At 43.2% G+C, this 288,358-nt stretch overlaps 1 protein-coding gene and 1 long non-coding RNA gene across 6 annotated transcripts; both read left to right on the plus strand.

Moving 5' to 3' along the window:
- The first annotated feature begins 39,978 nt into the window (after positions 1-39,978).
- On the plus strand, positions 39,979-203,692 carry CBLB (Cbl proto-oncogene B). Of its 5 annotated transcripts, none has more exons than XM_083174230.1 (17): positions 39,979-40,481; positions 90,628-90,878; positions 114,759-114,905; positions 117,188-117,344; positions 124,483-124,604; positions 124,734-124,871; positions 136,997-137,084; positions 146,550-146,681; positions 155,262-155,456; positions 157,096-157,281; positions 158,057-158,404; positions 158,662-158,750; positions 174,874-175,017; positions 175,716-175,816; positions 183,747-183,893; positions 193,289-193,399; positions 201,964-203,692. In XM_083174230.1, the coding sequence occupies exons 1-17, from the start codon at positions 40,287-40,289 to the stop codon at positions 202,224-202,226; spliced, it is 2,814 nt and encodes a 937-aa protein (XP_083030356.1). In that variant the 5' UTR covers positions 39,979-40,286; the 3' UTR covers positions 202,227-203,692. The 5 variants fall into 5 exon arrangements, with proteins under 5 accessions (XP_083030356.1, XP_083030354.1, XP_083030357.1 ...); XM_083174228.1 differs by having other exon boundaries at positions 39,981-40,481; positions 158,057-158,410; XM_083174231.1 differs by having other exon boundaries at positions 39,981-40,481; positions 158,057-158,410; positions 193,289-193,390.
- A 25,637-nt stretch (positions 203,693-229,329) lies between these two features.
- On the plus strand, positions 229,330-230,802 carry LOC146059022 (uncharacterized). Its single transcript, XR_014470101.1, has 3 exons — positions 229,330-229,376; positions 230,414-230,526; positions 230,690-230,802. It is a non-coding gene; the product is annotated as an uncharacterized LOC146059022 (long non-coding RNA).
- Positions 230,803-288,358: the final 57,556 nt, after the last annotated feature.

Genomic DNA, 288,358 nt, shown 5'->3' on the forward strand with positions numbered 1-288,358 from the left:
CCGGGGACAGTTGCGGGCTTCAGGTCAGATAGGGGGTATACTGGAGGGGAGGGGACTCCTTCATGGGGGGTCCCCACTCTCCCGGGGACCCTGCCCAGCCTAACCGGCCACAGGAATGAATGCTTTGGCCAGGGGAACTTGCATAAAAGTGGCATTACCCTGTTGGCTGTTTGGGCCCAGTGCTGGTTGCCAGAATACGGGGGACCCCTACTCATTTTGTCCCCCATATTTAAGGAACCAGGACTGGCCCTTGAGCCTGGTGCTGGTTTTAAAAATCTGGTGGGAACCCCAACATTTTTGGTCCCTCAAATTCTAAAACCAGGACCGGTTCTTTGAGCCCGGGGCTGGTTCTAGCCATGGGGAGGGGGACCCCACATCGTTTTTTTTTATTATTTATTTATTTATTCATTTATTCTTTTTAAATATTTTACATTAGACTGCATTGCACGGATCCCACTGATCCATACATATTTGGCGACATATATATGGCCACTAAATTTTTGTGATGAAGTGCAGTTTTTTACGCCACTTTCTGTGACAGTTGTGGATTTGAAATCTCCCATGCTGAATCTCCCATTATAAAATCTCTGGCACAAATCTCTCTGTATTTGGCTCATTATCTGAGAGAGTGAAATCTCCCATTATGAATCTCTGGCACAGATCTCTCTGTATGTGGCTCATTATCTGAGAGAGCGAAATCTCTTGTGCTGAATCTCCCGTTATGAATCTCTGGCACAAATCTCTGCGTATGTAGGGCCCTTTAGAAGTCAGGGGAGGCAAAGTAGAACTGCATATAATCAGCATAGAAATTATATTGTAGGTCAAAAGAGATAATGGACTCACCTAGGGGGAGATGTACTAAACTTTGGAGAGTGATAAAGTAGGGAGAGTTAATGTACGGGTCAATCATTTTCTATTTACCATGTTACAGGATACGGTGCTAGAGATATATTCGATTACAAAATACTACTAGGATTTGGATATTGTTACAATTAGAAAATGATTCATGTAAGTGTATTCATTGTTATTTTAAGAAATGGGTAGGGCCTTATGTAATACAGCTATTAATATGTACCACAAGGAATCATCGTGGCTTATTAGATCTTTCTGACACTTGATAAAAGATGAGTCATTAACATGGTGAATCACTAATGTTAATCAGGTGGAGCCAGTGAACAAATATTGTGACTTTTCAGGACATTTATTGCACCTCTGTTAAGTCTGAGCTTGCAAAGGTGAAGTGTAGGAATACTTTTTAAATGCAATCATTTTTTCCCAATGATTAGTAAATTGAGAAAACAAATTGTATATTTATTTTGATTTTGTTCTATACTCAAAAGATTACTTCAGCAACATGAGAAAATATTTGAGCTCCTCAGTACATTTATAGCTATATATAGAGCGGGCAGCAGACAGTCCTATAACATAAAGCTACATGAATACTCTGCCTGTTGTCTGTTTTCCCAGGAATGTGGCCTAAATATTTGTAGTCTGGTATATAGGCAAGTTCAATCGGCTCATTAGTCAATATGAGCCTTTGTTGTCCTCAGCGTATTAAAATATAGAACTATTGAGCCCACTTTAAAGGTGTGTACATACGGGCATAGGTGCCGATTCTGTGGGTGTTCAAGGGCCCGAGCACCCACGGAAATTGTTGAGCACCCACGGGCCCGAGTCCCACTGCTGTGCCGCCATATTAAATTGCTAATTTGCAGCTGCAGCACCCACATTGCCGGACCAGCCATCTGGGAAGCAGTATGCCGGGAAGAGTGTATTCTGTCCACGGAGTACCTGCACTGTGGGGGCATTTATGTACCTGCACTGTTGTGGCATTTATGGAGGTGGAACTCTATTGCCGTAATTTGAATATTGGAGACAACTGTGCTCCGTGATATAAATTCAATTATTTTGTGATCACACTCCTTCCCCATGAAGCCACTCCTCTATATTTTTGGCTTGAGCACCCACCAGCAAAAACATAAATCGGCACCTATGCACACGGGCAAGTCTGCACCGGCGATAAATTGCCCCTAATGGTCTCTGGTTGGAGGAGCATGCTCTTCTGACCAGCGACTTCCCCTGCCTCTTCTACCAGCAGTGTGACATTCACATCAGCAACCATCTCTGGTCACTGATGAAAATGGGACACTGAGCAATATGATTGCTGAGTAATATATTGCCAGTGATCCTATTGCTCCGTGTGTACACAGCTTAAGCAAATACATCCCCCCTTCCTCTCCCGTGGTCCAGTGCCATCACTGCCCGGAATCTCCTTGGAAACATGCAAGAGGATGTACGAGAACATATCCCATTGCATGAGCTGCTAGCAGGAGAAATCATTATATTGTTGACGACCATCTTCGTAAATGTCAACTGACTTTTATTTGCGAGTACCAGGAGGAAGACGGGGAGGGTGGCTGATGTCATGTAAAACGTCAGCCTCCCACCCCCGGCAGGCATCGGACCAGCCATGTACCCATGGCAACACTCAGCGTTTTCATGTGGAAGCCCATAAAACGCTGGGTGTTCCTGTGGTCCAGGGCCGTCACCATCCCCATCCACACCCGGCCCTCCCTCCTTACTATGAACAGCCCAGAAAACGTGTAACTCGCTGCAGCCGTTTGCTGTCAGGGTTTGCACATGTGCATAAATACTTGAATGCTGAAAGCCGCTCATACGATTAAACTGTGCGGCTTTCAGGTGATAGTCGACCAGTGTGTATGGGGCTTAAGTCATAATAAAATAAGACTAATGGCATTACTTTTTATTCATATTCCATCATTTGATCACTTTTTCAGTGACAAACGCAGGATTTATAGAGGGGGGATTTCAAATGCTGTACACAAATTACCAGGACAGAGGCAGGTCGAATGTAAGCCCTTCACATAAGAGGGGGAAAGTTTCAGGATGACTTTGGAGAGCACAGGATGCAGGTACCCTTGTCCAGGTCTAACAAAGACATGGAGTTATTAAAGAAGATTTAAATGATGAGAACAGGACGAGGACTGGCAGCTGGGAGGATCCTCAAGGAGACTGGATGGGACTTTGAAGAAGATGGGAAGATAAGCTGAGGCCGGAATGATTCACCAGGAGACTGGACCAGACTTGAAGCCGCACACCGGCCATGACACTCACCCCCACCTCACAGTAAGCCTCCTGTCTCACAGTAAGCCTCCTGGTAGCAACTCTCAAGTCCAGTGCACTGACTGCGGACTCAGATCCACATACAGCAAACTTGGTAGAAGAAGCCGCTACCACTGGGCATGTGCAGCAGCTTCGCTCTGTCCCTTACACTGCATGATGTGGAGGCAGCTCCCCCCCCCTGTATTTTCCTAGGTTATTAGTAAGTAAGTGCTAGGAATATAGCAAAAACGTTGTAGGTCAGATAGCAACATCTTCAATGGGTCCCTTCCAGCAAAACTGTGGCAAGGCATGATGGGACTTGTAGTTTCACAACAGCTGGAGGGCCATAGTTTGGACATGCCTGTTTTCCAGGCACACTTCTCTACACAACAGTTCCTTTTTTTATGCACCATAGTAGCGTACTAGGTAAATTCATGAAGTGTACTGATTACCAAGTTAATGCTATGTACCATAATAGTGCCCTAGTTCACGTTATACCACATAGTGCGCAAGCATATTATGTCACATTGTAGAGCCACGAGTTAATAATATGCCACATTGTACTGCTGCAAGTACTTTAATAATGCCACAAGGTGCCCTCATTTCACATTCTGTAACAAACCTTTTTTCCACATTTCTGTATCCGCAAGACATCGACCTGGCCAATGCAGCAATTTAGCCACCAGCACCACTCATGCATCACTAGCTATTGCCACAATGAGACAACTCAGAGTCACCACACTTTACAGGGACTAACCTTTACCAAGCCTTTAGAAGCAACATCGGTACTACTGAAAGTTTCAGAGCGATATCCTTCACATACTACCAATCTATTAAAGGCCATAGTGGTGTGCCTGTTGTGCCCACGCACACCCTAATATCCAGAACCACCCTCTGTTGCTGCTGGCTCTGGGCCTGTAACCCTGTCTGACAGGCAGCAGCAACAGCACCTGCAGTTAGAAGTTTCTTGCATTCCCATGTAACAACGGATACTAGAAAGGGGATGGAGCTACTCATGCAGAGGGGGCAGTACTAGATGGGTCCAGGCCATGGCTGCTGTCAGAATTAGATCCACAGAAGCAGAGGTGGTGAGTATTACCTGGGGCATTACATATATGGCACTTTGGGCACTATGACACTATGGCTCTTATTCTAGTTGATTCGGTTGGATGCGTATTTTCGGACAGGAACCAAGTGTTCTTAGCCCGCCTTCCGTACGGATTGCTCACACCGTCCATATGCGGTAAGACACCGACCGAATGGACCGTGAGTGGATTTTTCATGTGAACACCTCCTCCATCTGTGGGAACCTCCCCCATCCTCTGATGGTTGCCGACGTTCGAATGCTGGACCAAGTGGTCAGGCAGTACCGAGTGCTCCAGACCACTTGGGCATTCCTCTGTGCAAATGCAGGGATATGGGCGGCCAGCTGGCCTCCAGCTATGTCATGTGTCCACCCCCACACCCCCCGTACTACTGCCATGTATACAGCTGCAGGGAGATTCTAGAGTCTACACAGTTGGAAGGGGTGATGTAGAGGGCAGTAACATAACAACTCCTCTTAGAAGGGGGAGAATAGGGTATAGACAGCACAACCCCCATTAGAAGGAGGGAACATAGGGCAGGAACACACATTCCCCCCTTCCCCTCCAGAGGTGCCAGCTTCATCACCAAAATCAAGAAAAAAGTGCTCCCTTACCCACGCCCCGGAAGCAGGAGCAGTGTCAGCATCATACATCAGACACCCTGCTTGCCTGCCTGCCCCATTGCCAGCACACACATAGGAAAGCAGCCCAGCCCCGGCTCCCCTCTCACCTGTAGGTGAGACACCATGCACCCTTGGTAGCTCCATGTGACACCTCCGGTTCGTATCCTGCTGATGGTTGACCATGTCTTTGCTGCAGGGTTGGGGGCGATATAAATGGTGCCAGGGATGCCTGCTGCCAGAGTAGAGCGTAGGGTGAGTCCCTTATGCTCCGGTGGCCATGCACTGTGACGGGGGGGGGGGTTGCTGGGCCACACATCTCCAACTGGACCGCAAGTGCCTATTGGCTGGAGGTCCAGCGGGAGACTTGAATTTGTGTCCTGACTTGTCCGCCGCCCAGCCGTGGCTCACACAGCTGATATTGCAGGAGTCATGACACAGGTGTCGCGGACGGGGGAGCCAGTGGCAGAGTGGCTCCGGTGCCATGTGATCTTTTGGTGCCCGGAGTGTGTGCTCTGCCGGCTCTGCCCTCACTACGCCCCTGCGTATATATCACTATGGGGGGGGGGAATTATGTAAATAGCACTATGGTGCAATTCATATATGGCACTACAGTGAACATTATGTAAATGGCAATATGGAGGGCATTAAGTATATGGCACTGTGGGGGCATTATGTATATGGCAATATGGGGGGCATTATGTAAATAGCACCACTTGGGACATTAAGTATATGGCGCTATGGGGGCATTACGTGTATGGCACCTCAGGGGGCATTATGTTAATGGCACCACGGGTGGGCATTTTCTCAATGGCACTACTGTGGGCATTATGCATATTGCTCTACAGCTGGGCATTCTATATATGGTATGATGGGTGGGTATTATGTATATGACACTACTGGGGACATTACATACATGGCATTATGAGGCATTATGTATATGGTGCCATGGGTGTGCATTCTTTATATGGCACAACAGCTGGGCATTTTATATATATATATATATATATATATATATATATATATATATATATATATATATATATATATATATATATATAGCACTATGGGGGCATTATGTAAATGGTACTACGGGGCATTATGTATATGGCACTAGTATTAGCGCGATGCGGTGACGGAGGCCCCACCCGCGATACCTGGAATGTGGTGTGCGGGGGGTCTCCGTCACCTCTCTGCCCCCTTCTGCATCCCTCACGCCGGGGACAGCTATGCAAGCTGTCCCCGGCGCCTCTTCCTCCCCCCTGCAGCCGGAAGGACGTCCGGCTGCGTCACTAGGGGGAGGAAGGTGTTACCTTCCGGGTCCAGGAGGACCTGGACCAGGTAAGAGAGGGAGGGGGAGAGGGGGGGCGGCGGGTTTTTCGGCGGAGGCGTCGGGCGGCGAAAAGAAGCCCATAGGCTTCTATAGGGTATCGCCACCCAAAGGTGTCTGCACAAATTCTGTGGGGGTAATGATGCATTTTTATATGTTTACACATTTGCTTCCAACACTTTATTAGTGGTTGTCAGGGGCTTAGTTATCATAAGAAGTAGAATAATGATTCTAGAATGCAAAAAATCACTTCCTGAATGGTTCTAGACACACCCACAAAGGTTTTTTTTTTTTTAATTATGGTAGGGTACACCCTAATGTAATGTGCTGTGCATGCCTATAAGACCCTATAAATATGTCACCTTTTGTACACTGGAATTGAGTAGCTGCCTTTCATCGCTACATCAGCTTATGGATCAATGACTGAAAAGTGTTTCTCAGGAAACATTGTGGCTTTTTTTTTAATGTAAATAGTTATTACAAATCATTGCTAAACCCACAGATACAATATTGGTGTGCCTTCTGCAGGAGTTCTAGTCATCGCATAAAGTGGGTGATTCTGGTTGGTTTGCAAAAGCAATCTCCTCTAATGGGCAAAACCATGTCCACTGCAGGTGGGGCAGATGTAACATGTGCAGAGAGAGTTACATTTGGGTGAGTTATTTTGTTTCTGTGCAGAGTAAATACTGGCTGCTTTATTCTTATGGTGTGTACACACTTGTACAATTTAGACTATAGTACAATTTAGACTATCTGCATACAATATATACAATTTAGACTATCTGCATACAATTTAGACAATATGGATTCAGTATTAAATCCCGGCGATCGGGATCCCAGCGTTCAAAATCCCAACACCGGAATCCCGACCGCCGAACTCCCGACAAGGGGGGGACGTGGATCGCCCCCCCTTGCGGGCTCGCTGCACTCACCACGCAGCGGGCCCGGTGCCTCGCTACGCTTGGCACACTAAGGCCCTTATTCTGAACTGAGCGGTACGGCCCGCGTGCGGCCGTACCGCCGATGTTTTCACTCTGCACATGCGCAGAGGTCAATCTGCGCATGTGCAGGCGAAATCGCCGCACATAAAGTTTCTACGCCGCAAAGGGGGCGTATAGGGGCGTGAGGGGCTTCATACCCTCATTTCCCTATGCATACGCCCCGCGTTTCATGGGCGTTCCCATGCAAACGCGGGGCGTATGCATGGTAATGAGGCTATGACGCCAGTGATGGGGGCGGAAAGCTGACATCGCCGGATGTCAGTTCTCCGCCCCCATACAAGCTTTCACACGGACGATTGTCCGTGTGGTCTCAGCTTGCGGGAGCTGGTGGGGCGTGCGGCCCTGCCTTCGATGGTCGCAGACCATCGAATGCAGGGGGCAGCTCCCACCATGGTGGAGGCGTACGCCCCACCATTTTCATGCGGATCGCCAGCCGTCCGTGTACGGACGGCCGTGGCGATCCGTATTGTGGGCGGGGATTGGTTTGTGCGGCCGGAGCACCGTATGCGGCTCCGGCCGCACAGATCTGAATAAGGGCCTAAGTTAAGTGTCGGGATTTCGGCGATCGGGATTCCGGCGTCGGGATTTTGAACCCTGGGATCCCGACCGCCGGGATTTACACTGCATCCCGACTATATAGTGCAGATCTGCACTATATAGTCTATGTAGCCAAGACTTTCTGGGAGCGCGCATCGGGATCGCATCGGGATCGCAAGGGTTAAAACCTGTGCGATCTGCATGCGATCCAGATGAGATTTTGACTATATAGTCAAAATCTCATGCACATTGTACAAGTGTGTACACACCATTACACTGCAATTTAGATTTCAGTTTGAACACACATCACCCAAATGTAACTCTCTCTGCACATGTTACATCAGCCTCACCTGCAGTGCACGTGGTTTTGCACATTAAAGAAGGAGCTTACCAACCAGAATCAACCCTAACTGTCCCTATTTAAACCCAGCCTGTAACTTAACAGTCAGGAGCTTATTGGCCGGAGCAGGGGCGCCGATTTCCTTTTTTCTCGGTGGGTGCTGCCAACCCCCGCCAACCCCCCAAAAAAACAGCCCCCCCCCCCCCCCCCTGGACTCACCCGCTGCTCGCTGTCAGGGTCCGGGAGCAGCAGCAGCGCCGCAGCGGGGCCATGGAGCAGCAGTGCCGCAGCGGGGTCAGAGAGCAGCAGCGCCGCAGCAGGGTCCCAGCAGCAGCGGATATGCTGTCAGCAGCAGGGTCCCTGCGGCAGATGGGAACTAGCAGCAGTATTAATCCGATGACAGCATATCCGCTGCTGGGACCCCGCTGCCATAGGCCGTGCCGTGGGTGCTCCTCACCTTCCATGGGTGCTCTGGCCCCGGAGCACCCACGGTTTCGGTGCCTATGGGCCGGTGATAAAGTACCAGGAACTTTATCACTTTTCTTCCCTTATCACTGCTTCATACATCTACCCCAAAATGTTTCTATATGCTTGTATTAAAATATATAATATACCCTGTATTTCTGTACATAAATATGGAAACATTTTCTCTTCTAAACATACATATGGTATACTTTTGAAGAAATAGCACATTTCTTTTAGCTCTCTATAGCTGTCCATACATTAGATATAGATCATATGCAGATATGTGATAAAAAGGACCAAAACCCGGCATCCAGACTGATCATACTGTAAGTGCAGCACATACGATCATAGGAGCAAACTCATGACCTGCGGGACCTCGCATTGCATCGTCATCGTGACAAAATACCTCATGATGTGCACACAATCAATCGCATGAACTGTCAAATTGTTCGTTCGCGCCTAGAATAGTTCTGATGTATGTCCAGCTTCAGACAGGTTCAGCATGTTACTAGACTTTCATTTTTACATATGTATATTTTATATTTATATATGCGGTGCGGAGAGAATATACAAACTCTGCACAGTTAGGGCCATGGTGGGAATCGACCCCATGACCTCAGTGCTGTGAGGCAGTAATGCTAACCATTACACCGTCTGTACTGCCCTAATCATATCTCACTTCTTGTAACCTCTGTGGCCCTCTCTCACCAGGGGCAGCTGCAGGGCTCCGTCGAGTGTTCACGAGATGTGGCATATTTTTACCACGTGTGGCAGAGGAGTAAGCTATCAATGCTAATAGGGTTGAGTCTAAATTTATGTGGCCTAATGGACCTTTCCCAAATGTAACCCTAACCTACCCCCATCAGCAGTAACCTCCCCCTTTTCTTAACCCTAAGCACCCCCAAAGCCCTAACATCCCACCTAACCATAACCTCCCCCAGTACATAACCCTTACAAAAAGCCAGTGTGATAGATTCCTCTCCCGCAGGCTAACCCGACCTAACTCCAGTGCCTAACCCTAACATGAAGACAGTAATGTGATCAGGCAGCTTCCAGGGGACAAACTGCAAGTTCTGAAGCCAAGAAATCCAATATCTTCTGGAAGCAAGGCAGACTAATTCTATTCACTCCCCACCAAAAAAGCTGTTAGGAGACCATAAAATTGAAAGCAGGGATGCCTTTTAAAATGTTGAGAAACTTGCAGAAATATTTAAGTACAAGTGGAGTACAACATATTAAATATCTAGATTCAGTAAACTGACAACAGCATCCCAACTGCCATCTAAACACCGATGCTGGATCTTCTAAAGGATTAGGATGCTGATGCCGGAATAATGACAGCCGGCAACCCGATCAGTTGGTTAGCATGCAGATAGGGAAGGGGTGGGTTATGTTTAGGCACTATTGGGGGGACTTAGGGTTAGTCACTTAGAAAAGGGAGTTAGGGTTAGGCTGCAGGGCATGAGGGTTAGGTTTAGGCAGTTGGGTGCAGGGGTTATCTTTAGGTACTACTGGGGACAGTTAGAGTCAGGCTCTGGTTAGGGTTAAGCTGCTAGTAAGAAGGGTTAGGGTTGGTGGGGAGAGTGTAAGTATATCGCCTTCGTCATACTGGCATCCGTATACTGACTGCCAACATCCTAACCGGTCATCCATACTGTCTGTATCCCACCTAAAGGCCTGTAACAATGGAACTGAAGGAAGTACTGTATAGGGAATTCACTATAGCCAGTGATAATTAGTGAATCAACATATTGCTTCAATATTGCTTCAGTTTTATAAGGCCCAGGCCCAACACAAACTAACTTAAGTCTACTAATTAAATAATAATGGCCTCATTCTGGTTCAGACCTAGTTATTTATTGAGTAGTGAGTGAGTAGTGAGTTTTATTAATTATTCATAGAAAATAAATGGGTAGTAAAGGTAGGAATACAATAGGAAGTGTATTTAACCCCTTCAGTGGTAATCCCGAGAATTTTCCGGGCTGTGCTTCAGTGCCCAGACTGGCAAACCTGGAAAATTCTTGGGATTAACACTGCTTAGAACAGGGCAGCGCGGGTCCAGCTGATCAGCGGTGCATTAACTTCTCCCCTCCCCCCCCCCCCCTCCCCCGGCTGTGTGACCTTATGTGTCATGCGACGTCACACCAGGTTGCCGGGGCAGGGCCAGGTTGCCGGGGGGAGCGCTCCCCAGGAAAAACTCGCCCACTGGGGACCACTCACTAAAAAAAAACCCACCACTGAAGGGGAAAAGGCAAAATTGGATTGATGGCAGGGATGGTTATTTATGGAAAGAATTGTTTGGTGCTGCTATGTTAAAGCAGAAATAGAACTCCCTATTAAATCTATTAATTAAACCCCATGTTGGGAATTCAACCAATTAACGAGATGTTCTAAGCATTGAAAAGTGATAAAATGGAGAGTGCTAAATAATCATCCATTCAGCTCCTATTGTAATTTTTCAAACACAGCCTGTAACATGGTAGTTAGGAGCTGATTGGAAGATAGTTTGGGTGAAATGAAATAGGGTGCGATTTTCTAAAAATTGCACTAAATCTCATCTCTAAAAATAAAAAATAAATTGTTAAAATGTAACTGGGTGCCACAAAGTGACGTCAGTTGCCCATGCCCCCGGCACCTGCTTCATCCGTGAATTGCCATGGGAACGGCTAGCGTTTTCATGGGAACATCCATGAAACGCTGGACGCTCCCGTGGGAGCTACCCATGCCCGCTGCCCCACACCTCACTGTTACGTGCGAACGGGAGAGCGAATAATCAATTTGCCATGCCCGCTCAAAGCAGCTGCACATGCGCATAAAAGATTATGCGCATGTGCAGTAGCTAAACATCACTCCGTGCGAACACACAGGGGAGTGATCAGACCAGAAGCAGGGCCATTAAGCAACATTGAGAACAATATCACTCAATAAGAGCTTTCTGAGTGACATTAATGACCCCATCCCTCATCCTGCATGAGGTAGGACCTGGTCAATGATGATCATCACTTTCCTTGCTGTTGATCCAACTCCCCCCCCCCCCCCCGGCATCAGCAAGTGTGTGGGCACTTGATGATGACACCCCCTCCCCCCCCCCCACCCCCCGCGCACACACACACACACCACCAGCTCCCTACAGCTGATATCGGTGTTGGTGGGGATCGGCTAGCGAGTATCGGGCTTTTGGGAGTATCATTACTGCCTTTATAAAATTAAAGTTTGTGAGGAGACCTAAAGGCTGGAAGTTCTGTACTAGGGCAATATTCAACATCTGTGTAGGGAAAACGGTACTTGTTTCCTAGCACAGCGCCACCGATTTTGATTGTATCCATTGGGTCGGAAAAATCGGGTCGATCGCATCGCATGCCAACCAAATCGCATGCGATGCGATCGACACGATCGATACGATTTTTACATTGGAATCAATGTAAAATGTTCCCTGAGACCCGATTTTACATTGATTTCAATGTAAAAAGCCCCCAATCCCCCAATTTTAATACCAAACCCCCCCTCATGTTTCAAATGCCCCCCCACCATTGTTAACGCCACCCCACTATTGACGCCAACCCGAAGCGTGGTGAGTGCAGCGAGCCCGCGAGGGGCAGCGGTACGCGTCCTCTGACCTTTTCATACCCCTACTATCCACATCGGCGTGGAGTTGATTTTATATAGTGTGGCGAGCGCAGCGAGCCACCGAGCCCAAACCGTGGCGAGCGCAGCGAGCCCCGCGAGGGGACGCGGATACCTTCACAGGTATCCGCATCCCTTCGCGGGCTTCACAGGTATCCGCGTCCCCTCGCGGGGCTCGCTGCGCTTTTCGGGCTCGGTGGCTCGCTGCGCTCGCCACACTATATAGAATCAACTCCACGCCAACGTGGATAGTAGGGGTATGAAAAGGTCGGAGGACGCGTACCGCCACCCCTTGCCACACTTCGGGTTCGCGTCAATAGTGGGGTGGCGTTAACAATGGGGGGGGGGGCATTAAACATACTTTTTAACCATATTCAGTACTCTTTACCTAGAAGGGCGCCCATCGCGGGCATCGCATGCACTAAAAAATCGCATGCGATGCGACCGACGCGATGCCTGCGATTTCCCATAGGGAACAATGTTAAATGTCCCAATTGACCCGATTTTCCTGTTCAATGTCTCAATTGACCCGATTTTTCCATAGGAAACAATGTTAAATGGCCCACAGAGGCCAAATAGGCACCCTGAAGTGTGAAATGGCCCCCACAATTGTTAACACCACCCCACGATCAACGTCAACCCGAAGCGTGGCGAGCGCAGCGAGCCCGCGAGGGGCGGCGGTACGCGTCCTACGACCTTTTCATACCCCCACTATCCACGTCGGCATGGAGTTGAGAATAGAAAGTGTGGCGAGTGCAGCGAGCCACCGAGCCCGAAGCGTGGCGAGCGGACGCGGACACCTTCACAGGTATACGCGTCCCCTCGCGGGCTTCACAGCTGTCCGCGTCCCCTCGCGGGGGTCGCTGCACTCGCCACGCTTCGGGCTCGGTGGCTCGCTGCACTCGCCACGCTTTTTATTCTCAACTCCACGCCGATGTGGATAGTGGGGGTATGAAAAGGTCGTAGGACGCGTACCGCCGCCCCTCGCGGGCTCGCTGCGCTCACCGCGCTTCGGGTTCACGTTGATCGTGGGGTGGCGTTAACAATTGTGGGGGCCATTTCACACTTCAGGGTGCCTATTTGGCCTCTGTGGCCCATTTAACATTGTTTCCTATGGAAAATCGGGTCAATTGATACATTGAACAGGAAAATCGGATCAATTGGGACATTTAACATTGTTCCCTATGGGAAATCGCGGGCATCGCGTCGGTCGCATCGCATGCGATTTTTTGGTCGCATGCGATGCGACCGACGCAATTTTTTTTTTACTAACGATGCCCATGATCAAAATCGTGGGCGCCCTTCTAGGTAAAGAGTACCCCATATTCAATGTGAAATGGGCCATATTGGCCCATTTCACATTGTCACCTATGTAAAATCGGGTTGATCGCGTTGATCGCATTGCGGGCCATTATAATGGCCCGCGACCGACGCGATCAACCCGATTTTCACTTTAAAAATAATTTTACATTGTTCCCTATGGGAAAATCGCGTTGATCGCGTCGGTCGCATTGCGGCCCCTTATTAGGGGCCGCGATGGACGCGATCAACCCGATTTTGTCTTTCACTGGCAAATTAGCTGGTGATTGACACAAAATCGGGTCCATCGCGTTGACTGTATGCCTTAAGTGCCTTAAACTTAAGGCATACAATCAAGGAGATGGGCGCCGTGCTAGGAAACAAGTACCAGGAAAACAATAAAAAATCTGTTCAACATAGAACACTCTATTATGTTTCTTTCTCTATAGTTAAATAATGCATTTCCATTGCTCTGCAAATGTAGGCACAACATTGCGCCTTCTCTATATGATTTCACTCTGCACAAATCCTCTCCTGCTCCTGCACCTCCACCTATTATTCTGCCATCTTGTGTGGCCATAAACCCATGAACTTTTGTTCAGCTCAAGATAAACAGCGGGACCAACGTTGGTTTTGTAGTGTCCCTCAGTCATTATGCGCTTTGTAAATGACCTCCTCTGACTTTACTCAATGAATAGACAGCCCTTTTAACAATAATGTGTTCTTTCACAGTCTTTGTTTTACCTAATTTGTCTTCTTACTCCCCACTAACAAAACAGAGTAAAGAATTCTCATTATACTACAATTTGCTTTGCTCTCTGGAGAACAGCACCCACTGGTTATAGAGAGCTCATTATTACAGTGCTTGCCATTATTACATCGCTTGGTCAGGTCTGGATGAAGTCAGTATAAAAAATATGTATTTATCACTGATGGTCAGTGGTGTAACTAGATATTTGTAGGCCCAATAGCAAAAGTTTGCAAGTGCCCGTATGTATTACCCAATGGGGAAAAATGTATATAGCACATGTTACTTTGACAGGCAATGTGGGCCCCTTTCAACTGTGGGCCCAATAGCAGCTGCACTTCCTGCACCAATCATAGTTATGCACTTGATGATGAAGATGATACTCTTCTTCTCTATAACAGTGTACAGAGGGGGTGATTGTAATTCCCTCGGAACAGTGAAAATTTGGTCCCATTCTCAGATGTTAGAGAGTCTGCGCATTGTACATTAAACACATGTGCAGCTCTCCTTTGTGAACGGCTTTGGCGACTTGCATAGATGCCGAGCCATTCACAGGGATCAAGGCGGGTGTCCCCATGAAAAAGCTGGGCATTCCCATGGGTACGCGGACAGGCCGATGCCTGCCGGTAGCAGGCGTCTGACATCACGGGACGATAGCTGCCAGCCCTGTCTTTGTACTAGCGTTCAAAAAAGCAGAAAGATATTGACTATAGAGGTGCGCAATTAAACCTAAGTGCAGCCACACTTAAATACACCCAGTAGAAACACCAATTACTACTAGAGATACAAATGGGTAGGAAATGGTGAATTCAAATGGTAGCGCTCATAGGTAACAATGTGATAAGGTGAATATAACCTTACATAGGGGGATATCAAACCCCAAATTGACCAATTGCTGAAAAGGTCACAATCCTGTGCATTCAACAGCTTCTCTTTCTCCCCTATTGAACAAGCATGGGAGACACAATAGAATACAACATAGTGCAGGTCAATAAGGTTTAAAAAATTGAATACAAATATTGCACTTACAATCAAGTGACTTTTAAAAGAGCATGAGAGCATTAGACAAATTTCCTCCTTCTGAAGAAGGAAAATTTCCAAAACACGTTAAGTGTGCCCTTTTATTGTGGACTCGTGGACCCTGAAGGGCTGACTTGGAGAGTGGGACCCCGGCTGTGGCTTCTTATTCTGGACTAAGGAACCCAGAAGGGAGAACTTGAATACCATCACCTGCCTGCAGTTTGCCATATGGGACACCTGTCTAATGCTCTTTTAAAAGTCACTTGATTGTAAGTGCAATATTTGTATTACATTTTTTAAACCTTATTGACCTGCACTATGTTGTATTCTATTGCGTCTCCCATGCTTGTTCAATAGGGGAGAAAGAGCAGCTGTTGAATGCACAGGATTGTGACCTTATCAGCAATTGGTCAATTTTGGGTTTGTACTAGCGTTCGCAAATAAAAGTCAGTTCCCACTGACTTTTATTTGCGAAGGAATGTGAAATTATTCGGTGGCCGCGGACCATGAAATGATTTCTACAACAGCGGCGGCATGCAAGGGGATGTGTCTTATGGGCCCTACACACATGCCGATGTGTGCAGGGCTACCTAGCTATGCTAGGTCGGGCTGTTCTGCGCCGCTATCGCCTAGCACACAGAGCTGACAGCCCACACACAGAGCGAGCTGTCAGCTCTGTGTGCTAAGCGAGCGGACAGAGACAGTGTTCTCCGGTGGGAGAACACTGCCGATGCCGATATTGATGGACACTGTCCATCAATCTCGGCCACCGATAAAGACGCGCGGGGACGCGCACGGATGCCGATACAGCCCCCACACATACACCGATGTGAGGGCATTTGCTAAGCGACTTTGCAAAACTAAGCAAAATCGCTTAGAAAATGCCTTAATATTGCGGCATGTGTGTAGGCCGTATTAGTTATACATCCCCTTGCATGGTAGTAATGGGACTCAGCAGCGGAGGGGGGGGGGGGGGGGGGAGATGGCAGAGTGGGATCTCTGGCACTTGGTAAGCTGCTTCCGAGCTTCACAGCTTACTAAGTCAACCAGAATCAGGCCCAGAGTGCATACAACAGTACAGCACAAACATAACAGGACAAAAACAATATCATGTACACATGACAGCTACAAGTTGAGTGCCTTTTACAAAAGCTCTTGTAACTTGCTCAGGCCTCACTGTAGCAATTATTGAATAAATGGTGTGACATTTGTATTAAAGAGTCATGATCAGTTAAAATGTTGCAGTTCTGCTAACAATCTCTGCAGGTCAAAAGCAAACAATCTGCACTGAACATCTTTGCTTAGAGATAAATCTGACTTTAAATTATCTTAATACCAAAGTAATGTGTCTGTGTTCCAATGTTTTATGAAATGTGTCTGTGTTGCTATTATTATTGATACTGTCAGAAATAGCTATTAACAGGATGCTATGTAAACTCAATGGCAGGGCTCATGCAAAGGATAACTATGCTTTGTAAAGCGCTGCGTAATATGTATGCGCTATATAAGAAACTGTTAATAAACAAAGGATATACTCCAGTGGTTCCCAAACGGTGTGCCGCGGCATGCTGTGGTGCCTTGTGACACTTGCATTGGTAACCTCAGGTTCATGGACAAGGACCAATACAATTAATTATGGTCAATGTAATTGGCAAAACCAGTGCTTGTGGCTGCCAATCATATGTGGTCAGACAGAACCAAATCCTGTCCCTCACTATGGCGTAAATGTATGAAGCTTGTAGACCTAGCATCTATCCTTATAAAGAACATTATGTGCAAGGTGATAAGGCGTTCTTACTGGAGTTAGGGCAAGCCCGCCCATTTCTGTCATGGCAGAAAATGTATCTTATAATATCACCATCTCTGGCAGAAACAGGAACAGTTTTATTTTTATCTATATAATTATTTTTTATTACGTTTTTCTAACTTAGTAAGGTCTTCCATATTGAGGGAGAGCTAAGCTATCACTCAGCTGCCTTTGTAAAACTGTATTGGTAAATTCTGATGAGAATATTTTCTTTCAGAAGCGATAAAAAATCTTTCTTATAATCAGGCAATAATGAATAGGATATTTAGGATAAAATAGGATTTTTTCAAACTGAGGTGTAGATGTATGATGCCGTGATAACGGAGGGGAAGTGATAAATTGCCTGGTACTTTATCAATGGCTAATCAGCTCGTAGCTGTCCCTTTTTAAATCCAACCTGTAACTTAACATTCAGGAGCTGATTGGCCGGTGATAAAGTACCAGGCACTTTATCACTTCTCTGTTATCACTGCTTCATACATCTACCGCTGAATCCTTTTGGGAAAACTTAATTTAATCTCTGTACAATGATTAATTCTCCACTAGGCATGTAAAGCATGCCCTCGCGCATGACTACCTGGGGCGACACATTGGTCTCTCTGTATCAAAACTTTCCAGTGCCCCAATTCAGCCACAGCTATTTGACATACCAAGGACTACACCTCCCAGGGGCAGTCATGTGCAGTCCAGATGCTTGGAATATTAAATCCATATCTTGGAGGGAATCTTAGAAGTGTTTGCATGTGAAATCCTGGAACTGGAAAAGGAGGTGCTGAGCCCATGATAGAAGCCCACACAAGATCCAAAACACTTGAGTCTCACAGAAGTCTGCAGGTTCCCGATAATATTGTGCCTAAATCCAAGCCTGGCTCCATAAGCAATCTAGTGTATTCTGCAAGTTAATTTATGGTAAGGACTGCATTAGCTGGTCAAGAGGTTTACTGATATTCTTTTAACACAGTAGATAATCAGTCTATGGGCAAGCTTAGAAATGACCATATTTTCCTACGGATATGCTGTATGCACAAGGTCCTAATATTTTATATAATGCTGCTATACTAGTGATATGCAGTCAGAAAAGGAAGGGGAGGCAGAACCTCACTTGTCATACTCCAGTAGACTCCAGACCTTTGATATGTGGGTGTAAATCTGGCCCTGATACTAACTAGTACTACTCCCCCCCCCCCCCTCACCACTACCACCAATGGTCTCACTATGCTCAACTGTCTATCGATGGCATACCCAATGAGAGCCCATGATCATGACAGCCACTGCCACCATTACAAGACAATAAAACAAAATATTCAATACAATATTGGCCCGTAGAATCATGAGTCCAAAATGCTAATGATTTAGTGAAATGCCATTTATGTTATGGCGACGGTGGACAAACTCCACCCTGGCCATAACTTTTTTCATATTATCCCATCAGGTAGATGCTTCAGGTCCATCCCTGCCAAGTCGTCAAGAACCACAAATAGCTTCTTCCCGATAGCTATTCAACTATTGAACAATGTACTCTAAGATACTGATAATCTAAACACATAACTGCTCTATCTAACCTTGCAAATCATAACATGTGATTGACATTTGTTTGTGCAACTGATGCAATGTATGTATGTCCTGTTATCCCTCTTGTACCATGCTTGAAACTGCACCGTGTCCACAAAATATTCATAGTATTTGAGAGTATACATGGCCAATAAAGTGATTCTGATTAATATGTAGGGGTATGGGTCGTAGGGTTGACCCAATTAGGGTCGACTGCTATTGGTCAACAGGCCATAGGTGGACCCCCTTGAAAAGGTCGACATGACTTAGGTTGACAGGAACAAAAGGTTGACACAAACAATAGGTCGACATAGAAAATGTCAACATGAAAAAGCTTGACATGAGTTTTACCCTTTTTTTGTCTATGCCGACTTACGTCGATGTGGACACCGTATCTGTGTACCAAATCCCTGTGCTTCGGGCATGGTGCCTCTCTATGCTCATCACACTATTATGTGCTTCCTCTTTGTCCACGTGGATAGTTAAGTATGAAGAAAACCTGTTCTGGAAAAAAAAATGAAAAACTGATGCCAACCTTTTTCATGCCAACCTTTTCCATGTCGACCTTTTTCATGACAACCTATTGATTGTGTTGACCTTTTGTGCCTGTTGACCTAAGCCATGTTAACCTTTTTAAGATGTTGACCTATGGCTTGTCAACCAATAGTGGTTGACCTATTGAATGGCGACCTACTTAGTGTCGACCCACCGAGCGCATACCATCGGTAGATGCCTACTTTTCGGGAGTATCTACCTAAATCCTACAATAGAATGAGATTTAGGGATATAAGGGGAGATGGATTCCCAGGACAGCAGGCAATGCATACCTTATCGCCACAAGGTATTGGAAATTATACAAAGTAGGCAAGTATCCTTTAATGTGTGCAACAATCATTATATTCCACATTCTTTGCCATTAACAGTAATATCATCTCCCAATGGGAAAACCATGGGTATTAACAATGGGATACATACAGATGATGTCAATATACTGATGCCGGCTTCCAGAAAGGAGTCCCGAAAATATACTCACTCTCTTTCTGCCTGCCTCCCCAACCCTCCCTTCTTGCAGCATAAACCTAATCCTCCCGCAGCCTGACCCTTACTCTTTCTTTTAGTGCCTTAACCTAACCTCCACACCCTGCCACCTAAACCTAACCCCCCTCCACGCAGCTTAACCATAACCTTTTCCTCCCTGCAGCCTAGCCCTATATCCCGCCCACTATTTCCTAACCCCCCCCATCCCCGACCTGACCCTAACCTGCCCCACATACTCACCAATCGGAATGCCATCTGTTGGAATTCTGGCATCGGCATCTTGATCCTTTTGATGATGCAGGGCTTTTCTTGAGTTTCTACTTTGAGTGTGTGAAAAGTGCAGTCTAGTTAACCATACACTAAAAGTAATATTTGTATAAAAAGGAACATACATGTTCATATACAGGTGGAGCGCCTGCCGTTATTGCGGGTCCTGGTGATTCTATCGTCAATTGCCAGGACCCGCCATCAGATGGAAGGGGGTGCGCACGCACGAGACGCTTGCGCACCCAGGTGGTCAAAGCCGGCGCCTTCTCGTCCAGCACACGAACAATCAGTACTGGAGCCCCCCAAGGATGCGTCCTCTCCTCTCTGCTCTTCTCTCTCTACACGAATGACTGCACCTCAGTTGAGCAGTCAGTGAAAATCATCAAATTCGCAGATGACACCACTATCATCGGCCTAATCAAGGATGGTGACGAGACCGCGTATAGGCATGCAGTGGAGAAGCTGACACAGTGGTGCAGCAGCAACAACCTCGATCTAAACCCCACCAAAACAGTTGAGATGGTGGTCGACTACAGGAAAAAAACAAATGCACTAGCCCCGCTAACAATAGCCAACGCAGTGGTGTCGCGGGTTCATTCCTTCAAATTCCTAGGGACAACCATGTCCAGTGACCTAAGATGGGGATTAAACATAACCACAAACATCAAAAAGGCCCAACAGCGCCTGTTCTTCCTGAGGCAACTCAGGAAATTCAACATCCCACAGGAGCTGCTGTGCGTATTCTGCACCGCCATCGTGGAGTCTGTCTTATGTTCCTCGATCACAATCTGGTACGGTGGCGCAAGCGAGAATGACAAACAAAAACTGCAGAGGGTAGTGAAGACTGCGGAAAGGATCATAGGGACCGACCTCCCCCCGATAAGGGATCTGTTCTCATCCAGGGTAAGGAAACGTGCTGAGAAGATTGCAAACGACAAGCTGCATCCTGGTCACAACCTGTTCGACATCCTACCATCCAGAAGACGGTTCAGGTCCATCCCCGTCAAAACGTCCAGATCCGCAAGGTGCTTCTTTCCGTTAGCCGTCCATCACCTAAACAATTCAATCAAAGCGAATGCAATCCCAATATCAACAGCCAAACAACATGTCCCTACTTGGCGACCTGACCACCATAGTCGTAGCTAGAAATTAAATGCTTGTAATGTCTTTATGTAATATATGTAATGTCTCCCTCCCCCCCTTTTCATCCCTGCTTGATGCTGCACTGTAATCCACAAAAAAATCCTAGTGTGCGCAAACACACATGGCCAATAAAGTTGATTCTATTCTATTCCATCTGAGCCCACCTCTGCCACCTCCACCCTGCTCCCCCGTCTCTGCCTGCAGCCCCTCGCACCCCCCTGCCTATGACCCTGAAGCGGTCATGATAGAACACAGCAATATAATGGTGCACCAGTTCATATTCTTTTTTTATTTTGTATTACAGTTATCAGCTCAGCAAATATGCAGTATGTTGTGGAAAAATGTTGATCATACACATTTCTCCATCAAGTATCTTTGATAAAAGGTATGCTTTGCAAAATGTAAGTGAATTGTACGTAGTCATCTGTTTTTTTATTTTGGCCTTATAACAAAGGATATTTTGCATCTTCAGCAAACAAGTATTGCGATGTGCCCTTTTAAAATACAGCAGAAATGCTAATAAACTGATAGATGCCCTTTAGTTGAAGGCAAGGACATGGAGTGTTAAGATTTCCCCTAACCAGGCATTTGTGCTCCATGTTTGCATACAAAGAGCTGGGTCACGACCCTGCCACACATGGTGCCTGAACTGAACCTATTACACAGAGTTTCACTCCTCAGTCTGCCTGCTGAGCCAGTGCCTGCAGTTAGTCATGGGTTTCCATTGTATTTCTCTTGGGAGACTTCAGTCACAAAGACATCTAAAGGATCAGCTGTCCGGTCCTCTTTGCAGGCAGCCTAATATGTTAAAAAGTGAATGACCTGTGTAAATCACAGTATAAATACAGTATAATTCCTATATTTTGCTTTACTTCACACAGAGCATGAATGCTTTGCTACCTTGATCATTATATATTACATGATTAAAAAGTACTTGTAATATTGTGATGATATTCTATTGAAGACACTGCACATCTAAATATAAATTGCCTGCAGAGTGCATTTGATATTTATCAGCATTGCACAGTTCATGATGGATAAGTAAAGGTTCATGTTAGCTACATGACCAGATACAATCTCCTGGTCCTACAGTAGTTCCCAGGCTGTTTGTTGTTTTTGTGTCTCCTTCCTGTGTCTGCCTCATTTCAAGACTGTATGGTGCTATTGTCTTGGCTGATAGTGATGGGAAGTTATTAGGTGCATTTACTTAGCAGGGAGGTATAAAAAGCATATACAGTAGTAATGGATGTTATTTATTGTAACGTAAATAAAGAAGTAAAGTATTTATGCCATAAGTTTACTGTATATATATATATATATATATATATATATATATATATATATATATATATCACACACACACACACACCGTTATCAGTGTCAGGAGAAACTGTAGCTGTTTCTTAAATTGTCATTTGTCCTGTTTAACAAATATCAAGGAAATGCACAGATTGATACACTATATAATAATAATATTAACCATTTTTTTGCACTTGTCACTATCCTCAATAAAGCTATTCATCTCAGTTCACTGAAGCCCTCACTGTATTTGTCAATAAGTTATATAGGTAGTTTGCTGAATTTGAGATCAATACAGTAGCAGGTTCTAACAGTGGTGACAAACATCTCATATTACAGTTTATTCATAGCCGTAGATTATATTTTAGCCTCTTCCCTCCATTATATTGCATTGCTGAGATTATTGTGGCATACCTCCCAACAGTCCCGATTTTATCGGGACAGTCCCGATTGTCAGGGCCTGTCCCGATGTCCCACCATCGGGCGGCAGTGTCCCGCGGTGTGGGGGGGCTGTTGGGAGTCCCCCCGTCAGCTGCTAAACAGCGGGGAATAAACGCTGTGCGCATGCGCACAGCGTCTATTCCCGCAGCCAGGGGGCTGGGGGCATGGCTAGAGGCTCACAGAGCCTCTGGGTCATGCCCCCATAGCGGCAAAATGGGGGAGTGGCATCGCAAAAGAGCCGCAAGCATAGGCCACACCCCCAAATTAGGCCACGCCCCCGAAATTTCGGCGCGAAGAAGCAACGTCCCGCATCCTGTACTGAGAAAGTTGGGAGGTATGTTGTGGTACATTATTATGCATGCACTAGCAGTATTTAATATATATATTTATCGAAGGGCCAAACCCATCTCTAATTATTAGGCAAATCAATGTAGTGGTTGGATACACCCCCTCTGGTGATTGGCCCTTCATTCACCAATCCGACACTGACTATTACTCCTTATTTTAGTAGTATGACTATTACTACTGATGTGGGCACTCCTTCCAGACCTTTCACATCCTGATAATTTATTGATAAATTGGCAATGAATAATGCAGTCCATCTACAGCCAGGTTTCTAACAAAGTGACTTGCTTTCAGTCCCGGCCATACAATTTCTTACGGCAGTCCTTCCTAAAGCTCTGCAGTGACATACAGTCAGAGTAAGCAGGGCGGTATACTGCACCGGAATCGGTACATTTGTCAGAATAGACTTAGGTCTACAGTCATTAGGTCGACCCCGGAAGGTCGACTGGCCCCAAGGTCGACATGGTTAAAGGTTGACATGGGTCAAGGTCAACATGACTTAATGTCGACATGGGCCAAGGTCAACATGGGTTTAGGTCGACAGTCATTAGGTCGACATGAGTTTTCACAGTTTTTTTTACCCGAATGTCGACAGAGTCGACATGGACACAGTTGGAGTTGAACCGCAGCCCCTCGCAGTGCTCGCTATGCTTCGGGCACGGTGCCTCGCTATGCTCGGCACACAATTTTATTCTCCCACCACGCCCTAGTGGATGGTAGGGCATGAAATACCGCCTGTCGGCACATGTCGGCTCAAAAAACAGTGAAAAACTCATGTCGACCTAATGACTGTCAACCTAAACCCATGTCGACCTTGGCCCATGTAGACCTTTAACCCTGTTGACCTTGGGGCCAGTCGACCTTCCGGGGTCGACCTAATGACTGTCGGCCTAAGTGTGATCTGACAGACGACTGTTTCCCACTCCAATATACTCCTTGTACTTGCTCATAAATATCTTTGTATTATTCTAATAATTTTTATAGTTGCAATTCACCAGCAATTCATATGCAGATGTAGCCATGTCATTTTGCACTTATGACTTGTTTTGCTGGGTACACACCAGGACGACTAGGGCCCGATCCCCTCAATCTAGATCCAATTCCGACCAATTGGATGTAGATTGTGTGCTGATTGGGCCCTTTTCTGTCCTGGTGTGGACCGATACCGATCCGATGCACGGTCCCGCGGGTCGGTCGGTCGTTATTCAGATCCTACCTGCTGCAGGTAGGATCTGAATAACGACTATACTGCCGGGTGCGGGTCGCCATTGGATCGGACCCGCTCACGGTGCACATCGTGAGCGGGTTGTGCCACCCCCGCGTCACCGTGAGCGGGTCGGATGAGACACTGACGACCCGCTCACGATGTGCATCGTGAACGGGTCGTCGTGGTGTGTACCCTACATTAGCCTCGGGTGAACCTATCTATTGGCACCTGTGGCTCATAGGGGTTTATTTACTTAGCCGTGATCTATTTCAGATGGGATGTTGCTATTAGCAACCAATCACATTCTATATATTATTTTCTAGAAGGTGGTAGATTCTGATTGGTTGCCCATAGCAACAGCCCATCTGAAATAGTACTCCCATCTTAGTAAATAAATCCCATAGACTTCTCATCGAGCAATCGCTGGTGTTGTGTGTTTATATCTGGCTTTGATACTAATCGAGGCCTCCCTAGACATTGGCCTATCTGTATCTCAGTGGAGCATTGCCATAATGGGCATTTAGCAACAAATGATAGTTTTCTATATGATGCATTTCATGATTACTGAATCTGCATTATTTTGGGAATTCATTACTTGAGCAGAACTGAAATGAGGAATAAAAGCTTTATACTAAGAAAAACATTAGCACCATCTCTAGGTGAGCAGCGGATCCAGAGCTCCTGGATAGTGTTGTTTCTTCAGTGCTTTCATTGGTGGATTCCCACTTAAAGGTGACAGAAGTCTGATTGAACTCAGTTCCAGTTCCCTCTTATGCAGGCTCTCCATCATATCGCATAAAACCAGCAGGAGAGGCTTCGGGGTTTCCAGTATGAAGGTCACTCCTCACATGACAGAGGATGTGCACCTGCTATTAGCCATAGAGACACATATTTTAACATCTTAAGTAGCACATAAAACTAGGGAACAAACAGTTGTAGAGAAGCCTACCCCTGCTTGGTTGGCGCATTCCTCTTTATAAACCAGCTGTATATGTCAATTAGTTTTCATCTCCTGTGTGATTATAATAGCAGGTGGCGCTGTGAACTGGAGCTGGTGTTCTATAAAGTATAGTGCAAATTGAAAGTAGAATTTTTTTACGAGAAGTCAGATTTCAGTGAATCATTTTCCATCTATATTAATAGGTATTATCATTTTGAACGTGGAACTTTTTGAAGGTGTCTCAGCGGAAGGCATGATAGAACTGTTACAACGTTTTATAGACATTCTGAGTAACCATAGGGTGTGGGTGATATCAGATCAATTTTGTGACCTTGTGCACATGAACAGATTAAGGGGATTATTCAGACCTGATTGCTTTTGTGTGAATTCACAAACTGATAATTGAATGAAGCCAAAGAGTGACAAAAATCAGTTAATTATTTTTTTGCAATCTGCTCGCAGTTTGATTGACAGGAATTTGATGTTTGTGGATCCTAATCTACCGTTTTCTGGGAGTGTTGGATAAAACATAGGCGTGCCCAGACGTTTTCAGGGAGTGTGTGTGATGTCAGCTCTGGCCTCGATCTGTCTCTGTCGCAGAGTTGCGGAAGGGGCAGAGTTATGCGCACTTGCAGGACAGGGTAATCATTCAATGGTGAGTTTGAATTGATTTGCTCAGAGATCTATTAGAAAACCATTTGCAGACTTGCATGGGCAGGATTTACCTCTGTCAGGGGTGGTGGATATCTGAACGCAAAACCTATGCAAATTCGTACAGCAACAAACAGGTCTGAATCAGACCCCATAGCATCAGCAGGTGGCCATCAGAGTTGAAAGCAATAGCATACATTTCAAATAGGTGGTGCAACTCCGCATTAACTGCCACTGCATTAACATTCACCATTGAAGCAGGCCCTGCATCACAGGCTTTAATAATAATATGAGTCACGATGAGCAATAATTCTTGTAATCTTCTGTTTTGGTCTTTGCTCCGCAATATTCCCTTATCCAAAATGGTTGTGGTCTGGAGCATTTTGGATAAGTGATACTCAACTGTATATAGTACATCTCTCTCAATAGGTCTCAAAAGGGTAAATTTACTATAGCTTCTAAAAAAGAGGTGATGTTGCCCAACAACCATTCAGACTCTGTCTATCATTTTCTAGGATGCAATAAAGAAATAATAGAATTTGATTGGTTGCTATGGGCAACATTAACTTATTTTTTAGAAGCCTTAGTAAATTTACCCTAAAGACACCCTAGTGCTGTGATGCAGTAACTATCACACCAATCAAAATAGAAAATAGATTTGTCTCTTTATGATCAGCCAAGGAAGGGAGCAAAGCATGGGGTTGATATGTTACCAGCTTGGCTGCTGCATTTTGTACCAGCTGAAAAAGCCCCATACACACTTGCCAATCCCTGGCAACACTGATAGCGGTGGCGGTGGGGATGAGAAGGGATCAAGTGCATACAAGTGAAGTGCGATGCCAGCAGATGGTGACCGATGCCAGGAAGGGGGGCATCAGTAGAAACGAGGGTCATGCTTCAGCTGCAGCATGGCCACCGTTAATGGGACCTTTTTCAATAGAACATGCAGGACGAGGGAGCGCTCAATGTTTATGCTAGAGGGGGAAATTCTCTAAACTAAAAATGCGGTAAAAACCCAGTTATCAGGTTTTTACCACATTTTGGGATGCTCTAAACATCCCACACCGGGTTACTGCGATGGGGGGCATCGCCAGAAAAATCTACCACGATCCACCGCCGCCCCGCACCGACCCCCCTCACCTGTGTTCGGGCAGCACAGAGCTGTGCTGCCCGGACCTGTGACCTCCTCCTCCTCCCTGCACTATGATCCTCTTCCGGGTGCAGGGAGGAGGAGAGCCCGACGCAGCAGCAGCAGCGCCGGGTAAGGGAGGGAGGGGATAGCCCCCAGGACCCACTGACTCTCACTGCAAAGGACAGCTCTTAACGCAAGAGCTGTTCTTTGCCATAATTATCGCATATGTTAGAGCATATGCGATAATTATGTAGGCGATGGGTGGCAAAGGGGGCGGAGCTGGGCTGCGGATGTTAGAACATCTCGCCCAGAGGCCCTTATTCAGATCTGATTGCAGTACAAGTTTGTTCTCACTGCAGGGGGTGCAGATGTAACATGTATAGAGAGAGTTAGATTTGTGTGAGTTATTTTGTTTCTGTGCAGGGTAAATACTGGCTGCATTATTTTTACACTGCAATTTAGTTTTCAGTTTCAACACACCCCACCCAAATCTAACTCTCTCTATACATGTTACATCTGCCCCACCTGCAGTGCACATGGTTTTGCCCATCTAGAGAACAAATTTGTACTGCGATCAGATCTGAATAAGTGCCATAGTCATGTCCTTTGACAACCTGTTGGTTGCATTTAGGAAATATTTGCAGTTCCGATAGTCTCCAGTAATGTTGACAAAGTTATGTAAAGTATCATGTTCTCATAATTATAGGTAAATTATCTTCTTTATGAATAGTCAACTCTGAATGGAATTTTAATGTGCAATTATCTATAACAGCATGTTTGATTGCTTTTAGATTTGAACTATTGATAGTCTTTACTGTAACTTAATGCGTGTACACACTGGATGCCATTCTTAATGATATTGATGATTCTGATGGGTCAGAAAAACAAAATTGCATCCTTTGCACAGGGCGGGTTTTCACTCTGACCAGGCAACGGCTATCTGATCGCAGGGCTATGCAATTTTGCAGAACAGTGATCAAGTCTTCTTAATAACCCCCTAAGTGTGGCTTAGGAGTCTGGCTACATCTGTCTAGGTGTAAGTTACTGTGAAGGAAATAAAACCGATTTCCTCTGTGCGCTGTGAAACTTAGCTTGTATAGGAGAGATATTGTATTCAGTAATTTTGCTCCAATAGGGCTGTATGATTTGAATTCACCAGTAATAGCATGAATATATGCCTTTCTGATAGTAATTAAATAATACCAAACTGCCTTCCCTAAATGGGAAAAGACGTAGGGTCGGGCGTTTTAAGAGAGGAGAGAACTGGCATGCAGCCTCCGATGCCAGCCCCATCCTCTCTGATGGTGAGTAGACTGGCAAAATGGTGCCCATGCGCATAAGATGGCCAATTGTTGAGTGATTTGTGTCTTTATTGCTGAGATGCAGCTGCGGGACTCCGGAGGGGTAAGTATAATATATGGGTGCAGTGTGTGCGGTGTTCGCCCACCAGGATCCAAGGCCTTGTGTACACTGCACCCATTAATGAAACGCCTATGCATAGGGAGCATTTGAAAGCACATTACATTACTGTATGCTATTTCTCATCACTTAAAATGTAAAAACTTTCAAAATGTAGAGCAAATAGAGTCAGAGTCAATGAACCTTTTATCATAATGCATAGGTCCGTGGTTCCCAAAATGGATGCTGTGCCACTGGGGTATTTGAAGGGGCCAATGTAATAGGCAAAACCAGTTCTTGTGACCAATCATAAAATATGGATAGAAGCTAATTCTGTCCCTCGCCACATAGTTGGCCTGAAGGATGACATATAAACCCAATTTACTAGTTTTTCTGCATTTCTCAATAAGAAACTTTTGGCCTAGGGGTGCCGGGATAAAAAAAAAATCTGATTCTCTTGGGCACCCTGATTTAAAAAAAATTGGGAATCACTGGCATAGGTAATTCTTGTCTACTATGTATGGAATGTCTGCTAGAACATCCATATGGAAATGTTGTATTTTATGTACTGATATAAAGTTTTTCCAATCAAGAAGTGTCTCAAAGAATCATCTGACTTCCTTATTGGAAACAGATGACTTGTTGATCCTGACTGCAATGCCTGTACCCTGTTCCAAGGCAGGGATAATACACTGTCCTGAAGAGAACTGAAGTTTTTTTGCAGAGGTTCAGTCTGCTGGGCAAACCTTTTTACTAGCAGGTTTAGCCAAGAGTGATTCAGCTATAACAACCATTTGTCTGTTATGTTTTCCCAAGACTGCAATGAATTCCTTAGAGGAAGAAATGCGGCTTGTAGAAGAGTATGAATAAGGTATTGTTATGTTGGTAACAGCCCCAACAACCATTGGCAGATATTCTGGTCGGTGCTGGTTAATAACCCAGAGTAGTTGTCTCTTCTAAATTAGGTTTTACCATGTACAGGTTCTAGCTGGCAATTTAGCCAGAGGGCATTGGGCAATGCACAATATCTCAAAACCTACATACACACAGTGACATTTTGACTGACTATGATTTTGACCATGCAATTTCCCATGAACTTCCCGGAACCAATCTTGACTATATTTACTTGATATTTAGGGGGTAATCAATTTGGGATTCCAACTGTCAAAACGTTCTGACAGTCGGAATCCCAGGCTGTTTTCAGGGGTATGGATCATTGGATAGACACCAACTATGTCAACAAGCATTAGGTTGACATTACTATGCCAACATGTATGAAGGTCGACATGGGTTAGGTCAACAGGGTCATTAGATTGACACATGCAATAGATCGAGATGGGGAAGGTCAACCGTCACAAGTTCGATATGGAGTTTTTCACTTTTTTTGGCCCGAATGTCGACACAGTCGACGTGGACACTGAAACTTGCTAAGCTCAGCACACTATTGTATTCTCCCACCACGGCCCTGATGGCACATGTCAGCTCTAAAAATAAACAAACACAGAAGGTAGCAGACTAGCTTTCTAAGCTTTTGCTTCGAGCGGGCTTACTAGCAGGGCTTGATGGGCAGTTGCCCAAGGGCCCCATTATCTCAGGGGCCCAAGCCTGCCTTCTACTGGCCCTTAGACCACCGGCCAAGCCGGTCCAACAGCCCCATTGGCCGATACGGCCAGCCCCATAGCACTAGTCACAGTGTCCCGGCTCTCACAGATGTCCTGCTGCCTGAAGCTGCTTGCTGCTGCTAAGACCAGCGGCTACTTCCTGCTGCATGCGCGCAGCGTAATTAAGGCATCAATCCGGGAGGCGAAGAGAGCATTGGCGGGCGGTGCAACTGCGGGCGCCAGATTGCATACCTCCCAACATGACCCTCTCCAGGAGGGACACAATGCTCTGTTTCTGCAATTTACTTTTATTGTATGATTGCTATCACCTGTTTTAAACCTTTAATTGATAAGAAAGGTATTTCTACACAGGTGATGGTAATCCTAAATTAAAAGTTAATTCCAGAAGCAGAGCATTGTGTCCCTCCTGGAGAGGGTCATATTGGGAGGTAAGAGATTATGCGAGCAGCAGCCCGCAGCAGTGCAACAGAAAGCCTCCCTGACAGCAGCTGTGCCTAGGCATAGGTGCACACCAGCGGCAGCGGGAGCCCGCTGCACGGAACCGGCAGAAGCAGCCCACACAAGGGGCTTCATGAGCTAGTAAGCAACAGGACCAGTGGCACAAGAGTGTCAGTGAATGTATTTATGTATGTGTGCGTCAGAGTATGTATGAGTGTGCCAGCGCATGGTATATATGTATGTATGTATGTGGGCTCCAGTGCATGAACGTACGTATGAGTGCGCCAGTGCATCAGTGCATGTATGTATGTATGTATGTATGTATGAGTGCATCAGTGCATGTATGTATGTATGAGAGTGTCAATGTATGTATGAGTGCGTCAGTGCATAAATGTATGTATGAGTGCGTGTATGTATGTATGTATTTATGAGTGTGTCAGTTCATGTATGTATGAATGGGAGCGGCAGTGCCAGTAGTGTAGTGGGGGGGGTATATATCTATCTATCTATTTATCATAGTGTGTGTGTATGTAGTAGGCAGGGGCCCACTTTGGGGTTTATTCTGGTTCCGGCGGCTGGGCTGTAAGCGTACGTTCCGGGGTTTTTTTTTTATCTGCGCATGCGTACCTTCCGTAATGCGCAGGCGCGACGACTCCACAACGCTCACGGACGATTGTTTCCGTGTGAAAAAACCTGTCCGCAAGAGTACGTCATTGTGGGCGGCATAGGGGCGTGTTGAGGGGAGCGGCCGAAATAATGAGGAAAACTGGGCGTAAACATGGGCGTACACGGGGGTGTGCACAAAAAATGTACGCTGCTACTACCGCTCGATCGGCCAAAGCAACGTGCATTTCGGACACAAAACAGGCGGACGCCACATCCAGACCACCCCTACAGATACCGCATGAGAGCGGACGCCTGGGTCTGCTAATTAACGCTGATTACTACTCAAACTCATACACCTGAATGTAATAGGCAATGCTGCAGTCTATTAAGTCCAAACCATGATTTCACTACATGCAAGCCACACACAGCCCACAAACACATTGGAAGCTTATCTTTGTACACTTCTCTACATGTAAAGGTTGGTTTCATTTTAGTTAAGATTCTTTTTTGCTTATATATGCCAAGGTAGTTATTTGGTAACCATTTACACACATTCAGTAAGTGTTTTCATATACTTTAAACAGCAGCACACTCAATCTACACAAGTCGACATGTGACAACCTTTTCACTCTAATACAAACATAGTTTTTGTATTTATGATAAAAATACATAAACCACATCTAACAGCTACAAGGATGTTTCAGCAATGTTTTCAGGCCATGGCCACTATTTAGTTAAAATGTATTTTTATTAGGGTGTTCATTAAGGTAGACAATTGAGGTAACATAAAACAATAATTGAATAACAATTAGAATAATTCATTTAATTGCCTTAATCATAGTTGAAAGGCTAGATTATGAGGGCCATATATGTGAAGGGTATGCCAGCGTGCACGGACGTACGCTCACTCTCACGATCGGTGACATACGCTGAGTTTTCCATTGAAAACAGTGGAGACCCGTCTGTACAAGGTGGCGAACGCTCAGATTGCCGAAAGATGTCGGTGGGAAAACGGACGAGACGCTCTGTTGTACGCCAGTTGTCGGAGTCTAAGCGCTGATCCGTCCGTGTACGGTGGCGTACGCTCAAGTGTACGCCACTCCCCTTTGTCGGTCTTTGTGGCCGTCCGTATGCGGATGTTTTGTGGGTGGACTTTCGCTTAACGTCCGCGTACGGTAAACGTACGCTGATACGGAACGTACGTACGTTTGGCCGCCGCAACCAGAATAAGGCCCTTTACTACTTTGCACAGGGGCCCATAATGCTTTTAAAATGGCCCTGCTTACTAGTAATTAATAAGTACCAAAATAAAGCAATAAACTTCATTAAGTAAATGAGTTTATCATTTTGCAGCTGAAATGCAACAAGTTATATATTAAAATAGTGAAAATGAAAGCAATTCAGTGCATATTGGCAGTGTACCCGATATAGGGGTGCCCATCTTTGTCAGGTTTAGGTACTGCACATCAAACATGACAATATCACTAGCATCCCATAAAATGATAATAAAGGAAGGAACATGATTGTTCCAGTATGTACAGGCAATCCAGACTGACAATGATGGAACAAATCCCCAGCACTGCAGTGTGTATCCAGACTTATTTTTAAATATTGTTTTGTAAATAAAGATTATATAAATAAAACCCAAAAGACTTTTTCGGAATTTACTAATCGGAAATCAGACTGGATCACGTACAGTGTAATGAGCTTTCTATGACATTCTATATACTGTAGACAATAGGAATCCCATGTATTTTTACAGCTTTACAGCACTGACATTTTATCTTACAGACAGTAACCCTGCAGATATCATGGGTATTCTGTGAACCCCCATACAATTAGGCGATAGTGTTCACACTGTCGCTCACAAAGGGGTTTCTGAGCGATATTGTTCACCAATATCACCTAGTGTGTACACTTAATATCGTTAACGATGCACCTCCCACATCATGCTGATTGTCGTTAAGGAGTACTCCCTCATCTGAACATGTTATGATGAGGGAACCCTTGTTATCGATGTTCATGCTGCTTAACCGTCGGTCCCCCCGCCGTCGCTCCATCCCCCCCCCCCCAGCAGAGGCAGAACTCTGGGAGGCAATGGAGTCATCTGCCGCCGGGCCCCTGCTTCAAACATAAACGTATGCGTGGCGAGTGCAGCGAGCCCGCAAGGGGCTTTGTTGCGCTCGCCATGCTATCTGGGTCCGGCCAGTCGGGATCCCGACTGTCGGACCCCTATACCACATCCATATTTCTCTGTAATGGAACAGGAGAAATGCCTGTTAATGCAGCCAACATGCAACTTAAAAAATAGGTACTTGTATATTATCACGGCGCCCAAGATTTACATCGTATGGGCTCCTAAAAATCTCATCGCATCGCATCCCCTTGGAATATTGCAGCATGTGATGCATGAGATGCAATGCGATTTTTACTTGTACAAGCACCCATGCCATGAGATGGGATGGGTGCTTACAATGAGATGTAACCCCCAGTATCCACGCCATTCCGAAGCATGGCGAGCATAGCGGTACGCATCCTGCGACCTTTTCATACCCCCACTATCCACGTCGGCGTAGAGTTGATTTAAGATAGTGTGGCGAGCGCAGCGAGCCACCGATCCCGAAGCGTGGCGAGCAGACGCGGAAAATGAGCCCGAAGCATGGCGAGCGGACACGTATTACTTTACATGTATTTCGCATGTGCTCGCCACGCTTCGGGCTCGTATTCCGCGTCCCCGTTTGTGGGGCTCGACTCCACGCCGACGTGGATAGTGGGGGTATGAAAAGGTTGCAGGACGCGTACCGCCGCCGCTCGCTACTCTTCGGAATGGCGTGGATACTGGGGGTTACATTTCATTGTAAGCACCCATCACATCTCATGGCATGGGTGCTTGTACAATTAAAAATCGCATTGCATCCCATTTGCTGGCATGCGATGCTATGCGATATTTAATTGTACAAGCATCGCACACCACTCAATTAGGTACACAATGCCATGCGATGGGCGCCGTGATAATACACAAGTACCAAAAAATATTGCATTAGACTGACATGCTGGATAATTCAGCATGTCCGCTGATTGATATTTTTGGTTTGGTCGGCAGCAAACAAATACTGTTTTGTTGGCAGTGGCAGTAATGAGATGCGAAGAAAGTAAAGTATGTACATATACCAGTTATTGCAGTATACTGGTAATACTTGAATCAGTTGCATCAGTTCCAGTCAAATTATTTGGTCCTGCCATATCGACCCTGGAGGTTATGAGACCAATATTGCCCCAGCACACTCCAGGACAGTCCTCTACTATAAAGCACATACATTACTTGTTCTTCTATTTTTCCATCTTTGGGAAACAGATCAGCAGTGACAACAGTGTCCTTGCTGATCGTCTGTTCTAGGGCACATGTTAAATTAAATCTACAGTCTGCCCTATTATAAGAGTTGCCTTGTTAATAGACTTGAAGATGGTTAATTCTGAGGCCATAAATCTCTTGATTGAGCATTGATAATAACCCTCCCTTAGCCTTATCCAACACCATTAACACTAGATCAGCATCTGCCGCCTTATTAATGCAAGATCCTTTATATTTCCTGAGGGTCATTGCATCCAACCGTATCAGGGGGAAACAGAAAAATTAGTTTTGTGAAGTGGGAGACCTTTGGCTCCAGTAGAATTTTGATGCCAGACTCATGTTTTCAATCTACAGTTCACTCATTTCCCCACAGTTTTAAATGATATAGAATTTAGCCTCCTCAAATTACCAGTGCATGATGGACTTGCAGTGGTCAGCCGGGTCAATCTTTAAAACTGATGTGAGTATAAAGTGCTTTACCAGCAGAGATAACAGATACTAGCATTATGTGCAGTGGTGGGATTCAAATAAATTAACAACAGGTTCTATGTCCTAATGCCCATTGCACATAAAGCCACACGCTATAATGCCAATAACACAAAAGGCCACACACCGTAATGCCCATTACACATTGTGCTACACACCGTGATGCCATTTACACATTATGCCGCACACCATGATGTCCATTACCAGGGGCGGACTACAAGACTCACTGTCACTCCTGTGTATACCTGATACTATAAGTCCCCTCCAGGGCCGGCACTAGCCGCTCAGCAGAGCCTGCTAAGCAGGGAGGCGCCGGGCTGGAGAGGCGCTCAGCTTCTCCCTTCTCTGCTGACCCTGCTGCTGTGCGCTGCGGGCTCCTGGTCATCCTGTATGACAGCGGTAGCTTATAGAACGGCTCCCCCGCTGTCACTTACTTCAGATCCCTACCCAGAGCCGGTGCCACCCACCACAGACCTGAACGCTGCTATTGATCCAATAGCAGCTCTGCAGTCTGCACTCCCGGCTCCCTGCTGCCCCTGACTGACAGCCGGCGCCGCCTAGCAGCACGGGACAGCTGAGCGACGGCTCAGCTGTCCAATAGTGTTTGATGAAGCACCCTGCGGTGACTGGCTGAGCGAGCAGGATGGTTGCACTGGAGGAAAGAAGGAGGCGGGATTCTGACCTAAGCTAATGGAGCCATCGGAGGTGTGCTGCTCACTGCTCAGAGACAGAGAGGAACCTGCAGGCTCTCTCTCCTATGCTGCCAGTGTACAGTAAACACAAGTAAGGCAGACTGTACTAAAAACCTTTTAGTTGAAGGCTCTGGGAAACATACTGTATATAAATTTGTGTGTGTATGTTTAATATATATATATATATATATATTTATTATACATTAGTTTATAGATCGGTGTGTATATATATACCGATACTGTAGATATATATATATATATATATATATATATATATATATATATATATATATATATATATATTAGTAGCCACGCTCATCCATCCCACACCTGTATTAAAAAAAATGTTTAAAAAAAAAAAATAGGTACTTCCTCATCTTTGCGGAACTTTTGTAGCATAACCCGCACCACCCTGGGTCCACGCCACCATCTTTTACCTTTTGTAAAGTTGTGGCAAGCAAAGTGAGCCCACAAGGGGGTGTGGTACAGGGGTCCGACAGTCGGGATCCCGACAGTCATTAGCCCGACGTCGGGATCCGGACTGGCCGGACCCAGACAGCATTATGAGCGCAACTAAGCCCCTTGCGGGCTAGCTGCGCTCGCCACGCTGCGGGCACGGTGGCTCGCTATGCTCACCACCTATTCTATTCTCCCTCTATGGGGGTCGTAGACCCCCACGAGGGAAAATAGCAGGTGGCCATCGGGAACCCGGCTGTCTGTGTTTTGACAGTCGTGATCCCTACGTCGGGTAAATGCCTGTCGGGATCCCGACTGTCGGGACCCTGTCCGGCACCCCCCACGAGGGGATGATTATGCTATTCTGAAAGTGGCTAATGTAACTAGCGTAAGATGTGGCTGCAAAGATGAGGAAGTACCAAAAAAATATTGTATGTGTTATTATTTTTGCGTAAAATTTGAAATAATTTAAAGATGAAATTGGTCTGAAAGATTTAAAATAGACCAACTAATTGTAGTTTTCTTTGTAGTGATTTACTAGGTTATGCTTTTCGTTTTAGAGCTTAGGGCCCTACTATTTTAAGAACCCCCAAAGCCTTAATCCAGCTCTGTCCCCACTGACTCCTTCTCTCCACCCGGTGCCTATGGTCCCATGAATAGCAGCCTCCCTCACTCCCACTTCATTCCTACATACTTTCCTAGGTCCGGCTCCTCTTTCCCTACCTGTGCTGGCACATTCCCAGGCACTGAAACCTGCAGCTGCTTGCCCTCAGCCTGGGTGCACGCGTATGTATTTACTAGCGTTTTAAGGAACCTAGAGGCGGCACTCCAAGGATTTTTCAAATGGTTGTTTGAGTTAAAAAAAAATAGATGAAATCACAGAAACATGTCAACTTTTCAAGGCCCATTGGCCTTTTGGTCAGAATGACAGCCTGTGGGAGATTGTGGTTCTAGGCTCTGACTTGGCATTCTCCTGTGTGCACATGGGCACAGACCCCCCACCTCATTGCTCACTCTCTTTCTTCCTCCAGAGGGGCCCACACAACTTAATGTAAGCGGTACTACTACTGTGGGCACTGTGTATAAGGGGTAGTACTGTGTATTCCTAACATGAAAAAGTGGTACTACTGTGTAATAATGTGAATAAGGTAGACTACTATGTGGTATATTGTGAATAAGATTGTGCTACTCTGTGGTATAATATGATACGTGGATACTATTGTGTGGCCATGCTTCTTGTAAGATCAATCTCTTTGTTGCATGCGCCGACAGTATTTGAGGGCGCAAATTTATATTTCGCAGGAGGGCGCCAAACACCCTAGCACCTGCCCTGGTCCCCTCCCTCCCATACTGGGGTCACCAGTTTCCCCTTGCTGCGTGGTCACAGCCCCCTGTAATATATAACGAGACATATGAGAGATCAGTGCAGAAAACTCACGTGTGTACAGCAGCTTCAGCTCATCCTGTGGCCGCGGGCACTAACAGCTGTGGTAGCGCAGTCCGATGCCAGCGGCCCAGCCAGGGAAAAGAGGCAGCCCAGACAGGGAAAAAGCGGCCAATTCAGTACCAGCCCACCAGGAAATGGCCCGATCTCCCGGTGGGCCAATCCACCCCTGTCCATTACATATTTGAAATATAAGTGCCACTCACCTACATGCTCATTGTTAGGGGGGTTTTGCTCGATGCCAGGGACTTCATGCTGGATGCCAGGGGTTTCATGCAGGATGCCAAGGGGGCTTCATGCTCGTTGCCAAGGGGGAATACATGCTGGTTGCCAAGGGGGAGTAAATTGCTCTTTGTCAAGGGGGAGTGAAACACATTGTGTAAATACCACTGCCACGGACACTCACAAGGTACTCTAAGCAGCTGTGACAGCCGGGCAGAGAGCTGTATACTGTACAGTATACATGCAGCCCAGCTGTATACTGTAAGCAGGTCCGCGGCTATTTTGAATTTTCCTGCTGGACCGCGAGCCAGTAGGAGCTCACGGTCTGGCAGCCAATAAGGAGCCACCACTGTCACTCCTTATTGGCTGCCGGACAGCGAGCTCCTATTGGCTCGCGGTCCAGCAGTAGCATTCAAAATAGCCCCTGACTTGCTTTGTGTATACAGCCGGGCAGCACACAGCTCTCTGCCTGGCTGTCACAGCTGCTTACAGTAACTTGTGAGCAACCGCAGCATTCTTTGGCCAACGGTTCTGCAGAACCGATCGTATATTAGGTATCATTTCTGCAGATTCGGTGCGAACCGGCTGAATCCCACCTCTGGTTATGTGGTAAAATCAAGCAAAATATAAACAAGAAATCACTAAAAGGTGTTTCCCCCGTTTTCCATGCCAATGTAGATAACAAGGTCTCACCCCTATATGGCTACTGCAACTGCTGTAACTTCACTGTAATTTGTGGCCTAATTCAGAATTGAACAAAGGGCAAATTTGTTCTCAAAATAACAATTCCCTCCCGAGAACTAGCCTGAAGTACATCAGGAGATAGGAGAAGATAAAGGGTGCAAAAACAAAAAAGGGGCAATTGTTAATCTACAATCTAACACGTGTAAGGTGTCTGTGTGAAGTGACACATCCCCAGAATACCTGCCAGACACCTCCGAGAGTGGAGCATGAGCTGCATACAGGATAGCCTGCGGACAGCGGTTACAGATTTTGAAAAAAATTCAAAAGATAGGCCGGATGCTGATTGGCTGAGACTGCCCGCCCCACGGCGACACTGCGCCCACACCCCACGGGCGTTCAGCGCAGCCCGGACCCCGCGCTGCCCGCTCCTTTACATAGGTGTGTGCCAGCAGTGCTTCAGCGTTGGGCACCTTAAGGCACTGTAGGCCTCTTGTGGTGCCATATAAAGGCTAATAATAACAATCAGTTTTCAATTCTCTGTCAGAGTATGGCCTCCAATGTCGATTAAGCATCTGAGTTCAGTGACAGGCACACAACACTCCCTTATCACGCCCAGGAGTGGTGCATCTTGGTTTGTCCGAATAGCCACCTCCAACAACATCCAGCATGTTTCCAATACAATTCCGACCATAGGTGCCGATTAATGTTTTTGTTGGAGGGTGCTCAAGCCAAAAATATAGAGGAGTGGCTTCATGGGGAAGGGGTGTGACCACAAAATAATACCAATTTATATTACGGAACACAATTGTCTCCAATATTCAAGTTACAAATACATAAATGCCCCCACAGTGCAGGTACATAAATGCTCCCACAGTGCAGGTACTCCGCGGACAAAAGACACTCTTCCCCGCATACTGTTTCCCAGGGGTCTGGCGATGTGGAGCAAGTTAATATGGTGGCCCAGCAGCGGGACTCGGGCCCGTGGGTGTTCATCAATTTCCGTGGGTGCTCGGGCCCTTGAGCACCCACAGAATCGGCACCTATGATTCCGATAACGCTGAGTGTGCCTGTGTGTGTGACGTTTGTCCTGTATATGTTGTCCTTCACATGCATGGACATTGGCATTGCAAGCGACTGTGACCCATATGGTTCAAAACAGATATTTCCCATGTGATTGCTCACTGTAATTGGTGCTGATTGTGACATGATGTTGAGCCTTCGATTGTGCATCCCTTGCTTTAGAAGTAGCTGTTTTGAACATTAGCTTCTGATACATAATTTTACCACAAGCAAGGTTCCTGTTTAAGAACAATAGTTTATCAGCACACAAATCATCCCCAGTACCCAAGCCATCTGCCTTCCTATCCACATGCTCCCTGTTTGTCTCTGTAAAACTCCCATGGGTGTCTGCCTCACTCTATGCTCCCTCCTTTTCTCCTATCCATATGCTCGTGCTGACCCTAAGCCCCCCCTTATTTTCATCAGCAGTCTTGTATCGCCGACACACTTCCCTAGCCTCTCACTCAGCTGTACTGTGCTATGATCCCAGTGCTGCTGCTGGCTCTTGCTGAGGGCTCTGTGCTAGGTGCTTGCCGCTTTAAAGGGGACGTCCAGGAGTAAACCAGCCCTGTCTTCCCGTCCTCCTCCCCCGGTGACCTCACTGGCTCCGGCTGCAGCTCGGATGAGAAGGGGAGAGGAAGCGAGAGAGAGTTTGGGAGCCCGGCAGCAGGCTCCGGAGTCCGGGGGGCACACATACCCAGCACCGGGCGTTCTGTAGCCGCAGGGCACAGCCACACGGGCCCCGCCACTCCCCTCCCCTCTGCCCTGCTGGAAATCCGCCCCGGGCCGTGCTTTGTCGCCTGCCCTCAGAGTCATGGCCAGCAGCGCGAGCAGTAGCGCTGGCAGCAGCGCCCTAACCGGGCGTCTCCCGGGGCCCCGGGGTGCCAACCCTCGCAAGGGCCGCATCCTGGGCTTAATCGATGCGATCCAGGACGCGGTGGGACCCCCAAAGCAGGCGGCGGCCGACCGGAGAACAGTGGAAAAGACCTGGAAACTGATGGACAAAGTGGTAAGAGGGTGTCAGTGGATGGGGTGGCATCATGTGGTGGGCACAGTGCCCAGCAGCTCTTCCTGTATGTGGCGCTGAGATTGGAGGTGAAGGTGGAAGGAGGACTCTGGCAGCTTGGCCTCTTTGCCCACTCACCCGGTCCCACTTACTAGTAACTTTATTGACCCGTGAGCTGGCAGAAGTTGGCATGTTGGCACTTCTTCACATGGGTGACCATGTCTGCTACCACCTTAGAACACTTATTACTGACACACGTGTTGTACAGTACTTGCAGTTCTGTAAACTTGGAAAGTTGTATGTGTATATAGATAGATAGATAGATATGTTGCACTGGATGAGAGGTAAAGGTTACCAAAGTACTGATTCATGTAGGGATAATTAGGGGCTGGAGTAGCAGGGGGTCATGCCATATGGCTCCTCTTTCAGAGTTTGGAGAACATTTATGGAGGGGGTGGGTAACTTAGTACTACAAAAAAGGCAAATGATAGTCCCTTCTCACACTACAGTAGGCACACTTCTCTAAATGTGTTTTGCTTTAAGGGAAATGCAGCTTGGTTTGGAAGTGGTGTTGGTATCCTTGGCTTGCAGCTTGTTGTCAGTATATTTATGAGAAGGGGAACCTTTCATTCACATCCTTAAATGCACTGTAGTAAAGATCCATTGGTTTCCTCTGCGCATAAATAGTTTTTGTTATTGCCAGATTTGTGATACATGATGTCCTGCCCTGTACATGATGGGGAATTGTGCCAAAGTACAGTGGTTGCATACTTTTAAGCTGCGTTTCCACTGGCATTAATTTTATGCATTACACATGGGATTTTATTAAAAGTTAAGTGCAAATGTATTTGTATTTCGCTTGTGCTTTATTGTTTGCAAAGTTTGATCGACCCCCCCCCCCCCCCCCCCCAACATGTTTAAATATGCAATAATTGTGCAAAGTTTGCTGTGTAGTTCATATTACACAGTGACAGACATGCCACAACAAACGATGTGTGGCTTTACTTTCTGACATTCTTCTCAAGTCAGAATAGTATTTACAGGCAATACAAATCAAAAGTGGAAGTAGCACTAAAAATGTTGATCTGCGTTTAGGATCTGCATTGCAGTTTTAATCTAAATGAGCATTACAATTCCTGCAGTTTTCTTATATGTTATATTATAAAACATAAATGGTTCTTTAGGAAGTACATCTATTCTATATTACAGTATAAACTAATGAGCTATAGTCTATAAGGGGTGACTGTTCCTAATCTGATACCTTTTATCTTGCTTCCTGTTAGTTCTGTTTGTAATAAACACATTGCTATCTGGGATTATGTTACAGGATGGGATTCTCTAATAACTGCGGCACCACATCACCGGCGGGGCGGCGGAAGACACGAAGGGTAGCCCATAGGCTTCTATGGGGTTACGCCATCAAGAAATGGTGTAACCCCTGCAGCGAAGCCCCGACGGTGGGGCTTTGCTGCATATAAAAAGGCAGTAAACCCCCCCCCCCCAATTTTTTTTATTACTGCATTGTTTTTTGGAGCATCTCGCCCACAGTCGGTAGCGGAAAACACAATATTTTTCTACAAGTTTGGACTATATGAAAAAGTGGTACTTGTTTCCTAGCATGGCCACACCGATTTGCATCGGGGTGATCGTGTCGGAAAAATTGCGTCGGTCGCATCGCATGCAACGCGACCGACCCGATTTTTACATTGAGTCAAATGTGAATAGGGTCCCTGGGACCCTATTTTACATTGGATTCAATGTAAACTATTCCCCAGACCCCCAACTTTACCCCCTCAACGGCACCCCACGATTGACGCCAACCCGAAGCATGGTGAGCGCAGCGAGCCCGCGAGGGGCGGCGGTGCGCGTCCTCCGACCTTTTCATACCCCTACTATCCACGTCGACATGGAGTTGAGAATATAAAGTGTGGCGAGCGCAGCGTGGCGAGCCCCGCGAGGGGACGCATATAACTTCACAGGTATACGCGTGCGCTCGCCACGCTTCGGGCTCGCTGCGCTCGCCACACTTTATATTCTCAACTCCACGCTGACGTGGATAGTAGGGGTATGAAAAGGTCGGAGGACGCGCACCGACGCCCCTCGCGGGCTCGCTGCGCTCGCCACGCTTCGGGTTGGCGTCAATCGTGGGGTGACCACGGGGCCATATACAATGTGAAATGGGTCATATTGGCCCATTTCACATTGTTTCCTATGTGAGATGGACTTAATCAAGTCCATCTCATCTTGTGCTATTATAATGGCACAAGACCGATGCGATGCTCCCGATTTCAATGTTAAAAATATTTTAAGCCTATGGCAACATCGCGGACATCGCGTCGGGGGCCATGTTAATGCACGCGACCGATGCGATGCCCCCGATTTTGCCTTTGCTGGCAAAATGGACCTGATTTCAAAGGAAATCGGGTCCATCGCGGGCATCGTATACCTTAACTTTAAGGTACACGATGCCCGCGATTGTGGCCGTTCTAGGAAACAAGTATCGAAAAAGTTTTGAGACCTCTCAGTGATTCCCAAACTTTCTTTAATCCTTTCACCCTAGAGTATCACCTCTTTTATTTTATTTATTTTTTATTTTTTTTTTAAAGGTACCCTTAAGTCATGTACACACGGGGCAAAAGCATAATCGCTCAGCACACATCGCACACCACTTTGCCCCGCAGTCTAGCAAGAAAGACGGTGCAAGCACTCCCCTGCCGTGTTGCGACGCACGGGACCGCTATACATTCGGATCAGTGCTCCATTTCAAAGTGATGTAGTCACATCACTTTGAAATGGGGTAAAAATAGTCCTGTGTGTATGCCCCTTTAGTTTCTTATTGATAAATTAAATATATTATAAATATATAATCTATGTATGTGAATTGTGCTAGCCTATCATAGTTGTGGTTCTGTAAGTGTAAATGTCCATATGTTTTATAATTAGCAGCCACCAGCATTGGTTCTGCCTATCACTTTGACCATAATTAACTTGTTTTCGTCCAAGGTTACCTACCTGGGGCACCCCTGCAAGTGTCTCATGGCATTCCATGGTGCCTAGGCACACAGTTTGGGAACCAGTACCCTAAGGATCCAGAAAACAAACTGTTGGTTGGCACTGCAAACAAGAGTCAAGTATCTGCTCTCCGGTTGCCTTAATGTATGATATGCCAGTGTGTGTCTTATTATAATATATTGACTAAAACCTGATTGGGTGACCCCAAAAAAACAAATTCTGCCCAAAATATGAAGATCTCTGACAATATATTGTACGACTGCTAAATAAACATAAAAACTTTTTGGACTCGCATGCAGCCACATGTAAAAATTTAAATTATGCCATTCTGGGATATATATATATATATTTTTTTTTTTTTTTTTTGCTCAAGGACTTTTTTTTGATTTGGGAACTACTTTAGTTTAAGTACTTTTATGTATTATTTGGTTATTCTATGCATATTTTTGGACTGAACCGAAACGTTGCTAATGAGACTATAACGCCATGAGTTTTGCAAATATGACCACTTTTTGTGTATGCGGAACTGATTAAATACCGGTAAACATCATGTACTGTATGTGCCAAGATAATACCCCTTTCAGACAGAAAAATCCCAAAAACCCAGGTATTTCCCGGATACAAAAACCCGGGTACAACTAGGCAGCAAGGGGCTGACCCCCTTTCACACAGGTGCAAAAACGCGGGTATTTCCCGTGTCGACCCCTTTCACACAGAAGCCGGATTTTTCCTGCAAAACTCTGTGTGTCATAAGAATAGGACAGTTTTAAAATCACAGAGATGAGGTCATCAAAAGTGGGTGGTGACTGCTCACTGCATTGCATTAACCATGGCATGACACAAGGATATGTTGTAAATAATTTTTTTTTTTTTTTTTTTATATACTGGAAGGTACATGTTACCTCACATGGCTGTCAGTATATTTGCAATGTTTGAGTACACTGTGTCATCTTTGACTGTCCCAGTCATCTGTTTGCCGATATCCTCCTCCCCTCTCACTGCCAGCAGCTCTCACCTCTTGCTTCTACCAGTGGGCCATGCTATCCTTTTTTTCAGCTCCCTAATGACCTCAGAGGCCAGCTCCATTGCCATGCCCTCCCAGCCAATCAGCCAGCACCCCACCAGGAGAGCCAATCAGTGCCTAACAATGTGTAATAATCCCAAAAACCTGGGTCGTTTCCTTTAAGACAGCCGGTGACCTGAGTTTTTGGAATACAGACCCGGGAAAACCCCAGGTAAATACCTGGGTCGAAGTCCCGGAACTTTAGACCCGTGTTGACCCTTTCAGACAGAAGAAAAACCCGGGTCGACACAGCAAGAGCAGGGAAATTCCCGGGTCTTTTTTTCTGTCTGAAAGGGGTATAAGACAGTATATTTAGGACTGTAATTGGGTCCCTTGAAGTAGGAACTGACTGCTTGAATTATGTTGCTCCAATTGTAGGTCGGCTGGTTAGATTACTTTTGCATTGGTCAAGTGTGGAATATGTTTTATGGTGTATTGTTCCCTTTCTGTATTTAGGTTGTAGCTGTCCAGATTGGGTGCTTTATATTTACATTTCAATCAGGTTGGCAAAGCAGTTCTTATCTTTTAAAGTGTCTGAACCAACTGTTCTGGTACTGTAACTTTTATGATACGTTTGCTTTAGACTTACTTTGTTTTCTTTGCCTGAGTCATTCTTGGCAATCAACACACCTCCTATTAAAGAGGGGCATTGTACACTCACCTGCATTTGGGTCCTAGTTGGAATCGGTCCTCTTGCTTGTACTACATTGCTCCCATTTTTTTGCAACAAAATCTTAGTTCTTTAGGTTGAAAAAAAGACCCTTGTCCATTGAGTTTAATCCTTTGTCACATGTGCACACCTATTCTGAATCACTTTACAGAGAATAGTTAAAAATTCACATCAGTCCCTGCCTCAGTGGAGCTTACAATCTATATTCCCTACCACAAGTACACACACACAAATTCATTGTAGGGTTGATTTTTGTTGGGAGCCAATTAACCTAACCAGTAGCAACCCAGTTGAGTTAGAGAAAAACTACCACAATACAGTCCAAATTTGCCCAGAAGAAATTCTCATCCTTATCCATACTGTTAATTTCATCTCCCCTATGAATAATTTCTTTCTCATTAGGAAACTACAGTACAGGTCGAGTATCCCGTATCCGAATATCCGTTATCCGAATTATTCCGAAATACGGACATTCCAGAAAGTGAAAAAAAAAATTTTTTTTTGCTATAAACTCACTGGGGACATTTGTAACAGCATCACTGGGGACATGATATGTAACTGGCACTATATATGTGCAAGACAATGATTGCTTGGCATTCAAATTCAGTGCTGAGATAGTACACACATTTTGTTTCACGTTTTGAAACCTTGTTTTTTGAACAATTAAAATATATTTGTGTGTATATTATGTGTTTATACAGCATACATGCAAGATACTTCAAAATACATAATTGAAATATTAAAATATTCCGAAATACGGAATAATCCGTTATCCAAAATTCTCCTGGTCCCGAGCATTTTGGATAAGGGATACTCAACCTGTACAAGAATAAAAACGCTTAATATCCAGCACTCAAAATATCAATCAGCCCTAGTCCTCTGCAGCTGGAAAACAATGGGGTGCTCAATCCCAAAAACCTGGTTGCCAAAGAAGAAGTACATGTACCAGCACTGAGGGTTAGGTTTAATTGGATTTAATATAACAATATAGACTTAATAAAATCAAAACACAAATAAAAATTTACATTCAAAAGCAATTGCTCATAGCTACACATTAAAAAAAAAAATCATTGCATTGAATAATAAGCTAGCAGAACACTACACTGCACCTTTTAATTAATTCATCAATGTCCCGTTGGTAGCCCATCCTTATATAGTTTACTGTTAGGTTATATGGTCCAGATGAAATAATATAGTCACTTTGTTAGTGCTTTTTAGTAGTAGTACTGTCCAGTATTATGCATAGATGGTATTAGTATAATATGGTTTGGTATGCATACTGTAAAGTTCAGTCTGGTTGGGATACTTACAGGTACGTGTTAGGTGACTCTCAGACTTAAGGCCCCCATACATTAGGCTGACTTGTCCTTAGGACAAGTCGGACCCGATTCTCCTGTGAGCCGACTGGCAGCTCCCCGGGAGGCTCACATACAATTTGGCACTTGATGGGCCATTAAATAGCTTGCCAATTATCAAATGTAATGGGGAGCTGCAGCGGGCGGGTGGTCATCATCTGCAGGACGCCAGGGGTGTGCAGCGAGTGATTTCACTAGCGGGCGGCAAGTCCTGACCTGGCTGCGTAGTGAACGCAGATATCATCAGCGGGATGGGCAGTGTAGTGGCGGGCATTCGTTTTTTTTAAATAACCTGTCAAATGACTGGCCGTTCTTTGAATGGCTGAGAACGCTCTCAGCCAATCAGAGAACGGACAGTTATTTTAAAAATGGAATGCCCGCAACTGCACTGGCCATCCCGCTGATGATATCTGCGTCCAGGACTCACCGCCTGCTGCACACCCCGGCGTCCCGCAGATGATGATGACCACGCTCCCACCCGTCCCACTACTCCCCCTCAGGCATATATACAGGGAGGTCGGACGTGATCTTATGTGCTGACCATCTGACCTCCCTGATCCGGTCCGATGCGCACGGGACTGAGCATTGGATCGGATCAGATGTCACACACCTGCGATTTCGGGCTGATTTCACCAGGTTATCAACATAGTGTATGGGGGCCTTTAAAGTTGAATCTAAGCTCTCCATGTCTCCCAGCGGTTGGCGCTTTCAAGCCAGAACGGCTATCTCCAGAGTCTACGGATCCAAACAATTGATGTTTGTTGAAGTGCTGAATAAAATAAAGATGATATTTTTTTTTCCTCTTATAGTGTGTACAAACGGTACAATTTGCCTTCCGATGTTGACGATATAGTCAACAGCGGATCGGAATCGGATTCAGATCGCAAGGGTTTTAAAGTCTTGTCTGCCTTGACTATATAGTGCAGATCTGCACTATATAGTCAGACTTGTATGCAAATCGGATGTGCCTTGCAATCGGATCGCATCTTAAGGCACATCTGACCGGGTGTACACACCATTAGGTGTACAAGGAAATAAACCCTAACGTGTTTCCCTGCCTCTATCCGGTTTTAGGTGTAGGGCAGGCATGTCCAAACTATGACCCTCCAGCTGTTGTGAAACTACAAGTCCCATCATGCTTTGCCACAGTTTTGCTGTTAGGGGATGCTAAAACTATGAAAAGGCATGCCGGGATGTGTAGTTTTAAAACAGCTGGAGGGCTGCAGACTGGACAATCCTAATGTAGGAGTAGAAATTCTGTCTAGATAATGACATGTTTATCAATGATCCCAGCAGAGCACTTATAAAGCCGTGTACACACGGCAGCGATGCTTGCTGATATCACTGGGAATATGGTCGCTGGCTACCATATTGCCAGTGATGGGAGTGTGCCCCGGCAATAAATCGCTGGGTGCGCGCTCCTGTTTTCAGCCCCGTTATAATCGCCGGTCGCACCTTTAGGCAAGTAACACTTTATTTGTATTAAACTGCATTTATCTATACCTATTTTACCAATTATTTATATAGTGGGTACACCTATTCCGCAGCACTTTACAGAGAATAGTTGAACATTCACATCAGTCCCTGCCCCAGTGGAGCCTGCAATCTATATTCCCTATTACATGTACATGCAAAAACATTCTAGGGTTAATTTTTGTTGGGAGCCAATTAACCTACTAGTGTATATATATATATATATATTTTTTTGTTTGTTGGGGGGGGGGGGGGGGGGTTGTGGGAGGAAACCGAAGGATACTCACGCAAGCACAGGGAGAATATACAAACTCCGCACAGTTAGGGCCATGGTGGGAATTGAACCCACAACCGCAGTGCTGTGAGGTAGTGATGCTAACAATTACACTGTCCATGCTGCCCAATAATGGATTTTATTTGGCTTCTGCTGTATGATTTTTTTTTTCTGTTCCCTAAAAACAAAATACTACACCCACACTTCTTTTTCTATACACCCACATACACCTATGATTAGTTTAATTATCATTGTTTGTTTAAATATTTTGTGTAACGTGCTACATAATATGGTACTCGGGTAAATAAATTATTGTTTTTATGGTAGCCAACGGCAGATGTACATGTACCTAAATAATTACTTTTGGTGCCTAACTTTTGTAGCTGTGCAGATATTTTTTTTGGCGCTTTGGTGAGGAGTTTTACAGAACAATTTAAAATCCTGCTACTTTTGCTGATTAAAAGGTATAGTCTAATACAAGTGTTTTATCTCCTCATGGTAAATCCCTATGTTATCTGAGATCTAGTTGCATAATGATGGATTGATGTTTTCCAAATGGACCACAGTCCTTGTATAGCAGCATTTTTGTGGTCTCGATTTACTGATAAAAATGTTTTCCTTTGACTCACTCGGGTCATGCTGGAAAAACATTGCGTTCTATAGCATCTGCTTATAGTCGACATATAATTTCTAGTTATACGATAGGTCGACGTTGTCGTGTGTGTGTGTTCCTTGCTATCTATATAAAATGATTTATGCTAGTTTATATGTTGATTAGAACATAAACATACAGACGTGTCTGCATACATCTCCTGTGTACTACAAGTCACATCACCCCTAAAGTGTGAGTGACATGGGGTCCGGATCATTTGGCTGACAGTCTATAGGTCAATACGTGAAAAAGGTAGACCTGGTATAGGTTGACACAAGCAAAAGGTCGACGCACGTTTTTCATATGCGTACCACGTCCCCTCCCATGGCTCATGGGCCTGGAGCCTCACTGCACTCAGCATACTATTATTTCCTTCCAATATGCTAATCCCTGATGGTAAAGGTCGGTTAAAAAAAAAAAAACTACTCATGAAAAACTCATGTTGACCTTTTTCATGTGTCAACCTAATGACAGCAAACCATGACATGATGGTGCTGGACCTATTTCTGTGCGACTATCTGCGTCGGTAATGCTACTATTAGTGTTTTCTAGGAAAACACTGCAACATAACATTTTGTATGCAGCCACAGTGACTCATAATACACCTGCTGCATGTCATTCTGATCAGTATATGCTGCCCATGTGTCCTGTGAATTTGAATCATTTTAGTCAAAAAGTCACTTGAAGATTCCCGGTCCTACATTCTCACGCGGTTGCATGGTGTTACTAGAAAGGCTGCTGAATGGATAAAAAGGTTAGATGGACTCCTCTTACTATCAATTGTTATATATGGTTAAGCACTGTGCTTACCTTAATGTTCAGTCTGGAGCCTGGCACTGCTAAGCCTTAAGGGTGTCCCTCGCCCTTTTGGTTAAATGGCAGGTGGGCGTAAGCATTGCCAGTGGTTTGCTCAAAGTATATGTTAGAGCAGTGATGGCTAACCTTGACACTCCAGATGTTGTTGAACTACACATCCCAGCATGCCCTGCTGCAGTTTTACTATTTGGCCATGCTAAAACGGATGCAGGGCATACTGGGATGTGTAGTTCAACAACAGAAGGGATAGCGGCACAGACCCGAGCTGCCCGGACCTTTCCCTCTCTGTCAGGGTGGTTGAGCCCGAGATAGCTGCACCCCCCCCTTGATGGCGGCCCTGATTAAGTACACACATCGCCTAGTGAGTACCTGGCTTTAGGTTCAGTTATGTGGTGGTGGACAAGGTGCAATTCTGTCTATATATTGTATGTATAGCGGCCACCGCCTGTGGATTTGCTTGTCATACGGGCAGTCATTTAATTTTTTATTCTCCTGTACCATCAATCTGTAGCACTTCTACAAATGACCCACCGTACCCAGTTTGGGAACACTGTGCTGTGGAATGCATGGCATAATCTGCCAGAGACATGGACTAACATAACAGGTGTGATTAATGCTGTTGAGGAGTATTGCCACAAACAGTGCATCGAATTTCATAAACAACTCCCACATACAGTAACTGTTCTGTATAATTAGTAAGAAGTTTTCCATGGGAAATCTGCATGCTGTTTTCATAGCAACAGTACAAAGTGTTTCATAGTCAGACTAAATTCTAAAATAAGTGGAATAAAATTATACAAATAAGCATAAATAATAAGAGTGAAGGAGATGACCAATACTTGCATTGCAGCCAGTGTCTATTTTCTAGCCAGCTGTTTTCGGGCTATATGCAATGTTAATCATCTTGTATCTAGTAAGTACATTGGAAAACAGTGATGCATATCACTGTATATTGATTCAGCACTCTACCTTCATTACAGGTACCAATAGACTTTAGTATGCTCTTAGTCATCCACTGCTGATAGACTGATGCTCTACTCACCTCACACAAGGCGCTTGTGAGAAAATGACTGTTTGCTCCTCTGCGGAATTACCCAGTTTTAGAATATTTTATCAAATCTGATGCTGCTCATTTGCACATTCTATTAGGATCCAAATAAGATCCCCTATTGTCGCTTTGATCGGAAGCTGGTGTACGTAATATGTGTGTCCAGTATATAATCTACATATTGAATGGTTACCCCTGAAGAAGTCATTTGTAGATGAAACGCGTTGGGTGTTTTTCTGTCATTTGAAACTAAAAAGGGTGATACTTCTGTCTGTCATAAGTCTGCACTTGCACCTTTATGTTTTGTTATACAACTGCCTATTTGTCCTGACGACGGGGGCTTGACCCCCGAAATGTAGACAGGCCTTCATATTATGGATTAAACTTGGTCCATAGTTTTCACCTTGCTCAGTCTCCGAGTGCCTTTGTATCCCCTACCTATCTATCTCTATCGCCTCACAAACTTTCTTAACTCACACCCTATTAGACCTGCTTCATTCAGGATTTCGCTCTCAACACTCCACTGAGACAGCACTGGCTAAAGTGGTGAATGATCTGGTAACTGCTTTGTCTAAATGCCATTACTCACTACTTATTCTTCTAGATCTTGCTGCATTTGACACTGTGGATCACACTCTTCTCTTACAAACACTACACTTTCTAGGTCTTCATGATACAGCCCTTTACTGGTTCACATCTTACCTATCTGATCGTTCTTTCCGTATTCGCTTCTCTGACTCTACTTCCTCTTCATTACCTCTGTCAGTCGGAGTTCTGCAAAGCCCTGTCTTAGGTCCTCTGCTTCTCTCAATCTATACTTCCTCTCTTGGCAAACTAATAATTAGCTCTTTCGGATTTCAGTATCACTTATATGCGGATGATACTCAAATCTATCTATCAACCTCAGAGTTGTCACCAGTGGTTTTGGGCCGAGTCTCTGAATGTCTCTCTGCCATCTCATCTTGGATGTCTTCTCGCCAACTCAAACTCAATATTTCCAAAATGGAATTACTTATATTCCCGCCAACTAAGAACAGTTACCATCCTGATATCTCCATCACTGTTGACAACTCAACAATCTACCCTACCCCAAAAGCTCTTTGTGTGTCCGGGCCACACCCAGAACATGCCCAACTAATGGGGCAGCCTTGCGGTGTACCCCAGCCCCCCCCTCATAGACTATAATCTCCAGTTGTACTTTTGCAGAAAAAAAAAATACCACTGGATCTAAATAAGGCCTATAGTCCATATTTGGTTATATTTTTTGTCTATTTGATTTATATTAACTCCAAATTAAATTTTGTTCAACAATGGCTGCAGGAATGAGTTGTGGGTGGCAGTAAAATATCTATGGCTGCAGTTTCTCATTGGTCTTCATACCTGCACTCCCCTCTGAAACCTCATACAGCCTTGATTTTCAGCAAAGGTTAATCTGCTGTGCAAGTACACATGGATGCACAGATACAGCTCCTCATTTTTCCTAAGTGCCAGTATAGCTTCACAGTATGTAAAATATTTTCATTTAAACCATGTAGGACCACCCTTTAGCCATTTAGGGATTTGGAGCATTTCATAGAACACTTCTAGAAGTTTGCAACATCAATAAGCAAATTGAAGTTGTTCAGTTATTTGCATATTCATATTTACATTTAAATACAGCCTTTGGTAACAAAGAGTCATCTTGTGTTTTCGAAATAGAAATTTGCATAAGACTGACATCTGCTGTATGTCAGGTATCGTTTAACTAGGAAAAAGTTATCAAGTGTGGATACTTTGTATATAGCTGGTTGGCCAAGCTGTAAAACTTGGTGTCACTCCCATACATGTAAACTAAAAGAGTGGAGATAACTGTTCTCAAAATCAGGTAGTGCAACAACTCATTAAGTTTTAAACCATATTTTAATATTAGATAAAAAAATGAGAAGTTCATATGAAAATAATTAAAAGGAAAGATATAGGTGACACACATAGGCCCTATTTAGATCTGATTGCAGTACAAATTTGTTCTCAAAATGGGCAAAACCATGTGCACTGCAGGGAGGGCACACCCTCCCTTAAAACACTTTGTCACGCCTGCGTTTTTCGGACACTCCCAGAAAACTGTTGGGTACCGCTCTCAAAACTCCAACTTCCTGTCAGTCAAAGTGCAAGGGGATTGCGATTAGATCCTTTTGCTCTTTTGTCTCATGCATGCATGCTACAATCTGTATGCATGCACAGATAATGGAACAGATTGTGAATTTTCACATCAGCAATAACGCTGAATAACCACTTGGTTCTGTGAAAATATGCCTTTCTTATTTTTTTCAATGTTGGTTTGATTCTATGTTATTTAAAGTTGTTTCGTTCTCATTGGTACTGTGAATTCTTGATGAAAAATATTTTATGGAAAGTATTAATTTGCATACATTTGGTCAATTTTTTTTCCGTTTTACCTAGATCAATTAGTCCTGCGTCTGAAGTGCCCCCCCCCCCCCGCCATTTTGAAGAATGGTGTTGGTACAGTGTCACTGTGATATTAAATATGCACCCACTTATGCTAGGTACACACTAGAGCAGTGGTAGCCAATTCCAGTCCTCAAGAGCTACCAACAGTTCACATTTTCCAGAAAACCTAACTGCAGCACAGGTGTATTCATTACTCTGACACATTTTAAAAGATCCACAGGTGGAGCTAATAACCTTACTTGTGATTCTATGAGGAGCTCTGGAAAACATTAACTATTGGTAGCTCTCGAGGACTGGAGTTGGCTACCCCAGCATTAGAGAGTTTATTGTCTGAACTGGCGGATTGGATGAACATATTGGGCACATTGTTTAGTTTGTTCCTGCTATGTTGCTGCAGATGCGCTGGTGACATCCTCCATCGGTCCTGCGTTCAGGGCTGATGGAAGATATCTCTAGAGAGGGCAACATGGCTGCTGCCAGCCAGTGGTGTAGCTTGGTTCCACGGTGCCTGGAGCAAGGGCATGTTTTGCGCCCCCCCCCCCCCCCCTCCTCTGCTAGTAAAATGCACAGATGGGGGTTAAGGATTAGTCCTGCCCGTTGAACCTTTGGAGATAGGGTCACACTGGCCAACTCACGTGCCCTGGGCTGGTGTCTGGGGTGGTCTGAGACCTTCCTATTCAGTGCCACCGGATGCTGGGGGCCATCACTGGTCGCTGCCTGATGTGGGGGGTCAGTTGCTGTGGCCATGTAGGTGCTGGCTCCCTGACGCTCTGGCTGTTGCCCAGGTGACACTGTGTACTGCGGCCAGTTGCTGGGTGCGAGACCTGGGCTCTCATTCTCTCCTGTGGCCACCAGGACTTGCGGATCAAGGATGACTCATTGGCCATGGAGAGTGCCTGGTCCCTGGAGAGGAAGCCCGAGGTCAGGGGTCAGTGCGACGAGGAGGAGGAGAGTGAAGCTGCATGGCGAGGTGCAGGAGGAGGAAGAGCAGCAGCTCATGGGAGCAGAGAGAGGACGGAGAGGCCCACATTAGGGGGGTTATTCTAGTCCATTCTTTCTGACAAAATCCTTCTTAGATGGACAAAACCATGTGCACTGCGGGTGGGGCAGATGTAACTTGTGCAGAGAGAATTAGATTTGGGTGGGGTTTTACTTCAATGTGAGATCTATATTGCAGTGTAAGAATAAAGCAGTCAGTATTTTCCCTGCACAGAAACAAAATAAATCACCCAAATCTAATTCTCTCTGCACATGTTACATCTGCCCCCCTGCAGTGCACATGGTTTTGTCCATCTAAGAAGGATTTTGTCAGAAAGAATGAACTAGAATAAACCCCTAGGAGAGGAAGAGATAGCCCGGGGGTCAGCGCGACGAGGAGGAGAAGGAGAGTGAAGCTGCGTGGCTGGGCAGGAGGAGGAAGAGCAGCCAGCAGCGTTGCCAGCAGCGCGTGGGAGCAGAGCAGAAAGGGGACGGAGCGGAGATTGACAGCTCCAGTCCCCGGCACCCGACAGCAGCGCCCGATACCCGGCAGCCGCATCACCGCACCAGTCCACAGTACCTGGCTGCCGGGTATCGGGCGCTGCTGTCAGGTGCCGGGGACTGGAGCTGTCAATCTCCGCTCCGTCCTCTTTCTGCTCTGCTCCCACGCGCTGCTGGCAACGCTGCTGGCTGCTCTTCCTCCTCCTGCCCCATCGCCACGCAGCTTCACTCTCCTTCTCCTCCTCGTCGCGCTGACCCCCGACCCCGGGCTATCTCTTCCTCTCTTAATGTGGGCTCCTTGTTTCGCCCACCACACAGGCACAACGGGATCTACGGCACAGAGGGGAGCGGGCGAGCAGGGCGGGGAGCCGGCGGCAGAGCTCCGGCGCCAGGTGACATGTCTGCGCCCGGAGCTGGTGCTCCGCCCTAGCTACGCCTCTGCTGCCAGCGCTCAATCACTGCCGGCATCTGCAAATGTGTATGCACTTGCCAATGCCTGCTCCCTCAGGTGTCGGTGTTGTGCTACGTACACTTTGGCTAATGTGTACAGAGCTTATCTCTACCTAGTTTTATCATACGTCACTTCCGTAATCCCATGTTTTTGCACATGAACACGCACCTACCCGGGACTTTTGGCTGTAAAAATGGTGACCAGGTAAAATCCCGGGTCTAGTGACCTGGGATTTTACCTCTGGGGTTCAGTTTGAGGTCCGCTTTGTTGCACCTCATCACACAGCACCAATGTCCCTTTAAACGCTCAAACTTATTTTCCACAACCATCCGGGAAGAACTGAGTAATGGCAGTTGGACCCATTGAGTGAAACCCTTGATAAACCAGCCAATCAAAGTGTATGCTGCATCCCCAATCAGGTGGACTGGGATCTCCATGCCATCCAAAGTTTTCAAAATGGTGTAAATCAGATTTCCAAGTCTGTTCATCAAATTGCGTCATGGGTACAAACAATAGGCCATAGTTGAGTACTTTGAGCTCCAGGTCACTGAAGTGTCATCTAGACAGATTGTAGACTATCGATTCTGTTGGTCCACGACTTATGTTGATCCGTGAGTCCCCCCCACCATGCGGGTGGTCGGCCTCCTTTTCTCTTTTGGAGGGTCCTATTTTTGAGGGGCAATCGGGGGTCCATAAAGGGATACTTGTGTCTGGTGCATCAGATTCCATTTGAAAATCGCTGTCACTTTTAGATGGGGTAGTTTTCTTGGGGGTCACACTTCGGGTCCTCCTGAATGGTCTTGATCTTTACTGTCACTGCACAAATTGCCCTTGTCCACCACCTCCCGATAACCATTGGTTAAATGGCATTATGCTCATAATCTTCCTGAACGACAAAATATTTGTTTTTTTTTAAACGTAAGTAGCTCCAGTAATTTTCATATTGTATCTCTAGTTTGGTTAGCCAATCTTGGCTGGTGTTTTGTGTCAGGCTAAAATTAGCCTATCATATTTGTTGATAAATTTTTGGTGGCCTGCAGTTCATGGCCAGACTTCTATACTACGAGCAGCATAAGGTCATGACTGTATTTATTGAGTAGGCCCACCCAGTGTTAGCAGAACTCTGGGTTATGCCGCCCTATGGTGGACACATTTCTGACCCTGAACCCTCGTAGTATCATCATGTCATGCAGATAATGTGAAAGGGACACCCCATGGAGCAAAAAAAAAATCTATTTCGCACTTTCTGAGCTTAAACCATAGGATGTCAGTTGAGTTGTTCCTCTTGTAGCAAAATGGTAAAGGGAGCTGAACAGATTTCCTGCTATATGATTTTTCATTATTAAAACAAGACCATGAATGCTTACCTCCTTAGATACTCACAGGAAACAGCCAGCCATCCTGCTTCTTCTCTATCTATCCTATCTATCCTATCTATCTTACTGAAACATAGCCTGTGCCATCCAATGCTCCTCCTGAAAGGCATCCACAGTCATCATGGAAGCTTCTCTGTGCTTGGGGTCGCTGACCCACATTTGCAAAACTTAGCCATATTCATAATCAGGGCTCTCCTGCGCAAATACTGATGGCGAGAATGAGTCCTTTCTGCCAGAAACTATGCTTTCCTCCTCCGAATAGGAAACTGTATTAGGAAGCACAATGTCAGAAGCTGTATTCTGCTCTTTACTGCTGTGTAAAATAGCAGAAAGTTGCAAGCATTCAGGAACTCTGCGCAACACACTTTTAACTCATCGGCCATCGTAGCTACACTTTGCGCACCCTCTAACCCTCCCTCCCTTTTGTCCACTTTTAATGACCTCCACCTTTTGGAGCCAGAATTGAGTCCATTTATTAGGACTACACATGTTTTGTGGAGCTTAGCCGGGTTTCCCTTTTATTTATACCCCTTTTACATCACCGCCTAAACCCGGGTCAATGGCGGGTCAGACCCGGGTCAGCGGCAGTGTAAATGGGTCAACCAGTGTCCCTTTACATGGAACTTCTACCCAGGTCCTGACCTGGGTTGAACACGGCTAGGACCTGGGTAGAGGGCATTGTAAAAGGGTATGCAGGGTCATCCGACCTGGCTTCCATTTACATCAATGGGGAAGCCCAACCTCCGTAGCACAGCATCCTGCAGTCAACATGGAGGTTGGGCGGGGGCGTGCACAGCCTCCATCGCTGTCTGCTGTACTGTGCAGACATCGGCGGAGGCAGGAAGGAGGTGAGGAGAAGGAGGTGTGTGCGGCCTGGAAAAAAAAAACAGCAGTGCAGTGCAGGGAAAATGGGGATAATGGTGAGTGGAACTCTGCAAAATACCGGGTAAAAAAGCCAGTTCAGTCCCGGGATTTCGGTGGAAAGTAGTGTAAGCAAATCTTTTCCAACTGGTCCTTAGCAGAACATTGCTTGTCTGTCTTGCATCACTCTGGAGCATAACAGAAGTTCAGTGTTGTGGTTGGCATATAATCTGCAGTAAAAACAGAATGTTTCGCAAAAAGTATGAGTTCAGTAACAAGGTCATGTTTAGTGATTTACAACAAATATAGGGGCAGATGTATTAAGCCTCGCGAAGAGATAAACTGGAGATAAAGTGGAGAAAAAGTGGAAGGAGATAACGCACCAGCCAATCAACTTCCAACTGTCCTATGTTAAACACTGCTGATTGGTTGGTGCATTATCTCCTTCCACTTTTTCTCCACTTTATCTCCAGTTTATCTCTTCGCCAGGCTTAATACATCTGCCCCATAGCTTGCATACTATGGAGTCTTGTCAATTCATAGTCAGTATGGATTTTGAGGAGCTTCATTAAAATACCATCTATCATTTTGGAAAGGATTATTTTAGTCGGTACTAATATACTGCCTGTTCTCAAGATATATTCTTTTAAAAAATAAACCATAAATTTCAAACTTCCACAAACTGTTTTTCAGTCTAGATTTCCTCTAATACACAGCTCTCTTTTTTTAGATTCAGTCTCTAAAGTTGGATGAATATTATTTTAGGGAGACATCAGGATTGCCTTTTACTTGTGATACATCTGTATGGGGTTATTTTTTCTTGCAAAGTCCACATTGAAGGTTTAAGATGCATCCTGTTAACCCCTTCAGTGGTGTTTTTTTCTGGGGCAGGAGTACCTAAATAGGACAGGTTTTTCCTGTTTCAGAAAAAACGGCCACTGATGGGGTAGATAAGTCCCAGCGCTCCCCTCCAGCGGTATTTAGCGGAGCTCCCCTGCCGCCGCTGCCGATCATAGCAGCACATTGACCGGCAGCAGGCTCGGGGATGTTCGGGGAGGACTCTGGCACCCCCGAGTCCCCCGAGCCGTGCAGAACATCTCCGAGTCTGCCGCCGTCTCTCCCGAAGTAATGGCGGCAGCAGGGGAGCTCCGTCATGTGATCGCCGGAGCGAAGGTGAAGGGGGGCACAGCAGTAGAGGTAAGGAGGGAGTGGCCTAGTGGGGGGTCGCTCGTGAGGTGATGCGCCAGTGGTGCACACCTGCAGGCACCACTGGTGCACACCTGTAGATTTGTGGCATGGCCGGAAATTTTCCTGGACTGCCTACTGCCGCACCGCAGCTTGGCCTAGAAAATTTCCGGGACTGCCACTGAAGGGATTAAAGTATTAGTAGGTGACCTGTTCTTTGCCAACTGATGCTTACAGTTTCTAATGGATAAAGCTAATGGATAAAGCTGTGGGAGATCATACTACTAGGACCCGGATGACAGGCTGGTATAACCAGCAAATGAACGGCTTTCCCAGCGATGTTGTGGGAGCGTGTAACACTCAAAGATGCTGTTTTGAACTTTCAGCTCAAAGTTGCCCAGTGTGTATGGGCTTTTCGTTTTTAGATGAGGAAGATGTGTGTATCCTCAAGGCATACGTTGTAATAATACCTGTTTAAGAGGAAAATAATGATCCTATTTTACTATGTCATTCTTGTAAGTATTGAACTTTTTCTTTTTGGTTTTTATGTCAGTGAACAACCAACCTACTAAGTGTTTTGTCTGTATTTTCCTTCTATTTTATTTTGAGTCATCTTTGTTTTAGCTCAGACATGCCAGGAGACTGACATTGTGTTTTTTTGTTTGGGGTATTACGTTCATTATGTTTTTTCCTTTCTTATTTATTTATTTATTTATTTATAGAAACTGACTTTAGGAAATGTCAGAAATGCAACACTGTTTCCCATGAAACCCGTTGGAGGTACACATTATGTTTCCAGTAATGTGTTGGCTGCTTCAGTGATCTCTAGCAAATCCTATTAATCAATTAAAATAATATAAATAAGAATTAATAACTTGATCATCCCTATTCCTGTATGTGTATGGTACCTTAAGACCTTCCTGTATATACTGTACTGTAAAAATGTAACTATCTTAAAATCAATAGGAAAGCCGATAACATGATTATTTTATACCCGTTTTCCACCAACCTATAAATCACTTTTTATTTTTTTTAACACGCACCAACCTGGGATATTTGGCAGTGGAAATGGTGACCAGGTAAAATATTTTTACACGGGACTCGAGCAGGGTATTTAGGGGGTAACGAGCCACGGAAACCAAGGTTTTCTGACCCGGGCATGGGAGGCTGGCCATTGCACAGGCACCTACGTCCCTTTCCCTTGCCAGTTTGTGAATTAAACTGACCTCCTGCCAGTGCCCCAATCCCCCTGCTGCCCTGCTTTCCAGGGATTCCCTTTTCAGTGGAAAATGGATCAGCCCGGGGAAAAAAGGGCATTGGAAATGTCCGCTGAATGGTAGTCGTCGTCCCCCATGCGAATCCCACTTCATAAGCCTGGACTGACTTTTTATTTCAATGCTGTCCTCAGAATTCGGGGCAGGAGCTGATGTCATGATAAGTTAGCCGCCTGCCAAGAGCCATCGACATGCCTGCATTCACAGCCACAGAAAAAATATTTAATTATTTGTTTAAAAAAAGGAAATCAAGGTTAAATAGCGATTTTACAAAATGTGATCAATGTAAAAAAAAATGTTGGGACATTTAAAAAATACATTTTAGTTTTATAATTTTAAAAAGTGGGTTTGACAGAGTAAGGATGGTTGGAGTACGTTTGTATGAATATTTTTAAAGATAAAAATCTACCTCTGATTTCAAAGCAGGATCTTATTGGCTATTCCAAATCACATGACAGTTGTTGATAGCCAATAAGATTCTGCTTTGAAATCAGAGTAAATCTGAGCCTGCACATCTGTAGATGTAATCCCGTTCACCTTTGTGGTGATCTGGCCGCTCCTGCTTGTTGGCATGCCAAATTCGCACCCAAGGTGGGGAATTGCCATGCTGCGATTTCGCCGCTCAATGTGTTTGTGACCTTTGACTGTCAACCTTCCCCACGTCGACCTAATGACCCTGTCGACCCTCATGCATGTTGACCTAATGCTTGCAGACCTATTGTCTGTCTATCCAATTATCTATACCCACAGAAACACAAAGGCAATCACAAGGTAGCAGACTAGCTTTCTAAGCTTTTTCTTTGAACGGACTTGGCTAGTGTGTGTGTATATATGACTCAAATGCTCTGGTTTGTTTTTAAGATGGAAGCATCCAGTGAACAAACACATGCCAAATAAGTTTTGTGTACCTTCACACAGACTCATTCTCTTCTATTTGAGCCATATGAATATCACTGTAAATTACTGATCTAAGGCCATTAAATTTGATCATTCTATTTATTGTCACATAGGCTATTTGTGTGCCCAAATGGTTTAAACTTTGAGAAACGCTATTTATTTCTTTCCTGTCCTTTCATATATCTAACCATGCAAGTAGGTACACGGTGCCTCTTGCATGCAGGGAAATGGAGCACATAAATGGAGACTTTTGAATGCAAAAGTGCATGGTAGCACAAAGCCCCATATCACAATGGCATTTAGGTCTCCGCTAGGATTACCAGCATAGTAAATTCCACCCTATAAAATGTATTTGAGACAGATTATTGTGAAATTTATATTCATTCATGCTTAATTTGCTTTGTTTATATACCGTATATACTCGAGTATAATTCGACCCGAATATAAACCGAGGCACCTAATTTTACAACAAAAAACTGGGAAAACTTATTGACTCAAGTGGGACCGTCACTCGAGTATAAACCGAGGGGGGGCTTTTTCAGCATAAAAAAAGTTCTGAAAAAGTAGGCTTATACTCGAGTATATGGTAATGTAACTTAATTTTATTCCATTTTGCAAAGATAGTCTATATTTTTTTGAGGATGGATTGTATGTTTTTGTTTTTATTTTATTTTTTTGCCCTGACAGGACATCTCTGTAATGGTTTAGAAAAAAAAAAATGTGTATGTATGTATGTATGTATATCTCAAAAAAATAAAGGGATCACTAACAACACATCCTAGATCTGAATGAATGAAATATTCTTATTAAATACTTTGTTTTTTAAATAGTTGAATGTGCTGACAACAAAATCACACACAAATTATCAATGGAAATCAAATTTATTAACCCATGGAGTTCTGGATTTGGAGTCACACTCAAAATTAAAGTGGAAAAACGCACTACAGGCTGATCTAACTGTGATGTAATTTCCATAAAACAAGTCAAAATGAGGCTCAGTTGTGTGTGTGTGTGTGTGGCCTCCACGTGCCTGTATGACCTCCCTACAACGCTTGGGCATGCTCCTGATGAGGTGGCGGATGGTCTCCTGAGGGATCTCCTCCCAGACATGTACTAAAGCATCCACTAACTCCTGGACAGTCTCTGGTACAACGTGGCGCTGGTGGATGGAGCGAGACATGATGTCCCAGATGTGGCAGTTGTCTTGAATTAGGAGAAACCCAGGGCCAACCACACCAGCATATGGTCTCAAAAGGGGTCTGAGGATCTCATCTCGGTACCTAATGGCATTCAGGCTACCTCTGGTGAGCACATGGAGGGCTGTGCCCCCCCCCCCCCCGAAGGAATGCCACCCCACACCATTACTGAACCACTGCCAAATCGGTCATGCTGGAGGATGTTGCAGGCAGCAGAATGTTCCCCTTGGGGTCTCCAGACTCTGTCACATCTGTCATGTGCTCAGTGTGAACCTGCTTTCATATGTGAAGAGCACAGGGTGCCAGTAGCGAATTTGCCAATCTTGGTGTTCTCTCGCAAATGCCAAACGTCCTGCACGGTGTTTGGCTGTAAGCACAACCCCCACCTGTGGCTGTTGGGCCCCCATATCACCCTCATGGAGTCTGTTTCTGACCGTTTGAGTAGACACATGCACATTTGTGGCCTGCTGGAGGTAATTTTGCAGGGCTCTGGCAGTGTTCCTCCTTGCACAAAGGCGGAGGTAGCGGTCCTGCTGCTGGGTTGTTGGCCTCCTCGTCTCCTGATGTACTGGCCTGTCTCCTGGTAGCATCTCGATTCTCTGGACACTACGCTGACAGACACCCCAAACTATCTTTCCACAGCTCACATTGATGTGCCATCCTGGATGAGCTGCACTACCTGAGCCACTTGTGTGGGTTGTAGACTCAGTCTCATGCCACCACTAGAGTGAAAGCACAGCCAGCTTTCAAAAGTGACCAAAACATCAGCCAGAAAGCATAGGAGCTGAGAAGTGTTCTGTGGTCACCACCTGCAGAACAACTCCTTTATTGGGGGTGTCTTGCTAATTGCCTATAATTTCCACCTGTTGTCTATTCCATTTGCACAACCGCATGCAAAATTGATGGTCAATCAGTGTTGGTTCCGAAGTGGTTAGTTTGATTTCACAGAAGTGTGATTGACTTGGAGTTACATTGTGTTTAAGTGTTCCCTTTATTTTTTTGAGCAGTGTGTGTATATAATCTATATTTCACAGTTCAAATTATTACACAAGTCTTAGGATGTGTAGTTCCAGTAATCTTCATTTTTGTTTCCTAGTCACACATCTGTGCCCTCTGCTATTCACAGTGCAGCTAGAGCAGCTGTGATGAACCTGACCACAGATTTTCTTTGTTGAATTTCGGAAATAACTGAAACGCAGAGGAATGTATTTTCTAGACACCGTTTTTTGTTTTTGTATAAAGGCATCGAGCACATTCGGCAGATCATTTCTGAAGACCCATATACACTTAGAGATATTTGAAACCATATTGCTCATTTGTTCCCTTCTTAGCAATATAGCTATGCGATGAAGACAGATGATGTACACACTCCTGTAACGATAGTGTTAACGATATTATTGATGATGTTAACGGGATTATTGTACATATCTTTCAGTGTGTACAAAGCATAACGATGCGTGATTCCGAGGGTTATGATTGACCCCCTTTCTTGTCTGTACATGTAGTGAGCAAAGCACTTGATGCATGGTGAGCAAAGCGGTACACTTATACAGTATCCTTGTTGACGACACGAAAAAAAAACGTGTTGACCTTTGTCACCTAAAAAAGTCCCTGTTGACCTATAGTCCATGTTGACCTAAGGGTGTCGAGCCAATGTTTGTTGACCTACACTGGGTCGACCAATGACCCATACCCCTATAGTGTGTGTACCCTGCTTTTCATGTTAGTTGTAGTTCACATTTTCGTGAACTCATTTACACGGCAGCTTTACAGAATATTCTGTTTTTAGCCTTCTATATTGCTGACGTTTTAGCGATTTAATTAGCAGTAGAAATATTTCTGCATAACGGCTTGATCTGTTGCTGTGTGTAATCTGGAAATATTTTATCAAAACGATTTGTGTTGCCAACTATGTGGGTTTACGATACAGCAGATCATTGCAAGCAAGGGGATTTCAGATACCTCCCATGTAATGTTCACCATTTTTTTTATGGTTAGAACAGCTCATTCTATATTAGTCATAACTGTTTTTACACAGTTACCGGTATCTACAGAACACTTCACCCGCACTAAATGGCAGCTACTATGAAAACCTTTGTAAAATCTTATTCTTTCTCATTCCCCCCTCTGTTTTTGGATCACTTAGCTGGCTAATACTTGTTTACAGAAATGTCCTCAAAATTGTACGTTTTTGATTATCAAACTATTTAAACTGAATTCCAGAACATATTTAATTATTTGTTTAAAAAAGGGAAATGAAGGTTAAATAGTTTTTTTTTTTTTTTTACAAAATATGATCAATCTAAAGAAACTTTGGTACTTGTTTCCTAGCACGGCGCCCATCGCATACCATACTTAGTGGTATGCGATGCGATATTCATGTTAAATTAACAGGAGTGCTTGTACAATGAAATATCGCATAGCATTGCATGCCAGCAAATGGCATGCAATGTGATTTTTTTTTTTTATTGTACAAGCACTGATGGGTGCTTACAATGTTAAATGCACCCACATTGTCAACGCCACCCCCACTATCAAGGCCAACTCGAAGCGTGGCGAGCGGTACGCATCCTCCGACCTTTTCATACCCCCACTATCCACGTCGGTGTGGAGTTGATTTTAGATAGTGTGGCGAGCCACTGAGCCTGAAGCGTGGTGAGCGGACGCGGAATACGAGCCCGAAGCGTGGTGAGAGCACGCGAAATACATGTAAAGTAATCAGTGTCACCTCGCTGCGCTTGCCACGCTTTGGGCCCGGTACATACACACTATCTAGAATCAACTCCACGCCGACGTGGATAGTGAGGGTATGAAAAGGTCGGAGGATGCGTTCCGTTGCCAATGGGGTGCATTTAACATTGAAAGCACCCATCAGGGTGCTTGTACAATTAAAAATCGCATCGCATGCCGCTATATTGCATGCAATGCGATGCGATTGTATAAGATGTACTAGGATCAAAATATTGGGCGCCGTGCTAGGAAACAAGTACCAAAACTTTTCTTGGGACATTTAACTTTTTTTTTAATTTATTTTTTATAGTTTTAAAAAGTGGGTTTGACGGAGAGGGTGGTTGGGAGTACGTATGTGTGAATATTTTTAAAGATAAAAATCTACCTCTGTCTACAGATCTTTGTGGCGATCTGGCCGCTCCTGTTTGTTGGCATGCCAAATTCGTACCCAAGGCAGGGAATTGCCACGCTGCCATTTTGCCGCTCAGTGTGTTTGTGAGCCACGGGAGCGAATTAGACACGTGCATGGGAATGCGATCATGCTGCTTGCCACAGGAGTAGCACATGGCGATTGGTGCGGCAGAGATGAGTGTGGCTACATATCTAACTTGTGTTGCCTGGGAGAGGTGCCACAGAGTGAAAGAGACAGTCTGCTGCCTGATCACTGTGGCCAGCATTGGGTTGGGGACGAAGCTTCTTGAACACACCATGACATGCTGGGATGAAGGAGCTTTGTCCAGCACCAGGTCCCTGAGGGCTGTAGGAAGGGAATGATGGCGTGGGTTGCCTGCTCACTGAGGTCTACAGTAATGGAGACTGTTCGATGGGGGTGAGCCGCGTGTGGAGAAAGACTTGGAGGTCTCCAATAGATTGGAGCTGCTGGAATGGCCAGGTGGCCATTTATAACCGGTTACAACCGATGTGACCACTGTTAGGGAAAGCACAGCCTGGTGTGGTCTTATCTTATATGCCCACTCCATGCGAGTGGTTAAGTCTTCAGTTCCTCTTTCAACAAGACACTATACATGTCACTATTTTTTTTTTTTTAGCATGTTATCCTGTGCACATTACACCTAATGTTCTTGTCACCGCATTGAATTGTGTTTTAAACATTAGAGGGAAAGTATAATTTTCTGTTATGGGAGAGGGGGTATCACACTGTGTAGAACCGTGGTGTCAAACTCATGGCCATCCAGCTGTTGTGGAACTACATGTCCCAGCATGCCCTGTCACAGTTTTAACAATCCATTATATAAAATGTGGCTGGGCATGCTGGGATATGTAGTTCCACAACAGCTGGAGGGCCATGAGTTTGACACCACTGGTGTAGAACATGTGCAATAAGACATGTCTGGAATTGTGCACTGCATGTTCATTCTCATTTTCCGCATTGCATTCTATTGAAATAAACTAGAATCGACTGTATTAGATGTTATGCTACGATATATCCGAGATATCCGCTATGGACCCTCATAGAATTGAATGGGGCTGTGATGTGGCCATATGCATTAAGGTCTGGAAAGCAAAATGTTCCAAAGCTTGTATGATTGGCAACACTTTCTTTAGATGATCCCAGGCCCTCCTCTTTCAGTACCCTGCCCTACATGGCACTGTGCAGTCCTAATCCTGTAGGCACCATGAGAGATAGGAGTGGTTGGAAATGCGTAAATCCTCAGTACCCACTCTTTTGCCTGTAAGTTGGAAAAGGGGGCACTATATTGTGTGGCACAGTCTTTGTGTGTGACCTGCTGTGTGAGTCACATGAGATGTACACATGGGGCGATTCTTCTAAGCCATTTTGACTACATTGCCAAAATCGCTTAGTAGGATTGCCTGAATCTCGCCCCATGTGTACACAGCAGGGGATAGCAATGTGTGGCCCTGCAGCATTGCGATTGCCCGGGCCAAATAGTCAGTGCAGGCAAGAATATTCTTGCTACACTGTTTATTTGGCTCTCGGGGCTGGCAGGCTGTAACTTGCTATCTCTATGATGGCTTAACTACATCTTGATACAGAGGGTCTCAGCCGAAATTGCTGGGAATGAGCCCTGTGTGTGCACAGCTTAAATGTGTAACTCACAAACCCTTAATTGACCTCTGGGAAACTGAACAAAATTGACACCGGTAGGGGTCAGAGTTCATCCCAACTGTCACTAGATACAAATATGATGACAGGGTTTTTATTCAGTTATTTACTATAAATATTCTACTTGTGAGATGTGAGAAACTTCTAATAAACTCCTTTGTTAGCCAAACATGTAGCCTGTGTCCATGTGACCACATTTATTTGGAAAATGTTGTACAAATTATTATTAGACTGACACATTTTTCCAGCCCAATATCAATGTCGGATTCCTTGTAAGTATTATGCATACCTTTATGGGTACATAGGCTGAAAGTAATGAAAAAAAATGTATGCACAAATTATATCAATAGCCTTCTATAAATAGATGAATTTTCTTGATGTTAAAATCTGACCCAAACTCCTAGTATACCAATGTCAACCTCTGAAAGAGTTAATGACATGTTTATCCCTGTTATAAATGTTACTGAGCATCTGCGAGTGATTACAACAGACTGGTGAACACACGTGCTGAGCTAAAAATTGTAATAACAACCACCCTTATTTTTATATATATTTTTTTTTTTTGACCTTTTCATTTAGCACATCCTGTTTACATTTACATAGAACAGGGAGCACAAAAACAAAAAAAAAGCTAGTACAGTGTTTGTCTTTCATTAGAACAAAACCGACCTCGTAAAAAAATAAGACCTATAACAATTCACATACTTTTTTAATGCTAAAATATTGGCACACACCCTCTGGTGTGCTTGCTTTTGTTATGCTGGCTGTACCTTTTTATGTCCACCATCAGCTATGAGCATGAATTATTGATCTTTCGGTCATGCTGAAAGGTTCACACACCCAGCAGAGAGTGGAATTGATGCCCTGTGCAGTTACTGGCTGGATAGATGATTGCATACTATGCGGCCACCTCACTTGCAAATCTGTAAAACGTATTTATCTAAAGGCCCGTGCATTGCTTCTGGATATCCTTAATGCACACATTGAACTTGCTTCAATTCCACTGATCTAGTAGTCTAGCTGGCTCCGGATCCACCAAATTGTGGATCAAGCCAGTAAATGCATCAAATGAGACCGCGTGTCTGTATTATGCACTCGCCAAACAGAGAAAAATAAATGTTCCCTTCAATCAAAAAAGAGTATAGTTTAATCCGTTAGTGATTCGGTTCATTCATTAAGTTCATTAGTTAGGTTCCAGAGTACACCCAAAATAAAAAAACAAATTTACCAATTCACTCCATATTCATTAGTCACATATGTAATATAAAATTAAACATATGTATTTAAATTCTCCAGACAATATCTAACATTAATCTCGAAACCTTCCAATGGATTTTAAAGAATTTGAGCTTCTTCATGTAATCCCAGGCAGACGTGATGTTGAGATCCATGGTTCTGTGGGGGCCATAGCCTCACTTTCAGGACTCCATGTTCTTCTTGAAGATGAAGATCGTTTTTATTGAAATTGGTTTTACTCTGTTTGGGTCCTTGTCCTGTTGCCTAAAACTTTTGCACGGTACTGTATATTGAAATAAGCAACTATTCCTGTTCTCACAAATAGCAACAGCTGGATGGCACTTTCATGGACTGAATAAGGCAGTCCAAATATATGTATATTAAATCCATACAAGGACAGCAATGGCACTTACCAGGCTTTAGATGTTTATTAAATATTAGCAATCAACTGGTGTGATTGACATTTTGGTGCTGCCGGACCTTTTTCAAAGACACCGGTACAACTTCACAAAATCTGAACCAAAGCATGTTCTTTTATAGAGCAAAATGGTTCAGGGAGACTGGAACTCTCGGTATTCATTTAACCCCTTCACGACATTGCCTTTTAAGGTAATTTTTTTTTTTTCCCCTCCTTGCGTTCAAATAAGCGTAACTAATTTTCCGGCTATATAGACACATGAGGGCTTTTTTTTTGCGGGACAAGTTGTACTTTGTAATGGTACCATTTACTATACCGTATAATATTCTGGGGAATCAGGAAATAATTCAATGTGGGGTAAAAAAAAAAAAAAACGCCATTGCACAATTTTGCGCTGGTTACGGTTTTTTTGGAGTTCATAGTTCGTTTAAAATGATGGGTTATCTTTATTCTATGGGTCGTTACGATTCTGGTGATACCAAACTTATATAGTTTTCGTTATGTTTTACCACTAAAAAAAAAAATCGCAACTTTTACGGTTTTTCTAATTTGCGTTGCGTCGCCATGTTCTGCGGCTTATAACTTTTTTATTTTTCCACCTACGGACCTGGGTGAGGGCTCATTTTTTGCGGGCTGAAGTGTACTTTTTAATTAATACCATTATGGGATATGGGCGACTTTCTGATCTTTTAGTTATTTTTTTTTGGGTACGCGATGCGACCAAAAAACGTAGTTTTGGCGTTGGGGATTATTTTCCGTTTACGCCTTTAACCGTGCGGGATAACTAATGTTATATTTTAATAGATCGGACTTTTAGGAACGCGGCGATACCAAATATGTTTATTTTTTTTATTTTTTATTTATTTTTATTTGGGAAATGGGGAAAGGGGGGTGATTTGAACTTTTAATATTTTTTTATTTTTTTTTTATTTTTAAACTTTATTTTTTATTTTTTTTTACTTTTACTACAAGGCCCCCTAGTGTACTTGACCACTAGGGGGCGCGATCGCCTGTACTAGGTTCAGCCATAGAGCTCTATGGCTGAACGTAGTGATTTTATGCACTTCCTATTACATCCTGCCTGAGGCAGGATGTAATAGGTATGCATACACGGCCAGCACAGGGGTCTACATTAGACCCCTGGCTACCATGGCAACCGATCGGCACCCTCCGATCTCGCTGCGGGGGGCCCCGATCGGCGCCGGAGGGGGATGCCCCCCCTCCGATCAGCTATTTAAGCACTGTACTATCTCTAATATATACATATATCTAATACGCAGGCACTGAATTTGAATGCCAAGCAATCATTTTCTTGCACATATATCGAGCCAGTTACATATGTCCTCAGTAGTGCTGTTACAAATGTAGAAAAAAATAAATGAACTTTCTGGAATTTATGGTTTTCGGAATAATTTGGATAACAGATATTCGGATAAGGGATACACAACCTGTATGTGTATGTACCACATATATAAAAAAAAAATCAGAACTAACGCTATGTACATGTTTCCATTATGGGTGTGGATTAAAAAGTCTACAGCAGAGGTGGCCAACCTGTGGCTCTTGAGCCTCATGTGGGTCTTTTCTGAATAATACCCCTTTTAGACATACTACCCAGGAATTACCCTGCATTTTGACTGCTGGGTCATTTTCCCGGGTGCAGCCTGCACCCTTTCACACTTACAGCAGCAAATTACCGGGTGAAGCAGTTCTACCCAGTAATTTGCTGAAAAACCCTGGTTTTTCTTATGTCTGAAAGGGTCAACCCAGGTCTTAAATCCCGGGTCCTCAACCCAGGTAAAAAGATGGGTCGGAGACCTGGGTTTTAACACCTGTGTTGACCCTTTTAGACATACCAAAATCCGGGGTTGATGCGCATTCATGTGCAAAAACCTGAAAGGGGTATAAGATGTGGCTCCCGTACTAGCAGCACTGCTGCATGTCTCCTCTGACTGTGCGCTACTCTGCTGTGTGCCAGCTACCGCACCCATGGCACTGCTGCTTACCTCCTCTGACTGTGAGCTTGACGTGATGTCATGACATAACTTTGTGGGAAGGGCATGCTGTACCCAGCACCAGGAAGCGGGAACAGTGACCGCAAAGGGGTGAGAGGCCGGGTACGGCAGCCAGATGGCAGACCGGGTGCGGTGGCCGGACATCAGAGCAGATATGCAGCTGCATAGCAGAGTGAGTGTGGGGAACGGTCTACTTCCCTTTTTGTTAGTCATTTTTTTCATCACTAAAATAATTGAAATAAAAACATAGATCTGTTCTTACAGACCCATGTAAGATAATTACTTTGCATACAAGCCAGATTTTTAAATATATTTGTTGAAAATAAGGATTGTGAAAAGTCCCACTAATAAAAAGAAATTGAGTAAAGTGAAAAGGTAATAGCCTAACTAAAAACTGAAGTTTGACGCAAGGCAGGAATGGATTGGGAACTAAATGTGACGCTAGGAAAAAATTCTAGAAGTGGCCTCTCGTGGGTGGCATCAAATCAATTGTAAGTGGAACAAACACCTCCATAGGTGGAGTTAGTTTATCACTAGACCAGTGTGGAAGCTGTTGACAGTCTAGTGGCCCTGACTTTTAAGCTGCTGTGACAAACCTCCACATTTCAAATAATACCTCACCTCAGTGAGCACAGACCCCAAACATCGATCAAGCCGACAAACATCTCATTAGCATTATGGTCTATGGCCAATCCGCCCCTGACACAAAGTCATGCTCCTACAAATGTCATTCCAAAGGCATAAACACAAAAACGGGGCATAGCTTTGTGCCAGCTAGGCAAAAACGCATTTAAAAATCGGGTGTGGCCTTACGGTAGCTAGGCTACACACATTTTATGCATGGTATTGGCTCTTTGTCTTAACATAAAAAATGTTGGCTCATTGCCTTTGATTGGTTGGTCACCCCTGGTCTAAAATGTCTAAGTCAGTGGTAGCCAACCCTAGCCCTCGAGAGCTACCAACAGTTCACATTATCCAGGCAACCTAGCTTCTGCACTCATTAATCACTGACACATTTTAAAAGATACACAGATGGAGCGAATTAGCTCACTTGTGATTCTGGAGGTTATTCTGGTTGGTGCGTAAATTTCCGAATTCTTTCGGAGCGGTCCGCACGCCACGCAGTGCAGACATCGTATGAAGAATCGCCCACCGGTCCTCCGCATTCGGAGGGACTCACACTTTAAGAAGAGGGCGTGTTTACGGACGACATCCAAACCTTGCGTGTGCGGTGGACACACACATATTCTGCACGTCTTACAGCGTCTGCACGGTCTTACCGCGTCAGAACGGACGGGAACCTGCCCGTACGCACCGATGCGGTGTATGATCGTAAATCTAACCACTATTATCTGTACTCAGAAATCGGTCATATGACCCACTTATGCAATTAGCCAACCTTATTAAAAAGTGTTTGTTTGGAATTGGAATCAATTAAATCCTAATAGATACTTAAACACATTACTACCACATCCATTACAGACATTAACCCTTACATCATGTGAAGTGCTATTTATTCATTTTCACCCCTTTATCTAGGTTTTATGTATGCATATTATATCATAATTGCACGTGAAATGCAATATTCTACAATGTACAATGTACAAATTATTACTAACACATACAGTACTAAAGCAAACTTACCAACAGGTATAAACACAGTGTGTGTGTATTTTGTTGTTTTGATAATGTAAATTGATTTGTGTATTGCAAGGATCTGCACACTACAATAACATACATCTATATACAGTATGTACCTTTTGCTACTGAAAAATATTCTAAACAATTTACACATATACTGTTTAATGTTAAAAAAACACACAGACAACTTCTAACTGTGAACAACTATTTCTTTTTTACAGTAAATTTTGAAAACTAAAAATTATAAAAATAAAACTTTAGAGCAGGAGATCAGTAAGTCCTGCAGGTCTGCAAGGACAGGAGATCAGTTAAGTCCTGCAGGTCTGCAAGGAGGAGGTGTAGGTGGTTCCTCAGTCGCAGGAGGGCCCCACGGACACCCTCATCTGCTTGGGTAGGCTCATCTGTGGGCATGTTAAAGGGGGTAAAATTAGTAATGATATTCATGAATACATTTTGCATAGTCATACATAAATCTGATAAATGCAAGGTGACGTGTGTGTATGTGTGTATGTGTGTATGTGTGTGTGTGTGTATATGTATATGTGTGTGTGTATATATATATATAACACATATATAAATATATATGACACATAGATACATACATACATACATACATACATACATACATACATACATACATGCATACATACTAAATGGAAAGCCTGTTTTTGTCCATCTACCCTTGACTCTGTAGAAGACCTCACAGTCATAGTGCTCCTTCTGAATCACAACCCACCCATGACTAAGCTATCAAAAACCGCTCAGTGTCTGTTCTCTGATGCAACGTGGCATGGGACTTAGTCAACTCTCAGGAATGTACAGTACACTTGTGCAATCATGGATGGCTTGGCTGCTGATGGTCTGCTCCATAAATCATTGTCATATTGCCAGTTAGGTGAAGCTGCAGCACTAACCCACTCCCATGCACAAAATCATTATTAAGACAAAATCAACCAACAATTATGTTTGCAAAAATACATGCCAACCACAGGGGGTGGCTAGCTAGAGGAGGGTCCAGGGGCACTGACCACTTGTGACTCCATTTAAGCCACGCCTGTCCATACTCCATTTATGCCATACTTAATCTACAGTAGTTTAGAAATATCATTCAACTGTAAACTCTATTCACCTATATGAGGCTACAGATTGTACGCTTGCAGCAGGGGCATGTAACCCTTAGATGAGCAAGTCATCCCTTTAATCCACTATCCAGATTAACTACACAGGTTCAGTGGCAGTTAAAATCGAGCTGAAAGCCATCCCCAGAACCTGTGTAATTAAGATGTGTCCAGGATGAAAGGGATGACTTGGTCACCCTATCTAACCCCTAAGTGTGTCTGTTGGTACCCAGTTTGATTTAAGACTTTATACTATTGTAAAACACAATTGAATCACCAGTGCTACATAACAAATAGTAGTCCAAAAAATGAATAATGATGCATTATGTATACATACCACTTTCATCCGCCTGCACCACCTCACAGGCCTCCTCCTCCTCCGGCTCGACCTCCTCCACTTCATCCCTGGCCTCCTCCACCGCCACCACTTCCTCCGCCACCACCTCCTCCGGCACCTCCTCCGCCTCCACTTCCTCCGGCACCACCTCTTCCTCCATCTCCTCCGGCACCTCTTCCCGGGCCTGCCCCGCCTCTGCCTCCTCCCGGGCCTGTCGTGCTCGATCCCGTGCTGTGTTGGAGAAAAGAACCATAAGTGCCAATTAAGGGTCATTGGGGCAGATGTATTAAGCCTCAAAAAGCGATAAATGCGAGGGTGATAAGTAGAGATAAATGTCCAGCCAATCAGCTCCTTGCTGACTTTTTTCAAACACAGCCTGTAACTTGGCAGTTATGATGTGATTGGATGGACGTTTATCTCTCCTTATCAACCTTGCATTTATCTCTTGTTAAAGCTTAATACATCTGGCCCATTGTATGCATCACAATCAATAATCCTATAGAATTACATACAATATCCACATGACTGCATGTCAAAGAGGAAGTAGCACACATATAGTGTATGGCATGTTAAACTCCTGATCAGCCAGTTTACCTTATTGACTTTAAAAAGTTAATGTAAGCAATCATGTAAAAATGTGCATTCATTGTGTAAACACTCACATTGAGCTATCCTGCCCCTTATTTGCTGGAGCAAATCTGGCTGTCGCCTCCGGAGGTCTGACCATCGCCTCTCCAGCTGGGCGATGGTCCTCCGCACCTGGGTGCGGGCGAATATTCGGCGGCGGGCCGCTGCATAAGCACTACGCTTCTGGCGATTCGTTATAAAAGGCCCCGCACGGCCCAGCCTTCTCTCCATAACGGAGACCAATGTCCTAAGCTCCGCAGGCGAAAATGTGGCTGCTCTGCCATAGGCCGCCATTTTAGCAATGGCACAATACAACCAATCATGTCCTGTAATTGGTTGTTCACAGTGAAATTTGTTAATAACTTTATTGATCATTTTAACATTAACAGCGTGTATGCGCCACAACAAATGGCTAAAACATTGCATGGCCAAACAACACTTGCTGTAGGTTGGCATCGCTGAGCTAACCTTGGCAGTACTTAGTATATTCAAAACAGACAGGGTGAAAGAAGTTTGAAAACCAATGTAATCACCAAACATGGCAGAAAACAACAGGTGAAATAGTGTGCCACAATATACAGTTACACATATCTGTACAAGGTACTACATTAGTCAGCCTTAGTGGTCAGAAAGCAATACACCACTAACATACAAAACAGTGCTATACCTTTTCCCTTTCCCATGGTGCCATTTATGTACCTAGCATCAAGGCAATCAATGTAGTTTGTACAAATTTTCAAGGAATGTGTTGTAATTGTAAGTGTCTCTTTCAGCAGCATCACCACCGTTTGGTCGTGAAACTCTTGAGGAGGCGGAGGAGTCAGTGACACCTGCCACCAGTGGCAGCCATGTGCAGCAGCCAAGGCCACACAGGATTTGGACAGGTGGGTGCAGATGCTTGGGCAGATTCGCCAGCAGGGAGAGTTAGCATCAGAGCGGCTGCGTAGGACCGAGGAGGTCATGCAGGGTATTGTCAGCACCCAGCAGGCAATAGCTGGGAGCCAGCAGGCAATTGCTGACACCCAGCAGGCCATGGCTGGCACCAGCAGGCCATAGCTGCCAGCCTGCAGGTGCTGGCCGATCAAGCCCTGCACCAAAATGACCTCCTCCTCCACCATAATGAGCTTATGGTGGAGCTAGTTACCACCAATAGGGCCCTATTGTCAGTCGTTTCTGGTGCATTTCCAACACCAGCACTCCCTGCTGGCAGAAGGGGAACACTATCCCCCCCCCCCCCCTTCAACAGCATCTGCTCCACCTGCCCCACCATCCCAACGTGGCCGTGGCCGAGGAGCTGCTGCACGTGGCAAGGGCCCTACCATGGCCAAAAAGTCCCGCAAATGAACTTGTGTCCGCATTAATCTCCACCCTTATGTCTTCCCAAATCTTTCATTTAGCTGTGTGTGTCAGCTTCCTGTGTGCAACCCAATCCCGTGCACAGGGTACCCACATTTGCCCTTGGTTCGAATGTTTTGTTTGGTTCCCCTGTTGCCCTCTTTCGGCTACCATTACTATCTGCTGTACTTAAAGTGTTGGTGCTATACTTTTCTTGTGAAGCCACCTGATGTGTTCCTAATGATTCTGCTGTGGCTATGTATGCAAAGAATACATTTGTGAATTTTTTATTTTTTTGGTTTAAAATTCCTGTTATGGTAACTTTCATTTTTGGCATGCGCCAAAGAACATGCTTTTAAAATCTTATGTTTTAAATCTTCCTGTAATAAATTTTTCTTTTTATCCCCAAATGTGTGCTGTTTTTGGTGAATTTAAAAGTGACATATACATTTATATTAGTGATAGCAAGTTCTGTCCATTGCTTGCAGTGTAAATGTGTGTAAAAAATGCAGCCGTGCTTTCAGCATATATTTGTTTGTTTTGTAAAGGTCCATTTAAGCTGCAATGGTTCCAATTGAAGCAATGAAAATAGTGTAATTAATGAGTAATGAGTAAAGGAGTGGATTGTATTGTGTTCAGCTGACATTGGTTCAGGTGCGGCCGTACTGATTGGGCGTTCCGAATGCCTAGCGCATGACCGAGTGGTGTCCGCAAAGCAATACTTGCTTATGAAGACCGCATATTTCCTGCCTTTTGGTTCGTGTGCAGTCGGTGTTCTGTCCGAATGCACGCCTACCAGAATTAGTGCACTCCCTCATGTACGCCCATGTTTACGCCCAGTTTAGCCCACTTTGAAACTACGCCCCTGTGTACTTCCGAATGACGCCCATATTTCCCGAGTAAATACGGTGCACTTTTATGTACGGTATTAGTGAGAACGAGTACGGAGACCTTGCGTGGCACATGCATGCGCAGACGGCTAAAAAACGCCATCCGAAAGAATTCGGAAAATTACGCATCGATCAGAATAAGGCCCTCTGTGAGGAGACCTGCAAAACATGCACTGTTGGTAGCTCTCGAGGACTAGGGTTGTCAACACCAAATGGTTAAAATATACTAGGTTGACACAAGGATAAGGTCGACCTGATTTCCCCCCCCCCCCCCCCCCCATTTTTCGTGTTCGTTTTGACATGGATCCCCAAAAAGTGTAGCGTGTACCCTCACATGGCTCTCTGTGCTCGCCATGCAAGTTTGAAAAAGTCCAAAAATAGAATATTGTGAAAACTCATGTCAACCTTTTTCATGTGCCGGCCATTGTCATGTGTCGATTTTTTGCCAAGGTCACCATATTGCATGTTGACCTTTTGGTGTCTACCTATTGACTGTTAACCTAGACACTGTAAACCGATCATCTGAGTCCCGTCCACCACCTATTTAATTTTTCTATGTTTTTAATAAATCTGGTCCCCGGCCTTGGCTGCTAGTTGGATCACACAATTATTATCCATATAAACTGTTACTTTCATTCACTCCTACAGAAACCTTTGCATAAAGCAGCCTTATATTTTACATTCAAACAATATTCATTGGATTACTTATCCATTAAAAGATATTATATACATAATTTTTTGTTTTGTAAACAACTCTTAAATTAATCCTCTGATCTTTCTCAGTCCTTCATCATGGCACATGTTATGCACGAAATAATAAGATGAAAGAAGCATTCAACAATCATTCAGTTATTCTTAACTAGATCTATGCTTTGGTACATTTTCTGTATGTGTTTTTAATTTTTATTCGCATAATTATTGTTCCCGGCATTGCTTGGCCAAATCCCCTTTTTTCACATTGATTTTCTATGTTTCAGGAATGATCAGTGTGTGTGTGGACACAGTCACAAATATGCTTACATCTGTTTACCCCAGATAAACAGCCTTTAATAATTGTCCGGTTTTGTTGAACAGTTTACTGTGAAATGATTACAGGAGCTGTGCGGATAGGGACTGTGTCGTTCTTGTAGCAGCTACATTCTCATGAGGGCTGGAGGGCTTTTGATCTGTCTTGAGTCAACATTTTGCTGGTTGTCAGAACATGTACAGTACGAGCAATTTAAGCTTCTGAGCAGACAAGCTGAACCACAGCCAGGGAACGTGCACATTAATTCTGTCTGGTCCAGAAGAATGAATTTCATGTTGGAAAGCTGACCTTGTAATTAATGCTTTCTAAGGTTTGAAAACGTCAATTTTCAGCTGTGTGAATAAACTTAGTACGGACAAGGCTTTATAATCCATAGAAAGGCTGAAGTAAGTCTCTTCTATACAATATAATTGTATCCTTACACATCTGGAAGACAAATGTGTCCCTCAATGAATTTTAAACCTATACATCTATCCAAACAGCATCAATATGAGCATATGTGCTACGTATTTTGCCTGTTTGCTCTTTTCACTTCATCTTCTCCACCCAACCCCCTTAATATTTGTTCTGCAACTTTGATAAATATTTTAGTTTTCCTGATGTTTTACACAGAATAAGTTCCCTTTTTTCTTAGTAAACTAAAAGTATATCCATCTAAATGTATTGTCTGGAATTCAGCAGGCCTGATGTATTGTTTCTTCATATACAGAAGACAATACAGGAAATCACAATGCTTCGTTAATGAAACCGAAGATGAGGGTGCGGAGTCTAACCCACCACTGGCTTTTGCCAGGGATCCCCCATAAGAGGGTTTAGACCTCCACAGCATCTCGCATGCAGGTTGCGGCCCCCACTCGGGTCACCAGATACTAAACGTTGTGGCCCTATGATCTGGGGTGGGTTTTGCTGGGGCAGGACAAACCTGCCCTGGTAGATTTGTCCTGCCCCAGCATAACCCACCACTCAAGGAGTTAAACATGGTTGATCAAGGTTTCTAATACATGGCAATGTTTCACATTATTATTATAACTGTATTCATTTTTTTCTTTCATTAAAACACTTTTGAAAAAAGACTGTTCCCCCCCCCCCCCCCAACCTTGCTTCAAGGTACGATCATACCACTCTGTAGTGCAGCACTTTCGATCTTCAGGTTCCGATGTCATGTACACAGGTCTGTGCATCGCATTGGACCTGATGTCAAGCACATGTGATTTGGTCACTTCATCTAATTTATCAAAGAGTTTGGATGAAAAGTGACCAAATTACAGGATAATCACTCTAGTGTGTATGCACCTTTTTAGGGTGCATTTTCGTAAACTGCGATGACTTAGAATCTTGGCACTTTGTACCCAACATTACCAGCTTTCACTGACTCCCCCATATAGGAATGCAGGAATCTGCCAATAATGGAGTACTGCCAAGATGTGCACAGCTGTATATCACAGAGGATTGAATGCTTATAGATGGGATGCCGATGTTGGCTATCCCGACTACCATCAGGAGACAGAGATGCTATACGAATGTATGAGGCACAAGTTAGGGTTATGGCTGGGGAAGGAGGGCTTAGGTGGGGCTTAGGGTGAGGCTGTGGGGAGGTAGGGTTAGTCAATGAGGGGGAGGTAATTGTTAGGTGAGGTACAGGGATTATGTCAGGCTGTTTGGGGCAGGGCAAGGGTAAAAATCGGGATTCCCTCCAACCACCGGTCATCCATATGTACCCGTTCTAGACACCGCAGGTCTCTTGGCTGATTTTATACACTCAGCATGAGCTTGATATGGAGTTTGCGCCATAAGGTGCACTTTAAAAGCTTAAAATTTTATGGTATGAAGAGCCTCTTGTAAATCAAGACACAACCTGAAATGTTACTGGGGGGAGAAGGGAAACCAATAATGAGTGTGCTTGAGGTATGGTTGCTATTCCAGTTACATCAAATGTATCAAAATAAAACATGTTAGCATTTTTATAGTCCTGTCATGATGGCTTAAATAAAAAGTGCATTTATGGGTTGTACCATTTATGAAAACTAGAATGTGATATGTGTGTGCATATTGATGTGCTGTTTACCTGGTTAATTGGCACACTTGCTGCGATTTGTATAGTTGCTGTCAGCCCAGATTTAGACTAGCTGATGAGATGAAGAATAGATAGGAATCCTAAAGGGAAAATAAACCCAAACCTGCTTTGCTACACTGTGGAAATTGTGTGTGTTTTTTAATAATTTATTTCTATTAAATATTCTTGATACTATTTCTACCAAAATGAAAGCAAATACAAAAATCCCCCAACAATCTAATTTACAAATATTTCTAGAAGAAAAGAAAGTAAGTACATGTTAATTGCTGCATATGTTTAGAGATGTGGTAACCACCTTTGGGTACTGCAAGGCTCTTGCAGTGGTGCCTCACGTTGGTCCATACACACATTTATTTATTTCAAGTTATTTATATTTAGCAGTGTGGATGGTGTAATGGTTAGCACTATGGTCATGGGTTTGATTCTCACCATGGCCCTAACTGTGCGGTGTTTGTATATTCTCCCCATACTTGTGTGGGTTTCCTCCGGGTAATCCGGTTTCCTCCCACAATCCAAAAATATACAGGTAGGTTAATTGGGTCCCAACAAAAGTAACCCATGAATGTGCTTGTACATGTGGTAGGGAATATAGATTGTAAACTCCACTGGGGCAGGGAATGATGTGAATGTTCAAATATTCCCTGTAAAGCGCTGCGGAATATGTTTGCGCTATATAAGAAACTGTTATTAATAATAATAATAATAATAATAATAATAAATAACATAGAACACACTTATTCCGCAGCGCTTTACAGAGAATATTTGAATATTCACAGACTGATATTATCAGCCCTTGCCCCAGTGGCACTTGCAAGCTTAGCATTTCCTAACACATGTACAAAGACACACATTCATTCTAGGGATAATTTTGTTGGGAGCCAATTAACCTACCAGTATGTTTTTGGAGTAGGGGAGAAAACTGGAGTACCCGGAGGAAACCCACTGAAGTACGGGGAGAATATACAAACTCTGCACAGTTAGGGATATGGTGGGAATTAAACCCATGACCTCAGCGCTGTGAGTCAGTCATGCTATCCATTACATAGTCATTGCAGTGTAAAGTGATTGTTATGATCTAAACCACTAATGGGGTACTTTCAGCCCTCCAGCGGTTGTTGAACTACACATCCCAGTGTGCCCTGCTACAGTTTTGCTATTTGGCCATTCTAACTGGGGCGTGTTTAGCAGACGCAACTCAGACATTAGAAAATATACACCACACAATAGAAAAGGCACAGCAAGACGCTAAGAGAAAATAAGAATAAGTACACCTGTCTGCAGACAGGAGACGGGGCAGCACAAGGCTGGATCTCTGAAGAGACGAGACACAGGACTGGGACCTCATCCACACAAGGAGAAATTATCACCAGCATGGATCTGTGTGCAGGAAGCTGTTTAATAGCAGAGAACAACCAATGACTGTGGAGCAGTCCTAATTACTACATTGGTGTGCAGCTGCCTTGCTGCACGCCCTACAGTGTGCTCCTGAACGTAATTACTGACCCAGCAACGGGGAACACTGTCTGACTCTAGCGTCCCCGTTGCTAGGTGTTTGGCGGCTCCCCGGCGCTGCAGCGTCTGAGCTGTCAGGCGCCGGGCAGAAGCCGCCTGCCCCTGTATCCGGGAGAGGCACAGTGCCCCAGTCATTTAGCGAGCCGCACAGTGATCTCTAATGGGCCCTACACATTTAGCGATGTGTGCAGGGCTTCCTATGCTAGGTCGAGCTGTCAGCACTACACACACACACACACACACACACACACACACACACACACACACACACACACACTCTCTCTGATGTAGGGGCATGTTCTAAGTGACTTTGCCAAACTAAGCAAAGTCGCTTAGAAAATGCCTTAATTTCAGCATGTGATAGACAAATTTAGTGCTAGAGAATGCCTGTCCTAAAGCATGTGGACGATCAGAAGCCCAACAGTACACTACCATATAACAGACCCTAGGGATGACAGGTTGGCGTAATTTACTTATCTTTATTTTTTTAATTTACGAATAAACTTTTTATCTGTCACTTAAATATACACTTACAGATTTGTCTTAATCCATCTTTGCTGAAGTTGCGCCAAACAGCCCCTCATTCAATGCCAGCCCCTGTGAGACTGCTAGCAAAGGGGCATCTTTTTTTGCATCCGCAGACTGTGTTGATTAAACTGATATGCGCCTCTAGGTTTCTGTTGATGATTCCCTTTAACACCCAGTTGAACAATATTGTGCATACACACTGAGCAATATTGTTAACTAAATCATTCAGTGATGTAATCCGGTCTCCGCTCTGTACATGCAGCAGCTGAAGGTATAGTCAAAATTAAGATGCATGTACAAAAGACGGAGGACATTGTCAACAACTAGCAGGAACGTGCAACGTTAAAAATATTTAGCGTACACGCTGGACAATATTACAAACCACAGGGGAAATTTAATAGGATGAAATATTCAGAGGGCAGTATTCAACTGCATGGCGAGTGCACGGCAGTGTACGCTGTTTTGAATTCGCTGTGCTTCTGCCGTCCTCCCTGTCTGCAGCCAGTCCTCCCTCTCACCTTATTCAACTCGTCAGGGGCTCGCTGCCCCTGGCAGTGAAACTGATGAAATCCGGCGCACACAGCAGCAGGGGGACAGTGGCAGACAGGATGGCGGTGTCAGGGAGGGGGAATGGCCAGTGCAGGAGGATCCAGCAGCGGCTCAGTTCCCGCTGACCTCCAGCTTCTGCTCTCAACAGTCCCAGAGCTGACATTTTTTTTTCAATAGAGTAATTTTATTATTTTAAAGAAAGGCATTTACATTTCAAAAAGGAATAATAAACAAAAACATCAAGAATAGTTATCTTATGGATAATTCAATGTTATCATAACAATGAACAATATTACTGTAAAAAAAATAAAAAATATATATATAAATACACCCAACACAAATAATAATAATAATAATAATAATAATGTATTAAATACATAAATACATATAATATATACTGTCCCATCCAACCCTGTTCCTTAAAATGAGAAATATCATCAAGAAAGAATATTTTCCTAGTGAAGTCATATAGTTTTGTAACGACTATTTGGCATCAGTGGCTGCAAATTTAAATAGACAGTTGGACATTAGAGCCATTCAGAATGTATCGGCATAAATTGAGTTAATCCATCGATGCCATACTTTATCATATTTAGACAATTTGCCCCTTAACATATATATATATTTTTCATGCTGTAAAGTAGAATTGACCAACATCTTCCATTCTTTAAATAATGGACCTGACTGTGCCATCCAAGCGCGAGCTATACAAACCTTTGCTAGGGCAGTCAGGTTAATGACATAAATAGTATCATCCCTATAAAGTAATTCAGCATCCCCTGCACCTAACAAACATACCCTGGGGGTAAGATACTCCGACGGGATTCCTGTGACTATCAAAGCAGTCTTAATTTGTTTCCAAAATTTCTGAACTACAGGGCATACCCATATAAGGTGCCAAAAGCCACAATCCGCCCTTCTACATTTCGGACATTCAGCTGAATCTCTACCACCAAATTTGACCAAGCACTTTGGAGTCAAATATGTTTTATATAATATAAATAATTGAATCTGTTGAGTCCTAATTGAAGAAGTGGCAAGGGATGGAAATTCCCTAGCAGCATCCCATTCCATATCATTAAGGATACCCAGATCTGTCTCCCATCTTTGACGTTGAACCTGCATGGTATCTGTATGATATTCAGATATTAGGAAGGAATAGGCCACAGAAATACTCCTTTTCTCTCTCAAATTTAAAATAAACTTTTTCAAAGGCGATGTAGCAATATTAGGGGGAGAATCTTCAAATTGAGCTTGTAGGGCATTTCTCAGTTGTAGATAATGACAAAAAAGTGTACTTGATAAATTAAATTCCGCCTGTAGTTGTTGGAATGTTTTCAAAATAGCAGAATTATATAATTGACCTAATGTCTCAATTCCCCAAGGAGTCCAGATCTTGACACCAGAAATTTTCCTTAATTTTGGTAACCGACGGGAGTGCCAGAGAGGAGTGTCAGGGTCATAATCATAATATTTAAACAAGACTTGAATGTCTCGCCAAATTTTAAGGGCCTGTGTAAGAATAGGGGATCCTCTAATAGAGGTTTCACTACTCAAGAGTAATTGAATCGGGGTTCTACCAGAAGCAGTATGCTGTATAAATGCCAAAGATAAAGGATCAGGTGATTCATCCTGTAACCATTGTCGAATATGTGTCATTTGCGAAGCGAAGTAATAAAATTTTAAGTGTGGTAAAGCTAGCCCCCCCAGAGCTGACATTTAATCACCTGAAGCAGCAGCATGGGAACACTGCTTCCTCCTGTACTGCTGCTTCAGTGCGGTGATTGTATTAGTAGATGCCAGCGCTGGGGCTGGACCAGAGCCGGAGGTCATGTTAACCCCTGGCAGTGAGCATAACCCCCTGGCAGAGAGCCTGTTAACTCCTGGAAAAAAAAAACAACCAAAAAAAAAAAATATATATATATATATATTAATGTGGTGCTTGTAAAGAAACAAAATAATCAAGATCCTTCAAATAATAAACAAATTGACTTGTGACACCAAAAAAATTGAATAAAAAACATTTATTTTAGAAGTACAAATTTCAGTTCACCTAAAAAAGATGTCGAGAGCAGAACTTCACCCCCCGAAAAAGTGAACATAGTTCTCCATTTTAGCGTTGAATACACTTTTGGCGAACTGTGCTAAATTTCCCATAGAAAATCAAAAGCGAATAGCGGTGACTATAAAATGGTGAATTGACACAGTAACTGTTCGCTTTTGGCGAACAGTGAGCGTTGAATACCGCGAACATCATTTTTGGCGAAATAATTCGAAATAATAATAATATATAATAATAATAGAATTGAAGCATGGAGCACTTCCTGTATGGCCCCCGGCAACAGTGATGCGCTGTCCCACGCGTCTCTAACACCAGCCTAGATATTTCAAGCATGAACACAGGCATGACCGATTGCTCAGCACACAGCGCTGGTGCAGTGCTGTGTGCATGGAGGCTCAACTTGCCCCTTATATACGGGGCATTAGCAGCGGATTAGCTGGTGCATTACCACCGGCCATTTGATCACTTCACCGGCTTAACAAATCTCCTGGTCAGTCGCTCGCAACATCCCAGTGTTGCATACCATAATTAATCAGCACAGTCTCCTTGTGCATCCTAGTTGCATTGTGTTGTGACGAAGATGTAATTTCAGAAAAAGAAGGTGCTCTATGCTAGCCGAGTTGCATGTATCATGCTGTCTCCCTCTGCATGGTATATTGAGGCTTGATGTATAAGGACACATCTGTACTTAATGATTTATTCTATGAAATGAGGATTTCTTTTTTTATATTCTATATTTAATATATGCTGGGTAATATTTATAACTTTGACCACATTCTGCTATTTCTGGCTCGGTCTCCAGAGGAAGTATGCATGTGCTCTATATGGGAAAGTGGCCCTAGACTGCACACCCTAACTACATGCAATAAGCTTTGCTACCTTTCATTATGTGTGCCAGTATAAGACTCAGCAAGGTAACACCTCATTACATATAGCTGGGGTGTGCAGTGTAGGGCCACATTCTCCTTCTCCAGCAGCGGAGACGGATGTAGTACTAACCATTGGGAAGCCAGCCAATGTGTTTTGTCCAATTACTGTTCCTCTGGAGATTGATTCTCTAAGATATCTATCAGTCTATTCTCAGGACACTGGCTTGCTGCTGGGCTTTTTGAGATAAGCCAGTTTTATCTTTTTACTTGAGTATTTCATGAAATAAAAAGCTCACTGTTTTAAGGATTGCACATGTGTGGCTTGTTTGCTTTTCAGCTAGTTACATGATAGTCTAGGTAAGGGACTTTCCTTAGACAAGCCACGTTGAATGCAGTTCTTTCCGATACGACTTAGATTATTAACCAGACGTATGTATGATAATCACTTTATTTCATTAATGCGATCACCCTGATATTTTACACTGTGAGCTCTCTGTTTTTCTTGGGTTTTCTTATACACCGATTTTACTGGTTTAAGCAACTTTTACAAAGACCAGCTGTAAATATTAAACAGACCTCTTTGGGGCTGCACCACCCTCCTTGAAACCCCCCCCCCCCCCCCCCTGTGTACACACACACACTTTTTTTGGGAGCTAGGAGTGCTCATAGTACAGGTTGAGTATCCCTTATACAAATTTTTCCAAAAATGATACAATTCCAGAAAGCGAAAAAAGCACTACTGGGGACAGCTGTAACAGCACAACTGAGGGGTTTGATACGAAATCCCGGCTGTCGGAATCCCGGCGTTCAAAATCCCGACAAGGGGGGACGTGGAAGAAGGGGACGTTGACAACGCAGTAGTGCTGCTCACTGAAAATATACATATATATATAATCTCTAAACATAAACCCTGAGCGGCTTTCCCCCTGCCCGGCGCTGACGGAGGGGGGAGGACGGCTTTGCATAGCGCAGAGCTATGCAAAGCCATCCTGAAAGCCGCTCATCTCCTGGTATTACCAGCAGATGAGCAGCTTCCCCGGCGATGTAGCGGGAGCACGCAGCAGCGCTCACCGCTCATCGCCGGGCCATACACGTTGGGCGGTTTGAGCTGAAAGCTGCTCAAACAGGCTGTTTTGAGCGGCTTTCAGCTCAGTCGCCTAGTGTGTATGGGCCTTTACACATGTGAAATATGAGTTGTGTGCAATGTTATTGTCGGGGTGTGTGTGTGTGTGTGTGTGTTTTTTTGTGTGACAATAACAGCTTTATCTGATGCAGGCTTCAGCGAGAGTCCATAAAGTGGGAATAATTTAAAGGGAGAAGCCATCCCGATTTTGACTTTTGAAATTTTGCCACTTTAAAAACATCAATGGGTTATCTTGCCGGAATCATACTGATTTCATACCAGTCTATTACAATATTTTCCACATGCTGTTTATTAAAATGACTTTATGGGAAGGAAGCATGTGCGATTCTGTGTTAAAATTGCAGCAGGAGGTATCTGTAGGAGATGACTCCTGTTTGCTTTTGAGAGAACAACATTTTGTCACAATCACAATTTGCAATGATTTTAGGCCCCAGTCATGCTGTGTAAATTGAAGATTATTTAATCTTGGCAATCTGATCTGGACATCTTGGACCATAAGTCTGTGTTTGACGGCACTGGCCCTGGGGATGACACATGCCCTTAATGTTTATGTACAAGTCTGAATTAAGGGGCATATCATTTAAAAAATATTTAGTGTATGCTCCATATTGTTACCCCCCCCCCCCCCCATGCACAGTGGTGGACCAGTGATGTCTCTGAACAATATCTAGCTATATAATTCAGTGTGTATGTGATATAATTTGCCCAGAGGCACTGTCAGTCTAGTGAACTATATTAGTGGTGCAGCTAATTGCCTACTACAGAGCTTTTTACCCTAAGGCGACTAAGGGATGATAGAGGAAATGAAGAGCTGCTAAGAAGGAATAATAAGTTATCTGCTGCTTCTACCTCTCTGACTTCATCTTAGAATGCCACAGGCTATTGGTTAGGCGGTAAAACAAACCGTGAAATCCTTGCAAGTATTACCACGTAAATAATTAGCTGCTGTGAGCAGTTTGCTGGGCAAGACTACATAAAGCCAAGGAAGATGGAACACAATAGGCATACTGAGGCTATATCATGGTAGCATTCTTCTGTTGAATGCACTACTCCAGGTTTGTATGATGAATGACTGTGTGGGAAAAGGGTATTGGAAAGCATGTACACAAATACGATCTTACAAGAGACCTGAAAGAGTCACAGAGGGTGCGTAGTCTAGCAGGAGAGTGTTGGTGAGCAAGTGGCAGGGGGGAGGGTGCTGTGTCTCGCACACAGGCAATACAGTTACTGTCAATTAAGAAGAAGATATTTAAATCAATGTATCATTGTAGTGGAGTGTAATGACAAAGGTTTCTGTGACAGTACCTCATTATTTCAGGGTCCATATTGAACAAGTACTGTAGAAGACTATTTCTCCTTGCTGCAGTCTGATCCAGAATGGTGACAGGAAGCGGCAGTAGCACTTAAGCAGTGCGTAAAACCGTTGGAAGCATTAACACCCACTGCATGGATAAGTTAGGGGGTTATTCTAGTTCATTCTTTCTGACAAAATCCTTCTTAGATGGACAAAACCATGTGCACTGCGGGTGGGGCAGATGTAACTTGTGCAGAGAGAATTAGATTTGGGTGGGGTTTTTCTTCAAAGTGAGATCTATATTGCAGTGTAAAATCATGCAGCCAGTATTTTCCCTGCACAGAAACAAAATAACTCACCCAAATCTAATTCTCTCTGCACATGTTACATCTGCCCCCCTGCAGTGCACATGGTTTTGTCCATCTAAGAAGGATTTTGTCAGAAAGAATGAACTAGAATAAACCCCTTAGTCCTGTTAGTGAGTGAAATCCACTTAATTTTTAATTAAATTGCGTGTGATTTGACAGTTGCGTATTACATTTTATCACAATTTGTGAATCATTTACTGCATTGGATTGACTTCAGCCATTGAGTTGCATGGAATTGTAAGAAATTAAAAACAAGAGATCCTCATTTACAGTATATTGATTATGACCATTTTAGTTATCTAGAATGTATTTATTCTATACCCTTTACTTTTTTAAAAAAAGTTGTTTTTTTCTCTTTTGCTGCTTCGAATAATTTTTTTTCACCCCTAATATCCGCATAGAGACATCTGGTGGTGATAATCTTTTTTTTTTTAACTAGACTGATTTTTACTGCACAGTGCAGCATTTGATTTCACAATGTCTAATGGATAAAATAAGTGCAACATCAGTCTGGTATTTTATTTGATTAAGTGATCTTCACTTAATTGCAATTATATCTCAAGTGTTAATTGGCACTGTATCATTGGAGCATCCTGTTTTTTATTTATTCTCCCTTTCCTTTTGTGGTATGATTATTTTTTTATTATTATTTCATCCTCCTGATCATTGTACACTTAAGTTTTTGTTGTAGGTGATATCTGGTGTATACTTGTTTTAAACACACTTGCAATAGTTTAATTCCTGTTTTTAAGACAAATGCTTCTCGTACAGTACTATGGTAACCGTCTGAAATCCTTCAGCTGGAAATCCTGATTTACCTCACATTCCCTCTTAAACATTTCCTTAGATGAGTGGTAGGGTTTCTGTATCCATTTAACAGTTGAGAGAAACCATTAGAGAAGTCTTCGGTGAAGATGTGCGCTTGCCTGAAAACTTTTGTCCAGGACAGACAAGATTTCAAGGCTAATGTATGCGCACATTTTAAGATTGCAGATCTTTCTAGTGTGTGTGTGCACCTTTACTTGTAACCTCTAACAGCCTAAGCTATAAGTAAATGATAGCAAGTTTTATCTTGACTAATACCATTTGCCCCAGCATGTCTTGAATGCGCAGTTGCGCACATTACCTGATAAAGAATCTTTTTTTTTTTTTTTAAGATATGTCATGAATGCCTTACGCGTTAATTTAAGACCATGAATTTATAAAATGTGTCAATGCAGCTTTTTTTCTGTGTATCCAGAATTCTGTACATAGCACCCATTCTAACTAGTGTTTAAAAGATAGGACCAGCTTTGTAAACTACATGTTACAATACGTATTGGGCTACAATGCTCCATATTATTTGGTGGCATCTTACCAGCTTATTAGAAACATGATTCCTACTATCATTTCTTGTTTAGAAGATGCAGAAATTTTGTTATTTCCTCTGACTCCTATACAAGCACTCTGAATCTTGATGGGCATACTTTCCCTGAGGGCAGACATTGTGGCTCATGAGGGCTTTTATAGCAACTGCAGTTCTCTACATGCTGCCTGTTATGGGCAAAATACCCTATTTGGGTAACACTGTTGTGCCTGATATGGCGGCTAGTAGGCTGATTACTACAGGTGATGCTGGATTGTGTGAACAGGTCTTGCAAGGTGTATATAGCTTATTACACATAATGTAACAGGACTGTAACAGCTAGGGACAGGAGCAGGTATGGACCTCAGCAGCACAGTGAAGACATTGTGAGGCGGATGCTAATTATCTGTGGCCTCTAGGCAATCATGCAAGTCCCTACTGCTGGAAGTTTAAGTCCTGGCAGGAATCTAGGTACCGGTGTGTGAGTCTAGCACTAACTGAACAGCACGTGGGTGTTCTAGGTAGAAGATCCTCTCCAGACCTAGGAGTCTAACCTGATTGTACTGTATTCCCTAACATTCTAAACGGCCATATAGTACTGGTTCTAAAAGGAGTATTTGGTATGGATCCAACTCAACAAAGTCTGGCTCAAGTCTTGGCTGGCCAGATCCAGAGTCGGACTCCACAATTGCAGGATCTGGCTCTTCGAGATTCTGCTCAAGAGAGGGAAAACAGAAGGTCGAACACTTTGTTTCAGGGAGCAGTTACAAAACCCTCCATTTCTCAGGGGATCAGAAGCATATTGGTCCATCTAGCTTTACAGGCCATAAATGCCTTCTTTAACACCTCTTGGAATTAGCCGATGCAGCCCTATACATGTCATCATATGAGGCTAATCTATGCTTCCTTAAGAAGTGGCAGAGCTCCGCAGGAGTTTAATTTATTTTTGGGACAATGACAGAAGCTGGAATGGTCCTGCTTTATGAAGCCAGTTTAGTTCGGGTCTCTCAGAACAGATAAACTATTTCCTTTATTCAATGTTCTGCTCCAGAGTCAATTTGCATTGAACTCAAGCAGTTAATAAGTGAAATGTAGAAGTCACTATAGCTCAATGCACTAATAATGTTTGTTAGACTTGATCCCTGCAACTTTATCAGAAATTTTGGATCCCTCATTTTCCTTTGCCCCCTGAATGCTAGGCGAAATCTTGGTGATAATTTAGTTTTTTTCCTTCTATTTTGACCATGAACAGAAACAAACAAAATTTAAGTATAGTTTTGTTTTAGGTTTTATTGTGTTAGATCTCTAGAAATCTGTTTTAACAAAATAAGTAGCATTTTTAGTCTTTTACTTACGTAACTAAAATGCCATGTATTCATTTTTTATTTCTGTCTTTTCTCTTTTTTTACCCCAGGTAAGATTATGCCAAAGCCCAAAACTTCAGCTGAAGAACAGCCCTCCGTACATACTTGATATTTTGCCTGACACATATCAACATTTGAGACTTATATTAAGCAAGTATGATGACAACCAGAAACTTGTGCAGCTGAGTGAGAATGAATATTTTAAAATCTATATTGACAGTCTAATGAAGAAATCAAAACGAGCAATAAGACTCTTCAAGGAAGGAAAAGAGAGGATGTATGAAGAACAGTCACAGGAGCGGTAAGATAAACATTTTCTTTAGTGAAATGTGCTATAAATGGTTCAGGAAAGTAGCTTTACCTGTACATTTCAAGTGTCAATTAACGTAAAGCTTCTAATTGTATTGGAGCCTGGTTCAGAGATTTACATAAATCTGATCTTTATGCTATGTTTTAATCTGCGCAGTAGCAGCACTGCATATGTGCCGATCCGGTCTTGTGATTTCTGTTCACACGCATCGATTTTACTTTCGATTCACTTTTGATTTCAGCAATTCCACCCCCTTTCCATTTGGTCTTTGCTTTCCATTCAATTTCACATTTCGAACTGCACTTGCATTTGTTTTCGATTTTCAATGTGCATTCAAGGCACAGTGTGCACATTCGATTTACTGGATCGAATTCGATATTTACTAGCCTGCACAGTCTATTATTTTTTTTCTCAATATAGCGAAAACGAGAGCACGCATCTAAACAAATGCAGATGGAAAGCCTCTTAGAAGCAGATTTCTATTCGATTTTCTTCTATAAGCAAAATCGAATCTAAAGCCTGTTGAAATCGAATTGTGTGTACACCCCTTTATATTGGTAAGCCTCCAGCCGTCTAGTGGCTGTGTCTCTAGAAGCAGCTATGTGGTCTTGGTAAATATCCTGAGTAACCTCAGGGTTACTTAGATATCAGATTATGATTCACTTGCAAAAGCAAATTCTCTCTCTAATGGACAAAACTGCACTGCAGGTTGGGCAGATGTATCATGTGCAGAGGGAGTTAGATTTGGGCAATATTTTGTTTCTGAGCAGGGTAAATACTGCCAGCTTTATTTTTGCACTGTACACAATATAGATATAATTTTGAAGTACAGAGCCCACCCAAATCGAACACCCCCCCCCCCTCCCCCAAGCAGTGCGCAAACATGGTTTTGTCCATTAGAGAGAGAATTTGCTTTATTGGGTGAACCAGAATCAGGCCCCTGGTGTGATGGAATCTGTGTAATGTCTACTTTACCACTGTATACACAAATGGACAATGCTATCTTTAGATTGGTCTCTAGATAAATCCAACAGAAGACCAAACATACTTTGCAGAAAATAAACTGATGTGCCAGCTGGCTGTTGTGTTGCTCCACAGGCACTTTTTGGTTGAGTTTTCCTACTGAGATCCAAAATGGTTGGATCTGTCATGTCAACATATCATGCAACAATGTAAAGATTTGCTAGAGGCAGTATGGGGCAGGACCTCACTAGGAACAAGATTGTGCTTGCTTTCTCAAACTCCCTCTGCATGTAAGAAAAATCCGGGGCTAAATGCAAATCCATATTTCAAGGACATGAGCAGTCACATGTGAGAATTGCTTACATGACTGCCATGTGAGTTAACGTTTTAGACACTGGATATGCAGAAAGTGACCTGTTATGAAAAAAACCCTCTAACTGACTTTTTGGCCTTGTCTGGGTCTGGAAATCTAAAACAAATAGAACTATAATTGGCAGTAATTATCAAAGAGTTAAAGGAAACACCGACTACCTCAACTAATATTTAGACTTTTTTCATTCAAACAAAAATGTCTATTAAAAATGCAAGATTTTGTGCAGTTCAGTTAACAGCTATTATTTATTGCTAGCTATTTAATTTAGCGCACACATATATTCCATTCACATCAATACCTGATCCTGTAGAGCTTACAATCTATATACCTACCACATATACCATGGTGGGAATCAAACCCACAACCTCAGTGATGTGAGGCAGCAATGCTAACCATTACACAGTCTGTGTTGCCCATTAGTTTTCCTGATAGAAACTTTACCCCTTGGGAGCTCCTATTCAAATGAAGGGACTGTACAATCTCACCTGGGAAATACAGTCGTTAATTTACCATCTTAGATAAAGGTTACAAACATTGGTTGGTGAGTGCTGTGGTAAGTGCACTCAGTTCTGGATACTGTAGGTCAGTCTTTTGCATTAATTTTCTTAGTTTTAAAGCTCTTCCATCTCCTATATTTACCAGCAGCTACCGGTAGAGCTATGTATCATGTAAGTCCAGATATTACAGATTCAGAACTACATTATTTATATATTTTATAGTTTAACTTGTAAAAGCAATTATACGTTTTTGTTTTAAAAAATATTCTGACTTAAAATATCATTAGTTTACAAGTGGAAATCATGGCACCAGTTCCTTTGTTCTTTGAGCATATAGCCAGTCACCAGTACAGATAAAGTCCCAGTACTTGAGAAAGAAACACATTTTACGGAATGCTGACCTCCATTCTAGGACTCCAGGCCAATTATGCACTTTTCATTGCTATTCTGGAGGACCAGTGACCAGGACCTCCTACATTTTTACATGCTCCATCATCTTGGGCTTTCAAGTAGAGATGTGCAGACTCTGTTTTACTCTGATTTCAAAGCAGGATCTTATTGGCTATCAACTGTCAACAACTGTCATGTGATTTGGGATAGCCAATAAAATCCTGCTTTGAAATCAGAGTAAATCAGAATCTGCACATCTCTACTTTCAAGATAGGACCTTAGATTGAGGGCACTCTGTATTCTGTGTACTGGTACACAAAGTGGAGTATATTTCTGATAGTATTTAGTTTTTACTTATTTCCTAATTCGTTCTTTGGATAATATCTGGAGAAACCAGTGCCAAACCTTTCTACAAACATCTGTTTCTCCTATATGAATTAAGATGATTTTCTTTGTACGCTGTATATTGTTGTTTCGGGTTATTGCACAGTTTGAGTATTCTAGTAATTTTGTTAAAGTTAGGCCAATGTGATTTCCAGGTTGCTTCATAAATTGTAACAATTGTCTGCCTGCATGTCTGTACAATTTCATGCTTTCCACTTTCTAGTATTACAATTATTGGTATGAAAGCTCCTTTTATAGTGGTTGTTCTTATGTTGCTTTAAAAATAATACATGCCATATTAATCATCGCCTAGAGTTGACTTGAAAATTATTGTGAACACGCAGGAGGTGACAAGCCAAGACCAATTTAAAATCCAATTGGTTATTAAACGTGTTGGTAAAACAGTATGAAGATGACTGTGGATCTTGCTTATTAGCCTGAATGTGCAGATATATTCCACACTGTAATAACATGTTTCTCAGCTGCCAAAAGTGATCTGAATGTTCTCCATCTCATCCAGTTTGACCAGATTGTACTCCAATCTTGTCTTTGGATCTAAACTGCAAAATCTTGCACTGTTCTTTTTAGAAGTCTCTTAGAATATATGCATTCAGTTTAGAGCCAGCAGACATTTTTCAGACTTGAATTCTTTCAACCATGCTTTACTTTACTTTTCTGAAGTAAAAAAGTTTGGTCTTCAATAGTTGTTATGATTTATGTCTCTTCATTGTGTTGTGTATGTGACCAAACCAAAAATCGTATGCAAGCAATCTTAGCAATGAGTTTGAATTGGGAGGTAGGTGGTATATGTATGTGTGTGTGTAGCTGTAAGCTGCATTTTATTAGCTATATAGCACATCTATGAAACACTGCCACACAGCAGTGGCAGACAGGATGGCCATTTAATGGCCAGGATGGCAATACAACCCCATAGAATCAATGTTTTTGAAAGAAGAGGAAACCAGAGAGTACAGAGAAATGGAGTTGGTGAATGTATGTAGTGGAAGGTAGGTAAAGGACTGATTTTGATTAATTAGTTAATTTGCATGACAAAGAATGTTTATGAAGGTGAGTATGTCCAACAGGTGTGCCTCCAATGTTCTTTAACACTTGGAATCCTTGGCTGTTGACATTGTACTTCAACCCTTGTCAAGAATCCTTGGCTTCTGTATTTTAACATTATGGCCCTTATACTAGTTGAATCGGACGGATGCGTATTTCGGACAGGAACCGAGTGTCGTACGGATCGCTCACACCGCCCGAATGCAGTACAACGCCAACCAAACGGACCGCGAGTGGATGTTTCATGTGAACACCTCCCCCATCCTCCGATGGTCGGCGACCATCGGATGATGGACAGAGTGGTGAGATAGCACCGAGTGCTCTAGCCCACTCTGACATTTCTCCGTATGAAAGCAGGGATATGGGTGGGAATCTGACATCTGGCTATGTCAGCTGTCCGCCCCCCCCCCCCCCCCCCACACACACACACACGTGCATCAAGCCCATGAAATGCGGTGCGTACGCATATGGTAATGAGCCGAAAAAGCCCTTCACGTCCCTCTCCACCCCCTGCTTGGATAGTTCCGACTATCATTTTCTGCACAGACCTCACGCCGTGTTCGTATGTGTGAGGCATTCGCACGTGCGCAGATACGCCTCTGTACATGCGCAAACACCAACCATCGGCTGTCCGTCCGCACTCTGAGCCATCCAACTCAATCAGAACAAGGGCCTATATGCTTTCTGGTTAAAGATGTGTTGCAAATTAGTACTACATTAAAGTAATAACCAATCTATAAATGTTTGATTTATGCAAAAAAGACCATCCCCTGTGGCCTCCAAAAATACAGCCCATTATGAAAAGAAAAGTGATGTAAGATGGGATTGTCATTGGGACATCCCACCTTATCTTAGGTTGTGCATAGTTTTTTTTTTATCATTTTTTATTCAGGATTGAGCATCATAATATTTCAATCAATAAAATATATTTGTATTTGTTACAACAAGAAGAAATGATGTCGTCATTTGGGTTATGTTAAAATACATTACAATTTCTATTCTTTCCTTTAACATGCAAACAAACCATAACAACATGGATGAACACGGTCCGGAGGCCCCCCAAACCCCGTAATAATTATTGGCCTACTGGAAGATCTATAGGAGCGTCTCCCAAGAGATTCCTAGTTTCATACCATTGTGTGGATCTAAAACATCTGTCAATCTGTATTTTAAGATTGTTTGATAGGGAATCAATAAAACCCTCCCATATATTTGAAAGAAGTTCTCTGTGCATTCTTCCTTCTGGAAGGATGTCTCTATCCATTCCATATGAAAGATATGGAAAAGTTTAGCCCTGAATAATTGAATGGATGGAGGGTCCGCTTGGATCCAATGATGAAAAACACATTTTATGGGCTTCAGCTGAGATTATTAACATCATCTTTATCATCTTTTTACTATCAGGTAATATCGGTGTATTGGGAGGGAATGCTCCCAACAAAGCCCATTCCGGAAAGGCTATTTAATAAATAAGTTAGAGAATCCCTGTACCTGTCTCCAGAAATGAAATATGAGAGGACAATCCCACATACAATGTTTAAATGTTGCCCCTGAGCAGCCACATTTCGGGGACGTTTCAGCCTCGGCGATGCCCATAGTGCAACGTCTGTGTGGGGAGAGGTATCAGTTATGATATATGTTGTAGGTCATTTCTCTATACATGGAAGAAGGCAATGTCCTCCAGGAATAGTGGAACAATCGTAACAGGTGTTTATTGTGTACTGAGGAAAGATTTGCATCCACGTGGACGTACCCGTTCGTATAGTGTCTAAGGCAATAGGGGTGTGTAATATTTAATAGTAAGTTGAGATGGCTCATCTTTCTAAGGTTGGTCTAAGTAGGAGCGTGTCCAAGGCATTAATCTTATCAGTAGCTGAGAGGTATTTAAGGACTGAACTCGCGTAATGTTGAGCTTGGTACATAGCCAGAGCCTGCGACAAAGGGAGTGTGTATTTTTCGGCTATGTCATGGACCTTTTAAGGGCGCTGATGCTGTTTCATTTTACAAGGGCCTTTACGTGCATGATTCCTGTACTTTTCCACGACTGGAAAGGATGTAGTGCCTGAACATTCAGGATTCGCCATTAGTGGTAAAAATAAGGAGTGGTGGCTATTCAAATGATGTTATTTCTCGTAAGGTGCCAGACCTTCCAGGGTGTTAGTAAGAGGGGGTTTTGAGCTATTGGGGGGTGTTATCTCTTGTTTATGGCAAAGTAAAAACGATATCAAGTGTAGGTGAGGTGAAAAAGATTGGTCTATGTCCGTATCTGTGTGATTGGAGGTTTCATGTATCCAGTCCTTGATGCATGCTTGGTTATAGATGCGAAAATTAGGGAGATTTGTGCCTCCATTGATCACGGGTTGCTGTAGTTTTATTAGACTTCTCCTTGGTCGTTTGTCTTGCCATATAAACTCCCGGAATACCTTGTTAATTTGTTTTTCGTCTGTGGTGGATAATAATAGTGGCAGCATTTGTAATGGATATAATATTTTTGGGAATGTTAAGGTTTTACATAGTTTAAAAATTCATTTGGAGGTTGGTAATCAGGTTGTTTTTGGAAATTGTATGTGCAGGTCCAGTATGCTTATAGCTAATACTGGACTGCCTGCTATTATTTTACAAGATGTTATCACTTTATAAAAATAAGTTTCATGACATAACAGAGAGGAGATGCCTAGAGGGTTAATATCCCTACCTCTGCTTACTCTGACCATACAGATGCCTTCACAAATGTCAAGATTTAAGTAAAATCATTCCACACCGAAAATGTTGACTTTTTTGGTATTATGCCCATGCATGACAATGGCTTTCATTTAATCCTGAGCAAGAACTGGTGACTGACTTCATCATCCTTATTAGGGTTAGATCATAAACCAATATACTGCTCACCTTCACTTCTTTCACACAAGTATCCTCAATTTTTATTGTTACCATCTTTATACACAAATTCGCAGAGGCTGCAAAGTACAATGTCAGACTCACACATTGCTAATATGGATACTCATAGACTCTCCTCAGGGATCTGTGAAGACTTCATTTTTTATGGCTTGTTTTTTGAAGGTGACAACTGCCTCCCTTCTTTAACATTGTTAAATATTTAGATTTCTGGTGGCCTTTTGTTTTAAGCGTTCTGCACAATAGACCACCTTTTCAGAAGATGTTAAAAAACTATTACAGGTTGAGTTTCCCTTATCCAAAATGCTCGGGACCAGGAGAATTTTGGATAACGGATTATTCCGTATTTCGGAATATTTTAATATTTCAATGATGTATTTTGAAGTATCTTGCATTTATGCTGTATAAACACATAATATACACACAAATATATTTTATTAGCACATAAAATACACACAAATATATTTTATTTGTTCAAAAAACAAGGTTTCAAAACGTGAAACAAAATGTGTGTACTGTCAGCACTGAATTTGAATGCCAAGCAATCATTGTCTTGCACATATATAGTGCCAGTTACATATCATGTCCCCAGTGAGTTTTTAGCAAAAAAAAATTTTTTTTTCACTTTCTGGAATGTATGGTTTTCGGAATAATTCGGATAACGGATATTCGGATACGGGATACTCGACCTGTATAATGTTCAGCAGCCACAGCACTAATACTGTGTTGCTACTTCTGCTCTTCTATCAACTGTTAGTTATCGTCTCACGGCGCTATTATTAAGTAATGATGGCACCTGCTGTCATTAGTTTTACAGTGCCTGAACAACACTTGTTTTTTTTTTAAATGAGGTCACCATGCTACAGCCCTTCACTGAAGAACAAGACTGAGGATAACCTCCTGTGCTCCTGCATGATTGTACTAATAATACAGGTATATACATGAAAGGTAGTATTTAGGGCAGTGGGGCAAGGGGTGGTCTTCAATAAAGGTGTCATCATCCAGTGCCATGTTGCAAGCTGTCACCCACCATCATGCTAGCACAGCTGCTGTCTGCAATGGATAAGGGGACAGCAGAAAACAGCAACACACATGATCGGGTCAGGAACTAGTGCGTTCCTTTTCAGGGAACTGGTGGTCATGATTGTTGTGAATCATGCCCTTGGTTGCGACCATTCCTTTTGCAGAAGCTGCTGTCATTAACCATTCACTGAGCAACAACCTGGACTGGGAGAGCAGTCCGCCAAACACATCCAATCCCAGCTAAGGGAAACACTGAGAGGGTATGGTGAGGAGTCTGCAGTCCACAGGGTCTGTTGGATCTGGATGACTCACAGACAATGGGCCAGATTTATCAAGCTTCAAAAAAATATAAAATGGAGAGAGATAAACAAGCAGCCAATAAGCTCCCTCCTGCCATGTTACAGGCTGGGTTTGAGAAGTCACAGGTAGGAGCTGATTGGCTAGTTGTTTATCGATCTCCACTTTATCACTTTTTGAAGCTTGATACATCTGGCCCAATGTCTGGTAAGGTCAACCTTTTTGCTTTCAACCTAAAGGTCAACACAAGCAATAGGTCAGCATGGGAAGGTGTCTCCTGCACTGCTCTTGATCTATCGGCAGAAACAGCGGTATACGTCACTGAAATGTGAACAATCAGACATTGTGGCACATGTGTACAGTATACTGGGATAGATAAGCAGAATTATTAGTACTTCTTTGGACTAACATCTATAAATGTAGGTGAAAGAGCTAAAAGATATTTTTCACAAGTTTGTAACAGACTTGCTTTATCACTGAGCAGAATATTACAGCTAGTGTGTGTGTGTGTGTGTGTGTGTGTGTGTGTGTGTGTGTTTATGTATGCTTGCATATATATTAGTAAATGTATATATTTACAACTGTACAGGATTTATGACCTTTTCATTTTCTAATACAGCATCCCAATCATTTAAGCCATGCTCTGTTAATCTTCAGTTTTTATCACAGTAACATCATAGTCATTAGAGTCGGTAATATAGCCAGGAATTAATAAACCCACTTTGAGTGCTTGAATAACAGAAAGTGTGCTACCAGTTGCTAAGCAGCAGTATTTGAACAAAGCGACAACAGAGATGTTAACTGGCATGTCCATTTTCTGCGGACGTTAATGAGGCGCATTCCTTTATTTGCCATATAGTTTCTTGGCAAAATGTAATAGAGGGTTTTCAAAAGCGTATCATCGTCCCTCCTCTCCACCTCTACAGTCGAGAGATTATGATTTGATTCATAATTCTGTGATATAAAAGCAGAGTTGAATAAAAATGAATATTAACATTATTTTTGTTTTTAGCTTCTCTTTTTTTTTAATAATGTTACCCCTTTTTTGCTTCTGGTTATTTGTTTTGATATATAAATTAGATTTTACATTGATTTATTTGGAAAACTCCTCCGACCGCTATAGTTTATTTTAAATCCGCAAGCTGAAAATCACTGGCGTATACAGATGTCATTCTTGTTTGGCCCATACACACTGGGTGACTTTGAGCTGAAAACATTATAGTTTACTCGTCTGAGTTACTTTCAGCTGGAAAGCTCCCAGTGTGCACGGGGAAGCAATGAACGCTGATGTGCGCTCCGGCATCATCACTGGCCCGGCCACTCATCTGAACAGCGAAGAGGACGACTTTCCTTAGTATCCTGCTATGGAAAGGTGTCCACCCTGGGAAAAATCACTAAAACAGGCAAAAAACACTAATTGTGTATGCACTGAGGATTTTCTACCCCATCAAATTATTTTATCCCGCCCCCCCTCATCCATCATCTATAGATTGTAAGCTTGCAGCAGGGCCCTCTAACCTCCAAGTCTGTCTGTTGTTAGCCAGTTTGTTTATCACGGTCTACCATTGTAAAGCGCAACTGAATCTGCTGCACTATATAAGAAACTGTAAATAAATAATCATCGTTATCAATACACGCTGGGCAAATACGCCAAGTGTGTATGGACCCATCTATCCCCACTTCTGTAATAGAAACACCTAACACACACCCAAAAGGGAAAATTATAAGTAACATATTAGTACACTTAACCTGTACTGTATTGTTCTGTTCTGTTAGAGCAGCTCTTCTAAGAGCTAATTCAGCCAAAACAAGGCTATTATAGTATCCTAGTATTCCCCACAGCGATGCCTGTGCTTGCACTTCTGTGCTTCCATGACCAACAGATTAAAGCTCACATTTTAATCCTTTCCTCGGCTGTCTTGCGCTGAGCACAAAAAGTCCTGATCCATAGTAAGCGCTCACTCTGCCAGAATAACCCAAAAAAACCTCTGCTGCGAGGGTCACATACTGCCAAGAAACGTGAGCAGCTGCAGATGCTAATAAAGGAGCTTGGTCCTGGCAGTGATTTCTCCCCTACAAGAAAAGATCACTCTATTTTACAGTCTCTGGGTTTCTGGATTACAATACAGTGATTGCAGTTCTTGTCAGAAACCTGTAATCACTGATAACTTACAAAGCACAAGCTACAAAATTTTGCAGAATGGTATAGTAAGCATATACAGACACCGCTAAACCCTTTTTGTCTTATGTGGAGTGTGCAAACGTTTACATTTTTTGTTATTACAGTATGTCGGGTGAGCAGTCACTATCAGGCCTCCTTAGCCAATTTTTACTTGACTTTGTCCATTCATTTTATAATACACCTTTGACTCCGACAAATGATTTTACACTCTTGGCCCAATGTACTGAAACATGGAAAAGTTTTAGTTGGATGAACTGTAATAGAGTGTATTTGATAATGCCATGCCTAAGTGAGGAGAGACGCACTGGGCCAATGTAAGTTGATTTTTTTTGTTTTGGTCTTTAAACCATTGCATGTATGTCAATACTATAAACTAAAGCTCAGGATGAGATTAAGCTTTATATGTAAAGTAACAATTTACGCGAAATCTGAAGCTTTCTGATGTAATCGCCATTGTTTTCAATAATAAGTGGGGAAAAAATTATATACATTGCGTAATACTAAGGCGTGTATTCACCACTAATAACGGTGCTCAGTAATTGTAATTATCATGTTTCAGACCCAATGATTAGACTTATTTTGCTGAAATTACTAAAAATCACAGGCAGGCACAGTTGCGTCGAAAAAAGCCTCTCTGCGATCTATAAAGAAGGCAAACTAGCATAAAATTAATCATTTCCCTTCCTTACCTGGGCTAGGGCTATTCTGCACATGAGCTGACAGGAGACCATACATGTGCATCGCCATTTTCCCTGTAAGGCGCAGGAAGAATTCTCTTGGCAACTTTTGTAAAAATAGTAGGCCATAAGCTTACTGTAGGACAGGGGTGGGGAACCTCAGGTCCGGGTGCCGTATGCGGCCCATGTAGCCGGTGTGAGTGGCCCAACCAGCGGCTTTGACGGGAGTCAAGTACAGGGGAATTCTCATGAGAGGTCGTAGTTCTCGCGAGATTCCTCTTAACAGCAGCCAGAGACTGTCCGTCCTATTCAGTGGCAGCCACCGGAGCGTGGGACGGCTGCAGCAGGACAATTTGTAAGATAAATTTTTACATATGGCCCCCGAAGGATTTTTTTCCCCATACAAACGGCCCTTGGCACAAAAAAGGTTCCCCACCCCTGCTGTAGGATAACACCATCTGGTTATTTGTGTTATATGAGGGCTAATCTGACAACTTCGTGGTTCCCATTTATTGGTGATATCTGCACCTCCATAGCACATTTGTCAGATCCTTAAAATTTGTGGATTCCTAGAAAATGTTACTTGAATAACATACCCCTTAGCTATAATTGACACGCATGCCTTTTCTCAGCCTGGCACACTGTGCAGCATATGCCCTTTGCTTATGCATTGTGGCATAGATGAAGACTATAAGAAGTAAACACATACTTTTCATACTATGGGGGAGATTCTCTAAACTAAAAATGCAGTAAAAACCCCGTTTATCGGGGGTTTTACCACATTTTGGGATGCTCTAAGTATCCCCGCCAGGCTATGGCGGCAGGTGGCATCGCCCAAAAAATCTGGCGATGCACCATAGAAGCCTATGGGCTTCTAACGCGACCCCCCCGCCCCGCACCGACCCCCCCTTCCTCACCTGTGTAGCAGCTGTGCTGCCCTAACCTGTGACCTCCTCCTCCCTGCACTATGATCCTCTTCCGGGTGCAGGGAGGAGGAGAGCCAGCTCCCCAGCCGCAGCAGAGTGCCGGGTAAGGGAGGGGGGAGCCGCCGGGTCCCGATGGGACCCGCTGACTCACCGCAAAGGACAGCTCTTAACGCAAGAGCTGTCCTTTGCCATAATTATTGCATATGTTACAGCATATGCGATAATTATATATGCGGTAGCCGTCTGTAAGGGGGCACGCATGTTAGAGCAGGGGGATACATAGATTAGGCAGGTTCTCCTAAATCAATGGCTTGAAGTCAGCCAGCCCCAGAACATATAATTCATGATTGTCCTGGTTGAATATGATGGTAAAACTATAGATAGACTGTATCAGCTGTTGTATACCAGACTGTAGAGCATTGTGAACAACTGACCTAGATGCTGAGATTGTTTATTACTGATCTATATTATGCAGGGACTCGCAAAGTGATATGTCTTTTGTATCTAGCTGCTGGTTAATATATCCTTGACTTATTTATTGCATCAACCTTCTCTTCAATTGGGCATATTTATATTTAATGCAAGTAATGCCTTTTGTTATATGTTTCTTTATTATGCTCATTGTTCATGTACTATATATACTGGTTTTCCTCGGTTTTTGCATGTTAGATAAAAGCAGTTTGAACCAATATGAAAGAAGGTGTGTGAGCTTGGGCTTACTCGGAGTTCCTGTTTTACCAGCTTTATAGTATTTCAGTAGTTGTACGTAAGTGGTGACATGTACACTTTCTAATCGGCCTATTTTGCTAAATGAGCCACTTGTCGGCCTCTCATCAACTTGGTAGCCACAGTTTCATGAGCATATTTTTGCCACCAACAGGGTCCTTCACTGCACCCTATAACAAGTTACACTTCTCCCGAGGCACATTACGTTTCTAAGGCTGGGACCACACATCGTTATTCTTTCTTTTTATATGTAGTCACTTATTGGTTGTTTAGGACTACACTGCCACAAATTACAAATTATACAGTGCAGTTCTGATGAGTCAATTAGTGTGCACCCAACAAATACAACATTGTCCCCTTTTCTGTATTCATGGACTTGCTATACAGGAAGGATGCTGTGTGTGGAGCCACACAGTGTTTGGATTTCAAGTAGAACACAGTGCGAACATCATACATTCAAATATTTGTGTTCTTCTTGAAATCTGGTCAACCTGCCATCCTGTCCAACCATTGATGCGGCAGCTGAGGCCCTGCAGCGATGTGTTGCTGGCAGCATAGAAGACTACAGTCTACTTCCTGCCAAGCGGGACCCACTGTACCGATATGTGTGGCCACAGCCTATGGGTAATTTCTCCTGATTTTTTTTATGTATACTGCTAGGCCGAACCAAGTTGTTGGGCTTAAGGACAGGATGGTTTTCAAGTGATCATATATGCTGCATATGCCTAAGCTTGTATCGGACTGTGCATCAGAAAAGCTATGAATTGAAAGGTCTGCACTGTCTAGATTGACAGTAAATAGGTAGACACGAAAAGCTCGACATGTAGTGGGTCACCACAAGCAAAATTTCGACATGGAAAAGAAAGGTTGACGTGCGTTTGTCATTTTCAACCTAGTGTTTGTCGACCTATTGACTGTCAACCTAGACACTGTAGGCCTGTCATCCGGCTCACAGAGAAATCGAGAGAGGGGTGTTCTGTATCCCGATAGGCTGCTCCGATGTTTATGGATCTGTGCATGTATGTATATTTCCTGCATCATCGCCTGCAATGCCCCCCTGACTTTTTGTAATAAAGGCTATATAATAATGGCTAATTATATGGCAGCAAATGTCCATTTCAGTGCTTCTTATCGATGTGCTGACTGATATTTTTTACATGCTAGATAGGCCGACTACCATGCTAAACTTACTCATGTCAAAGTGTATTTATGAAGTTATGTATACTGTATAGTATACACAAATTTTGCAGCGCTTTCATAGAGAATATTTAGTCATTCACCGCTGGAGCGATACCCTTTTGCCTGGCAAATCACAAGGTGTTTTTTATTTTTTTCTTCAATCATTGGCTATTTAGCATAGCCACATAATAAATAATTCCTCTTTTAATGTCCTCAAGTTTTGCCTTTTACAACTTCCTCCTTTTGTGACCTTATCAGGAAATGTATTACTAGTTCCTCTTGAATATACAAACTGAATTGTGAATAGAATTTGTTATGCAAATTTTGAAATGTACAGCGGCATGTGATTGTACAAGTAAAATAACACCTGTATATGTTCATCTTTAATGTCTGTTAATATCTGTTTTTGTTTTTTTGGGCTACATTACATGAGTAAGTCCTTATTTCTGAATTTGTTCAAATTTCTGCCAAGTGTGCTGCATGTAGAGTTGTAATTAAAAATGCGCCCACATGGACACACAGATGTGTCTACATAAAAATGCACATACAGAGGAATCCACAAACTTCTCCGTACACTACAAGTCACGGTAAGCACGCCATACATCTACAAATTTATTGTCCGATCTGAGCGCAATTGACATTTGATTCAAACTTCTGGAAAACTGACAAACTGTCAGATATTACCAGGTTTTTTTTTTCAATCAGCCGGATCTGACAATCAATCTGTAGATGTATGGCCAGCTTTACACATAATCCGTGAGAGTCGTTTGACTCTGTAGCACCTTTTCATGCAAATTTTTTCCATTCACAAAACCGCGAATATAGGATGCATAGGTAGCCATTGCTTATTAACACTTTGACTGCCTAGTAAATTTGTCAAAAATAGTTTTATTCATCATAATGTTAATGTTTACCTTCTATAGGAAATGCAATCCTTTTTTTTTTTTTCTTACACATTTAAAAAAAAAATAATTGTAGAATAAATATGGCATTTTTAGCAGAAATTTCTCAGATGTTGGCACGCAAAGGTTTAAAATGATATTCTGTACGTATATATTCTGTTTATGCGTGTGGCTGCATCTGCATACAAAATGCTAGGTTACAGGGTAGGGTAACATAGAATTTCATTTGTCACTGACACATGCAATGTAAACCTGCTGCATATCATTTTAATCCGCAAGTGTTGCTTATGCACCCTATATGCATTTTTCGAGTTCTATACATTTTAATGGAAAACATCACACGAAAAGAGTCTCTATGCTACTGAGTCATGCCACAGCAAGGCACAAATAGAACGGCTGTTTAACACACAAGATTTCTAGATGTATCTGGACACATCTGAATGCTTTCATGTGTGTATGCTGATTCAGCTGCATCTTAATATAGGTCCAGTTTGAAATAAAGCTAATGGGTGCTTCAAGAGCACATATTTACCCTTGTCTGTACGTTAGTCTCACAAGATTTAACATGCATGCATCTCTACTGGGCATGCTTAAATTGTGTGCCTACACACTGCACTTCTACTGTACTTCTCAGTAAGTGCACAATACTAGTTGCACTTTCCAGTGAATGTGAGCAACTCAGAGCTTCAGTCTGGTACAGGTTAGTACAGGAGGGGGAGACTGAAACTAGCATTTGCTTATCACTGCTTCACAATAAAAATCCATTACATTATGTGTAACTCCATTAATTACACACTATAAATGAAAAAATTACTATTCCTCCAAAACTCTATTATTATTATTATTATTATTATTATTATTATTATTAATAAGAAAGGTGCATTCATACAAAAACAAATCGCATCTACTTTTCATCCCTGTGAATATGGTATCATTTTTGTGGGTACTGCATGAAAACAATTCATGATGCTGATGTGTGAACTGCTGGTGGAACTTTCTCGGATCGAACCAAGAAATCTGCTGAAATCAATCCAAATAGCATGTGCTTGACATCCGATCCGTTGCGGGGTCCCATGCGCATCGGATCGGAGACAGAGATCATATGTGCTGCATGTTAGAGCTCCGGGTCAGGTCCCCTCTCGGCAGCGGGGAAAGGGGATTGCATGTAACACATCACATGCAGAAGTATCCCATGCAATGTATCTCATGCGATCCTGCCCAGTGGCTGAAGGGGGATTGGAATGCGACTTTTTCCAATGAGAGAAATTGCATAGTGTATGGGCACTTTTAAGCCGAAAGGTGTGTGTGTGATATAGATAGATATATATATATATATTTTTTTAAAGTAAATGTGGTAAGGGACAGCTATGCGGTAAGGGACATGATTCGCTTGTTTGTCCCACATCTAATGGTTGGCAGCCACAAGCACTGGTTTTGCCTATTGCTATGGCTATAAATACTTTGAATTGGTCTCGGACTACTTAACCAAGGGCACCCTAGCGCACAGTTTGCAAACCAGTAGTTGAGAAAAAAACAAAAAACTGGATAGTCCCAAAAGGTTGTGATATAATGATTACATCTTTGGCTACATGTTTGTTGTGCTGAAAATGTGTACTGCCTTGGCAGCAAAAGGGTTACATTTTGCAAGAAAGAGATTTACCTTACCTTCTTTAGAGTAGCAAATACACAAAGGAATTATTTGCTTATGTTTTAATATTTGCGCACTGTATTATCAGTTTTAAGATGTGTAGTTGCTGTGATCAGCTTAATAACTTGGTTTTGTCCCAAATATTGGACAGAATAATACCTCTTGCCCACAAGAAAATCAAATTCCCGGTTGAAAATATATATAAAATTGCATAAATTGTGTTTTATTTGTCATCCTTACGTTGTTATGTAGTCAGAAAGGGCTTCACTTCTGTTTGTCCACATAATTTATGATTGGAAGCCACAAGCACTGGTTTTGCCTCTTAAATTGTCTATAAATAATATGAATTGGTCCTGGACTCCAACCCAGGGCACCTCTGTGAGTGTTCAGGGGCACCCAGCATGCCACTGCACATAGTTTGGCAACTGCTGCCCTAGTGGAATGGGATCATTGAGTCGACCTAAAGATGGTCGACAGTCATTAGGTCGACCATGTTGGGTTGACATACAGCGATGTCAACAGGTGTCTAAAACCCCCATGTCGACCTTTTGACTGTCGGCCTAGACCATGTTGACCTAAGTACCTGTCGACCATGTCCCATGTGGACCTAGACAACTGTTGCCCTTGCTGTATGTCGACCAAATGACTGTCGACCATCTTTAGGTTGACCAACCGACCGTGTCCCACCCTAGTCATCCCAATTTGATATGAATGTATTTTATTCAGCATAATAATTGGTGTATTGCTCAGTTTTTTTTCTTGCATGCAACTATTATTGATGCCTACATTTTCCATTTTTGTTCTTTTAAACCTATTTTTTTTTTTTTTATTAAAAATGACACAATCTAATCTGCTCTCTCTTATTTAACACAATCTGTATAAGTGCCCATAGTTTAATCAAGTCTTAAATTATGGCTGTTTAATTCTAAAACTGGAACATTTATGTTTCTTGTCAGTATGTGCAGACCACCTTCTCTTCTAGTTAAAATGTAATTAACGTTTGAAAAAAAAATTTCCATTGAAGAAACCAGCAAGATCTAATAATACATTATTTTCTGTGGAGCGCCTCTTAATATAAATGTTGCTAGCAACTAAGAAACTGTTGTGTATAATGAAAAGGACGCCCACATTTCTCAAAGATCCACATTATTCATGTGCATTGCAAAAAACAAAACAAAAAGATCCAATAATAGCTCCAAGTTGGAAGCCATTGTATAGAATGCCTTTTTGTATTCTACATACAATTTACAGTTACACCAAATATGCAATCGAGATCACCCTACCACTCCACTGTCCTCATATGATCAGTAGAGCATTTATTTTGTTCATTTGTTTGAGGTGCATATATGAAATAAAGGAGTAGATTCAACATGAGCTGCCATCAGCAACTCTAATCTTTATATAAAGTAATGATATGCTGGGGTAATTGTGGACAATAACAAGCATTTCAATTAAATTTTCAAATGAAAAGATTTACTAACCTGGCATCTCCAAGAGGGTATTAAAACACTGTTCTGTAATTCTTCCTAGCAATACAGTACTTCATCAACTGTTCTCCCCCCCCCCCCCCCCCCCCCCCAATTCTTTTCAACTATATGAGAACACATTTGAAAGGTCATGGAGAAAGCCCTGATTGTGAAATATAATTGGAAAAATTCACCTTTTTTTTTGGTTTAAATAAACTTTATTTGGATTTTCAATATAGAGAAACAATTACAAAGACTTGCATGACAATTGATTGTATAAGACATTACCAAGACAAATCTCTGTACATGTAAAAATAATAACATACTGTATCTGAAAGAGTAAATCAATAAGGGGAAAGTAGAGATGGGTAAAATTGCTGTATAAGAGTTGGACAAAGAATTTCCCACTTTGGTCATGTATTGCTATGGTTGATATGAAAAAAATTTAATTTACATTACATGGCAAAAAGTACAGCATATGGACACTCTAATATTACTGCCCTGGGTACTTATGTAGTATCTGGGCTGCCGATTTTTTGATTGTATGCCTTAAGTTAAGGCATACAATCAGATGCGATGCGATATCGCATCGCATCGCATACGATGCGATGCGATGCGATGACCCGATTTTTCCATAGGATTCAATGTTAAAATGGACTGAGTCCATTTTAACATGGAATTCAATGGGAAAAAGGGGTCCTTTTCATACCCCTACTATCCAAGTGGGCATGGAGTTGGATATAAACCTGTGGCGAGCGTAGCGAGCCACCGAGCCCGAAGCGTGGCGAGCGAAGCGAGCCCCGCGAGGGGACGGTATTCTGTGTCCCCTCGCGGGGCTCGCTACGCTCGCCACGCTTCGGGCTCGGTGGCTCGCTACGCTCGCCACAGGTTTATATCCAACTCCATGCCCACTTGGATAGTAGGGGTATGAAAAGGACCCCTTTTTCCCATTGAATTCCATGTTAAAATGGACTCAGTCCATTTTAACATTGAATCCTATGGAAAAATCGGGTCCATCGCATCGCATCGCATCGCATGCGATTTGGTCGGGTGCGATGCGATGCGATGGACCCGATTTCAAAATCGGCAGCCCAGTTACTACATAAGTACCCTGCCCTGTTATGTGCTTATTTCATTACAAAACTGTAAGCTATTTCAGTCTTTTCTGTGAAGGCTTTGAACTAGATTTGGCTAAAGGTGGCCATACACACGCAGATTTATCTGCAGATCTGTCTGGTTGGAACAAAAACATGGTTATGGATGAGAGCAAATGAACGTTGACTATTTGCTTGGAAATGCTGGGAAACAGACAAACTGTCACTCATCCATAACCATGTTTTTGTTCCAACCAGCCAGATCTGAAGATAAATCTTACTAATGTATGGGCACCTTAAGATTGACGTCAGGGCTCTCTGCAGGCCGTTTACATGTCTTCATACAAAATGCTGAAAATCATATTTTGTTGCATCTCTTTGTACATGTTGACAATGTCATGCTAAAACAGTAAATGTCCTTCCTTAAACTTTTCCACAAAGGCCAGTATCCAATAAGCTGTGGTAGCTTGCAGTGGATTTTTGACTCACCGGGGCTATCCATTTATCCCTGCCCAACGGTAATTATTGGGGGTAGCCAATCCAAGCCACTGAAAGCCATTACCTCTTTAGGCCCCCATACACTATGTGACTTCTACGAATGGAGAAGTTGCAAATGATTGGACCAGTTTGAGTGGTTACCTGTGGAGTACCCCAGGGATCTATACTTGGACCAGTGCTTTTTTATATTTTTATTGGTGACATTGCAATTGAAATTGAAGGTAAATAAAGGAGGGTATTCAATGTGGGGTCAAGACTGTCAAACTGACTCGACAACCGTGACCCTGTCCCGTTCAAAATCACAAGTTCCGTCTGCTGCGGGTCGAGAAGGGGGCGTGTCCGGCAATAGTTGAGCTGCGGCCGGGAGCTTGACAATTCCCATCCGTTCTCGGCAGAACGAGCCCAACTGCTTGTGCAGTCAGATCCGTTCTGTGAGATCCCCTGTTGAGGAAGACCGCATTAAATTGGGCCCAGCGACCCCCCCCCCCCCCCCGGAGTGGCACGCCAGTGATTGAATATCCCCCTATGTCTTTTTGCAGATGACACAAGGGTAGACACACCAGGAGGGGTAAAACAAATGATTGATAATCTAGGTAGATTAGAAGAATGGTCAAGAGCATGACCACTACATTTTATTGCAAAATGCAAAATCATGCACTTGAGTCTCAAAAATCAGAAGACTAAATATAATCTAAATGGCAGTATAATGGAAACTACTGAGTAGGAGAGGGATCTAGGTGTCACTGTTTCAGGCAACCTAAATGCAGGTAGTCAAAGTAACATAGCAACGAAGAAGACAAGTCAGATGCTTGGTTGCATAGGAAGAGGAATTAGCAGTAGAATGAAAGAAGTAATAATGCCACTGTATAGGTCACTGGTACGACCTCATCTAGAGTACTGTGTTCAGTTCTGAAGACCATATCTCCAGAGGGATATCAATACATTAGAGACTGTACAAACAATGGCAACTAAAATGGTGCATGGACTACAATACAAAACTTACCCGGAAAGAATAAAAGATCTTAATATGTATAGTTTAGAGCAGAGAAGGGAAAGGGGGGACATGATAGAAACTTTCAAATATATCAAGGGTTTTAACAAAGTACAGGTGGGAGACATTATTCACAGGAAGAGGAACAACAGAACACGAGGACATGCACTGAAACTAGAGGGAGGAAGATTCAGGGGAAATTTGAGGAAATATTACTTCACAGAAAGGGTATAAGTGGAATAGCCTCCCATCAGAGGTGGTAGAGGCAAATACAGTAGAGCAATTTAAATATGCTTGGTATAGGCATATTGATATCCTTACAAAGAAATAAGGATCAAATATGGTTTGAGGTAACATGATGGGCCAAGTGGTTATTATCTGCCGTCAAATTCTATTGTCTCCCTTGACTCGCGCAGCAGCTTCCCGGGTGGCAGGATTGGATACAATACACTGTGGGGGTTATTCTGGTTGATTCCCAAAGCTGCTAAATTGCAGCCTTGTGAGTCCACCAAACCCCCGCCTTGCGAACGGTGGCCTGGCCGCCACCCATTCTCCAGGGCATTTCCTCGCAGGGCCTGTGAATGGATGTTATACAGTAACATCCATTCGCAGGCTAGTGGGATCCACACACATTGGTCTCGCCATCGACCCACCCCCCCCCCCCCGCCAGCACACTTGGGTGCGTGTACCTAGCGAACACCCTGTTTGCTGTGGCCGCATGCAGCCATCATATGCGGGATGCAGTCATTTGGTCTACAGCATGATGGTCAGCAGTCATTAGGTCGACATGGGTCTAGGTCGAAAGGTCATTAGTTCCACCGGTCGTTACTTCGACAGGCCATTAGTCTGACATTGTCTAGGTCGACAGTCAAAAGGTCGACATGGGGGTTTTTCACTGTGTTTTGAGCCGACATGTGCCAACAGGCGGCATTTCATGCTCTACCATCCACTAGGGCGTGGTGGGTGAATAAAATAGTGTGCCCGACGCATTGTGTCCATGTCGACTGTGTTGACATTCAGGTAAAAAACCTGAAAAACCCCATGTCGACCTTTTGACTGACCTAAACATTGTCAAACTAATGACCCTTCGACCTAGAACCATGTCAATTTAGACCCATGTCAACCTTTTCCCATGTCGACCTAATAGTGTCGACCATCATGCTGTAGACCAAATGATCTAAGCCCGTCATATGCACATGCGCAGAAATGACCCTACACATATGCCTATGCACACCATTGGATCCTCTGCGAATATTCTGGTCCGTGCAAACGGACCAGAATAAAGCGCCGTATGCGGTCCTTTTGCATATGATGTATCATGTGCAATCCTTGCAAGGGATTCGATAAATCTTTATGGCAGCCCTTGCGAACTCTGGCTCCTCAAGGAGGAGAAACGGTGGTTTTAAAACTAACCAAGTAGGATAGAGCTTAGTTGGAGTTTACTCTTTTTAAAAAGGCACCATTTCCCATGGGCCATCCAGTGTGATAACCAGTTGAACTACCATTTGTTAGCTCCATGTTAGCAATTTTGTTTTCTTTATTGGTTAGGATGGCACTTCACTTTCACGCAGAGTGTTATAAAGGGACAAATACATGGGGCAACTTCAGTCCCATGCAAAGCGACGTAGGTTAGCACAGATCACTCAGCACACATGCGATGTATGCTGTGCGGACCAGCTTTCTTTGGTGAAAACACTGGTGATCTAACTAGATTTATACTGCATGCGGGACCGCAAATCGCTATCTCTCGGGGGTATGCGCACAGAGAGATATGTGCTTAATTTCTAAGCCATCGTCAGATCACTTAGAAATTCACCCTATAAGGGATGTTACAGTACATTATGCCTTACTTTCAAGATATCTTTTGGTACTCTTTACCTAGAAGGGCGCCCGTCGTGGTGATCGCGGGTACATTTATGTCTGGCCGCGACGCGACCGACGCGATGCCCGCGATTTCCCATTGAAACCCATGTTAAACATGGAAATCGCGTCGGTCGCGGCCGGCCATAAATGTACCCGCGATGCCCGCAACGCGATGCTCCCGATTTCCGATAGGAATCAATGTTAAATGGCCCGACCGACGCGATTTTACTGTTAAATGCCTCAATGGACCCGATGTGGCCATAGGAATCAATGTTAAATGGGCTACAGAGCCCAAATAGGCACAATTAACCCTTAAATGTCCCCCCAAATTTTTAACGCCACCCCACGATCCACGCCAACCCGAAGCGTGGCGAGCGCAGCGAGCCCGCGAGGGGCGGCGGTACGCGTCCTCCGACCTTTTCATGCCCTACTATCCACGTCGGCGTGGAGTTGAGAATAGAATAGTGTGGCGAGCGCAGCGAGCCACCGAGCCCGAAGCGTGGCGAGCGGACGCGGATACCTTCACAGGTAAACGCGTCCCCTCGCGGGCTTCACAGGTGTCCGTGGCCACGCGGACACCTGTGAAGCCCGCGAAGGGACGCGTTTACCTGTGAAGGTATCCGCGTCCCCTCGCGGGGCTCGCTGCGCTCGCCACGCTTCGGGCTCGGTGGCTCGCTGCGCTCGCCACACTATTCTATTCTCAACTCCACGCCGACGTGGATAGTAGGGCATGAAAAGGTCGGAGGACGCGTACCGCCGCCCCTCGCGGGCTCGCTGCGCTCGCCACGCTTCGGGTTGGCGTGGATCGTGGGGTGGCGTTAAAAATTTGGGGGGACATTTAAGGGTTAATTGTGCCTATTTGGGCTCTGTAGCCCGTTTAACATTGATTCCTATGGCCAAATCGCGGGCATTGAGGCATTTGACATGAAAATCGCGGTCAATCAGCCTTTTTAACATTGTTCCCTATGGGAAAATCGCGGTCATCGCAGGCAGCAGATTTTTATGTACCCGCGATTTACCCGCGATGACCGCGATTTTACCCCCGACGCCCGCGATTCCAATCGCTGGCGCCCTTCTAGGTAAAGAGTACCGATCTTTTTTTTTTTTTTTTTTTGTCCTGTTCATGCCCAAAAGGGGTTAGCTGTGCAAAATGGCGATATTTGACTAAAGTTCTGGGTGTGATTTGAAAAGTGCCATTTCTTTCTGAAATATTTTTTCTCTTCCACCACAGGGGCTTGGATGAAGAAATGTAGGCTTCTGTAGTAATTTCCATTAAGGCATCACAATTGAATTGCTGCTGGCGGATGACAATTAAACAATTTAATTCTACCCTTGGGCTACGACATGTAGAACACATTCTGATATAACCATTTTATTTATATATTTAAGATTGCAAACCTTCTTACAATTTTCTAAGTTGGTAAAAAGTTTTTCATATATATTTTTTTTTAAATGACAATTTCCTAATAATATTGAAACTTTTGTGTTTTTGGTATGTAAAAACTAGCCGCATGATCCCGCATTTTCAGTATTTTTAAAAATGAAGAAGTTTCTGGTAGAATTCTTTTCCATTTCTGTCTTAGGAGATGTTTGAAGAGAAATAACAAAGGTTTGAAAGTTTCCTTTATTTATTTTCCATGTTACTTGAAATTGTGTGCGACAAAGCTGCAGTAGTTTTGCAATGGATTATAAGCATCCTGTTTTAGAATGAAAGTTCTGGATCTTGAATTAAATCAATAACCCACATACATCTGATAAATCTAGTATTAAGCAATGTACTGTAAGTAGAAATGTGTTGGCGGCAAGGCTGATTTTGGACTTTTCTTTTTTTGCAGGAGAAATCTTACAAAGCTGTCCTTAATATTTAGCCATATGTTGGCAGAAATTAAGGCACTCTTTCCCAATGGGCAGTTTCAGGGAGATACCTTCCGGATCACAAAGGCAGATGCTGCAGAGTTCTGGAGAAAGTTTTTCGGAGAAAAGTAAGTATCTGTAATGTGATAGTAGGTGCTTTGCCAAATGATTGCATTATCCTATAATACATATAGTATTATATGATATTATAGATTTTGTAAGAGAGCATTCATCTGATGGCATATACAAATGATGGTACCAGCAGTCTTGTTCAAAGAAAATAATTCTGCAGTCACTGTGTTTTCCACCGTTATGATTGTGGTTGGTTTTTAAAGCATTAAAGTGTTTCCTGTTTATCAAGATAATACCAATGTTAGATCATTTTCAGTAGAAGGTGATACAAGTAACTTAAGCAATTTGCCTACAGTACAACTATTTGTGGAAGAAGCTTTGTCGTCATCCGCATAACCCACAATGCTTACAAAGATCTGACATCTGAAAGGAACTTTTACTAAGCCACAATACAGTAAAAATGTCATATCATCCCTTGAGCACATATATTCATATACAAATATTCCTATGTCTTAAGCCGTTGTATTTGCAATGCTTTACTTTGTCATTTGATCCAATTTGTAAGCAAAAACTAAATCCACATACATGGCATAATCATTATTCTATGAAGCATTGCTCCCAACTGTCCCCCATTTAGTGGAACAATGCTGCCTTCTAGGCCTGCCCTGAGTGGGGAGGGTAGCGCACACACCACTGCTCTGCATAATAGAGCTGAGGGAGATGGCATCTATTCAGTTACGGGAGAGCCTGGGAGCAGTACCACACAATGACAGGAACAGGTGCCACAAAGCCCCACCCCCTTTTTGGGTCCTGCTCCATGAACCACAAATGTTGGTTACATAACGTATTAAGTACTATGATACACAATACTACTACATTTGCAAAGTCAACTAGGGGAGGCTGGTAGCACTATAGCTATGAGACAGTGTTTGGTGGCCATATAATGCTGCCTAGAAAGCTAAAGGCCAATCAGACATCGAAATTAAGGAGGGACTTTTAGTGTGCTAGTAAATAAAATGATGGGTACTTGTTTAGTTTCACGGCGGCAGCGTGGGTGAGCGCAGGGAGCCCCGCAAGGGGACACAGACCTGGAAGTAGCACGCGGCCATGCTGCCGCCGTGAAACTAAACAAGTACCAAATTATGTATTTTAACCCAGTCAATATTATAGCGGGCACATTGCGATCTGGGAATAGGAAGAGTCGTATTGCACATTCTTTAAAAAAACTAATTTTAGGATATGCCGCCATGTTTATACCAGAGTCCCTTGTTTTCTGGGATTAAAAAATGTATTGGAATAATGAACATAATCCTCACTAAAATGTTCAATTTCAATATTTTTTCTCCTTTTGTTATGCTTTGCCAGACCTTTACAGCAGCTGACTTCAGTTTGTTTCTGGGGCGATCTGCCCTTATTTTTGAATTCAACAAGTGAAAAGCATGCTAAATTGGGTTGAGTGCAGGTGATTGACTCAGCCATTACAGAATATTTCACGTCTTTGCCTTAATACTCATGGATTGTTTTTGCGGGTTTTGAGTCACTGGCTGTACTGTGTAGCACTGTCCAGTCAACTTTGCTTAATTTGTCTGGATCTGATTAGTCCTTCTATCACTTTTAGACTTCAGAATTCATCCAGCTGCTTCTGTCTTCTATCACTTCATCAATACACACTAGTGACCCAGTGCCAATGGAAGCCATGCATGTTTATGCCATCGCACTGCCTTTTCCGTGTTGTACAGATGATGTGGAAAACTTTTACATGTCATTTTTCAAACACTGGGTAAAGGTCCATACACACTGGGTGATTATACCCAGCATGTATGGACAGCGATGACCGCTGTCATTGCTGGGGGGAAAGCCACTCAGTGCATACAATGCCCGGCGCTGTCACCGGAGGGGCGTATGGCTTTGCATAGCGCAGTGCTATCCAAAGCCTTCTTTAAAGCCGCCCATCTGCTGGTAATACCACTGCTGTACATATACTGGGCGGCTTTGAGCGGAATGCTGCTCAAACTTGGTGTTTTGAGAAGCTTTCAGCTCAAAATCGCCCTGTGTGTATGGGCCTTAAGATGTACTAAGCCTTGAAAAGTGGTAAAATGGAGATTGATAAACCTCCATACAATCAGCTCCTACCTGTCATTTTTCAAACCTAGCCTGGGACATGGCAGTTAGGTGCTGGTTGTTTATCACTCTCCGTTTTATCACTTCTCAGGCTTAGTACATCTGGTCACTAGTCTGTAAAATTAGTTTGAAGCTTATTGGTTGGTACTTTATCTCTCAACCAAGATTGATGCATAAATTATTTTTTTTTTATAACATATTTTTTTCTCCTCCACAGAACCATTGTGCCATGGAAAGTTTTCAGACAGTGCCTTCATGAAGTTCATCAAATTACATCTGGATTAGAAGCAATGGCTTTAAAGTCCACCATTGACTTGACTTGCAATGATTACATTTCTGTTTTTGAGTATGATATTTTTACTAGACTATTTCAGGTATGTTGAGATTACTATACTAGATTATGTAGCTTGCATTTAAACCGTTAAATAAATAAAATAATCGGACATCTATGCTTTATACACATTCTGTGGCTGCCTAAATGTAGGCCCATGGTTTTTTTTTTTTTAAATCAGCCACAGGATCTGTGTAAGATAACAATGGTAAATCATACTTAAAATGCACTATGTGATACACAAAATATTTTTTATTTTGCTACTAATAGCAGCTGATGTCGCTGACAGGGCGCATGAGCAGTCGGTGACCGAGCAGGTACACATTTGTTATTGCTGAATAATTTTTACAATTCTTCCACAGCTAGCCATTCTGTAAAGGTGGTGTCCTGTGTTGCAGACCAGAGATTCTGTCATTTCATGGACTGTGCTAGATAAATGGCAGGAACTGATTGGTTGCACCCCCCCTCCCCCCCTAATTCACAGTGTTATGGTCAGAGGTTCAACTACAACCAGGACCCTATTTATATGGAGTTTGTATGTTCTCTATGTGTCTAGTACAGTGGTTCCCAAACTGTGTGCCGTGGCTCCCTGGGGTGCCTCGGGACACATGCAGGGGTGCCGCGGCTTGGTGGTCTAGGACCAACTCAAATTATTAATGGTTAATTATTTATGAGCAAAACCAGTGCTGGTAGCTGGCAATCATAGAATGTGTACCAACAGAAGCAAATCCTGCCCTTTACCACATAACTGCCACTAAGAATCGCATATAAACCCAATCTAAATAAAAAAAAAATTGACCTAGGGGTGCCGTGAAAAAAAGTCTGATTCTCTAGGGTGCCGTGAATCAAAAAAGATTGGGAACCCCTGGTCTAGTATTTACAGTATCAAAGACTTTTTGTATTATGATGTCCAATATATAGAGTATTATATAGCTGTAGTGCAGGCATGTCCAACGTTGGCCCTCCAGATGTTGTGAAACTACACATCCCAGCATGCTTTGCCACAGTTTTGCTATTAGAAAATGCTAAAACTATTGCAAAGCATGTTGGGATGTGTAGTTTCACAACATCTGGAGGGCCAACGTTGGACATGCCTGCTGTAGTGTTTATAAAAAACTAAACCTGCTATGTCCTTTCAATCCTTTGAAGCAGGCTGCCCCGTGTTAGGGAGGGCTTTCTGTAGAGGCTTTCTGGGAGGGCTTTCTGTAGGAAAGCAGACATGGACTGACAGCAGACGTAGCAGTGTGTGGATTGGCTAATGCACAGGGACACGTTTTAATAATGTCACAGTAGCTCAGATAAGTGTACCAGATCCCATTAAGCACTTAACTGGCATGGTCATATGGGATAGAACTGAAGGCCATGTGTTTTTTAACATAGTATAATGGGAACTTGTTTCCTAGCACGGCCACACCGATTTGTATCGGGGTGATCGGGTCGGAAAAATCGCGTCGGTCGCATCGCATGCGATGCGACCGACGCGATTTTTACATTGAATCAAATGTGAATAGGGCCCCTGGGACCCTATTTTACATTGGATTCAATGTAAAGTAGTCCCCAGACCCCAAATTTTACCCCCTCAACGGCACCCCACGATTGGCGCCAACCCGAAGCGTGGCGAGCGCAGCGGTGCGCGTCCTCCGACCTTTTCATACCGCTACTATCAACGTCGGCGTGGAGTCGAGAATATAAAGTGTGGCGAGCGCAGCGAGCCACCGAGCCCGAAGCGTGGCGAGCGCAGCGAGCCCCGCAAGGGGACGCGTATAACTTCACAGGTATACGCGGCCCCTCGCGGGGGCTCGCTGCGCTCGCCACGATTCGGGCTCGGTGGCTCGCTGCGCTCGCCACACTTTATATTCTCAACTCCACACCGAGGAGGATAGCAGGGGTATGAAAAGGTCGGAGGACGCGCACCGCCGCCCCTCGCGGGCTCGCTGCGCTCGCCACGCTTCGGGTTGGCGTCAATCATGGGGTGACGCTCACAATGGGGTTGCTTAACTTTTTAATGATGACGGGGCCATATACAATGTGAAATGGGTCATATTGGCCCATTTCACATTGTTTGCTATGTAAAATGGACTTATTCAAGTCCATCTCATCTTGTGCCATTATAATGGCACAAGGCCGACGCGATGCTCCCGATTTCAATGTTAAAAATATTTTAACATTGAAGCCTATGGCAAAATCGCGTCCATCGATTGCCGGCAAAATGGACCTGATTTCAAAGTAAATCGGGTCCATCGTGTACCTTAACTTTAAGGAAACAAGTACAGTATAATGCACCTGTTCCTGCTCTTTTTAAAGGGAAATGCATTCTTCAGTTCCCCACTGATATCATGCTGATAACTTGCAGCGCAGAGTGGTGATTGGTCCACCTTTAGACATACTCCACTGCTTTGCGAGATGGGGAAGGGATCATGCCACAATAGGGGTAAGCTATTGCCACTAAGGCATGAAGTGGAAAGGCTGATTTTAAACTAAATGGTTGTTTTAATATGCTGTTACTACAGGCACCGCACTGTGACTTCTTATAAAAAGCCTATTGTAAGGGAATCCCTGGTATTATTCCACATTGTAGTTGCAATGTATACTGCTGCTCATGTAATCAACAGACTTGCGGACAGTGGGATAAACGATTCCTTGTTTGTAGTGTGTGTGTGTGTGTGGGGGGGGGGAGATAAGTCAGGTACGTCTTGATTTTAGCAAAACAGGTAGATATTGAGAAACCTCTTTACTTACTATTAGTGATTTAGTTTAGATCAATTTATAATTTAGATTGTATTGGATTTAAAAGTACACTGCATTATGGATAAAAACAATAAATGAAACATGACAACACACATTAAGCATACGATCCTAATGCAGCTAATGCCTCCGGTATTGTTTCATGTCTGTTAAAGATGAATAAATATTTTAAGTGTTCCATTTACTCCAATAAAGTGAGAATGTGATTTTAAACCATACTAAGGGGGGTATTCAATGTCAGAGGAACGGCTGTCGAGCAAGCGGGACAGCCGTGCCCCTGTCCCGTTCTCGTTTTGCTCGCCTGGAGCTCGGCAGTCGGGATTCAATGTCCCGGCCGCCGAGCGGCGAGAAGGGGGCGTGGCCACGAATTGATGACGAAAATAGACGAGCTCCGGCCAGGAGCTCGCCTATTTCCGGCTTTTCTCGGCAGAACGAGCCCGACAGCTTGTGCTGTCGGGCTCGTTCTGCACAAAACCCCTGTTCAATGCTGTCGGGGAAGACAGCATTGAATAAGGCCCCGCAGCCATCTCCCCCGTCGGGAGATGGCTGCGGGTGAACGACAAAGATTGAATCCCCCCCTAAACATCTTGTTACATACACTCAATTACTTTACATCATTTTTGGGTTTTCATTCACTTTAATTGAGTACATTTATTTTCTTGAACCACTTGAGTGGGCTACTTAATACCATCAGCCTTTTTAATGCCACTACGAGATATTGTTTTGCTACAATCCGAAACCATGCAATTTTGGAATGTGGCGCTAGCTCCATGTGCATTCTTTTTGGAATACACACCCTACAGGCACATTGCTGTATAATCTACATCAGTCTGAGTCACAAAGTGTGACTAAACCAGCTAACTCCTAGTCCTAATTTTGCATATCAGCTGGAGTCAGTTTTTAAGCACTCTCTCTGTACAGTATAACCCAGTGTAACTAAATTGTTGCCACTTATTATTGAACACATATTTTATTGCTGCTGATTAAGTGTTTAGCTGTTTCTACTCGAGCCTTATCTATGCAGAGCCATACTTGCAGGAGAATTTTTAGTTTTTCGTTTAGGTTTCTGAAGTTATTGACTCCTGCGTCTATTCACAGTGGTCCTGATTAATAGTCATTTATGGCAAAATGGTTGTAACTGGCTGTTTTGTATGGGCTGGCTCAACTGTATCTTTTAAGTGATTGCTACTTCCTTAAGTGGATAGATAGAGGTGGTACAGCTGCATAGAAGGGTCTATCTCTGAATTTGGACTAGATCAGCAGTTCTCAAACTGTGGGTCCCGGTCTTCTCAGCTTGGGGTCACGATTCCATGTTGCCAACCATCAGGCTGATGACTTTTCTAATCTCAGTCAGTGATTCAAGGAGTCTGATGAATCTGTTGAAATATCGGTTATGTTAGACTCCTCACATTTTGTGCCTCCACAATGCTGCCATGCCTGTGCTGTCTGCTGTCATGTAATGTGATGACCTTCTGCAGTAACTTGCTGGGGTCCTGTAATTATTCTTATTGTCTGATGGGGTCCCAGAGCAAAATAGTTTGTGGACCCCTGGGCTAGATCATTGCAGTGCTGAATCAGCTGTGCCGGCCTTGTAACTCTATTCAGTCTGCACTAATGTTTGCATTTCCTTGGCAACTAACTAAGCAGACACAAATGATCTTGTCTTTTGTATGTGAATTATTTTAATTTCATATTAATTGTCAGTGATCCTAATGTTATTTATTTCTGAAAATGATTTGGCTTCCAATGCAGATAGACTGATATACCAATTGTTTACTAAAGACATTTAGTACATGAACTATATGTTTTCAGCTGTGAAATTCATGAATCATATTTACTTAGTTTTTTATAGCTATCCTACTGAGTTTTTTTTCTTCTTTATTTAATCTACAAATAAAACAGAAAAGCCTGTGAGAAATTTTTATTTCCTTCCTGGAAATTGATTGTTTTTGCAAAGTGCTGAATTGAGCAGCATCTTCTAAAGTCTGTCTTATTGTTTTTACTTTTGACAGTACACATACCCGACCTCAAAATGCCTACTGCCTTATGCCAGAGTCATTCGCTGTAGATTTATAGACTATGTGGTGCACTGTTTTATGACTTCTCTGATGAACTTCATAATTATGGTTTTATCCGTCTTTTCAAAATATTTTTTCAAATTCACCAGCCGATTCCCGCCCCGTTGTCCAGCAAATGCCACTACTAGTTCCCCGCCCCCTGCCGTATGGACCCTGCTGCTGCACATAGGTGTGTGCCAGCGGTGCTTCACTGTTGGCACACACCTAGGATTGGACCCAACACATCACGGGTCCTAAAAAGCACTCGTGATGTGCCACTGATGGGTCCGATCCAATAAATTGAATGTGCAGCCCGTCTGACCTCCCCACTCCAATCCGAAGTGCACAGGCCCGCACCTCAGGTCGGAGGGGATGTCAAACACATCCGATTTGGGCCGAAATCGGATAAGTATATGGGCACCTTAAGATGCCTTATTTAATTACCATAAACCTATTTATTTATTTATCTTTTGAATTGAAGCCTTCCATTTTTCTTTTAAATTAGGCTGGTGTAGTTGTAGTAGTTGTAGTAGTTAGTAGTTGTTGTTGTACAGCCTGATGCATTTTTGCCACCTTGTAAATGAAGATGGAGAAAAAAAATATTGAAACAAAAAACCTTTTACAGTTTTTTTTTTTTTTTTTTGGGTACGGTAGTATCTAGTGGTCCAGTGTAACCATTTTTTAATTTTTCATTACTTTTGTTATTTATTTCAAATTGTGCTAAGATAAGGTAGTCTAATACAAAACCAGTGTGTAAACTGTGTGCAGTGGTACCCTGGAGGCCTGAGGATACTTTCATGGGTGCCTTGGACTGGCAGTCCAGTACCAATTTCAATTATTTGTGGTTAATTTAATAGACTAAGCCAGTTCTTAAGGCTGCCAATCATAAATATGTGGACAAACCAGCAAATCTTGTCCTTCACCACATAACTTGATCAAAGGATGACATATAAAGACAATTTTGTTAATTTTATCATAAGTAAGAAACCTTTGGCATCGGGTTTTTGTGAAAAAATATTTTGATAAAAAATGTTTGGGAACCACGGTCTTAACCAATCTGTTTTCCTTTCCATATTTTGCTGCTCTTCTAGTATTTTCAGAATACATGTTCTAACACTTTTATACAGTAATACTTTCCTATTTAACCACATTGGTTTCCCTTCAAAAATGTTGTTGCCTGTGAGCTATCATAGAAACATTATATCTCACTTCTGGGTCTCCCATATCAGCCCACTTGTACTCTGTACATCCTTTGTTTTATCTCTAGCTATATGATCGTTAAATGATTTGCATGATTTCACTTGCTTTGTGCCAAAATATGATTTAATCTTCTCTGAGTACTGATAAACCTCCTTTCTTAACACTCTGCTGTTCTCATGTGATTTGTATGTCTTACTCTGCTTTAACTACTTATCAGCCCCTCAAAATGATGGCACAGCAAAACATTAATGTCAGCGCGGATGGCTGCATGCACCCAAATAGAGAAACTGCTCCATCAGGCACCATCTAGTGGCTGCTGACACACAAAACACTTGAATTCCCCCCGAAGATATGAGGAGCACCCTTGCAATGATACAATGTATTGCTGGCATCTATTTTTTGTATGGCGCCCAGTTCCTCAGGGTATTCATTGCTCCCATGAATTAAATGTTGCCCTAAAATTCCTTGTTTTTGTAGCTTTCTTTAAAACAAGGGACTTCAATTAACTAAATGCTACACTGTTGGGATCATTATTCCCTAAATGCCATCTTCGATGCACAATAAAGGCCCATACACACTGGGCGACTTTGAGCTGAAAGCCACTCAAAACAGCCACTTTAAGCCGCCCAGTGTGTATGCCCCAGCGATGAGGTGAGCACTGCTGCGCGCTCCCGCATCATCGCCGGGAAAGCTGCTCATCTGCTGGTAATACCAGCAGATGAGCGGCTTTGAGGGCGGCTTTGCATAGCTCTGCGCTATGCAACGCCGTCCTCCCCCCCTCAGTCAGTGCCGGGCAGGGGGAAAGCCTCTCAGTGTGTATGCACTGAGCGGCTTTCCCCACAGCGGTGAATGTCATCATAGCTGTCCATACACGATGGGCATAGTCGCCCAGTGTGTATGGACCTTAAGACATGTTAAACGAAACAAAATAGATTTTAGTTTTTCTAGAAGTTATTCCAAGGATTCAATAGCACAATAAATAAATCTCTGAACATAACTGAAAACTTATACTTTAAAGATAAATGTGCCATTTTCCAGTTAACTACTGTAGGTATTGAAGCTTTGGCGTTTTGTAAGCTTTTACCTCACAGTAAGTCTTTTCAGAAGCAAGCACTTAAAAGGTTTGCTGTATTGTTAGTCAGTTAATCAACAGCAATTTGTCTCTCTTCTTTTCTTCAGCCCTGGAGCTCTATATTAAGGAACTGGAACTTTTTAGCAGTGACTCACCCTGGTTATATGGCATTTTTAACATATGATGAAGTCAAGGCTCGTTTGCAAAAGTACAGCACTAAACCAGGAAGGTAAGCATTATTACTTTCACTGTGGGCCTGATTTTATTTATTGGTATACTGTATGATAAAAATGGTTATTTTAATGTAAAGTATAATAATATATAAATATTTTTGACCTTTACAACTTTCTTTTTTCAGTTACATTTTTAGATTGAGTTGCACAAGACTGGGACAGTGGGCTATTGGCTATGTGACTGGCGATGGGAATATTCTGCAGACCATACCTCACAACAAACCATTGTTTCAAGCTCTGATTGATGGCAGTCGAGAAGGATTGTAAGTTAAAATAAGTAACCTAAGTAGTCTTATTAAAGTAATTCAGAATACCACAGCATCTGTTTTATACAGTAATACTTTTTTTCCACAAAATTGCAGCTGTGGTCAGTGGCATATATGCAGCCCAGCGATCAGTTTTCAATCCGGCACCAAGAACAGAAATGCACTAAAATAAAAGGGCCGCTGCTCCCACCATTGGCATTCTAACCCAGCCCATTATGTAAATAGCCTTTTATATGAAAGATATTTAGCAAAGTCTTTCACCTCGTGAAAATCTCTTGCTCTTTGGAAAAATGGCTCAGTGTGTACACACTACTTTGGGGAAAGATATATCCATCAGAGATTTTTGGAAGTCTTTTGAAATGAAAATCTTCTAGTGTGTATGGGCCTAGACCATATGACTATACATTGACTAGTTTCATAGGAGTCTGGGTGCGGGCTTAGAAGATGTGAGAAGCCTTATGCTGAGTCCCGGGTCCCGCACGGTGCCTGCAATACACACAGCACTTCCAATCCTTGAGGAAATCTGTCATCACAGATATTGCATACATCATATCATATATGTTTGTAGTGTTTTCACCCTATACTATGTGGTCCATGCTGCAGCCCAGGCGATGCAGCTGCCGCTGGCTGTAAGGACCGCATATCCTAGTAGGCTTTTTAAAGCACCTGGGAAAATTGTTGCCAAAATGTAGTTTAATTCAGTAGCTTGTATATCCACATGTCTGTATTGCTATCACCAGACAGACATGATTCTAATCAGATACAGCAGGCACATGTGACTGAATCAGGTCATAGTCATGATCACATCATGTCTATGATCACACTTGTATATAGTTGAAAGCACAGGTTTTGTCCTCTTTATTATTTGCACCATGTTGGAGCTAGTGGTGGATGGATTAGAGGTGGCAGCCAGATCATGATAGGTGGTAAAAGAAGACTTAAAGGGCAGTATTCAATTGTTTTTCACCAGCATTTCAGCTAGTTATACATGGGATTAGTGAGCCGAAATGTGCGAATGCGTTGCTCAACCATAAAGAGCACGATATACACAATAAAAATACATCAATTGAATATTGCCCTATTGCCAGTCATTTTCGTCAGGAGACCGGGCACAATATAACAATTGAATACCACCCGAAGAGTCTGAGTAAATTTACTAAAGTTTTTCTAAAAATGAAGAGGTGATGTTTCCCATAGCAACAAATCACATTCTGTCGATCATTTCTCTATGTCTATCATGTTTTAGGGTACAATAATCTGATTGGTTGCTATGGACAACATCCCTTTTGCTTCTAGAAGCTTTCATATATTTATCCCCAGGGGTCACAACAGGGAGTTTGTTGGCCAAACCTTAAAAAGTTGACCATACATACGATACATCGTATGTGGTCAGTTTGCATACAATAGATGATGTGCGATCCCCGCAAGTGCTGCGGGAAATTATATTTCTATAGTGTAGCCCTTGCAATCCCCGATCCGATGTGCCCGGGACTGCGCATCAGAATCAGAGCTGAAACACATGCAATTTTACACTTTTTTTCTTCCATTTTCTCGGCCCAATCCATCGTAATTGGATGAAAAGGGCCCAGATCGCACTAGTGCAGGGGTCATCAAACTATTTTGCTCTGGGACCCCATCAGACAATAAAAATAATTACAGGACCCCAGCAAGTTACTGCAAAAGGTAATCACATCACATGTGTAGTCAGCAGACGGCACATACATGGCAGCATTGTGGAGGCACAAAATGATGGGAGGAGTCTAACATAACAAACAACTCAACAGATTTATCAGACTCCTTGCATCACTGACTGAGACTAGAAATGTAATCAGCCTGATGGTCAGCAACATGGAGTCGCGACCCCATGCTGAGAAGGTTATGACCCACTTTGGGGTCAGGACCCACAGTTTTAGCACCGCTGCACTAGTGAATAGCAATCTATACATCCACCATTGTCTTATTCTGTGCTGCCTGAAGTGGAGGTACACATTTGGGTAGTGGACTTATAAGTGCAATACTGCATATTCTAAACCTAGATGTTGAAATAACAAAAATGCACTCAGCATTTAATATGCAATGGATCATTTTAAATTTGATCTTTTGTATGCAACTTCGACTGCTGCCTGTTCTTTTATGTTGATTGTTCCTCACAAAAAAAATAATGGGTCTAGTAGAAGGAGTTTGAATTGGCAAATTTACTTAGCAGTTTAGCTACCGTTGCTTGGTACAAAAGCTAAATATAATAGTGTTTATTGAAGATAACTCCTCTTAAAATCTTTTGAGAATGCGTGCAAGATAACCGTTTATCATAAATAATGTGTCCATTTCCTGTTTGGGAGCTGACAATATCATATACAGTGATAGGATTGTCACAATGGCAGCAACAATTTTAAAGGTTTTATCACAGCCTGAAATAAATTTCACTTTGCTTTAGAAGTGTTAGAACTGTGGCTACCTGGGACTGCTGCAGTCAGTAAACAAAATGATCAGAGAATGTAGCCAATGTTATAAATTTCTTTCCATTTATTTGTAGACGTTGCTTTAAACAATGCTTTTGCTTTCAAGTAGGTTTGCACAATAGTATTTTTATTGTTTGAGGCTTTTTGAATTCCATAAAACTTAAAGCTACATTACAAAAAAGGCAGCCACAAAAGGCATTCCTTTATAGCTGTGCAATCCTTTTGTAATGTGGCACATTGTAAAATTAGCTGTCGATCCCTCCCGACAGCCATGATCCAGGCCCATTACGTTTTGCCCGACAGCAAATCGGCAGGCGGGATTCAATGTCCCGCCTGCCGATCAGTGAAAAGTGGCTGTATCTGCGGAAATGGCTGTGGATTGTCGATCTGCGACCGGGATCGCGACAATCCACGGCCGTTATTGGCAGAACAGGCCCGGCAGCTTCTAAAGTTGGGCTCACTCTGCCGTGATCCCTATTCAATGCTGTCAGTAAAGAAAAGTAAAATAAAAACCCTGTAGGTATTGCTGTAATGGGATCCAGTAATTAATAACATCCAATATTACAACATCAGTAGATCTGATCAGGATCAATGCATTATACCTCCAAGTCTGTCTGTTATTACCCAGTTGGTTTTATCTTTGTTTTCAATTGTAAACTGCAATGGAATCTGCTGCGCTATATAAGAAACTATAGTACTTGTGTAGTTTCACGGCGCCAGCATGGCGCCATGCGTCTGAGTCCCCTTGCAGGGCTCGCTTCGCTCGCCCACGCTGCGGGCTCAGTGGCTCGCTACGCTCGCCATGCTATCTAAAATCAATTCCATGCCAACATGGATAGTGGGGGTATGAACTATCCATGTTGGCATGGAGTTAAGTTAGTTTATTTTAGATAGTTGTGGCGAGCGTAGAACCCGAAAGTAGCATGGCGCCGTGAAACTACACAAGTACCGAAACTATAAATAAATAAATTTATATTGTGAACTAAATACATTTTGACTAGTAGAGGGTTGCATCACATCAAGAGATTAATGGCCTTATTTTGGTTCATTCTTTCTGACAAAATCCTTCTTAGATGGACAAAACCATGTGCACTGCACGGGGGGCAGATGTAACATGTGCAGGGAGAATTAGATTTGGGTGAGTAATTTTGTTTCTGTGCAGGGAAAATACCGACTGCTTTATTTTTACACTGCAATATTGATCTCACTTTGAAGTAAAACCCCACCCAAATCTAATTCTCTCTGCACAAGTAACATCTGCCCCACCTGCAGTGCACATGGTTTTGCCCATCTAAGAAGGATTTTGTCAGAAAGAATGCGGCTGCCATACGAGTTCAGCACACTCTCTCCCTCAACCGGCTAACTAATTATGCGCAAGATCTCCTGCACAGTGTTAATACCACTTACCCCCATAATGACACCCCCCCCCCCCCCATGTTCTTTCTGACCTGAAACACAATGGTTGACTGTAATACTCTTTTTCAAAGTGATCCTGAAGTCCAACCTGGCTAACCCGGGCTTTCGGACCTGTGCCCGTTCACTGCACAGATAGGCCCTTATTCAGAACTGATCGCAGTACAAATTTGTTCTCAAAATGCACAAAACCATGTGCACTGCAGGAGGGCAGCCGGACACTTGGCTGTGCAATTTTGATTAAGCTGCCGTAAACACAGTGTAATTTGCCACAGCTGGGGATGGGCAAGATGTAGATAGTTATTTCAGGTGGCTACCTACATGACTCCACTTAGTCAAAATTGCCCTGATTGCAGCCAGTGTGGACCCCCTTTAGGCTATTACAGGTCAGTTTCAATCATATGTGGCCAGAACAGCATCATCATATTGCAAGACCTGCCTGCACCGATGATTTTCCGCAAGCAACCCTCCAAACCTTCATTTGCAGTCCGCCTAATTAGTCTCCTTTTAGACTATTTTGCTTCCAGTACAAATACTACAAAATGTACCCCGCACCCACACCCCCTCCCAATAGATATTGTATAAATAAAATGTTTGCACTGAAAAACGTGGCCTTTCCTTTCTGCAGGGGGCATGGCCTCACCGCAGTGTCCTTGGAGGAAAATTCTACCACAATAGTGTCCCTTTCACCATATTATGCTCTGAGACCATTTTATGACCCACACAGTAATGGACCTTGCACTGTATTACGCCCCACATTGTAATATCCCTTGCACCATATTATTCTTTAAGTAATGCTTAGTAACACCATATTATGCCTCACATAGTAATGCCCCTTACAATTATGCCACACTACCTTATCATTGTAAGGGATTTCATGTTGTAAGTGTTGTGGTCCTGGAGCTGTTGCGTTGTTGGCACCTATTTACTTTAGCATAATTTTGCATTTGGTAAATGTCTTCCCAAAATGGAAACTTTCTCCTTCATCCTATGGGGACACTGAAGTACTATGCTGGGGATAGTGTGGTGTTATGGAGGAGTTGGCACTTTAAGAACTTGAAGTGTGGTGTGGCTCCTCCCCCTCTATCCCCCCCTCAGACTCCAGTCTTAGTTTAGTGCCTGGAGGAGTAGGATCCCTGGGCAAGAGGCTCCCGCAATGGGCGTCTCCTCCAGCTTAAAGATCCTCAGCGCGGCAAACGCTGCCTCTCTGCCCACGCTGCCTTCCTCTGCTTGCTGTGCCTCATCGGACTCTTCTGCTACAGGACTGCAAGGCGCTTCACCCAGACTGGACAGACTGTGTCACTGCGCTGGGTGAGTGAAGGGGTTCTCCTTTTAGGAGTCCCCGCTTGGAGTGTTCAGGTGGGCCTAATTCGGGGAAGGTGAGCTCCTCTCCCCCTATTGTATTTCTCATTTGCTGCTGGGTTTACACTGCTATCTGTGTGTGTGTGTTAGCGTGTGCTGAGTGGAAGTGTTTGTACTGTTTTGCATTATGGCAGCAAAAGCTTCTAGCTCTAAGGCTTCTCAGAAGCTGTTCACTTGCACTCAGTGTAACCAGCAATTTACACAGCATGTGAAAGGTGTGTCACTGTGTAAGGATTGCTATAGAGGAGGGGCTGTTCATCAGCCAGCTGCTCTCTTTAATGCTGAAGGGGTAACAAGTGTGTTAGCTACCTTAGCTTCTGAGCTGGCAGCGTCCCGTAGGGACAGGGAGATTTTGCACTCTCATCTGTCTACTATGTCTTCTGCTGAGCCTTCATGGGCCAGAGATTTGATTAGGTCAGTGGATTCGCTGGTACAATCCACCGTTATGCCTCCACAGGCCAATGTTCCTCCTCCACCTAAAAAAAGGGGTGCCCCTTTGCTTTTGAGGATTGACACTTCAGATGAGGAAGAGGTTAATCCTTTAGAGGAGGGGGAGTGTCAGGCACTGGATGATACCTTTGCTCCTGTGGATGAGGAGCAAGGGGTTCAGGATGAGGCTCAAGGCTTAGAGGCCTTGATTCAGGCTATTAAGGTGACCCTTAATGTTGCTGAGCAAGAATCACCTGCTCCGGTTTCTATTTTTGGCCGTCCAGTTAAGGCTACGGTAACGTTTCCTGAGTCCATAGAGTTGGAGAAGCCTCTGTTGGATATTTGGAAAGCACCGGAGAAAAAGTTTCAGTTATCCAGGCGCTTTAAGGCGTCTTATCCCTTTGCTCCTGAAGCCAGGGCGAAATGGGAGAACCCGCCGTTAGCGGACGCCTCTGTCTCTAAGCTTTCAAAGAAAGCAGCTCTTCCCATCCCGGGAGCGGTGGCCCTGAAGGAGGCTCCAGATAGGCGTTTGGAGGCGGGGCTTAAGCATATCTTTTCTACGGCAGGTGTCTCTTTGCGTCCCATTTTTGTTATCTCCTGGGTCAGTAGGGCCATGGAGAAATGAGCAGAGGATTTGTCCAAGGGCTTGGAGGAGCAGAGGCCTCCTGAGGAGTTAGCTCAGTTGGCTGATCAAATGCGGGAATCCGCGGCCTACATAGGAGAGGCTGCCAGGGATTCGGCTTCGCTGGTTGCGAGAATTTCGGCTCTGTCAATTACAGCCAGACGGTCTTTGTGGCTCAAGTCCTGGCAGGCGGAGGCGGATATAAAGAAAGCAGTAGAGGCTCTTCCCTTTACGGGGGATGTTCTCTTTGGGCCAGAGCTGGATAGGTTGATTGCTCAGACGACAGGGGGGAAATCTACCTTCCTCCCTTCTTCGGCACCTCCTCCTAAAAAACCTTACCAGGGACCGGCTTTTCGTTCCTTTCGAGGTGCGCCAAAATTTAGGGGTAAATCTAGAGGTTCCTTTACCTCGTCCCGTGGTAGAGGTAGGGGCTTTGGCGGTGCTACCTCCTCCGCAAATCCTGGCTCCCGTCGTGCAGACACCAAGCAGCCAGAAAAGCCTGCGGCATGACGCCCTTCCCTCCTACCTGGGGGATCCCAGAGTAGGAGCGCGGCTTCTGGATTTCCGGCAGGCCTGGGAAAAGTCCTGCAAGGACAAGTGGGTTCTCTCAGTGGTATCTCGGGGATACAAACTAGAATTTGCCGGTTCTCCTTCCCAACAGTTTTTCACAATGGGTTTTCCGCATGCGGAAAAAGACTCTCAGTTGCTGCTTCAAGCAGTTCAGCGGTTGCTATCAGCCGGGGTGGTAATGGCCGTCCCGACCGATCAACGCAAGGAAGGGTTTTATTCCCCTCTTTTCCTGGTTCCAAAACCAGACGGGTCGGTAAGGCCGATCTTAAATTTAAAAAAGTTGAACGAGTACATTATGTACCACAGGTTCAAAATGGAGTCGCTACGCTCGGTAGTGGCAGGTCTGGAACCGGGGGAATATTTGGCATCCTTGGACATCAAGGATGCCTATCTGCATGTTCCCATTTACGACTTGCACCAGAGGTTCCTTCGGTTCGCAATCAAAGACCAGCATTTTCAATTTCGGGCACTGCCCTTTGGCCTGTCATCGGCGCCTCGCCTGTTCACCAAAGTAATGGCGGTCATGGTGGCTTTTCTCCACACACTAGGAGTCAAGATTGTTCCGTACCTGGACGATCTATTGATCAAAGCCTGTTCCAAAGGTCAGCTGGAACAGGCGCTTCACCTGACTTGTCAAACTTTGATTCAGCATGGCTGGATTCTAAATTATGGGAAATCCCAGATGGTTCCCTCCCAAAGGATTTTATTTCTTGGATTGATTCTGGACACAGAAGTACAGAGGGTGTTCCTTCCCTTGGAGAAAATTTCCTCGCTTCAAGACTTGGTGAGGCAGGTTCTTCGTCCTCGGAGGGTGTCAGTGCACCTTTGCATTCGGCTGTTAGGCAAGATGGTCGCCTCCTTCGAGGCTCTGCCTTTCGGCCGGTTCCACTCCAGGACTTTTCAACTCGATCTGCTGAGACAGTGGTCGGGTTCGCATGTCCACATGCACAGGACGGTAATTCTATCACCCTGCAGTCGTCTGTCTCTTCACTGGTGGCTCCAGACTACCAATCTTTTGGAGGGGCGTCGGTTCGGAGTCTGGGAGTGGACTATCATCACGACGGATGCCAGCCTGAGGGGCTGGGGGGCGGTTGTGATGGGACGTCACTTTCAGGGCCGTTGGTCCCCACAGGAATCAAGTCTTCCAATAAATATTCTGGAAATTCGAGCGATCCGCTTGGCGCTACTCAACGCGGACTTGTTCATCAGAGGGAAGCCGATCCGAATTCAGTCGGACAATGCCACCGCTGTGGCATATATCAACAGACAGGGTGGAACGCGCAGTCGGACGGCTATGCAGGAGGTACGCCCGATCCTACAGTGGGCAGAGAGGAATTCTCTGGCTTTCTCGGCAGTGTTCATTCCAGGGGTGGACAATTGGGAAGCGGACTACTTAAGTCGCCAGGATGTGCACCCAGGAGAGTGGGCCCTACATCCGGATGTGTTTGGCCAGATTGTCCTTCATTGGGGGTTACCCCAAATAGACATGATGGCATCCAAGCGGAATTGCAAAGTGGCTCAGTATTGTTCCAGGTCACGAGACCCGGAGGCGGTGGCGACGGATGCTCTGACCGCAGAGTGGAATTACCAGCTAATCTATGTGTTCCCCCCGTTACCCTTGATTCAGTTGGTACTCAAACGGATCAAGCGCGAGAAGGCCACAGTGATTTTCATAGCTCCAAATTGGCCTCGTCGGCCTTGGTTTGCCGATCTTCAGGGGCTCCTGATAGATCAACCCTTGCAACTGCCTCAAAGAGAAGATCTGTTGCAACAGGGACCATTCGTCTACCAAGGGTTACGGCAGCTGCGTTTGACGGCGTGGCTGTTGAGGCCGAGCTGCTGAGTAGACGTGGGGTACCTAAGGAGGTCATTCCCACAATGATGAGAGCCAGGAAGGAGGTTACTTCCCTGCATTATTACAGAATTTGGAAGGCTTATGTGTCGTGGTGCGAACGACACAAGTGCCCTACAGCTGTTTTTTGTTTGGCCTGATTGTTGAGGTTTCTGCAATCAGGTTTTGAGGCGGGTCTTCGTTTAGGGTCCCTTAAGGTTCAGGTGTCCGCTTTGTCGGTATTTTTTCATCGGCGCCTAGCTTTGATGCCGGAAATTCAAACATTCTTGAATGGGGTTCTCAGGCTGCAGCCTCCGGTAAGACCTCCGGAGGAACCTTGGGATCTTCCCTTGGTGCTGGGTTATCTCAGGTCTGTGGTGTTTAAACCTTTAGAATCTATTGATTTACCTGGAAGACGGTGCTCCTGCTGGCCTTGGCATCGGCTCGACGAGTGTCTGACCTCAGTGCTCTCTCATGTCGTTCACCGTATTTGATTTTCCACGCAGATAGGGCGGAACTCCGGACTCGGTTAGATTACCTGCCAAAGGTGGTGACTGCTTATCATCTTAACCAGCCAATCGTGGTTCCGGCCTTGACAGGAGAGTTCACTTCATTGGATGTGGTCCGAACTTTGCAGGTTTATGTGGACAGAACCAGGGATCTCAGGAAGTCGGATTCTCTGTTTGTCCTATACTGTTCTGCGAAGCGTGGTTGGCCGGCTACCAAGCAAACTTGGTGGATTTGCCTGACCATTAAACAAGCTTATGTTCAGGCCTCCCGGCCTCTGCCTGCTAGAGTTTCGGCTCATTCCACCCGTTCGGTGGGACCTTCTTGGGCGGCGGCCAGAGGGGTGTCTCTTTCTCAGGTATGTAGGGCAGCCACTTGGTCTGGGCCCAATACCTTTATTAAGTTTTATAGGTTTGACACCTTTGCGGCCTCCTCTACTAGGTTTGGCCGCGCGGTGCTTCAGGATGCCCAGCGCCTTCCCGCCCGTGGGGATGGCTTTGGGATGTCCCCAGCGTAGTACTTCAGTGTCCCCATAGGATGAAGGAGAAAATAGGAATTTGGTACTCACCGATAATTCCCTTTCTCCGAATCCGTAGGGGACACTGAACGCCCTCCCGGCACTGGTCTTCTGGTAAAGGAGGGGTTTTTACAGGTCGCATGTGGCCAGTATGTGTTGCATGCGATGATCTGTATGTGAGTTCTTTTGACTTATGTTTGTTTCGGTGTCTTGTTTTTATTCTCTCTCTCTCTCTCTGTCAGAGGTTTCCTGGTCTCTTTTCTCCTCTCGGGCACAGTAACTAAGACTGGAGTCTGAGGGGGGGATCGAGGGGGATGATCCACACCACACTTCAAGTTCTTAAAGTGCCAACTCCTCCATAACACCACACTATCCCCAGCGTAGTACTTCAGTGTCCCCTATGGATTCGGAGAAAGGGAATTATCGGTGAGTACCAAATTCCTATTATCTCCTCTAGCTTCATTCAGATGCTTCAGGTGGGACATTTTCAACAATATTCTATGCGGATGGCTAGACCGCATGAAAAACTGTCTGAAACTGCCCTGCCTCCAACTACATCCTGCTTTGTCAGATTTGTTTGTAATGCCTTGTAAATCTTTGATGTCTGCTAATATGTGTTATTTTATAAAAAATGGGTGTTTATTTGAGTACATGTATAGTTATTATTGAGATAAAGGTATTTTCATTTTGGCCATCCATTGCATCCTCATGTGTATAAGTTGCTTGTATATGACCTAGAATCACACCTCAGGACTAAAAACAATGGTCAAGACTCAAGATTCAAAGTATCACTGTATAATGACTTACAACACGAATGATCATAAACAGCGATTCGTTTGATTACAATCTCTTACGGTCTCTTATAAATCATGAACATTTAGCAGAGAATGTTCTCCTATGTTAGGCATGAAACAGATTCAACACAATAATATATAATAGTTCCCAACATGTGCTAAAAGAAACTGATTTTTTTTTTTTTTTTTAACTAGAATCACACTTTTCTTAATTCAGTCATTTTATAATTTATTGGTAAAGTTTGAAGTATAAAATATTTATTGAATGTAATAAATGAATAAAAGATGCAATGTGCACCACCAATTCTGTTTCTAGTGTACAGCTTGGTATCCTAGTTAAACTATTGTTTAACAAGGTTAAAGAGCAGGAGACCATTAAATCATTAAAGTTTCTGAATATAAATAAGAAATATAAATTATATTCGCTAAATTTGAAGAATGAAAACTACCCAATAAATTAGTAAATCACTATACCCAGTATTAACTTTTTCTGGATTTCAAATAATTTGCTTGTTTTTAAGTACTTAATAACAATAATTAAAAATATATAAAATGATTAATTTAATGATCTCAAGTATCCTGTGGACAACATTGTGTAAATTATGAAAAACAAGTGACTACAAGATGATGTCTACATTAAGTAAAAAGTAGGAATAGGACCTATCAGCAATGGTCCTTTTTTATCTTTTCTATGTTATTTTTTATTTTCTTTGTATTGAGTCTCAAGTATAGATCTAAAGGTAAACATTGATATTTAAGCTGCAGACTACAAAGCAGAGATTTAAGGTTGTATCTTCGTGTTTACATGGGGGCATGGGGGAGGGGGGCACTCACCTATTAAATTCTGCCATTACCGACCGTATTGAAGGCTGTCGGATCCTAATTTTTTTCTAAAGTTGGATCTGGATTGTCTAATTCACAGCCATTTTCCAACAATCCAGTACGGATGGTGTATGATTAGCATTACTTTAGTTTGTATATTAGATTTTCCCTGTACTTACATGGGTTTCCTCCTGGTACTCCGGTTTCCTCCCACAATCCAAAAATATACTGGTAGGTTAATTGGCTCCCAACAAATTAACCCTAGAATGTCTGTGTGCGCGTGTACATGTGGTAGCGAATATAGATTGTAAGCTCCACTAGGGCAGGGACTGAAATTAATGTTCAAATATTATCTGTAAAGCGCTGCGGAATATGTTTGCACTATATAAGAAACTGGTAATAAATACTAATAGATAAACAAATCCGCTGCCATTTCTTACAATCTACGGACTTTCCAACCGTCTGTACATTGAATATAGACTGTCAGTGTACTGTCGGAAATGGACGGGATTCCAACTGTCAGGGAGTGACGAAAGTCGGAATCCGGGATTGAATACTCCCCAGAATTTGTATATCAAATTAATAGGCAGTCTCCTTGTGAGTACTAGATTATTTAGACAAATATATATTTTTGTAAAACAGCTAAGCAATAACACCTGACTCAGTCTAGAAGATTCTAACGCGATCTGGCATGCCACGAGGGGCTGATTAGCACCGTGTGCAGGACAGAGGTGTATGAGGACATATCTGCATTTAACGTCTGACACTAATAACTGTCTTGTAATTTTTCTTTAAGCTATTTATTTCCTGATGGACGAAGTTACAATCCTGACTTGACGGGTTTGTGTGAGCCTACGCCGCATGATCACATAAAAGTTACACAGGTACAGTAGTTGATCACTTCCTTGATTACTGTTGCTGTTTCCTATCAAGATCATTTACTGAAGGTTTCACTTCATTTTACAGATGTATGCACATTCATCTATTATCCATACCATAGAAGGTGCATGCTCAATATTTCTAATGAACCCAGTTAATTGGAGTCTCATATATTAGCCTCAATGGCATGTGTGTGTGTGTGTGTGTGTGTGTGTGTGTGTGTGTGTGTGTGTGTGTGTATGTATGTATGTATGTATATTTATTATTATCCAGACCCCTGATTCACACTTAGTTTAGAAGAGTGTAAATGATAATAGGTACTGTACAAACCTGGGTAGGTATGGTACCCTACCCACACACTCCTGTTGGCAAGGGAATAAACACAAGATATTAAAACAATTATGGGATTGCACCCCAAGTGCTTGTGAGTCCTTTAGGCACCTCTATTGGTGCCTACATTGACCACATGTTAATATGGGCTCTATTTAAAGGTAAAACCTGGATAAATTTATATAATGTGCTAGTATTAGAAATGTTAGGGACCCATCTAATGAAGTTCACCTGGACGCGGTCGACATATTTGCGCAAATGTGTGCTAAGAACTTCAATTATACTCCATGCTAATTATTAGTTTATCAAAATTTTGCACCTAAAGTGTGCACCAGCATTGTTCTTTTTTTTTTTTTCCCTGTATGGTACTAGAAGCCATAACTTGGTAGCACCTCACATAATGTTTGAAAATATGGTGTGCAGTCCAGTCCCCCCCTCTTTCACCTCTATTGGTGTCTTAAATGATGTTCATAACCAAAGTCCACATATAAGATGTTTTCTTCTCTTTATTAAAAGTCTATTTTTTCAAATGAATAAAGAGGTTCAATTATTTTTTTCTTGTACAGATGGAGCCGCTGTAGTCTTTGCAGGGGCTGGCGAAAGTATCGCCAGCCCCCACCAGTGGCCAGCTCCCGCCAGGGGGGTGCGCGCGCACGAAACGCTTGTGCGCCCGTGACAACGGAGCTGCTGCTGCCGGTCCCCATTGCCGCCCGACACCCCCCTTCAACCCTGCCAGTCCCGAAGCGGAGACGGGCAGGGAGACGCTGCCATGATACTGGGACACGCGCATCCCCGTCCGCCGGCGCTCGCTAGAGGGGAGGATCTGGCGGGCGCCCGCAAAGGATTACAGCATCTCCATCTGTACATTCAAGGTTAACGAGCCGCATCAGCCAGCGTGTTTCGTCCCATACGAGACTTCATCAGGGGTTAGCTAAAGCATTTTGGTAATCTCGGCCAAGTGTGTAAATAAAAATCTAGAATTGATCAAGGTCTAGATAGCCAAGCCTTATATGAGGCTGTAATCTGGTAAGTGAGGGTTTGATCCAAATGGCCTTTGGAATTAGGTACGGATCTAGGGTTTATTTTTTTGTATGTATGTATATAATATATTATGTTACATTGTAGCTTATAGCATGTTTGTTTTCATAATATCTCTTGTATTGCTCTTAGTGTGGCAGATGTATTAAGCCTGGTGAAGAGATAAAGTGCAAGGTGATAACGCACCAGCCAATCAATGTCCAACTGTCGTTCCCAACACAGCTAATTGGCTGGTGCATTATCACGTTCCACTTTAGCTCTACACCAAGCTTAACCCCTTCCCGACATTTGACGTACATTTACGTCATGGTCGGGAAGCACTTCCCGACACATGGCGTAAATGTACGTCATGGATTTAAACTGTCACCGCGTCTATAGACGCGGTGACAGTTTCAACATGTCTGCTGTCCCTGACAGCAGACATGTCCGTGCATGCCCAGGGGGGGCTGCGATGCCGCCCCCCCGTCGGCGATCGCTGTGATTGGCTGTTCAGTGTGAACAGCCAATTACAGCGTTTTCCTGTGTCACCGGCGAATAACGTTCGCCGGTGACACGGGATCAGAGGTGATTGGTGCTGTAAAGTACAGCACCAATCACCGCGGGGTGTAAGGGTGACACTGGTGTCACCCCACCTCACCCCGCCCGCCCCCAAAGGCCGTGATTGGTCCGTCGGACCGACGGACCAATCACAGCCAAGGAGGGGGATTTAAACTAACGGTGACTGCACTGCAGACGCCATTCCGGTCTGGAATAGCGTGCAGTGCGGTCACCGTACCCCCCTGCCGCCATACTGACCAGAACCTTGCTCCATACTTGCTCCATACTTACCTGATCGCTGCTTCATCACTGCTTCCTGGATCCTGTTGCTACTTGTGCCTTCCTGTGAAATTGTGCTGCTGCAGTGTACTAGCTAGATAGAGAGAGAGATAGAGAGAGATAGAGAGAGATAGAGAGATAGAGAGAGATAGAGAGAGATAGAGAGAGAGATAGTGTCAGAGAGTGCTATATTTTGTGCTGCTGCAGTGTGATATAGTTATAGATAGAGAGAGAGAGATAGAGAGAGAGAGATAGATAGAGAGGCCTAGTGACAGAGTGCTATATTTTGTGCTGCTGCAGTGTGATAGTTATAGAGAGATAGAGAGAGAGAGATAGAGAGAGAGATAGTGTCAGAGAGTGCTATATTTTGTGCTGCTGCAGTGTGATATAGTTATAGATAGAGAGAGAGAGATAGAGAGAGAGAGATAGATAGAGAGGCCTAGTGACAGAGTGCTATATTTTGTGCTGCTGCAGTGTGATAGTTATAGAGAGATAGAGAGAGATAGAGAGAGAGAGATAGTGACAGATTGTGCTATATATTTTTTATATAACTGACTGCTGCCCCCTCCTTTTGTGCTGATCAGTATAAATTAACTGATCAGCAACTTTTTGGGGGCGCAGGTTTTTTTTTATATATAGATATACCTGTCAGTGCTGCTGCTGCAGTGTCATAGAGTGATAGATAGTGAGAGATAGAGAGATAGAGAGAGATAGTGACAGAGAGTGATAGAGAGTGCTAAATTTTGTGTCTGCTGCCCCCGCCTTTTGTGCTGATCACTATATCTGAGGTGATCAGCAACTTTTTTGGGGGTACAGAGGTTTTTTTTTTTTTATATATACCTGTCAGTTGCACCAAAGGTTGTGCACCTGCTGCACCTCACTGGTAATCAGTGTCGCATCACTGATCACCTTTTTTTTTTGTGTGTGCGCTGTGGGGTATTTTTTTAATTTTTTTTTTACACACACTGTGATTTTGTGGGTGTCCTGTGGCCGCTGTGCGCTGATCAGTGACGTACATCACTGATCATCTTTTTCGGCACAGGGTTGATCGATTTTTTTTTTTTTTTGATCAAATTCCTGTTGCCTTTGAGCGCTGTTCAGTGACAGACGTTACTGACCAACATCTGTGCTCAATTTTTGGCGCAGGACCTTTTTTTTTTTTTTTAACCCCTTAAATTTTTTATTTTTAACCCCTTCATTTTTTTTTTTTTATTGGTATAAAGTATTTTTTTTTTTCTGCACCACATACACACTACACACTACATACCCCCCGGATTGAAATAAAGTTTGTACCCCCCCCTACACTATACACGTGTTGAAACATTTCACTACCAGTAACACAAAAATAAAAATGGCATCCCAAATGTCCTCCCAAATGTCCTCCCAAATGTCCTCCCAGTCATCCAGGAGAATGTATTCAGTGGAGGAGGCATATGCCATGCTTGCTTCTGACTCTGACACAGCCAGTGATGCAAGCGGGGAATTTGAAGGATTCGCCTTAAGCTCCTCTTCCTCCTCTGGTGATGAGGGACCCCCTCAAAGACGCCCCCGTAGAGCAGCTGAGACCCCCCCCCCCAATAATTGATCTCGTATGGACCCCACCACCAGACAATTTTGAGCCCCAGGTTCCTGAGTTTTTGGCCATGCCAGGAATCCAATTTGATTCCACAGGTCTCAGAGAAATTGACTTTTTCAAATTATTTTTCTCTGATGATTTTATAAATTTAATGGTGGACCAAACTAATTTATATGCCCAGCAGTTTATTGCTCAAAACCCCACGTCATCATTTGCTAGGTGGACCCCTGTAGATGCAGTAGAGATGATGACGTTTTGGGGTCTGGTGTTTCATATGGGCATAGTAAAAAAGCCAGAAATTAGGCAATATTGGAGTACAGATGTTCTGTACAGTACTCCATTTTACCGTATGGCCATGACCCGGACTCGATTTGAGACAATTCTTAAATTTATACATTACACCGATAATGCACAGTGCCCACCCAGAGATGATCCCACCTTTGACCGGCTATTCAAAGTCAGGCCGGTCATTGATCATTTCAGTGCCAAATTTGAAGAGGTGTACATCCCTGAAAAATTTATTTGTATCGACGAGTCCCTTATACATTTTAAAGGAAGGGTTAAATTCCGCCAGTACCTTCCCAGTAAGAGGGCAAGGTATGGCATAAAAATGTATAAACTGTGTGAAAGCACCTCAGGGTACACCCACAGGTTTAGGGTTTATGAAGGGAAGGATTCAAGAATTGAACCGCCAGAATGCCCCCCCTCCCTCGTAGGTGTTAGTGGGAAAATTGTCTGGGATTTAGTGCACCCCTTCCTGGATAAAGGTTATCACCTCTATGTGGATAACTTTTACACCAGCATCCCCCTGTTTAAGGCCCTTGGTTCAAGAGGTACAGCAGCTTGCGGTACTGTGCGCAAGAACCAAAGAGGCCTCCCAAAAACGCACATTGCCCAAGTAATGAGAAGGGGTGAAAGCAGGGGAATATGCAACGAAAATATGTTGTTGGTCAAATATAAGGACAAGAGGGATGTCCTTATACTGACAACAATTCACGGAGACAGTACCACCTCCGTCCCTGTACGAGGTACCAGTACCCACACCTCAAAACCTAATTGTATCCTGGATTACAATAGGTACATGGGCGGAGTGGATCTTTCAGATCAGGTACTGAAGCCGTACAGTGCCCTGCGGAAAACAAAAATCTGGTACAAGAAGGTGGCCGTGTATATCATCCAGATGGCACTGTATAACGCTTACGTGCTATTCCGTTCTACCGGCCAGAGGGGGACATTTAAGCACTTTCAAGAGGAAGTCATAAAGGGCCTAATATTTGGGAACCAGCAGGCAGAGGGCCCCAGTACTTCTAGTACTGGCCCCCGTATTGTACCAGGGCAGCATTTTCCTGATGAAATCCCCTCCACTGGAAAAAAGGGCAGGACACAAAAAAGGTGCAAAGTTTGCTATAAAAAGGGAATAAGAAAGCAAACTATTTTCCAGTGTGACACTTGCCCCGACAAACCCGGCCTATGTATAAAGGAGTGTTTTAAAATATACCACACATCTATGGAATATTAGGTTCATAATTTCACCGTGCTTCGGGGGTCTTGCTAATGCCACATAGCACCCACCATTCATTCCACCAGAATCTGAGCCGCAAAATCCAAAAATCACTCCTTCCCTTCTGAGTCCTGCCATGCACCCAACTGGTATTTTTTGGTCACATGTGAGGCATTGCCGTACTCGGGAGAAATTGGGGCACAGATTTTGGGGTGCTTTGTCTCCTTCATTCCTTGTGAAAATGAAAAATTTTGAGCCAGAACTGCATTTTTGTGTAAAAAAATGTAATTTTTCATGTTCACTGCCCACTTGTATCAAAATTGGTGAAACCCCTGGGGGTTTGAAATGTACACTATACCCCTAGATGAATTCCCTGAGGGGTGTAGTTTGCAAAATGGGGTCACTTGTGGGGGGGTTCCACTGTATTGGTGCTTTGGGGGTCTTGCTAATGCGACATAGCACCCACCATCATTCCACCAGAATTTGTGCTGCAAAATCCAAATATCACTCCTTCCCTTCTGAGTCCTGCCACTTTTTGGTCACACATGAGGCATTGCCGTACTCGGGAGAAATTGGGGCACAGATTTTGGGGTGCTTTGTCTCCTTCATTCCTTCTGAAAATGAAAAATTTTGAGCCAGAACTGCATTTTTGTGTAAAAAAATGTAATTTTTCATTTTCACTGCCCACTTGTATCAAAATTGGTGAAACCCCTGGGGGTTTGAAATGTACACTATACCCCTAGATGAATTCCCTGAGGGGTGTAGTTTGCAAAATGGGGTGACTTGTGGGGGGGTTCCACTGTATTGGTGCAACATAGCACCCACCATTCATTCCACCAGAATCTGTGCTGCAAAATCCAAAAATCACTCCTTCCCTTCTGAGTCCTGCCATGCACCCAACTGGTATTTTTTGGTCACATGTGAGGCATTGCCGTACTCGGGAGAAATTGGGGCACAGATTTTGGGGTGCTTTTTCTCCTTCATACCTTCTGAAAATGAAAAATTTTGAGCCAGAACTGCATTTTTGTGTAAAAAATGTAATTTTTCTTTTTCACTGCCCACTTGTATCAAAATTGGTGAAACCCCTGGGGGTTTTAAATGTACACTATACCCCTAGATGAATTCCCTGAGGGGTGTAGTTTGCAAAATGGGGTCACTTGTGGGGGGGTTCCACTGTATTGGTGCTTGGGGGGTCTTGCTAATGCGACATAGCACCCACCAAAATTCCACCAGAATCTGAGCTGCAAAATCCAAAAATCACTCCTTCCCTTTTGAGTCCTGCCATGCACCCAACTGGTATTTTTTGGTCACATGTGAGGCATTGCCGTACTCGGGAGAAATTGGGGCACAGATTTTGGGGTGCTTTTTCTCCTTCATACCTTCTGAAAATGAAAAATTTTGAGCCAGAACTGCATTTTTGTGTAAAAAATGTAATTTTTCATGTTCACTGCCCACTTGTATCAAAATTGGTGAAACCCCTGGGGGTTTGAAATGTACACTATACCCCTAGATGAATTCCCTGAGGGGTGTAGTTTGCAAAATGGGGTCACTTGTGGGGGGGTTCCACTGTATTGGTGCTTGGGGGGTCTTGCTAATGCAACATAGCACCCACCAAAATTCCACCAGAATCTGAGCTGCAAAATCCAAAAATCACTCCTTCCCTTCTGAGTCCTGCCATGCACCCAACTGGTATTTTTTGGTCACATGTGAGGCATTGCCGTACTCGGGAGAAATTGGGGCACAGATTTTGGGGTGCTTTGTCTCCTTCATACCTTCTGAAAATGAAAAATTTTGAGCCAGAACTGCATTTTTGTGTAAAAAAATGTAATTTTTCATTTTCACTGCCCACTTGTATCAAAATTGGTGAAACCCCTGGGGGTTTGAAATGTACACTATACCCCTAGATGAATTCCCTGAGGGGTGTACTTTGCAAAATGGGGTGACTTGTGGGGGGGTTCCACTGTATTGGTGCAACATAGCACCCACCATTCATTCCACCAAAATCTGTGCTGCAAAATCCAAAAATCACTCCTTCCGTTCTGAGTCCTGCCATGCACCCAACTGGTATTTTTTGGTCACATGTGAGGCATTGCCGTACTCGGGAGAAATTGGGGCACAGATTTTGGGGTGCTTTTTCTCCTTCATACCTTCTGAAAATGAAAAATTTTGAGCCAGAACTGCATTTTTGTGTAAAAAAATGTAATTTTTCATTTTCACTGCCCACTTGTATCAAAATTGGTGAAACCCCTGGGGGTTTGAAATGTACACTATACCCCTAGATGAATTCCCTGAGGGGTGTAGTTTTCAAAATGGGGTGACTTGTGGGGGGGTTCCACTGTATTGGTGCTTGGGGGGTCTTGCTAATGCGACATAGCACCCACCAAAATTCCACCAGAATCTGAGCTGCAAAATCCAAAAATCACTCCTTCCGTTCTGAGTCCTGCCATGCACCCAACTGGTATTTTTTGGTCACATGTGAGGCATTGCCGTACTCGGGAGAAATTGGGGCACAGATTTTGGGGTGCTTTTTCTCCTTCATACCTTCTGAAAATGAAAAATTTCGAGCCAGAACTGCATTTTTGTGTAAAAAATGTAATTTTTCATTTTCACTGCCCACTTGTATCAAAATTGGTGAAACCCCTGGGGGTTTGAAATGTACACTATACCCCTAGATGAATTCCCTGAGGGGTGTAGTTTGCAAAATGGGGTCACTTGTGGGGGGGTTCCACTGTATTGGTGCTTGGGGGGTCTTGCTAATGCGACATAGCACCCACCAAAATTCCACCAGAATCTGAGCTGCAAAATCCAAAAATCACTCCTTCCCTTCTGAGTCCTGCCATGCACCCAACTGGTATTTTTTGGTCACATGTGAGGCATTGCCGTACTCGGGAGAAATTGGGGCACAGATTTTGGGGTGCTTTGTCTCCTTCATACCTTCTGAAAATGACAAATTTGGAGCCAGAACTGCATTTTTGTGTAAAAAAAATAATTTTTCATTTTCACTGCCCAGTTGTACCACAATTGGTGAAACCCCTGGGGGTTTGAAATGTACACTATACCCCTAGATGAATTCCCTGAGGGGTGTAGTTTGCAAAATGGGGTCACTTGTGGGGGGGTTCCTAACTTTTAGCATCTTATGGTGCCTTGAAACCTACATGGTGCCTAAAAAATAATCTCATAAAAAGGAGGCTCCAAAATCAAGTAGGTGCTCCTTCTATTATGAAGCCTGTGGTTTGGTCACCGTGCACACTAGGGCCACATATAGGATATTTATGAAAACAAAAGAATTGGGGGAATCAATTTTTAGTCACATTTCTCTAGTAAAATGTACTGTGTTCCTTATAAAAATGTATTAAAATTGCAAATCTGCAAAAAAAAAGAAATTTTGAAATTTCACCTACACTTTGTTTTAATTCCTGTGAAACACCTAAAGGGTTAACAAACTTCCAAAATGCTGTTTTGAATACTGTGAGGGGTGCAGTTTTTGAAATGGCATCATTTATGGGGGTGTCTCACATACAAGTCCCTCAAAGTCACATCAGAACTGAACTGGTCCCTAAAAAAATCAGTGTTTGAAATTTTCTTGAAAATTTGAGAATTTGCTATTCATATTGTAAGCCTCCTAGTGTCCCAAAAAATTAAAAGGAAGTTGAAATAATGATGTCAACATAAAGTAGACATATGGTCTATGTTAGTTATTCACTATTTTGAGTGGTAAGATTATTTGTCTCACAAGCAGAAAATTTAACATTTTGCAAATCGCTAAATTTTCCATTTTTTCACGATATTTTGGTATTTTTCACAAAAAAACACAGACTGTATCGACCCAAATTTACCACTAATTTGAAGTACAATGTGTCACGAAAAAACAATCTCAAAACCACTGGGATAAGTAAAAGCAAAAAAAAGTTATCCCCACTTAAGTGAGACATGTCAGATTTGAAAAAAAGGGCTCTGTCAGGAACGCAAAAACTGGCTCTGTCAGGAAGGGGTTAATACATCTGCCCCACTGTATTTTAGACCCAGTTGCCCTGTAAAGGCAAATGTGAACAGGCAGGTACCATTTTTGTTATATGTACTGTTGGAACAGTGCTGCCAGTTCTGGTCTTTGAGTTACATTAAACTGCTTAAACCTTTTATTAAATCTTTAAAATTTGTGGTAATAGTAATTTAATTTAAAACCGTTTTTCTTTTTCTTCCCAATTTCAGGAACAATATGAACTGTACTGTGAAATGGGCTCTACTTTTCAACTGTGTAAAATATGTGCAGAGAATGATAAAGATGTGAAAATTGAGCCATGTGGACATTTGATGTGTACTTCGTGCCTAACGTCTTGGCAGGTACAGTCACTTAATATAAGATTTATACTTTCAATTGATTGTACATTTGTTGTTTCTAAAGTGTATTGAATAGAAAGGTCAATAAAAAAACTATTAGATTATTTTTCTGCTGAGCGATATGTTTGTGCCTTAAACCTCTTTAGTGGCTTGTTAATTTAAAACTAGTACATATGTAGTCAATCTATACTAAAATGTATATATGATGCGTGATAGAAATTAATTAGTGCAAAAGCATGTGCCTTTTTATTATATTGCCTTCAGCCTTGTTGATTTATACTGTACACCCTGGCATAAATCTCATGTGGGTTAAATGCTAATAAAACACATGTAAATGGCTACCAAAGAGGAACCCTTTGTTTTCATGCCAACGTTTTTACTAGCACGTTTATTCTCAGTTCCAAACATATTGTGCTCTATATGTGTTACCTGTGAGTAAGAACATTGAGCAAGCATACAGTGATTTCCTGTAACATTAAGATATAAGTAAAAGTGTTATTAGTAAATGTGTGAACATATATTGTCATTGCCATGTTTATTGCGATACAGGGGTGTTTTAAGAGAGGAGGAGTCCCATGTGCAGCCTCCTCTATGCGGGCCCCCTCCTCTCGGCTGGCAGAGATCTAGAGTCCGTGCCCTGTAGGGCTCAGACTTGATGCGCACATATCTGGCAATTTTCCTGGTGATTTCTCAAATGCGCATTCGCAAAATCAGGGAAATTGGCTTCCGCCATTATTGTGGGAATTTAGAGGGGTTAATGTTCAAGAAATGGGTGCAGCATGTTTTGTGTGGGCCCCTTGTGTAAATATGCCAGTGTTGCAACATCAATTGTTGCCTGAACTTAATTAGTTGCATAGGTTTAATAAATCTTAACGTTTAAGTGCATAATAGTTATCACATTAGGATGGGCAGGGCAGAGGGATGTGGGGGACACATGCATGTGGTGTGCATATAATGCCATATGGCTGCTGATGTCACTGTTGTGGGCGGGACAACCCTGCCGCCATCCTTACTGGGGAACGTACCCTGCCACTATAATCTCTGATGAGGCCATACCTGGCACCTACAGAGTTGCTGGGCTTCGTCCAGTCTCTCCACTTAATGTGAATAGATGCCGTGAGCATGGCAACTATTCACGTGACATGGGCAGGCTGTGTTGGCAGAGCTCTGCTAAAGGGGCTCGGGATATTTTTCCCTTTAAATATTGCCTGCATTAAAACCATTTAGTGTGAACACTGCATTAAAACAAGTACGCTTATTTGTATATGCAGCTAGTATTTTGCATATAAATGTATAAGGATATGCATACAAAAAATGGCAATTATGAGATTTTGTTATTGCTTATACTTTATTTAAATTGCCTTAGTTTTATCCATTTTTTATTCAAAAGCTACTTAGTGGATTCCATGTTTTCCTTAAAATTGTTTATTTTTATCTATTCTCAGAGAAAAATATGTATGTTTGACTCTATTTAGTCTTCAGTAGGATTTTTTTCTTTTTTGTTCAGTGAACCATAAAATTCATTGTCAAGTTTTTCTGCACAGTGGACAGTTTCTTAAGAGATTTATATTTAATCGTTTTCATTTGCAAATAAATAATAAAAAAAAAATACATATAACTATGGCTTTAAAAAGTATTAACAAAATATCTATCTACATTCTCCTAAGGTATGTGCTCTGTTTTTCAACACTATGCACAAGTTTCTGAACTGTGAACAGCAACTGACAGAAATCAATTTCACTTTATGCAGAATACGTGACTAGAATGCACTAACTTCATTTGACTAGTTTTAATGCTTGTTAAGCAACTTGCGTATAATATCTTTTGATTTCTAAAATAATTTGGCTTCCAAAATCTCATATATCAGTCCTATAGAAGGCCAGATCTTAATGATTACAAAGTTGCATTTCTATATGTTTATGTTGTCTGTGATTTGTGCCATGTGATTAGCTTAGTAGCAGCTACACCTTTTGGAGAGCCAGTTACATTCTCTTCTATTTAACATATATTTAAAGAGAATTTGTTAGGTATACGTATACGCCATATCAAATTTGGGTACTTATGTATTACCTGGGCTCCCATGTTAAATGCACCCCATTTTTTCATACCCCTACTATCCAACTACGCATGGAGTTGATTTTATATAGTGTGGCGAGCGCAGCAAGCCACCGTGCCCGAAGATTGGCGAGCGGACGCGGTCTCATAAGAAAAACGGGAGCCCAGATATTACATAAGTACCCAAATTAGTTTTAAACTTTTTAGGTGTTGCTTGCTAATTTTAGATATGCTGGTAACTAGTTCTGGATAAAAGGATCCTATAACCTAACAGTAAGTTGTTATGTTGATGCAATGTGATTAAGCACATTTAGCACACCCCCACTATCCACGCCACCCCGAAGCGTGGCGTGCGGATGCGGTACGCGTCCTCCTGACTTGTTCATATCCCCACTATCCATGTCAGCGCGGAGTTGACGTCCTAAAGTGTGGCGCTCTCCACACTTTTGAAAATCATCTACGCGCCGATGTGGATAGTGGGGGTATGAACAAGTCGGGAGGACGCGTACAGCTTCACCTCGCCATGCTTCGGGTGGCGTGGATATTGTGGGAATGCTTAATGCGATGCGGTCAGGGAAACTGGAAACTACAAAAGTACCATTGCATTGCATGTGATCGCATGCGATTTCCCTGCCGCCGTGAAACTACACAAGTATCATTTTTTATATTAATTCAAGTCAATGTAGTTAATACCGCAAGGTGCGAAACACGGAAATATGCACAAGAAGATTATAACAATATTACAGTAAAAGGTAATATGGATAAATTGACCCTTACCAATGTATAGTCCTTATTGAAAGTAGGCATACATAAATTAAAAAAAAATATATTTATATATAAAGCATTTGCAAAAGTCTGTTATGCTGAGATTGCCTGTAATTATGATCACATATGGAATCAACCTGGTATGCTGTGACCTGCTGTGAAAATAAACATCAAAGTCTTCATCTGAGTCCCCGTGTTTGTGATCCTTGTCACAGTATGTATAAAACATAAGGTTTCACTGAACCTGTGTGTTTTTATAAGAAATATATTTTTTGGGAGGGGTGTCCTAATATGTTAAAAAAAATTTGTCGAGAAATGGCAGAAAGTATCAGACTTTGTCTCCCAATAATTTTTTGCACCTAATTTGATATCCCCATATTATGTGTTATACTGTAATAAAGTCATTCTAGTGAGGCATGGGTCCAGGCAGTTGAAGGGGATGTCGGCTTGAGTAATAAAGTGACCTTGGACACTAAAAAATTTAGAAAGTAGCCAATTAATATGAAAGATGTCCAACACCTCTCAGAAGATGTACAGTAGTATTCTTTTAGTTAGAATAAATTCCCATCGTAAAATATCTTAAGTTGTTTCTTTAATTCTGACCTTGATAGAGGTGTTCCAAGTTATTTCATATGCTAGTAGTCCAATCTTTTCTATCTAATTATTTTGATACATCAGACACCCATTTGCACTCTGGATAATCTTTAACCAAAAGTTTAAATATAGGAGTACACATAGCTGTGTGTTTCCTCAATCCATGCACGTTACATGATTGGAGTTGTTTCGTCAAATGTTAGCGTAACATTTGCTACATCTGTATGTTCTGTGCAGAACAGCTGTGTACCACTAGTAGAGGCCATCATAAAAGCTGAAATGGCAAATTCCTAACATGAGGTGGTGTTGTATTTCACACAAATAAGGTCTTTCAACTTTAGTTTAAATTGGAGGCATGTGGTAGTATCCCGCTCTGAGCTGATACTTTAACTGATGGTTAGCCTGGATGGTCCTTAGTCCAGCTGTATTTAATCACACAGTGGGCCTTATTCTGGTTGAATCGGATGGATGCGTATTTCGGATGGGCACCGAGTGTTCTTAGCCGGCCTACCTTATGGATCACTCACGCCAAGTGAATGGACCGCGAGTGGATGTTTCATGTGAACAACTCCCCCATGTGTAGGAACCTCCCCCATTCTTCGATGGTCGCCGACAATCGAAAGATGGACCGAGCAGTCAGGCAGCCCCGAGTGCTCCAGACCACTCAGACATTTTTCCGAGTGAAAGTAGATATATGGGCGGGCAGCTAACATCTGGATATGTCAGCTGTCCACCCCCCCACACGTGCGTCACGGCTGGATTACCATACGTACGCCCAGCATTTTCATTGAAACGCCCATGAAACACGGGGCATATGGTAATGAGCCCAAACAGCCCTTCATGCGTCTCTCCACCCCCTGCTCGGATGGTTCCGTACGGTCGTGTTCGGACGTGAGCGGCATTCACACATGCACAGAAACGCCTCTGCACATGCAATAACACAAAACATTGGCTGTCTGACCAAACACGCAGACGTCCGACTCAATCAGAATAAAGGTCTCTAATGCAGTGATTGCACTGCAATGTAATGATATTTGCAGTGCATGTAAGTTTGGAAAGATGGATCAAAAAGATTAAATAATGGAATCCCCTTTTATACTTGAAAATGTATGAGTGTGATATTTTTTTATAGGGAAGTTTAACATTTTACATAGGACTATATAGTTTTTTTTGTCTACATCTTGATATCCTTAGCGACTTGTCATGAGGTTGTGGAGTTTGGTGAGAAAAAATATACCCAGTAAGGCTGAGGGAAACTTTTTGCTTTTTTTTTTTTAATTGCTGATCATAAAGGAAAAACATTGGGTACTTGTTTCTTAGCACGGCCACAACGATCATAATCGCGGTGATCGGGGGTAAAATCGGGGCCATCGCGGGCAAAAATCGGGTGCGATGGGCCAGACGCGATGCCCACGATTTCCCCATGGAGAACAATGTTAAATGCCTCAATTTACCCGCGATGACCACGATTTCCCATAGGAAACAATGTTAAATGGCTCAATTTACCCAAATTATCATAGGAACAATGGTAAATGGTCCAAAAACACCCCTGAACATTGAAATGTCCCCCCAAAAGTAGTTTACGCCACCACGTGATCAACGTGAACCCGAAGCGTGGCGAGCGAAGCGGTACGCGTCCTCCGACCTTTTCATACCACTACTATCCACTAGGGCGTGGAGTGAGAATAGAATAGTGTGGTGAGCGCAGCGAGCCACCGAGCCCGAAGCGTGGCGAGCGCAGCGGATACCTGTGAAGCCCGCAAAGGGACACGTTTACCTGTGAAGGTATCCGCGTCCCCTCGCGGGGCTCGCTGCGCTTGCCACGCTTCGGGCTCGGTGGCTCGCTGCGCTCGCCACACTATTCTATTCTCACTCCACGCCCTAGTGGATAGTGGGGGTATGAAAAGGTCGGAGGACACGTTCATCGCGGGGTGGCGTGAACTACTTTTGGGGGGACATTTCACTGGTCAGGGGGGTTTTTTGGGCTTTCTGGCCCATTTACCATTCTTCCCTATGATGATTTGGGTAAATTGACCCATTTAACATTGTTTCCTATGGGAAATCGGGGTCATCGCGGGTAAATTGAGGCATTTAACATTGTTCCCTATGGGGAAATCGCGGCCATCGCGGGTGGACCATTTAAGCATTTTCAGGCGCACACGACGCGACCGACCCGATTTTTCACTGTTTTCAATGCATTTCAATGGAAAAATCGGGGGCATCGCGTGGGTCGTGTCACAGGCCACTAAAATTACCCCCGATGGCCAAGATTTGTGACCGTGCTAGGAAACAAGTACCAAACATTGTTACTAGTTACTGAGGTTTATTATTGGTTACCATCTTTAATGGGTGTGGTATAGGGTTCCGACAGTCGGGATCCAGACAGTCGGAATCCCGACTGGCCGGACTCAAACAGCATGGCGAGTGCAGCAAAGCGGGCTACGCTCGCCACCTATTCTATTCTCCCTCTATGGGGGTCTATGAGGGAGAATAGCCGGTGTTTTAACATTCGGGATCCCGACGTCTGGTAAACAACTGTCGGGATCCCGACTGTCCAGACCCCGTCCGGCACCCATCTTAAATTCCCTTTTCCCAGTTTCTTTTATAGCTTGATAGTTTGTAAAATACAATGCATGTTCTCTATTTTCTCTTTCATAGTTTTACCACATGTTAAAATTCTTAACAATTCAAGTTTAAAATTCCATACAGCTATCAGATTGTGAGCTTTCACTAGCTTCATCCTTTTATTATTCCCTTTGCCCTATTTTTCACCTCCATCCCTTTGTCAGTTGTATATTTTTTCCTTACTTTTGATCCGCACTTTTTTTTTTTGTAGTTGTGCTCCCTCTAGCATCCCCTACCACTCATGTCTGATTAAGTATTTGTGACCACTCCCAATTGTCTGACTACATCTACATTAAATGGATCTTTTTGCTTTGCTCTTCTGTCACATGCCACCTCCTCTGAAAACACCAGAAAGGCTTCAAATCTGAACACCACTGTTTGTTTAATGAATGGGTGGTCCTTTAGGAGTCCGCAAAATATGTGCTCTTTCCCAAGCTTCAAATCGTTGACTTCAAATTGATCTGCATGCACAGATGATGGGGGGGAGGGAGGGGTGATGGTGCTCTACTTGTTTAAACCCCATGGGAGCAACTGATCAATTGCCATTCGTAACACACGGACTAGGCAATTCTTTAAACAATATCTATTCTTACTCAGAAGGGTCAAAATCAGCAATATGGTTTAGAAAGTCATCCAGTGTGTACGCACCATAGCCATTCCATAAATGGGATACATTCACAAGGTTGACAAGCATTAGGTCAATCCCTAAAGGTCATCATCCATGAAGGTCGGCATGGGGTTAGGTCGCCAGGGTCATTAGGTTTACACAGTCAAAAGGTCGCATGGGGTTTTTCACTTTTTTTTTGAGCCGACATGTGCCGTTACATCATCCCCTACCATCCACTATGGGGTGGTGGGTGAACGAAATAGTATGCAGAGCGTAGCGAGGAACCGTGCTCGAAGCATGGCAAATGCAGCGAGCCATGCGAGGGGACACTGTGCACTTTTTTAGCATAAATGTCAAATGATTTTTAGCATCCATGTCAATTGATTTTTATCTCATGCCTCACCAAGATCACAAATCCATATCTTAGCCAGTATCTACCACACTTACACTGAACATATATCGCAATCAATATTTATTTCTTCCACTATTCACATTCATCCCTCCTCCTCTTGCTTCTGATCTGACCTACTTCTCATTAGATTGTAAGCTTTCTTGACCAGGGTACTCCAAACCTTCTACTTTTGTTCTTCAGTGTCTTAAGACTGGGTGTAATGTTTTGCATACTCTATTTTTCTAGGGCACACACTACAAAAATCTCGGACCAAAATCAGATTTCTGGCTAAGTCAGAATGAAATATCGGACTGATCATTCATTGTGTAGTGTGCCTGCAATTGTGTGCTCCCGCAGGTTACATGCAGTATCTTCTGTTTAGCCAAACTGCACAGCCAACCAGAAGATATTGTGTATCATGCGTGGTTACTACATTGCTTTGCCAATAAAGGATCCTATCGCAGTTCAGATTGGATAGGTAGTAGTGTATTATCAGGTGTATACTTCAGTGCTGAGGAGTATTCTCAACAAGTAAACATTTAGGGGGAAATTTACTAAAGGAAATTTGTAAAAAAAATAGGTGTATTTGTATGCAGAAATTCACTTATTTTTGACATTTACTATCCTGAAAATATGGCTATTCGTATTGATAGCACATCAATACGAATGCGAATTGCCGTATTTCGGCATAGTAAATGTCAAAAATAAGTGTATTTCTGGATACAAATACACCTATTTTTTTTACAAATTTCCTTTAGTAAATTTCCCCCTTAATGGCAATGCTTCATATTCAGGGATCACACACAATCTTGACATAAACCTGGAAGACTCGTTGCCTGACATCCCAGCAGTCATAACAATACACTCCATACTTCAATTTGGATGACAAATACTAGAAAACAATTTGCAGTATTTTGGGTTACTCAGGAGTATGTAGCGCATGAAAATAATTGCTGTAGCTTAAATCTCTAGCAAAAAATATGACCGTCGTAAGATCACTTTGGTCATTTTTATATTTTTCCCTCTGGTGTCAAATGATTACCTTTTTCCATTTTCTTGTTTATTGATTTATCATCTTTTTGTCATTGAACTGAAAGAACGTTATTTTGTACATGGTTTGGACATTAGCATCCGAATGTAGCTAACTAACCTTGGCCTTTCAGTCAAGGCTAACACAATTTCCCCATGAGAATAAGATTATTATACTGTAAACTGGATATAATGCTTGTGCTTCATAACATATTATTTTTTGACCAGAGTTTCACCCAGCTTTTATCAATAGCAAGTCATTGCAATCTTAGATTTATTTACCTAAATGACAAATTTCTTATTTCTGTGACCTCAATTTTCGTTGTTGTTTTTTTCCCCAAGAAGATTTAGGGACTGTTGTAAATCAAAAGACTAGACATAACATTATAACTATGTCAATAGAGATTTGAACACTTCACTGTTGTGTGTTCTATGTTTGCCTTATCAAGCATTCTGTATAAATGCAATTAAATACAGTGTGATGAGCAGCTCTTATTCACAACTTTATTTTTTGCAGGAATCTGATGGCCAGGGTTGCCCTTTCTGTCGTTGCGAAATCAAGGGCACTGAACCAATTATAGTCGACCCTTTTGATCCAAGAGACGAAAACAGGGGCTGCAATATTCTAGATAGTTTAGGAACTCCAATCCTGGACTTTGATGATGAGGATGAGGAATGCTTGATAATGACCAGGTTGGCCTCTGTAAGAAAGGTAATACAGTTTGTGCTACAGTTCATTATTCCTTTTCAACTTGTATATTTTCTGCTTTATATATTTAGTTCTATTCAAAGAGGGGGGGGGGTGATTTGTTAATGGCAAATATCATTAATTGAATACTGCTAGAATACAAATGTGCATGTCAGCCAGGAATACTTGCTCAAGGTTGTACGATGTGTCAGATTGTACTTTAAATGTATTTACTTTCCTCTTTAATATGGGAGAATGCATCACAATTACAAGGATAACTCTTACAAATGCTGCTGCATTTCAGGACCGTTTAAAAGATAATGTTGCTGAATAAAAAGACAATAAAACTTTTATTGATTGGTATAAATAGATGTTGGTTGCTACGGAACTGGATTGCTCATCCAAATGTAGAAATATTTAATTAAAATGTAGGAATTTGCTTAAAGCAAGAACAATTGGATAGAGAATAAACCATTACAAACAATGTTTTACTGTAACAAAGTAAATCATTTAGCGATGACCATAATAAGTTTGAAACCAAGTAGTTCTTTATTACAGTATTTACATAGTTCTTAATGATATGAAAGCAGTTGATTTATTGCCTAGATCTTACAAAAAATTTTATTAAAGAAAACAGACTTAAAACAAGCTTTAAGTTGGGTACACACTGAGCGGTATGCCATTGGGCAGTTCGAAGCGGCATATCCACCATATGGCTCAGTGTGTATGTAAAATATGGATGCAACCTTCGTAGCTTGTAACGAAGCTAGGTTTGATGTGCTGCACACATGCACGTTAACCATGCATGTTAATGAAGGATGGAACAGTGGTCGTTTCATCTTTCTTAACATCTCTCCAATGCCTACTGGTGATCTAGGCTGACAGGTATTGCAATGTTGGAACAAATCCCTATCTCTCCAGCATGTACAAAGTTTTAGAAAGATTTACGATTTGTTTAATTTTGATTCATCTTAGTGCAGTGGTTCCCGCACTGTGTGCCGTGGCACCCAGACAACTTGCCCTGGGACCAAATCAAATTATTTATTGTCACCTAATAGGCAAAACCAGTGTCGACGGCTTGAAATCATAAAATATGTGGACAAACCGAAGCGAATCCTGTCCCTCGTCACGTAACTGATTATAAGAATGACATATAAACTAGAGAAGTGTGGGTTCGGTTTTACTTGGATTTACTTGGTTCTCAAATCTGGGTTATTGGCTATCAGCTGTCACATGTTTTGGATACCCAATAGATCAGGATTTGAGAACTGAGGAAATCCGAGTAACCGAACCCACACATCTCTAATGTAAACATAATTTATTTAATCTAATATTTTTTTTCTAAAGTACTGAATGAGAAACTTTTGGCATAGAGGTGCCATGAAAAAAATTCTGATACTCTAGGCTGCCGTGATTAGAAAAAGTTTGGTAACCACCATCCTAGTGGCATTGTAGAAGAAATCTATTTGACAGTTACAGCTTCTTTGGCAGTATTACATTAACGTGTAGTCTCTTTCGGGACAGTGATAATCCTAGGTACTCACATTAATCTGCAGGGATGCATGCAATGATGGAAAGTCTGTATCCAGTAATCAAAGCAGAAAATGTATAGTTCAGAATTATATATCTTACAATGTTAATGCTATTGATATCTTTGTTGCAGATGAATGATAGACAGAATTCTCCAGTGACATCTCCTGGTTCCTCCCCCATTTCACAAAGGAAAAAAACTCCCCCTGATCCTCTACAGATCCCTCATCTCAATCTTCCACCTGTTCCACCACGGCTGGATCTTATTCAGAAAGGAGTAGCTCGTTCGCCTTGTGCAAGTCCCACAGGGTCTCCAAAGGTAAAATCTCTTTTGAAATAAAGTCTGGTATCTGAAGTGAATAGAGCAAAAATAACTGATACTACATGTACTGGTTTAAATAAGTGGAAAATAAAATTTTGGAGCTCCATGTTTTATTGAGATGCAATATATGCTATTCAGAAGTTTTGTGCAGCTAAACAATTATATGTGTGCTTTATTTTTATACCTGCCTATTGATATGTGGCCTCTAGGTGACATCCTTTAAATTGTGTGTGCTTTGTTGCATGTTCTATTTATAGTGATTTTGTCTTAGGCTTTGTCACCCTGTACTGTAAAAAGCCACCAAGTATATTGCAGAGAAGAAGGTTTTGTAGACGGCTGTGGGAACAAATAGACACATCTTAAATATACATTTGTTATATAACACGCACAATTTTGACTAGGTTTTATTTTTCATTATTTTATGCCTTGCTGCTTTCAGAAGATGTATCCCAATCCACCAAAACAAGAGTAATAACCTGAGCAGTAACTGCTGAGATTCCTTCATACCCAACCCCAGTTCCAATCCCTGCTGAAGGGCTAGAGAAGGCTTAAGTGTACAGAACTTTTACATTTGGAATTTACAAATACTGTTTGATTTGACATAAAAAGCAATATTTGACTTTACAATCTTATACCAAAACACTAAACATTTTTATTGCAAACATTTCATGTAACGATAAAATTTTATGCATTTAAATGCTATAGGAGAGCATCACATAAGTATAATATGTTTATGTATAATAACTAATTCATTTGTTTTGGTTTTGACTAGTCCTCTCCGTGTATGGTCCGAAAACAAGATAAACCACTTCCTGCACCACCACCTCCATTGAGAGAACCGCCTCCCCCCCCAGAGAGACCGCCTCCTATTCCACCTGACAACAGAACATCTAGACACTTACATCATGTGGAAAACGTGCCTTGTAGAGACCAGCCTATGCCCATTGAAGCCTGGTGCCCAAGAGACATTTCTGGTGCATGTCGTGTGACATTTGACAGCTCTCCTAAACTTGGGAAAACTGCTAATTCAATATTAAATGGAAGACATATGAGACATTTGAGTTCTGATGCCAGATTTCTGTATAAACAACATAAACATCATGAATTATCTTCAGAAAGCGTAAGGGTGAGAATTTTTTTTGTGACAAACTTTGTGTATATGTGTTAGCCTCATACTGGAGCTAATTGAACAGCTATAATAACTACCCCCTTTTCATTTCCGAATTAACTTAGTTATAACTTTGCAGATGGTTAGATCTGGTCGCTATAGGTTGGACTGGAGTTATGTCTTCACTGATCTCAATAACTGAAGCCCAATGTCTCTCTAATATGGATGTACCCACATATTCTATTATGTTAATTGTTCTTCTCTCTTAGGTTTTATCAAATGTTCTAATGGAAGAATATGATGTGCCTGTGCGACTTTCACCACCTCCTCCATCCATCTCTATTACCCCTAGTATGAAGTAAGTGTGGTGTAGAAATACGGCTAATATGGGAAAGCTGATGATCTCACACATCATTTTAATGAAATTTGTAAATGTGTTCTTATTTGGGCAGTATTCAAATTTAAAATAAAAACCACACATATTCATGGATGACAGACATACCTATGATCATTGATCCTTGTTCATGGCTTCTCTCTCAAGATGGGACCTTATCAGTGCTTTCTCGCTTTTGTGTTACGCTGCATGCAGGATGATTTGATGGGATATGTAGATACTGCAAATTGACATTCTGAGGGATAGATGAATGAAGCAGTGATAAGGGAGGAGAAGTGATAAAGTGCCTGGTACTTTATAACTCTGTTGCTTACATCTAGAGCAGTGGTTTCCAAACTCATTCCCCAAGGACATATAATGGTACATGTTTTCCAGAACCTGCCCACTGAATGACACTTGGAAGCCTATAGGTTGCTATGTGCATATTAATAGGGTCTGAGTTTGCCAGAGCTGTGGGATGCTGGCCACTCTTGGAAGGTTTTTTGTTTTCTTTAAATTGCAATCCTCCACAAGGCAAAACCATGCCCTGAAGATGATTGCCCCTTTATCAGAGATAGTCCGTCAATCTTCACCGCCATCAAACTCTCAGACCCAATTACACGTGCCTTCAAGTTTACATATTCCACTTTGGTTGCTGCTGGCATTACGTTATATTACTCCGTGTTTTATTAAGTGTTCATATGTCTTCCTTACCATGTAAATGTTACATTTGACTTTTTTTTCTGCTTGGGTATACTTGATTTCTAGAATAAAACTACTCTCATTAAGTTTTTATTTTATTTTTTTTAAATGGCAGAACATTTTTTGAAGTAATAAGTTTGCATTTACATGTTTTCTTGACTGTGGCTTCTTTGACCCTTTCCTCTGCCTGTTTTCCCATTACACCAGTCTATATAAAGGTAACTGAATTCTACTATAGTCACAGCAGTGCCAGCCTAATATGGGGTGGGAACAACATCCCTCATCATTTATACAGGCAGGCTTCTAACACACATATAACTTGTGCTACCAGTATGTAGCTCTGCCCATGTGTCAAAACATACCACTTGTGCCATCAAGCGCTTTCTATTTTATAACCTCACATCACCTTTGATAGAGCCAGACTCCCCTACCTTTCCTGTTCTCCCCATATACTTTCTGTTGTGTATTGACTGCATATTGACTGTAGTGGGAGTTAGCCACTGATGTTTCAACAACGCTAACCGTTTGAGTGCCAGTATCTCTGAGAGATGTGCAAAATATCCCCTAAATATGCCAGCGTCACTCACATTTGTTATATAAATTGAAATAAAAAAATGCTGCTTAAAAAAGATTTCCTATATAAAGTAAACATTACAGGACATTATGATGAATACAAAAGTGTTCTTGCCAATTTTACCACCTATTTTGAAAAATGCACTTGGCACTCAAAGGGTTAAGCAATTTCTAATCTTGCAAGACATTTCATTGCTACTGGTTTAACTATGCAGAAGGGAAATATATATATATATATATATATGTGTGTACAGTATGTATGTATGTATATGTTTTTTTGTATTCAAAGTACCAGTGTAATCTATAGTACTATAAATAATGATTGCACAGTATATTTACTGATACTCAATAGGCTGGTTGCTATGACAAGTTCTGTTGAGACATTCAATTTACTTTGTGTGAAGGAGGTTCTGACAAAACATAGGGCAATACACGGAAAAGAACCAGTGGGCGCCTTCTGTACACTAAAAAAATGTATTCAAATATACACAAAACATATATCACAATTCACAGAAAACACATTAACAATAACTTTGCATGCATGCATGCAAGAAAGTAAGAAGTGTATATATATATACTCTAAAAATCGCTTCAATGCAATTGCATAAAAATAAGGATAAAAATAAAAAATCTGCAGCAGATAGTTACCAAGTCCCAATTGGATGGTATAGTTGTTGGGGTAGAACCGATATTTATAGTCCCACAGGTGGTCAAGATCTTTCCCAGAAAACAGGTTGCAATATTGGGTAAATCCCAAAATGGATCAGACATTGGCAAGTAGATCACTTACTCGTCACTCTGTATGGAAAGCCCAACAATGAGTAGTGGCGTATGGCTGCAAATCGAATGGCACAGTCTCTCACAAGATAGATGGGTACGTCAGGTAAGGTGCTGTATGGTGTCCACTTTTATGCAATTGCTGCTCCGGCCAACTCGCCGCTTGTAGATGTGGGTACACCGTCTCCTGTGACTGTACCTTCTTAGTGCAGTAAGCTTGTGCTCAGCTCTCATGCAGGCGTGAGCGCACAGTCCTCCGTATCTGCGACAGGCTGTGTAGAGATGCGCCGTAGTAGCTGGGGATGTCCGTAGCAGGGATCAAGTTCTCTATGGGAGATGCGACCAGGGACCGGTGAATAGTGTCGGTCGGGTAACGCTGGTATTTCTCACAGATCCTTTAGCTGCAGTGGCCAAATAGTACTCCTCACGAAAACGCGTTTCGCCGCGCTCAGGCGGCTTTTTAAATACAGGAATGAGGAGTTCCATGCTGGGGGATGGTCTTATACCTGCTAGATAATCATGTGCAGGTGTATGTCTCATTACTTGCTTTCTTGGCTCTAAAGTTCTGTCTTTCATTTAATATGGAAAGCGGCGGTGACATATCACAATTCTTATATCACAATACAGTATAACCACACAAATTCTTAAAGATATATATATCTATGTGTGCACACATATGTTGCCCTGACAGACTAACATTCAATTTGATGTTTTATTTTCGTATATACATTTAATTTAGTTAGAATCACCACAGGATATGAGGATATATCATATGTATCGTGTATAGTTCATTTAATACGTTTAATACGTTTAATCGTTGTTAAATATAAATGTATGGTGTGTTCTAACACTCTGTATGTGTCAGCCCCATATCAGTTTAATTCTGGTGGGTAGAGTTCTATTTCAGAGATTTTAATCTTAAAGGGACCCTCACTTATCGACATAAGAGCGGTAGACACAGATATTCAGTGTCTAAATCCACTTAACAGCGGGATATATATAGAGCAATTATCCTTAAACTAAGGGTTAATACTAGTCTATTTGTCTATACGGCAGGACGGCTTAGATCCATGAGAGAGAAGAAAAAACTGTACAAGTATTTAAACAATTTAAAGGTGTATATACACACATTTATGAGGAGTCATAAGTATTGCTGTCCAAACGGATGATTGATGGGAGATGATAAAAAATGGCAAAAAAAGGGGGCCTTCAAGCATGATAACAGTGAAACTGGTACTAGAAATACTCGTTAATAATATTGATCATGATGAAAAAAACTAATTGAAATAAAATAAAGTAAAGTAAAAAATAAAAATAAAGGTAAAATATAACTATAAATATAAAAATAAATATAAAAATAATAAAAATAAAAGTAAAAATAGAAATACAATTATCATATGAAAATATATAAACATACATAAAAATGTATATAAATAGACAAAAAATGAGAGTTAAAGATTAAGCATAATGATGCATAAATGCGGGGAAGGGGGAGAGAGAGAGGAGAGGACGGAAAAAGTGCATCTGATGTATTTTCTGGGTGCCTGGCATGGGCCCAAGTGTGATGGGCACATGTCTCGCACTAGCTGGAGGACTATTCATAGACACCAGTGCAGGACTGGTCTAATAGGAGATGTCAGACATCTGGGGGGCGGGGTTCAGATAAATTCAAGATCTATAGTTTCGTTCAGGCCATGAGGTTTCAGTGTCTGCAGCTTCAGTATCCATGCCGCTTCCTGTCGGCACAGATTCCTGAACCGATCTCCTCCACGGCTGGTTGTGACTATATGTTCTAAGCCCACGACTCTTAGGTTAGAAGGGTCACTCTCGTGAGCCTCAGCGAAGTGGCGGGGGACGCTGTGGTTTGTACATTTCTTTAGAATATTTCTCCTATGCTCCAACACTCTAACCTTAAGAGGTCGAATAGTGCGGCCTACATAGTACATATTACAAGAGCATATGAGTAAGTGTATTACGTAATTAGTGGTACAGTTTATAAATGATTCTATATTAAACGTTTTTTCTAGATTTGTGGATGTAATCTTTTGTGTCTTGTTAATTACGTGCTTACAGGTTATGCACTGTGCATGGTTGCATCTATGGAATCCTACTATTTTAGGGCCCACGATAGTGCTTTGGACTCCTAACTTCTTGGTGTCTGATTTGAAAAAGCTTGGTGCCAGTATATTTTTTAAATTACATGCTTGTTTGAAAATAATAGTTGGCTCTTTTTCTAAATTGCTCATGAGGATAGGATCCGTACTAAGTAATCTATAGTTCTTTTTGATTATGTTTGAAATCTTGTTAGCTGCCACATTGTATTTTGAGTTGAAACATACTTTACCGATCTTTCCATCCTTACTCTTGTTCTTATCTTTATTTTTAACATTCTCTCTGTTTATTTTTGCTGTCGATTATTGCACTCCTATCTAGATTGCCAGCATACTCCAAGGCCTCATCTAGTATGGCCTGAGGATATTCTCGGCCTTTAAACTCTTCCAATAGTTGATGTGTCTGTTCTAAGAATTTTTGCCTCAGACGTACAGTTACGTCGGATTCTTTGTAGTTGGCTCTTTGGCTCATTGTTGAGCCAACTTTTTTTGTGATTACTAGAATAGGGTATAAAGCTACATATGTCAACTGTTTTTTTGTAACCGGCAACTGTCAGCGTTCCTTCTACCACCTTTGGACAGTGGTGCAGTCCCACCTTTGCAACTGCCACTGGCAGGGAAGTCCAGGAGCAGAGCAATTTTGTCCCTCCTGGAATGGATCATTTTGGGAGGTATGTGATAGAAACGATAATGGGGGGCTTCTTAGACTAAGAATAATTTAAAGGAGAAAGGAGAGGGTCAAGAGATGTGATGAAAGGAGAGGGTCAGGAGAAGGGGTAATGGGAGTTCTATTGAAGATGAGATGTTGCCCACAGCAACCAATCAGTTTTTATTTATAATTTATTTAGAAACTTCTACAACAGAATAGATTTAATCTGAGTGGTTGCTATGGGCAACAGTACATCTTGGAAAGCACACCCATCTTAGTAAATTTACCCCATAGATGCCCAATTTGGCCATCTACCCCAAAGATGGCCAAATCGGTCATCTACCCCAAAGATGGCCAAATCGGTCATCTACCCCAAAGATGGCCAAATCGGTCATCTACCCCAAAGATGGCCAAATCGGTCATCTACCCCAAAGATGGCCAAATCGGTCATCTACCCCAAAGATGGCCAAATCGGTCATCTAACATTGACATATGAGTTTGTATCGCTTATTGGATTGCTACAAGGGATAAAAGCTAATTATGCTATGTGGTTACTATTATGTAAACAAAGTCCTAGTAAGCCAGAAATCCTGTGGAACTCTTTTTCAAAGATGTAATTCTTGATATGACAACAACAATGTTTGTCAAATCTGGTATAATGGGAAAAGAAAAGAAAAGTTTTATCTTTAGTGATAATGTAGGACATTAAAACCTGTATTTGATATCAAGGCATGTAGAAGCTGTTCTCATTTAAATGTAAGCTCCCGGGCTGTCCACACGGAGACATTGCTTTTATGGCATATTGAAAAGGATCTAAAAGTATTAATTGCCCTTCGCCATGCTGCTTTTGGAATGGCTAAACATGGATTATTTTAATAAGCAGTTGACACTTCACTTAGAGCAGCAGCAGGAATGTTCTTTACGTTTTATTTGTGCCTGTGTGAATGTATTGTTAAAGTAAACTATTCTTTCAACATTGCAAATCTGCTTCTGTTCAGATGTATTTGGGGCTGGTAATGGGATTAAGTTCCAAATGAGTGGATGCCAGCTGGAGTTTTAAAGTGACACAGAACAGGGAAAAGCAAGTGAAGTCTGTGCCAGGTCATTGCTGTGTACCAGGATTCTTGCCAGGATGTGGCTGTAGCTCTGTAGTGCATTTGGCTACACGCTTGTTCTTAATGAGCCTTGTTAGGAACACAATGGCTCCGAGAATCAAAGCATCGGTGTTCCCTGCTCAAGAAAACAGAATTAAGCAGCTTCACATCTGAAACAAAATGATTTTGCTAAACGCTGTATACCTCTAATGGGCTACTGCAGTGTGCTGCTGAGGTGTCTGGGAAGTTATCCAGGCATTGGCATAGGTGGACCTGGAGGGCTTTATAACAAAATCCACATTGCTGGCAATAATTGTTCAAGGTTACTCATGGCTTTAAGAATGCAGCTGTAATAGGTCCTCTTTTATGTAGGCTCAGATGTTTGTGAACAGTTTTGTAAGGTGGCGCTTGTGAATGGTGTGTGTGTGTGTGTGTGTGTGTGTGTATGTGTGTGTGTGTTTTTGTGTGCGTATATAGTTTACAAATAGAAAACTAGTAGGAGTGGGCTAAACAGTAAGTGATATACCCCAATTGTAAGTACTGAATAGTTTACACGATGACTTGCTATTTTTCAGGCTGGCTTATAATGTACAGTTGTATCCACATACAGCGACCCCCCTTGATCAGGCTTTCTAGGTGCGCCATATCGTGGTGTGACTATAACACTGAATGTTTTTTGCTTGTGACATTTTTCCCGTTATTTGCATACAAAATGCTACATTAGTGTTTTCCAGAAAAACTTGATGTGACCTATTGTTTGCACTGTTTCTCAAATAAGGTGCACTGTAACAGAGAGCGATGCTTAGCACTACGAAGCTCACGCAGTATGTGTACCGTGACTTGCAGAGTATAGGTTATAGGTGTATGGAGAGACCTCTGTAGAACACTATTTTTCATTTTTAATCATGACTAACGGCTTGGCTTAGTTGTCGATACAGGACACTTGTCTTATTTGGTTTATAATGTGGGTGGCCATATTGGGCACATACCACTATTTGAAGAGAAATCCGGCTTACTGGAGTCTGTGGGCATAATTGAATAGCCCCAGCAGATCAGTTCTACTGCTTTTATACCATATAGCCAGGTCGCACTTGGGTTTTGCACGAGAGTCCAACCCAGGTGTGACCCAGCTTGTGATGTCCCTACCCAGCATAATGCCGGATGGGTGACGACAGGGAAGGCAGGTGCTGAGCCGGCGCTCGGAGATGAGACAATCCCCCAGCGCCAGCAATTTCATTGCAGTAAACAGGTCCCGTGTTCAACCCTCCTAGCTAGCCTGGATGAAATGTAGGTTCGCTGGACCTGGAATATTTCAACTGGGTGTGTTAACACTGTATAATCCCTGGTTGCTACGTGTTCATGTGCAATAACCCATGATATTTTGAGAAGTGTAAAAGCAGTATCAGTCTGCAGTAATTAGCCATGGTAACAAATCCACATCTACTTATTATTGCCTTGTGTGTCACATGTTCTTTCTATAGATCTATTCAGTTAACTTAAATGTTAAGGGGGGTGTTCAATCCCGGGTCACGACTGTCTATCCGTCCCGACAGCCATGACCCTGGCCTTTTTTCGTTTTGTTTGACCGCAGATCGCTAGGCGGGATTCAATGTCCCTTTTGGCGATCAGAGAAAAGGGGGCGGGTCCGCGTAAACGGACGTGGATTCTCGATATTTTGGCCGCGATCGCGACAATTCACTGCCATAATCGACAGAATGGGCCGGACTGCTTTTAAAGTTGGCCCCGTTCTGTCGATCTCCCTCCTCAATGCTGTCAGGCAAGACAGCATTGAATAGGCGCCCGCCGGAATTTCCCCTGTCGGAAATAGTGGCGGGGATTGAATACTCACTAAGTCTTATTTTGTAAATTGAAGCATGAAATGCAATTAGCGCAATTGTATGTATAAATATTGCCGCAAGCCTAGCATGCAGGTGTATCCAGTTTATAGATCTACAATGTCTACATTTTGGGGCTTTTTCATACTTCATATGCGGTCCATGGGTCGACAATGTCTAAGTTGACTGTCACTAGGTCGACCACTAATGTTCGACAGTGACTAGGTCAACACCTGTAAATGGTCGACATACCCATAGGTCAGTAATGACAGAAGGTCGACACAAGCTTAAGTTAAAAATGGGCATGGTTAACACTCACAAGGGCGACATGAGTTTTTCATGTTTTTATTATTATTATTTTTGGTGTAGAAGGACTAGGTTCATACCTTACTATCCAAGTGGGCATGGAGCGAGAATATAAGTGTGTGCTCGAAGCATGGCAAGCGCAGCAATACACTTACAGAGTGTCCATTTTGACATAGACACCAAAAACATGAAAACTCATGTAGATCTTGTGTGTGTCGACCATGCCCATGTCGGCATTTAGCTTGGGTTAACCTGTCAATGTCGACCTATGGTATGTCAACTATTACAGGTGTCAACACACTCACTGTCGACCATAAGTGGTCGATGTAGAAACAGTCTACCTAGACATTGTCTATCTTCTTATACCGTAACCTCACCATCATTGTCGTCATAGAGAGAGAACATAATAGTGTGCCGAGCCTAGCGAGGAACTGTGCCCAAAGCATGGTGAGCAAAGCGTTCCACTAACTGATGGTCCATGTCAACAGGTGTCGACATTGTCAACAATTTTTTTTTTTTAAGAACTTATGTTGCCCCTGTTTGAACCTGTAGACCTTTCATTTCATCTGTGCTTAGGATTGGCAGTACAAAAGGATTGCTTTAGATGGATTTAAAGTGCTTAGGAGTACATACAATTTAATATACAATATTTTATTCTCAATCATTTTGCTTAAGCATTTTTGTTGGAATTATCTGTTTTGTCGTGGACATTTCCAGTCGCCAAATTTCTTTCTAATCGAGAGCGTGAACGATTGGATTAATACAGGGATGAGCATTAAGCAGTCTGTCAGTGGCTGTCAGCTCTGCTACAGCTTTGGCATGGCTAAATAGCTAGACTGTGCCAGTACTGTGATGTGTAGTTCTACAGCAGCCGAAAGGCCTCTTACTGTCTGCCCCATATCTGCTCACTGGGATGCATTATAGAATATGTATGAATGAATGTGTGTAAAATTAATATGAATAAGACACTGTTGTAGCACTACCGGTCCTGGCAGATAATGCATGTGTGTCATCTGCATGCACATGTAAATTCAGCAACTAAATGGATTTTGGGTTCCTAGTAAATGATCATAGAATCAGAAAAAGGTTTTAATTTGCCACAAAATTGTACCGTTTAACCTTGGGTACTTATAACTGCAGTGCTGCCGCAATGACTATGTCGGACAGGACAGTATGTATTCAAATAATACTGACGTGTTTGAGCATGTAATTGTACTGCAGAAAACATTTCTTGCCAAGTATTTAGAATATGTTGTTTATTGTGTGTTCCTTAGCTAGATGTCAGGACACTCATGTGAAAGTCGTCTTCCTCCCAGGATTTGCTTGTTGGGAGGTGTTTGACTTTTAGATGTACTTTAGCTCCCTCTACAGAGACTAAACAAAACTGCAATGAGCTTGGCTTTACGGTTCTATTCAATTGGCTGTATATCTTACCTTGCATACAAGTCAAAGCAATATATACGTAATCCACGAATGGAAATCTGATTGTGTGGTAAAGAATGAAATGAATGAAACACATTTCAGTCTTAGTATTTGAGTTTTGGATAGTAATTCACTATTGATACTCCTGTATTTTGACAAACCCATATCTAGAAAAATCTCGTGTCTCAAGCATTCTGGATATAACCTACATTTCCTTTACCAATTTATGATTAAATGTCATTTCTGTGGTTATCGATCTGCTTCAGAAAATCACAAAGGCAATACAGTGGTAGCTGAAGCCACCCTTTATGCTGTTAGAACCTCAGGAATATATGTGCAGTATTGTATTTTTGTATTTCTTTGTGTAAGAATTTAATGTTTTGTGTCTGTTTGTAGTACCTGGATTTGAAGCCTTATGTATTGATGTCCAATTGAACCTAAACATCTGTTATTGTCCTCAGCAACCTCTGTCACAGCGACATGTTTTTAATTGCATTTGTCCATTTTGGTTCCATTGATGGGATCGTCCGCACTTAAATATATATATATATATATATATATATATATATATATTATCCATTGTATAAGCAACTACAATGTCCTAACCTTTTAATTTTGAACATTGGTTAATTGCTTTATGTCATTTGAAAAATGTCAGATGGTGTGGACATTTTCCTATTCTGTTTTTAGCATTATTATTTTTATAGTCAGGCCGAATGTACCTTTTTTTATTTTCTGCTCTCACTGCAGTGGAAATGCAAACACACTCAGAAGCTGTGGGAATACAATTTATGAGTATTATGTTTACCAGCCAGTGAAACCTGGCATACAGAAACTGGCTTACTGACATGCAATCATTTTAAAAGCTCGATGGATAGCTTGATAGGAAATGGGTAGCTTTATATACACAAAGAGGGGTTTCTGTTATTTGTGTGCAAAACCATTGTTATAGTGTAATATTTAAATTCAGATCAACCCTTTTTTTTGTCTTATTTCTTCAAATGGTATCTTATGTAAACGGAGATCGATCTATACAGATATTTGTTCAAATAACACTGCATCTTGAAATGACGTGCCCTCTGGTGGAATTAAAATATTTGCAAATTCCTAAATCTTTTTAAGGAGTAAAACGAATACAAACTTGCTGCATTGGAATGTAAGTGGTAAATAAAGCAGATGCAGGACCAATATTTTCATTACTCCTCCACACTTGTGCTTTGCAGCTGTCTTTTTGCAGAGAGCTGAAAAATGTCATATTGTTTTTTATAGTAAAACCGTTTTCTTGATTTGAATAATCGTGTTATGGTCCGGGGATAAAACTACAGAACATTTTTTTTTTTTTTTTAGAAAAGATTTATCCATCTATCAGATTATAAAATCTCTCATGAGCAGGGCCTCCTAGTGTCTTTTGGGGACTACACACTAAGCAATTTAGGGGCATTTTCTAAGATATCTCACTAGATGGCTTAGAACAGTGGTTCTGAACCTCGGTCCTCAGCAGTGCACGTTTTCCAGGTCTCCACACAGAATCACAGGGCAAATAATGATCTCCACCTGTGATCTTTTAAAATGTGTCAATGAATAATGAGTGCACCTGTGCACCTGCCGGGTGACCTGGAAAACATGCACTGTTGGGGGGTCCTGAAGACCGAGGTTGAGAACCACTGGCTTAGAAAGTGCCCCTACATCGCTCAATGTATAGGGGCCTTAGCAGTGCACGCGGCCCTGCGCATCGCTATCGCCCTGTGATTAATATCCAACATGCTGGATATTAATCAGGGCCAGTGTTCTCACCGGAAAACACTGGCACTAACAGATCGCTCAGCAGACAGTGCTGATACATCGCTAGGTGTGTATGCCTCATTGTCTACCTTGTATGTTCATATGTTCTATACAGTATGCTCTGCTTCCTCACTGTATGGAGCTGCAGATGTCTGTGGCCTTCTGCTTATCAGTAATCTTCTATGGCCTCTATCGCACAATGGCATTATTTGCAGGGAGTACAACTATGTATTTCCATATCTAATACTAATAGAATATCCCATACCATAATGACGTGCACATCCCTAGTGCAATCCCATATAGGAACTACTATCATTTCCTATGATTCCTTAAACTCATTCTGTAATGTTTTGCACAATGTTGTTTTCTGGACTCATTTGACCTCCTCTTATAACATTCTCTCTTTCCCAGCTATAACATTTAAACTCCAATATTTTTGCTATATTAGGCATTTTTGCAGTTTATAAGAAAAATATTGTAACATTTTCAGATTGATAAATGCCGGTAATCATACAATAATCATCTCCGTTGTAGCACAGATTTTGAGCATAATGTATGTGTACTAGATATTGTTTTTACACCATTGTCTTCTACCCAATGAAATTGGGTATTAAGCTGCAATTGAAATGTCAGGACCAATTGTGGTCTTATTTTATCCTTTACATTAGATCTATAGTGATGATGTGAAATGGCAAACCTCTAATAGAAACAGGTAAAAAATAGCCTGGTCTTACAGCTGCTGCTGAATATATCTATGTTGTTGTTATTCCACTTTCCTTGCAAGTGTTTTTCCGTAATCACTAGATGTTATGTGATAAAGACAGGGTGAGCGCCCTGACCTTCGTGGATGTGTTATGTATGTCTAACATACTGTAAGAAGGAATTGAGTCATTGCGCAGGCAAATATTACTATCGTAGGGCAAAGTTTTCTCTCCTGTGTAACAAGGAAAAAAATTGTAGCCATATTCGTGGATTTGTTCGGTGTCTTCTGTGTCAGACTAGTCTGTATTTAGAGTGTCATCCTCCTAGAATTTATCTGTAATATAACCTCTTTGTATCTGTGAAGAGCAGATCTAAAATAGTCTCCAAATTGTTCTGCCAATGAAACCATTTCTTCTGTAGCCAGTTTTCCGTTACAGGTAATATTTTATGAGTCCGATGGGAGCTTCTGTCTTTACTGAATGATTTGGAAAAAGTTCAATCTCTCTGTCTGCTGCACTGCCTGTCTGACATAGGATTGCCTGCTAGTTATTTTGTCTTTCATTTATTGCAGTGCTTCGCAAACTTTTTTTTTTGAATCACGACCATAGAGAATCAGCTTTTCTTTTTCTTTTCTTTTTTTTTTTTCACGGCACCCCTAGGATAAAAGTTTTTTTTTTTTTTAAAAGCAATATTGAAACAATATTAAATTTAAGTAAATGGTACCAACCTGTCATCCTTAGGTTCAGCTATATGGTGGTGTACAGTTGTGCTTCTGATTGTCCACATGTTTTGTGATTGGCGGCCTAAGCAATGGTTTTGCCAATTGCTTTGATCACAAGTGATTTGATCTGTTCCTAGACCACCTATCTGAGGCATGAGCCTCGCAGCTACCCTGGGTGATTAGGCATACACTTTGGGAACTATTTGTTTATTGGGTACTTGTGAGTTATCTGGGCGTCCGATTTTGGTACTAGATCGCATACGATATCGCATGCGATATCGCATGCGATTTGCGATTTGCATGCGATTTAGCATGCGATTTGCATAAGATTTGCTATTAATTTCATTACCCCACTATCCCCAAAGTGTGTCTATCAACGTGAACCCGAAGCGTGGCGAGCGCAGCGAGCCCGCGAGGGGCGGCGGTACGTGTCCTCCGACCTTTTCATGCCCTACTATCCACTAGGGCGTGGAGTGAGAATAGAATAGTGTGGCGAGCGCAGCGAGCCACCGAGCCCGAAGCGTGGCGAGCGCAGCGAGCCCCGCGAGGGGACGCGGACACCTTCACAGATATCCGCGTGCCCTTGCGGGCTTCACAGGTGTCCGCGTCCCCTCGCGGGGCTCGCTGCGCTCGCCACGCTTCGGGCTCGGTGGCTCGCTGCGCTCGCCACACTATTCTATTCTCACTCCACGCCCTAGTGGATAGTAGGGCATGAAAAGGTCGGAGGACGCGTACCACTGCCCCTCGCGGGCTCGCTGCGCTCGCCACGCTTCGGGTTCACGTTGATAGACACACTTTGGGGATAGTGGGGTAATGAAATGAATAGCAAATCTTATGCAAATCGCATGCTAAATCGCATGCAAATCGTAAATCGCATGCGATATCGCATGCGATATCGTATGCGATATCGCATGCAAATCGCATGCAAATCGTAAGTACCCAAATCGGACGCCCAGATAACTCACAAGTACCGTTTATTGTGTAATGTTTTTGTTTCCTTAACGGTCCTTTTAATATGTAAATTGATTCATAAAATTCGTATTTAATGTGCTACTAAACATTGTTGCTCTTACATATATATCTATACTGTATGTTATAGCACTGGGTTCTGAAACCTTCACAACCATTGCCCAGTCAGTACTGCAGATGGATCTAGTTTTTCATGCTGCTTTTACTCAAGAGCTCAGCACATGCATCTATGGGTGATTGAGTCATAAGCAACTTGGTCACTGGATATAAGGTGTTTGCATGTAGGCAGACATGTAGGGGAATTAAGAAGCCGCATATATACAATACAATTGTCCCTGAAGCCAGCAGTCATCAGAGATTTCTGCCTCCAGCAGGGGAAAACCCCCATAATCAGCAATAATATGCCCATTTTCCATCCACAATTGCAAAAACACATACTCTAGGTCTGTGACCTTATTACGGATCCTATGTGCTTTCGCTTAAAAACATGTCATTTCTCTGGGGGTAAAAATGGGCTCTTAAAACCCATATTGCGAAACAATAAGGCATATATTCAATGCCGTGGGCGAGCGGTGACTGCGAGCAGGACTTTTTGCTCGCAGTCACCGCTCACCCTGTCAGTATTCGACTGACCCCCCCTCATTCGCAAATTCCCCCTCGCTCCGTTTTTTGAGCGAGGGAGAATTGGCGTATGTGCCTCCAAAAGCTGCGAGAATCGAGGCTAATTACAGCGAGTTTGCTGCACTAGCCTCGGCTCTCGCAGTTTAGGGGAATCCTCGCCGTTCTGTGACTGCGAGGATTCCCCCGGAACGTTGCATAGTGCGAGCGGCCGGCGCGGGGGTTAAACTGCGAGGATCACTGGTTTTCTGTTCGCACCGGCATTGAATACATGCCTAAGTCTGCATGTTACAGGCTGCACATTTATGCTGTGGATAATAGTAATAAATATCATAGAATAAATAAAATGCAATATTGGTTCGTATTTGTCATTGTAGGTATTTTTGCTCAGGAATAACAGGTGTTAGGATATAGCCCTTAACTTTCTGCTTTTTTTAGTAATTGAGCGCACAAATCCTTATAATTTCCATGTAAATTCTGTATTTGTCACATAATCTATAAAATTATGTCTAGTGTCTGTGTGTCTCTGAAACAATGCCATCTTTTGGCAGCAAGTGAAACTACATCTGCTAGCTTTCAAAGCATTAGCTACAAGATTGTTTACTAGTTTATATTACCTGGTATTTGATTTACAGGCGAGGCTAGAATTAAATTTTTAGCTAAACTTAATTTAAATTGTGCATTATAAAAATTCCTACTTTGTCTTTCATGACTTTACTCCTCCCCTCCCCCATCCTTTCTACTGGTAACCCTTCGGACACTGCACCTCGGACCCTGGTAATTGCCGGGTTAGCCAAGTGCCGACCCAGGTCGAGGTGTGGTATGAAAGCACCAAAGCTTATAACCTGGGTCAACCAACCCAGCAATTCAACACTGATCATGAGAAGGGTTAAACCTGGTCATCCTCTGTATTATTGGTGACCTGGGTTTAATGTGAAAGCACCTGACCCGGCTTTGTGATGTGAAACGGTATAAGAGTAGCTGTCCCCCAAGGATCTGTTCTAGCGACCCTCATACTCCCTTTATAAATCCTCTTTTGATACCCATATCTACCTTTCCTCTCCTGACCTCTCCCCCTCTATTTTCAATAGTTTCTTCAACTGTGCCTCTGCTATCTCTTCCTAGATGTCTTTATAGCATTCGTAAACGTAAACTATCTATCTAAAGACTGAGCTGTTCATATTTCCACCCTTTTGCATGACTTAACTTTACATAATTTCTTTATCCATTGATGACCGTGCACTATCTTGGAGTTATCTTTGTTGATGCTTTCTTCTTTAAGATATAAATTCACCTTTTACAGACCTGCCATTTCCATCTTCAAAATATTTCTAAGATCAGACACACTCTCAACCTGGATGCTATGAAGGCCATCATCGACTCATCAATTGTCTCCATATTGGACTACTTTAACCACGTGCACCTCTTTCCACACTTGTCTGACCTCCATGCTGCTGCCCGGCTCATCTTCCTCAACAAACATTATATCTACTTTATACGCTTTATATGTTTTGCACTTACTCACAGTCCTAATACATTCCCGTCCTATTTAAATCCCTGACCTTCTCTCTCTTTACACTCCTGCCCACTTTCTGTACTTCACAAATGATTGCTTCCTCTCCTGCCAACTGAATACTTTCTCCCACTCCAGTCCTACTCCTTACCTCTGGAATTCTCTACATCTCCCTATCAAAATCTCTACCTCACTACAAAACTTAAAACTGTCTCTTAAGAACAATCCATCTCTCATTCTAACCCTCTGTCTTATGCTAGAATGATATATTAGATCTAGGAAAAGTGCTACTTTTAAATCTACATTTTTAAGAATATATTTTTTTCTTCCATAGGTGTCCTTTACTGTTACATTCAATGTCTGAGAAAGTACGAAATTCTATAGAAGGTGATGATTGTGACTATAATATTCCATCCTCTCACCCTGTATCAGTACGACCATTGCTGCTTCACTGTCATAACGTAAAACCTTTTACAAGGTAAGTGTTTGAATGAATTTTTTTTGTTTTTCATATGAGCATGTATTCACTTTCTAGGTCTTAAACTAGTGGCTCATTTCTATATAGAAAATACTGTATGTAATGCTTGCTCGATTGCTGAAATATTACTATATTACATTCTAATTGAATTATTTGAATGTGTTCTGAGGTTTTATTCTTCAAACCAGGGGTGTTTTAGTGGACCTACACATCCCAGCATGCTCTTCCCTAAAAGTAAAACAGTTGCGGGATTTGCTAGGATGTTTCGGTCCCCATCATCTGAATGGTCGCATGTTGAGCACCCCTGCAGTTTAAACTATGAATGATCTTCAGAGGTTTGTGAAATTTAAGATACATAGTTCACAGTGTTGATATAAAGGCACAAATCTCTATTTATGTGCGCATATGATGTGCTTTTGCATACTGCCAGATGCAAATTTTTGCATATTTGTGTGTATTCATCATATCCATCAGTGTATCTTGTCTAGATCTTGTCTCTGTGAAATTGGACACTTTGGCTAGACACTAGGCCATAGTATTGCTGTCACACATAACTACTATGAATTGTGGGAGTGTAGTGGGCATGTATCAGTCAGAGGCAGACTTTCCACAAAGTAACCTAGGTGCATGCCTAGCGCTCAGCATGGCCCAATAGATAACAGTTCTATGTTAAATAGTTAAACATTGACCTATCGAAGGCTTTGTTCTCTTCTTAGGCTATGTGAGAATGGGCAGTGTTTGACAAATGGAACACACAATGACACATCTGACATTAAAATGCTTAAGGCTCCAGACCTTGGTAAGTACAATTTAAATAAAAATCCCTAACCTGAAGACTGATGGTTTGTTTTTGTTTTTTAAGTTGCTACAATCATTTAAAGGCCGTATACATACATGCATGCAATTTGTGTTGTAGCAAGATTCTGAGACTGTCATCAGTCCATTAATGCCCCTTTCAGACCGCACTTAAAAACCAGTATTTTGCCGATTTTTAACCGTTTTAAACCGGTAATCTGTGCGGTCTGAAAGGTGCAGAACCACTTTACCGTTTTAAAAAAGCAGTTTTTTTTTAAAACAGTTAAAATGGAGGGTCCTACCCATTTCAGACCCGGTATTTTGGCATCAAAATCGGGTCTGAAACGGTATTTTTGACACAGCCAATGAGCGGACCCAGCGAAGTGAATATTTAATGAGTGCTCATTAAATATTCACTGCGCTTAACCCCCTGGAGCCCCCCGCGCGCAGGGTTAACACCCTCCCCCCGTGCAGCCGGTACCTCCTGCGTTGAGGATCCCGGCAGTATGGACAGATGCGCTTATAAAAAAAATTGTCTTTCGGAAATGGCTGCCCCATAGGAAAACCTGTTTAAAAAAAAACTGTCTTTCGTATGGGGGCAGCCATTTTCCCAAAGACACTTTTTTTATATAAGTGCATCCATCCATATTGCCGGGATCCTCAACGCAGGAGGGGGGGGGGGTTCTTAAACACATTGGGGGGGGTTAGCCCTAGGGGGGGGAGGGGGGGTTGTGTGTGTTAACCCGCGGGTGGGGGGGTTGTGTGTGTTAACCCGTGGGGGGGGGGGGGTTAAGACCGCACTGGCTTTGACCCTGTATTTGGAAAGTTTACAAAAACGGGTATGCCAGTGTCAAAAAAACGGCACTTAAACGGTAATATACCGTTTAAGAGATGCTGTGTGAAAGGGGTTTTACCTGGCAGACCCCTTTTTGGAAACGTTTTCAAATACAGGGTCAAAGCCAGTTATGCGGTCTGAAAGCAGCATTATTTCCTGCTTAGTGTTTTTAGTTTTTTCTTTTTCCTTTCAGTTATGAATAAGCCAAGATATTCATCATAAAAATGAATTTAGGATAATGCTAAACGACAGAACTTTATATAGCAAACTGATTTGCAGAATCTTTTATTTATTTTTCCTTTTAAGTTGGGTTTTAGGTAGGCTGAGTTGAGCATAATCTTTGTGCCAAATCAACTTGACACCTAAAAATCCACTTTGGCTGACAAATGTTGTTTCTGAGTTCCGCGCTCAGCTAACAAATGTTACTGTTAATTAGCAGCAGCAGCTGGGAAGAGAATTTCACCCATAATCCTAACCTTGTATGATCATTCCCAGATAATGCAATAAAAACATCCAATTAACAGAATACGTAAACATAGATCGAAAGAAGTTGTGTTTTTCTCCCCAAATACAGTTTCCTGTTCAGAAGCTTCATCACTATATTCATTCCTATTTCATCGAAATGTTTTTTTTTTTTTTTTTTTTTTTTTTTGGTGCCTGTAAAAGAGCTTACTCGGGCAGAATTGTAAAAGGTTTTAACTAGACAAAATATTGTATGTAATATGTTATGTCATTTTATACTCTTCGGTATGACATGATCTTTTGCACTGCAACATGATAAACTGTCTTTTGATGTTGCTATCTTTGCCCTTGATATGTTTTTATATATTGTTTGTCATGCTTTGTACTTAAGTATTTGCTTAACACCTGCATTCTCCTACAGATACTCTGACCTCATTAGAAGTGCTAAAAATATATGTAACTCCTACACATAGCTAGAGAGTCATTTTGTGGCCCAAACAAATATGCAGGTGAACACAGTTTATCAATTTCAAGATGTCCGTGCCTCAGATACATCTCTATGCATTCTTATCGTGTTTAAGCCAACAAAATGATTGCCAGGTGCACTCTAATATGGACTTTATGTTACAGTAGCAATTGAGATACAACAATGGGCAAGCATTGTAGGAGTCCCTTTGTTAGGATTTGTAGCCATGTCAAATCTCGTGTGTACTTTTTATGCCTATAGAAGAAGGAATAAACTGCAAATGGTTTGCGATTCCATTCTTATTTGGCTCTAATTGCGATCACTGATGGGAGGTTAATGAATGGAGCTATGAGAGAAAACTGAAATGGAGCAGTAGTGTATACAGTACTTCCTAGCCTCCTATGGGAAGGTCTTTCCAATATCAAATACCATTCTCGTGTGTTGTGCACTGGTGGTAAATAGGTGTGCCATAATTTGTCGACATTTATTATGTTGTCACTTATGAATTGTTGATGTGATTAGAATGTCGACAAAACACCTCTGGTAGTCTAGTGGTGATTTACCTGGTGTCTGTGAGGTCATCTTCACTGCATCATATATGGAAGATAGAATGGCAGGAGCAGCTGACCCACCACAAGTAACTCTCCAGGCTGCAAACTGTTCCTTGGTATGCATTACAGACCCCAGTACTTGTTCTGCTGAGTGGGATTTTTGATGACTTTTATAAATGAAAGACTTTAATAACTTTCTTATACTGCACCGATATTAGCAGTGTTGGAGAGAGAATATTACTCTGAATGATTTTATATTGTGTGCAAGTACAGTCTATCCCAGTAAGGGCATGCTATATATTTTCCTTTACTAGCCTGAAGTTGGCTGCCGATTGGCCATTTTCCTTAAGATTACTAGCAAATTGATGATTGGGGGCCAGATGTATCAAGCTTCAAAAGTGATCAAATGGAGAGTGGTAAACAGCCATCCAATCAGCTCCTACCTGTCCTTTTTCAAACCCAGCCTGTGACATATCAGGTAGGAGCTGATTGGCTGCCTCTTTATCACTCTCCATTTTATCACTTTTAAAGCTTGATACATCTCTCCCTTAAAGTTTTTTTTTTTTTAAATAAGGGCAAACTTATGCTTTTTACACATGATGAGATTTGACATTATGGGCCAAATGTAATAGGGTGAGAGTTTCAGAAAGTGAGAGATTTTGGGAGAGTTTTCCCATGTTTTTTAAGGCAGCAATCAATTACACTGCAAAACCAGGTTGATTTTGCCATGTAATTGATTGCTGCTTTAAAAAACATGGGAAAACTCTCCCAAAATCTCTCAATTTCTGAAACTCTCAACCTCTTACATTTGGCCCTAGATTTTGACTATATAGTCAAAATCGCATGCAGAGCGCACAGGTTTTTTACTATGTGATCCCGATGCGCGGGACAGCACAAATCGAAACCCAGATAGACAGGGCAGCAATGACTATATAGTGCAAATCTAATGTAGATAGCAAGAATTGTATGTAAATAGTACAGGCTTAGCAAAGATTGCATAGCACTCGAATATTAAGTCGAATAGTGAGGGAATCTCATGGTGTGTACACACCATAAGTGCAACCTGGGGCCATCTCTATCTCCATTAAATGATGCACACGCACCCTGCCATATGGGCAGATGTAGATTCTCTCTGTGGCTGGGATGCATGATATCGTATGCATGTATTACAGCAGTGAGTTAGTGCACCCAAGTATGAATAGTCGCATCTGTGGTCACACAATATAATACTAATGGATCATAAGTACGAATATTTGCATGTACCCGCTAACGTGCACACACATTGTAAAGAACTAGTTGCACATAGTCACAGGTGCGATGATAAAGGCTAGATATGTAGGATGTAAAGGAATGTGATTCGCAAGACAAGACTACCTCTTCTCATTGCTCTATGGTCCAATTCTTGATTCCCACATGTCCATTGGGAGTGCTTTATTCAAGGATAAGCCTGGGCACCCTAGACCATGGGTCCTCAAACTGCGGCCCTCCAGATGTTGTGAAACTACAAATCCCAGCATGCCTTGCCACAGTTTTAACACTCCCTTATAGCAAAACTGTGGCAAGGCATGCTGGGATTTGTAGTTTCACAACATCTGGAGGGCCGCAGTTTGAGGATCCATGCCCTAGACTGTGGATACGCAGCCCTATATGGGGATGCATTCACTATAATGGCACGGTATCCTGACAACTGCTTGGAGAATGGCACCAGTATCCCAGCAGCAATTAGATTGACTATGCCAGAATTCCAACTGCAGAGATCCCGAAGGTAAGTATGCTGGGGATGGGGGAGGGGTTAGGTTTAGGCACTAGTAGGAGTCTTGGGAATAGGCTGTGGGATGGAAATTTTAGGGTTGGGCTGCAGGGAGGTTTAGGGATAGACACTTAGGAGGGGGGTTAGGGTTACACTGCAGGATGAGGGGATAAGTTTAGGCGGCAGGGTACAAGAGTTAGGGTTAGGCCCCAGCGGGGAGGATTAGGGTCAGGCTGCAGGTAGGGAGCAAGCAGCAGGAGGAGGAGTTTGCAGGTAGGGAGGGCAGGTAATTATACTGGCCTCTATTGGGATTTGCTCCTTTGGGATGCTGGTGCTTGCCTTCTGACCGCCATTCTTCCGTATGTATACCCCCATATTCAGCAAGCTATGATAGAAAGGTGGTAGAACATATAGTGTATAGCCAGCATTAACTTTTGTGCTGCAGTAGTTATTCTGTGGATTTGAGCCAGTTGCGTTAGCCTTCGCTCCTTACACACATCAGTGAGCCTTGGGCACCCATTGCCATGTCCCCAGTTCACCAATTGCCCTTCCTTGGCTTACTTTTGGTAGGTAATAACTACTGCATACTGGGAACAATGCACAAGACCTGCCATTATAGAGATGCTCTAACCCAGTTGTCACAATTGGCCATTGTTATAGTTGCACAGATCCTTGTGCGTGCCCGTTTTTTCTTTTTTCCAACACAACTACTTTAAGAACTGATCACTGACTTGCTGCATAATATTATCCCACCCCTTGGGTAGGTGTCAGTCTAATGAGGTAATGTTATTCACAGCACATGTCAGTGGTTTTACTGTTGTGGCTGATAGCTTTATGTTATAGGGTGCGATTTCCAGAAAATTAAAACTGGTAAAAGTGTCAAGAATGTAGAAAGCAAATAACTGTGATTTGACATTTCATGACTTCAGCTTTATAGATTGTATAGATTCTTGTAAACCATACCCTATATTACATATACCCCATTGTGTGTGTTTGTGTTTCTTTCCTTCCCCCTCGATAGGATACATTTTACTAAGGCTTCTGAAACAGACAAGCGGCTGTGTTGCCCATAGCAACCAATCAGATTCTAGCTATTTTTTTCTCTTGCATTCTAGAAAATGATGGACACAATCTGATTGATTGCTATAGGCAACACCAACAGGTGTCTGTCTTAGAAACTTTGGTAAATATGCCCCTATGTCTGAACAACATGGTGGTATAGTGGTAACATTAACGCTCTAGCACCCTGATGTCTTTTTATTCATTAACCGTTGTTTGAGTGCACGCATATTCCGCAGCGCTTTACAGAGACTATTTGTCCATTCACATCTGTGACTCTTTCAATCTTTTAAGATTATTCAGAGCCGATCGCTGCTGTGTAAATTTGCACTACCCCTCTATCTGATAGTCACCAAGTAAGAACCCACCGTGTGCAAGTCCACGACTGATCGCTGATCACATGCCAGCTACAAATCCATACACAACTCACTCACCATCTCATGATTCTCCCAGTCTTTGAGAGTGCGCATAACTCTGTCCCTTGCCTCAACTTTGCGACAGAGACAAGCTGATCAAGCCCATCGCTGACGTCATGCACCCTCTCTGAAAACGCTTAGGCACGCCTGAGGTTTTTTGCCCACTTACAGAAAATGTCCGGTTTCCACCCCGAAACGCCGGCTTCCTGTCAGTCATATTGCGAGGGCATTGCAAAATAAAAGCAATTCGAGGATTTTTGTCGCTGTTTGGCTCACGCATGCGCGCTACGATCCGTACACATGCACAGTTGTTCGATAATCCATGTGCTTGCGAATTCACACATCAGCAGTCGGCTATGAATCACCCCCTGTATTTACTGCCACATTGTCAGGAGTACCTGGGGGAAACCCACACAGGCAGAATATAAAAAATGTGCAAATTTTTCTTTAAAGTGCTGCATGTGTATAAACTACAATAAATAACTCCTAATATAACGGTTACATGGAGAAATTAAAGGTCCAAAATGTCACTCTTGAAAATCCTGATGTACTTGGAAAACTTGGGTATTTTGCCGTTTCTAAGAACATTTTCACCATAATTGAAGTCTGTCAAAGAGATTGATCCACCCGGTGCTCTGAAACCACACTGATCTCTGATTGAAGAAGAAGCCAATTATAGCAACATAGTGGGCTTACATCACCATACACCCTATGACCTGATACACAGCAGGTTAAATGATGCTGCATGCCACTCTGTATTCTACAAACAGGGCTTAAAGCCTATTGAATCTGTTTCTGGTATTGGACTTAATTGTTAGGGCCTGTATCACAAGCAAACACAAATCCCATTGCAACTGCATCTGTGTAGGTTTAAAGAAAATATACTATTACAACAGTTGCTGGAATTTGTGTAGAGATGCTCATGGCATCTTCTGTAATCCGCAGCTTGGATACGGAGACAAAACATCGGTCACACCATGGAACTCTCTCAAAAAGTCCTGTTTCACTCGCCACCATATTCCCCTTACCAAATGTTTCCGATTTTGTCAATCAAATTGCGTCCAAGTCCTCCCTTGCCACCAGTGTCGACAACCTAAGTCGATGCACACATCATGTGACTTTGATGTACGTGCAGTCCAAACAATTCGCTCAGATCTGCAATCATCAGCACCTTCAGGTTCTAAGTCCTTTTACTATGGAAAACTACCTCCTTTCCAATGTAATCCAGCATAATAAAACAATTACATAAATATTGAAATTGGAACAGCTATGAAGGAAAAACAAAAACTTGTTCATAAAGCTGTAAAATTGACTTGAGATAAAATGCACTTTTTTAACCAAGTGTGATCTATATTTTTAAGCACGCTGAAATAGCTGACGGCACCAACACTTCTCTTTAAATGCAGGGGTTTTGCAAACGGCTTTAGCTACTGAAGCTTCATGCTTTTTATATTTACTTTCTTTTGATAGTTTCTGCTGACTCAGAAATTCCTTTTTTTTGCTTATCACACCTGTACAATGTTTAGACATATCATCACTTAAAGTATTAAATCTTGTAGCAAGTTCTCCGTTTCTTTGTTGGTAGATTCATGGAAAATTATATCCTCTCTCTTTGGTTAGCCACAAATGCAGCAATACAGTAAGATTAGATAACATTACTTCAGGGACTTGTGACAGCTGAAAATAGGACTTGCTCTGTTTCTTCTTAAGTGGTTTATATCTGTCTAATGTTTTTTTTGTGCTGGAATCTGCTGACTTGTTTCATCTGCTTTCTTTCCTTCCACTCTGTGATTGTTGTAACAGTGCTATATGTTTCTCGATTTTCTTCAAGTTTGACTTCTTTTCTATATATGTTGTTTTTTACCATATAACAAAAATTGTACAAACCACTTTTACTCCAGCCCTGCAAACCCGGGTTTTTGTACAGGAGCGCGTAAAGTCCTGGGACTGCAGGTGGTGTAAAAGGTCATCGACCCAGAAAGTGCTGTGCAGTGTAAACGGGTAACCTGGGTTGATGAGATCTGGGACCCATTCACTGCAATGGAAAAGCCAGCTCTGAGAGATGCTCTCATCTCCCAGTGCCGGCACAGGCCCCACCGACCGGCATTCTGTCGAGTTGGGGCGCCGATCTAAAAGGGTTTGCAAGCCGGGTCACACCCATCTTGGAGCCGAGTCAAAAATTTCCTGGTGCGACCCGGCTTGCTGGTGTAATAGTAGCATAGCATCTGTATTTTGATGCCTTAGTCCCAGGTAAGTGATTGTGCTCTTTCGTTTCTGTCCTAAAATGCAGTTCTTAATTTATACCAAAAATGTACAAAACATAAAACCTAAACTTGAAATTGTGCTGAATATTCTCACTACAACTAAAATAGGCATGATTTCTATCCATATGCAGGTGAAGAATTATTTGACAGTTCCCCTCCTTCGCAACCCCCACCGCCACCACCACCCCCAGTGCGTGCCTGCGTCACGGAGCATGTAAAATCGTCTGCATCAGGAAGCAGACCAAATTCAGGCGTGGACTTATTTCTTCCTCCTATGGGTAAGATTGAGACTATAAATGCGAGGAAAATTGCCACAACCCACATTAAATGGAAAACTATTACCGCCATTTCCATTAGAACTATTTTATTGATTCCTTTCCAGAGTGTTGAATACCATCATGCATTAAATTGCAAAACATTAAGATTTGCATTAAATCTCCCTCCACTTACAGGCACTTGCCACAAACAGCACATTAGAGGTTCTTGTTCTCTGAGTGTCTGCTGGCCATTTAGCAGAAAATTGATTTGTCTGCGGGTCACAAACAACACAATCAACCACTGAAGTGGCACAAATGAAACTCTGTAATATGAAGGGTTCATAAAAGACGCATTAAGAATGTTGAAAGTGGTTTATTTGAGTCTCTCTGGGAAAGAAGGGGTAAATCTTGTTTGCCCTTATGAGTTTAAACAAAAAACCTTGATGTCAATTCCCATGTGTTAATAGGCTTATTCTATGGAAGCAGACCACACTTAAGTATATATTTTGTCTATATATCATAACTCATTATTTTAGAAGTTGTTTAATATTTAATAGTCGACTCTATTACTGAATTAACTTGTGCCATATATAGACGTGGCAAGCAAGTGGCCTGGTGTTTTGTCCAAGTCGCGCTGCACATGCTTTTCGATGGTTCTCCGAGCGCAAAAAAAAAAATTGCATGCAGCAAGCGTGTATTTGAGTGGGCGTTCCTGTGAGGTAATGGGGGTGGTTAGCCAGGTATGTTGTAGACGACCGCTTTAGATGCAGAACGGCTCTCACAGGACGCCATGTTCAGATGGAGATACTATGTCTATTGTAAGGCTGGTGCTAGATTTATTGGTGCACCGAGATGGATTTGCACCGCTGCTAATGGGTGTCTCCTTATGAAGATCGTCAGCTGCACAATTAGCATTAAGACATAGACACTGCAGAAGATGTAGCATGGTCACCTCTGCGGCCAGATCATAATCTGTCTCCTTGTGTTTTATAGCTGCTGTACACCTTTCTTGTTGTTTCACTTCAGAAGACAATGAGCTATTGCAGCATGCTGTGTTCCTCCTTAGTAGTGGCTTGAAATGGTTAATGTGTTACCTGAAGGAGGATTTTAATGGCATTACAACTATTTCGATGTTTGACAGAATAAGTATGCTTGTGCGCCCCTGGCATGAATGTATTCTAATAAGAAAGTAATTTCCTTGGAGATAGTGGCCATCAGATTATTTTACTCTGAGGCTGTGAGTCTTCTTAATATTCCATGTTAGAAAAATCCTGGATATTTATATGTGTGAACCTGTTTCCAGTATAGTGTTGGGGAAATAGGTCTGTTTTAATTACAGGGGTACTGTGAAGTTGGGGACTGTGACCAGTGCTATTCATATGTAGTGTACTCTTTTAATGTGGAGACCAGTTCCCTAATATCCTGAATATTAAAGTGAACAATACATTGAAAGTAAAAGTCCATTTTTGTACTATAAATATTTTAATAAAGTTAATTATTTATTAACCGTTTCTTATATAGCGCACACATTCCGCAGCGCTTTACAGAAAATATTTGAACATTCACATCACTCCCTGCCATGTACACGCACACACAGACATTCTAGTGTTAATTTTGTTGGGAGACAATTAGCCTACCAGTAAATTTTTCGATTGTGAGAGGAAACCGGAGTACCCAGAGGAAACCCACGCAAGTATGTGGAAATCATACAAACTCCACACATTTAGGCCATGGTGGGAATCTAACCCATGACCTCCGTACTGTGAAGCAGTAATGCTAACCATTACATCATCCGTAATGCCCACAGGTATTACTATTTTTTACTCTTATTAGCATACAAATCAACATTAGCTAGGAGGCAGCTCACATGTCTTGCAGATCTGGAAACAACACACAAAGTGAAATTCAGGGTACTTACATAACGCATGCGATGGTATGCGATGCGACGCGATTTCGTTGGTTAGTGTACGATGGCATACAATTTTCAAATTGTATGCCATTGTACATGACATACAATGCCATACGATGCGATTAAACATTGTATAAGCACCCTAATGGGTGCTTATACAATGTTAAGCACCCTAATGGGTGCTTACAATGTTAAATGCACTCCCACGCCACCCCCCCACTATAAACGTGAACCCGAAGGGTGGCAAGCGCAGCGAGCCCGCGAGGGGCGGCGGTACGCGTCCTACGACCTTTTCATACCCCCACTATCCACGTCGGCGTGGAGTTAAGAATAGATTAGTGTGGCGAGCGCAGCGAGCCACCGAGCCCGAAGCGTGGCGAGCGGACGCGGATACCTATGAAGCCCGCGAAGGGACGCGTTTACCTGTGAAGGTATCCACGTCCCCTCGCGGGGCTCGCTGCGCTCGCCACTCTTCGGGCTCGGTGGCTCGCTGCGCTCGTCACACTAATCTATTCTCAACTCCACGCCGACGTGGATAGTGGGGGTATGAAAAGGTTGTAGGACGCGTACCGCCGCCCCTCGCGGGCTCGCTGCGCTCGCCACACTTCGGGTTCACATTTATAGTGGGGGGGGTGGCGTGGGGGTGCATTTAACATTGTAAGCACCCATTAGGGTGCTCAAAAGCACCCTTTAGGGTGCTTATACGATTTTTAATCGTATAGGGGGTCAAAATCGCGTCACATGGCATGCGATGCGATACGTTTATCGTACGATGCAGAAATCGGGCGCCGCCAAAATACACAAGTACCAATTTCAGAAAGCAGCATTATTTTCAAAAAATATACTTTACTGCATCCAGAGTGATGATAATGATAGTAATGTATACAATACATAGACAATCCCACACACATGCATTTTTCCAATGTAGCTTCAAATAATCTGGTAGACTATTTATTTGGAATTACATGTTAGTGTGTGTCTGATAGTGGCCTGACTGGTGATGATGATAATACATTCCCGATATAAGGTATCTACACGTCACAAAGGTACACCTCACACAACCCGTTATTTTTCCTCTATTGATTGATTATTGTTTTAGCGGGGATATACATTTTTATGAATACATCTCGTAGATTTTTGGAACGTCTATAGCAAGGCATAAAGCGTGTGTCTCCCAAATACAAGTTTACATATATATGTGTGTGTGTGTGTGTGTGTGTGTGTGTGTGTGTGTATATATATATATATATGTATATATGTATATATATATATATATATATATATATATATATATATATATATATATATATATATATATATATATATATATATATATATATATATATGCAGAAGAAAAAAACAGAGAGTGCACGATGTGATTATAAACGTAAAGGGCACTTTTACTGTAATAATATAGTCACATACATGTAAAGTTTGAAACAGCAGGCATGCAAAGGTATATTAACCCGGAGAAGCAGGTCAGGGATCCACACGCTCACACGGATAGCGCGGCAGCAGCTGAGAACTCCAAGCCGGGACCAAGAACAGATCAGTTTAAATGTAAATTTGACCTCATGCAAATTATTGAGTTGAAGGTATTTAAGTGCTGCCATGATTATATTGGGATACGCCTCCTAACGAAGTCATCTAACGAGGAAACGCGTTGGGGCGGTCTAATGACGTGTTGACGCTGTGATCGTCTACTGATCTGTTCTTGGTCCCGGCTTGGAGTTCTCAGCTGCTGCCGCGCTATCCGTGTGAGCGTGTGGATGCCTGACCTGCTTCTCCGGGTTAATATACCTTTGCATGCCTGCTGTTTTAAACTTTACATGTATGTGACTATATTATTACAGTAAAAGTGCTCTTTACGTTTATAATCACATTGTGTGCTCTCTGGTCTTTTCTTCTGCATGTACTCCTTCTTGAGGTTTTGGTGTTACCTCTCGCCAGAATACAGCTGCACTACATGATCTACCAGCATATGGACAGTTCTCTCACCATTATAAGGGATTATTTGCGCATATTGACCGGACTCCTCTGTATGTATATGTGTGTGTGTGTAAAGAATCCAGATGATGGGCACACTCCCCAGCTACTCACAACTGCCGCGGTGCACCAGCAATTAAGAAATACAGTCGACTTCCAGAGGCGGGCACCCACGGACTTTCTGTCAAAAATGACTCACTCTTACAAGAGTTTAGTAGCAAGCTTTCGGGCTTTTATTGTAGCCCTTCGTCAGGCAACACATATACAAATTAAACAGAAACAGTGCTCACCTTATATACCTATGCACCAGACATCAGCCAGATTCACGCCTCCACTGCGTCCGTCCGTAGCGTGCGCCATCACCGGAACTTCCGGGTGTCCCACTTCCGGTGTCCCCCGCTGAGGGCAACGCTCGGCTGGTTGCTATGGAGACGTCATCTGAATGTTAAAACACAGTTGCAAGACATAAATATGAATGCAAAGGGAAAAATAGCTTTAACAACATGTTACATATACATAAAACAATAACAAGACATAACAGCATGATCTTGTATGAAGTTATATACTCCACTAACCATAAATGTACATAATTATATATCGATAAACCTGCAGTATATCGACTCTTAATTTAAGGAGCATAAGAAAAATGACCATATTAAACTATAAATAATTTTACATAAACACATTGAAGTTCAGCATATCATTAAGACCTTTAGGCTTTACTGTTTGTAAAATAAAGATCCATTTGGCTTCTAAGCGCAAAAGGCTTTTATGCCTATCTCCCCTCCTCTTGTTCTCAGGTATGTGGTCAGTTATGATGTGCTTAAAACTTGCAAGGTTATGATTCAATTCGGCAAAGTGCCTGGCCAGGGGTTGATTGGAGGGTTTGCCTGCAAGGGCTGCCCTGATCGATGTTCGATGCATCGCCATCCGCTCTTTAAAAGGGCGGATGGTCTTCCCGATGGAACACAAGCCACACGGGCACTTTACCATGTAGACCACAAAAGCACTGATGGTATATCTCTTGCCCGTATGTGGATGAAAAAAGTACTTGGTTGACACAGTGTGTCGGCACGTCGTACATCCGACACACCTGTAGCAACCAGGGTCACGTCTCCGTGTTCTCCTATCAGTTGCCATATGCTCACTGATGTCTGTGTGTACTAACCACTCGCGTATGCTTTTGCCCTTTTTATAACCAGCACAGATTTTAGTGTGTTTAAAAGTTTTGAGATCGTTGTCATTAGTTATCACAGGCCAAAGCTTATTGCTCCAGAAATTAACATATTTTTGGGCCATGGTATAATGCTGTACCCAATTGATGTATTCCTTTTGTTGTGTAGATGCTGTCCTTTTGGCATGGCTTAGAGCCTCAGCTCTAGTCACGCCCTCTACTTTGTGTAGTGCTCCCTCCAATATCTGATCAGAGTAGCCACGTTCTTTAAATTTTTTTGTTAGTTCATTAAAAGTAGGTTGGACTGCTGAGGAGAGACTGGTGATTTGTTTAGCTCTCAGGTACTGAGAATAAGGTAAACTATTGATGGTACTGGGTGGGTGGTGACTATCTGCCCTAAGGATCATGTTTCTATCTGTTTGTTTAGTAAACAAAGACGTGACAATCTGGTTGTCTACAATCTTGATGAGCACATCAAGATATGCAATTCCTTCCAAACTCATGTTATATGTGAACTTAATCGAACAATTCCTCAAATTAATATCCTGGACAAGATCAATGAAATCCTCTGCATGTCCCCTCCACAGAAGTATGACGTCATCGATATACCTTTTATAAAAGAGTATTCTGTCTCTCACATCCCTACCAAAAAAGAAGTCTCTTTCGATATCAATCATGTAGGTATTAGCATAAGCGGGGGCCACAGGAGATCCCATGGCACACCCGCTTTCTTGTAGGAAATACCTACCATTAAATAAAAAATAGTTTTTAGTCAAGACAACTCTTAATAATGATAGAAAAAACAATAAATCAGGTCCAGTGTAAAGAGGATTGTTCGATAACAGTTTTTCAGTAGCCGCCAGCCCCCCCTCATGGGGGATGTTGGTGTAGAGGCTGGTGATGTCCAGTGTACATAACCATGTACCATCTGGAACATCACCAATCTCCTCCAACTTCAAAAGCAAATCGGTAGTATCTTTAAGATATGTATCCCCATTCTGTACACACGGCTGCATAAAAGCGTCCAAGTATTGTGAGATGTTATTATATAAACCTCCCCGGGCAGAGATTATGGGTCAACCCGGGGGTTTCTCTAAACGTTTATGAATTTTTGGCAGTGTGTACAGAATGGGGACCCTTGGCTGGGAGACTTTTAGAAAGTCACCAACCTGGCTCGTAATCACCATATTAAACATGGCAGTATCAATTAATGCAAACACTTCAGCTTTGTAAACATCAGTCGGATCTTTGCGTAGTTCACAGCAAACATTTTTATCAGACAGTTGCATATCAATTTCTTGGCAGTATTCTAGGACATTCTGGACAACCACCCCTCCCCCTTTGTCCGCAGCTCTAATAACTACATCTCTGTAGCTGCTGAGGTCTTTGAGAGCTTTCCACTCTTCTTTGGACAAATTGTTTCTCCTAACAACTGGGTGTGTTTGCGAATCCACTACTTGTGCGTCTAGTGCTTTCATGAAGCCCATAATAGAAGCATTATGGGTGACAGGCTCAAAAGTGGATTTATTGTGAAAACGGTTCATGGTAGATGTATTTACAGTCCCACTACTGGTTGCTCCGGCAGTCTGTCGTTTAGAAAAAAATTCTTTTAATTTTAGTTGACGATTAAGATTGTGCAAATCAATCTTCCAATTCAGTTAATTGAATGGGTTTGTTGGTACATAACTTAGTCCTTTGTTAAGAACCTTGAGCTCAATTTCAGTCAGGGTCCTATCAGAGAGATTAAATATTTGTTTTTTTTTTTCCCTGGTCTTTGATTTCTTTTTTGAAGCGACCTCTACCTCCTCTCCTAGTGCGTTTGGGGCACGACCTCTGCCTCTTCTGGTTGTTACCCCTAAAGAGGGCTTGACACCAGATCTATATTGGTTGGAATCATCGCCAGAGAATGATGGGGCATCACTGGCAAAGTTATTTTCATAACGTGCTGCCTGAAAGCTCGATTTTTAAATCTGCTGTCAGTTTTCCCCGACAGCCATCTGTAAACTTGATGTTCAGCATAATCTCTATTTACAGTGTCTAGTTTCCTCTTCTTGAATGCCACCAATTCGCGCTTATATGCAGTGATTTGTACTTCCAATTTGTCGACCCAGTCTGTCGACTTATCTTGTGTAAACACCGCTTTATTGGAACTTTCATATTCCTTGATTTTTTCCCTGACCAAACCAAGCTCACGGGCAGATTCCTCCACAACTATCTTCATCAAGTCTAGCGAGCACTTGTTCAGCACCGCTATCCACTTGCGGCAGAATTCTCCGTTATGTCGACCAATTGTCGGAGAGTTGTTAACCCGGAAGCCCCGGGGTATTTTTTTCTCTCTCACATAATCTGAGAGCGTTATACCATGAAGCAAGTAGTCCACTTCCTTCTTTTTTAGACGTAACAGATGGAAATAAACATCTTCTGGTGTGGTATCACCTAAGGATTCAGCAAACTTCTCAGTGAAGAGAATGGAGTCTGTTTCACTCTCGGACAAACTCATTGTCTCTGTGAGAGGTACCTGAGTCCAATCGAATCCTGCAGCCTCTTCCATAATTGGAAAGTTGGAGGTGCTGTATTAGCGACACAGTGCAGCTGGACTCCTCAAGTGCAGGAGGCTATTACTGCGTCGTCACAAAAGATTAGACACGTATATGAAGCACAGGTAATTCAAAGTATGGAGGTGCTATCCATCTCAGTAGAACCATAGAACTGCGTCCACATATCCGTTCCACCGTATACAAAAGAATCCAGATGATGGGCACACTCCCCAGCTACTCACAACAGCTGCGGTGCACCAGCAATTAAGAAATACAGTCGACTTCCAGAGGTGGGCACCCACGGACTTTCTGTCAAAAATGACTCACTCTTACAAGAGTTTAGTAGCAAGCTTTCGGGCTTTTATTGTTGCCCTTCGTCAGGCAACACATATACAAATTAAACAGAAACAGTGCTCACCTTATATACCTATGCACCAGACATCAGCCAGATTCGCGCCTCCACTGCGTCCGTCCGTAGCGTGCACCATCACCGGAACTTCCGGATGTCCCACTTCCGGTGTCCCCCGCTGAGGGCAACGCTCGGCTGGTTGCTATGGAGACGTCATCTGAATGTTAAAACACAGTTGCAAGACATAAATATGCATGCAAAGGGAAAAATTGCTTAAACAACATGTTACATATACATAAAACAATAACAAGACATAACAGCATGATCTTGTATGAAGTTATATACTCCACTAACCATAAATGTACATAATTATATATCGATAAACCTGCTGTATATCGACTCTTAATTTAAGGAGCATAAGAAAAATGACCATATTAAACTATAAATAATTTTACATAAACACATTGAAGTTCATATATATGCAGAGGACCCGGCACTCAGGACTTGTAGTCTATATATAGAATTCGGCTGAAAACGAACAGAGGCACTCGGAGGACATAGTAAAATTCAATCTTTTAGAGAAGAAAGGTGTCCGACGTTTCCTTGTCTACAAACCCTTTGTCAAGGTGTACCGTACACCTTGATAAAGGGGTTTGTAGACAAGAAAACGTCACCACCTTTTTCCACTAAAAGATTGAAATTTATCAAGTCCTCCGAGTGCCTCTGTTTGTTTTCAGCCAAATTCTGTGAGTTTACCCATACAGACACAGGGGCTGTTGCTTATTCTTAGTGAGAGTGCCGGGAATATATAGGAGATGTGGGTCTGGCTCTCAATTGAAAATGGATGTTGCTCCGGTGTCCTCTGTGATGATGAGTAGTGGTAGGGTATTGATGCCTTGACAGGGGCAAGTGTTCCCCAAATAAATCTATATCTATAGCTATCGATTAGCCCGCTCTCACTCCTCAACTTGGTGCTGGGGTGCCTTGTCACAGAATAGGATCCATACATACATGCGATAGGACCGGCACTGCACAAGCTCTTCTCCCACTATTGTAAATCACGACACATGCCACTGAGTTTAGGCAACATTTCAGGCCTTTATTTAGCCCTTCGTCAGGAAGATACACATATGTATACATATTACAAGTAAGCCCGTTCAGAGCTAATGCTTCGGAAGCTAGTAAGGTAGCTAATGTGAGAGAGAGAAAGAGATGACATCTTTGAAAGCTACTCTACTACCTTCTGTGTTTGTGCATGTGTGAGAAGGAGATGTAGTTTCACTCTCTGCCAGCAGATGGGTGTGTTATTTGACTACGAACTACTACGGATTTATTTTTAAAATGTATACAATTTCAATATGTGCAAGTACTGTATATGAACATGTTCTTTAAATAGACCCAACCATGTTTATTTTTTTCTGTATAACTGTTAATTAATTTACCACTCATTTTATGTTGCAGACCATTGTTTAGATGTCCCTTTACCCCCAACTCGAAGAGCAACAAGTGATGTCAAACTAAATAGACTTTCCCAAGAATATGATCATCTGCCATCGTGCTCAGGTATCTTGGGTGTGTATATATATTTATATGAATATATTCAACTAGAATTTTGTGAAAAGAAGATACGGATGGAGCGCCTCTCAGCCAGCAGCGGAGCTTGCCAGAATGACCCCAGCTTTATCTGACTGGGACGTGCGACCGTCCCAGTTTCCGGTCGGTAGGGGACGCAAACCCTGCAAGTTAGTGGGATTGGTGGGGATCGGCGGCGAGGAGCTCTGTTGGAAGGGGAAGCGCGCGTGCCCCCTTTAGGTGGTTGGCGATCCGACTGCTAGACCCCCGCTGGATGAAGCATGCTCCATCTGTATGTGGAAAAAAGAGGATGAACCCGGATCACACTAGGTGATTTCGGGGTCAGGTGCGCCTGACTGAGCGGTTTTCCTAAGCAGCTGCCCTGGGACAGGGTAGTTAGTCCTGTACAAATGGTAAGCAAAAAACAAAAAGATGGGAGTGGGCAGCGCTGGTATATGTGCTATTACTGTGCAATATTAGGCAGAAAAGATGATAAAAATAAAAATGGAAGATTGGTAGATCTATCACAGTTTTAATACATTTACTAAAATATAAGCCAGAAATTACGGCTAAAAACAATAAGCAGTTATGAATAAAAACAATGAAATAGTCATCTCACTGAACCGAACCACATGGAGGTGGGGCCCAGGAAGTCCCAAATGTCCAGGGAGTGTGCACTGGTGTCACACACTTGTTGGTGGGGGTGGAAATGAATGTCCAAATGATGATGTTGGTATGTTCCCAAACTGCAATATGGAGGGAGGGCACAAAGATGTAGATGCCAGGAGTGGCCCAAGATGGCACGAATCACCAACTCCTGTCGCCGGATGTTATAGGCTTGGTGTCCTCGACCTCTACTATTGTTGCAGAAATATTTGTAATCCAATTGGATGGGATAAGGGAGGGGTCAGTGGTCTGGTGATGGGTCTTCCGGGCAGTAGATAGGACAATTTCCTCGGGGTGGTTCACCTGAATAGGTGGTAGGTTGGTGAGGCAGAAATCCTGACCGGTTTCGCTGCTCCAGGCAGCTTTATCAAAGGAACTTTGATAAAGCTGCCTGGAGCAGCGAAACCGGTCAGGATTTCTGCCTCACCAACCTACCACCTATTCAGGTGAACCACCCCGAGGAAATTGTCCTATCTTACTGCCCGGAAGACCCATCACCAGACCACTGACCCCTCCCTTATCCCATCCAATTGGATTACAAATATTTCTGCAACAATAGTAGAGGTCGAGGACACCAAGCCTATAACATCCGGCGACAGGAGTTGGTGATTCGTGCCATCTTGGGCCACTCCTGGCATCTACATCTTTGTGCCCTCCCTCCATATTGCAGTTTGGGAACATACCAACATCATCATTTGGACATTCATTTCCACCCCCACCAACAAGTGTGTGACACCAGTGCACACTCCCTGGACATTTGGGACTTCCTGGGCCCCACCTCCATGTGGTTCGGTTCAGTGAGATGACTATTTCATTGTTTTTTTTCATAACTGCTTATTGTTTTTAGCCGTAATTTCTGGCTTATATTTTAGTAAATGTATTAAAACTGTGATAGATCTACCAATCTTCCATTTTTATTTTTATCATCTTTTCTGCCTAATATTGCACAGTAATAGCACATATACCAGCGCTGCCCACTCCCATCTTTTTGTTTTTTGCTTTCCATCTGTATGTGTAATGTTTTCCGCAGCACAGAGAGAGCCCATTCAGAATACTGATCAAACACCCTTTCCATCATCACCACATACAATTATGCGCTAAATAACTCGCACAGGCTCTTCCAAACTAATTGACCTAAAGCTGTCTGTTTCATTTACCTCTGACACCTGGTGTGACTGTGCTATGAAAGGGGGCGTGTGTAGCTTCCCCTCCAAAAGCCACCCTAGCCTTTCCCTCCATTGTCACCTGCGGACTGCCCCCAGAGACTTCTGAGCTGCACTGCCAGCTCCTACACAGTGACGGGCTAGGTGCCACACATAATGTTATATTGAAGCCCCCCCCCCACACACACACACCCCTGTGACATCCCAACATAAAGCAGTAGCATGAAAAAAGACCTTATATTAGCAGTGTAAACCAACACCCTTATTAAGGGCTCACCTCTTGTTGTTAGATTGTACTACTGCTTTATGAATGTGTTTCTGAAGATGCATCATATTGTACTTTTAGCTTGCCATTACTGTTCTAGGGGTGGGATGTTCTACTGTGGCTATACAGTATGTCTAGAGGCTGATTGTATTTATGATTTATGACCTGGCATCCAATAAGCACTGATTATTCTTCTGAAGATGTGTTTGGGGATTTTGGGCGATATAGATATATAGTATAATAAAACAAAATTACTTCTAGTTTTTGAAGATTATCTTTTCTTACTTTCTTCTTCCCGTCCCGTCAATCTTTCAAAGACTCCATAATTACTTTCCTAATAGATAACCAACACAAGGATTTCAAATATCTGAAAGCAGGCTTGTGATGAGAGATCAATACACATCATGGGAAGATGATAATGCAGTGGTTCCTTTGGAGACATTGCATTTAAAGAAGTTAAAACTGCAATCTTTGTATTTCCCTGCATGTGCATTACAAGGATTTGTTGGCTTCAGCTATTTCCATGTGATAGTCTGTATATAAGTGTATTGTCTCTAGCTTATATAAAGAGGGAAGCTGTAGGAAAAAGCACTTTAAAATTGTAACCATAGAAAATTATTTTAAATACAAATATTTGAAGTGGGTCCAAGCATAAAATGTACATTTCATGGATATAATAGACTTTATAGTTATAGCACACGCACATTATACAGCACTTTACAAATGTCAGTCATTAACATCTGTACGTCCCTCGCCAGTGGAGCTTACAATCTCTATTCCCTATCGTCACATATACACACTCAAATAATTGTAGGTCAGAATAAATAACCTGCCAGGTTGAGGTTTAGAATGTTGGAAGAAACTAGAGCACAGACCCCACACATTGGGCCTTATTCTGGTCCACTTGCAAATGCAAACCCATGTGCACTGCAGGTGGGGCTGATGTAACATGTGCAGATAGAGTTAGATTTGGTTGTTATTTTGTGTCTGTGCAGGGTAAATACTGGCTGCTTTATTTTTACACAGCAATTTAGATATCCATTTGAAGTACAAACTCAACCCAAATCTAACTCTCTCTACGCCTGTTACATCTGCCCCACCCGCAGTGCACATGGTTTTGTCCATTAGAAAGAAAATTAGCTTTTGGAATTGAACCAGAATCAGGCCCATAGTGCATTGGTCAGGAATTGGACTAATGATTGTGGACCTGATACAGAGGTAGACTGCTGACGATTGCAGATTGGAGCAATGGTTTTCAAACTGCACATGTCAGTCACACTGCGCATGCCTGGCAACTGATTAATGACAGAGGACGCAGTGGGTGTTGCCAAGTGAGTGACATGTAAGAAGCGTTTGTGAGAGGTAATGTTGCAGTGTCCCTTGTCGCATGGGCTAGAGAAGGTCAGTGTGTGTGTGTAGCTATACCAATCCCGGAAGGTGCCCATACACGGTCCAATATTCCTGTGCGATTAGAACTAGATTGCATCGCATGCTATCAAATTGCATACAATTTGCATACAATGCGATCAGGACCTAGTTCAAAAAGCACAGGCTGCACAGACTTTGTGCTGTGCAATGGGTTTCCCACTGGAGTGCGCATTGCACAGCACGCTTGCACCATGTATGGGCACCTTGAGGCAGCATTATTAGTATACTTCTGCAGGTATTCTTTGCATTTATATTTCAGAATCAGGCCTCGGGGGAAGTAGTAATGGAATCCCAAGGGCTGAAGCACATAGGGAAATATTGTCTGCCCTCAGTTACAACACTGCTGCCAAAGGGGGAGAGTGTCATTCATTTGGTCCCCTGGGACAGATGTTTATGTACTGCACATAATAGCATATGCGCATGTGTAGGGCTTTTGTGCGGGTGCATAGTCGGCGCGGGCAGGGGGCAATCACATGTGAACACAAACGGGAAAATTCTGCCCACCCCGTTCTCGGACCCAGACACCGCAAGTCTAGGTCAGTCCAGACTGACTTAGATTGGTGAACAGGGTAAAGATCGTTGGCGACCATCAAATGATTTCGGCCCTGTACGCTACCCTGCGAATGGATGTATTTGCAAAACATCCATTGGCAAAGCGGCAGGGATATGCAGACCGCGGTGTGAAGGGGGGAGGGGGCAGCATTTCATGGAGAGTACGTCTGAATCACCCCCAAAGTCAGAACAAAAATTGTTAGTTTTGTTTCTGGTTTCTATTGCCAAGCAACTGTATGCAGGCTTCAGATCACCATGTACACTGCCGGACATCAGCCGGAATAATGAGAAGCACAGAACCACTGGACTCTGGAGAAGTGAAAAGGTTTCCTCTGGAGTGATGAATTACGCATCGGCATCTTGCAATCTGACAGAAAATTGTGGATTTGCCAGGTGCCAGGAGAGTGCCTCCTGCCCGAAAGAACGTGTACTGTCAACTTAGTGCAAGCTTAGTGGAGGAGGATTAATTTTCTCGGACGCCTTTTTATGATTTGATCTGAGCCCCTTACTTTCAGGGAAAGGAAGTCATAATACACCAGCAATACAATTCTATTATAGTGAATTATGGGCTTTCATTTTTATGATAGACCGTTAATGAGGGTCTGTTTTGGCATGTGCACAATGCCAGAACTTGATTTGTAAGAATTACACTGGCATGCACAAAATTGCTATAAAATGTCTTTGCATAAATATGAAAGTTGACCTTTCTGCCATACACCAGTGCCCCAAGGCGCTGATGCTTTTGTGGCTAAATAGAAGTGAATTACAGAATTACAGCATCTCACGGGACTGGTCTACCATTTTCTAGGATGCAATAATGAGAACTAGAATCTGAATTGCTATTAGTTACACCCCACCTTCATTTTTACAAGCTTTAGTAAATTGACTCCTTACCTTTAGTAACCACCTGTTAGTTACTGCACCTACTGCATAGTGGGCAGGTATATTGCTGCCATCACCAGAGCCACTTGGCAGCATCACCTACCACATAGCACCTGGAATCACGATACCGCTCAAGCTCCTACCACAGGCATCTAAACAGCGCTTATTGCTGTGTATGTACTGACATACCTCCTGACTGGCTTTGGCTGGTTACGCACTGGTCAGTGACCTTAGACCAAGACCCTGTATCGTAGTATCCAGAAGACAGGGCTTGGAGATGCTGGATTCACCCCAGTACAGTTAGAGAACAGTACTACATTTCTCATTCCTGGAAGACGCAAGATGTTTATTTGCTCAAAAAGTCTAATGGTTCTAAGGACTATTAACTGCATACTAGATTTTTACAGCAGTTCCACTCTGCAAGATGTCACAGACGATGTACTATACTTCACACAGCTCACAGTCCCCATTCTTTCTGACCAAATCCTTCTTCGATGGACAAAACCATGTGCACTGCAGGGGGGGCAGATGTAAAATGTGCAGAGAGAATTAAATTTGGATGAGTTATTTTGTTTCTGTGCAGGGTAAATACTGGCTGCTCTATTTTTGCACTGCAATATATAGCTCACTTTTGAAGTAAAACCCCACCCAAATCTAACTCTCTCTGCACAAGTAACATCTGCCTCCCCCGCCCCCCCCCCCCCCCCCCCCCCCCCTGCAGTGCACATGGTTTTGTCCATCTAAGAAGGATTTTGTCAGAGAGTAAACTAGAATAAGTTCCACATGGACCTGTGGTTTCTTTAAATAAATACATATTACATTTCAAAAGAGTTAAACAACTGAATAATGCAATTTTCAGCTTCCGATCTTCATTCACATACAGTCAAATCCGTTTGTTGTCCACTGCAAAAGGGCCATCAACAATGAGGTCAAAGGGGACACCCGCACCCTGTCCTGGTGAGGGGCCCCAAGTTTCTGAGGGATTCAGGAGCTGTAGGCATGGCTGTGGTGGTTAAGAGCCTAACAATGGTTTGTAAAGGTACTGGCTGGCCACCTGCCAACCTGGATTCCTGGAAGGGAACATACTCTGACCCCAATCCGGTAACACCCCTGGGCCTAGTCGCTTGTCCAGCTCCCTACTACTGAGTTTAGTGACATCATTCACTGCACAATGCACAATTCTGCGCCCCTACCATATACCTTTCCCTGTTCTGTCCCTGAAGTGGCAACGGCATATACACCAAGGAGGATCAGAACTGCAGGAGAAACACGTAAATCGCTGGTAAAAGTGACAATGTGGAAGGGCTGTCACTCGCTCAGCCTTATTTATGAATAGGCAGTTGCTGAATATAAACACCCCCACTGCAAATAATTAAATACTCACTATACAATGTAAATCTAATATCGAATCTGCAAATGCTATTATGGCTCAGGGCGCTCAGCGCTAGTGCAGCAGATTTTATATTACATAGTGAATTATCTGTTTTTTGTAATAATAATAATAATTAAAAAAAAAAAAGGGTTGCGGGGGTATCAGTGTCCTGGCCCCAAGATTTCTGTTGCTTACCCCGCCCAGCACAACCTGTATAACATATGCCAATCTCTTTCACAAAGTTAAATAGAACTCAAATTTCAATTGCATTTTTCCTTTTGTATATCTAGCCTTAAACCAGTTCAGCTTAATCAGAATTTTAACACCTTAGCGGCCTACACACAGGGAGATTTTCTGAGTGACACTAGATGCTCAGTAAAATCACTCAGCACACAGCAAAGATCAGTATTCTCCAGTGAGAACACTGGCCCTTACCAGCGATTTAATTAGATTTATCCAGCATGCTGGATATAAACTGTAGTAGTAATAATAAAAAATGTTATTTATATAGCACTTTTCTAATAGACTCAAAGTGCTTGCATTAGCTCAAAGTGCTTTCCGGGCGATAGCAACTTGCAGGGCCACACATTGCTATCACTATGGCCCCTCCACACGGTGCAGTGTAGGGGAATTTTCTAAGTGAGAAAATTCCCTGAAATCACCCCGTGTGTGTAGGCCCCTTAGGATCAACATGAAATTCTGTAACCCAGCAAAACTGTCTTTACACGTGAAGGGCATTGAGTGCAAACAAGGCTTTATCACACTAGGACAGGGGTGGCCAACCGGTCAGAGGCAAAGAGCCAAAAAAATTTGTAGTCAAGCTAAAGAGCCGACAACATGCGCGCCAAAAAAGGGGCGTGGTCTATTTGCGTGGAAAATTTCCAGGCATACCACTAATCTAGAATAGGTGCGTGCCAGTTGTGTCCAGTTGTGTCCAGGTGTGCACCACTGGCGCAGTACCTCTAGAGCCCCCCTCCGTCACAACACCCCCCCCACTCATCGCTGCTGCCAGGGACAGGAATATACAGCAGGACTTGGGATCACAGGCAGAGTGATTCTACAATAAATGGGGACTTCTTATCTGTGCTCCGTGTCTTGCTTCATATTCCATTATATTCAGCAGTGACGAGGGGGAGGGAGGGGGGACGGGGAGAGACAGAGCTCACCTGCCACAAACAAAGTGTAGTTTAATTTATAAAAATATATATATATACAGAGGAGCATACCTTCTTCTCGCTCCCTTGCAGCTGACACAGCTCCTGCTGCTTTGATGAGGGAGACCCCGGCAGCCATCTGCCCAGTGTGCGGACTATGCTGATAAGAAGAGAGCCCCGGGGGATGTCAGTGGCTGCTTCAGATTCGTGCAGCCAGGACAAGTAAGCAGCAGCCCCAGGGGTGTCGGTGCTGCCAGGACCCGTGTGCCAGCAACCATGGGAGGACACACAGCCTCCTTTCTTGTGCGGTCCCCCCTGTCTGTCCCATCAGTGCCCGGCATAACATAACATCAAAGAAGAGCACCGCGGCTCTCTTCTTTGATGTTCTTTGAACTGCGCAGTACCTTAAAAATGCGAGATGGACCTGCGATAAAAGGCAGGGGAGGGGACAAGGGAGGCTTCCAGGAGCCGCAGTTAAACAGGGGGAGAGCCTCATGCGGCTCGAGAGCCGCGGGTTGGCCACCCCTGCACTAGGAGGTTAATTAGCATATGACTCCCTATGTGAAAATGTATCCTAAAGTGCCCCATGTCAATGCATTTTAAAACAAAAATAACATACATTTCTTGGAAGTACTTTGTCCATGCATTTTCAACAAGCAGTTCTACAACCATACACAAAGCCCTAAATACAATATGTTAACGCCAATTATTAAACTTACATTCACAGTATATAGTGCCTAGCGCAGGTTTGGTAATTTAAATAATGGTGAACACGCTATGAATTTTTCCTGCGGGACGGGTCTCCAGCCACAAATACAATATACAGTAAAACTAATCTATATTTCTGTAGGGTACAAATCCTGTCTTTATAATCTTTTAAAGTATATCCACACGGGTTACCTTTGTTTGACACCTTTGCTTGCTGAAACATGCTAATAGGTGTGTGTGTGTGTGTGTGTGTGTGTGTGTGTGTGTGTGTGTGTGTGTGTGTGTGTGTGTGTAAATAACTACCACAAAATCATAACATTAACATGTTCTTACTATTTTGTCTTAAAATATTTATTTGTTTTATCCTTGTGTAGATTGTCCACAAGCACCAACTCGACCACCCAAACCCTTACCCCGCAGAACTGCACCTGAGGTACATCATAGGAGACCATACAGCGCTGATTGTTCGGCAGAGAATGTAGATGCAAAAATAGCTAAGTTAATGGGTGAAGGATTCTCCTTCGAAGAAGTAAAAAGGGCTTTGGAAATTGCACAGAATAATGTAGACGTGGCACGCAGCATACTAAGAGAATTTGCATGCTGCCCTCCACCTATCTGTCCGCGTCTAAACCTATAACAAAATGACATCTTTTAGGACTATGCTCTTGGAGCAAATAGGAAGAATGATTTTCAGATATCAACTTCAATCAAAAACAGTCATTCCATTTTGTATACACACGGCTTTGCTTACAGGCCTGTATCCCAGCTTACTCTGTTACAGGTTAACATTGCAAAGAAAAAAAATCATTGCTAATTTGGATAACCTGGAGGAAAAATAAAAATCTACATAAAAAAAAGAAATCCCTTTCTGAGATAAGCCTGTGAAATACTTTTTTACAATGTTTAAATGCTGGTGTTTTTTGTTTTTCGTTGATATTATTTTTCTACAGTAGTTTGCTTCTATTATGTTTTTAAATATTGAAAAATTTGTGTTGTAGAAATTTAGCAGCACTTTCTGACCTCATTGCATTCTGGAAAATGCTTTTTCTTTTTTTTTTATTCAAAAATGTTAATTTATCCAAAAAGTACTGCAAAAAAAAGTGGCCTTTACTACTGACCTACTGACAGTTATTTTGTATTAGGGGAAATTATTTGAATGTAAAACAAATACAAATTATTTGTGGGCCTTTACAAAAGTATTTTGATACTATTGTTTAGCAAACTGTATTTGAGTATGATAACTTTTAATCTTCTATGATCGTAGGAGAAAATGCATAAAAAAGCAAAGGCTTATAATAAAAAGCTGGATCATCCGCCTTTTGTACTGCGGTGTCTGAAAACAATAAGTGCATCAAAGTACAAAACAATTTTAAAATGCTTTATATAATCTCTGCTGAGGTGCTGTATGATGCATTAGATAAACGAATCAGTTACAAACCTATAAATCTTTTTGGATGTAAGACACAACTTACATATTTATAGTTTTTTCTAATAGCAAAGGGGTACGTGTGAAAAGAAAATGAATAAATGAGTATTGTGACCATGCTACAGGAAGAAATGAACTGCGGGTGAACCATACAGTTGCAAACAACTATTGGCTGCAACGTACGGATTAGCATCTTTCAAATGATACAGACTTGCTATTTCACAGATCCTTTTTTTAAGCAATTTGTTTTTATGATCTAATTCTTCCCATAGTTTGTTATGCTGCTTCTGTAAATCTGGTTTAAAAGTTCAAATATTTCTTTCCATTGCTGATGTTTGAAAAATATTTTATAAGCCATACTACTTGAACAGGTCAAATTGATTGCAATAAAGCATCAATGTTAAGCCCACATGCAAATGCCGGGCAGTTCATTTTGAGACGGACTCCTGGAATCTTCGTATATAAAACTTCTAAATGAACGAGTAGAAAACTCGGAACTCAATGTAATAAAATTATCCTGATCGTGTCTGTCATTGTTTGTTTTTTTATTTTGTTTAAAATAGTAAGTTATTTACATAATATGTGACTTTCTGTAAACTAAAAGGTGGACCAGCTTTCTTGTAGCAAATCCGCCTTCTCCTTCATATGTAAAAAATAAATCTTTTGTTGATTCTTAACCGTCTGCTTTTATTTGGGTGAATGGTAAAAAAGTAGTGTATTTTGAATACAAAAACAGATATTTTTTTTATTTTTTTTAATACGAGTTTTTCTGTCTCCCGTTTGTGAAAGGTGTAAAGGAAGAGCAGCCCGCACAGATGAGGGGAAAAGCAACAACATGATGATCAGAGTGCCTCCATACACTACACAAAGGGCCTGATTCATGTTTGTAAGCGCAGCAAAAAAGCAAGCCACTGGCAAAACCATGTTGCACTGGTGGTGGGGCAGGATGAATGTGCAGATAGAGTTGGATTTTGGTGGAGCGCTTTGTTTTTTACACTGCAATTTATTTTTGGATACGCCCCATCTAAATTTAAATCTCTCTGTACATGTAACATCTCCCCACCTGCGAAGCAACATGGTTTTGCCCAGTTTTTTTTCCCGAATCAGGCACATTGGTGCTCAATAGTCTTTTGACAAATACATTTGTCTAAATGTCTTTTGTTGCCTATTGTCCGTAAATGCAGCTTATGTAATACACAGAGTACAAAGTAACAATAGTGATACCTGCACTTGTTGGGTGTATGCTAATAAAGAAAATACAATATCCTGTGGCTCATAAACATTTTGAGGCTATGTTGTACATAGCCGACAACAAAATAACAGGCATTGGGATATTTCAAGATAACAGCACTGATCCTTTGTTTCAAAACTTTTTCTGATCCTAGTGCCTAGCAGCATCAGAACAATAGATTCATCAAGATTGAGACATCCATGTGGACTATTTTCCACTCTCTTAGCAATACCCATTTGAGCACTTGTGTCCTTACATGCCTGTCTAGCTCTTCCCACAAGTGCTCAATGGTATTTAGGTTAGAGCCATCACTTTTCCACTCTAGTACATTGATTCTCTTTGTGTGGAAGAAGGCCTGAATCATTTTGGAATGTTTTTTTGTCATCTTAGGTATTTTCTTTTCTTTGTAAACTAAAGCATTTGCCAGTCTGAGATTTCTCCTTAAACATACCAATCAATGATGTCTGCTACACCATTAAGAAAACTGTCCTCCTTGCTAGAGAAGCTTCCCGAAACCATGACATGTCCCCGTTCTCCCCACCTCCTCTTCCATGTTTAACAGTGGGTACCTGGTACCTTTTATTGTATGTTTGGTTTTAATGCAGATAGACAAGCCTTTGCATAGACAAAGCAGTAAGCTATGATCCTTCAGTCTACACTTTACAGTGGAAACATGGACATTTTTGGGTACTTGTGGATTATCACGGCTCCCATCACATGCCATCGCATGCCATAAATAGTGGCATGCGATTGGATACGATTTTTGCAGTTTTTAACCATTTTTTTTACAAAATCGCATGCGATTGCATGCGCTTTTTAACAGAAAAGCATCCAAATGCATTGAAATTAGTATCAAACATGTGCAATGGCCCCCAAATGTCATTTTTGAGGCTGTACCACCCCCACTATCAACGCGAACCAGAAGCGTGGCGAGCGCAGCGGTACGCATCCTACGACCTTTTCATACCCCCACTATCCACGTCGGCGTGGAGTTGAGAATAGAAAGTGTGGCGAGCGCAGCGAGCCACCGAGCCCGAAGCGTGGTGAGCGCAGCGGACACCTGTGAAGCCCGCGAGGGGACGCGTATACCTGTGAAGGTATCCGTGTCCGCTCGCCACGCTTCAGGCTCGGTGGCTCGCTGCACTCGCCACACTTTCTATTCTCAACTCCACACCGACGTGGATAGTGGGGGTATGAAAAGGTCGTAGGACGCGTACCGACGCCCCTCGCGGGCTCGCTGTGCTCGCCACGCTTCGGGTTCGCGTTGATAGTGGGGGTGGTACAGCCTCAAAAATGACATTTGGGGGCCATTGAACATGTTTGATACTAATTTCAATGCATTTTGATGCTTTTCTGTTAAAAACGCATGCAATGCGATTTTTTGCTATACGATGCACATCGTGGGAGCCGTGATTGTCCACAAGTACCCATTTTTGTTATAGCTTTCTCATAAGTCTTGGTCTGTTTGCTTTGTAGATTTGCTGCAATAAGCTTGTGATTTATTTCTAATCATTTTGGCCTGGGCACTCTGTATATCAGGGGTGGCCAAACCGGTCCTCGAGATCTACCAACGGTCCATGTTTTCCAGATCACCTAGCTGGTGCACAGCTGTAGTCAATTCCAACGGTCACATTTTCAAACCTGCTACATTCATTCCTACTATAGATCCACAGGTTGCCTGGAAAACATGCACCGTTGGTAGATCTTGAGGACAGTTTGGCCACCCCTGCTGTATGTGGTAACAAACCTTGACTAGTATATATAAGATGCCAACATCCTGTGCAAACTCTGTTTGTCCCTGCTTCAGAGCGTGTGAGTGGATCGGTCACTTTTGACTAGTATTCTTTTCTGCTTTTTCCTTGCCATATCTATTGGGGGAGGAAGTAACAGTCTGTGGTTCAGGTATAAATTGCCCTGTAGAGATGTTATTGTCCATCCAGGTTATCTTTCTGATAAAAACAGTCCACATATCCCTGTGTGTGTGTGTGTGTGTGTGTGTGTGTGTGTGTGTGCTTCCAATAGGCTTTTGTGTATTAGCCATTATGAATGCATGACTTTTGCTGAATCTATACACAGAAACTGATCCGTAAAAAGACTTTTGTGTTGTACTGTATAAAGGTTGGCTTAATTACAGGTGGTTGAATTGGACAATTATTATAACTATACTAAATTACCCATGCTGTGTTTTTCAGCAGTTTTCAGAATGAACTAGTGTTCACAGCCATTTATCAAAATATGATCTTTTAAACAAGAAAATTAGTGTGTAGTGTATGTGTCATCTTTACTACACTTGCTGCCAAGCTTAGTTGACCTGGCCCACAGCGGTAACCCTTGTGATTATTTTCATGATCATTCTGCAGTCAAAGTTCTGGTAAGTTACTTGTGTGGGGGAGGGGGGGGAGGCATGATATTATCTTTGCTTGGCTCCCCTAGCTTCTGGCCACCTTGGGCAGGTCGCTAATTCTGTATGATTTGTACATGGTAGTAAAATAGGTGGTTGTGACTGGTGCATTAGGGGACCGTTTGACACTCTAGTGGAAACCAGAAAAGAACTGGTGTAGGCTTAATAAGAACAGATGAATAATAGCAAATATACTGCAACTGGAGGGGATAATGAGCGACAAGCTGGCCATACATACACTGCAGCTGGTGAAGAATATACAGTGTAGGAGACATACACAATGGTGAGTGAGGGGGACATAGGGAGACATTCACACTGTGACTGAAGAGGATATACAATGTGATTACACAGTGGTGATTGTGGGGCTGGAGGCATATACACTGGTGATTGTGGGAGACAGAACGGCCAACACTGTGAAGTAAAGGTACCAGTGCAGGGACAGAAGTGCCCAGACATGGAGTGATCATAGAGGGGAGGGAGGCGCATACGTCAATCAGGTATAATCAGACTCTTACTAGCATGGCTAGCTTTAGGGCCAACCCTTTAATATAGAGAATCCTCTTAATTCTCCACTGTCCTGAGGGTGAAATAAAGGTCATGGGCACAATGCACTTCTGTGCTGGAGCCTGCCCCCAACGCCGCTGTCCTGGGGGCGGGATAAAGGTCATGGGCACAATGCACTACTTTGCTGGAGCTTGTCCCCAACTCCCCATAGTGCAATTGAAGGCAGCAATGTGTCATCCTGTTCCTACGATGATCTCCCCCACCCCCTGTGCCCACTCGCCCAACAGATACTCCAGCGAGACATGGATGAAGGTTTTTGGTGGCCTAGAACATTTAAGATGGGGCCCTAAAGTAAAAAAGTGGTAAATATTAATAATTCTTAGGCAAATTGCAGCAATTCAGTTTATGGGCCCAGCAGCTCCTGAAGTCATAGTTTTTTCTGCAGCTTCTTGAGGTGTGAGTCCAAAAAATTGTGCAAATTCGGCACTTTGGGCATCCAAACAGTAGTGTGATGCTCAAATTAGGACTTTAGATGGGTTAAGACACTTTACGCGGCTAAACCCTGTTGATTGCAACATATGCGATATGAAATTGGCAATTGTTTTGGCATCTAAACAATCCTGTTTGGACAGGAAAATTAGATGGCAAAAACAATTGGATTCCCATGTGTGTACACTAAAACCTGGAAACTAAAACAAAAGTTATACACCACTGTTCCCCAGCATATAGATGTCCAGGGTTCCTCACTCAAAAAAAAAATTATCTAGGAGAGAAGAGGAGAGCCTCATAGTGCAAATCATGGGATATGGACACTAGGTCGACATGGGTTTTTCACTGTTTTTTGAGCCGACATGTGCGACAGGCAGTATTGCATGCCCTACCATCCACTAGGGCGTTATCCTATTTACTAATGAGTACACAGTAGTAACTTCTGAATTAATGGTTTAACCCGATAGTAATCTATTCTTTAAAACCAATGTGACAACATGGATTTAGCCACAATAGTAATGCTCGTACCCAATTGTTCACCACTGTGATGTAATAAGCAATACAAACCAGCAAACTCAGCTGTGCCATCTGTATGTTTCTCCACTGGGACATCACACTTGTTGTAATATTGCTACCTCAGGACGCCATCACAACAATAGACGGAATAAGAGAGCCCGGACAAAGCAGATGCACCACCAAGGCACACCTCTAAGTATTTTGTCAATGCAATACATATATATTTAATGTACTGTAGAAGAAGAGACCAGCACTCCAAACTCATTAGCAATATTCAGGTATGTGAAAAACCCTCAGGTTCTTTCTCAAGCCAAGGGTCCAAAATGTTGGTCAACATGCTTCAAAATGATCTTGCAATTCTAGATGAGTGGGCAAAAAAATGGAAGATGAGGTTCAATGTAGATAAATGTAAGGTTATGCACCTTGGGAGACACAACCAGTGTGCAAGTTACAACCTTAGCGGAGAGGAACTGGGTAATTCCATACTTGAAAAGGATCTAGGAGTCCAAATAGACAGCAATCTAGGATGTAGTGCCCATTGTAATGTAGCTACAAAAAAGGCCAACAAAATTCTGGCATGTATTAAGAGGGGAATGGAAACTAGGGACTCAAGGGTAATTATGCCACTATATAAAGCATTGGTGAGACCTCACCTAGAGTACGGAGTACAGTTCTGGGCCCCACACTATAAAAAGGACATCATAGAATTAGAAAAAGTCCAAAGGCGAGCAACAAAGCTTATTAGGGGAATGGAGAATTTAAGCTACGGGGAGAGATTAAGCAATTTGGGACTATTTACATTAGAAAAGAGACGTTTAAGGGGGGACATGCTCAACATGTACAAGTATATCAAGGGCCAATATAAGGAACTGTCACACACCCTATTTTCTACTAGAAAGGAATCTAGGACGCGAGGGCATGAGTATAGATTAGAAGAAAAAAGATTTCATTCAGCTAGTAGAAAGAATTTCTTTACGGTCAGAACAGTCAAACTCTGGAACTCTCTTCCCAGAGAGGTGGTAACGGCTGGCTCATTAAATGCGTTCAAGGCAAAGTTGGACAAACATTTACTGGAGAAAAACATCCATGGGTACAAATAAGAAATATAATTTGTCTGTAAAATACCAGAACCAACCAAATCAGCAATGGATATCTATACCAGGTTGAACTAGATGGACGCAAGTCTTTTTTCAGCCTTACCTACTATGTAACTATGTAATATTGCGAAGAAACCACATTGCTTCGGAAAGTGAGTAATTACTCCCCAAATAAGCTAATTGGAAACTCCCAATTGCTTAATTAGTCCTATGGGATTCTGGCAGCATGCCAGAGCAAGTCCTTATGATTTTTTCAAAAAAATGAACAATTTTAGGTATAATTACACTTACTTATTATTGAATCTTCCCCAATGATGTTCAGTTCTGTTCATCCAGCTTTTCAGTCTGCAAATACACTTCATGTCGTTAATGTCACACTTTATAGCCATACCCAGGATAATGTGTCAGGCAAAGTGGTAAGGCTCGTACAAAAGGTCCATACACACTGGGCGACTATGCCCAGCGTGTATGGACAGCAATGATCGTGTTCATCACTGGGGGAAAGATGCATTCCCCCTGCCCAGCGCTGAAGGCAGGGAGAGGGATGGCTTTGCATAGTACAGAGCTATTCAAAGCTGTCCTCAAAGCTATGATGCGGGAGCAGGCAGCATCGCTCACCGCTCATTGCCGGGGCACACACACTGGGTGGCTTTGAGCTAAAAGCCACTCAGACATGCTGTTTTGAGCGGCTTTCAGCTCAGTCACCCAGTGTGTATGGGCCTTTAATCTGTCTTTGGTGGACCCCGTGTCCGACAGACAGGAAGTGGGTGTTTTATAGTTATTCACATCTATTGCTCTGCATTGGCCCAGTATGAGCAGACAAAATTAATTGTTTCTAGACTATTTTCTAACATGGACCTGATTAATACAAATAATAGGCAAGACTGCAAACAGTTGCTCAACGCCAATGAACAGTATATACAGTTGCAGCACAGTTCAAAATTCAAATGGGGACCCACAGCAACTGTCAATTAGTCAGTTTGGAATGGCAGTTGCTGGGTTCCTCCACTATTTAAATTTTGAACTGAGCTGCCGCCCCTCCGCTGGAGCCTCCCCTGATTATTACTGTGTCTATATTGCTTGAAACTAGCTACTCATTTTATTGTAACCAGCTAAATAAACTCTGGCTGCCCTACATGCCATGTATCTTTCACTTGTCTGTATAACTCATGCCCTATGTGTACAGTTCCAAAATATCCAACCTATAATGCAGCCACAATTGTCAGACAAATTGGACCCCAATAGTTGGCAAATCAAAAAGCGCTATAGGGTCACATTTACTATTCCACCCCACAATAAACAGTGCCTGGTTGGGTTCCATTGAAATGTTGCTGTTGGGGGCCCCCATATGTCTAGGTGCACCTGTAAATGCATGCTGTGCATTCTGGGAGATGATGTCATGCTGAGGGGACTTACTTCCTGGTTAGTCTCATGTTACTTTCACTTAGGTCTTTATTCACAATGAGGCAGACACTGTGTTGCATCCATGCTGCACGTGTGCTTGTGATTCTGCTACTATACACATCTACATGGTGTCAGAAGAGGGATTGACATGGCACACAGTCTGAGAAGAATAGATCCGCTGATGTTTGATGAAAATGTTGCTGACAACTGGCTGAGGTTTAAAAGGGAATGGCACGTGTACTGCATAGCAGGTCTTTCAGGCAAATCAAAAAAAGTCCAGGCATACATGTTTCTGAACCGCAGGCACCGATGCTGTGGACAAGTCAGATGCTTTTGTATACGCTGATGGAGAAAACAGAGATTATCCTGACATCCTACTTGTAAAGTTTGAAGAGATCTGCATGCCTGTAAAGAATGTAATTATGGACAGACATATCTTCAACAGCACAAACCAAAAGGGTGACGACACTATACAGTCCTACGTCTCCACGCTAAAGCTGCTGGCAAAGAAGTGCAATTTCGGTATCCTCACAGACGAGCTTATCCATGACAGAATCGTATGCAGCATACGCAGCGACAAAGTACGTGCATAGCTGCTGTGGGAGAAGGGCCTCACATTAGAAACTGCCATAAGCATCTGTATGCTACATGAACAGTCTGAAAAGGGCACAAGGGAGCTAAAAAAGGATGCTGAGGTGTGTGTCATGGCGGCCATTCCACACCGATCCTCCACATGTGGGAACTGCGTGGCACATGATCAAACTTCCATAAAGCAACAATCTAAGTCACGCTATAGCCGTTCACCCCGGACGATTAACCAGGTTGAAACGGAGCCAGGGTGTGACACAATTCGCATGACAGTCTGTGACAGTGTAGACTACTTGGATGAGAAGGGCGAAATTATTTATCAAGCTTAAAACAAAGCATACGAACAAGGTGGCCACAGTCAAAATAGACTCGGGAGCAAAGTGCAAAGTCATGTCCTACAAACAACTGCGTGAAATAGACCCAACTGTACAGATAAACCCACAAGACCAGATTAACTTGATAGTTTATGGTGGCCAGATAATCACCACACTGGGTACCACACAGCTAAAGTTTACCCATGCTGATTTGCTATTCCACATTGTGGATCAGCAGGTTAAGTCACTATTAGGCCTCCCTGACAGTATGAAGCTAGGCCTTCTCAAATTGGGACCTGAGGTACACGCAATACAGATGACCGTTCTGGAAATTAAAGACTTTCAGGACTTATTTGATTGCAGTACACTTGGCAAGCTTCCTGTCCTGTACCATATGAGGCTGGATGACTCCATTGTACCTACTGTCTGCCCCCCGGAGGGTCCCTTTTGCAATGAAAGACAAAATTATCCAAGAGATCCACATAATTACTCAATTGGGTGTCATTGCCCCCATAAAGGAAGCAACACAGTGGGTGTCCGCCATGGTGGCCACATTAAAAAAAAGATGGGACTGTACGTCTTTGCATTGATCCAGTACACTTGCACAAAGCACTCCTGCATCCATATCACCCTCTCCGCACCATCGAGCAAGTGATTGCTGACATGCCTGGCACCACAGTCTTCAGTACACTGAATGCAAAGTGCGGCTTCTGGCAAATCCCTTAGGATAGAGCTTCGTCCCTGCTCACTGCTTTCATGACTCCGATAGGGCGGTATGTCTTCCTCCGCATGCCCTATGGAATCACTAGGGACAGTGAGGTCTTCCAGCGTTGCATGTCCCAGTGACATCATCGTCGATGACATCCTGATATGGGGCCGTACTATGGAAGAACACAACCAGCGACTGCGCCAGGTGCTTGAACGGGCCAGTGCTTTGAACCAGAAGCTCAACCCAGACAAATGTAAGTTCAGAGTTACAGAAGTGGGCCACGTGCTCACCAGTCACGGCATCAAGCCAGACCCGAATAAGGTCACTGCCATCCTGCAAATGCCACTTCCAGCTGACCAACAGGCACTACAGTGCTTCCTGGGGATGAACAACTACTTGTCCAAGTTTGTTCTGCAATTCAGTGAAACCACTGCAGCAGCCGCTCCATGAGGACTCAGAATGGTGTTGACTAGACACACACACGGCTGCTGTTGATCGATTAATTACCATGCTGACCAATCCACTGGTCCTGCAATACTTCAACGTGCATGACCCGTTTGTCCTCTCCACCGACGCTTCACAGAGTGGTCTAGGGGCCGTGTGCCTCCAACACCGCAGGCCAGTGGCTTTTGCTTCCAGGGCCCTTACCGATACTGAAACCAGGTATGCACAAATTGAGAAAGAATTGTTGGCACTGATGTTCGCCTGCAACAGTTTCCATGACTTCATCTATGGCCGTCCTGTCACAGTGGAAACTGACCATCAGCCCCTCATCATATACTGAAGAAGCCCATCCACTCCGCCTTCTCCCGTATTCAGGGCATGATGCTCAAGTTGCAGCGGTACAACCTGGATGACGTATACAAGCGAGGCAAGGAAATCTATGTTGCTTATGCTCTATCTAGAGCCTTCCTTTCAACTACTGACATGAACTGTAAATGGTTACAGTCTGTTTAAGAAAAATAGGTCAGGTAGAAGGGGAGGGGGTGTATGTTTATATGTTAAACCTTGCCTGAAACCCCACATAAGGGAAGATATTTACGTGGGAACAGGGGAGACGGTAGAATCTGTATTGGTGGAAATTGCAGGTAATAATGGTGTGAAAAAGCTAATAGTAGGGACGCGCTTTAAACCACCCAACACTCCAATTACAGGTTGAGAAAGCAGCCATCTCAGGGGACGTTATTATTGTGGGCAATTTCAATTACCCTGACATAAATTGGGAACATATGACTTGTACTACCTCTAAAATCTATGCTCTGTTGGAAACATAAAATAATAACTATCTCAGTTTATAGAGAAACCAACTAGAAATAACAACATCCTGGACCTTCTGATAAGTAAAAATGGGGACATTCTCTCTAAAATAACCATAAGGGAAAACTTGGGTATTAGTGAGCATAATATGATCGCGTTTGATTTAAATCTTAGCAAGGACGAGTACATGGGTAAGACCAAATCTCTAAACTTTAGAAAAGTGAACTTTGGCAAGTTTGAGGAAGCATTAAAAGATATAGACTGGAATGAACTATTTAAAGGTATGAATACCACAGAAAAGTGGGGTATGTTTAAAAAAATACTTAAAGATGACACCAATAAATTTATAACTAAGGTCAACAAAAAAAGAAATGGCAGACCTAAGCCAATGTGGCTTAATAATAAAGTTACATTTGAGATTACAAAGAAAGTAAGGGTATTTAAAAGGTATAAACAGGAAGGGACGCAGGAATCTTTTGCAACCTATCAGGAATGTAACAAGAAATGTAAAGATATTATCGTAGTTACATAGTAGGTGAGGCTGAATAAAGACTTGCGTCCATCTAGTTCAACCTATGTTTATAGTAGCTTATCCCTTGTTGTATAGTATGTTCTGATATTTTAAAGACAGATTATGTTACTTATTCATACCCATGGATGTTTTTAACCAATAAATGTGTATCCAACCTTATTTTAAACGTATTTATAGTGTCTGCCGACACCACTTCTCCAGGAAGAGAGTTCCAAAGTTTGACTGCTCTGACTGTAAAGAATTTTTTTCTTCTAGATGAACAAAATCTTTTTTATTCTAATCTAAACTCGTGCCCTCGCATCCTAGATTCCTTTCTAGTAGAAAAAAGGGTGTTTGACAGTTCCTTATATTGGCCCCTAATATATTTATACATGTTGAGCATATCCCCCTTAAACGTCTTTTCTCGAGTGTAAATAGTCCAAATTGTTTAATCTTTCCTCATAGCTTAAATTCTCTATTCCTCTAATAAGCTTTGTTGCTCTTCTTTGGATTTTTTCTAATTCTATGATGTCCTTTTTATAGTGCGGGGCACAGAACTGCACTGCGTATTCGAGGTGCGGTCTAACAAATAATTTGCACAGAGGCATAATTACTTTTGAGTCCCTAGTTTCCATGCCCCTTTTAATACATGCAAGAATTTTGTTGGCCTTTTTTGTTGCTATATTACATTGAGCACTACACCCCAGTTTGTCTATTTGGACTCCTAGATCCTTTTCGAGTACTGATTTAACCAATTCAGCCCCACTTAGGTTATAACTAGCACACGGGTTATGTCTCCCAAGGTGCATGACCTTGCATTTGTTCTCATTGAACCTCATCTTCCACTTTTTTGCACACTCATCTAGATTGTCAAGATCATTTTGAAGCGTGTGACATCTTCTGATGATTTAATAACTCTGCTCAGTTTTGTATCGTCCGCAAAGATGGATACATTGCTGAGTAACCCCATCCCAATATCGTTAATAAAAATGTTAAACAAAATGGGCCCAAGAACCGAACCCTGTGGCAGTCCACTTAGTACTGGTATCATATTTGATACGGCACTGTTCACGACCACTCTTTGTTCTCTATTACACAGCCAGTTCCCTACCCATCTACAGATATTTGCCCCTAATCCCATGTCCTCAATTTAATTTATCAACCTCTTGTGTGGTACTGTGTCGAAGGCTTTAGCAAAATCTAGGAAAATCAAATCTACAGCGTTTCCATTATCAAGGTTTTTGCTAACCTCTTCATAGAAACCAAGTAGATTAGTTTGGCATGAACGATTTTTCACGAACCCATGCTGGTTATTACTGCGTAAACTATGAAGGTCTAAATATTCCTGGATACCATCTCTTAAAAATCCTTCAAATAGTTTACCCACTATTGATGTTAAACTAACAGGTCTGTAATTAGCGGGATCCTCCTTTTTTCCTTTTTTGAATAATGGCACTACCTCTGCTATTCTCCAGTCTTTTGGTACCTTTCCTGATGATAGTGAATTATCAAAGATATAATGTAGAGGGGAAGCGTTTTACTTTCAGTGGCTATGCGTTCATAATCCCTTTTAGCTACTTTGATTGCCCCTTTGCAAATTTTGTTTGATTCTTTGTATTTGGTGAATGCCTCCTCATTTAAGTTATTTTTTATAGAATTTAAATGCTTTTGTTTTATTGTTGATTGCGGACATAACTTTTTTGTGCACCCATGGTGGTTTTTTTTTATTGAATTTACCCTTAGTTACTTTAGGAATGTATTTAATAGTTAATGATTCAAGTAAATTTTTTAGAGTATCCCACATTTCCTCAGCATTTATCCCCTCAAATTTCCCACACAATTATTTTTAGGGCTTCTCTGAATAATTCAAAGTTAGCTTTTCTGAAGTTTAGTATTTTTGTCGATCCTTTATTAGGTAATTTACTGAAGTTGATTTCCAGTGAAACCATATTGTGGTCACTGTTCCCTAGGTGTTCAATTACTTTTGTGTTTGAAACTAAATCTATGTTATTTGTTAAAATCAAATCCAATAATGCCTTATTACGAGTTGGAGCTTCTACCGTTTGTGTGATAAACTGGTCTTTAAGTAAGCTTAGGAACCCACTGCTTCTTGCTGTTTTACATGTTTCGTTTTTCCAATCAATATCAGGTAAATTAAAATCACCCATAATTAATACCTGACCCTGATCTGATGATTGTTTGATTTGGTTTAAAAGAAGAGACTCGTCCCCTTTGTTTATGTTCGGTGGTCCTATTAACCCATACCCCTATTAAAATTCTGTTATTAGTTTTTTTTTTATTGTTGGTTATCTCTGCCCACACGGCCTCCGTGTAATCTTCCTCTGTGCCTGTGCTCATTTCTTTCTCACACGATGTTAAGTTATTTTTTACATATAGGCACACCCCCTGCCCTTTCTATTTTCCCTGTCTTTTCTGCAGAGTGTATATCCCTCCATGCATAATGCAAAATTGTGCGACTCGTTACACCATGTTTCTGTAATACCAATAATATCATAATCGTCCCTAGTGACCACAGTTTCAAGTTCCCCGATTTTACCTGCGAAGCTTCTTGCATTAGCCAGTAGGCATTTTAATTTATGGTTATTTTTATTTGCGTCCCTAACATTGTGTTGAATTTCTCCTCTGGACTTATTTGTATTTCTTACTAACTTCCTCGTACCCACCTCCCCCCCTTAGTAGACTCTCTACAGGCCTCCCCACCATTCCCACTGTCCGACCTATTTACAGTTTTGAATCTTCTTCCTATGTCGTTAACTCCTTCCCATACACTAAGGTCATCTGTACCTAAGAGCTGCAATGAGGTAAGATTACTGTTATTACATAATATTCCTGGAGCACCCCATGAATTACCCACAATATTACCCTTATTAGTACCCCGGACATTGCCTGTAACTATGTCCTCCCCCCCCCCCCCTCCTCCTCCCCCAAATTGATTCTTGACCCCAATCCAACTATTCTCACTATGGGTCCCATAGTATCTAGCTATCTCCCCCCCCCCCCCCATTGCCTGGTTTAAAATCTCCTCCAACCCCCTAACCATCCTTCCCCCCAGCCCCCTCCTCGTTCAGGTGCAATCCATCACGGCAAAAAAGATGGCGCCTGACCGAGTAGTCCACCCAGTGTTCCATGAACACAAATCCCTCCTTCCTACACCAGTCCTTTAGCCACACGTTTACCTCCCTGATCTCCCTCTGCATCCCTGGGCTAGCGCATGGCACTGGTAATAATTCTGAGAATATTACCCTAGATGTCCTCGCCTTTAATTTCATACCTAATTCCCTATACTCTTTCTGTCTACTCGGTCTGCGATGTGCCGTACCCGAGCACCCGGAAGACAACAGACTGTACGGCAATCACGGTCCCGATAGCAGATTGCCCTGTCTGTTCTCCTGATGATAGAATCCCCTACCACCACTATCTGACTTTGCACCTCCCTGTCTGTAATCCCGTTAGAGCTAGAGGGACCACTCCTCTGGTTGCTAGAGGGAACAGTCGCATCCAGCTCCGTCATTTCGTCGCTATCCTCCACCGAAACTTCGTCCAACCGGGCGAATTTATTCGGGTGTGATAGATCCGAGATGTCGTGCCTGTCCCTCCTGGCCCTCTTTCTGACCGTGACCCAACTGGCTGCCTGATCATCCTCATCTACCGGTGGTCCCATCTGCAACTCCTCCACCGTTCTATCTAAGCTTTGCTCGAGATTGGAAATATCCCTCAGTTGCTGAACGGTCCGCTCTAGATCAGTGACCTGGGCTTCTAGGGCGGACGTTCGCTCACATCTCCTGCAGATGTATTCGCACTGGGACATTTGCTCCATGTGCGTATACATTTTGCACGACATGCACTGAGTGAGATTCTCAATCTGGGCCCCACCCATTTTATCTAACTCCCTGCGACTAACCCCCTAGTATACAATAGAAAGTTCAATTACAATGCAATTACACACTACAAGTTAATTTCTATCAAAATATAAGAAAGTTGATACTTATCTGTTCCTGCAGCTGTGTCACACTCCTGGTGTCCTCCCACCTGATGTGTCTGCAGCAGCGACAGTAGGGCTCTTATCTTGTCCTCTGGTCTACTGCTGTTACCGGCTGTCTTGCAGTCTGCTGACACTCCACTCTGTATCTGTCCGCTTCCTCTGTAATTTCTTCCAGTTGCACATTTTCCTCAGTGGCCCACTCTCATATCATGCAGCACACTGTGTACGTGCACTTTGTGGACCCTTTAACAGGTCAGGCACATGGGCTTCAAGCAAAGAGAAATAAAAAACAGAAACAGAATGGACAGAAGCCTCTTGCAACCTGATGTAACTCCTTCTTGGATATAACTCTGCACTTAAAAAAATGGCACTTACTAAATGGCAGTTCAAATTCACAAGTTCATTACATTCACTTGCCCCCTGCTGTTTTTATACTGCTGATCAAGGTAGCTCAATTAGAGACGGAAAGGAAAATAGCATCATACAGCATAGCAAATCCCCCAAAAATTCTACAGCTACATAAATGCGAAGCATCTGAGGAAGGAGAATATTGGCCCACTGAAAAACAAGAGCGGTATCCCAATAATTGAAGACGAGGAAAAGGCAGAGATATTTAATGAATTCTTTGCATCTGTATTTACAAGAGAAGATACTACAGATGTTTTTCACCAAGAGGGTAGCACAGCGCCAAAAAAGCCACCCAGGTTTATGTTTTAGTGAGGAAATGGTTAAAAACAGATTGCTACATCAAATTGTAAACAAATCTCCAGGACCAGATGAAATTCATCCAAGGGTACTAAAAGAACTAAGCTCTGTCTTAGCACTGCCATTATACCTTATCTTCAAGGAATCGGTTAATTCAGGGATGGTACCAAGAGACTGGCGTATAGCAAATGTAGTACCTATACTGAAAAAAGGGAGTAAAACAAACCCTGCAAATTATAGACCAGTCAGCCTAACATCCATTGTAGGGAAAATACTGGAGGGAATAATCAGAGATGGCATTCAAGATTTCTTAGAACACAACAAGGTGATATGTAAAGCACAGCATGGGTTCGTTAAAAATAGATCATGCCAGACAAACCTAATTAGTTTCTATGAAGAGGTCAATAGGAATGTAGATTTAGGGAAACCAGTGGATGTAATCCTTTTTGATTTTGCAAAGGCATTTGACACGGTACCACATAGCAGACTTTTATGGAAAGTAGGTAAAATAGGGATGGGGGAAATTGGGTCCAACCATTAATGATATAGGTGAAGGCCTGCAAAGTAATATTGCAATACTTGCAGATGACTTAAAACTGAGCAAAGTAATTAACTCAGAAGGGGACGTGGAAGTACTGCAAAACAACTTGGTTACACTTGCAATGTGGGCAGCAAGGTGGAAGATGCAATTTAATGTAGATAAATGCAGAGTAATTCATTTCGGGAGCAAAAATACTCACGCTAGTTATACATTAAATGAGGTTAGTATTAGGAGCTCTGCAGTGGAAAGGGATTTAGGCATTTTCAGAAATGGTAGAATGCGTAATAGTGCACACTGCTCAAGTGCTGCAGCGAAGGCAAACAGGACCTTGGCATGTATTATTAAAAGGGGAATGGAATCAAGATACGCCAACGTGATAGTACCACTTTACAAATCATTGGTAAGGCCTCATTTAGAGTATTGTGTCCAGTTCTGATCACCTCACCTTAAAAAAAGATATAAATTAACTTGAATTGGTTCAGAGAAGGGCAACTAAATTAATAAGGGGTCTAGAGTCGACAGAATATAAATTGACCATGCTTTTTCGCTTTGTGCACCCTGCAATGCCTTACATCCACACCAGCCACGGGAGCCCATGCTGCTCCATAACATTCCTGATCTTCCATGGTCCATTCTGGCAGCTGATTTATTCAAATGGTGGGGGAAGGAGTACCTTGTACTAGTTGACTCCTATTCAGGATGGTTAAACTACTTGCCCAGCACCACAAGTCATATGGTAATTTCAAAGCTGAAAAGACACTTTGCAGCACATGGCACCCCACAACAGCTGATCACTGATAATGCCATGCAGTTCAAGAGTAGAGAGTTCAAGGACTTTGCAAACACATGGGACTTCCAGCACATCGCTAGTAGTCCACACTACCCACAGTCCAATGGGTTGGCGGAGCGTGCAGTCCGTTCTGCAAAGCACCTAATGGAGAAGTGTGCACAAGATGGATCAGACATATACTTGGCAATGCTAATCCTGAGATACACACCCCAAGATGGACTCCAATCCCCTGCACAATGCCTATTAGCACGGCGCACTCACACAGGCATCCCAATTGCAAAGCAGCTCCTGCAAACCAGAGTAGAGCCACAGGTACGGGAAACCATCAGCAAGCACAGAATGGCTGCCAAAGCTTCTTATGACAGATCAGCATACTGCTTGCCACCACTGTCTCAAGGCCAGCCAGTCCGCATGCAAACCGAGCAAGGATTTGACAGAATGGCAGTGGTTCAGCATCCTGCAGTTCGTCCAAATAGCTATGTGGTACAGTCTGATAATGCCCTCTATGAACGCAACCGCCATCATCTGCTAAGTGTAACTGAGGAAAGCTCTACGCGAGACAGTCATTAGGTCTACAACAACTAGGTCGACACCACTAGGTCGACATGGGTCAAGGTCGACAGTCAAAAGGTCGACATGGGTTTTTTCACAGTTTTCTGAGCCAATGTGCCGACAGACGGTATTTCATGCCCTACCATCCACTAGGGTGTGGTGGGAGAACAAAATAGTGTGCCGAGCGTAGCGGTGCACTTCAAACGGTCTCCATGTTGACTGTCGACAAGCGGGTAAAAAAAAAAACAGTGAAAAACCCTATGTCGACCTGTTGACTTAGCCCATGTTGACCCATGTCGACATAACGCTTGTGTCGACTTAATGTCATGTCGACCTAGACACATGTTGACCTTGACACATGTCGACTTTGACATATATATATATATATATATATAACAGTTGCATGGCCCGGCACTCAGCTTACTTGGTCAGTGTTGAAATGCTCACGGTGCCCTCATATGACAGATAGTCCAAGATACCAACAAATGGAAGCAGCACTCACGAGGCTGTTCAATTTCAAGTAGCATGTCTTTATTCCGACATGTTTCGGGATATTTCACCCGTCGTCAGGGAACAAGGTACATGTGAATCAATACAGGTTTTTATTCACCACAGAGTCCACCCTTACCAATCAGGATAGAGTGCAACAAAGGCCACCGCCCCTCACACCTGTGTCCACACTACCACCAATTGATCAACACTGACCAATCAGCGGCACGCTGAACAGGTGAAGGTACAAGGGAAGCCTCAGTGCATCCCATACCCAGTGCAAAATTTAAAAACAAATACATTAAAATACTTTTGACCAACGGAGCAGAAATATAAGAAATATACATAAACGGCTGTCATAATATTAGAAAAGATTGCAATGTAATATACTTTAAATAGGCAGAAATAGACACAACAATCAGTTACACGAAAATTACATTGTATATACAATAAATCTATCAAATAATATATTGGCCAACCAGCCAGTGTTGGAACACCAATGCTGGTGTCCACATCTATAGCTACAGGAAGCAATGCATACTTAATTTTTAATTTAATCCCTTCGGGGATAAAGTTTCCAGTTTCATAATCCACCTCCCCTCCATACGAAGCAACATCTTACCACGATCACCACCCCTTTTGGTCCGTAGGCTGGCAATTGTATGCCCAGCATTAGCACAGTGGCGTGCCACAGGTTGGTCGCTATCTCCAGATGAGATTGCCGCTCGAATGGCAGACCTGTGGTTAGCCATGCGCTGACGGAATATAGTCTCCGTCTTGCCTACGTATACGAGTCCACAGGGACAATATATCAAATAGACCACAAATTTGGTGATGCATGTTATCACATGTCTAATATTAATCTTCTTGCCGCTGTGGGTGCAAAAAAATGGTTCCCCACCAAGAGTGAGCTGCACGTTGTGCACCCCACACAGCGGTAGCACCCCGGAGGTTTAGTCATAAAGTGTGTGACAGCTTCTGCTTTCGATAAATCGGTCACATCAATCTTCACCAAATAGTCACGCAAATTGGGTCCTCGGGAGTAGGCTGGTAACAGACGAGTGCCCTTAAGTGCTGGCAGATCTCGATCTGTATTAATAATGTGCCAGATCTTTTTAATACGTTTAGTGATTTGATTACTTGATGTACTGAATTTGATGATCCATGGAATGATATTGTCCTTAGTAGCATTATTGGCTTTATACTTATTAGTTAGGCAGTCCTGCCTGGGAATTGCAAGGACTTTGTTCTTAGCACACAAGAGATCTTTCTTATCATAACCACAGTCAGCAAACCTAGCAATCATCTCGTCAAGTGTGGACGTTGTCTGGTCAGGGTCACTAGTGATTCTGCGGACCCTGAGCATTTGAGAAAAGGGTAATCCCCTTCTCAAAGACAGGGGATGGCAACTGCTATGTAGGAGTACTGAATTGCGGTCAGTCTCCTTGACAAAAAGGCTGGTACTAATGGTACCACCAGTTACTTTAATACAAACGTCAAGGAAGTTGACCGTGTCCGGGCTGATCACGTAGGTAAACTGTACAACATGTCTTGACTGGTTGTGTCGATTAAGGGCATCCACCAACGTCTCATCCGTACCCGACCAGATAAAGAGGAGGTCATCGATGAAGCCTACCACCATGCGCATCCGTCCCCCAGATACCAGTGGGGCTAATGAACCAGTCTCTAGGGCCCACAAAAAGCTGTTGGCGTACGATGGGGCCACATTCGACCCCATCGCACAGCCAAGCAGCTGCAGGTAATATTGGCCATTAAACAAAAAATAATTACGTGTCAGCACAAGTCTCAGCAACGCCCAAAAAAATTTAACAGAATTCCCCTTAAACAAAGGGTTACCTGTGATGAGCCTCTCAACAGCATCAATCCCCACCTCATGGGGGATGCACGTGTAGAGGCTCACCACATCAGCACCGCACAACTGTATCTCAGTATCACTAATGTCAATATTCTGTAATTTCAACAATAGATCATTGGTGTCCCTGATGTAGGACGGAGTTCCCTGTACACAAGGATTCAGTAGGCTATCAAGGTACACAGAGATTGGCTGAAAAAGGGAACCCCTGGCAGAGATAATTGGTCTGCCAGGGGGATCCACCAATCTCTTGTGCACCTTGGGGAGAGTATAAAATAGCAGAGTAATAGGATGTTGGACCATTAGTGCTTTTAACAAATCAGATGAGATAACCCTATCTTCAAATGCAGACCTTAATAAAGTATCCAACTCCTGTTTATAAGCCACAACCGGATCATGTTCTAAATGTGCATAGACGTTAACATCACATAACTGTCGCTGGCATTCAACAATGTATGCATCAATAGACTGTATTACCACTGACCCCCCTTTATCCGCGGAGCGGACTACAATATCCCTTCTTTCCTTTAAAGATTTCAATGCAGTTCTTTCATCACCCGACATATTGGAGTGTTGCTGACATTGTACCGGGCAAGACTCAATCACTGAAGATAGCATACAAGTAAAGGTTTTAATAGAAGGGGAAGTAGAGGGGGGTCAAAGGATGAAGGTTGCATAAGTTTTCGCAACGTGGGGGAAATGTCACTCACAATTTCTGGGCCATCTCTGGTACCGAAATATTCTTTCAAGCGTATCGATCTCGCAAAGCGGTAAGAGTCCACTTTCCATTGTATCGGATCGTGATACGTCGTTGGCACAAATGATAGTATAATTTATCGTTTCCCGCAGCCACGTCCTCTCCCTCTTGTTATGCTGCCCCCTCCACGTTCTGTGGCGGCGTCTCCTTGAGTTACCGGTGGGGTCCGCTCCCCTCCTGGTGCGCACCCCTAAAGGGACAGGGGCCCGTCATCGGTTCTGGTAGCCGCCGACATCACTGAGAGAGGTGCTGGAGCCATCATTGGTAGGTCGATTAGCTCGGGTCATTCGTGGTCGACGTGTCTGTTGACGGTAATCCCATGGTTGTTGGTGGATTATGAAACTGGAAACTTTATCCCCGAAGGGATTGAATGAAAAATCAAGTATGCATTGCTTCCTGTAGCTATAGATGTGGACACCAGCATTGGTGTTCCAACACCGGCTGGTTGGCCAATATATTATTTGATAGATTTATTGTATATACAATGTATTTTTTGTGTAACTGATTGTTGTGTCTATTTCTGCCTATTTAAAGTACTGTATATTACATTGCAATCTTTTCTAATATTATGACAGCCATTTATGTATATATTTCTTACATTTCTGCTCCGTTGGTCAAAAGTATTTTAATGTATTTGTTTTTAAATTTTGCACTGGGTATGGGATGCACTGAGGCTTCCCTTGTACCTTCACCTGTTCAGTGTGCCGCTGATTGGTCAGTGTTGATCAATTGGTGGTAGTGTGGACACAGGTGTGAGGGGCGGTGGCCTTTGTTGCACTCTATCCTGATTGGTGAGGATGGACTCTGTGGTTAATAAAAACCTGTATTGATTCACATGTACCTTGTTCCCTGACGAGGGGTGAAATATCCCGAAACATGTCGGAATAAAGACATATTACTTGAAATTGAACAGCCTCGTGAGTGCCGCTTCCATTTGTTGGTATATATATAGATATATAGATATATCTATATATATATATCTATATAGATATAGATATATATATATAGATATATATAGATATATATATATACAGTATAATGTATGTGTGTAAATTTGTGTTCAGTAATAGCACAGTTGGCAGCCTGCTGCAATATTGTTTTCAGATTCTCATTATATGCAGTGGTCGAATTATATTGCAGTTTCTCATAAAAGAAATCACTGAGAAACTGTAAGCCTTCATTAAAATATTCTTCTTTGTACATGATGACCACTACTCCCCCTTGTCTGCCTCTCAAAATGATCTGCATATTAATTTTTTTAATCCGTCAAAGCAGATTTTTCAGCCCTTTTAAGATATTTATTTTATTTATCTTTTTTTTTTTTCTTCAAGCTACAGTACTGCTTCAGATCATCAGATGTCATATTTTTTCATATGGCATCTAATGATCTGAAAAGCTGAAGATGAAACCTCCCAGGAGACCTATTGTTTCCGGGATTAATTCTATCCAAAGGACTTAATATGAGAACACTGAAAATGACATCCTGCAAACCTATTTTTTTGACCAAAACCTATTTAAAATAATGTATTTGCTATTTTAGCATATTAAAATGTCATCTGCAATGTTCAAATGGATAGTACAGGCACACAATCGATAATTGCGTCATTGGTTCCAACACTGTGCCGAACTATTGGTGGTACCAGCGTCAGCTCCTCCACTGTGTGATCCCCCCTCCCTGCTATCTCACTAAACACTCCCGCAGCAAAAGGTTGACAATAACAAGAAGTTGTCATGCACAATGTCAACACTGAGAAAAAAAGATCAACACTAGCAAAATGTCGAGAAAGGTCAGCACATGTGAATAATCAACTTGAGTTTTTCATGTTTTTTTGTGTCCGTGTCCCACCTACCCTTGAATGGCTGTCTTTGCTTGCCATGCTTCAGGCCAATTGGGGTACCCGTGGATGGTAAAGTATGATAAAGTTCAAGAAAATGTAAAAATGCCATGTCTACCTGGTGTCAATGTCAAAATTGTGCACGTCGTCGTTGGTGTTGACACAGTGACTGTCGACCTTGTCATTCTCTGTCAATAATCCGGAGACCATGCCACTGCAATGCTACAACCAGAAACTAGAAGGATGTAAGGGATTGCTATGGTACGTACAATGTAGTAACATACTGGGTGACAGTTATTAGAGATCGTTGTTGCGTTTTTTGGCCATTTATATCGCAAAAACTGCCGGGTTTTTTTTCCCCCAAATCGACCACTTAATGGGTGGCGATTTGCGGCATAAATCGCACTTTTGGCCGCTAATTCGCACTTTCTGAAAAGCCGATTTACAGCATCGCATCCAGATGTTTTCCCATTGAAAAAGATACAAATCGCTAATTTAATGTCTGCCGCATTTCGCAAGTCCAGGGTGGCGGTTTGCAAAAAATCGCCACCGTTTGAGCATAGAAACGGTTAAATCTCTCACAGGTGACCCACATACCACTTACTAACTCCCCTACATATACTCCCACATGATTATGGACACCTGTGAGGCTGTTTGAGATGGACATTTTGCACAGTGGACTGGAGGTGCTAGTGTGTGAGCTGGGCCATTTGGAGGAGCTACGCGGGAGGGATGCTGCTGCTGCCCACCAGATCCAGATACCCCGACCACTCCGTGCTTCTCGTCGGTACCGTGCTTGGGTGTACCTGGACTCCCTCTCTGATCAACAGGTGGTGGACATCCAAACCACACAGTTTGATATTAGGCGCTGATTTGTTATTCGGTACTGCTGCTGGGCCGTAAGGGGGATTACCAAACCCCTTTGTGAAACAATAATGCAAAAGAGAAAAGTGGACCAGCGCTGTACTGAATATAACAGTTTAAATTTATTAAAATATAAAAAGTAATATATAATTATCACATTTATTCAAATATAACAATTGGCCATTTTCAGACAAACAAGACTTACACACATATAAGACAAACACACCCCTTGGCGGTGAACTGGTTAGGTTTTTTCATGCGGTTAGATTTTTTCTGTTTCCCGATATATCGGTTAGTTGGGTTAGTTCTTATATATAAACACAGTCCCCACAATATGTGCACATTTGGTTAGTGGTATATTAATTTGTAATCCAGGGAGGACTAAATGGCTTACTCTCACTTGTAAGTTCTCTGACCTGTAGTTTTCCGGTCTTATCCGAGAGTTTCAAGGAGATCCGAGTATTGTAGCCTGCCAATGTCCCCCTGGTGTCACCTCAACGCGTTTCTCCGCCTGGACAATCTATCAGCTGCTTCCTCAGGAGGTATGGTAGGTGGTGGACATGTTAGGTTGAACCGACAGAACCTGTTGAACTTATATGAGCAGGTGAGAGATGATTTGGAACCTTGTGGGGGGGGGGCAACTATGCAGTGTCTGGGCTGCAGAAATTAATGTGCGCCCTCCACTTGTTTGCCACAGGCTCCACTCAGTCTGTGAGCTCATGGGCCTTGGGGGTGTCACAAGCCACTTTCTCTAAACATTTTTCTCAAGTGTTAAATGCATTAAAGAAGCTGTGGCGCACATATATCACATTCCCACGTTGTGATTCCGAGTGGCAGGACCTGAAGGTGGCATTCTATCGGCTCTCAGCATTTCCAAATGTGCTGGGAGCCATAGACTGCACCCACATTGGGATTCGGGCCCCGCACGTGAGGGAGCATGTCTATGTTAATCGCAGGGGCAGACATTCCCTCAATGTGCAGGTGGTCTGCGATGCCAACCTCAGAATTCTCAGTGTGGTTGCAGGCTACCCCGGGAACTGCCATGATGCCTATATCCTGCGGCACTCAGCTCTCTGGGACCGTTTCCACAACAACACCATGCCAGAGGGCTGGCTACTTGGTAAGTCACTTACCACTGTTTACATGATGTTTGCTTAGCTATGTCTTTACCTTTAACATCCATGTGTGGAACCTTCTAATCAAGAGTCATTTCTGTTGTAATTCTTTATACCAGCCCAAACAATGTAGTATAGGCTGCTACTATTATGTACCAATTACCCACATGATATGTGACCACACAAATCCCTTTACATGTTAGGTGACTCAGGATATGGGTGTCATTTGTGGCTCATGACACCTCTGCGGAACCCACAAAGCCCTGCACAGCACCGCTACAATGCTGCACATATTGCTACCCGCAATGTAGTGGAACGCACCTTTGGGGTGCTGAAAAGCCGATTTCGGTGTTTGGACAGGTCAGCAGGTACACTGCTATACCACCCTGCCAAAGTGGTTTTGGTTGTCCAGGCTTGCTGCATGCTGCATAACATAGCTTTGGGTCAACCAAATTATGTCGATGTGGCCCCTGCAGCAGTCGTGCAGGAAGCTCAAACTACTAATGTTGTAGTGCGAGGTACACGGAGGGGGGATGTGGTTCGTACACGGATGATCCGGCAGCATTTCACAGGTAATTTGTGTGTGTACAATGAATAGTAATGGGGAACCTGTAACACACATACATTGGTAACATTACATTTTTCCCTGTCCATGTTAATTGCCCAGAAGCAGACCAACACTAATGGACAACACCTGAAAGCTACCCCACCACAGCATATTTGGAAAAAATGGGAGGGTCACCAAAGGTGGCCCAAGGGCGCCTGAGAGGAGTTGTTTGGCCGAAGCAGCGGTCTCGGAGCTTGGGAAGTCAAACCCAAGGAAAGATAAATGGAAAGAAAGGGGATTTGAGACCGCGCTCGCTAAAGATGCATGCAACAGGTGTGGTTAAAACATTTATTACTGAAAAAATATTGCATATAAAAACTGTATAATAAATATCAAATAAAAGATAAAAGAAATTGAAATTATCACAGATAAATATAGAGAGCAGGGATATTCACCCACAGTCCGGTTAGGAAATTGTCCTGTATCCGTTCCTAGGTTGCCTCCAGGTGAGTGTCCTGTACAGAGGATATCGGTATAGGGGATGTTGGTTGGGAGAGATTGTTGTCTCCAAACCAGGGAGCTCCTGATGTTGAGTGGTGCTCTACCTGGTGGGCTTTGATGTTGTTGCCACTTAAGTTCCTTGGAAAGGAGGATGTTGGTCTCCTAACCAGGGAGCTCCTGTTGGTATGTGGTGCTCTACCTGGTGGGCTTGATGTTGTAGCCACTTGGATGCCTTGTAGGGAGGATATCTATCTCCTAACCAGGGAGCTCCTGATGATGCGAGGTGCTCTACCTGGTGGGCTTGATGGTATTGCCACTTGATTCCAGGATGGAAGGAGATTCTGGAGGCTGGTCCGGTTTACAGGATATTGGTGTATGTGGGGTCTGCCAAGTGGGGGTGTCCCTGCTCCCCTTTACCAACGCGTTTCGCTGAAAGCTTTTTCACCTTGAAAAAGCTTTCACACTTTCACACTGGTGAGTGTCCTCTGTACAGGACACTCACCAGGACTCCTCTGACACTCACCTGGAGGCAACCTAGGAACGGATACAGGACAATTTCCTAACCGGACTGTGGGTGAATATCCCTGCTCTCTATATTTATCTGTGATAATTTCAATTTCTTTTATTTGATATTTATTATACAGTTTTTATATGCAATATTTTTTCAGTAATAAATGTTTTAACCACACCTTTTGCATGCATCTTTAGCGAGCCCCACCACAGCATACTTTATGGCTGGCAACATGATAACACCTATAACAATGTCAAGTAAGTACTGTAGTTTTCAGTGTGTGCAAATGTTGGCAACTACAAATTAACATAGGCTTCATGGATGGAGGTGACATGGATCACTGATCTCAGGTGCTTGAAATGGTGCAAAAAAAGTGGTGCCTACATACAGTATGCAATTCCCAATGCTTATCCCCTTCAAATGTGACTATTTCCTTAAAATCCCATTACTAATAAGCACACCCAACCCAAAGTCCCATGGCTGCTAAAAAGTCACTAGTTGACAATACATAATAGAACAGTGTGGGTAATCATTTGGAAAAAATGACAACAAGTTTGCTGGATGCAAATAATTTTTACTTGCAGAAACATGTGGCCATAGGCCATAGCATATGAAACATTTGCAGGAAGAATCACTGCAACAGTGAATGCAAAAAAAAATAAACATGATACACATGTAAATGCAAAGAAGATTATTCATGTTTAAATACTGCCCCGGGTATTAGCACCCTTACCAGTAGTGGCACCACCCCCCCTAGTACGGACACTACGCCGTGGGGGAGTAGTGGGGGACCCACTCATGGGTGTGGAGGATACACTACTGCTTTGGGTAGATGTGGTTTGGTGCTGACCTAACAAAGTATTAGCACTGAGGCTGATTTGCGTTTGTAGGGACATCAACGCAGTTGTTTGCCCATTAATTGCTTGGGTCTGTTCAACCATGTTGGTATTTAGACCTCTAAAACTAGTAGTTTGACCCTGAATGGCTTGGCGAATTTCTGCTAAACGTGTGTCTAATGTAGAGACAAGACACATTTTTGTCCCTACATTAGCCCGAACACTTTGCGAAATTCTTCTAATTTGCAGAGCTATGTTCCGCACATACCCCTTCACCGTTTCTAGTTGGGTGGTCTGCACCTCCATAAAAGCGAGTTGTTTCCCCTTAAAAATATGGATGGATTGCGCCAACTCCTCCGCACTAGTGGGGGTGTTGGTGGGTGCAATGCTTGTGGGCTGCTGCCTATGTGACTGCATATAGGGGGCTTCATTGACTGGGTGTGCTAGGTTTTGTGCAGGCTCCAACGATGTCACCGTCTCCAGTATGATTTCACTCATGTCGTCGATATTTTGCATGGGATCCATTGGTTCAGGCATCGGTTGTGAAGGACCTACACATGAGAAAAGAGTGGTAAGTATGCTATGCAGATTGGTGTATGGTGGGTCATGTTACCTTATTTGGAATGGTTAGGTGTTGCTCATGCATTATGCATTGGCACAGGCTACTGTGGTGGGGACAGGCATGTGTGTTTTGTGCAATGTGTGTGTGTAACACTATGATATCTCACCTGCAGACTGGACAGTGTCACCAATCGGATGTGGCTGATGTTGGTCAACAGCAGGCTGGGACTCCGGAGCTGGAGCTGTTTGAAAGAAGAAGACATTTTCTATTATTATCATTTGCACCTAACTGGCATTTTTCGCATGATGCAGATAAAAACTTTACCTCAATCAAACTTTTTGACCCTGATATGATTACATAAGGAATTTGAAGACTTTGAACTGAAGTGGTTATTTGAGTATTATGACTGTGAACAATATTTTGAATCCACTTGCAAATAACAGGAAAGACCAGCAGATTAGACATGTAAAAGTGACTGTAAAGTGCTTTGCCAACTACCCAGAGGATTGATAAGGATTCACAATGAAGTACACTGCAAGCCTACAGTGTTTAGGACAGCACACATTAATTGGATCTGTGGAACTACATAACCCAGCAACATGCAGAGTCCATTATTTAGCAATGCAAGGTAGCAAAATTTGATTTTGCTGGGATATGTAGTTCCACACACAGCAATCTTTTGGACACATAAAGCATAGCAGCATAATAGCATGCGCACATGACATAGCAAAATGTTACATTGACATGTGTGGACACTTACCAGTTGGCGGTGGAGTGGGGGGCCTGTCTGTGTCGGCAATGTGGATGCCGGGAAGCACCTCCGGTGGGATGATTCGGCGTAGCAGCCTCTCATATGCCTTAAAGCGGACCTCCTGCCTAAGGCCACCTCCTGTGCGACAGGCCTCTTTCTTCTCCAGGGCAAGCTTGGCTTTGAGGAGGCCTTGATGTCATTGTATCGCTTTTTGACGTTGCGCACACTCCTCTTGTGTGTGCTAACTGCATTTACGGCAGAGGTGATACTGTCCCACATCCCCTTCTTCCTTGCCACACTTGTGCGATGATGGTGAGGACCAAGTAGGCGGTCATACAGGGGCAGGAGTGCACGCACCAGGGCCATATTCTCCTCATATGAGAACCTGACTTTCCTCCCACTAGCTGTACGAGCTGCATCATCCTCCTCCACATTTCCTGCCTCACCCTCTTCCTCCTCCTCCTCCTGTCCTGGTTCTTCACCCAGCACCTCCAATTCAGCTTCCTCTGCCTCCTGCACAGGCCAGTCCACCTCCGAGAAATCCCCCTCTTGCAGCTCCTCCTCTGTGTGCCTGGCACTCTGTTCCTCCTGTGAGGACACCTGGCTTGTGCCTGCTTCCTCCTCATCCTCCATAGCCACCTGCTCAGCTTCCACCATGTGGCCTCTCCCTGGCGCAGCTCTTGCTGTGAGCATGCTGGCTCTCCCTGTCCTGCCTCTGCCAGTGCTGGCTCTCACTCCCCTACCTCTCCCAGTGGTTGGGGTGTTTGGGCCCAAGCTGGCTGTCCCTCTGCCTCCTCTGCACCTTACAAAACCTCCTCTCCTCTCCATCTCAAACGCCTTACTCCCTTTCAAAGGGTAAAATGGCGTCTGCGCCCCTTTATATAGGGGGTGTGATGCGTATTGCAAGGGACTAAGGTGGGCCAATAGGTTAGCATGTTGTATGGGCTGTTCAGGTGTATTGGTGTAAATCGCACTCCGGTTGGCCGCAAATACGCACATGACCGAACCCGGAAATCGCACTTTTATGGTGTATTACATCGACTCAATTCGCACCTTATCGCCGTCTATCGCCATGTATCGCACTTTTCGGGCGGCTTTGCGCCAGCCATTCAATACACGATTTCTGGGAAAAAATGCGATATAAAAAAATGGCGATACACGGCGATTTGAGTTTAAATTGCATTTTGTCAAAAACGGTAAACACAATAAATCTCGCCCATTGTTGCAGTGGTGCAAGTAGAAAAAAAAAATCTTAGTGGTACTGTGCCGTGCGCCGAAAAATGGGCGTGGTTAGGGCGTGGTCATGACACAAGGGGGAGTGGCTACATGACTAAACTTTAAAACACAATGACATTTCTGTTTGGGCTTGTGCATTGCATCCTGCACACAAAATGTAGGAACCAGATAAACTACAAACAGGGATATTGCACGCCGAAAATTACACAGTAATGCCTGTTGCGCGTCACACACCCAATACATATAATACCCATGCCATAATGCCCATTGCACCGCTGCCGCACAACTGATGTCCATTACTAATATGTCCCCACAGTGCCACACATATGCCCCCACAGTGCCACACATATATACCCCCACAGTACTAAGTATGCCCCCAGTGCCAGATATGCACATATGCCCCCAGTGCTAGGTATGCCCCCAGAGTGCCACACATATGCCTCCAGAGCCAGACATGCCCCCACAGTGCCACACATATGCCTCCAGAGCCAGACATGCCCCCACAGTGCTACGTATGCCCCCAGTGCCAGATATGCCCCCACAGTACGTACCACACATATGCCCCCAGAGCAGGTTCTCTGAGGTCTCCTCTCCCCCCTCCAGTCGCCCGCTTCCCTTCGGAGGGGAGCACATCACGCGTCTCTCCTTCCCCCGGCTTCACTGTGTGACTGGGCCATCAGCCAATCATATCTCACGGGCTGGCTCCTGATTGGCTGCCGGCCCGCGAGTTCTGATTGGCTGACAGCCCAGTCACAGTGACACAGGGAGGGTAAGGAGAGACGCACGATGAGCTCCCCTCCAAAGGGAATCAGTTATGGCTGGGAATTGGAGGCCACACCCCCGCCACTTACATATGCGCGCATGCGCATTAAGCACTTGGGGGAAGTACCGCCACACTTGCACCCCTGGTGTTGTGTGTTTGAAGAATAAAGTTGAAAGATACAGATTACAGTGGTGATTAATATTTTATTAGTTTATAATTTGGAGGTGTGGGTCGTGTCATGTGGAACATGGGGACTAATAATGGTACTTTCTAAAATGAGGATACTAGTGGGTACTTTGAAAGTAGCCACTATTATCCTCATCTAGGATAATTACCATTAGTTAGTCCCCATGTTCCACGTGCTCCAAATTATAAATAAAATATTAATCACCACCACCGTAAACTGTATCTTTCAACTTTAGTCTGCAAAACACACAACACCCATTCCATCTTCTCATTCATTCCAAACAATCAAAGCATACAGGCTGAGGCAACGCTCAAGGTCTTTTGGTTAAGATGCAAGCCAAAAGGGCTAAGCAGCGCCTGAAAACACTTCAGTTACAGACTGTCATTTTATGTGAGCTCAATATTAGTATACCCTCTCCAACCGTCACTGTCTCCGCAGGTCTCCTAACACAGGCTGACAGGCTGACTCCGACTTGCCCTGGCTGGGCTCCCCCTCCTGTTTGCTGCATACTAGAAATGTATTTACTGATTGTGTGTGTCTCCGACCTTATCCTACAGCCCTTGTTCGGGTAAAGGATGATACCGGGTACGGTCTCTGGCATAACCCACTGATTGAACTACCTAGCCATTGAGCTCTCATTATTAGGCACCAACGGCTGAAGGGCGGCAATTAATCTCAAACCCATGAGTTAGGGTTAAACTCAATCCCTATTATACAGTTAACAGATGTCCAGCTATCACTGCTGATATATTCGAGAAGCTGAGGCTACAGGGACGAGAGATAGTCTGACTGTTTATGGGGATTAACCCTGATTAATTAACCCTTGGTTTTCTGCACCGCTCAGTGCATTACTAACACTGACAGCAGTTGTTAAATAGTCGGAGACCTTCTAGGCTACAGTTAATCCCCACAGACGGGCACTCAGTGGGTGATCACTGGCCATAATATAGGGTGCCCAGAACCCACTCCCATCATATACCCCACTGAGGGATCTCTGTGGGGATATTTGGGAACTTTGTTCTGGTAGCAGTCTGCCATACAGTCGGAGCAGACTTGTGACACCCAGTACCGGTGCTATATCAGATCAAAATTAAAGGATCTCCTATCCCCCTATGTGAAAACACACACATTTTCCTTATTCAACATCGGATGACATACCAATAAATTGAGACCATACAAGTGTACCTGAGTGCAATCTGCTTGCCACCTTCATTTTAATTATATGTAATTTCCTACTTTCAATGTTGCTTGTCTTGTATCCATTTTACACATATTTTCGCAGCCTTTTACCAATTGTTCATTAAAAGTAAAATTGTATATATCTTTAGGTGCACCCATAAGATAGGACATTCTTTTTCTGTTTTTGATGACTCTGACTTGCCCTGGCTGGCCTCCCCCTCCTGTTTGCTGCATCACTGAACTCCCAACGGTGCCCGCCAACTCGTCCTCTGCACAGTTTAAGCGCCGATGCGGCACGCAAGATTAGGACGCGCCGACACCATGCGCAGTGTCACTTTATGATAAAGCGGTACACCATACCACCCCGTACCGCCGCACTTGCACCCCAGATATATATGCATTATGCCTACTGTAACAGAATTCCGCCCTCTGCTTGTGCAATTTCTCTGGACTTCAGAAAAGCAAAAATGCAAGTTCACATTACCAATATTTACTCTATAGTTAGAAATATACTGTACATATAATGGGTTGGTGGGGATGTTCACAAGTAAAATCAACACCAATCCATATCCTGATGAGGAGGAGGCTGGACAGTTGAGTATAATCAGTGCAGCAGAGAGCCTGGCCGGGCCCTGGTACTCTTCAGTGGGTGTGGTCTAATTGTGGCAGGCATGGCCATGCACTCTTAAAATAAAATACAGAAAAGTTGTATTTTAAGCACCTCTCTGGCTGCACTGCAGCCCAGCACACAGGACCAGGTATTGGCTTGAAAAGAGCTGCTGCAGCTAATGATGCCAGGAAATGGGGCCCCACTTGGACCCTCCATCAGATTTTGGCTCGGTTAAATAGTACCCCCTCCCCCCCCCTTTATGGCACCACTGAGTATAATACAGGCATGTTCAAACAATGGCCCTCCAGCTGTTGTGAAACTACAGGTCCCATCATTCCTTGCCACATTTCTGCTATTAGGGATTTCTAAAATTATGGCGAGGCATGCTGGGATGTGTGGTTTCACAACAGCTGCAGGTCACAGTTTGGACATGCCTGGTGTAATATTTGGATGCAGGATGTGCGGTGTGGGCCAATTTGCCCCATACAGCATGCACCCATTATATGTGGGTCAGTACGGATGGTGTAATGGTTAGCATTACTGCCTCACAGCACTGAGGACATGGGTTTTAAGCCCCACCATGGCTCTAACTGCAGAGTTTGCATGTTCTCCTCGTACTTGCGTGGGTTTCCTCCGGGTACTCCGATTTCCTACCACAATCCAAAAATATACAGGTATGTTACTTGGCTCCCAACAAATTAACCCTAGAATGTCTGTGTGTGCGTGTACATGTGGTAGGGAATATAGATTGTAAGCTCCACTGGGGCAGGGACTGATGCAAATGTTCAAATATTCTCTGTAAAGCGCTGCGGAATATGTGTGCGCTATATAAGAAACTGTTAATAAATAAATATATGCCACTATTTCACGTAAATATCTCTTCTGTGACTCAAATAAACACGGGTATAAAGAATAAAAGGCAACCCATCCACTGTGGAACCATAAGGTGAAGAAACATCATGTAATTGGCTGAAACGTAGAAAAGAATATAGTTATGATTCCAAAATACCAATTGCATTTGACCCTGGACCAATGCCCCATTTGCCGTTATCATTGTGCTGTGGTTGTAAAAGCGCACAATCTGCATCATTTATTTCTTTTTGTCTGTTTGCTCAATCATTTAGTTTGGTATAAGTGGTAGTATTAGGAAGAATTACAGTCTGAATAGTACATTTACCTTGCACTTCTATAAGAACATGAAAGGCAAACTGAATTTGAATTGCATATAATGATAGTGTAATAATGAATTTTAGAATTCTAAGGACTTTAATATAAAAAATGTAGCAGTGGTATTCTGATTTACTGCCATGTCCTATTGCTGTGTGGGAGAGTAATTTGCTGTAGCAGTATGTGAGCACATTGTACATAAGATTTATGAGGAGAGGCATCTTATGTTCATGACAGACGGTTTTCTAACATTCTTGTCTAGCACTGACATGCAAGTCAATACATTGTCTGTAATGATTGCCTATATCTTAACATGAACATGTTGCTCCTATGAAACCATGATCAAGGCATATTCTGATTTCACTAATAAAAGTGCCTTCAATGATGCTGCTTTCAGATTGCAAATGCCAAGTCGCAACTGGGATTTGGACATTGTCCAGTGACGGTTTTACCTATGGGCTGCAGGGCTGCAGCCCCCCCCCCCAGGTAAAATCCGCCACTGTCTCTGACTAAGTGAAGCCAGGTTCAGTCTGTGAGACTGCTCTGGCTTCACTATGACTGGCAGTGACTTCCTATTGGAAGTCCGACCTGCCAGTCACCCAAGGCAGTCCCATGTAGAGGGACGCCTCTACATGGGCTGCTGAGTGGCAGCCCATAAAACCGGGTCCCGCGCAGTACGAGGACGATACTGCGCATGCGCCAGAACCAGGACCCGGAATACGCATGCGCCGGCCACATGACAGGGACCGATGCAGCTGAGGGGACCAGGAACGCAGCAACGGAGGGGGGGGGGGGGGGGGGGGGGGTTGAAGGAACACGGCAGACCCCCTCCCCCTCCTCTGGAAAAATAAGAGCATTTACTGACATTGTTCATCCTGGGATTGTTCATCCGGGAACGACCCAGCATTTGCATTAAATGTGGCTCCATCAGAGGTGGGATGGAGCAGGGACGGTGGTGTGGCAACTGCCAGCTCCGGACTGCACAAGAGATATTGGCCATGCCTAGTTAGCTGGCCAAGGGAAGAGACACAGGGGGGGGATTTATTAAGATGGGATTTCCATTTTTATATGGGATGTTGCTATGGGCAACCAATCAAAATCTACTTATTTATTTTGCACCTTCTAGAATTGAATAGATGGAATCTGATTGGGAAAGCTGAGTTCTAGAAGACATGTTTAAAAATCTTTGGGAAAGTGCCTTTGTCAGTAAAAGAAGACAGAGATTACCAAAGGCATAACATACACCTGCACATGTACATAATTGCCATGAACTACAGTACAACTGTCTCAATGTATATGATTTAGTGTCCGCACAGGAGACAGTTTATTGAAGTAGGTTCTCTTTTATAAGCAATGGACTGTTCTTTTCTTTAGCTGTGCAGATAAAGGTACATATGTACATAAGTTATGCATTGTGTACTACAGCAATAGCCTACAAGTACATAAGGAAAAGCAGCATATAATTATCTGCAAGAGCCTTGGTAGTATAGCGGATCTGTAAATGGGTAAAGAGAATCCATGTAATTATAGGTGCCCACAGTGCAACTGTAGCTGACAATAGAAATATAAAATAGTACCAAGAAATAAGTTTGAATTCTCACAAGATATAATTATCTATCTTTTTTTTATTATTGTATCAAAGCATCAGGTGGCATTAGAGATTGCTTGCAGTATATTTGGTGAGTGTGCTGACCTATTCTTCCGATTTATTTCCACTTATTAGCATTAGTGTGAGCTGCAATACTAATTGGTTTCTTTAACTGTTGTCTTTCATGACTGAATTAACACAAGTAAGCTGAATGTTTCATTAGATCATAGATCAAGATCGTCTTTCTAATTGACTTTAAAAAATGGTGCATTTTTTCTGTATTTTTTAAGTGTAAAGGCAGACAACTTATTTGCTGGTGCAGGTTTTATCGGTGAAAAAGAAAATAGATCTGTGATTTGCTTATGTCAATTTTCACCTAAATCATCTGAATCATGAACAAAAGAATTATCGCAATGAGGAATTTGATAAAAAGTGGAGAGTGATAAAGAACCAACCAATCAGCTGCTACTGTCATTTCCCAATCCCAGCCTGTTACACACACTTGCCTACTTTTGAAAACTAGTATCATGGAGATTATGGTTGATAGTAGAATTTTGAACTGCGCCCCATTGAAGGGGCGTATCATGCTCCACCCAAAGGGCATGTCTAGTTCCATATATGGAGAGATTGTGAAGGTGGCACCTAGAAGCGTGGGTGTGTGCTGCTACATCTGAGAGGAATCTTTTATAATGACTTACTGTAGATCCAAATGTAAATGAGCCCCAAAGTAGTTAGTAAGAGCTGCTCTCATTCCTTTTTTCCCAAATAATTTAACAGTTTAATGTGGGCTAGGTCAAATGAGGGAGATTGCTAGACTAATGAGGGAGAGAGGGAGATTGCTGCTATTTCAGGGAGTCTCCTGCGGAATGCAGGAGGATAGGCAGCTATGCTGTAACATGGCAGTTAGGAGCTGGTTGTTTATTTATTAGAAGCACATGGGCATATTAGAATATGTGCATTGACAGGGCAGATTCATCGGTCGCTGGTACTAATACGCTGGGAAAAAAATTATTAAGAATTAGACCCTATCCTATATCCTCTATATTGGTTGGCCAATGCTCTGTAATAGCTGGGCCACTATAAGTGCCTTCACCTTTTTGGCCCATCATTCCCAGTATATAGGACCTATACCATATAAGGCATCTGAACTCTAGTTGAGATACTCTGTTCATTTATAATCTAGCTGACCCTGTAATGCAAAGTGTGTATCACTATAACAAATGGCAAACACTACAATTCCGATTAGTGTACATGTCTAATAAGTATTATCCTAGCTGTTTCTATTTAGTCTGTGACATTTGCACTACATACAAAGAAATGTTGTGGCTTTAAGACAGAAAAAAAACCTGTTTTCATGGTCACGGCACTGTACACTTTCTGTAAAGGCTGTACTGTAATTTAAGTACCTAAAGTAACTGTAGACTGGTGAAACCAGTTTGTAACATTTTTGTGTGGTTGTCTTCCATTTGGCTTACCCTACAATTTCCCTTTTAAGATCTCTGATTTTATAAATATTACAAATGGCATCTAATTATATCTTTGCACCTGGACACTACTGTATATTATGATTGATCTATCTGTCTCTTTGATATTTTAGATGGTGACATTGAAAACAGCTGTTGCTGTACTTTCTCATTTAGAAGCCAGACTTTTTTTCTCAGCACCAACCTTTATGGTTGGCAAAAGTATGTCTTATACTGTATACAGTAATGGGGTTAGAGTTCAGAGGTGTGGTACAGTAATGTTTTAAATATCTTCGATTTACTTGCAGAACATAGCCACTGAGGAGATACAGTGTGCCTGTAGAGGGAGCTCTATCATAACTTAGAATCCTATTTTTTTTTTATTGCCGTGCAGGACAGTGAGGGGTTAATTTGTACTTAGAGAAATATGTAGACATTTTCTTATGGACTATTTTAAAGAGTCTCAAACTGGAAAAATGTTTTCAAATGTACTATTTTGCAACAGATTGTCATCTACAAATAACAATATATTTATTTTTTAAATTGTATAATGACATTCTAGGTACATAAACACTAGAACTGTACGCACCGTAAGATATTAGTAAAAAGATTTCTTAGAACTTCCCCAGTGTTCTGGAGGAACAATATTGTGCATATGCACTGCATGAACAAACTAGCTAGACTATAGCTTTTTATGAAAGACATCCGAAATTGACCTGCCGGCACAGTCAAGGAACAACCAAGATGAAGGAGCAGCAGGACGGTGCATCCTTGTTCATTGTTTGTAGCATACACATTGCCCGATATTTTGACCACTATCGGACAGAAGGGCCAAAATGAACGATATTGGTAAAAAAAAAAATCATCTAATGTGTATGTATCTATCTATCTGTATGTATCTAAACAATTTAGTGAGTACAATCTGCAAGCAGAGAAAAAATAATGTGGAGCGCTAGTAATGGATCAATTGGATATTGCAAAGTTCATTTATTATTAAAATAAAAATAAAAAAGACATCAATGACAATGATTTAAGATAATGTATGTATAAAAATTTAGACAATGAGGGTTTATACTTATGTATCTGGAACACTGCTGATTTTATCTTGCTCCCATATAAATATTGGGCTCCTTGATCCAATGGATTTAAACCCTTTGATGGTAAGGAAAACAGAATACCGTGCCGGATTGCAAAGATAACGCTGGAGGATGGTCTTGTTCCCAAATTATTGTGGGGTCCTCACAATAATGCAAAATTTTTAATCCACAGTGGGTTGGTTCATGCTGGAGGATAATCTTATTCCTGGATGTAGTAAAGGTCTTCACGATGTATGCGGAAATGGGGATCCACAGTGGATGAGAGATGAAGTCCCAAACAAGGGGGGGGAGCAATCCGGGTATTCGGGCAATAAGGGAGTCCAAGGGTGGGCAGGGAGTGGTGAACAGCAGTGTCCAGCAGGCCTTCAGAGTCCAGGTTAAAAGTAGAGATGTGCGGGCTCGGATTTCAGAGATCCGAGCCCCCACAGACGTCATCATTCCGAGCCCGATTCCGAGCAGCGCTCGGAGATTCCCGCCTGACTCGGTCCGTCCGCGTGATTAGAACGTCATCTCCCGGCGTCGGATTTCGCGAGGCTTTATAAGCGGCTGCCGCGCCCGCCATCTTCACTCAAGTCAAGTAGTGGGTTGGGAGAGGGTGTGTTGGTGCTGCTGCTGGGGCTTAAACTTGAGCTTGACCTTGAGCTTTTGCAATCGCTGGTGCTGTCTCTCAGTGCTGCTGTGTAGTAGTCTAAAGGCCCCCATACACTTGGGCGACTTGTCCTTAGGACAAGTCGCCCCCGACTTCCCCCTGAGCTTCCCCGGCTGCTCCCCGGGGGAGCTTGATTAGATTGGCACTTGATGTGCCATTTTTTACATGTGATAAATCGTCTCGATTTATCACATGTAAAAAACCCGGGGAGCAGGGGGGGGGGCTACAGAGGTGGGAGCTGGTGGGAGCAGGGGGCTCCCCCTGCCCAGCTCTATGCCGCCTGTGTCCCCTGCAGCATCCCCAGCCCCCCCTGCTCCCTCTACCGCCTCGCCGCCCCACCTAGTAGGTCCCAAGTCGGGTGGTCGGACATGCAGCAGGTCCGACCACCCGACGCAGATCCGATGCGCACGGGACCGTGCATCGGATCTGAGGGGACATCAAAACTAGCCGATTTTGGTCCGATTTCGGCCAGATCCGACTGATCTGGCTGAAATCTGACCAAAATCGGCTAGTGTATGGGGGCCTTAACTGTGTACTTGTAGTACTACTGTCTCCTCTGTGCGGTCTACCTCTGGTGTGCTGTGCTGCCTGTAATTGATTATTTTATTTGCTGGGGCTGTCTCCCTCAGTGCTGCTGTGTACTCTGTTCTCAGCTTAGGACAACAGTCTAACTGTGTACTTGTAGTACTACTGTCTCCTCTGTGCGGTCTACCTCTGGTGAGCTGTGCTGTAATTAATTATTTTATTTGCTAGGGCTGTCTCCCTCAGTGCTGCTGTGTACTATGTTCTCCTCTGCTTAGGAGAACAGTTTAACTGTGTACCTGCCTGTAGTACTACTGTCTCCTCTGTGCTGGGGCATACCTCTGGTGCTGTGCTGTGCCATTTATTATATATATTAATAATTAATTAATTAATTATATTAAATAAATATATATAGTCCACTGGTGCTGCACTGCTGCCTGCACTGAATCTGCCAGTCTGGCGGTCTGTGGTCTGGGGCTCACAGCCTAATAAATAATAATGCCGTATGGCTCACTGGCTATACTGCCGTATGTACCGTCTGGTCTGGGGCTCACTGGCTAATAAATAATTAAATACTGCCGTATATCTCTACCTTTGTGGTCTGGGGCTCACTGGCTAATAAATAATTAAATACTGCCTGCCTAATAAATAATTAAATACTGCCGTATATCTCTACCTTTGTGGTCTGGGGCTCACTGGCTAATAAATAATTAAATACTGCCTGCCTAATAAATAATTAAATACTGCCGTATATCTCTACCTTTGTGGTCTGGGGCTCACTGGCTATACTGCCGTATGTACCGTCTGGTCTGGGGCTCACTGGCTAATAAATAATTAAATACTGCCATATATCTCTATCTTTGTGGTCTGGGGCTCACTGGCTAATAAATAATTAAATACTGCCTGCCTAATAAATAATTAAATACTGCCGTATATCTCTACCTTTGTGGTCTGGGGCTCACTGGCTATACTGCCGTATGTACCGTCTGGTCTGGGGCTCACTGCCTAATAAATAATTAAATACTGCCGTATATCTCTACCTTTATGGTCTGGGGCTCACTGCCTATACTGCCGTATCTACCGTCTGGTCTGGGGCTCACTGCCTAATACTGTCATATCTACTGTCTGGTGCCTTGTACTGCCGTATCTAGCTGTCTGGTGCCTAGTACTGCCGTATCTACCTGTCTGGTCTGGGGCCCACTGCCTAATACTGCCGTATCTACCTCTGCAGCGTCACTCTTACATGAGCCACGTGTTTGTGCCGCACATTTGTGTGGCTTAGCATAGTTATCCAGCTACCTCGGTGCAACCTTTTGCCCTAAAAACAATATTGTGAGGTGTGAGGTGTTCAGAATAGACTGGAAATGAGTGGAAATTAATGTTATTGAGGTTATTATAGCGTAGGAGCAAAAAAAAAAAAAAAAATTCTGCGATTTTAGCAGTTTTTATGCTTTTTTAACAAAAAAATCAGAACCCGAAACCCAAGAAATCCAAACACAAAACACTTAGGAGGTGTTTTGCCAAAACTCATTAGAACCCAAAACCTCAAGGTAATCAGAACCCAAAACCCGAAAAGTGGCCGGTGCACATCCCTAGTTAAAAGTAGCAAGTGCTGCCTAACATGTTTCGTCGTAACCTTACGACTTTATCAAAGGTATCAATCTGCAAGCAGCATCCACTTGTGTTGCTATCATTACTGGGTTCATGTTCTCTCTATATAACCTTGGACTTTGTGCTATGCAATGTGTAGCTGGAAATACTCATATACAGTAGATGAATTTGACACCTGAGTGGATTCTAAGGGCTATTTCACACACTCCGGCTCCTGCCGGACGGCGAAATCCCACATGGCCAAAAGCCGTGCCATGCAAAGTAGTTGTCAATGGACACTATTGTGTCCATACACACGGGACTGCCCGGCCGTCCGGTTGCAGCCGGATCCCACCACTGGAAGGGATGGCTGCCGGGCTGTGGCCATCCCCTCCATTCTAAACTTCTTAGTGCGGCATGGCTTCCTGGCCGTGCGGGATTTCGCCGTCCAGCAGGAGCCGGAGTGTGTGAAATAGCCCTAAGTCTGGAAGAAAGAAAGAAAAAGACTCTCTTTTTGTTGGGGCACTCTTGTTAGACAATATGATTGTTATAATGGCGTTCAGTCAATAAGAGGATTGTATAGGAATCTGAGTGGTAATATAGTGTTTATTGGGGTGTAGTAGGGGGAATTCCCCTTTGGATAGTAAAACTTAGCTTTTATTAATTCTTTATAAAATAACTCTATACATTATTACACACACAAATACATAAGGACACACAAAACATATAATAATTACACTTCTTAAAGGAACACCTTTCAGGGTATGAATTTATATCCCCTTAATTGGGTAGGATAGATTGTATAAGCTTATTCATTAGAATAGAGTTCAGTAGAAAAATCTACTGTAAATATTTGTGACACTTAGGGCCTTATTCTAGTTCACTCTTTTTGACAAAATCCTTCTTAGATGGACAAAATCATGTGCACTGCAGGTGAGGCAGATGTTACTTGTGCAGAGAGAGTTAGATTTGGGTGGGGTTTTACTTCAAAGTGAGATCTGTATTGCAGTGTAAAAATAAAGCAGCCAGTATTTACCCTGCACAGAAACAATAATAACTCACCCAAATCTAATTCTCTCTGCACATTTTACATCTGCCCCCCTGCAGTGCACATGGTTTTGTCCATCTTAAGGTGCGTACACACGAGGCAATATGATCGCTGGCAATATATTGCTAGCAATATATTGCTCAGCAATCATATTGCTCAGTGTCCCGTTTTCATCTGCGACCAGAGATGGTTGCAGATGAAAATGTCACACTGCCGGGAGAAGAGGCAGGGGAAGTCGCTGGTCGGAGGAGCAAGCTCCTCCGACCAGCGACCATTCAGGGGCTGAAAACAGGAGCGCGCACCCGGCAATTTATTGTTGGTGCACAATCCAATCACTGGCAATATGGTCGCTCAGCGACCTTATTTCCAGAGATATTTGCTATAACCGCCCCCGTGTGTACGCACCATAAGAAGGATTTTGTCAGAAAGAGTTAACTAGAATAAGGCCCTTAGAGCAATAAAGAAAAAGAACCATGTAGAAAATTTGGTCAATGATACTATGTATTCAAATGATCTATTACCTTTTTATCAGCTGGTATCTGTCATTGATCTATTACCTTTTTATCAGCTGGTATCTGTCATTGCTCTGATGCCACTTAGATTGTTTACAATGGTTGATTCGTACTAATTAGCACTTGTTAATTGTAGTTGTCAGCTCCAGTGAGCTGACTTAAGGTAAGTTCATCAATTAATCAACCTTTTAAACAATCTATCTCAGTGTGAGACAATTCTGTATTCAATAAATCCTATCAGAAATAAAGGTGTCAACAATTAATAAGCACATACATTTGTTAATTGGTATAGGTAGCCTGCGAGAGTACTAATCGAATAATTGTAAATGTCGAGTTAAATAGCCATTTAGTGTTTCTAAGTCCGCAGTATTCAAAAATCAATGGATAAGTCAATTTATCAATGAAAGATATAAACAGAAAAAAGGGCTTTTATGCGTCAAAATATCAGGCAACCGTCTCCCCAAAGGTAAGGTTTCAAAGTATAGAATTAAAGTCTCCCGGGTGTGTCACTGCACCCAAATTGCTTTAGCTCCACTATATATATACTTGGATAAAGCAGTGTAGGTTTTAGGTGGTAATAACAAAGGCCCTTATTCTGATCGGTGCGGAAATTCCCGCATGCGGACGGACCGCCGATGTTGATCGTCTGCGCATGTGCAGAGGTCACTCTGCGCATGTGCAGGCGATTTCGCCGCACGGATTCTTTATACGCCGCACAGGGGGCGTGAGGGGCTACTTAGCCTCATTACCCTATGCATACGCCCCCCGTTTCATGGGCGTTCCCATGCAAACGCGGGGCGTATGCATGGTAATGAGGCCGTGACGCGTGGGTACGGGGCGGGCATCTGACATCGCCGGATGTCAGCTGCCCGCCCCTATACATGATTTCACACGGACAAGTGTCCGTGTGGTCTTGTGTTGCGGGACCTGGTGGAGCGTGCGGCCCTGTATTCGATGTTCGGCGACCATCCAATGCAGGGGCTGCTCCCACCATGGAGGAGGCGTATCCCCGTACAATTTCATGCGGATCGCCACATATCCGCATACGGACGGCAGGTGGCGATCCGTATGGAAGGCGGGGATTCGCCTGCACGGTTGCGGCCGCATATTTTGATCGGGCCACACCGATCAGAATAAGGGCCAAAGTCTCCTTTTTATTTACTGAATCCATCCACTGTCAGCTGCCATCATATTGGTATGGGCTAATAGGAATTGTGGGCAAGCACTTCTGATTAAGGAGAAAGACAATTTGGGGATATAGTTATAGGCTGGTTTCTACTGTCTCCTGGGTGAGGAGGGCACCCTGATGCTGCTTAACAGAGCAGGGATTGCTCCAACCTCCACTCCAGAGATGAGAGTTTGCAGCGAGTAAAAAAGAAAGATAGACAGGACGGTGTTACCGTTGTTCCTGTTGCACTGCTGCCATCCATGTGCGGGTAATCCGCATTGGTGGATGGTGAGCGGCACCAGGTCATGCGCTGCATGCGCTGTTACAGACAGGGAGAGAAGGTAAGAGGCGGGGAGACGGAGAAATACCTGGTATTAAGTGCGGGTATGCAATGTGTTAATTTTCTATAGTGTGGCAAGCCCGAAGCGTGGCTCACGCTTCGGGCTCACTATATATCACCAACTCCATGCCGACGTGGGTAGTGGGGGGTTTTAGGAACACATTCACAGCAGCCATATCTGCTAATATGCATAACTTTAGTGATGCTTGGCTGATAGAATAGAGAGGCAGACAGACAGGCAATATAGTTCCCACCCCCAATGGATTCTAGAATAGAGAAGCTATAGAGAGGCAGACAGAGAAGCAGAGGCAAAACTACCATTGGTGCAGCAAGTGCATTGCACTGGGGCCTATGAAAACTAAGGGGCCCATTGCTGCCACTTCTGTGTGGTACACTGTGAACTTTACTTGGACTGGAGGAGTTGGTCCCAAATGATACTTTTGCACCTGGGCCAACCAATCATAAGTTCCACCACTGCAGAGAAGCATTCTATTTCCCATCTTCATTGTTATTCTCGTGGTCCTATCTCAAGACTAGGGCACTGTGATGTTTTGGAGGTGGGAAGTATTAGCCGAGGAACCACTGACCGCACAAACCAAGGACATGACTTCTGTTAGATTTCCTAACATTACCTTCCCTCCCCAGTTTAAGTGGTAATGTAACTTGAAGTGTCCCTCAGTATAATGTCCATCCTTAAGGCTACATGTACATGGGCAACCAGTCCAGCGCAACTTTATGCTTATACCACATTTGTTAATCAACTGTCGAACAGAGCAGATTGCAGTCCAGGCAGTATTAGAAATATGGATCATTTAGAAGGATCACAAAGGCCATCCACAAAGGCAATCAGGCAGCGCAGAGAGAATACTTGATGGTATATAGATGGAAATACTGTATAATGCAAGGTGCACCTCCGCATTGACCTTCTATGTACATAAACAATAATCCATATAGGTATGTGTGACTTCCAGGCATTATATGAAGAGAAGGTTCATGCATTTGGAATGAATGCTGTATAATGCATGGGATGACCTTTAACTAGCACTTACTGCCACTGCCAATAAATACATCAAGAAAGTGTAAAATGGATGACTTGCTTCACAAAAAAGTAATCATACTGCAAAACTATAAGATTAACTATCAGTACAGTCTCTATGGATGAAGCATACACCGGTCTCTTCTGCTTTTAATGTTACATATCATATTTACATTTTATTTTAATTAGAATGTGAAATCGAGCAGAAAGAAATCAGTACCAGCTTGCAGCTTGGCATTGCTCTGGTTTATCATCAAATCCGTTTCCAATTTGAGCCTTTACGTCATTTTTGTCACGTACACATTTGACCTGTTACATGATAAATTATTGTGTCCAGTGGGGATTAATAAGAAAGGACAGCAGTTACTTCCTTTGTAATATGATGGTCAAATATTATATTTGAAATAATACTACAATTATATATCTATTAATTATATGCTTTATTCTTTATTTAGCAGAGCAGCTGTGAATAGACAATGTGCACAGGAAATCATTGCACTAGCTGTTTGTTTTACATTGAAATGAAAGCTGACTTGATTTGAACTAATTCGGGAGTAGATGTATGCAGGGCCAGATTAACAATGAGACAGATTGTAACCTCTTCAGTGCAGGGCCCTCTTCCCTTCTCTTCTCTTCACATTTCACTCACAGCTCTCTCCACTAGTCTCTAGTAGTATGTTGATCAAGTCCTAACTAGTTACGTTTAGGGGTTATTTTGGTTCATTCGCAAAAGGCAAATTCACTCATGGACAAAACCGTGTGCACTGCAGGTGGGGCAGATGTAACTTTGGCAGAGAGAATTAGATTTGGGTGGGGGTGTACTTCAAACTGATATCTACATTGCAATGTAAAAATAAAGCACCCTGTATTTACCCTGCTCAGAAACAAAATAACACCCAACTCTAACTCTCTCTGCACACGTTACATTTGCCCCACCTGCAGTGTACATGGTTTTGTCCATTAAAGAATGAATTTGCCTTTGCGAGTGCACCAGAATCCCCCCTTAAGCAGTAATGTGTATTGAAGTGTGGTGCCTTTAACCTGTACTCTGTTTTTGTTATTTATTAACTGCAATGTTAAGTTTTGTCTGTACTGTTCATTTGTGTGGTGCTGCAAAACACTTGTGGCGCTAAAATTATAATTGAGCTGCAACTCCAACCGCCCATTAAAAATAGGCCCATAGCGCCAGTAGAAGTGGTTTAGACATTTAGACAGAAAACATTTTTTCTTGCTACAGGCTGTCTGATTACCTACACCTCCGGCTACCCCACCTCTAGCCGCATCCCCGCTTCACACCCACTTGCCACCACATCCTGCATATTGGTGGCAGGGAAATGCAATGCTCCACTAACCATGGCCTCCCTGCTGCGCCGTATACACTATGATGTGAGAGGCGCTGCCCTACCTCCCGGCACAGCCCACAAAAGTAAATTCACAGTCCCGGCGCCTGTATAATACAGATGACGGGCACTGGTGCATGCACAGTACCGACCTCGGTACTGCGCATGCCCATGCCTCTTGTTCTATCGGCTGCTATGGCTGCTGCAGCCCATAGAAGCCAAAGAGGCACCCCGGAGGGAGGGAACACCTTCCAATGGGACTACCTTGGGTGACTGCCGGGTTGCACTTCCACTGCCAGTCATAGTGAAGCCAATGCAATCTCACGGATTGCATCTGGCTTCACTATAGTGATGAATTTTATCTTGTGGGGGGGGGGGGTCTGCAGTTCTGCAGCCCATAGGTAAAAGCCGTCACTGGTCACTAAAGAACACGGGGGAGGGGGCAGACAGGAAAGATAAGTGACAAGGCCAGGACAGAGATGACAAGGACAAGACAGAGGTTACAAGTGCAGGGCAGACCAGGACAGAGGCACTAATACAGAGGGGACAGGGACAGAGACAAATGGATAGGAGAAAGAGTTAACAGGTACAGGCTAATGACTGTTGGAATCCCGACTGTCGGTGTGTTATACCACACCCCAGGGACGTGCGGTGAGGTAAATGGATGAGGTGTCCCTAGGAAGTACCAGAGTCAGGTTTGCACACAATTTATATAACAATGGGGCACATGTGGGCATTATATACAAAAGCAACAGTAAATACTGCTGGAGATTCCCTGAGTTTTAGTAAGAGGTGTGCAGAAAAGGTAGCCAGGTTAGGCACTGCCTCACCTGCCATAGACTTTTTACTCCAGAGTTTTTACTATAAAGATTATTAGAATAATAAAAATAAGATTTTTTTTATAGATTCTTTGTATTTTTTACATACTTTATAAACACAAAACTCTGGCGTATATGTTAGTATGACAGGAAAGGCTGTGCCTCACCTGCCTCAACCCACCGCACGCCACTGCCACACCCACTGAAACACCACAATCTGTTGGCAGCAAGTGAAACTACATTTCTTTCTCGCACAGAAGGTAGCAGACTAGCTTTCGAAGTTTTTGTGTTTCGAGCAGGCTTACTAATGGAGATATAATTAGGCATTAAAATGTTGAGATGTTTTTATTTTAAAAACATACACCTACACATATAATAAGTATAAACCTATAGAGCACGGGTCACACCCATATTACAATAACCACATACCCGCAGTTCTTGTCATACCGGGTGTGGTGGCATGCAATAGGCCCTTTAGAAAAATCAGCTCCAGGCCCTTGAGGACATTAATCTGGCACTGGATGTAGAAACATAGAAACATAGAAACATAGAATTTGACGGCAGATAAGAACCACTTGGCCCATCTAGTCTGCCCCTTTTTTTAAACATGTTACCTCAAACCATATTTGATCCTTATTTTTTTGTAAGGATATCAATATGCTTATCCCAAGCATGTTTAAATTGTACTACTGTATTTGCGTCTACCACCTCTGTTGGGAGGCTATTCCACTTATCTACTACTCTTTCTGTGAAAAAATTCTTCCTCACATTTCCCCTGAATCTTCCTACCTCTAGTTTCAGTGCATGTCCTCGTGTTCTGTTGCTCCTCTTCCTGTGAAGAATATCTCCCACCTGTACCTTGTTAAAGCCCTTGATATATTTGAAAGTTTCTATCATGTCCCCCCTTTCCCTTCTCTGCTCTAAAGTATACATATTAAGATCTTTTAGTCTTTCCTGGTACGTTTTGTGATGTAGGCCATGCACCATTTTAGTTGCTCTTCTTTGTACAGTCTCTAATGTATTTATATCCTTCTGGAGATATGGCCTCCAGAACTGAACACAATACTCTAGGTGAGGTCGTACCAATGACCTATACAGTGGCATTATTACTTCTTTCTTTCTACTGCTGATACCTCTCCCTATGCAACCAAGCATCTGACTTGCCTTCTTCATTGCTTTGTTACATTGCCTACCTGCTTTTAAGTCCCCTGAAATAGTGACACCTAGATCCCTCTCTTCCTCAGTAGTTTCCATTATAGTGCCATTTATACTATATTGAGTCTTTGGATTTCTGAGACCCAAGTGCATGATTTTGCATTTTTTGGCATTAAACTGTAGTTGCCATTCTCTTGACCATTTCTCTAATCTGCCTAGATCCTCAATCATTTGTTTTACCCCTCCTGGTGTGTCTACCCTGTTTGAAGCCATTATAAGGGAGAAGTGTCCCATGGCAACCAATCAGCTGCTCTGTATAGTTTTATATCATGCAAATTATAGATGTTACTACAGTGCTGATTGGTTGCCATGGGACACGTCTCCTCTGGCTCACTTCTCCCTTATCACTGCTTCATACATCTGCCCTTTAGTCTCTAATGCTTGATTTAAATCTATCTGTTAAACCAGGCTTTTCACAGTTTAGTAAATTGTCCACCCACCTTAATCCCTGTAGGTTGCTTGGGAACCCAAAGAAATTAGTACCCAATTCAGACTTGATTGCATGGCTGCAAATGTGCAGCGGACATGGATCGCTTTGCCAATTAATCCTCATGGTGCAAATGGATGTGTATGGCTGCAAATCAATTCGCATCCATGTGAACGAGTTTAAATACCGTCGCAAGCCGAGCACCATCAACTGATTTTTACACTGGGCACCGCATGTAGCCAGAGACCTACTCGGCGGTGCAATATAAGACGCTCCCCTAACAGGCTTTGCCAAACCTAGCCTTTTCCTAAGCATGCCTGCGTTTTCCCTGTCACACCCAGCTTTTTTTTCTGACATGCCTGTGTTTTTGTTAGCACTCCCACTAAACAGCCACTTCCCACCACCCAGATGCCTACTTCCTGTCAATCACTGTGTGGACTGATCAGAAAAAAGTTGCAGGAGTTTATCGCTGGTGGGCATTGTGCATTGCGGCCTACATGCGTGTGCAGTTCATCGATAATCGGCTGCCATATGAATTTGGAGCCCTGCTATCTGAACTGAATTGGGCCCTAAATGTGGAAACCCACATTGTAAACTGCATTAACAAGTGATATCTTTTATTTGTGAACACAAATGGGGTCCTGAGTCTATTGTAAGTAGACCCTTAAGAATAAAGGGGCGGCGGTCGGGATCCCGACTGTGGGAACCCTATACTACACCCGAATAAAGGATGCTAGCCACTACTGATGTGTTGCTGGATAAACCCATGCAGAGCTATTTTATCTTCTCTTTAGGATTCTGCTACTGTATATACCACACTTTCCCCATTCCATGAATACATGAAAAAATAAGATCTCTGTAAGCAGAATCTCACAACACAGACCGACAGGCCTCCTCAGAGCAAGGGACAGATACAGTAGGGTTCTGACTGGATTAAGACAAATAGAAATCCACATTATTTCTTGTATGTTTAGATTAGTTATATGCAGGTTTTGACACGTATTAATGTAATGAACCTGCTTGCAATTTGAAGATATTACCTTTTACTAGTTCACACGTGTATCTGGATACCTGAATTTAATAACACTAATATGAATATAAATGACTATATTATATTTTCAATTACCAGAATTCCTTTGCTTGTATCGCAGGATGTGCATCTATATGCATGTACAGACAAAGCAAAGGGTCTATTTACATCCCATGTATAAATGACTAGTGATCTGTGGTGTAAATTCAAAATTATTTTCAAGTTCTAAGACATGACCACCTCATTTATTACAGAATTGTTCTGAAATGAGGATGGACCCAAGACAGAAATGGACCCTGCACTTGTTGCACAGCACACAGCTGTATAATGTTCCAAATATATACTGTCTGGGAATGAGGAAAATGCAAATAGGTCTCTAAATTTGTATATTAAAATAAACTGTAAGTGCCTGCTGGAGACTGAGATCAGATAAGAAAACCCCACATGCTGGTTAGTCTCACTAAGCTATCTGTTAGTTCAAGCTCTCTAATCGTTAGTTTAAGTGGCTATAAAGTCTTATGATAGCCCCTGCTGTTAGTCCCTTATGCATTGCAGATAGCTGTTGGCACATAGTTCTTCTCTATGAGCAAAGGGATTTTTTAGCACAAAATAGCCTCACATTTTTAATCTAGAACGTCTGTTCCCATGCACCCTATTCTTTCGGAACATGCAAAATTAAGCCCATTCTTTCCATCAATCTGATGATTAATTGGAACATTTTGCAATCATTGACACAAAGTACCATATGGCTGCTGTGTCATTTAATGTACTCACGTAGTAGAACTTTAGCCTGTTTGTTGTAGCTGGGTAACAGTGAAGAACAGTACACCCATTATAACAGTACTGAATTATTGAATGGAGTTTTGCCTCTTTTATAACACTACATCACCATAAAGCTCAGATTTATCAGCATGCACCATTACCAGGAAAAAAACCCTCTTTCTCACAACACTTTGCATTCATGCTTTCGGGAAGCATAAGGCATTGCTGTAATATAAGCTCTAAATAGGAAGGGCTGGATTTGCTCACTGGTGCCAGATAAGTGTTTATGTCTTGGGGCATTTTATGTGTTCTATGGTCTCCATCAATACTTCTGTGTCCTTTTAACTAGAAATCCATTAAGGTTAATTGTATCAGTATAAAATGTTATAGAGTAATATATATTACCACAAACCACATAGTTATTGTATTTGGGAAAATCTTATTATAGATCCACGAATTAAGGATGCACAGTATATGCACGGAAATATTTAGAAATGAAGTGCTGGATGAGCAAAATGTATTTAACATATCATTTGATCCAGGGTATTCGCTTTGGGGCTCTGTGCATACGCGTATTATGATCCTTTGTGCAATCTAGGTGCATTTTTGTGTTTGGGCAAGTAATTCAGCTTTGCCCATGATGATATCACTAGTTATAAAATCTAAGCAGAGGGGATGCGAAGATGTTCTACGCCGGTGCAGAACAAGTGCACTGGGGTGGCACACTTTGAGGATTACTTTACAGTGGGATGTTTAATGACACGTGATAAAGGTGAGGAGAGGGCACGTCGGGGGTTATTCTACTTGATACACTCCCTGCGTCTTCGCGCAGGGGAGCGATGTTGAGGGTTCCCTAGCAGTGTGGGAGGGGGGAGTGGGGCAGGTGGTAATGGGCTGCGCCCATGGGAACGCCCAGCATTTCATGGGCATTCCCATGAAAATGGGGCAATGATGTGGGTACGGGCAGCTGATGTCAGCTGATCACCCGCTTCCCGCACAGGGCGCTTGTACATGTGAGACACCAGAGAGATGTCTCACATTTGTGACGCTGTATAAATCATTCGATAGTCGGCAACCATAGAATGATAGAATGATTTCCTCCCCGCACTCAAGCTGCGAATGGATGTTTTTGCAAAAATATCCATTCACACAGGTGCGGGGAAACTCGCTGTGCGGGTGGTTGGTGCTGTTTGGTGGACTCGCAAAGCTGCAAAATTCCCAGCTTTGCAAGTCAACCAGAATAAGGTCCATAGTTGGGCACCCACTATAGTTAGTACGCTCATACCCCCACTATCCATGTCAGCAAGGAGTTGATTTTATATAGTGTGGCGAGCGCAGCGAGCCACCGTGCCCGAAGCGTGGCGAGTGGACGCGCAAAACTAAGCAAATAGTTTGGTGGGCGCCCAACTAACATATAAGTACCCCATAATGTATTGATGGCTTTTTCTTCGTCAGCAAAAATGCTTCAGGACTTTTTCCATTTTGCTGGACTTTTGCATAAGCTCAGAACAGGTGGTGACCTTATATCATTCTATAATTTTACTGAAGCCCATTATGTGCTTGCATGTTGCACTTTATTGATGAATAATCCATCAGTTTTCCGACTGTCGGGATTCCGATTGCTGGGAAATTAAAGGCATCCCTTTCCGGGTACACTTATTTGCTTCAGCGGTTCAAACAAAATTTCCACCTGTAATAACCATGCATTCACTTGGTTCTGAAACACACCATGGATGAAGTTAATAATAGTATTTTAGGAGAAAAAAAATGTTTATGCACTAGAAAATGGTCATAGTAGATACATGTGGAAGCCAAGGCCCACTTTGTTTTTGTGAAGGCTGCTGCCAAATGCCTTGTGGGGTTGTGAACCGTGAATGAAGCCGGCTTGGACTAAAACACTGTGGTATGAACCAATACCATTTGTTGGGATTGGAAAATGCCCCCCCCTCCTTTTGTATAGATTACTCTTCCATACACTTCAATATATTACTTCATCCTCTCTACTTTGCACCTTCATTTTTATTCTTTTTCATCATGCTAAAGTTATCAACCCAGCCATCTGTGACATTTTGTTCTGTACAAACTTGACTACTCTTCTCCTGTCACATATTCTCTGCTATTCATGAACTTTTCTGCTCTGTAAAATCACTTGTGTCACTCTTCATGCCTCCGCAATATAGTCTTTCAAATAATTTCATTTCCCATTTATTCGCAATAAGTGTTACTAGCTTGCTTGCCACATATGGCACATTCTGCTCTAAAACTATTATTTTGTTATTGAGTCTGTGCTTGGAGCAGGCTAGACATTTGCTGAGTTTCTATCAAATATAATTTTATTAATAATAATTATTCTTTCAAAGACTTCTGTTCCCCTTTCACCATGCTCCCACTAAGATGTCTGTACACATACCTCCCAACTGTCACGATTACAGCGGGACAGTCCAGATTTTCGGGTCCTGTCCCGCTGTCCCACCCGTGGCAGGCATTGTCCCGCTGCGGGGGTGGCAGTTGGGAGACCCCCCAATCTAGTAGAATAGACGCTGTGCGCATGCGCACAGCGTCTATTCTCGTATGAAAAAGAGGTTGCGGCTAATTAGCATAAGCCGCGCCCACATTAGCATACACCACGCCCCCTTTTCGGAAGCCACACGAGTGTCCCTATTTCATCAGGACAGAAGTTGGGAGGTATGGTACATCTCTAACACCCATACCCCTCCCCTCTGCACCTCTCAGCATCAGTATTGCTGCTTTTAATGCTGACCTCCCTCCACTGCACCTCACAGTAGACATCTCCTCTCCCCCTTACCTTGGTCCTTGCAACTGGCCAGCCCCTCGGCACCTCGCAGCACTGGCATCTCCTCCTCCTTCAATGTCCCCCACCCGCAGCACACGTGGGGAGAGATGCCAGTGGTGCGGCATGGGGATGGCCGGTTGGGTACTTGTGTACTATCACGGCTCCCATCTCATCCCATACCATAAGGCTTAAGAGGGTATGCAATGAGATGAGATGTGCTGCGATGGGACCCGATCTTATACAATTTAAAATTGTATACCATTGTATATGGCATACGATGAGATGAGATGAGATTTTAAATTGTATAAGCACACTAATGGGTGCTTTCAAAGTCAATTGGCCCCCCTATAAGATTTTTAATTGTATAAGCACCCTAATGGGTGCTTACAATGTTAAATGCACCCCCACGCCACCCCCACTATCAACGCCAACCCGAAGCGTGGCGAGCGCAGCGAGCCCGCAAGGGGCGGTGGTAAGCGTCCTCCGACCTTTTCATACCCCCACTATCCATGTCGGCGTGGAGTTGATTTTATATAGTGTGGTGAGCGCAGCGAGCCACCGAGCCCGAAGCGTGGCGCGCGCAGCGAGCCCCGCGAGGGGACGCGTAATACATGTATTACGCGTCCCCTCGCAGGGCTTGCTGCACTCACCACGCTTCGGGCTCGGTGGCTCGCTGCGCTCGCCACACTATATAAAATCAACTCCACGCCGACATGGATAGTGGGGGTATGAAAAGGTCGGAGGATGCGTACCGCCGCCCCTCGCGGGCTCGCTGCGTTCGCCACGCTTCGGGTTGGCGTTGATAGTGGGGGTGGCGTGGGGGTGCATTTAACATTGTAAGCACCCATTAGGGTGCTTATACAATTAAAAATCTTATAGGGTGGGCAATTGACCTTGAAAGCACCCATTAGTGTGCTTATACAATTTAAAATCTTATCTCATCTCATTGTATGCCATTGTATGCCATATACAATGGTATACAATTTTAAATTGTATAAGATCCCGTAAGATGGAAATCATGGGAGCCGTGATGATACACAAGTACCGCCAGTTGTAAGGACTGAGGTGAGAGGAGATATCGGGCTGTAAGGTAAGTTTTGGGGCGTTGAAAAGCACTGGTGCTGCAAGGTATCGAGGGGAGATTGTATCACCCCGCCTGGCACAAGTTTTTTTCTCCAGTGCGTGTGCACACAGAATATCAGAGTAGAGGAGGACCAGCTGCCCACGGATGCAGGAGGAGGAATAAGGGCCACAGCAGAGGTACTGGGGAATGGTGTGGGGAAAGGAAGAAGTGTGCAGCAGAGTTACAGGGGATGGGATGGAGTGCTGCAGCAAAGGGACAGGGCAGATAGAGTGCTGCTGCAGAGGCATGGGTGGTGGGAGTAGGGATGGCCATCGACCATCGATGATTCGAAATCATTGATGGTTCATGGCCGATGTTGAATACTTTTGCCAAAGTTGGGGGACAACCAGATGGTTCCCCTCCATCAATGAAACAGCAAAACAATGTTTTGTTTTTTTCTCTCAAAGCATAGCTCCGACACCCGCAAAGCCAGCTCTTGTTTTTAGATTGGCCTATCAAACACAATGGATGACCATCGATATGTAAAAATATCGATGGTCATCCATTGCATAGTTTAGCACTATCGATTACCAGTTGCAGAATTGCCATCAATGGCAATGGCAACGATGGCCATCCCTAGGGGAGTCGAGCGCTGGGCATGGGGGAGTGGCTTGCGGTAGCATCATCCCTACCAAGCCATGCCCCTTTTCATGAGACCACTCCCCTCTTTTGGCATGCGTGGTTTACCCGCTCAAGCTTCCCTAATACAGGAGTAGTTCAATCTGGTACCACCCATTATTACCATATTTCTAGATTTGCCAGTGCTGCCAGCGTATAGGCCCTCTAACCTAACCTCCAGCATTGTACTATTCTATTATAGCATTATTACTAAGCTTTCTACCTACAAGTTATTTCCATCAAGGCTCTAATTTATTAGTGTTAACTTCCACGTTACATATGTTTCAGTTAACTTCCATGACCAGTCTCATTGCTGCCAGTATATCAGAACCCTACTTGTGTCACCAACACCTGTATCCGGAAACCCAGGCTGAGGGCCACTACCTGCGTGTCAGACCAAACACTCTTGTGAGTGTCCCTGGTAAACATTGCTGACACGTTAAATTCTGTGCCCCAGTTTGGGTATAGCCAATTCCAAGGTACAGGTTTTCATCCTCAACATTCCAATCGTTCCGACCATAGCTGTTTTATTTGATGGTGTATTGGTTAGTATCACTGCCTCACAGCACTGAGGTCATGGGTTAGATTTCGACCATGGCCCTAACTGTGTAGTTTGTATATTCTCCCCGTGCTTGCTCCGGGTACTCTGGTTTCCTCCCACAACCCAAAAATATACTGGTAGTTTAATTGGCTTCTAACAAAATTAGTCCTAGAATGTCTGTGTGTGTGTACATGTGGTAGGAAATATAGATTCCCTTCACTGGGGGAGGGACTGATGTGAATGTTCAAATATTCTCTGTAAAGCACTGCGGTATATGTGTGCGCTATATAAGAAACTGTATAATAATATAACGAGATTTACCTCTAATGACTTACACATTTATTTGGAAAACTGTGGAGATGTGCATTGTAAATCTAATATTGCCTTCAGAGTTACATATATGAAAAATGCTTTTCAGCCAATTACTAGCTGCCCACTCATTCATTTTCCCTTCACAAATGATATGTCTGTGGTCTCTGGTACTGTAGCGTTAATAGACATTGAAAATTTCTCTGCATACTGGTAGCTTTTCATCAGTGTTAAAACATGCACTTACTGTATTACTACTATTCTAAAAAATAAAGTCTTAATCACCTCCAAGCTTAAATTTTTATTACTTACAGTACACATGCATCACATTGGGGCCAATGCAGATTTCAACAGGAGTCAGCTGCAATCTTTCCTCCATCACATGTATGGACCTGAATGCATAGTTTAATCACCAAGCACATTCATATGCACCTCTTTCATTGGATAACCTCTACACGGTGGCGGATTAGTGGCTGCGGGACTTCATCCCCCCCCCCCCGCCTCCACAATGAATCCACCATCTGCTCATTGAAGCCATGACTAGCTGCACAGTGACTGGCAATGACTTCCTATTGGTTACAGACACACAAGGCAGTCCCATTGGAATGTGTTTCCTCCCTCTGGGACTGCCAAACCTGTTATAAGCATAGAGCTGGCTCCCTGTAGGAAGTCACTTCCTGCCTTTTGCGCAGCCCACAGCGGCTTCGCAAAAACTGTGCTCACAACCTAGTGAATACACAATTATGAGTCCATGTGTATTCCTATGGTCCTCTTGACTGTTTTCCAGTTGGTACCTTCTGCTTTTTATCATATTTTATCCTTCCGTATTTAGAGTATATGAAAAAGAGAAAGATACCAGATATGGTGTAGTACGTTCATATAGCTTGTAAAAGTATTTCACTACCACCCGACACCTGTATACCTTTAAAGGTATACAGGTATCGTACCAAAACTCACATAGGATTAATGTGGAAACCTTGCATCAAGGTATCTTTTCACCCAAATCCACATTCATCCTTTGTGAATTTCAGTACGACACCTGTATACCTTTAAAGAAACCTTTATAAGAGGAATACACTTCTATTTGGTGTGAATAGGGTACGCCACCCTTCCATATAGTAAAAACACTTCTATGGGGTGGTAGTGATATACTTTTACAAGCTATATGAACGTACAACACCATATCTGGTATCTTTCTCTTTATCATATACTCGAAACACGGAGGAATAAAAAGATAAAAAGAAGAAGGTACCAACTGGAAAAGAGTCAAGAGGACCATAGGAGGACCACAGGGGGATTGTGCCGGGGGACAAGGGTTGTAGCAGGGGGGAACTGGTAATGCCACTGGGGGGACTGGGGATGCTGCGGGCGGCAGATTCTGCCGGAGAAGAAGTAGGCGGACACTGGTGGTCAGTGTCCACCTACATATCAGGCAGTTGGGAGACAGTTACCCCATACATCAGCTAGGAAAAATCAAACAGGTTTGATTTTCCCAGCTACTCTAGTTGGTCCAACAGTTTTGGGCCGTTTATTAAAGGTTTTGGCCGTGTGGGAGCAAACAGCTGATAATCGTTTGCTCCCACTCACTAGAAAGATTATCAAAAAGTTGGCTGGTTGGAACAATATCTTTCAGATGTATGGCCGGCATTAGTCTGCGGGAGTGTGTGTATGGTTAGAATTAGGCTGTGGGAGTGTGTGTATGGTTAGAGTTAGGCTGTGGGAGTGTCTGTATGGTTAGAGTTAGGTTACAGGGGGTGTGTATGGTTAGCATTAGGCTGCGGGGAGTGTGTGTATGGGTAGAGTTAGGCTGTGGGGAGTGTGTGTATGGTTAGATTTAGGCTGTGGAGTGTATGTATGGTTAGATTTAGGCTGCGGAGTGTAGTAGAGTTAGACTGCGTGGAGTGTGTGTATGGGTAGTTAGGCTGCGTGGAGTGTGTGTATGGGAAGTTAGGCTGCGGGAGTGTGTGTCTGGGTAGAGTTAGGCTGCAGGAGTGTATGTATGGGTAGAGTTAGGCTGCGGGAGCGTGTGTATGGGTACTTAGGCTGTGGAGTGTATGTATGGGTAGAGTTAGGCTGTGGGGAGTATGTGTATGGGTAGAGTTAGGCTGCAAGAGTATGTGTATGGGTAGAGTTAGGCTGCGGGAGTGTATGTATGGGTAGAGTTAGGCTGCGAGGAGTGTGTGTATGGGTAGAGTTAGCTGCTAGAGTATGTGTATGGGTAGAGTTAGGCTGCGAGAGTGTGTGTATAGGTAGAGTTAGGCTGCGGAGTATGTATATGGGTAGAGTTAAGCTGTGGGAGTGTGTATGGGTAAAGTTAGGCTGTGGAGGTATGTGTATGGGTAGAGTTAGGCTGCGGGAGTATGTGTATGGTTAGAGTTAGGCTGCAGAGGTTTGAGTATGGTCAAGGATAGGTTGTAGGGGTAGGTACAGTTAGAGTTAGGCTGTGGGTGGGGTGTTTATAGTTAGGCTGTGGGTGGGTGGTATATGGTTTGGGTTGGGCTGCCAGGAGGGATGGCTTCTGATAACCCTGATGGTTTGAGCACCTTTTGTGTAGTGTATTGTATTAACCTGGCTTAAATTACATAATTTAGCATGGAGTTCCGTCCGTCACTGACCCAATGTACTTCAGGTCCCTTCCAGCAGCTGCGCTACTCTGTCCCATTGCCCTGTTTAAGCACACCCTTTTCCCTGAAAACAGCATGGCAAACACAGACATGGCGATGGAAGTTGTTAATGTTGATATGATATGACCAAGGAGACAATAAGTGGAAAGCGCAGGTTACGTAATGTGTCCGTAACCTGCTTACCCGTTATACCTAACTGCGTGCGAACAAAACGTAGCGCAGCACAGCGTACAGTCTATTGTATGTCATACACCAAGAACCGATACCTTAATAAGAGATCCTTTCGCAGGACTTTGTCTCCAATTGTGCGAGTATACCTTAAAGGACAGAGTCCGTAATGTAAGGACAGAGTCCTTAATGTACCTTATCGCTATTATGCGAATAACTAGACACGACCACTGAATAGAAGTAAGGAGGTTAGAACTCCGTAAAAAGATTGTATTAAAGTCCCTAATGGACAAAAAAAAGGGGGTTACAGAAATAAGAATAAACAGGTATAACAAGTGATACAATACAATAACAATGAATACTAAACAAAACTCTGCTAAGGGGAAAGAATACAAATACAAGATACAATCAGCCAACTAATACTACAAGGATAAATACCGTGAAAATGCAACCGTTACCCGTCTCATCTAGTATGCGAAGCGAAGTCCGGTCAGAGCTCACTATCGTTCAGGAATGAGCGATAGTCCGGTAGGAAGGTCCAGGGAAAGTAGTTGTGCCGAAGTGCCCGAGCCTGCTCCGGGTTGCCTATCTTATAGGGTCAGAAGGGGGAGGTCAAAGGCCATCCTCATTGGCCAGAGATCAAATGTCCGATCCACTGTGATTGGAGGTTAGACGCTGTACCTGGTCTGACCAGGTGCAGGGGAGTGAACTTTAAGAGTCCTTTGTTTGGTGGTTTCGGCGTCAGCAAGGATAAGAACCGGTTTGAGCTAGTTTCCTTTGTTAACTACTTACAACAGAAACTGTCTCTGGAATATGGATTTATGTCCATAACTATCAGACAGTGTACATTGCGAAATATTCGCAATGACCGGAATACTTTGCATGATGAGCTGAACGGAACGATACTAAACACGATACAGACAGATGTGTGCAGGGCTAACTAAGCTATGTGTGGCGTTCTAAACCTTTTAACTATATTTCCTTTCGTGTAAGTGTGTTATTATGAATTTATGTGTGATAGTATGTCTACTCTTCTGGTCCACATTGTCACACATACTCGGGTATGGAAACTTTATTTGCGCAACTCTGCGAACCAAAATGGCGGCCATACTATCACAAAATGGCGTGTGTGTACCTAGACTTCCACAGTCCACCCTTTAACAGTAAATATAAAACTGTTACATTACAAAATATTTCACACGACAAAACAGAAATTCATAATCCTAACAAAGAAATTGGGATCCATGAAATAAACATATAAGGGGAGTAAACCATCTGCTCTCGGCCGATCCAGGATCATGGATAAACGATGGGCCGCATTTATCGAACAATCTACTCAGGGTCACGAAGGATAATGTACAATTTTGGGATAAAAATAAAAACAGGGGTGGTTACAACATATACACGTTCACAAATATGGTTTCTTTAAAGGGAGGTGGTTTCGATTTTTGGGTCATATACCAAACCCTGGTCTTCCTCGGTATCCCTCGTTCTTACACTCATGATTTCGGTACGTTTTGCCTTTCCCCGGGTCACCACCTTTAAACATTTGAACAATAGCACAAAGACTATGATGGCACCACCGATGCAGAGAAGGAGTTTTCCTATGCTAGCTATGATCCCCTGCGCCCATTCTCCTAAACCAGAGAACCAGTGCATTGGATTCAACCAGGAGGTCCATTCGCTAACTTTGTTACCTATTTCTGCCAGGCTGATATTATGTTCCCTTCTAAATTCCCATTTAAGCTGAAGAATCTCATCCATCCGGTGATCGATGATTTCTTCTGGGTCTTCAGTATTGTTGGTGATATATGTACAGCATTTCACCCCAAACTGTGTAGAGAGGGTGACACAATATCCTCCTGTCATGGCTGTCAGATAGTTCAACACCATTCGATGTTGGACTAGCTCTCTTTTATACGCTTGCAACTCCTTCCCAGTGTATCTAAAGGTGTCATCATAAATCTCAGTGATGTTATCTACCAAGCTGGCTAATGCTTGTATGTATTTAAAATTGATAACTCCTCGGGCGGTATGGGTGATATCTAATGCAATGAGGAATTGGATACCGAACGACTCGTGTATCATTTCAGAAGCTAGGGGTTCTTTTCTTATTGTTAAATCCCTTTTATGGATTTGGTCATAATGGGTATGAGTGTAAGGAGGAGAAATACCTCTGTGTACGTTCATCATCTCATCGTGTGTGAGGGTCATCACTTCCGGTAACACTCTGCCTAGATAACAAATACCAACGTAGTTCATGGAGAGCCATTTGTACGCCCTTCTACCACAAATATAATAAACATCGTCAGGGAGAAAATAAGGGACAGAGTATTTCATTATCTTGTCACACATTATCCATAAGAACATCCCCGTCCCCTGCTCCCTGACTCGTTCCTCACATGTTTCTGGCTGTAGGGTCATATTACAGTAGCCGGCTGATACTCTGCCGGCCATCATTTTACTTTTCTTCACCGTGTAAACATATTTATAGTGTCTTCCACTGGTTCGGATTTTTAACAATAATTCTTTATCTATGGGCTCTCCATCTGGACGCTGGGAGTAAGTTATTGTCTGGTTTTGCCATGTCACTTCCCAAGTACCAATGGTTCTGGAACTTGAGAAGTTCATACATACCAGGGATTTATCCACTTGGTATGGGTGTAATCTAAGACTAGGGGACCTGGTATACAGGTATTTCTTATCCAATGGCCTCCCCTTATTTAATGCGCTTATCTCTGAAATATTAAGCGGATATGGGACTAGGCCTACATTACTCCTTTTATGTAATACTTGTGAACACACCCAGCATTCAGTTTGGTTTAAAACCTTACCCACTAATGAGTGGTAATCACTCAAGGGATGTCGGCCGGTAGTTGCCTTACTTGTCGACTGACATCGCTGGATGCATTCTTCTTCCATTTTAGGTTGACAATATCTACAGACACAGTACTCACCAGACATCAACTCATCACATAGCCCTTGAACTACGTTTCCCTCATACCTCTTACCTTCTCCTGTCATGGGCAAAGTGTCAAGCTGGTTTAGGGATTCTACCTCACCCATTTCTGGGTCCATTATTACACTGTCAGAATTCCGCTCCGATCGCTCTAGAATGTGGCAGCCACCGAGTATTTTAGGATGAAGAGAAGAACACAGAAAGAAAACAAAGACATATGTGCATAACTGTGAACCTTTTGCTTGGAGTCCTTCCATCATCTCTACCAGGGGACTTTTATTTTTGCTCTGCTCTTAGACCTTTGTTCGCTCAGGTTGCTCGACCTTGGCTGCTTCTCAGTGTTCCCGAAACAATGCTTCTAGCGACACTTCTTCTCTCTCGCTCTCTGCACACTGGGATTCTGGGTTACTGGCTTTCTTGCAGTGGGACGAGTGTATCCAAGTCTCTCTCTCTGCGACTTTAATCGATGTAGTGCTGGTCAACAAAACTTGGTACGGTCCTTCCCAACGGTCTATCAAACAACCTGAGCGTAAAAAATTTCGGATCATAACAAAGTCTCCTGGTTTAAGATTATGACAATTCTCGGTAGGCATATCAGGGTTCAGTAAATTCAGCTGCTTTTGTTGCTTCCTTAGCTGTTTGTTTAGCTTCAGGATATACTGTACAGTTAATTCATTATTACATTTTAGATCATCCTGTGGGTCTATCATGATGTGTGGCTGCCGACCAAACAGTATCTCAAAGGGGGACAGGTTGAGCGGAGTCCTGGGAGTGGTCCTAATGCTATACAACACAATAGGCAGTGCCTCTGGCCATAACAACCCTGTTTCAGCCATAACTTTACCCAATTTGTTCTTAATAGTACCATTCATTCTCTCAACTTTGGCGCTCGCCTGGGGACGATATGGAGTATGAAGTTTACTATTAATCCCCAGGAGTTTACACATGATTTGGAAGACCTCTCCTGTGAAATGAGTGCCTCTGTCACTCTCAATGACCTTTGGGATACCATATCTACAGACAAACTCCTGACATATTTTCTTTGCTGTAAAGGTAGCAGTGTTGGAGGCAGCGGGGAAAGCCTCCACCCAGCTGGAAAACATGTCAACACAAACCAATACATATTTCAAATTTCTACAGGGTGGTAACTGTATGAAGTCGATTTGTATTACCTGGAAAGGGCCTTCTGTAGGAGGGATGTGGGATGGCTCTGTTGGGATGGCTTTTCCAACGTTCTTCCTCAAACAGGTGAGGCATGACATTGCCACTCTACCTGCTTGAGAAGCGAACCCTGGTGCACACCAGTAGGCCTTTACCAGCTTGCACATACCTTCCTTCCCAAGATGTGTCAGCCCATGGGCCGCCTCGGCTAGACTAGGAAGGTATGCTCTGGGGGCCACTGGTTTCCCGTGTCCATCTCTCCAAAGTCCGGTGGACTCTTGGCCACATCCCTTCGACTTCCATACTGCTCTTTCCTGTGGGGAACACAAATTCTGCATGTCTATCAGTTTGGATGTGGATACCATGTTCAGTGTACAAAGGTTGGTGGGATGGGTAAAAATATTTACAGGGCATGCGGCCCTTTTCGCTGCCTCATCAGCGCGGCTGTTACCAAGTGACACCGGGTCTTTCTCTGATGTGTGAGCTTTGCACTTGATAACAGCCACTCTGTCTGGAAGCTGGATAGCTCCCAGAAGTCTCCTAATGTACGTCGCATGCGCCACTGGTGTGCCAGCCGCCGTCATGAAATTTCGGAGGCGCCATAGGGCTCCAAAATCATGGACTACTCCGAAAGCATATCTGGAGTCGGTATATATGTTAACTGATTTCCCTTTGGCCAGTTCACATGCTCTGGTCAGTGCCACCAGTTCCGCTACTTGTGCTGAGTGAGGTGGTCCCAAGGGTTCAGCTTCCACAATACCTTCTCCATCTACTACTGCGTAGCCTGTGCACAGCTCTCCCGTGTCCGTCTGTCTATGACAGCTACCATCTGTGAATAAGGTTATGTCTACCTCACTTAATGGGCTGTCGCTTATGTCAGGACGTGCTGTGAAGGTCTGATTCAGGTAGGTCATGCAATCATGTTTGTCCTCACTCTCACTAAACTCTGCTTTACCATATTCAGCAACATTTCCATCACCCTCCACCCTTTGTGCCTTGGAGGGCACATGAGGAAGAAATGTGGCTGGGTTTAGTGTGTTGCATCTTTTGATGGTAATATTTACTGGGGCCATCAGCGCCAGTTCCCACTTAGTGAACCGTGCTGAGGACACATGACGTGTTTGGGCAGAATTTAGGAGAGCAGAGACAGCATGGGGAGCATGAACAGTTAAATCGTGTCCCAGCACTACGTCCTCACTCTTACTTACTAGTTGTGCTATTGCAGCCACACTTCGTAAGCAAGTTGGGAGTGAGCGTGCTACTGTGTCCAGCTGGCCACTGTAGTACGCTATTGGTCGGTTGGCATCACCATGTTTTTGTACAAGCACTCCTGCCGCACACCCACCTGATTCAGTTCCGTACAGTTCAAAGGGTTTCCCATAATCTGGCATTCCCAGTGCTGGGGCCTTGGTTAGGCTCACCTTTAGTTCCTCGAAAGCCAGCTCAGATTCCTCAGTATGAGAGACCCGATCAGGCTTAGTTGAGGAAACCATCTCTTGCAGTGGTAATGCCAGAATAGAGAATCCTGGGATCCAATTGCGACAGTATCCACACATGCCTAAGAACGTACGGATCTGATGTTGGGTCTGTGGCAGTACCATGTTCTGAATCGCTTGGATTCTGTCGTCGGTGAGGTGTCTCAGCCCTTGGGTAAGGCAATGACCCAGATACTTAACCCTGGCCTGGCATAATTGCAGCTTGTCCTTTGATACTTTATGTCCTGTCTCTGAGAGATGCATCAGTAGCTGTCTAGTGTCATCCACTGATGACTCCAGTGACTCAGAACACAACAATAAGTCGTCGACATATTGTATCAGTATCGAACCGCTCATGGGTTGAAAGGACTGCAGACAATCATGCAAGGCCTGGGAGAAGATGCTGGGGCTGTCTATGAACCCTTGGGGGAGTCGTGTCCAGGTATACTGTACTCCTCTGTAAGTAAAGGCGAACAAATACTGGCTGTCAGGATGCAAAGGGACGGAGAAGAATGCTGAACACAAATCAATGACTGTGAAATGAGTACAGTGAGGTGGGATTTGCATTAGGATGACAGCTGGGTTTGGCACTACGGGGAATTGGCTCTCGACTACCTTGTTTACCCCTCTCAAATCCTGCACTAGTCTGTAGCCCCTCCCCCCGCTCTTTTTCACAGGAAAGATGGGACTATTGGCCGTGCTGTAAGTTCTAACTAGGATTTCCTGTTGGAGCAATCGTTGGATCACTGGAAATATTCCTAGCTCAACTTCAGGTTTTAAAGGGTATTGCGGTATTTTTGGGGCTATCCTGCCTTCTTTTAAGCGGATTTCTACTGGAGCTACATTTGCCATCAGCCCAGCATCCTGTCCATCTTTAGTCCAAAGGGAACTCGGTATTTGTGCTGTAATTTCAGCTACCCTAGATGGATTTGATTTTACAACAGTGGAACACAACATTAGCCTCTGAGGACTATCCAGCATATCTTGCACTTCTTGTGTAAGATTTCTAGGAGTGTCCAGAAATACCCCATCGGGGGTGCAATAGATGACACATCCCATTTTGCATAGTAAATCTCTACCCAGGAGGTTAGTCGGGGCCGCTGCAGCCAACAGAAAAGAGTGTTTGGTATGCAGAGGCCCGATTGTAACCTCCGCTGGTTTTGTCAGTGGGTAATGTTGTATTTTTCCTGTTACCCCAATTGCCGCTACTGATTGGTTAGTGAAACCCAAGTGAAGAGGAGTGTTGAGAACAGATCTGGCCGCCCCTGTATCAACCAAAAAGGTTTGTCTTACTCCAGCTATATCAACCTTCACCTGAGGTTCCTCTCCAAGGTGTTGTGTTAGTCTAACTGGCTGTAGGATACAGGTATGACCTGTTTCCTATGGTCTGACCTGGGTTGCCCTTAGCACAGTGTCAGCCATCAGATGGGGAGGAGGCATGTTGCGTGACCTGTCTGTCTCCTCCCATTGTCTAGGGGCTGGGTATCTCCGTGTCTCACCTTTGTGAGATTCCCATTCTCGCTTATGTGTCTGATAACTCCTGTGGTTTCCGAACCTACACTGAGCTGCAATGTGTCCCTCCTTATTGCAGTTGTAACAGATAATTGGCTTTCTACCTGTTTCCCTGGTGTTTCGTTGTTGGTATGCAGCTTTGTTTGGGGCATTAGTAAGGGCTTGGATGCTAACCATCATCAGTTTGTCAGTTTGCAGTTCCCTGTGCTTCTTAATGTTGCGGTCGTGGTCCACAGCAGATTCCCGTAGGGCATCCACTGTCATTCCACGCCAATTTGGGAAAGAGGTTTGGACTCTGGCTCTCAGGTTTTCCCTAAGCCCTTCCACCAGCACAGAGACAATCATCTCCCTCAGGTGGGGGTCGTCCTTAGGCTCGGAGACACCAGTGTATTTCGATACCTCCAGTAAGGCCTTTGTAAAATAATCAGCAGCAGTTTCGCCATCTTTTTGTTTTATGGTGAAAATCTTGCTGTATTCTACTGCCGCTGGAAAATATACTCCCAACTGTAAATTAATCAGGCGTATATTCTCCTGGTTGATCTCATCATTTATCTCCTTGTCCACTTTCAATCCACTATCCTGAATGAATTTCGGGATGTCAATGTGAGTGGGGAGACAGGCCCTCAACATGATTCTCCAATCCTTGTTGGTGGGCTCATCAGAGTTTCCCAGATCCCTTACAAATTTCCGGCATATTGCCAGATCTTTCCTAGGATCAGGGAAATCTGTAATGATGGACCGCAGCTCTAACCGTGTCCATGGGTTTAGCATGGTCATCTTCCTGGTAGGTATCACACCCTCTCTGTCTGCCTTACCATAGGGAACCTCCAGTGTGCGTACAGGGTATGTTTGTACCACCTCTGCATTACTGGGACCTGCTTGGGAGTCGTCTGTGTCTGTGCTGTGTAGTGCATCCTTACCTGAGTCCAATACTATGCTGTTGGCACCAGACGCCTCCTCCTCCTGTGCTGGAGCCCCAGCAACTGGTTGAGCTTTTCCCTCAAGCATATTAATTGCATGGGAGACGGCTAGTGCCAACAGCTGCTCGTTCTCCTCTCGGGTTTCCTTATAAGGGGATAAGACAGGGTACAAGTTAGTAACAGATACATTATTACTCAAGTCTTTCTTATGCGTCATTAACCCCTTCGGCACATATGGGGGTGGGGGAGCTGATTCTACTATGGTAGCGGTTGCATTTGCATTTTTACTTTGGCTGATTGCATCCGATATTGCCAGACCTCTGGTTCCCCATTGTTCCTGTCCTTCCTTCTGCCACAATTTAAGAATATCTATATGCTTCACTCTCTCCTTACGGCTGGAGAGTAGGCATATTTCATCTTTTACTGCCGATAAGATTTCTGGATCGAAGCTACCAACACTGGGAAATTCTAACTTGCTGCCTTGTGTCATTTTTCTCCATTTATTTTGATAAACAACTGCGAGTTCACCGTGCTTCTTGCACATAATAAAAGCAGCCGATCCTCTTGGCCGGCTTGCTTCCTCCCTATCTTGCACGTTATCACAGCGTGACCCGTTATTACCCATAGTTACAGGAATAAACGTTCACAGCTTAATAGATATCGGTGGGTTATTACTTATCTGAGAGCTCCCCAAACACTCACTTCTACAGCTTCCTAGAACATCCCACAGTCAAGCAGGTGCGAAGGATACGAGGTATTATACTCAATCACCAAGCTCTCAACTAGCAGCGAACTTCTAGCCAACTTGCTTGATGCGGCACAATTTTTCCAGGGTATAACAAACTTGTTTTCCTATACCCCCAAAAATCGGATTTCTAAAGTAGCTAATCGGAAACAAGTGCGTTCCGATATATCTTCTTGTACCCTCCTAGCGGAATTAATTCCACTGAAGGGGCAGTTCCTATGTGTACGTCGGCACGTACACCCTGTCCTAACTGGACCTGTCCTATTACACTGCGCTTGGGTTGTGTCCGTCCCACACCCGTCCGCCTCAGTTCTTTTTCACACTGGGCGCTATTTACACCTAGGTCTTATGCTTATTTTTGAAATATTTCTGTACAGAAAATTTTTCCCAGGCCGGTAGCTTTTCACTAGATTCTTATGCAGGTATAAATCCCTTATAATAAGCTATAGGAATCTATTAAAATAATGCTTGAGTTGCTTGCTTATGAGAAAATGAACAAAAAGAAAACCTTATTTTCTTTTCTTAAATCACCGCTTCATTCGCAGTATATTACTATACTGTTTAAATAAAGCTAGTGGTTTAAATACTGTTCACTTCTTCCTATGTGTGCTGCGTGTGCAGTACCAATGAACAGCCACGTGTGTACGTGCGCTTGTTCACAGGCCGCCGATGAATCGGCCACCCACGTGTTCTATAGTGTATTTGCAAGGTTGCGCTCGGGTTTCGCTATACGCAGTAATTGCGCCTAAATGTGGAATAAATCCCTTAACTCTGTCCGAGAGTTACGTATCAAGATGCGAAATAAATCCCGTACTTAATCCGTAAACCACGTACAAAGATGCGAAACTTTCCCGATGTGGGCACGTGCGCGCGCACCTTGCGTAATACACAATAGACGCTTTACGTTACTGCAAAAGGCCCAGGACTTGTCGCCACGTGGCGGAGTCCCTGTTTTTGCGGTAGCTAACAATGAACAATTATAGTTTTGCACAGAGTGGATCCTCTATGTACTATAATAAACACAGATTCCACGTGTGCGAACCTTATCGCACGTGGTACATATACTATAATAAACAAGCAGCCCAAGACACTATACCCCGTTAAACTACTTGTGGCAGGCAGAAGTACAGTTTACTAAACACTTAGGTATGATATGCTTTAAAACATGTGGCTTTCACTTATTGTACTCCGGGTTCAGCGCTAGCACTTCCCGAACCCCGCACCGCCGCGGACTCGGCCTATCCAGCAATGGAAACAAATAAATACTTCCACCCTTTTGCTGGTATAGGTCGAGTCGCACGCCTGGTACTGAGTTCCGGACTGTGAAACGACCGGGCGAGCACCCCAATTGTTAATGTTGATATGATATGACCAAGGAGACAATAAGTGGAAAGCGCAGGTTACGTAATGTGTCCGTAACCTGCTTACCCGTTATACCTAACTGCGTGCGAACAAAACGTAGCGCAGCACAGCGTACAGTCTATTGTATGTCATACACCAAGAACCGATACCTTAATAAGAGATCCTTTCGCAGGACTTTGTCTCCAATTGTGCGAGTATACCTTAAAGGACAGAGTCCGTAATGTAAGGACAGAGTCCTTAATGTACCTTATCGCTATTATGCGAATAACTAGACACGACCACTGAATAGAAGTAAGGAGGTTAGAACTCCGTAAAAAGATTGTATTAAAGTCCCTAATGGACAAAAAAAAGGGGGTTACAGAAATAAGAATAAACAGGTATAACAAGTGATACAATACAATAACAATGAATACTAAACAAAACTCTGCTAAGGGGAAAGAATACAAATACAAGATACAATCAGCCAACTAATACTACAAGGATAAATACCGTGAAAATGCAACCGTTACCCGTCTCATCTAGTATGCGAAGCGAAGTCCGGTCAGAGCTCACTATCGTTCAGGAATGAGCGATAGTCCGGTAGGAAGGTCCAGGGAAAGTAGTTGTGCCGAAGTGCCCGAGCCTGCTCCGGGTTGCCTATCTTATAGGGTCAGAAGGGGGAGGTCAAAGGCCATCCTCATTGGCCAGAGATCAAATGTCCGATCCACTGTGATTGGAGGTTAGACGCTGTACCTGGTCTGACCAGGTGCAGGGGAGTGAACTTTAAGAGTCCTTTGTTTGGTGGTTTCGGCGTCAGCAAGGATAAGAACCGGTTTGAGCTAGTTTCCTTTGTTAACTACTTACAACAGAAACTGTCTCTGGAATATGGATTTATGTCCATAACTATCAGACAGTGTACATTGCGAAATATTCGCAATGACCGGAATACTTTGCATGATGAGCTGAACGGAACGATACTAAACACGATACAGACAGATGTGTGCAGGGCTAACTAAGCTATGTGTGGCGTTCTAAACCTTTTAACTATATTTCCTTTCGTGTAAGTGTGTTATTATGAATTTATGTGTGATAGTATGTCTACTCTTCTGGTCCACATTGTCACACATACTCGGGTATGGAAACTTTATTTGCGCAACTCTGCGAACCAAAATGGCGGCCATACTATCACAAAATGGCGTGTGTGTACCTAGACTTCCACAAAGTCAAGAAAACAGTGAGATAAAGCACAGAGAAAAAAGTGAGCTGGGCACTGCTTGTGTGTGTGACACACACAAACACACTGCATATGGACACCCTCCCACACACATACACACACATAAATACTGCACATGCACACCCCACACAAACATACTGTATATGCACACAACCACCACACACATACATACAGTATATGCACTGCAACACACAAACATATTTCACATATGCAGACATCCCCCCACACACAGACTGTATATGCACACATCCCCCCCAACACACATACTGTATATGCACCCCTCAAACACACACATACAATATATCCACACATACATACTGTATATGCACCTCCACACACAAACATACTGTATATGCACAAATCTCCCATAACACATACTGTATATGCACACAACCCCCCCCCCACACACACACACACTTACTGTATATGCACACATCCTCCCCAACACATATACTGTATTTGCACCCCATAAACACACACATACAATATATCCACACATACATACTGTATATGCACCGCCACACACAAACATACTGTATATGCACAAATCCCCCATAACACATACTGTATATGCACACATCCCCACACACACACACTGTATATGCACACATCCCCCAAACACACACACGTACTGTATATGCACACATCCCCCAAACACATATACTGTATTTGCACCCCCCAAACACACACATACAATATATCCACACATACATACTGTATATGCACCGCCACACACAAACATACTGTATATGCACACATCCCCATAACACATACTGTATATGCACACCCCCCCCCACACACACACACACTGTATATGCACACATTCCCCAAACACACACACACGTACTGTATATGCACACACACCCCCACACACACATACTGTAAATGCATCCCTCAAACAAACATACACATTCATAAATCCGCCCTCGTACAGTACTGTGGAGTATGTGTGCACAATATAACTCACTGGTAACAGTCTATGGTGTCGATCTGCTCACCCCCTCAGCTGCTTTAACTCCTCAGTTTACTTTGGCTGCCGAACCTCTCGCCCACTCAGATGTCTCAGCCCTGCCCCCTGCTTGCTTGGCCGCCGATCCGCTCGCCCCCTCAGCCGCCACTTACCACTGGCCTGGGTAGCCTTTCTTTTCTGGCTGGCAGGCTGCTGTAGTGCTGCTCCCAGCTGGCAGCACCAAGAATTGCCCACTAGCCGGAGCAGCTTCCGGTTTACGCGAGCGAGCGCGGAACAGCTGCCCTGCCTGTCAGCCTGCCCGCCAACTGGTCTATTGGACCGGCCCACCAGAAACTGGCCCACAGTCCCAGTGGGCCAATCTGCCCCTGACCACAGGTGATGGCAATCATACATTACCAGGGAAGTAATGTATGCCAGGATATATCATCTGCAAAATGAGCACATACGATATATCGCACGCGATCGTGCCAGGTGGCTCAAGGGTGGATCGTGTGCCACTTCTCTGAGGGGAGAAGTCTCACACAAGTGTATGGCAAGCCTTAGTTGACAGTAGAGAATACATTTTAGTCATACAGATGATCTGCTCTTTACTTGATTTCTGCAGGACTCTTTTTTTGCCGTAATGTTGCTTCCTGTCCAAGTGCCATTTCCAGAAGCCAATAAAATGTTTCTGCAAATTTGATATGGCTGATCAATAAAATGTTATCAAGCAGTTCTAAGTATGTGATGCTTTGAGAAAGTGTAATGCCCAATCACTCTTCCACTGAAATGCCAGAGAAATAGAAATATAATGCCATATTGCTCTATTGACATACAGTAATTACCTTTTGGTGAGGAGAAATGAATGTCTGTGCTTTTTGCCTGTATAATGCAAAGCAAACTATAAGCTGCACAGTGCTGCACCTCAATGTTCTAAAGCAGATGATTTAAATTGCTCACAATTCTATAAACTTCTAAGCATGTGCAGCAGTCATGAATGTACAGTACTATACGATTAAGATCTGTACAGCTGTAGCAATAAATACGTAGACTATTCTGGAAACACAACTTACAGTATGATAATAAAATTCTCCACAAACAGTTGAAAGCTTATGTATAATATATGCATTTCAGGCCATTCTTCTGGATTTAGCATGTAACATTGGGCCAGATGTATCAAGCTTCAAAAGTGAAAAAATGGAGAGTGATGAACAACCAGCCAATCAGCTCCCACCTGTTATTTTTCAAACCCAGCCTGTAACATGACAGGTAGGTGTTGATTGGCTGGCTGTTTATCACTCTTCATTTTATCACTTTTTGAAGCTTGATACATCTGGGCCAATGGGAGCTACAGTAACATATAAATATAATATCAATGGATTGTCAGAGTAATAAAGGGAGGCAGTCAGCATGTCAAAATTCAGAAAGTCATTGTTAACATGTCAATTGTCTACTTCTTGTACATGTCGGGACTCAGACCATGTCGACATTGCATACTACATCTGTAATAAACGTTTCATTATCATAAGTGAAGGACTTACAATACAACAAACACTATCATAAATGTATATCTTTTAAAGCTCTGTCATATGAGAGGTTTTAATATTCGATGATGATTCCAAATTAAAATATCTATAAAGTTTGGAAGCTCTCCACAGGCACTTTGATATACTGCAGACAGATTATTGGGTGTGTGGGACAAAAATTACCAACAATTTCCAATACCAGCAGCCAACGGTAGATTAGCTGTCAAACCAACAATTACAATGGTGCATACAGTAGGTGTCACAAGGGGGCACTTTGGTGTGTTCCAGCGCTTCCCATTAGTGCTGTAGCACGCCTCGGTGTCCGGCGTCGAGAACAGGTAAAAGAAGCTGTACAGGGGAGCTTGGAGTCTGTGCTGTCCTATGATTATACAGGCGAAGCAGCCTGTGGGGTCCTGTTAATTATACAGGTGGAAGCAGCCTGTGGGGTCCTGTTATACAGGGAGAGCAGCCTGTGGGGTACTGTTCTACAAGGGGAGCAGCCTGTGGGGTCCTGTTATTATTATAGATATACAGGGGGAGCAGCCTGTGGGGTCCTGTTATTATACAGGGGGAGCAACCTGTTGTGTGCTGTTATTATACAGGGGATCAGCGTGTGGGGTCCGGTTATTATTTTAATACAGGGGGAGCAGACTGTTGTGTCCGGTTATTATACAGGGGGAGCAGCCTGTGGTGTCCTTTTATTATTATACAGGGGATCAGCCTGTGGGGGCCAAGTTATTATTATAGTACAGGGGGAGCAGCCTGTTGTGTCCTGTTATTATACAGGGCGAACAGCCTCTTGTGTTCTGTCATTATACAGGGGGAACAGCCTCTGGGGTCCAGATTGTGTCATATTCTGTAATGTAGTGTTCATTCTAGAACCCACCAACTTTGAAAATCCATGCAGTTCCTCTTCCCTGCCTGGGGTGTCGCTGTCTGCTGTGGTGTTTCTAGCACAGGTCTGGTTTGCATGTCAGTGCTGATATACAGACCACACTGTGCTAGAAGAATTACAGCAGACAGCGACATCCCAGGCAAGGAAGAGGAACTGCATTGGTATTCAAAGTTGGCGGGTGCTAGAATGAACACTATAATGGGCATTACGGTGTGTTCCATAATGTGTGATGCCTCCTTTTTCTGATGCCAAGCCTCCTTTACATGAGACCACGCCCCCTTTTGACAGCGTGGCTTCACCACACAAAGGTCCCGCCTACTGCAGGTGGGCCTGTGTGCTCAAAATGCAAGGGCCGATTTCTGGTCCCAGTCCGGCCCTGTGCTGCTCTGTGCTTGACCTCCAAGCTGCTGCTCCGTGCTGCTCCATTTACAGTCAGCATGTGATTTGTGTAGAAATACAGGGGGGGGGGGGGGGGGGGGGGGGGGGTGTTGTTCAAAGTGTGGTGTAACTGGGGGATGTCAATGTGCTTGTACTATTGTGGAGGCCACTGTACTACTATGGAGGGCCACTTTTTTAAAATTATACCTACAGTGTATAATACAATTACTAAAGCATACTGGTTGAGGGATACTGTGCCGTGGTAGCAACTTCTTGTGCCATGTGTTGGGCTGAAAGCTCAAATCTTGCATGGGACCAAAGAGTAGCTGCCAAGATGAAGAGACAGACCTCATACAATTAGGCGTGAAATAGAATGTGTGCTTATAAAGTGCAGTTCTGTCTCCTACAGGTTCTATTATCTGTGTGTAATTATATATTTTGGAATAGCCACTGGTACAGCAGGCCCAGTACTGCCCCTGTCACCCTCTTCCTGTCACTCACGGTTTTTCCCTGTCTTACTCTGCCTCTCCCTCTCACCCACTGACATGTTGCATATCGTGAACATGGGTTGGGGTGAAGGAGGAGGGCCCAAATTATATTTTTGCACCTGAGCACACAATGCAGAAGCTCTGCCACCGAGTTAACCTTTTCTTGACCACTTGTGTTATTTATATTGAATATATTTGATATAGCCTATACTACAGATTATCTATATAATCAGTGTAAAAACGACCAATGTGTACATATACTTTATACCAAGGGCCAGTACTAGGTTTGTCTCCTACTTTCCCAGACTTTGGCACTTGCTCCAATGTTCTGCAGCGTGGAGGAATGTGGAATCCATTTGGAAACTGGCCTCTAGAAATCCTGTTTTGGCTCCTGTGTTCTGTCCCGGCACGTCATTGTTGATTCATCCTTTGAATTGTAATATATATACCCCACAGTGTTTAAATGTCTTTGAGGCCCAAACACCAATGGGGCGATTCTCTGTTCTGCTGACCTCAGAGAAGCTGTGTGCCGCTGATCTGCTGCCAATGATTCTGCGATCCACTCCGGGTTTGTGGAATCGGGATTTTTATGCCTGATTAATATCCCCGACATGACTGGAAGCACAACTGTACACAACCACATACATACAGATGGAGCTATTCTCACTGTACCTGCTGGTGTGCCAGGTGCCTGTATCATTGCGCCCAGCATGAGCATCAACACACATGGGCCATAATCCCTAGCTCACCTTGACGATTGGTGCACCGGTGGCATGTACAATAAGTATGGCTCCATCTGTAACTGGACATAACAATGACAGGTAGGCACAATTTATTAATTTATTTGTTTTTTTCCAAAAATATATCATTAAAAACATTTAGCCTAGAGGTACTATGAAAAAAATTCTGATTCTCTAGGGCAGGGGTGTCCAAACTTTTTGATACGAGGGCCAGATTTGGTGAGGTGAAAATGTGGGGGGCCGACCATTCAGCCTGACATTCTTTGAATCATTAATCACATCAGAATGGTCCCCCACTCTGCCCTCAATACCTCTATGTCCCCCAGCCTGCCCCTTCACTGTATGTTCCCCACTCTGCACCCATTCACTCTGTCCCACAGCCTGCCCCTCCTTCACTGTATGTCCCCCATTCACTGTATGTTCCCCACTCTGCACCCATTCACTCTGTCCCCCAGCCTGCCCCCCTTCTCTTAATGTCCATCAGTGCCGCCATTCATTGTATGTCCCCAAGCCTGACCCTCCTTCACTGTATGACCCCCATTCACTATGTACCCCACTCACTGTATGTCCCCCAGCCTGCCCCTGCTCCCCCTTCTCTGAATAGCCATCACTGCCTAAATTCACTGTATGTCCCCCAGCCTGACCCTCCTTCACTGTATGTCCCCCACTATGCCCCCTCCCTTCTCTCTATGTTTCCCAGCCCCTTGTGTGAGCCAGAGGAAGGAGAGGCAAAGCAGGCACTGCAAGGACAGGAGATGCTTGGGCTCCCGCTGCTGCCCTCCTCCGCTCTGCATGTTATGGGAGCAAGCATCCCCCTTGCTGCGCCCCTCCCCAAACACTGCTGTCACTGTGATTGTGGAGTTGGGTGATATACGATTGCAGCAGCAGGGGTAGGACACCAAACACATCTGACTGTGGCGGCCGGCACCTCCTCACTGCAGCAGACAGCAAGGTAAAGGCGCGCTCACCGGGGTCCCACCTTTAGTGTCCTGTGCTGTGCTTCCCACATCTGATGCTCTGCCTGCTTCCAGCTGGATGCTGCGGGCCACTTGAAATGACAGCACGGGCCGCAATTGGCCCCTGGGCCTGACTTTGGGCATGCCTGCTCTAGGGTGTTGTGATTCATGAATGTTTGGGAACTGATGGTGTAAGTAACTAATAGTCATAAATCATGAAATGTATTTGGTCAGTAACACGTATTTTACTACTGTAGCGCAGGGTTGCCGACCCTCCCGGAATTCCCGGGAGTCTCCCGAAAATCGGGTCCTCCTCCCGGCCCCCCGGAAGGGTGGGCAACCCTCCCGGAATCTGGTGGACCCCCCTGAGCCCCCCGAATCGCGGCATTTAAATGCCGCAATCCGCGGGTCTCAGAGGAGGGTGCGGGGCTAAAATGGCACAATCGCGTCATTTTAGCCCCGCCCCCTCCATAGAGATCAGTCATTTTTCCTGTTTCCCGTAATGGGGGCGGGGCTTAATGACGTCACAGTCAAGCCCCGCCCCTGATCGGGTAAGGAAAGTCTCCTCTCCGGGCTTCTCCCGGAGAGGAGCATTTATAAGTCGGCAACCCTGCTGTAGCGAGAACATCATGGATTTGTTTCACAAATTTCAACAGAATATTTTGATTCAGAGTATAAAGCACAATATATTTTTATTTTATTAGAAACTGCTTATTTAACAAGCCTGTAATCATTTGAATTATTGATGTGCATTTTGCTCTGTTTATGAGCATAGTATGCACCTGTTTTAGTGGCAGCACATTGAAATTAGATTTAAAAAAAAAACAACTTGTAGCACAAGAGGCTTCAACAGGAAATTCAGACAAAACCGGCATTTTATATTCTGATCACATTTGCCAACTGCATTTGGGCAACATCCTTGTCTATTTGCCTAATCCGTCTCTGTGCCCTGAATCAAATATTCTGTAGCTATTTACATGTAACTAAAATAATTGGTTTACTTCAGGAAATTCTCTGAAATATAAAAACTAAAGTTTCAAATATTTACGTGTATATACTGGATTTACTATAATGTAACAAAGTTTTGTTATTCTGGTCTGCAAGTTTTTATTGCAACTGAATTTTGCTGCTTTCCCCTTCCCAGTAATGAAAGCAAAAATAAGTCTGTCAACAAGTTACTGTACATTATTGACATAGGCTCCTACAATTAACCAAGTACACTAGATTTACACAGGATATACAGGTCATGTTTCAGCACTCTAATGGTGTGTACACACTTGTACAATGTGCATGAGAGTTTAGCTATATAGTCAAAATCTCATCTGGATCTCATGCAGATCGCACAGGTTTTAACCCTTGCGATCCCGATGCGCGCTCCCGTATCGCAGCCAGAAAGTCTTGGCTGCATAGACTATATAGTGCAGATCTGCACTATATAATCTAAATTGTATGCAGATAGTCTAAATCAGGCATGTCCAAAGTCAGGCCCTTGGGCCAATTGTGGCCCGTGCTGTCATTTCAAGCGGCCCGCAGCCTCCAGCATCAGATGTGGGAAGCATAGCACAGGACACTAAAGGTGGGGCTCCGGCGAGCGCGCCTTTACCTTGCTGTCTGCTGCAGTGAGGAGGTGCCGGCCGAACCGGTGATATCTGACTTCAAACAGTGGGCCCCATCCAAGCCTGTTAATTGCTTTTCCCAGTCAGATATTTCAGGTGCTGTCTGACTTCTTCTGAGGGTATATTCCAAAAGCTGGGACTCTCCACCTTTGATAGACACTAGTAGCTTGTCTCTACTGTGCCCAGAACTAGAGATATCAGCCTTTCAGCTTACTGCTCCAGCTCCACACACCTGGTATGTAGTTTTATATTCTAGTTGGCAGATTGCTCTGCCTCCTGAACTCTGATGTCCTAGTCCCCAATACCATTTTGTAGTTTTTAATTCCATTAAAAGCTAAGAAATCTAGTTCCGGGAACTGGAGATATCTGCAGTCAAGCAAGCTGTCCTCCTACCAGAAAATTATGAATAATAAGCCCACTCCACTATACACCCTTCCTCTGCGTATTAAACATACTCTACCACCCTGGAAGTTATGTATCAGGACCCCTTCATTCAGCCCAATGCCCCTTTCTCCCACCTTATCTCCCACCATCTGTGCAGTAAAGGCGTAATTAGTGGAAATTACTGATCCAGGCCCTACATGCTGAGCGGTTGATATAATACCCCCTACCACCCGTGGGACATCAAAGCTTCCCCCACCCCTACCGCTGGAGGATCGGTAGGGGTTCCAATACATTGCTATGCCCAGGGGTCTATACTGCTGTTATGTATGTGTATATATATATCTATATAGCTTGCGCTACCGCATGATAGATTGCGTCCCGGCAACTATCAGAGGAGGTAACCGTGGGCTCAAGCTTCTCCAGTGTGAAGCGAGGTGGATTCATCACCTTGATGTGGTTTCTCCTCGGGGCTTGAACAAGTATCATACTCTATTTTCAGATAGTTTGTTGCCGAATACTTGTTATTATATACGCAATGCCTGCTTATTGCCCCGCTAGTACAAAGACATATCCTTGCTGATTTGCCGTCTCTGTAATTGTCACTGTACATTTCTTTAAACTGTATCGCACTTTGTCCTATGTATACAGTATTTTGCAACACTAATGTATATATGCACCACTATATTTCTTATGTATATTTGATATGTAATTTTCCCTTCTATCTCTCTTTGTTCTATTTCCAATTTCTATCACCATGGTTACACTGTAAACAATTGTAATGCGACGTCTCCCCTCTATGACAGCTCACCCCACTAGCGGAAGTGGGTGTGTCCAACCTGCCCCTACCTGACTCTCTTTGATTTGCTGTGTTCACTATTTAAAAAGACATGTAATCTATCACTTGTATCCTGATGAAAATTTTGTTATAAATTTAAAACGTTGATCACTACCACAGTGTGAAGTGTTCTTTATTTGAAGCCATGAGCGCCGCACCATCGTTGGACATATATATACAGTATATAATTTGGACGGACGACCGGCACAGCCACAGCTCAAACGCTAGTTAAGATGTGTTGGGTGCCTTCACCAGGAGAAATTAATGAATTAGTATCCCATTCATTCTTCTGTGATCAGTCTTGAAGCAGGTTTACATATATTCGTGTTATTAATAGATTTTCTAGTAACTGTGCACTGTTTAACCTGACTACTTGTTCATGATAACTTTCAGTGTGCCGTCACTGACTGTTGATGGTATCATTCACATGCATGACCTCCGCAGGTGAAATACTTGCACTGCACTATAATTGTATTCGTATATATTTCAATTGATGCATGATGTCTTAGCATAGTCTTGATTCTACCAGTTATTTGCCCGTATGTATTTGTTATTGTCCAGTTTTGTTGTCTTGGTGATGGGAGCACTGAACGCATACTGATGACGTCACGCTTGTGGGGATCCGGAAGTGGGCCAGCATGTGCAGACATCAGCAGTCACTGTGGTGTATAAAGGTATGTAATGTTTGTTAATACAGTAAGCCTGATGAAAACGTCTAATAAATGACGTTGAAACGTTGCTAATACTTACCTACAAGACTCGTGCACATTATTTGTTGGGAGTGCCACATCTACCTACACTGCTATATATATATATATATATATATATATATATGTGTGTGTGTGTGTGTGTGTGTGTGCATATATATATATATATATATATATATAATAATGTATATACATTTGGTCTATCTATAATACTTTAACAGACCTGGCATATACAGGGTCACCTAAGGGTCCATCTCCGTGCTTTGCTCCGCCCCTCTTTGGAAACCCCCTTCTGAAAATCCTGTGTTTGCCCCTGGGGGGACATACAGTGAATGGGGGCAGGCTGGGGGTAATACAGTGAATGGGCAGGCTGGGGGACATAGAGTGAATGGGGGCAGAGTGGGGGACCATTCTGATGTGATTAATGATTTAAAGAATGTCAGGCTAAATGGTCGGCCCTCCACATTTACACTTCACCAAATCTGGCCCTCATCGCAAAAAGTTTGGACACCCCTGGTCTAAATTGTATATATTGTATGCAGATAGTCTAAATTGTAATATACTCATGATTGTACAACTGTGCACACACCATAAATACTTTTTTTTTGTTTATGCTTTTAGTATTTAGTATAATATAAATATATATATATATATATATATATATATATATATATATATATATATATATATATATATACATACACACACATCACCAAATATCCTGCTATACTTCATTCATTATGTGGTATGGGGTCAAGAGAAAGGCGGGGGGTGGTTTAAATTACTGTACCTGTATGACTGTTCTAGCTTAATGTCATCATTGTAGTAATCTATTTATATAATGACATATTTATTTTCTGCGTCTGTTTTTTTTGGGTCGAACTGTCAAGTACAGCTAATTAAAGGCTCTCTTTAGGGATTAATTAGTTCTAACTAGATGTGTTCTCATTTCACTGTTTATTGAAAAAACACAAGTCCAATAACCTATAGGTCAGGGTGATTGACAAGTGTGCAGACACTTCTAACCGAGTGGCGTTGGGAACTGAGATGTGCAGGGAGCTGTGATGGTACATACAATAACAGGATGCGGAAATAAAAATTAAAATCACTTTATGCCACCATAGTAAAACAAATATTGCATCCTGGCAATCTGGGCAGCAGAGCAGCAATCCTAGCTACAGCAAATTGAATTGAGAACCATAAGTGTAAATTGTGAAAATACCGTTGCTGGTTGGGCGCACACATGTAATACTATCAGCAGTTCAATTTAATGCATTTTTAGTCTCATCTGTGAATGGGACAGATTTTAGGTTTGTCTTAAAACATGTTAATGGTATAGCTACCAGCAAGAGACATAGGAGATACACATCATTAATCTTCTTGCTAATAACACGGAATAATGTTTGGAAAACTGTCAATCCCGCTATGAGTAGTTAACCATTGAAATTCTACTAAATGACATGACTTGCAGAGCCTTGGACTGCTGGCCGGTTCTGCGCATGCTGTAGCTAGTTTCCAAACATACCACTGAAGGGTTAACTCAATGGAAATAACTCAGATTGCATTAAGTAATGTGAGATATTTGCACTTCAAAAGAAAAAAGCACACAACAATCCTCCCTCCTGATTTTATTATTATGTCTGAGCTCCAACCCGTGTGACTTTGATGATAGAAAAATACAGCACAGTTTGTCGGTGATAAGAAAAAGCAGCCCAACTTGTAGTGTCTTCAATATATTTCTGGGAAGACATATAAACTGCTTCTGTGTAATAACATTTTGGGTCTGATTCACAGTTGTGTTTTGAAATAAAAACAGATTTCCTCCTGTATTCAGAGCCAGCCACATCTATAGTATATCTGTCTCCATCCATCTACTGAATAATGCCTCATCATTATCACAATACATTATCATCCCTAAAAGATGTGACTGAAAGTTGCCCAATCTCTTCTGCATATGCTCGCTTCTGAAGACACGGAACATATACTCAGAGACTGAAGACATGCCCAGAGAAAACCCACTCAGCAACTGAAGACATACCCAGAGAACACCCACTCAGCAAAAGAAGACATGCCCACAGAAAACACCATGCCCACGGAATGCCTACTCAGTGCTGAAATACATACGTCCCATACAGCATACAATCCATAGAGGTCACGTCCACAGAACACCTACACAGAACGCCTACACATAACTGAAGACATGTCCACAGATCACCCACACATGACTGAAGACATCCACAGAACTATCATACATGACTGATTACACGTCCACAGAACACCTACACATAACGGAAGGCAACTCCACAGGAGACCCACACATGACTGAAGACACGCCCACAGAACACCCACACATAACTGAAGACACATCCAAAAAACACTCATACATGACTGAAGACACGCCCATGGAACACCTACTTAGTGTTCAAATACATACCTCCCAGACAGAATACGAGCCACAGAGGTGTGTCCCACAACAGCTGTACTGAAGACAAGCCCAGAGAAAACCCACTCAACAACTGAAGGCACAGCCAGAGAACACCTACTCAGCAAAAAGAAGACATGCCCACAGAAAACACCTGCTCAGTGACTGAAGACATGCCCACGGAACGCCTACTCAGTTACTGAAGACATGCCCACGGAACACCTACTCAGTTACTGAAGACATGCCCACGGAACACCTACTCAGTGACTGAAGACATGCCCACGGAACACCTACTCAGTGACTGAAGACATGCCCACTGAACACCTACTCAGTGACTGAAGACATGCCCACGGAACACCTACTCAGTGACTGAAGATATGCCCACGGAACACCTACTCAGTGGCTGAAGACATGCCGGCGGAACACCTACTCAGTGTTCAAATGCATACATCCCAAACAGCATAAACTCCCACACATAACTGAATTCATGTCCACAGAACACCCATATATGACTGAAGACATGCCCACGAAACACTTAATACTTAAAAAGCTATAGGCAGCAAAATGCATTGGATACTTGCTGCTGTGACACCTACAACCACCTACACCCTATACAATTGACCCAACTAGCCCACCTTGTTTGCATCTTGGATCTCAATTTACAATTTCTTTACACCCTTGCGCTGGATTATCCGTGCTGCACAACACTTTATAGGGATGGTTTGACTAACCCTTCCCACAAATGATTTCACACAAATAAATTATAAAGTGTAACAGGCGCTCAGAATAACTCCAATGATATATCCAATCACTTACACTGTTAGTGTAGGATGTCAATATAAGTCCTTTTAGTCCAAAAAATAATTTCTGGTGTTTGTCCACATAAACGCTCAAGAAGTTATCTAGAACGAGAGATAGCCAGTAGTGGAAGACCTTTAAACATTGGGAAAAAGGTTTTATTTATACATTGCACTCACATGACATAATTAAAAGCAAGCATATCATCACAATCCTGTGATTAAAAACAAGGTATTCACGACCGCACTCGGGATCTCACCACCTGCCTCCTGGATAGCTGCCTCTCTGAGGTTATCCGGATACTCCAAAAGAAGTGTATACAGTAGGACAGGCTGAAGATGGCTTTTCCTCCTAAAGTGCTCAGTGTTTGGCAATCATACAAGATGAAATTCTTCTCCTGCCAGGGACGTATATGCTTAAATCATTTCGGAACTAGCGTTCCTTCATCAGAAGCATATTACGTGTCCCGGCTGAAGGGATTATATAGGCAGGGATTTCAATCAAAATTAGCGCCAAATCTGTTCCTTCTGGTCACTCACGTGACCGGAAGCGGAACTGCGTCATCATTTAAGGCTGGATCTGTAGCGGGACTCAGAGCTTGCGTTCCAAGTTGCGATCCATTGATATATTGAGTGTAAGTGATTGGATATATCATTGGAGCAATTCTGAGCGCCTGTCACACTTTATAATTTGTTTTTGTGTAACATCTTGGATCTCATCACAAGCCATTACATCAACTGTTATCACCCCCATCCACAACGTCAGTTCATCTATGTGTAGGAATGGCACCTCTCTAAAAAATCCGGAAGCAGACGGGCAAGCAACATCATTGCCACCTTTGGGGAAAGTACCAGTGCGTTTGGCTCCAATTGATATGAATACATTTTGCTTCAGTGATTGGACAACTTCATTTAGGCATCCTAGGAAGGGACACCGAAAATTCTTCAAGCACTAGGGCACCAAGGGTGACTATACCATTATTATTGGAAATATTTTATTATTATTTTTATGTATTTGTTTACTTTGTATTTCTTGTTAAGCACTGCTTTACTTAACCTAAGTTAAATAAACATTTTTTAAATTTAACACATGCACACCTGAGAGAAATTGTATTTAGTGCAACCAAACTCTCTTTTTGTTATATATGGGACATACAGTAGGTAGACACTATTGAAAAGAGGTGAGAGACTGCAGAGTTAGGTGGAGGATGGGTATTCAGATTAATACCAATGGATTGTAAGCTTGCAGCATGGCCCTCTTACCTCCATGTCTGTCTGTTGTTACCCAGTATGTTCTATCACTGTCTACAATTGTAAAGCGCTGTATAAGAAACGAAATAAAAAAAATAATAAAACTGACTTTGCTAGTAGAGCAAGCTACAGTATTGTACACATGTTGTCATAGTCTGGGCTTGTACACACACACACACACACACACACATGCTTAATGGTTCACAACTTTTACTATGTTGTAATTCACAATCAGATGGCATTAAAAACCTGGTAAAACTGGAGTTTTGATAGAAACCATATGACAAACTCTCCTTTCTGTAAAACATCTGATCTCTCTCTAAATAAGCTTTTTATATTGCAAACTGCATTTGTCATCTAATTTTTGTGCATTTTGCAAATATATATGGTGTGTGTGAATGCTTGTTCATGTATATAAAACACACAGGAAATTATATAGATACTGTAGCATGCTCAGCTGGTCTACAAGGACCAGAGCCCTCAGTGAATTGTCACGGCTATAGCTATGCTGTGTTCTATGCTGTGTGAAAATGGCCAGTGAGTCAGGGTCCCATCTCACAGACTAGCTGCTGCAGCAGCGGATGCACTGTCACTTGTTGCAGATATTAGCAGGGCATCTGGGACAGCTACAGAGCTGCATTGTAAGAGCAGCGGTCACACTTGGATCCCCATATGAACCACACAGGCAGTGGCATAGCTATCATGCAGCAGACCCTGCAGTGGCTTGGGGGAGCCATTGTCTGTGGGGAGCACTGAGATTTTCATGAAGTGCTGCGAATACGGTGACGAGATGGGCGGCTGCTGCTGAGTGGCATTACTGGGAGACGGGGACATGCAGGCATCGCATTGTGTGCGCACCTCATGGACTGGAGCCGACGCCGTGAATCAAGCTGTGTGCAATGTAGGCACAACCCGGGCTACCGCATGCGCAGAAGGTACTCATGGACACTGGGGCTGCACCGGGTGCTTTTTCACAAGGCTGGCTACACTGACAGTCACCTCTCAATCAGGTTTGCTGCTGCCCTGCCTCTCTCCAGCCAACGCTGACTATGGAGACCTGGCCCCTGCTGCAGTGCCCTAGCAGGGCTCGGCCAGGCTCCAGCCCTGTGTGTGTGGGCTCTCCCTCCTGTGGCTGCCGCTGTCTGGCTGTCTACGAGCTATGCCCCCTGGCCCCTGCTGCAATGCCCTAGCAGAGCCCTTTTACTCTGTCTGTTAGTCACAGGGCAGGCTGAGTGACACTGACACCACACCAGGTGTCACTGGCTGGCTGTCCCAAAGATTCCAGTTAGTGTCTGTCTGACAGACTACTGGGGAACGCTGCGCTGCCTGCCCCAGTCCCACCACTATGCACTGCAGCCCAGTATTGCCTACAGCCATTTGTGGGCTGCCTGTGGCTGTGCCTGCACTTAACAGGTACCCTCTCTACTCTTGCTGCCCTGACTGAGCGAGGGGAGGCTGACTGAGCTGAGGAGACATCTGGTGTCTTGCAGCTACTGTTCTGACTGACTGGCCCTCCCAGCCCTGCCTGTGATCCTGAGCCCTCCGCTACAACCTACTCTAACTGGCTGCAACCCTCTTCTTTCTGGAATTCTGCCTCTATCCTGACCTGTCTGCTGGGCTTGCTGCTTGTTAATAAATGGTGAGTCTCAGTCTTGGTGTGGCATGGTGGAACACACACAAACACTGTATAAAAACTATATATGTAATGGGCATCACGGTGTGTTGCATAATGTGTAATGAGCATAACCATCACGGTGTGAGGCATGTGTAATGGACACAAGGCATTTGAGGGGAGGGGGGGGGGACCTGGAACTTTTTTGGCAGCGTGAAGCAAAATTTATAGTTATGCCACTGCACATAGGCATAGGCGTGTGC

Source organism: Crinia signifera, chromosome 2 (assembly GCF_055691185.1).
Source record: "Crinia signifera chromosome 2, ASM5569118v1, whole genome shotgun sequence".
NCBI classification, from domain to species: Eukaryota; Metazoa; Chordata; class Amphibia; order Anura; family Myobatrachidae; genus Crinia; species Crinia signifera.

Coding starts and splice junctions, on each gene's coding strand:
- CBLB (XM_083174228.1), top strand. CDS start 40,287: ATGGCCAGCAGCGCGAGCAGTAGCGCTGGCAGCAGCGCCCTAACCGGG. Junction 40,482..90,627: donor GGAAACTGATGGACAAAGTG/GTAAGAGGGTGT, acceptor TTTTTACCCCAG/GTAAGATTATGCCAAAGCCC. Junction 175,018..175,715: donor AACGTAAAACCTTTTACAAG/GTAAGTGTTTGA, acceptor GACCTATCGAAG/GCTTTGTTCTCTTCTTAGGC.